At 49.2% G+C, this 286,023-nt stretch overlaps 3 protein-coding genes and 2 long non-coding RNA genes across 24 annotated transcripts in view; 1 reads left to right on the top strand and 4 right to left on the bottom strand.

Annotated features, from left to right (window-relative positions):
* The window catches only part of PHACTR1 (phosphatase and actin regulator 1), a 561,384-nt gene extending 470,964 nt beyond the window's left edge, over positions 1-90,420 (top strand). For 6 of the 9 annotated variants that reach the window (XM_053904898.1, XM_053904896.1, XM_053904902.1 and 3 more), the window contains 10 exons: positions 2,961-3,128; positions 5,018-5,224; positions 21,922-22,243; positions 40,259-40,506; positions 43,628-43,784; positions 73,548-73,603; positions 78,889-78,950; positions 83,249-83,389; positions 86,175-86,251; positions 87,084-90,420. In XM_053904898.1, the coding sequence (XP_053760873.1) occupies positions 2,961-3,128; positions 5,018-5,224; positions 21,922-22,243; positions 40,259-40,506; positions 43,628-43,784; positions 73,548-73,603; positions 78,889-78,950; positions 83,249-83,389; positions 86,175-86,251; positions 87,084-87,099 (1,454 nt within the window). In that variant the 3' untranslated portion in view covers positions 87,100-90,420. The remainder of the gene's footprint in view (positions 1-2,960; positions 3,129-5,017; positions 5,225-21,921; positions 22,244-40,258; positions 40,507-43,627; positions 43,785-73,547; positions 73,604-78,888; positions 78,951-83,248; positions 83,390-86,174; positions 86,252-87,083) is intronic. The other 3 variants (XM_053904899.1, XM_053904903.1, XM_053904900.1) reach the window with 3 other exon arrangements.
* LOC128777715 (uncharacterized) lies at positions 67,972-76,149 on the bottom strand. The gene is made up of 2 exons (XR_008423044.1): positions 75,709-76,149; positions 67,972-68,317 (listed from the first exon to the last, which is right to left on the bottom strand). It is a non-coding gene; the product is annotated as an uncharacterized LOC128777715 (long non-coding RNA).
* Positions 90,421-106,368: 15,948 nt separating the features above from the next.
* Positions 106,369-134,588, bottom strand: TBC1D7 (TBC1 domain family member 7). Of its 5 annotated transcripts, none has more exons than XR_008423041.1 (11): positions 134,365-134,586; positions 132,391-132,510; positions 131,070-131,150; positions 127,475-127,662; positions 121,263-121,400; positions 112,883-113,028; positions 111,416-111,545; positions 110,099-110,370; positions 108,921-109,479; positions 108,033-108,168; positions 106,369-107,141 (listed from the first exon to the last, which is right to left on the bottom strand). XR_008423041.1 is itself a non-coding variant. In XM_019420102.2 (8 exons), the coding sequence occupies exons 2-8, from the start codon at positions 132,500-132,502 to the stop codon at positions 110,284-110,286; spliced, it is 882 nt and encodes a 293-aa protein (XP_019275647.1). In that variant the 5' UTR covers positions 132,503-132,510; positions 134,365-134,586; the 3' UTR covers positions 109,892-110,283. The 5 variants fall into 5 exon arrangements, 2 of the variants coding, with proteins under 2 accessions (XP_019275647.1, XP_019275649.1); XR_008423042.1 differs by having other exon boundaries at positions 108,921-109,040; XR_008423043.1 differs by lacking the exons at positions 108,033-108,168; positions 108,921-109,479.
* Positions 134,589-159,036: 24,448 nt separating this feature from the next.
* On the bottom strand, positions 159,037-163,735 carry LOC128777714 (uncharacterized). The gene is made up of 2 exons (XR_008423040.1): positions 163,011-163,735; positions 159,037-162,764 (listed from the first exon to the last, which is right to left on the bottom strand). It is a non-coding gene; the product is annotated as an uncharacterized LOC128777714 (long non-coding RNA).
* A 332-nt stretch (positions 163,736-164,067) lies between these two features.
* On the bottom strand, positions 164,068-277,917 carry GFOD1 (glucose-fructose oxidoreductase domain containing 1). 8 transcript variants are annotated; one of them, XM_019420095.2, is made up of 3 exons: positions 276,822-277,917; positions 207,694-207,843; positions 164,068-166,621 (listed from the first exon to the last, which is right to left on the bottom strand). In XM_019420095.2, the coding sequence occupies exons 1-3, from the start codon at positions 277,072-277,074 to the stop codon at positions 165,702-165,704; spliced, it is 1,323 nt and encodes a 440-aa protein (XP_019275640.2). In that variant the 5' UTR covers positions 277,075-277,917; the 3' UTR covers positions 164,068-165,701. The 8 variants fall into 8 exon arrangements, with proteins under 8 accessions (XP_019275640.2, XP_053760870.1, XP_019275642.2 ...); XM_053904895.1 differs by lacking the exon at positions 276,822-277,917 and adding an exon at positions 216,233-216,389; XM_019420097.2 differs by lacking the exon at positions 276,822-277,917 and adding an exon at positions 214,898-215,806.
* Between the last annotated feature and the right edge of the window lie 8,106 nt (positions 277,918-286,023).

The following is a 286,023-nucleotide window of genomic DNA, read 5'->3' as shown; positions in this document are numbered from 1 at the left end:
CCTTGGTGGCTCAGTTGGTTGGGTGTCCAGCTTTAGCTCAGGTCATGATCTCATGGTTTGTGAGTTCGAGCCCCGCATCAGGCTCTGTGCTGACACTTCGGAGCCTAGAGCCTGCTTCAGATTCTGTGTCTGCCTCTCTCTGCCCCAACCTCCCCCACCCTCAAAAAAAAAAATGCATATAAGAGGGAAAAAAAAAAAGCCTGGGGATTCATCTCTTACATATGACACCCAGTGCTCAGAAACTTCCTACTAGTCATGGCTCCGGAGGCAAAGGAAACAAAAGCAAAAGTGAACTCTTGGGAACTCATCAAGACAAAAAGCTTCTGCACAGCGAAGGAAACAATATTTTTCCTTTTTTTTTTTTTTTAAGTAGGCTCCACACCTAGCATGGAGCCCAACATGGGGCTTGAACTCATGACCCTGAGATCAACACCTGAGCTGAGATCAAAAGTCAGAGACATTCAACTGACTGAGCCACACAAGCGCCCCTACAAGTGGAGAATTCTAATGACAGAAAAGACTTTATGCAGGGAGGTTTCTTCTTATCATAAAACACTAGAAATCCCTTTATGACCAGCCATAGGGAGATTGCTAAATAAATGCCAGTTTATTCATCCAATATAATCAGCAAGATGATAATTATGCAAATTAGAATGCTTATAATAGTAAAAAAAAAAAGGACAAAATCTGATGCATGGTAAGATTACAACTATGAAAAATATGTACAGAAGAATAAACTGTATCTGTTAGGGTGGTGATATGATCAATGTCTTATTTCTATTTTCTCTATTTTTAATTTTTTTAGTGGAAATGCATATTTGGAAATTATGACAGTTGGAAGTCCCAAGATCGTTCCCTCTCCAAAGTGGTTTGGGCCTTTGTGACTTAGCAAAGTTACCTTTAATCTATGGGGACCTAAAGTTTTGGCGAGTTGCTGTGTCCCAAGGAGTGCTTCTCCGTTAACCAGCCACGCCTCCAGCACTAAGCCACCTGCCTTGATGAAACTGAGATTCAGAGAGTCTAAGGAATCCAGTTATGTTGTGTCTTTTCCCCACTTCTGTTTCTATGGTTCTTTTTATCTGCTACAAAGGAACAGCAGTCATTTGATTCCACTGTTGTCCCAAAGAAGCAGAACTTGGCAATAGCACTGAAACCCCTCCTCCTCCGGTTGTCATACCCAGGACTTTCATTACACTGGGAGCATCAGAAGTCCAAGTGGTTTCCTAGAGATGCGTTCAACCGAACGGCAGCCGCGTCACTCATTATTCCACCACCTGGGAACCCAAAGTAGTCCTATTTCCCACGGCATTGGTGTGAACATGCTACATTAAAGCATGTTAAGGGGACTGGGGACCATCCCCTATGGGACGGCAATGCGTTAACTCACCCTGCAGCCCTTCCCTCCTGAAGACTCTCAGTTCAGCTGTGTACTTCCCATGGCCTTGGCCCTACCGTCTGCACTGCTCTTCTCTCATTAATGAGGAGTAGCCATCATTTGTTAATTACAATGATACTAACTACTCTACCACTCAGGGCATACAGAACGGCCAAATGAAAAAGAAAGGCGGAGGGGGGAGCCCCACAATCTTAAAGCATGTCGGTGCAATCATCTGCTTTGGGTGATTTTTTGGTATCCTGTGTTTTTCTACATTTATCCAAGATTCAGGTCAAATACCCTATGTCCTTGAACCGTATGCTGCTGAAACCTTTCTGTCTGTAGATTACATTGTTGAATGTACATTTCATCAGGCCAATTCTAACCCGGGGGGAAGGGGGCAGGCAAGACTCCTTCACCACCGCATATTGTTGCGTATAAAAATCAAGCCTTGGGAGGAGCATGGCCAAAGAAAAGGATTTATTGATACAAGATTAACCTTGGAGTCACTTCGCTGTTTCATTTCTACAAGTAAATCATCTTTTTTGCAGTTGTAAGGCAGGTCATTGCTTCGCGGGTTTCTGTGTTTCTGACTAAGCATAACTTAACAGCCTTTCATCTGGATGTTTATTCATCTTACTGGAACAGCTTTCAGTCCTTTTTAAAAATTAATTTGACTTTAATGCCTAGTTATTTAGGACTCCCCTGGGCCAGGATGAAATCACGCTGGGGGAATTTTGATTTGACAAATGGCCATTGTGCGGGAGCCTTTGATCCTCAACCATGTGTTAACTGGCTGCCTGCCCCTTGCTTTGAGGGAGCTTAAAGCAAGATCAAAATCTGCTCACCCCCAAGGTGTGATCACTGGTGGACGCTGGGAGAACTGGGGCCCTTCCCAGCATCCTTAGGTCACTGCCGCCTTGTAGTTTGGTCTGAAGCCCTCTGAGTGGTCACCACTCTATCCCTTGTAAGGTTAGAAGAAGGTGGGACCCTCCCACCAGCCAGTGAGGATTGGTCTCTATTGTCAGGAGGCGAGCCTGGGGGGGGGGGAGCTTTGAGCCCTTCTAAACATTTATCTACCTGGAGAAATGGGGTGTCAGCAGGAGGAAAGAGAAAAAAAAAGGATGAATTTTGCTTAGAGCCTTAGAGAACCCATTCTTCTGGTATTGAGCGGTATAGAAAGCCCTTTGTTCCCTAAAGTAGGAATTCTTATTCCTGGTTTTCCAGTCTCTGAGGCCTGCTCAGTTTTTCCAGGCTTTCCAAAATTATGAAGAAAAGTATATTTTAATTCACTTGCATTAAAAAAAAAAAAACATACTAAGTATGGTGATTATGGTTAGAAAGATGGAGAAGCACGCAGGCAATTTGCTAGAGGTCACCGGAAATTGCTGCCCTCGTGGTCAGATGCCGGAGGTCTAAAATTAAAATGAGGGTCTGCAAAGCAAAAGAACAAGTGTAGATTTGCATCCTGCCCTTGGTAAAGATTGTTCAGAAACGTTTAGACTCAACTAGCAGATTCTAAATGTCGCCCTTCCCCGGGAGGCAGGCACTGTCTCACTGCGCAATCTCCTTCTCGCACTTGCAGACGGGGAGCTCTCCATATCCAATGAAGAGGATTCCCTGGAAAACGGACAGTCCCTGAGCTCCAGCCAGCTGTCTCTGCCTGCCCTGTCCGAAATGGAGCCGGTCCCGATGCCCAGGGATCCCTGCTCATACGAGGTGCTCCAACCTTCAGACATCATGGATGGGACAGGTAAGGCCCTTGGTAGAGTTGCAGAACAGGTCCCCAGCATGTGGCGTTAGGGGCCTGTAGCCTGGCCGGACTTGGGGTTCTTTTTGAGCCACCTTGAGCATAAGAATCTCCTGGAGATGAGGACAAAACGGCCCCATCAGGACCTATGTACACTTACTGTCCGTCCTATGGTTTTTCAAAACCTTTTTTGTAATCTTAATCCCTCCCCAAAAGACATCCCCTTTGTGATACGGAGGATTTAAAACGTCAGTGGTTTGTTTCTAACACTCGTTTCCGTTAAGCTCAGCGAAGGAATCCTATACTTGGGCACGGTTCCTACCTAGGGCACGTTTGTAAAGCCCTAGCACGACCTTTAATCCCAGGCTCAGTATACAGCCCAGCTACTGACTCTATTACCATACACAGTCAATGTGTTAATTGGCTATTCGATTGTATGCAATTGACTGGTTAACTCGCATGCTGCTGACAGATGATGTTTGGTACCATTGACTGTCACTCGTTCTGTGGTCCAAAGCCCTCTGAGTGGTCAGTACCTCCTCCCTGAGAAGGTTTGCAGAAGGTGAGACCCTCCCGGCAGCCAGTGAGGACTGTTCTCAGGAGGCGAGCCTGGCGGAGGGACCTCTTGGAATCTCCGGAGTGTGGGTAGGAAGGCCATATCCTTTTTCCACAGCACAGGCGAAGTCTGCCATCAGCACAGCTCCGATGGGAGCAAGAGAGAGCTGGTGTCCCAGAGTCCACGCCAGGCTTCACCTTGGGACCTGCTGAGTCATGGCTCCATCGGTGTGTCCGATGCTGACAATAATGGCGTCCCTTGCGAGAGGGGGACAACCGGGGGCTTGTGAGGGTCACTTGCAGGGCTTTGATGCGGCAGGGGACACTGAGTCACATTCCCCCCAGGCTGAGGAGAGCTTTCCAACTGTAGCAGTGATTGTGTCTCTGATCCAGCCTTCCTGGTGACATGGGAATCACACAGAGTTGACTGTTACAGGGCAATCTGTCATCTCACTGAAATCAGAGTTTTGGTCTCACTGGCCAGGCTGCCATCACGGGATGAAGGCCCCGTGCTAACCCCCCGGGACAGCTCTTAACTGGAGCCAGTCGGGGTCTCCCGTGGCGGAAAGGAAGAGTGACGCCCGATGCGGAGCAAAGAGAAAGAGGGAAAACCAAGTAAGAAGGCCACAGTTCTGGCAAGTGAGAGGAGAGAGGAAGCGGGGAGACAGAAAGGCGTTCCCTTGGTGCAGTCTCTGCCTCATCGAGGTTCAGGGGAGCCCCTAAAACTGCAAGGTGCCTACAAGGCTCCGGAGTCAGGGGGAACAGTCACCCCAGGCCTGTGGGGACGCCTGGCCTGGCGTCAGCCTCTAGGCTGTCTTCGTTCCTTGGCGTCCCACACGCCGGGAGACCCAGTGGGCAAAAACCAGACCCCAGCATCGACTCTCTCTCTTCCTCCCAGCAGAGGGCAAACAGGCCCAAAGGAAGATGCCAGCCTTGGTTTGGTTCATTCAGATGGGGCTCTTTGTCCCTGGTCCGCTGCACCTGCCATCTGTTGATTGTGGCTGTGGCCCCATGAGTCACACTTCAGAGCACTCACAGAATTTGTGGCATAAACGCCCAGATGGAAGCGGTGAAGCTTAGGATAGTTCTGAGAAAATGTCCTCTGGCTTCCCCTCCCGCCCTCCTGCCTCTGCCTTTCTGCCTTTGCCTCACCGATGTGTCCCTCCACCCACCCCACCCCCTCGCTTTACCCTTCAACTCTCCGCCCGTACGTGACAACGTGGAACGGGTGCTCTGCTGTGTTGGTCACCCACGTCCCTGTCCTGTGTGCCCCCGCCGGCCCCACCTGCGCTGCGTTTGTGTAATGTCACCTGTGTGTCATGTGGTTGTCCCCTCAGTGTCTGAAGAGAGTCCCTCTGCCAGTGAGTCTGGAGCCCTCCTGTCCCAAGATCCTTCAGCCAAACCAGTGCTGCTACTGCCCCCCAAAAAACCTGCTGCTTTCTCTGGAGACCATGAGGAGACCCCAGTGAAGCAGCTGTCCCTTCTCAAGCAGCCCCCCGCCCTGCCTCCCAAACCCAGTGCCAGGATTGCCAACCACATAACAGGTGAGTCAAGATGTCTTCTGGAAGCGTCCAGCCCTGCCTTCCCTTCATGGGATGATCTCTCGCGCTCTCTCTCTTCTTATCTGAGGCCCGTTGCGCCTCTTCGGTGAGGTTGCTCTGTGGGGCGTTTGGGTGTTTCCACGTCCATGCGGTCATGACCTGGGTTTGTGTGTTTCCGTCAAGAAGCATTCGACGTGCACCCTGCCGGCCATATGCCAAGAGCCTTCGTCATGTGTACCTGTGAATATGTGCGTTGGTATTTGTGTGACTGATTCACGATTATGTGCCCGTCGAGGTGAATTAGCCTCAATGTCAAAATCTTGGCAAAGACGAAGCGCAGTACCTCGTTCCCTTCATAATGAGTTTGCCAAAGCTTTCAATTTTTTTTGTCTCTAAATTATTGATCTGAAGCCCAGCCTATTTCCTTTATTAAAATTCATGTCTGTATTGTTTGTTCTGTTAAACAAAAACAAAAAAAGGCAATCTACAAAGTATGGTGGGAAGTACTCTTCCAAGAAGAATGCATTCGGGAACGTTGTCCTAAGATGCTTTTTATATATTCATGTTTAAAGTGTTGGTGAATGTCCCCCCAGTTACTAAATTGGGCATCACAGGATGTGCTAGTGATTGGGCATCTAGTAAGGACTGCATTGCACATGAACGTGAATGGGATGCTGCTTTCTGATTTAAAGTTGCGGCTTTTAAATTAAAGAGTAAAGATTTCAGGGGGTTGTTCCTCCAGCCTGGACAGTAATGCCAACCTGATCGGCTGCCTTTTTGCGATGAGTCTGGTGTTTTTCGAAATAGTTTCTGATTGATCTCTGTACATTTTTGTGAGATGTGATGGGGATGGAGGTAGGGAAGAATAGTCACCTGGTTTACACTAGAAAAGCTGATTGTTTAAGAAAAATCGGTGCCGTTAAGAAAAATCTTGCCGTTGCAGGAATTCTGCAAGAGAAGTATGCCTAGACCCCGTGCTTCCTAACTCCTAGTCCAGGAAATGAAGGCTATTTCTGTGATAGAAAGGTGTCGAGTCCCAATTAAACACAGGGTTGAGTCAGACTACTCTATCAACGTACTAAGTCAGATGTTTGTGGTTTCAAAGAGCAGATTTCCATTTAAAGGAACCATTCCATTCAATACCTCAGTAACACCTTAGCCCAGTGTCCCAAAAGGTAAATGCATAGAAACCCACAAAGGAGAAGGTACCCTCATAAGCTCCCCCCCGAGAGAGAACCACTGTCCATTCATCTGTCTGTCTAATAAAAACCAAATGCCTGCTCTACATCATCTCTTATCATCAGCTTTTTACACATGGCATGATCTCTTGTGAACTGGTTGTCCTGTTCGTAAATACTCCACAATATGGTGTCGTTAGCTGCTCGGCGTGCAGTGGGATTTGCTTGTCCGGCCCTCATGGGCTCTCCCATCATCTGTTGTAAAAATCACAGCAGTGAACATCCTCAGCAGCATACATAGCTTTATAAGCACCCGAATTTCTCCTGATTTATTTCTAGAATTAGAATTACTGATTCTAAATCTAGAAGTCAATGGTGTGGCTCTTAAGAGCTAGCAGCTTTTGAAGGTTTTGATGCCAAATTTCCCTGAAGATTAAATATGGCAAAATAAACTCCTGCCTATAGTTCCTATTTATTCACCACACTTCTAGGTGGAACATTGTGCTAGGTATCAAAGCAGATGCAAGTGAATGAAAGTTTAGTGGATCTGTATGTACACACGTGTATGTGTGTGTATGGACACACACACACACACACAATAGGGTGCTGAAGTAACTACTGTCAGGAGTATCCTTTGGAGTTCAGTGTGATCTGAGAAAAGGGCATAGAAAGGCTGAAGCTTGAGCTGACCCTTCAAGCATGAAGGGCATTTATAGAGAATGAGGCGAGAACATTCCAGAGAAAAAAGGCCCTGGTCAGAGACCCAGAGATGGCAAGTGCTTCGGGTCTGTGATGAGGTGGCCAAGCTGGGGCAGAGGGTCCTTCTCAGGACGTATTGAGAAAGGGCTCCCTAGGTAAGGCATATGAGCATTTAGATTTTGTTCCCCCTGGCAGTGGAAAGCCTTTGGAGGTTTTTGAGCAGGGGAGAGATGTGACAGTGATTCGCCTTTAGAAAGCCTTCCTGGGTCACCGTGTAGAATGAACAGGAGAAAGTTGAAAGCCTAAAAAGGCCAGCCCTGTGCCTCGTTCTCCGGCATCACTAGTTGAATTCGACTGAGTAATTTGAACCAGCGAGACTATGGAAAAAGCTGTTCTTGTTTCTGAAATTGAGCTCACAAGCACTTGGCCGATCACAGCAGGAGGAGAGAGAACAGTGGGTAAGACATTTTAAAAGAAGAATTGACAGCTTCTTAACCAGCAACAGCCTCTAATTTATTTAGTTATCTGATTAATGAAGGCACCCTTCATTCATTCACAGCTTCAGCCATGAGCGGTGAACTTGGGTGGCTTGATATCCGCAGGACTCTTGATCTATGAGCCACTGAAGATATCTGAAATTAGCCCAATCTCTCTGGCTTCCCGCATCCCTTCCCAAGGAGAGAGGACTCATCTACTCTCTATAAACCTCCCCTCCGCATAGCTAGGATCAAATGGATAAAAATACTTAAGGGCTAATAATCCTTACCGCGTTGTATCTGGTAGCTTCTTAAATATGAGGCAGACAAGACAGGTGGAGATGCTTGTGGGCTGGAAGCCTGGTGCTGGCCTTTTGGGCTTAAACTCAAGCAGACATGCTTAATTTTTGTAAGTGAACAATCAGTCATAATGAATCTGCATCACCATGAGGCAGCTACATTAACCCTGTTCTGTTACTAATTACTCTAGAGACATCTGGGCTATATCAGAAGGAATTAATAAACCAGGAATGATAGAACTCTAAACTGAGACTTAGAAGTGGTAGCATGTTCTTACTGTCTGTTGCTCTGTTGACATTCTTGAAAGGCAACGCAGGACAGCTTGAAAGACACCAAGCATGATTAATAGAGAGCGACAGTGGCTAATGGCCCGGTAGGATACTAGAGGAGGAAGCATGAGCCTGACCTGGAGCTGCTTCCAAGTATACGATCAGACAAAGACGAGCAGAAACATCTCTCCTTTGTCATTTGCTTGCTTCGACTTCATCTGGAAAACCATTATAAACTTGGAGACTTTCTCATGAGTTTTCTCAGTTCTCCAGCAAGTAGAGAGAGCCTTTTTGCTCTCCCAGACTGTCTTCTTCCATCATCATCTTCTTCCTTCTTATCTTCTTCAACAGCAGCGTGCACAGTGGCTTGTAAGACAGGGGCACCAGATTCCTTTCCATTCTGGAAGCACAGTGCGTAGCAGAGCTGGTTGCATAAGGCATATGATCTGAAATGAGTGAGCCTCAAATGCATCCTTCTTGGAATGATGGCAAGCCCCAGAGGAAAAGGGTCGATTGAGGCAAAAACAAACAACAACAACAACAACAACAAAACCCACTGCTGTCTCCTATGTTTCTAAGTCTTCATCAATCATCTCTCTAACCATCCTGGCTCCAGGAGTCAGATATGAAACACTGCATGAATAATTCATGACTCTGCATAAGGTACCTGTGATTAGGTACCCCCGTAGGTGCCATTTGTGTGAAGCATAATCAACTAATGTAAGAGCTGGACTTCACAGTCAGGCATTCACACTTGGGTGATAAAAATGGCAGCTGCCATTTTTTGAGAACTTGATGACATACCATTTAGTGCTGTGGAGTCGATACTGTGATCATTATTCTCTCTTTTTCCTGGGGGAGGAAAATGAAATTCGATTAAGTTGAAGGACTCAGTCATGGTTACATAGGTACTAAGTGCCAGAGATGGACTCAACCCACTTTGTTTTACTCTGGAGTTCTTACTTCCAACCACGAGTTTCTACCGCACTAAGCTACCTATTCTTAAAATGCAAAATAAGAGAATCATGAGCTTCCTTTGCACGTTTTTGCCTTGTGCGTTTCCGCCTGTTTAAGAAAATTGGCTTCTTTATTTGCATAACTCAAAGACAAAAATGTATCCAGTCTTTCAAACGTAAGTCATACTCTCAAGGCACTGGATTATAAAGCGGAGGACCCGAATGCATGCAGTTGGGTTGGGTTTAGAAGAACGTGCTAGAAGCAGACAGTCCATAAGAATCAAGAACGGTGCAAATGGCACGGGAGCATTTGGCCACAATTGGAGACTGGCAATTTGGCAAAGAAAGGGAGGCATTGCTGATCCTTAAAAAGAAGTCCTTCTGCTAACGTGAACCTGCCCAGGCTTCTTTGCATTGTCTTTAGACCCTGAAATACAAGGAAACTTCTGGTGGTTGATGGCCAGTTTCAACATTCTGAAGGTTTTGCAACTGCAGATGTACCTGGCAGGTGACCTCCGTGCCTTGTGGTATTCCTCAGCTTTATACTCGTCTAATGAGAATCTTCTATCCAGAGCTTGTCACCCCAAAACCAACATTCCTGTCTTAGCTGTCTCTCTAGTTTTGTGGACACTGCCCATGGCGGACTCTTCTGCAATCACATCCTCATGGTGATTTTGTTGTTCCTCCCTAGCTGTCTCATCCTCTGTCCCCATTTCTCTCCAGCACCCCACCCCACCCCACCCTACCCCACCCTACCTCCTACTCTCCAGCCCTACAAAATCATATACTTTTGCTTCTATCCTTGCCTCCCCTCCCTGCCTTCTACTCTGAAGGCACAAGAAGAGTTGTGAATGGATCCCTGTGACCTTGAACCTCATCTCTGCCTTAAATGGAAAATATCAACTGTAACCCAGAAGCCTCAGAAAGAGGTTTAAGGTTCATTCTCTTGATAGCTGATACCGTGAGGCATGGGAAATACACCCAATATACTCTTGGTTTCCCTTTCTTAAAATGTAGAAATTCCTTCCTGGTGCCTGTGAGGACTTCCTATTAATAAAAACATGTTTTAAAGGGTGCTTTCTGCTCTGACCTCTGTGATCAGCATGAAGATTACAGCGAAACACTTTTCTTTTTTATGTAGCACCGTTAGGTTAGAGATTTAATTCACTTGGCACTTTTTTTCTTTTTGAAGTGAAAACATAATGTAAAATTTACCTTCTTGGGGCACCCGGGTGGCTCAGTCAGTTAAGCGTCCAACTCTTGATTTCGGCTCAGGTCACGATCTCACGGTTTGTGAGTTCGAGCCCCGCTTTGGACTCTGTACTGACAGCTCAGAGCCTGCTTGGGATGTTCTCCCTCTCCCTCTCTCTCTCTCTGTTGCCCCCTCCTCCCCCCACCTTGCGCTCTCTCCCTCTCTCTCAAAATAAACAAATAAACTTAAAAAATTGTACCTTCTTAACAGTTTGTAGGTATGCAACTCCGTAATGTTAACTGTATTCACAGTGTTGGGCGGCAGATTTCCCGAACTTCTTCATCTTGTGAAATTCAAACTCTGTACCTGTGAAACAACTCCCCTTTTTCTCTCCTCCCCGCTTAGCCCCTGATGACTGCCATTTTACTTCTTGTTTCTCTGAGTCGGAGCTACCTTCTAAAAGTGGAATCAGACGGTGCTTGTCTTTTTGTTAGAGGCTAATTTCACTTTGCATAATGTCCTCAAGGTTCATCCGTGCAGCGGCACGTGATCAGATGTCCTTCCTTCGTAAGGCTGAATGCCACGTGCGTTTTGAGCGCCCACCATGTGCCTGGTGTTCTTCCAGCCTTAATTTAATTTATGAGCAGTGTTCCCTCATCAGCTGTCGGGGTCGTAGGCAGTTAGAAGCTACAGAAGGTGTTTAGTACGAAGACGTGATGGCATGGTACTAAAGAAATTCAAACAGCAAGAGACCGACACCTTTGGAAAGACTCAGAAAAAGCAGGATAGCATCATCAGGGAGGGGGTATTTAAAACAGGCCTTAAAGATGAGTACAGTTTTGCCGGGTAGGGATAGGAAAGGAGGTCTTGGTAAATGAAGTAACGTACACAGAGGCACCTACGTCTGAGGCATAATATGTTCGAGAAATAGGGCGCCTGGGTGGCTCAGTCGGTTGAGCGTCTGACTCTTGGTTTCGGCTCAGGTCACGATCTCCCTGTTCGCGGGATGGCGCCCTGTGTCCAGCTCTGTGCTGACGGTGCACAGCCCGCTTGGGATTCCCTCTCTCCCTCTCTCTGTCCCTCCCCTGCTTATGCTCTCAAAATAAATTTAAAAAAAAAAAAAGGCAAATAGCCCAGCGTGGCAAGAGTGCAGGCTTCTTGTAGTGAAGCCAAGATCAGGCCAGAAGTGGGTCGAAGGGAAGCTGTGGAAAGCCTCGAATGCCATGATGAAGGATTTAACTTTGGAGGGCAAAGTGGGGCACGTTTTGTGGGCATTTAGCGGCGATTGCTTGATTTCAACCAAACCTGCCTCTTCGATGTTCTCCTGGATTCGATGGACGATAATGCTGCGGGATGGATTCACAGCTGGATGCACACATGAAGGCGGGAGATGGCCATCGTCAACCTGAAATTGCGAAAGGCCCCCAGCGGCTGCCCCTGCTGGTTCTTCCTCTTGAACACTGGTTCAGGGTCCAGGGGGCAGTCTGAGAGTGGGGTTGTAGTCGGGCTCGTTCCCCGCCGCGTCCTCGGCTAGCACCAAGCATCCCCAGGACAGGAGGGCTTGTGAGGGAGAGAGCCGCCTGTAGCTGAGGCCTTGAAGGAGAAGCTGGATGACCATTTGCCCACAAGTTCATAGCAGGGTACTTGTTCTCGGGCTCTGGGTGGTGCCGTAAACCAAATCTGGTATTCGTGCTTCGATAGTGCCTGAAGGAACCGTGATACCTACATGGACAAGTGAAAGAACATGACAGCCATCCATCAGTCAAACTTGGGGTCCAGACCTGGGTGCCATAGAGCACGCTGGGAGTTTCAAGGGAAAATGGGGAGGCCCTGGTAGACCACCGACTGCGGGTGGGTAGACCAGCCACCCCCATCACTGTAAATGCAAGAAATCAGAGTGTGACCCCCCCCCCCCAAAATGAATCCATATCATGCCTCAGGTAGATGCAGGGCTGGGGAGGAAGTGCAGCCATCCGTAGGTTGCCTTTATAATACCTAGGGATCTAGCTTGAACATATTTTGTACCTTCTCCGTGAATGTTCTGCCCCTTCCTAGCTCCCTAGGGTCTATGCAGTATTTCATTTTATGCGAGCTCAGTGAACGACTTCGAAACATCATAGATCTTCCCCTTGGTTCCAGGGTTCTGAGATCAGATGAGCATATTTGTGCTTGCTTTCATGACTTTGTGACTTTGAGACTTTGGTCGGACCCTCCCAGCTTTTGCCGGGATGGTCACAAATAGCAGTCTTCCCGGGAGGGACTGTCAGACCCATCTCTGGAACCTTCTCATTTCCCTTTGTGCCTGTCTTGCAGAAGGCTTAGGTTCCACAGCTCAGTTATCAGTTGAATGGTGCTCTCCTCCCCCGGTCTCCCTAGGGGCAACAGGGCTCACCTGCATTGCTGCAAAAACAAACAGGATAATGTGCTTTTGTACAGATGATTTATAATTTCCCCCAAACCGCTGATCTCGTCAACAGGTGTTTGTTGTCGTGATTTATGGGACACCTACAATTCTAACTCCTTAAGAGCAGTTTGCTGGCAATGAATCGTGTAATTTCACTTTGAAAAAAATTGAATTTAATTTTTTTAATGTTTATTTACCTTTGAGAGAGAGAGAGAGAGAGAGAGAGAGAGAGAGCGGGAGGGAAGGGGCAGAGAGAGAGAGGGGAGACACAGAATCGGAAGCGGGCTCCAGGCTCCGAGCTGTCGGCACAGAGCCCGATGCGGGGCTCGAACGCACGAACTACGAGATCATGACCTGAGCTGAAGTCAGACACTTAACTGACTGAGCCGCCCAGGCGCCCCTAAAAAAATCTAATTTAATTGCATGCCCTACAAAGGTGGCCGGTGACCCAGCTGTGACCCCCACCCACTGCCCAGCATCTCCATCTCAGTGATGCATGTCCCTCCCTCCTTGTTGTCATCTGCCGTCCGGATGGTCTTTGGAAGGGGACAAATTTTAAAACAAAATGCTTTGTTGTAGAAAGCGACTCAGAAACAGAGTCAGGTGCTGGTGATGTGTATGCTATAATGGCCCTCAGTGTTAGGATTCTGGAAGGTCTCAGGACATCTTTGGCACGAGCATCAGGTGTTTATGGTCGTGTCTGTGTGCTGGCCGGCTTGGGGGAGAGCAAGCCAGGCTTAGGGCATTTAACACAAGTCACTTCTCTGTTACCCGCTTCCCGTCACACCATCCCTCTTACCACAAGGAGTCGGGAGACCCGTTTTGCCTTTCCAGGCATCTGAGCAACGAAAAAGGCCTGGCAGCCTAAGAATCCCTAGGATGGTCTGAAGGAATTGACGGAACTCATCTGAGCACCTTTGTCTCAGCGTTGGAGCCAGAGGGAGTCTGATTCTGGGCTCTGTGATTCTGGATTCTCATTTAAATTCTAAGTACTCTCTCTAGAGGCTCTTTATGTTCTTGGGTGGAGTGTCTGTGTCTATAAAAGGAGATCAAAGACTCTGACCCGCTGAAACCAGGTGGCAAATGACCGAGCAACCGTTACCCCACCTCTGTCCACGCAGACGCTAAGAGCTACTCTCACGGACAAGCGCTCTAACGCGTCCTCGGTTATAAATGGGCTTCTCCAGCAGGTGTTAATAAAAAAGTGAGGAGAGAGGCTCGGGCTGTGTTCCTTTAGCCCAGACTGGTTCTGTTAGACACTCCAGTCCTGTGGCGTAAGAATGGACTGCAGAAGTCACCTGGGGTTTTCATTTCCTTGTCTGAAGTCATAAGCCAGGGCGGTGTCGTGTTTGGAAATACAGCCTTCTTTTATGGCTCCGTGACACCCACAGTTGGAGTTTATTTTCCTTGCTCTCTGGAACTGGTTGATTTTGCTTTTTGCACTCCATCAGCATAGACAGGTTTATGAATATACTGCATCTCCATCAGTCGGGCTGCAGAGGACTCATCCATTTTGAAGGCAGCAAGCAGAGAGCTCCGTGCGTGCCCCAGCATCACCAGTCACAATCATCATTATAAATGCAGGAGCTAGAGTGGGTCCTCTGGCAACCCATAAACACCATGCATCCCATGGATGCAAAGTATTTTATTCAGCAAGGTGCTATCGAGGTAAAGGAGACCTTCTTGATCCCTGGATTTTTGGAGGTCAAGAGTCTGAATTCCACCCCCACCCCCATACACACACACACAAGGATTTGCTATCCTTCCCAGCTGCTGAACCACAGAGAGTCTGGATTCTGTCATTCCAGGTTCTGGGTTCTTTCCTGCCAGCCCTCAATGCCGATGCAGGGCAGCGCGTCTCAGGACAGCACCCTGAACCCCGATGGCTGTGCCTTTTTTTTCTTCCCGCACCGCTTTGCCACAAGCCCGGAAGGTTGCCGGGACGGTCCTTCCGAAGCTCTCGTTCCCGTTATTTGGTTCACTTGCAGCTGGGTTTTCGCCTACTGACTTAGAACCACCACACGTCAAGCCACCACACTCCCCGTTGCTGTCTTGGCTTCTCGCTTCCCACACCAGCCGGGCAGCATCAGGCCGAGGGGGACTCTCTCCCAGGGTTCAGCAAGTGCCCTGCAAACAATGGGACAGAGGTATACGGCGGTCCGCAGATCACAGAGTGTGTCCGCCTCGTCCGACCCTCGCGGCAACCTGTGGGGAGAGGCAGAGAATGTATTGCTTTTTCAGAACCAACGAAGCCTGTATTTGGTGAACTCCTTTTACAGATCAAGGACTCAGCTGCACAGATTTCACACTCAGGCCGTCCGCTCACTGTTCAGGGACTTTGTAAAGTTATAGAAAGCTATTTTTAAACGTTGTAAAAAATTATAAAAAGGTGCCCTTTGGAAGAATGAATTCACAGAAGGCGGCCCCTTCCTCTGGGGGTGACTGCCCTTCCCAGGACAGGCCTCAGGCTGGATTTCAGCCCGCTGGTCCCCGTGAAGAAGATGGGTAGACATTAAGGCGGGTTATGCTCCCTTTGTATAGATGAGCAAACTGAGGCTCAGAAAGGCTAACGTCTCAGGCAAAGTGACAGAGCTTCTTGGTCTTGGACCTGGGATTAAACTTCAGCTCTGCTGAGACCTGGGTGATTTCGCAGCCCTGCAAGAGAAGCCTCCCACCACCCCTGCTCAGCGCTCCGAGAGCAGGTGCAGGAGCAAAATGGCCCCCAGGGGGCCCTGCGCGGGTCCCATTTTGCACGAGGGAGCAGCCTCTTCGCAAAATGGTAGCTCTTAGAAGATAGCCTATCGGAGTTGTCGTGTGCAGAGTCCCCCGGGGACTTTGTCAAGACGCAGATTCTATTCAGAAGGCCTGGGCTGAGCCTGGGAATCTGCGTGTCCGACTCGCTCCCAAGAGTCACTGCCTCTGCCAGTCCACGGACTGCCCCCCCTTTGATTAGCAGAGCCTTTGCATAGGAGACCCTGTTAAGTTCTACCTTTTCCCGCTGCTCCGAAGACGTGACGAGAAGGAAAACCAACAGATGTTTATGGAGCACCTGCTATGCCCTGGGCCCAGTTCCTGTCCCTGGCCAGGTGAGGAAACAGCCGCACCGAGCAGGATACAAGCAATGCGTCACTTGTCATATCTCCTGCAAGTAAAAATCGGCAACAAGTCAAGAAAAATGCAATGGACTGAACTGACTCTGTAGGAGAGGCCGTGACAAAGGGAAATACAGGACCCATGAGAGCCTAGTGATGGCACCTTAACCAACCTTGGGGGGAATAGATGAGCCCCTGAGGAAGCAGTTCTATAATGAAGACAATGATAGCGACCAGATTCATAGCTACTATTCATTACCGAGTACCAGGCACCGTGCTGCCCCGGGTACAAACTGATATTATGTAATTGGCTCAAGAAGCCTATGACCTACTAATTCCTCCCCATTTCACAGATTGGAAAACTGAAACAGAGCTGGATGAGTGTTTGATTTGACAGTTTATCTTCTGTGTTTAGCATGACGAATGCTGGAAGTGATTTAATGCCTCTGGGGGCTCTTTCTCAGGGTGGTCTCGACCGAGGTCACCGTGATCTGGGAGCTTCTCTGCAAAGCAGACTCCTGGACCCCACTGTAAACGTGCTGAATCTGAATCTGCAAGGGGGGCCCAGGAACCTGCATCTCCCATACCTGCCTAGTGAAGTGGGTGACATCACTGCCTTGAGAAATTGGCCTCTTGGGAAGAAACCATGAAGTCATGCAGGACGTCCCCAATCCATTCATCTCCGTCTGTCATCCTTGTCACAAAAATGCCAGTGGCTCATTAAACAGAAATGAGTACTGGGTATACGGCTCTTCATTTGTTTAATAACTGCACACAGAAACACACAGAGGGCGTATCAAAATCAGCAAGAAGGAGGCAAGAGGGATCTCATGCACTGAATCAACTCGGTAGGAAAAGCGAGACATCTGATTAAGTATTTATTGCTTGAGACAAAATTTTGAAGATAGGCTCTTTAGGCAAACTTGTCTGAAATGTCCTTAAAGCATTCTAAAGCAAATAAAAGAGAAAAATTCACCCAGAAGGATATAGGAAATCTTTTCATCCCCGAGTTGCTCAATGATAAGTGATTTTTATAAAGAGACAATTAAATGGGAAGTGCCATTAGACAAATCCGTTTAAAGACAAGTCCCTTAATTGCAGACGTTAGATTTAGGCACAGCTACTGGTGAGGTGAGTGGATCTCCGATAGTTTAGCTTTCAGTACTTTGGTCTCCTGCAGATTGGTCTTTTACTCTTTGTATGTTGGGGGCATAGAAATAGAACCTGGAGACCATGCCGCGGACCGGCCCAGGGGCCGGATGGACCCGATGCATCATATCCCTGCCTCGGGCAGCACTGTGCTTCAAGCGGTTCGGCACCCTCAAATCAGTGGTTCTCCCCGATTCTTTCCTCTCACTCCCTGACTGGGGAGCACCTGGGAAGCAGCTAAACTCCAAACCCCTGGCTCAGAGATTCTCATTCAGCAGGTCAGAGGTGAAGCTTAGGGACCGCTTCGGTGGTGGGACCGCTGCAGGTGGTCCAAGAACTCTGCTTAAGAATGAGCGCCCTTTTGTGTTTCGTTTTCAGAGAACAGGGCAGGAGTAAGAAGTTGAGGGGTTTTCAAACATGGCTTGTAAAAAGTACGCAGCGGGGCGCCCCGCACCCCGATAGAATCCCTGAGAAGGGCAGGCGGGTCGGCATCGGTATGAGGGTGACGTGCCCCTGGGGTTGAGGACCATGAGGCTGCAGGAGCCTGGGCTTCCCCACGCTCCGCTCTGGGCATCCCGTGGGGACAGCAGTAGCACATGTGGGAAGAGCCATCCAAATGCAGCTGGCCTTGACCAGTACAGAATCGGGCGGAATTAAATGGGGGGTGCTGGCCATCAGGGCCGTGGGAGTTCGGGGCAGGAGAGGCTGCAACGGGGGACGTTGGGTCTTCAGTTGTGCTTTGAAGGGTGAATGCAATTTTGATCATCCCGCAGGAGCTGGGATGGTGTTTTCGGGGGGCAGGTGTGACAAAAGCCCTGACTGAGGGTGAGCATGGTTCCTGAGAAACTCAGTGTGGAAACTTGGCCTGGCCAGGGAGCTGTAGGGCAGGAGGCACCGGCTGGGCTGGGCTGGGCTGGATGACCCGTAGCACTGACTGGGGCAGGGAGTCCTCATGGGACCTCCGGCATGACACGTGCTGTAGGGAGATGCCCCTATGGGGTGCAGGTGGGTTACTGCTATCCACCCAGTAAGAGGAGTTGAGGCCCCAGACTGGTGCAGTGGCCAAGGGGGCAGAGAACACAGAAGTTTGCAGGGGACAGAAAGATAAAGCCATCAGACACTCAGAATGTCAGACGACGTGCAGCTGGCTCCAGATCTGTTATGAGCAATGACGTGGTATTAAGATGTCGTAAAGATAGACAAACAGGCACTGAAACTTACTGAAGATCCAGGCTGCCTAGGCCCTCCTCACTTGTCTACCATGTTGGAGAAAGATGGGAATGGCAGAGCGAATTCACTGAAAGCTGATCATTCCAGCTGGTTTTACCCTTTTTCCCAATCTCCTCTCTTTATACCATGTCTACGGAGCTAAAAATTATCTTAAATAATTCATTTTCATTTGCCACACCTATTTAATTTATGACCGTGTAGAGTAAAACAACCGGAAAGGAGATGCAGGAAAAGAGAAGGGGTCCCCTGGGACCCCAGCATCTCCTTTCTTGAGCAATGAAAGTAACCATGTTCGCTAGTTCGGTCATTACTTCCTTACCCGTTCTGACAGAATTCCTGGTGTTCCCTTGGCCATTTTCCTAGTGAAGAAACCAATGAAGTTTTGCTGGAGTCGTGGTGACGGGAAGTCGTGTGGTAGAGTGTGTGCAGGACATTATAGGTTACAGAGATGGGTAGAACTCAAGGTAATCACTGTTCCTTCCCAGGTAGACCATTCCATGCTGCCTTCCTGGCTCTGCTTCCTCCTGCCCAAGCGAGTGAGCACCTAGCTACTGCCTTAGATCTGCAAAGGAAGGAAGGACAGGCTAAGAGTTCTTGGGTAGAAACCCTTAACACTTCCGTACACGTTGCATTTGCTAGGTTTGTGTGAAGGCTTCCAAGAGTCAAGGGAGTGGACCCTTCGGTAGCAGGAACTGGACAGAGGGGGGTGAGTTTCTACATCTCAGCCACTTTGCGGTGAGCACCATTGGTCATGCTCCTGAACGTGGTTACCTTGTGTCCTGTGCTTGGGGGCTGGTGGCAAACAGGGTGAGCCTTTGTGGAGGAGCACGAGGGAACCATGGTCATGATTGGCTGCCATTTTGGCATTGGGGAGCAATCTTTTCTCAGGCCTCCTGGAATTGCTAGGTTTCCTCGTATCTCAGCTCTAGGATCCACGGTTTAGCGTCCATACAGCTGCGTGATCCTGAAATTTTTATCTACCTTACGCTCCCATTTTTCCCATCCCGAGAGTATCTATTTCTGGGGAAGGTGAGAACTCATCCCACAGCAGAGCCTCGTAGCATCAGCCCGTTCTAGAAACATGTTGTGAGCCACTCGCTCTGTGAGCTGGGCACCGTGCAAGATGCTAAGCATAGAAGGACAAGTTATCCGAGGTCCTTGTTCTCCAGGAGAGGAGACAGCTATCTAAGCAGGAAGTGCTGTTGGGTATCTTCAGACTCCGGTGCCGTCGTCTGTAAAAGTGAGATGCTGTGTGTCTATGCCAGAGGCTCCTTGTGAGGACTGAAATGAAAAGCACTTAGAACAGTATCTGGCACATGGTAAGCATGGGGTAAGGGGCGGCTAGAGTTATTTCTGTCATCATGATGCCACTGTTGCCGTTAGCACTGACCTACTTCGTGCCCAAGGTAGGTCTGCCGGGTGCAGAATGGAAGGAGGGAGGTAAGGACCCAGGAAGGTTCTTCAGGGCAGGTCATTTTTGAGCTGGATCTTGAGAGAGGAGGAATTGACCAAGAAGACAGAACAGAGAGGAATGTTCCAAAACTGAGAGAAAGTGGAGAAGGCCCAGGGGTGTGCAGACATCAGCTAGTTTGGGGAACGCAGTGGTTCTGGAGGGCAGGGGAGGCCTTGCATGCACACCTTGGGTTTCTCTGTGACGTAGGAGTAGCATCGTGCTGAGCGACGGGAGCCTTGAGGAGACCAGGGAAGATCGTGACAGCCCCATGTGGAGGATGTGAGGGACAAAGGCCACCCTGTGGGATTTAGGGGAGGGTGGACACTGAATTTGGGGGCCAGCAAATAGGTAAAATCCACAGGAGAGAAACAGTAGGAGATTCTGATCTACAGTCTTTCAGATATGGTAGGAGAGGCGGGGTTTTTTTTAATGTTTATTTATTTTTGAGAGAGACAGAGCATGAGCAGGGGAGGGGCAGAGAGAAAGGGAGACACAGAATCCAAATCCAAAGCAGGCTCCAGGCCCTGAGCTGTCAGCACAGAGCCCGACGCGGGGCTCAAACTCACAAACTGTGAGATCATGCCCTGAACGGAAGTCGGACGCTTAACCAACTGAGCCACCCGGGCGCCCCGGAGAGGCTGTGTTTAACAGGAGAACCAGAGTAGGCTTCAGGAGGGAAAGTGTGAGCATAGAGAGATGACTTAAACATCTAAACACAGACCATGGGAGCCATGGATGATGTGCCAGGAAGGTGGGCTCTATTTCTATCTCTGGGGTTTAAACAAAGGAGTGACATCAGGTTGGTGCCCTCAGGATGTCACTTTGGCAGAACTGTGGGGGTTAAACTATGGAAGGCCACATGGGAAGCAGACAGATACTTGGAGAAAAATCTAAGTCCCCAGAACCCTGCAGTGCCCCCTGATGTGGATTCCAGCTGTCAAGTTCAGAGAGCTCTGTCTGCATCACACACATGCCGTACGGCCTTCCCCCTCCCCACCATCTTGCTCTTATTGGCTAGGCTTCTCCCAGGCCCACCCACAGCCCACAAGACCCAACCATGCCCCCCACCGGTGCTAGATCATGTCCCGGAATTTGCAAGGTCATCCCAAAGATGCCCCAAGGGCTGGTCTGTCCCGAAGCTCCCCTAAGTTTAGAGCATCTCTGGGAAGCTTCAGAGACATTGTCGTGGAACCAAGGGGTGTTGGGTGTGTGCACCTTCCACCGGGGCCCAGGAATGGGTAGTGGAGCCTCTCTACAGTTTGAACAGCCCAACTGTGGATGCCACATGAGTGGGCCAACGAGCCCAGCCACCATGCTCAGACTTCATGGAGGTCAAGTGTGGAGGTGAAGAGATGAGCTAAATAGCCCACAGACCGTGGAAGCCTTGCCTCCCCGTGGGGGCACCTGAGCCCTAGGACCACGAATCCTCCTAAAGCATCATCCCCAGGTTCCAGATGAGGGAATTAAGGCTAGCAGTACTGATGCCGCTTGTGGAGGGACATGCCATTAATGGACTTGAACCTAGGGCTGGCTTCTAGTCCCATGCCTGTTAGAAAGTGAATTTGCAACTACGTGGATGGAACTAGAGGATAGTATGCTAAGCGAAATTGGTCAGAGAAAGACAAATACCCTATGACTTCACTCCTAGGAGGACTTGAAGAGATAAAACAGATGAACATAAGGGAAGGGAAGCAAAACTAATATCAAAACAGGGAGGGGGACAAAACACAGGAGACCCTTAAATACAGAGAACAAACAGAGGGTTGCGGGAGGGGTGGTGGGAGGGGGGATGGGCTAAATGGGCAAGGGGCACTAAGGAATCTCCTCCTGAAATCATTACTTCACACTATGCTAATCAACTTGGATGTAAGGTGTAAATTGAAGAAGAAGAAGAAGAAGAAGAATTAAAAAGAAAGTGCCGGCTGAAAAGGATTATGTTCACGTGACAGTGGTAAAATTGTAGACACCACGGCATTTCCTAGAGCAGGTCTGGTTAAAGTTCCAGGGGTTTCTGTGATCACATAGAGCGCATTCACTTCCCCTTCCTGCTGCTGGTGAGCCTAATACTTAGCCTGATGGCCGTGTGACCCACACGGCTAATCCCTGGGTCCCTGAGCTCCCTCGAGGCGGGAAACCAGAGCGGGTGGGTGCGTGGTGGGGGCACCAACCCTGCTGGTGTCTTCAGTGGGGGCCCGCGTCCGTGCCCACAGTCCCAAGGTGGGTACGAGTGGTGTTCTAGGTCTCTTCCGCCCCCCCCCCCCCCCAGAACTCACGTGTGCCTCTCGCCCTCCTTGTGCTGCAGATCCTGGCGCCCCTGTGAAATTGCCTTGTCTGCCAGTGAAACTGTCCCCTCCGCTACCTCCAAAGAAAGTCATGATCTGTATGCCTGTAGGGGGGCCAGACCTCTCCCTGGCGTCCTACGCGGCCCAGAAGAGCGGCCAGCAGAGCGGGGCCCAGCACCACCACACGGTCCTGCCGTCCCAGATCCAGCACCAGCTGCAGTACGGCAGCCTCGGGCCGCACCTGCCCTCCACCACCGGCTCCCTCCCCATGCACCCCTCCGGCTGCAGGATGATAGAGGAGCTGAACAAAACGCTGGCCATGACCATGCAGAGGCTGGAAAGGTAACTGGCGGGGGACGGGAGGGGGGGCGGGGGCGGTGGGCGTGGCCGGGTAAGGTGGTCGGGGATCTGACCATGACTGAGGAACATCAAGACCAGGGTAAGGGCTCATTCTCACTTGGGGTGGGGGGCGGGGGGGCGGGGGGGAGTTTGAAAGTAAAACCAGACCAAAAACCGAATGTCAAGGGAAGTATGGAAGAAAAAAAAAAATGTCGCCTGTTGCCAAACTATAGAACAGTCACATTTATCGGAAAGGAGAAGTGGGACATCTGGATGGCTCAGTCGGTTGAGCATCTGACTCTTGATTTCGGCTCGGGTCATGATCCCAGGGTTGTAAGATCGAGCCCCACGTTGGACTCTGTGCTGACAGTGTGCAGCCTGCTTGGGATTCTCATTCTCTCTCTCTCTCTCTCTCTGTCTCTCTCTCTCTCTGTCTCTCTCTCTCTCTCTCTCTCTCTCTCTCTCTCTCACCCCCCCCCCCGCCCCTCTCCCCGCTCTCTCTGAAAAAAAAAAAAAAGAAAAAGTAACAGATGTATCCATATATGTACTGTGTAAGTAGCATATGTGTAAATATATAAATACGTAGATATATAATACATATTAAACATTTATGTTTGTAATAAATTATATATTATATAAAATATATATTTAATGTAAGTTTTAAATATAAATATATTGATATATGTATTTATATGTGAGTATATGTAAGTACATAAATATATATAAAGAGTAACATATATGTTTTATATATAACACATATGCTTCTATAACAACATTTCTTGAAAACATATACATACAGTTATTAATAGTGGAGGGCACCTGGGTGGCTCAGTCGGTTAAGCGCCCGACTTCTGCTCAGGTCATGATCTCAAGGTTCGTGAGTTCAAGCACCACGTGAGGCTCTGTGCTGACAGCTTAGAGCCTGGAGCCTGTTTCGGATTCTGTGCCTCCCTCTCTGTCTCTGTCCCTCCCCCAGTCGTGCTCGCTCTCTCTCTCTCTCTCTCAAAAATAAATAAACATTAGGGGCGCCTGGGTGGCTCAGTCGGTTGGGCGTCCGACTTCAGCTCAGGTCACGATCTCACGTTCCGTGAGTTCGAGCCCCGCGTCGGGCTCTGGGCTGATGGCTCAGAGCCTGGAGCCTGCTTCCGATTCTGTGTCTCCCTCTCTCTCTGCCCCTCCCCCGTTCATGCTCTGTCTCTCTCTGTCTCAAAAATAAATAAACGTTAAAAAAAAATTAAAAAAAAATAAACATTAAAGAAATTAAAAAAAAATAGTGGCTATCCCTCAGATGGGGAGAAGGAGAGAAATTCTTTTATTTTTCTATTTCATATATTTCTGTACTGCTAATTTTTTATCTTGTGTATATTATTTTTGTGATGGAGAAAGATGATCTGAATATAAAATAAGAAAGGATGAGAGCCGGCAGGACAGCAGCGGAGAAGTAGGGGGCGAGGAGAGGTAGAAAGGCACGCCCTTGTTTTTGCTGATGAAGGAAGCGGGGTGCTGTAGTCTGATTACTGAGCCGTTAATGTTTAGCCACACCTGATGCAGCCCCCTCCTTCTCCAGAATCCTCCTCTAGTTACCTTGCTGGGAGATCTGCGAAGAGAATCTGAAGGACTCGTTCTGAATTGTGTGTGTGTGTGTGTGTGTGTGTGTGTGTGTGTGTGTGTGTGTGAAAGAGAGAGAGAGAGAGAGAGAAAGAGAGTGTGTGTGTGTCTGTGTGTGTGTTCAAATACCACCCCACTTCTGCCAGATTTCCCAGTGTGATTCCAAGGCGTGTTGCTTGACCTAATTCCCTAGCATCACAGGAAGAAAGTGTTGCACTCCGCTGTGCAGAAGGTGTCTGAGTTCAGGACCGTCTGTATCTGTCCCAGAGCAGTGACAGCTGTTAGCTGGGTCCTACAGATGGGAGAATTGTAGTCTGGAGGGCCCGCTGGCCACCAGAGGGCCAGAGGCAAGATGAACCTGGTCAGGAGCTTTCTGATCTAGTGTCCAGACTCTCAGCCATGTATTCTGGGTTTGGGTCCTAATTGATTCCAGAGGAAGTAGCCGTTGCTGGGAATTCTGACTTGATGGTATATCAATATCCACCCTCACTGAAAAAAGATTGCTTTGGCCCCTTACCATCCTTTCCAACTACTGTTATCGTTAATAAGGAAGGGAGTCATTTCAAATTTGGATGGCACTTTTTCACCTTTGATAGACTATTATCTTAATCCTCACATCAGCTAGGGAGGCTGGGTTAGTAGAGAAACTAAGGCAGGCTAAGTGAGCTCCCCAATGCCAGCTTCTCGGAAGAGTGGTCCACAGATTGCTTGTTGGCCATCTGCAACCCTATAGGTACAGAAACTGAGAGCAAGCTTTTAGACACTTTCCTAGTGATTGGACAATGATTTTATGTCTGTTGAGTATGATAATAGGAAAGGGTTTCATTTTTTATGTATTTTCTATTATGTTTTACAAAAGCATCATTTTGTGATAGATTGAAAATAGAAATATCCCAACCAACCGGCCAACAGAACTGGTCCTTCCTCACAGATGTTTTGAAAAGCACCATCCCAGGTAGTGAATCGAGGGGACACGTCCCCCAGCCTGGCTCTTCCTAATGCAAATCCAGACCTCTTTCCGCAATAGGACAGCTGTTTTCCTGGAGACGGCTAATACTCAACATAATTCCCGATCCCCACGCCGACTGTATATCCAGTAAGTCTTTGTATCTCGTAGGAACTTGAATCAATTGAAAGAGATTCTCGCAGGAACTCAGGACAGCATGTTAGTTGCTCAATACGTCTCTACTCAAAGGATGCCATTTTAAGAGTTTCCATGGAAAGTACTAACCAAGTGACACGCTGTTCTTCAGTCATTTCTGCGCATGTTTGCAGAACATTTCAGTTGAGTGTAGACCAATGGACAGGTCTTTTGGACCCAAACCAGGTCAGGTTCTTTACTGAAATGAATCAAAGAAAACAGATTTGTTCTGTTCCATAATATCACAATATAATATGGACACGGGTAGGAAAGGGAACAGCACGACCAAGGCAGCCCCCTGTGCTCCGTGCTACCCTCAGACTCTTATTACTTCCTGTCTCACTCCCTTCCTGTCTTCGGTCAAGACACAGGGTTGTTCTGATAGACCAGCCAGGACATAGGGAATTCATGTATATATCACTCTAACAAGATCACCCTCCAGAGAAAGAGAAGCCTACCACCGAAACAAATAAAGGTGGAGAGATTTTGGAGGCACCTGGGTGGCTCGGTTGGTTGAGCATCCGACTCTTGATTTTGGCTCAGGTCACGATCTCACAGTTCGTGGGTTTGAGCCCCTCAGTGGGCTCTGTGCTAATCAGTGCGGAGCCTGCTTGGGATTCTCTTTCTCTCCCTCTCTCTCTGTTCCTCCCCAACTTGCGCTCTCTGTCTCTCAAAATAAATAAATAAATGTAATAAATTTTTTTTAAAAGATGGAGGGATTTTTCTGAGCATCCAGGAGTCCTGGAAGGATCTGAAGCATTGAAGTCACAGGCCACCTTTTAGTTTAGTGCGGGATCCGCCGTTCTCTCTGGTGATGTTGCCCTTCTTTTTTACTGCCTAAAACTTCTCCCGGTTGCCTGTCAACATGATTTCATTCTTGTTCTGACCAAATTTAACACAGAAAGGAAGAGTTATTTTGCCCTTCTCTTGCTAATTTCCAGTGATCCCAAAAAACACTGAAAGAAGGAAGACACATTACTGAGCACTTATGCAAAGTGCGTGCCACCTGCAAAGACCCCGGGGTCTCATGGGATGTCACGTGTACGGCATTGGTGCAGACCTGTGGCCCGATCCTGACGGAACACTATAAGTAATGCGAAAATCGAATGAAGAATTAAGCAGCATTCGTGCCAGACTTTGGGCCATAAATCTGAATAAATTGTCATGTTATCATTGAAAAGGACCATAAAAAGCATCCAGGCAGCCAGCCCACTGGCTACTGCAGTGTTCCTGACCACCTGTCCTCTACTCCCCGTGAGAACAGGAACCTCCCTGGGTCCCAAGATAGCCCACCCCGTTGTCAAGAAGGTGCGATTATTACAAAGTTATTTCTTACATTAGGTCAAAAGCTTTACTTCTCATAACTTATACCCCCTCAGTTTTCTTTCCCTGCCTGTGAAAAGCTTCCCAAGCTTTGAAGGTGGCTACCACTGACTTTATTAAGGGCTTCTCTCCTCCGCACGAATAATCCCTAACTCATTATAATAATCATTTATTGAGATGGCTTCTAGACCCTTTATCGTCTTGTTCGTGGTCTCCCAAGAATATTCTCAATCCGTTCCAAATCTGTTCTTACTCGTTACTCTAACCTGAACTTGCTCAATGACACAAAAATGTGGCACGGGGTTGGTTGCTCACAGCATTGGCTCACCCGTTCTGGGGGGGGGAGGGGTACAGGAGGAGGGAAGGAACTAGAGACTAAGTTGAAGCAAACTTGAAGAGGGCCGTGTTTATCCGAGGTCACGGGGCTGCCCTCGCCTGCGTGGCCAAGCTGGAGGCCGCCCCTGCATCACGGTAAGCATCTAGGATCCAAAATCGTAAACTGCTGGGATTTCAACCTGACACCTTTTCTTTTTGCCTTGGATTCCTCATCCGTAAACCAGGGAAAATAACACCACCAGCAACCTCGTTATTTATGGAGAACGAGGGGCTTAGTCCATCCAATCAGTTGTCTTGCTGCATGGCACGCCCTGAAAGTGTCCAAGAGGCAGTAGTGAATGTTACACCAGATTCCATGGAAAGTCACCCTTCAGTGGCCCCTAAAAGGCACATTGCAAATCGGTTTGATCCAGTCTTGTTGGAGATTTTGTTTTTCTTGGTTTCCTGAAATCACGTGGTCTTCGTTTCCTTTCCTGATGATTCATATCTTTTTTGAAAGTGATGTTTTATCATTCCAGGTATCATGTGGTTTTTAATATCTGCAGTACGCTCCGTGATCTAGTTGACATAAATCCTGGAATTCAGACCTAAAATCGTAATCAGCCACTAATTTTCTCATCTTAATTCAGTTCATCGGTTCCTTGTCCTCTGGCTTCCCTATTAGTAAAATGACAATGGGAGGGGCGCCTGGGTGGCTTAGTTGGTTAGGTGGCCAACTCTTGATTTCAGCTCAGGTCATGACCTCACAGTTCGGGAGTTCGAGTCCCACATCAGGCTCCACACTGATGGTGCAGAGCCTGTTTAGGATTCTCTGTCTCTCCCCCTCCCCCTCCCCCTCCCCCTCCCCCTCCCCCTCCCTCTCCCTCTCCCTCCTTCCATCCCTCCCTCTCTTCTACCCTTCCCATGCAGTCTCTCTCTCAAAATAAGTAAACTTTAAAAAAATTTTTGTAATGTTTATTTTTGAGAGAGAGGGACACAGAGCACAAGCAGGGGAAGGGCAGAGAGAGGGGGAGACACAGAATCCGAAGCAGGCTCCAGGCTCCAGGCTCCGAGCTGTCAGCACAGAGCCCGACGTGGGGCTCGAACCCACGAACCGAGAGATCATGACTTGAGCTGAAGTCAGACGCTTAACCGACTGAGCCACCCAGGCACCCCTTAAGGGAATACACTTTAAAGGATTCCTGCTTAATTAAGGAAAAGGAAAATTCATACTTCCAATTGCTCAGGCCAGAAATCTGAACATCACCCTTAACGCCCTTCTTTATCTTATATTTCATGTCTGATGGGTCTGCAAATCCTATCAGGTCTATACTGAGAGCCACTTTGTACCTGCTCCTGCTACCCAGTGGCCTAACCTCCACTGTCCCTCCCTCCTGGTCTCCTGTTTCCATTCCTTCCCCTTCAGTCAGACAGACAATGTGCAACAAAAATCAGATCATGACATGGGGCGGCCTGGGTGGCCCAGTCGGTTAAGTGTCCGACTTCGGCTCAGGTCACAATCTCACAGTTCGTGGGTTCGAGCTCCACATCAGGCTGTGTGCTGACAGCTCGGAGCCTGGAGCCCTGCTTGGGATTCTGTGTCTCCCTCTCTCTCCGCCCACCCCCCGCTCGCACTCTGTCTCTCTCTCTCTCTCTCTCAAAAATAAACATTAAAAATTTTTTTTTTCAAAAATCAGATCATGACTGAATTCGTTTTCGAGGACGGCCATCACAAGGGACCGCAGACTAGGGCACTTAAACAACAGGAGTTTCTGTGCTCGCAGCTCTGGAGGCTGGAAGTCCAAGATCAAAGTGTCACAGGGCTGGTTTCTCCTGAGTCCTCTGTCTCCTTGGTTTGTAGATGGTCATCTTCTCTCCTGATCTCTGCTCAGGACCTGTCCCACTCCATAACCTCATGTTAGATAGATTGAAGTAGGTTGTTAGCTCTAATGTGAATGTTTCTGGGAATATGGCTGTATGAGCAAGTCCAGACCAGTGATGGTCAACCAGATGCCGAAAGGCTTCCAGAACCATGTTGAACTCTCAGCAATGCTTCTTGAGTACCACATGCCAAGCATTGTGGTAATCACACAATAACATCTGTGGCCTTTCCTTTAAAATAATAATATTGAGGGGCGCCTGGGTGGCGCAGTCGGTTAAGCGTCCGACTTCAGCCAGGTCACGATCTCGCGGTCCGTGAGTTCGAGCCCCGCGTCAGGCTCTGGGCTGATGGCTCGGAGCCTGGAGCCTGTTTCCGATTCTGTGTCTCCCTCTCTCTCTGACCCTCCCCCGTTCATGCTCTGTCTCTCTCTGTCCCAAAAATAAATAAAAAACGTTGAAAAAAAATTTTTTTAAATAATAATATTGATAAGTGTAGGAATATGACTAGTTTAGTGTGCTTGCTTGTAATGTCCCCATTTTTATATTTATATATTAGCTGGGGATTAAGTTACTACCTGTCAAGAATATTAAAAAAAAAAAGAAATAACTTCAACTTTGGACAGAAGCAAATGAAATCAGTAGCCCCCGCCCCCAAGATTCCTTCGATCTTTCGAATCCCATTATTCCAGAATTAGAGAACTTTCAAAGGGCACAGTTGATTCATAGTCCTAGGATAAATCCATTCCATGGTGACAAGTACTTTTTTTTCATGTGACCTCCAGGGTCACAGGGAATTCTAAAGAATAATTCATGGTCCTGAACTGGATGATTTCCAAGGGGTTTTTTTTGTAGCCATAACAGTCTAATTACCGCATTGGCTTGTGTTAATAACGCTTCCGTCTACAAATCAGAGTGTTCTGTGATGGTAAGCAGATGTACATTGGTGCCCTGGCAAGGACGAAACTGAGCACCTAAATGTCATTTGCTTATAAAGTAGCACTGGTTTGAAGAAGTTCAGCGTTTTGTTCGTCACATATGAAACAACGTACGTTTTTAAAGAAATGCGTTTCCGGGAAAGGACTTTCCTCCTCGTATTGATGACCGTATTTGTCCCTGACCTCAACACCGGTATCGTCAGCCTCTTACTTTAGGTCATATCTTTGTGAAGCATACATTTATCTTCAAGTGGTGGCACGTCGGCAGCGTTTTATAATTTAACTCTCATTCTAAGGGGGGGCGTGACGTGATTTCAGTGCAAGGTGAGGTCACTGGGAGCAAGACCGATCTTGCGCTTCGAGGTGAGGAGCAGACTGCTTAAAAGGAAGGTTAATGAGACCGCGCAAACCACTGGCATCTTTTGAAGTCTTAAGAGGATAAAAAAAGGGAAGTATATTTTCAAAAGAGAATCTGCTCCTGAATTCCTACGTGTGTGTCAGCAGAAACCCTGCTCTTGCCCGATGCGTGACTGCTGATTCTTTGGTCTTCTCAGAAACCGTTGTCCGGGAAGATTTTTCAGGCAAAAAATACAAAAACGCTAAAGGAAGTGTTTTGATAAATTCATGGGCAATATCCATAATGACTGGTTGATGAAAAATGGCCAGGGTTTAAGTATAGCCCTAGTTAAAACCGCCACCCCCAGCATTGACCGATAGGAAGCTCACCACACCAGCATTATCCTCTGAGAAAGCAAACAAGTTTCTCCATTCAGCTGATGAGGAACCAAGCCTGGTGTGTGAGACCCTGGTGAGTGGCCCAGCCGGGTCTCAAGCATAGACCTGCTCACTGCACGTCCTACCCTCCCGGCATCCAGCCAAGCGTGACCCAAGACTCCTGCTGGTGTCTGCGGACAAAGTCGTGTGAGAAAGCCACCACTGTTTGGCTCTTCCATCAGGACCGGAGGATGCTGGGAAGGGTGGGCTGCGGGTCAGACTGTGTGTGCCTTAGGGTTTTCTTTTCTGACACCCAGCCCAGACAGGATTTCAGAAATGTGGGTCCCTGGTCCTCGTAAAGGGCAGAGAAAGGGTTGTGAATGAATGAAATTAAATTCATCACCACTGCTGGGGAGAAAGAGGCTCCAAACACATTCTCCACTCGGGAAGGCTCAGACCCTAGTCTATATATAGAACGGCATAGTTTCCTGCTGACTAAAGTCCCACCAAAAAAAAAAACAACCCACAAAAAACAAAGCTCTGATGTTGAGTTTCTTATCTTAGAAGGCCACGATCAAACACACAAAGCGTGCCTGCTTGCCTAAAATGAAGCCGATTAACAATTTTCTTGGATTTCAGTGGTTATTTCTGTCACTCTTCAGCCTCGGGCGCTGCAACTTGTACCCTAATTTCTCACACGTTTTTGGTCTCCAGGAAGAAAACCGTTCTCTCTCCCCTCCGAAGACTCTCTTTGTAACTCGTGGGCACCAGAACTCAAAAGCTCTTCCTCAGGAAGTCTCATTTCACTTTCAGTGTTACATTTGTAGATAATCAATTTTCTCTGTCCTTCGAGGAGATTAACTCCGTCTTAAAAACTTTAACGAAGCGTTGCGTCTGAAATCCGATGCCAGAAAGCGGTCTCTCCTTATTACACGTTTTCCTTCAGTAAGGGATGATAAAATGGTCCCCAAGTATTTTCAAGGAAGATTAGGATTTAAAATAGACGGTTTTTAATTTCAAAACCTGTCCCCATTTTCCAAAAAGAGTATCAAAGGTGTTTGATAATCCCCCGACGCATGGATGAGGCCCAGTGTCCTTCTGTGCCTCTGCCCGTTAACCACGTGATGGAGGTAAAGCGATGATTATGAAGCTTTCTTGTCAAGAGGCCAACTGTGGTCATGACCCTGAATTCTTGTAGAGGTTTTGACATGCATTTCTTTATGAATTATTAAAAAAAAAAGCTGTTTCTCCCTTACCATTAAGACAGGCTCTTAATTTTCAAAGTCCAAGGATTTCTTAGAAACATGTGACTATTTAAATGATAGGAAAATGGCGGAGGGGAGGTGGATGGAAATCTGAGGGATGCCTTTGTAATCTCAATCTGTGTGTTTCCTACTTGGCTTAATAAGAGTCGAAAGGGGGAGTCGGATTTTCCAAAGACTCGATCAGTGTTATTCTTCTTGGAGATAGGACTGAGTGAGCAAATAAAACTTTTCACTTCTGCGATGTATCGTGGGGACACGACGAAGGAGCAGAGAGTTGGAAACGCATGCTTTTTCTGATGTAGGACTGCCCTTTTGCTCTCAAGCTTTTAGAAGTTTTCTGTTTTCAGTGTGTTGAAAGCAGTAGGCATCCCGTTTGAGGTAAATTTTTCTTTATACTCTCCTGTTGGTTCATTTTTTTTTTTTCCTTGAGGGAAGATACCATTTTTGGCCAACGAAGGCAAAACAGCGTCTGCATCCTTGTGGGCTTACGTTTCAGTGGAGGAGACCGATGAAAACATAATGTGCTTAAAGCAGGGAGGGGGCACTGAAGAAAAATAAGGCAGGGAAGTGGGACGAGATGATGGTGAGGCCTTTCTACCCTCAGTGATAGAGGCATTAATGTGGCCACAAGACACCCACTGCATTCCCCCTTTCTAGTGACAGCACTCCATTATCCAAGGCTGGATTATTCAGCCTCCCAGTTATTCTCTCTCTTGCGTCCTCTTCTGCCTGAACACCTGCTCACCCTGAAACTATTATGCTGCCTGAGTCCAGAATTCAGACCTGCGTCTGTGTTCCATAATAGCCTTGGGGCTCTTCAAAGCAAAATTCCTAGCAAGAGAGTAGTTGGGTTCTGTGAGGATCTCTTACCCTTGCTTTTTGATGGGTGGAAAATTATGTTTCCCAGTGTGTTTTCTGGAATTTGGGGTGCAGACGGCATTTCACAGCACGTACGTGTACAAGAAAATCGTCGGCCTCAAGGGTTCTCTGGGACAAGACGGCATGGGTGATGCCGAGGGCACAGGCTCAGGACATAAACCCACGTTTATGTCCCTGCCGTGATCACAACCACGTGATCACTTGTTTTCTGAGAAACGTAATGCCCTCGTCCGTAAGATCATAACAGTACCCTTCCTAACTTTGCAGTGTTTTGTGCAAATTAAATGAGATGATGAACATTTGCAAAGCACTTTTCTAGGGCCCTTAAAGGACCATTTGTGTTAGCTATTGTCATTGTTTGGCAGGATGCTCCCTGCTCCTTCATCCTGAGCCGTGGAGCCCCTGCTATATTTAATGCGTAGAATGGAAATAGTCAAAATGGCACAGCTGTCCGATGTGTCGTAAATATCATTGCATGTTCATCCCGAAGACATTTGCTGAGAAAATTACAACATTTGGAGCTACGTGAAGGGGAAAGAGAATCTCTTTTTCCCCATCCCTGGAGAATAATTTAGGGCCTTTGGTGTTTATTTAAATTCATTATAGAATGTCATAGAAGAAGAAACCACCTAGATTTCGTCTAGCCCAACTACCTTACCTTACAAGACAGTCTAACTCTGGACAGTCTTAATGGAAGTGACCTGATGGGCTATGAGTATAAAATTGGAAAACGTGAGTATAAAATGGGAAATGAGCTGGGTGGCTCAGTCGGTTGAGCGTCCGACTTCAGCTCAGGTCATGATCTCGCGGTTCGTGGGTTTGAGCCCTGCTTCAGGCTCTGTGCTGACAGCACAGAGCCTAGAGCCTGCTTCGGATTCTGTGTTTCCTTCTCTCTCTGCCCCTCCCCTGCTCACACCCCGTCTCTCATTTATGATTTATAATTTATAATTAAAAAAATTTATTAGAAAACATAATGACCTTAACTCTTTCTTACACATGTTCTGTGCTCACATAGTCCCAAGGTGGAAGGCACGTGGGTACCATGACATTCTTCCTTGTCTAGATCTCTTTGCCTCGTCTCAGATTATTTTCTTAGGGAAACACTCTCTCGATCACGGTTTCCAAAACCTTAATTCTCCTTCCACAAGGATATTTTCCCTACGACGGCAAGGCTCTAAAGGTCACGGGGATCGTTATTTTATGAATTAAATCATAGATACAATGCATCCTACTGTGATTCCAGGAGACTTCAGTTCAAATATTTGCCTGACTTTTCCATCAGTTCCAAAAGCATGCACAAAAACGGGGCTGGGGGATAAAGATAATTAATAACCCGCCTCCATCAGCGATGCTCACGGTCGGTGGGGCAGGGGGTAGATGCGTAGACACGTAATCACAACGTAAGGTGACCAGTGCTCTCTCAGAGGTGGGCTCAGGGCCTGGAAGCAGGGAGAAGGGCCTGGTTTCTATTAGAAAAGTCAGAAAAGGTTGCTCAAAAGCAATGGCACATGAGCTATCCCCGAAGGGAGGGGGATGCCCCAGGCCACACTCCGAGGGGATAGTTCGGAGCCTGAGCAATGGCAGGAACAGAGAGGAGGCAGGAAGGCTCCCAGTGTGCTTGGGAAGCAGCAAGCAGCCCAGTGTGGCTGGCTCTGGGGTGAAGAATAGTAACAGAGAAAGGAAGCATAGGACCATCTCATGAGGCGTCCCCCTAGTCCAGGCCACAGGGGGTGGACTTTATCACGGTGACAGTGACACCCTTCAGAAGTCTCCAGTGGGAGAAGTACCCGATCAGACCTGTCTGGCAGCCCTAGAGATGGTGGGGAGGGGAAGGTTCTGGAAGCAGGGAAAGGTTCAAAGCCATAGCAGGACTTCCGCTTCTGCCTGGGCAGCGGTACGGTGACGTCAGTAAGGGGTAAGGTTCTGCTGTCTTACTGCCTGAGATCGGTAACGCTTGCACCACTGCAGCTGTGACCTTGGCCGTGTGCCTCACTTTTCCTCTCTAAAACGGGGGGATAACAGTAGTACCTACCCAACAGGGTTGTTGTGAGGCTTGCCTGAACCAGTATGTGGCACAGGGTGAGCTGTTAAAATGTCAACTGTTACCCTCTTTGTGTGCAGTAGTATGGTAACGGTAAAAGAAGGTTCCATTCGGGAGGCAGGGATGAGAGGCCTTATGTTTACCTGTGGTTTTAGTTCCCAGGCAGCTAACTGGGGAGAGGAACCATGAACACAAACCACAGGCAACGAGATCCGTCTGAATGCCAAGCAAACTCAGTGCTCCATCCCAAGGAGTTTTGCCGTGAATGGTCTAGAAGGATGTTATTACATGAGTCAGCTTTTTCCTCCAGGAGTTTGACCGGGTCCCCAGTTGGTCCCCAGGGACTTTTGGCAATGTCAGGTGATATTTTTGGTTGCCACACCTGGAGAAGGTGCCACTGGTATCTACTGGGTAGAGACCAGGGACGCTGCTAAGCCCCCTGCAGTGACCCTCACCACAAGGAGTTGTCTGTCTGGCCTGAATGGGAGTCGTGCCGATGCCGAGAAAATCTGGTCTAGGCCATTATTCAGCTAAAATGTGAGATATGCATTCCTGGTAGCACATCAGTTGAGTGTAGGACAACTTTTCTCTAAAAGTTTTTAACAGTCGCGTATTTAGTTTAACCTAAGTTACAAACACACATAATAATTAGCACATAAAACCCGTGGTTACAAAGCTGTTGCTTAAGATGAGGCTGAAATGGCGTTTGTGTTCTTTATTTATGTTTTAATTTGGGGGAGAGACAGAGGAGCACCTGGGTGGCTCAGTCGGATGAGCATCAGACTCTTGATTTCGGCTCAGGTCACGATCCAGGATCGTGGAATCAAACCCTGCATCGGACTCCACACTGAGCATGAAGCCTCCTTACAATTCTGCCTCTCTCTCTCTCTCTCTCTCTCTGCCCCTCTTCTGCTCACGTGCACTCTGTCTCTAAAATAAAAAAAATAAAATAGTATAAATGGACTTCAAATATGGCGGGCGCGCGCACACACACACACACACACACACACACACACACACACACACACGAAGTGAGTGTAGGTGTGATCGAGGTTAGGAAACGTTGGTTTAAGCCAGCGGTCAGAAAAGCTTGTTGTTTTTCCATTGACTGTATTCCTCATGCGGTCCTTTCATCCCTGTGACCTCTTCATTTCCATAACTGGAAGCCTGTACCTCCCACTCCCCTTCACCCATTTGCCCATCCCCCCCACCCATCTCCCCTCCGGCAGCCACCAGTGTGTCCTCTGTATTCATGGGTCTGTTTCTGCTTATTCGTTCTGGTTTTTAGATTCCACGTATAAGTGAAATCATATGGTATTTGTCTTTCCCTGACTTCTTTCACTTAGCATAATACCCTCCAGGTTTATCCATGTTGTTGCAAACAGCAAAAATCTCACTCTTTTTTATGGCGGTGCATTATTCCATTGTGGAGATACAGATATATGTCTGTCTCTCTATATAGACATATATACCACATCCTTTTTATCCATTCATCTATTGAGGGACACCTAGGTTACTTTCATGTATTGTATTTTTTGCCACACCGTTCTGACGTGTGTAAGGTGATACCTCATTGTGGTTCCGATTTACATTTCTCTGATGATAAATGATGTTGATCATCTTTTCAGGTGTCTGTTGGCCATCGGATGTCTTCTTTGGAAAACTGTTCAGACCCTTTGCCCATATTTTAATTGGTTTGTTTGTTTGATATCGAGTTGTAGAAGTTCTTTATATATTTTGGTTATTAACCCCTTGTTGGATATGTCATTTGCACATATCTTTTCCCATCCAGTAAGTCGCCTTGTTTTATTGATGGTTTCCTGTGCTGTGCAAACGCTTTTTCTTTTGGTGTATTCCCAATGGCTTAATTTGCTTTTGTTTCCTTTGCTTGAGGAGACAAATCCAGAAAGTTGTTGCTAAGGCCAAAGAGAGCCCTACCTATGCTCACTTCTAGGATTTTTATGGTTTCAGGTCTTACATTTAGGTCCTTAATCCATTTTCAGTTTATTTTTGTGTATATTGTAAGAAAGTGATTCAGTTTCATTCTTTTGCATTTGGCTCTCGAGTTTGCCCAGCAGCATTTATTGAAGAGATGGTCTTTTCTCCATTGTATAGTCTTGCCTCCTTTGTTGTAGACGAATGACCATTAAAGTGTGGGTTTATTTCTGGGTTCTCTGTTCTTTTCTGTTGACCTGCATGTCTGTTTTTGTGCCAGTACCATACAGCTTTGTAGTATATCTTGAAATCTGGGATTATGATCCCCCCACCCCCGCCCCAGCTTTGTTCTGCTTTCTCAAGATTGCTTTGGCTCTTTGGGGCCTTTTGTGGTTCCACACAAATTTCAGAAAACATTTTCTGATCGCTCAGATAGTAAATATTTGAGGCTCTGTTGCAACTACTCACCTCTGCCTTTTGGGGCAAAAGAGGCCAAGGCAGTCAGCGTGATGAGGTCCTCAGATGAGTCAACAGATGAGTCCCTTTCCCAACCTGACCCCTTACAATGCAGCGTCCAAGATGAAGCCTTTAAACTCCGTGCCCAAGGGTGGCCTGACTGTGTCAAGGTAGAACGCTACCCTGGTTAGTAAGATTGAAAATACTTCCAAAGAAGTAATGCTATCTTGTACACGTTTCCTCCACCTTGCACCTGTACAGTTAGTGGGGTTTGTCTTTAAGTTCACAGTCTTCCCAGTATCCCAATTCAGTTTTTAGGTACGGCGTACTAAAACATGATGAGTTCAAATTCCCACCCCCTTCTGTACTACCTGGGTCCTCACGGGCCTATCAATTGCCCTCCCAGAGCCTCACTTTCCTGCCAACTAAAACAAGGGTAATGACACTTCTCCTGCTGAGTTTTATAAAGATGAAATGAGATGCCAGATGTGGAAGTTTCTAGAACAGTGGACAGCCCGACCAGTAAATGTTCACTTTTTCCACTCCCTCCTTTCCTTCTCTTCCTCACTTCTTCCACATATTTGATGAGGATGCCCCCTTTTTGTCGTTAAGCCATTGATGAAAGTGCCTGCCCTTCAAGGAGACTACAGTGTGGCTGGGGAGGGGAGGCAGCAAGCAAACAGATGATCACAGTTTTCACAGTGGTGGAGTCCCTGGAGACATAGGCATCACCTCAGGCATCGCCTGACACAGATATTAAAAGCTACATAAAATTAACCCCGTGGAGGTGGGAGGGGAGCACATTCCAGGCCAAGAGCATGTAACACGTCGTTGCATGTGGCTGAGGGGTAAGTTACATGGAGACAGGGAACAGGGAACGAGGGTGGGTTTAATAATATGGGTCCAGAGGATACAGGAGTGCTGATGCATAGGGCACGTGCACCCCAATGTTTATAGCAACGCTTTCAACAGTAGCCAAACTATGGAAAGAGCCTAAACGTCCATCAACTGATGAATGGATAAAGAAGATGTGGTTTATATATACAATGGACTACTACTCGGCAATGAGAAAGAATGAAATCGTGCCATGTGCCGCAACGTGGGTGGAACTGGAGGGTGTTATGCTGAGTAAACTAAGTCAGAGAAAGACCGATATCGCATGTTTTCACTCATATGTGGAGCTTGAGAAACTTAACCGAAGACCATGGGGGAAGGGAAGGGGGAAAAAAATAGTTACAGAGAGGGAGAGAGGCAAACCATAAGAGACTCTTAAATACAGAGAACAAACTGAGGGTTGATGCAGGGGCAGTGGATGGAGGAAATTGGTGATGGGCATTGAGGAGAGCACTCGTTGGGATGAGCACTGGGTGTTGTATGTAAGTGATGAATCACGGGAATCTACCCCCAAAACCAGGAGCACGCTTTACACACTGTATGTTAGCCAACTTAACAATACATTACATTTTAAAAAATAATAATAATATGGGTCAAGTTGTGCAGGGTCCTGCACATCGTGCTGTGTTTAAACTATTGCTCCCAGGCTGATGGTTTTCACTTCCCTTTAACAGTGAGAACTTTTCCTGGGAGCAGATCTGCTAAGTGACAACTCTATTATAGAAAACCAGCCTTTACTAAGACTGATGTTCGGCTAGGTGTTCCCCTTCCTGCCCACAAACGCCAGGGGTGGAGGCCAGATGTAATCAGGTGGTCCGTTTGCGTTGATTTAGTTCTTGGCCTTGACTAGTATAGCTCATAAGGTGTTAACTGGATTTTCCCTTTGTGTCACTCTTGGAGCATTGGTTTTGTGGACGGGGCAGGTATTCAGAGTCCTAATGGGCGAAGCAAGGCGATCTGGGGTTTTGGCAAGTTGCCCTGACAGCGGTGTGAACAGTCTGAAGCTGAGAGTTACTTTGAATCCACTCGGAAGGCCATTTCTCTAAATACCAGGAGAGGGCCTCGTTTACAGGCACGTCACATGCACGAACCCTCCTCTTACGATAGGTTTACCTAATTTTGCCCAAGGAGACTGGGGCTCAGAGAGGTTAAATAATTGGCCCATTGTAAAGATTTGACAGTCAGTGGCAAAACTTGAACTCGGATGTGTATATCTTGACTCCTCAGACTGAGGTCCCATAACAAACTTCCCAGCCTCCCCTCAGCTAACTCTCCTCTCCTTTGTTTTTTCTTGCTGCCCTTTGGCTCCCCAGTGACCCGCTGTGTGGGATTATCTGGGTATTTGTCTTCTACCCAGCACCTTTCCTCACATACCACTGGCAGCCAGTGGATATTTATGAATCAGACCCTTCTGATGGATGCACCTCGCTTCCCCGGGAGGCACCTTTTTTATCCTTTGTATATCCTTGTGGTAAATTAGACATTCTATCACCTGCTAGATGCATACTTCAGCAAGATGAAGTGATTGGCCAGGCGGGGTCTTCAGAAATATCTCGAGGGCCCCCAACAGGTGCTCGCCGATCACCATGACCAGTCCCTGTTTCACGAGGTGGGTGGCCTGATGCCTCGCACCTGCCACCGTGGCCGGCGGGCCCTCCTTACGGTCCTGTCCTCCTCGAGGCCTCAGTCTCCCCTGCACCTGTTGTGAAGGAGGAGAAACCACGGCCTCTTGTTTATCACAGCCTAGCCGTGAGGCTGAATCTCTTACCCAGCTTTGCATGATCTTTCTCCTTTCTTCATCCTCTTGAGACAATTTGGAGCCTTCTGTCTTTTAAATTTTTTTTAGCATTTATTTATTTTTAAAGGACAGAGAGAGAAAGAGTGTGAGTGGGTGGAGGGGCAGAGAGAGAGAGAGACGGGGAGACACAGAATCGGAAGCAGGCTCCAGGCTCCGAGCCATCAGCACAGAGCCCGACGCGGGGCTCAAACTCACAAGCCGTGAGAGCATGACCTGAGCTGAAGTCGGAAGCTTAACTGACTGAGCTACCCAGGTGCCCCTATTTTTTTTTTTTAATTTTTGCTATGTACTTCCTAATTTGCCTACAGTGAACTTAAATGGTTTTCATAATGAAGCAAACCATTTTTAATTAAAATATATATTTTATCTGAATGGGTTCAATTTAAGAGGTAAAGCCAAGAACGTCCTCATTGTCCCCTGGACAACTGATCTACGAAATAACCAGACTGACATGACCCGTGGCTGCTGAGAGTCTGACACTGTCCTTGGGAGAGAAATCCCTCTAAGGCATCCAGGGACCTGTTGACCCTGATGGTCACACATGCATCTCCAGCCTCGTGGTCCCGCCTCTACTCTTCCTCTACGTCTCCATCCATGACATTCAAAATTATTTCAATCTCCTGGGACACCTGGGTGGCTCAGTTGGTTGAGTGTCTGACTTTAGCTCAGGTCATGATCTCATGGTTCATGGGTTTGAGCCCCGCATCGGGCTCTGTGCTGACAGCCCCTTCGTCCCTGAGGACGGGGACATCAGAGTTTTAGAAAGGTTCTGATGCATTTATGCGACATGTTCGCCAGAAGTAATGGTCTCTCTGCTTCTTGCCTTCGAACAGCTCTGAGCAGCGGGTCCCCTGTTCCACTTCTTACCACAGCTCTGCTTTGCACTCCGCTGATGGCGTCACAAAAGCAGGACCTCTGGGCCTTCCGGAAATAAGACAAGTGCCAACCGTCGTGATTGAATGTGATGACAATAAAGAAAACGTGCCTCATGAATCCGACTACGAAGACTCTTCCTGCCTCTACACAAGAGAAGAGGAAGAGGAGGAGGAGGAGGAGGAGGGTGACAGCTCTCTGTATACCAGTGGGTACCTGCCCCCCCCCAGCTCTTCCCTGGGGCGGGGAGGGGGGAGGAGGGAGGGCGGGGCTCATGGGGGGAGCTGCCCGCCGCTCCGGGTTCCAATCCGGGCGTCCACTGGCCCGGGGTCATAGGGCAGCTCAGTGAGGAAGATGAAAGGGTAAATGTCCCCCAGGGACCCTCATAGCTGCAAAACTTGCACCATCACGCTGCCCCTTTCTTATCTCCTAGGTGGCTTTTTCTTCTTCCGATTGCTTCCCTTGGGATCCGACCCCCTTTCTGGAAAAAAAAAAAAAAAAAAATGAGGGAGGGACCCTGAAACTCAGTTCCAGTCCACAAAGTACTCAGAAATACTAGCCACTGTGTATGCAACAAATTCATTTGTAAACGTACCTCAGTGTTCCAGAAGGCCTGAATTTAGATTTCTCATTTAAGGCCTTCACCTGCGCCAAGACCCAAGCGAAGCAAGGGGAAAAAAAAGCAAAGCCCCAAAGCTGTCCTTCTGGCCGTGAATAGTAAATTGTAGTTAAGTGAGTACACACTGATTATTTGGTCAGCTTTTTTTTTTTTTTTGTAAGTTTTTCATGTTTATTTTGAGACAGAAAGCAAGCAGGGGAGGGGAAGAGAGAGAGGGAGAGAGAGAGAGAATCCCGAGCAGGCTCTGTGCTGCGAGCTCAGAGCCCGATGTGGGGCTGGATCTCCCAAACCGTGAGATCATGACCTGAGCCGATATCAAGAGTCAGGTGCTTGGGGTCCCCGGGTAGCTCAGTCGGTTAAGCGTCTGACTTCAGCTCAGGTCATGATCTCATGGTCCGTGGGTTCGAGCCCCACGTCGGGCTCTTTGCTGACAGCTCGGAGCCTGGAGCCTGCTTTGGATTCTGTGTGTCCTTCTCTCTCCGCGCCTCCCCTGCTCATGCTCTGTCTCTCTCTGTCTCAAAGATAAATAAACACTAAAAAAATTTTAAAAAGAGAGAGTCAGGTGCTTAGCCAACTCAGCCACCCAGGCACCCCTATTTGGTCAACTTTTTAATGAAGTTCCATAATAGCAACCTTTTACTGAATATATACCGTGTGCCTGCCAGTATGCTAAAATCTTATTCTCTTATGTGCATCTTACAACACCTGGTGGCATAGGTACTGTTGTCCCATTTCACAGATAAGGAAGAATAAAGAGAGGAAAGGAACTGGCCCAGAGCCTCACATCTGTCTAAGAGGCAGTGCTAGGATTTGATGCCCGCTAGGTCTCATTCCCAGGCCCTTATTCTAAGTCCAGTGGGGGCTCAGTCGCTTGAGCAGTTGACTTTGGCTCAGGTCATGATCTCACTGTTTTGAGTTCAAGCCTCACCATGGGCTCCGTGCTGATCGTGCACAACCCCCTTCGGTTTCTCTGTCCTCCTCTCTCTCTGCCCCTTCCCCGCTCATGCTCTCTCTCTCAAAAATAAACAAACATAAAATAAAATAAATTAAAATAAAATAAAATAAGATAAAATAAAAAGACCAGGGCACCTAGGTGGCTCAGTTATTTGAGCATCTGACTCCGGCTCAGGTCATGATCTCGCCATTGGTGGGTTCAAGCCCCGTGTCGGGCTCGGTGCTAACAGCTCAGAGCCTGGAGCCTGTTTCAGATTCTGTGTCTCCCTCTCTCTTTCTGCCCCTCCCCTACTCATGCTTTATCTCGCTCTGTCTCTCAAAAATGAATAAATGGTAAAATTCTTTTTTTTGAATGTTTATTTTGAGGGAGAAAGAGAGACAGAGTGTGAGCAGGGGAGGGTCAGAGAGAGAGGGAGAGAGAGACAGAGAAACTGAAGCGGGCTCTGGGCTCTGAGCTGTCAGTACTGAGCCCAACGTGGGGCTCAAACTCATGAACATGAGATCATGAGCCAAAGTCAGATGCTCAACCGACTGAGCTACCCAGATGCCCCTAAAAATGAATAAATGTTAAAAAAAAAAAAAAAAAAAAAAAGACCAGTGGAGGAAGAAAGACCAGCACTATTAAATAAAATCTAAAGGAACACCCCCCCCCCCAAACATGGAACTTCCCAGCCTCTCGCTGTTGGCTTTACGCACACCAGGCTTCAGACAGCTAGCTGAACTGGAGAGCTGAGAAGAGGCCTGGTGAGCAAGCAATGAGGTGGTGGAAATAACATCGAAGAGAGAGAACCACAGACGGGCCACCAAAGTCCAGGGGACCCCTGAGTGGGAGTGGCTCCCAGCCTCTGCTCACCGTTTCCTGCCTGGAGAATTGAACGATTTATACCACGGGTTCTCAGCCTCGGCACCGCTGACATTGGACCAGATCATTCTTCACGGGGGGGGTTACCCTGTGCATCGTAGCACGTTCAGCAGCACCCCGGGCCTCTGCCCGCTAGATGCCAGGAGCACCCTCCCGCCCCCCCCCCCCACCAAGACCCCAGTTTTGACAACTGGAAAATATCTCTAGACTTTGCCAAGTCTGTCCCTGGCGGGGGTAGGGAGATGCAAAATCGCCCTTGGTTGAGAACCATAGATGCATTCCAGGCATAAGGAAGCCCCCTCCTCGGCTCAATCCCAGAATGTTCCCTGTTGGAATGATCTTGCCTCCACTCTCGCCCCAAACTCCCCCAACTTTGCCCAACTATACTTTCCTTCACACACCCCGGGGTCCCCTCCAGCTGTCTCCTGCGATTACCTGACTTCTCTGTCATCTCGGAAGCTTCCCCCCCTGCAGAGGGCCGCCAGCCACTGCTGACCCCCAGTGGCCTCTGTCCCCTCTTCTCCTCTGCTGTCAGCCCCTTCTCCTCTTCCAAGCTCCCACAGCTCCTCAGGGCCTCTGACCACTCTGTCTTGCATTCTCTTGCACTCCCCAGGCCCCGCCAGCCCTCCTTTGTGATGCTGCCTGCCCGCTGGGGGTTCCTGGGGGAGCTGGGACCCAATCACAGGCTCCCCCTGTGCTCCTCACCTGCAAGGCACCTGGAACCTGCTGCTTTCGGGAACTCTATCAATGAGCGCTTTGAATGAGGCCTTAGCCACGCCCCGGGTGTTAAACCCATTATGTCGGCCTTCCTGCCTTTAACCTTGAGGCCCAGCCTCGCAGAGGAAGACAGGCAGGTTTGCATCAGCATTAATGACTCGCTTCTCCCTCCTGCAGCCTCCCTGGCCATGAAGGTGTGCAGGAAGGACTCCTTAGCCATCAAACTCAGCAACAGGCCCTCCAAGCGGGAGCTGGAAGAGAAGAACATCCTCCCCAGGCAGACGGATGAAGAGAGACTGGAGTTGAGGCAGCAGATCGGCAGCAAGCTCACGAGGTAGGTCAGCCCGCCGGCCGTCAGCTCCGCGGCCTTGAGTAGAATCCATTTTCCATCGCCAGGTCAGGCCCGGGTGCCCCTTGAACAGCTGCCGGCCGGAAAGGTCCGCGGAAAGCTTTCCACTTTTCCAGGGTTGCTTTTATAGTCCCTTCCCCTTCAAGACTCAACCAGATCTTGGGAATTTGACTTGAATAAAGGTTCAGGGAGAAGCCGAAACGGCAGCTTTCCGGGGCGAATAACGGCCCGTGAAGAAGCACCACCATCCAATAAGACGGGACCGCCTGCATCCGTAGGGGTTGTGGCTTGGCGAGGCCCAAAGCAGTCAGATAAATACATTTTCTGCTACGCTGTGCAGCTAGAGGGGACCACAGGTTAATCGGGCCTCGTTGCTAACCTGAGCGGTGGCTCGTATTTGCAGCTATTACAGACATAGGTGTAGCAAGCATGTTACAATTGTGTGTTAAACACCCGTGCGTGTGTTTATAACCTAGGGCATGTTGATGTATCAGCTAACGCTAGCAGAGCGTGTATTATGGGCCTGGCTTTTCTCCTACACATTTTGCACGTATTGAGTCACTTAGTCCTTGAGCCTCGCTATGAAATGGGCATCTGTGTGCCCATTTTACAGAGGAGCACACCAGGGGTGGAGACCTGTAGTTACCCTGTGTGCGGTGCTGCACAGAATAGCTCCAGAGCGCCCCCTCTTGGCCACGTGCATGACACCGCCTCTCTGTTCTAGGAGCTGGCACACGGAGCCCCTTCCCTTGTAGGAGGCGCTGTGCCCAGGGTTTGGGCTGTGCTCTGCCTCTTGGCACAGTCGCCTTGAGTGAGTCACCTTTCCTCTCCGCCTGTGTTTCTGCATTGGTAAAATGGGAGTTGCAAGAATTCAGAAGCATAAGGAAAGCCTTCAGGCCCATCCCTGGCCCACAGTACACACTCAGTCATCTCGTTTTCTCCTCCCATCAAGTCCGGCAGGTAGCTTTCGTGGTCTCCTCAAATACAAGTGGGGAAAGTGGTGTATAAAGAGCTAACAGAGGCGTAGCCGTCACCCAGCGGCGTGCTGGTATTCTCCCCTCCCAGCGGATTTAGTTCTTTACTTCCGGGGCAGCTCCTGTCTCGTGGTCAACTTGGTTTCGGTCTGGAGGATGCTGTTTCACTGGTGCAGGGCTGTGTAACTCATTGGACACTGATGGACGATATGGTCTCCCTTCTGCCGCCTTTAGAGTCCTAGGATGCAAATCGGTCACCACCTGCCTCTCGCACACGCTCATCGAATGCGGTAACCCGTTCGGAGTTTAGTGATCCGCATCTCTCTGAAAACTGTGGTGACGGCTCCTTCCAGCGCCCCGGAGAGCCTGTCCCATCGTTGGCTCGTTAAACGTTGTTCCTTTCATGCAACAGACATTTCTGTCCACGCAGCTCTCACCCCTTGTCCTCATTCTCCTCCTTCAGCGACTGCTCAGAGCCTCCTCCCTATTATCGTCCCTCCTGGAGACCGCGCCACTCCCAGGATATAACCAGCTTCTCTTTCTGGGGGTGGGATGGGTGGCTATAGGTGTGGGCTGCTTCCTGAGCCAGCTTGTTCGTTTTACACCTAATACAGACAGGGCCAGCCCTTGGTGGGACTCGGGGAAGAAAGAAAGAGCCATTTCTTGAGCCCAGCCCATCTTCTCGAAGGGCAGCTCCCTCATGCCAAGGGTCAGCGCCCTTTATTGTATTTGTTCTTCTCACTTCCCACTTCCCCGGCTTTGCTGCCGAACAAGCAGAGCCCAGGCATGTGAGGGGGGAAATGAGGGAGTTCTCTGGGGGACATGATGTCAGGAAGAAGCCAGGACATCTGGCCGCCCAGGGTGGCATCTTCACTGGGGAAAGAGAGACAGGTGGGGGAGGGGGGGGGTGTGGTGTAGAAAGCAGTTGTATGGCTGGCTTCTCTGCTTACCCATTGTAGAGGTGTTCCACCTGGAGGTAAGCGACAAAGTGAAACAGGAAATTGCTGTCCCAGAACATACTCCCCAAAAGGGAGACAGCCCCCAGCTTCTCCTGCCTGAACCCAAGTTCCCATCTGGCCGCCATGACCGGCCGGCAGATGGGAAGAGACCCAGACCATGCACGTGCCGGAAAAAGTCCTCCTTGAACATCAACCCTTGAACATCAAGTTCAAGTTATCCTTGAACATCAACCCTTCCCAACCCTTCCTCTTCAAACAACACTTAGCTACTGCCTGGAATTCCTAAAATCCACTGAAGGTTACCATTCGCCAGCCTCTTTCACCCTGATGGTGGCCCGGGGGAGAAAGAGGGGGGCAGGGAGGGCAGCATTGGGCACATTTGAGGTGTTGAGCTGGCCGGCATCCTTGCTCCCAAGTTCACCCCGTCTTGGCTCCCTCTTCCAGCTAGGGAGTTGATTTCCTTGCGGTAAGACCCCGGGCATCTCCAGCCAGACTGTAGAAAGTGGATCTTAAAGAGAGAGGATTGTCAGAAGTGTTTAGCGGGCTGAGTACTACGGTCTCCAGCGGCCAGGCCAGTCTGCATCTCAAGCCCACCTTCAACATAGTGCAGCCACTGATTCACACCCAAGGAGTTTTCGAGACCATTCCCTTTAGAATGAGAACCCAGCTCTGTGCTCATAGCCACTCCTTTATCCCAGAGCCAGGGCCGAATGGAAGGGACTTTCTGAGAACCAGAAGGTGACAGTGGTGGACAGAACTAGTTGTAGGACAGGAACCTTGGGTTCTAGCTCTGGTTTCTGCAGTTTCCTGAGCAGGCACCTGCCTTCCCTGGGCCCTCACTCCCTAACCCGAGGGGATCAGATTAGGTCATCTGATCACCTTCTGCCATTTGTGAGCTTAATTATCGAAAAAGTCGCTAAAAGAATGTTAGGAATCTGCATTGAGTTTGCTGCGGGGCTGTGGCATTCTTTGGCTGCTGGAGGTGGCACAGAAGGGCTAGAAATCTTACCTGCTTTGAAAAACACGAGGCCAAGTCTGCTGTGCTCACGGAGTGACAAGCAAGATACAAAACCTAATGTTAGCCTGGCAGTGTTAATAGCATAAAACAAACAAACAAACAAACAAAGCAGCATTCCAAGAATGCTCCCAGCTTGGGGGTGGGAAGCAGAAACACCACGTAAAACGATGTCAAGCATAAGGCAGAGAATGCAAAAACATTGTCCTTTCAAAAATATGTTCTCGTGGATGCCATTGGGCACACTCTCCAGAACCCCAATCAGGGAGCCATCCGGGTGTCTTGACAGTCGGTTGCCATTTGAGAAATGTGGGCTGCCCTTGAGACATGAACATGGTCCGCTGGGTGCACATTGGCTCTGCGCCTTCTGTATACAGACTCAGGATGGGTGCAGAGAACCAAGGGGTGAGCAAGCCCATCTACTTGGGTGTCGGGGGGACACAAGTAGCAAGACTTCTATTTAAATGTATTGTGTATCATTCTTTTTAATTTGATTGCGTGTGTGTGTGTGTGTGTGTGTGTGTGTGTGTGTAGTATATGAGTGCACTTGTGTGTGGCTAAAAGAAATGGCATATATGGGGGTGCATGCCTAGATTTTATTGATGGAGGTTTTTTTTATAGTTTTTTATGTTTATTTATTTATTTTGAGAGAGATGGAAAACATGAGCAGGAAAGGGGCAGAGAGAGAGAGAGAAAGAGACAGACAGACAGAGAGGGAATCCCAAGCAGGCTCTGTGCAGAGCCAGACGTGGAGCTCGAACTCCTAAAACTGTGAGATCATGACATGAGTTGAAATCAAGAGTTAGATGCTTAACCAACTGATAGAGCCACCCACGCGCCCCTATTGATGGAGTTTTCAAAAAGCATAGAGTCCCCAGGTCAAAGGGCCCTTCTCAGGGCTACGTGAGGAAGACTTTTCATCTCCCGTGACCTCTGGTCCATGGAAACGTAGAACCTCAGGGTAGTCCCTCAGCCCACCGGAGCCCCGCCCAAATGTAAGACCGCGCTGCTCTCCATCTGGGCCTCTTCTTGGGAGCCCTCCGGGCTGGACCATAGGAGGTGCTCAGCCCAAGTGTGTGCTGTTAGCTGTCGGATCCACTCCTAGTTCTTTTCCTATACCAAGCTGGTTATTCTCCCGAGATAAATATTCAGTCCACAGGATTCCATTTTATGTGCCACCAATTTACCACCCACCCCCCCAAAATCATAGAAGAAATGAGGGAGCCATGGCTCTCAGTGTCCGTAGCTCAAGTGGCCTCCTGATCAGCCAGGGATATGACTTCTGTTCCTTCTCCGCTCTCCAGCGGGGGGTGGCGACAGAGCCAGGGAGTGAGACTCCCCTGCAGGGCACAGAGCCCCTGGGAAGGGGGCTTTCAGAGACTGCACAGAAGCCTGACGCCTAAAAACATCGTGCTGTTGTCTCTGAACTATCCTTTAGAAAGCAAATTGTTCTGTAAGTCACCAGGACTGCTTGTTTTAAAAGGAAGGAACTAAGACTCTGGAACATGGCTCGTTCATGATCACTCAGCAGCCAGTGGACTTAGACCTTCTCTCAGGGAGCTGCCAGCTCTCCAGACCTAGCCGGCTCGGTCCTCTCCCACCGAGACCCTCTCCGCCGTCCGCTCGAGTCCCCTCTGGAACGTTTAGATGAGACAGAGGGAGGAGAGAAGCCTAGGAAGAAAAATCAAACAGAAGGCGCCTGGGCAGTGGATGTAGGAGCGCATAATCTAACGCACGCTCGGGAGTAAGTGGGGATTGAGGCGGTCTGCTTCCCTCACACACTTGCCCCCCGAAAATACCTCTCCTCCCTTGAAATATCAGCCTCCCGCTCGGGTGAAGTGCCTTCACCTTTTTTGCAGCCATGGTTGACCAGAATCTCTCAGCACCGGCCTGAGTGGGTGCGCGCCCAGCCCCCACTTGTCTTTGGAAACATCTCCGTGGGGAAGCTCTTGAAAGCCACGCTTGGTTTGGGGAAGGATGTTTCTCTTCGGGATGTCCTTTTTCTGGACCAGACGTGTCCAGAGATTCAGGCCGTTCCCCTGTGATTCCACCTGAGGATCAAAGGAAGAGACTTAAGCTTCTCAAAGTATTCTTTGCTGTAGATGCATCACCCTGACTGACCTGTGTGTTTATCTCATCTCCCTGGGAGTACAGCTCTGTGTCAAAATTTCCCCTTTTTATAAGGAGACCAGTCATATTGGTTGGGGCCCAACCGTAATGGCCTTGTTTTAACTTGGTTATCCCGGTGAAGAGCCTGTCCCTAAATAAGGTCTTATTCTGCGGTACTGGGTTACAACTCCAACCTACAGATTTGGGGGAGATAGGATTCAACCCATAACATGTGGGGAGGTATAAAGTGGGTCTAGCTAGGAAAGGGGCCCCAACCACAAATGCACGTGGGGGCAGCCAGAGAGTGAACATAAGTGAAGCAGGCAGCTCTGAGATTGTTAACAGAGAGTGTTGGGCACAGAGGCACTGGCACGGGACACCTGGGTGGCTCCGTCAGTTATGCACCTGACTTCGGCTCAGGTCACGATCTCGGGGTTCGTGAGTTCAAGCCCCACGTCAGGCTCTGCGCTGACAGCTCAGAGCCTGGAACCTGCTTCGGATTCTGCGTCTCCTTCTTTCTCTGCCCCTCCCCTACTTGCTTGCGCTCGCTCACTCGCTGTCTTTCAAACATAAATAAACATTAAAAAAAATTTTTTTAATAAAGGCACTGGCACCATTCACCTTTAGCCCCTGTTTTTTTGCAGAAATGGAGGACTAGTTTGTCATATCCTCTGAAAACAAAATCCGGATTTGTTTAAATGACAGTTCCAAATTTTTAAAACTTGGCACAGAGCAAGGAGAATACATTTATGGACCAAATCCAACCCCGGGGAGCGCATCTCTGCCTGGGTCCCTGGTGTTGACCTCTGACCTGGAAGACGTACTCTTTCGTCCGTGTGACACAATCCTACCTTCTGTGGGGAAGTGCGCTACGCATTTTGCTGAGATTTTGAGATGGGAATATTCTGTGCGTCACGTGCGTAAATGTGAGAGCGTTGTATGTGTGTATCTGCAGCAATTGGGAATTAACATCTTGTAGGTATCATCCCAGATACACCTTGAATGTAGGTATTTTTGTGGATGGATCCTTAAAGCAGTCCACCACGTCCCTAGAGAGAGCTTGTGATCCAGCGTTCTCTGTCTCGGGAGTTTAGTCAGATGACTCCTGAAGAATACGTTAATTTGGATTTTTTTCCTCAATGCCCATGAGTCTGGGAATCAGAAGGATTTCAGAAGCACCTGCTGCTTGTTGATCGTGCGAACGTACCCCTAAGGTATGAAAACCAGCACTAAGCTCCAGGTCCGGATCAGAGGTAGAACCCTCCTTTGAGAAGTACGAAAATTCTCCTCTCCTCCTCGCTGGGTACGGTCCCCGTCACCTAGTGAGTCGCTGTCGTTATTCTGGCAGAGGGTGGTGAACGAGATGGGGCCGGTGGGAAAATCCCCCTGGAACTTACTATGTTCTTGCCTCGTATTTAGAATGTAATAACGTGGTAGAGAGAAAGAGTGTGCTAAATCCGTGTGTTCGGCTGCCAGGTGGCTCACAACTAGAGTCGCCACGAGCAGAACACAAAGTGACACGTGCAGAGGATTAGGTCCTGCGTTAAATCAGAGTGCAGCGTTCAAGGGAGAAAATTGAAATCCATTTCTTACGCTCGTGGCACAGGCAATAAAAGACAGTCCTTCTGACTTGTAACTGTGGCTTGCTCACCCGCCGCTTGTGGTTCGGGAAAATGCCGCCATCAGTCAGCCACACCAGACTCTCATTCTGAGGTGGCAAACAGAATTCCCCACACCCCCGAAATCTAAGGACCGATGCAAAGCGTGAGCTGGCATCTCCCCAGGCTAGGTAATTTCTTTGTTTAATTTTTTTTACTGTTTATTTTATTTTTGAGACAGAGAGAGACAGAGCATGAGCAGGGGAGGGGCAGAGAGAGAGAGAGAGAGGGAGACACAGAGTCCGAAGCAGGCTCCAGGCTCCAGGCTCCGAGCTGTCGGCACAGAGCCCGACGCGGGGCTCGAACTCACAAACCGCGAGATCGTGACCTGAGCCCAAGTCGGACGCTCAACCGACTGAGCCACCCAGGCGCCCTTCCCCAGGCTAAGGTAATTTCTGCTGCTGCATAAGCACATCCTAAAACTAGGGATAAGACTCGAAGGCTCTATGAGTTCAGTTCAACTTTGGCTGAGTGCGCCCGGACACGAATCACCGCGAGCCCCACTCCAACGAAGAAGGAGGAAAGTAGACCCGGGTGCACTTTGGGAGGGGTGCCTTGTAGACCCCGCCTTGCAGGCCAGGCGGCTCCATCATGGTCATCCCCGGCATCTTGACCGTGGCGGTGGTGGTGGTGGCCGTGGTACGGAGCCCAGCCCGGGGGGGCGGGGGGGGACCCGGGGAGGAAGGGAAAGCGGGTCATGGCATCCGCTCTGCGTCCCGTCCACAAAGCCCGGCTGGCTATGGCTCCGACCGGTGGGCTTTCTCTGCGGATTCCGAGACCACCCCCTGAACCAAAGCGCAACGAGGTCCGAGTCACCTCGCTGACGCTGCGCGAGTGCACGTGGTTCTTCGGCATCTGCGTGGCACACGCGTGGACCCGTCCAGTGGCTCCCACGCTTGATGCCTCTCCCGTCACCTGGCCGCACAAAGCAGGAAATCCTCTTTAAAAAGCCCTTCGGAAGCGCTGGCATCTCGTGAAAGGCGCTGAGCTGAGATCTGCATGAGGCACCTTGGGAGGAGGTGGAAGAAAACTTGCAGAGCACAGGTGTGGAGGCTGTGGCCTTGAGGCATGAGCCACGCCCATCACGGGACCCACGGCCCGTCTCATTTTGTTTTCTGCTTCATAGCTTTTCTGAACAGCTGATTCTTCATGCCAGCAGCATGTCAAATCTGGGGCGCTGCGTCGGGGAGGGTGCAACTCTGTGTCGCGCTACAGACGAAGCAGAGAATGGGGGAATCTTCCAGGCTGCCGTATGGCCACATTTTAAGTTGTTAACGGCCCTTTTAGTTCTCCGGTGATTTGTGTCCGGGTCGTTACTGGGGTACTCTGCAATGATCATGCTTGTTTGTCGTTAATTTAGCGGACGGCAGAAAGGCCCTCTCTGTCTCTTGGAATATTTGGCTGGGTAAGAGAGGAATCAGCCTGTCTGCGTTCAGAGGCGACCACTCAGGGTGATGGCCCCTGACATAACATTACATAAGACTCCAGAGGCCTCTCTGTTGATAACAAGCTTTCCCACTGGCATTTGAGCTGATAATTTTCATCTCAACCCTGCAAGATGGCCGTTGTTGGGATCGCTTCGTGTAGGTGAGGAAACCGAGCTGAGGATTGTAGAGGTGATAAGCGGCAGAGAGGAAGACATCTTTCAAACCCCAAGACTTTCCTATTTGAGGCAGACATGCTAAGAAAAATGTTTAGTCTGGTTTAGTTTTTGTGTTGGACGGAATTTCCATCCCAGGTCCCCGGGGTTGGGCGGGAGTTGTGTGGGATGGTGGTGGAATTCTGGAACAGGGGCTCCGTCTTATGTGTGCAGATGTCCTCAAGGGAGAGAGAAGCTATGGAAGGAGGAAGGGATAGGAGATTTCCTTCCATCTTGGACTCCACTGGGCTTTTTATTGCATTTCAGGAACACTGCCCACAGGGGGTAGGAAGAGCTGAGGTTTGAGTCTAGAGACACTCCTGCCTGATAGAATGTGGGGAGCGAGGGGGTCCACGCGCTGGTTCCCACAGTGTGGTCAGTGGCATTAGCGTATCCTGAGAACTTGCTGAAATGCGTACTTTCAGGCCCCACCCAGACTCTGAATCAGAAATTCTGAGGATGGGACCTAGACATCTGCATCGTAACAAGCATGATTCTGACACACACTGATGTTTGGGAAGCAGTGGTCTGAGGAGAAAGAACAATCCAGGCCTATGAAGCTAGACCTTAGATTGAAAGTGCCATCGTCCGTTTACTGACTGGGTTCCCGTCCAGCCTCAGTGTCTACCTCTATAAAATGGACCTTCCACCCTAGGTCATCAAGAGCTCTAAATGAGTAATTCTTTCAATTGTCCCCGATAACGAACACTGGTTCCTTCCCTCTGTCTGTGAATTTGAGTGTTAATATTATGCCGGCCTCTCCCTACTCAGAATAAGTCATGCTATTTGCCCTAACAGGCAAATCCTAAATCCCAGTGGCCTAAGGCAGTAAAGGTTTGCTTTTCACTGGAGTAAAGCCTTATGTGGATCAGATGGCCTCTCCATCCTATAGCCATCACAGGCTTCTAGAACACATGACTCCAGCATCTCCATAGCCAGGGAAGAGGGAGTAGAGGAGATAATCCACGTCGCTTCTGCTTAAAACCCACCAATGAGAACGAGGCTTATGACTCCAACCCAACTGCAGGGGAGGCTGGAGAAGGTGAAGGAGCATTTGTAGTATTTGATGAGCACAAAGTACCTTAACTACAACGCTAGCCAGCCAGCGTTTGTCATAGTCCTTCTTTCCTTAAGGGTTCCGGCCATGGTGCCAGTCATATAAAAGGGGCCATCGTATCTAAAACAGACTCGATTAAAAGACTTTTCAGAAACTGGGGTGTGTACACACAGTGGGAATATTACATGGTCTTTAAAACAAGAAGGAAATTCTGCCATTTGCAACAGCACGGACGAACCCAGAAGACGTTATGTTAAGTGAAATAAGCCAGACATGGAAAGACAAATACTGCACAAACTCACTTGTATGGAGAGTCTTAAAAACCCAAAAAGATCAAACACAGACTTGACAGAGAGTAGAATGGTAATTACCAGAGGCTGGGGAGTTGGGGGTGGGGGGGGCGTGCAAAGGCAAGTCTGTGCTCAGGCGGCACAGACTTTCAGTTCTAAGATGAATAAGTTCTGGAACAGGTAATGAACAGCATGGCAATGAGAGCTGATAGTAACACATTGTGGGGGCGCCTGGGTGGCTCGGTCAGTTGAGCCTCCAACTCTTGATTTGGGCTCAGGTCATGTTCTCACGGTTTGTGGGATCGAGCCCCACATTCAGCTACATGCTGACATCGCGGAGCCTGCTTGGGATTCTCTCTACCTCTCTCTGCACCACCCCCCTCGCTCATGTGTGGGTGCACGCGTGCTCTCTCTCAAACAAACATTTAAAACAAATGGCAGGTAACACATCGTATGCTGTAATTTCCCAAGAGAGTAGATCTGATGTGTCCTCACCACACATCAAAAAAAGAAAAAAAAAGGTACCTTATGACACGAGGTGATGGATGTGTTAATTTGAGAAAAGCATTTCACATTTTAAGTATACCCAGTTTCCATCTGTCCCAAATGAAACATAAATAAAGGCCTTTCCACTGTTGGCCGAAGTATAGAAGGCAGCCAGTTGGCGGTTAGAAGGCAGAGAGCACAGTTTTCCGAGGGGAGCAGACCACGAGAAGAGTCTTAGAGAGTGTGTGTTGGGGCCAGTGTCTCTGCGTGCTGGCGAACGGCGTCAGTGGATGAATTGCTCCTGAGGTCCAGTTGAGTAAAGCAACTCATAGCATTGAAAATCATCTCACTTAGAGAAAAAAGAGACCCCCCCCCCAAATAAACACTGCCTGCATCTAAAGAAGAAAAACAAAGCAAAAACTAGCTTAAGTACAAATGGATGGGTGTAAGGTGAACTTTCCAGGGCCACAAGTTCCTAAGGGAGACCACGGACCCTCGGCTTCAACAAATTAATTCTATAGTAAACTATTAGTTAAGCACCCACTGTGTGCACAACACTGGGCTGAGCGTCATTAAAAAACGTAGCTGGATAACCGTCCCTCTCAAAGGATTAAGACGAGCTAGTCAAGGCATACTCGTTTTCGGGTTTACTCTGGGAAAAGATCAAAGGGGCAAGTTCTGCGTGGCTTCTTCTGGAGCGCGTGGTTTTATTGGCATGAATCTCTTAGACTATTTATCTTCCCATGTTTTTCCTTTATTCCCAAACAAATGGCGGGGGTCGGCGGGGGGGGGGGGGATCATTTAAATATTGAATAATCCAAACCTTTGATTCAGAGTCATTTTCTCTGAAACCAGCACATTAATGGGAACATCTTCAACTCGAGTTGTCATAGCACTTTTCCTGCGATACAGTCTTTTTCTCGCCGCAATCTTTCGGTCCCCTTATAAACTAAAACAGATAAGGACATGTCATTTCTATCACACTGTGATCCAGGAAAGGACTCTCGGAGCCATTTGTGAACTTGCCAGGAGGCAATAAATACCCTGAGTTCAGTTATCTTGAGAAGCATTCAAAGTATCTTTCGATCTTTGGTTGAAAGATAATTTTGTTGCTTGGAATTCTACCTCAAAATGTGGTCTGGTGCTTTCAGAATGGCTTATTCAGATTTTCTTTTTTTTTTTCTTCCGCGATGGGCTTTGTGCCTGTATCTCGAGAAGAATTAATATACCTGAAATTACTATCACACTGTGTGTTAACTTTGTAAATGAAAACTTACAAAATTGGGGCACCTGGGTGGCTCAGTCGGTTAAGCGTCCGACTTCGGCTCAGGTCATGATCTCGCGGTCCGTGGGTTCGAGCCCCACGTTGGGCTCTGTGCTGACAGCTCGGAGCCTGGAGCCTGCTTCAGATTCTGTGTCTCCCTCTCTCTCTACCCCTCCCCTGCTCACACTCTGTCTCTCTTTCTTTTTCTCTCTCTCAAAAATAAATAAACATTTCAAAAAAATTTTTTTTAACCTAGAAAATTAATATCCCTCAAAAAAGGGAGAAATATATTCACATCTCTCCGGAAGAAACAGGCCAGTTATTTGATTAAGAGCTTCACAAGTCATATTCTTAAGTTATTTTTCTCAATTCACGTCTGAAAGAAAAACAGATTACTTAAAACAGAGCTTTTGAATTAAATCTTTGAGGAGATTTTCAGTCATCAAAAGGCCCGTGAAGAAAGGGATTCTTGAATTCTCACAGAGGTGGGTTCTTCCATGGGCACCGTGCCCCCCTGGATCATGCTTATTAGCTCATAGAACATTTCAGCCAAAGGCCCAAGCAAGAGATGATTCCCCATCTTAGCAGATGGGGATTCAACGATAAAGTTGAATCATAGCTCGGAAAGTCTCAATAATTTTGAAGACTGAGTAGGTACTTTGGAGGATCCTTTACCCGGTGCCTTAGTTTGGAGTTTGCCTACTCTCGCTGTCATTCGGATGAATGAAGCTCTAATCGTGTATTCTGACGATTTCTTTGTTCCTTGTTTTGATGGTGAAGTTGGCATTTCTGGTCTCCGGGATAATTTCCAGGGTACATAAGGTGCCTTCTGCCTCGCCCGCCAAAATCGGCTTCGGGTTGCATTACAGGTGATTTTTCTGCAGCTCCCGTGTAGAGCTTGCACACGGTCCTGAATACTTAAATTGCAGAGTTGGATTACACTTGAGAAATGTGCAGTACAGTTCTTTTTCACGTCTGCCCGCACACCTTTGCTTAGTGGCGAAATACCGCGGATCGCGTGCAAAATGCTAATGAGAGTAATTCATTTTATTTTCATTACATTCATTTGACTCTTGGTTACAACGCAAAGATTTTTGTAATAGCCTCGAAATCTGCATAGATGCTCTCACTAAATAGAATAGAAACGGGAAAAATCATCCAAAGATACAAACCCTGGAGAATCGCTTTTCCCTCTGATTCTGAAGGCAATTCCTTTGAAATATAAGTGAATGCGCTTCTATTTTAGGAAGTGTGATCATGAAAATTTTATGTTCTTTGCCCGTTGAATCGTGAAAACAATAGTTCTTCAAAACGGGAAGCCTTGTTAGTTCCTTTGGAAAAAAAGTAGGCAGGCAGATGAATAGTGCACGCTCACAGGTAATCCGTCTGTTGAAAAGAGTTTTCGCTACCTTAAATCCAGCCCTCCTTTTGGCTTCTAAGATTTTCCTTGTGTTGTTCATCTTTATACTGTAACTTACCAAGCTCTTCTTTTTTTTTTTTTTAATACTTTTTAAAGTTTATTTATTTTTAAGAGACAGAGAGCACAAGCAGGGGAGGGGCAGAGAGAGAGAGACACAGAATGTGAAGCAGGCTCTGAGCCGTCAGCGCGGAGCCCAACGTGGGGCTCAAACCCACGAACTGCGAGATCATGACCTGAGCCGAAGTCGTACACTCAACTAACTGAGTCACCCAGGCGCCCGCGCCAAGCTCTTCTTAAAAGACGCTAAGGTAGGAGCGCCTGGGTGGCTCAGTCGGTTGAGCGTCCAACTCTCGGTCTCCGCTGGGGTCGTCACCTCACGGTTCATGAGGTCGAGCTCCACGTCGGGCTCTGCGCGGACAACACGGAGCCTGCTTGGGATTCTCTTTCCCTCCTCCTCTCTCTGCCCCTGCCCCCCTCGTGCTTGCTCACTCCGTCTCTCTCTCAAAATAAATAAATAAAATATTAAAAAATGAAACGATGCTGAGGGTAGTTGGTTGCGTCTCCCCGTGAGTTACTGATGACCCTGTACCAGGGCTGCCCTCCTGAATCTGACCGAACCAGGCCATCTGCCATCTGTATGTCCATCCCAAGAAGCCCGGCCCATGTCCCATGCAGGGACACCCTCCTTGTGTGACCTGGCACCCCCTTTGTACTCGTGGGAGCTAAGTGGACGGCTTCTGCCTGGAGCCTGCCATGTGGGTCCAGCACATCCCTGGAGCCCCTCCCCTCCCCACCCCGGGCCCCCCCCCCCCCACCCGTGTCTCAGTTCTCTGTCATGGTGCCCTCTTTTCTCACCGTCCTTGACGAGCAGAGTCCTTTGGGATTTCACAGCCCGTGAGATCTGATTCTCACCCCACTGTCAACGAGCAGGGCAACAAGGACATGCGCAGGCGTTTTCCGTGAAGGAACCGTAACTCCACGTGGCTTCGTCCAGACACAAAGGAAATAAGCCCGTTGTTTTTCTTTTCTTTTTGAAAGCCTATGTGCAGTCTCCAGTTCAGGCTCCTTGAGAAATTAGCAGCAAAAAAAAAAAAACAGTCACAAGTTTGCACCGTGTGTCACCTGGTCTCTGGTTCATGATTTATTCGTAATAGAATGCTGAGGTATGTATAAAACTGTGTCGGTCATTTTCTTAAACATTCATCGCTCCCATAAAAGATTCCAAACAGCCCGTTTGGTCTGGCAATGGGCTGGATCCAAGAGGACATTCTGATCTCCCTTATGTACATCACAGTTGTCCTCCCGTTGAGTTGATAACAGAGCCCTAAGGTCAGGGACCCCGTGAGAAGGAAGAAATCATCCTCATAAGGCCAAGGAAGGTGGGGCAAAAACTCTTATTGAGGGAAGGGTGCCGTAAGTGGGGGAGCTCACAGCTCAGCCGCACGGCCACCGCTCTCCTCCAACTGTGGAGCCATCGAGACTGAACCCCCAGATGGGCCAACGCATGAGAAAGGGACAGGAGCCCGGAAGCCCCGAGGGAGGAGGATAAGAGCATAGCATGGGGACAGTTGGCATAAAAAAAAAAACACTGCAGGGGAGGTGATGCCTGGGAGACAGGACGTCTGCCAGATATTTGATCTGTGATGGCCGTGACGAGGAGGAGAGCATTGTTGTGTTCAGGTTCGCGGTCTCGTGTGTCGGGGACCCGGCATATTGCCTCTTTTTACGGGAGTAAGAACCACACAGCACGTGACTAGAGAAGAACCCTTCCATTTTGCATTGAGGAACCAAAACCATTCGTGTTGTGTGTGCTGTGACACGTCTTGGGGTTCCACTGCGCTGGGCACGGTTTTCAGGAGCGGGTGACACCCTGTGGCAGGGGCCGCGAGCTAGAGCGTGAGGGCCACATCCGGCCTGTTGGGACATCCCACTTGGATGGAACTCAATGGCTTTTCCCTGGTATAGTGACAGAGTAGAGTGGTAGTGACAGAGATCACATGGCCCACCAACCTTGAAGTATTTACTGCCTGGCCCTCCGAAGAAGAAAGAAATGACTCATTAAAGGATCTAGACAGAGGACGTTTGGAGAAGGTGGCCTTGCCTCCTGCAGATTGACATTTACGAAGCGCATCAGCTTAAAATCTCCCCGTTACGGGGAGAAACTTTATCTTCACGCAGAGAGGGTTCTGTTCCCTGTACTAGTTTCTATAATCAGAATGGTTCCATTTGCTTTTGCTTACTTAGCCCAAATCTGAAGCCCCGTATTGCTTCACAGATTATACCAGGGATGTAGTGCACTGTTTTTAAATTCGCTTTATTACCTGAGCGACTAGAAAAGCTGCTTCCAGGGCAACCGGGTGCCATCAGAAGCGGCACGGCCAAGCCCTTGGCCAGCAGAGGAGGGGTGGGCTGTACAGACAGATGAGAGAGGGAATCGGTGTAGCAGAAGATGTGTGTTGTCCTCAAGAAAGGAGGGGCCACACGCCATGCCCAGCAGGCCCAGCTGGGAAGGGAGTTTCAGCAGGAGTGATAGGAGGGTCGTCTTGTTTTTGCTGCGGGAGCTGGATTCCGGCCCCAGGAAGAGGTACGAATGTGCCAGGAGGAGGGACACAAGGAGGAGACATCCAGTACTGGCACCTGGTTCCTTGAGCGCCAACCTCGGGACGGGAGATCCAGGGGACACCTAGACCCAGCCTCGCACAGACGGGAAGACAGGTTGCGACGGAGGTTCCAGGTTCCTCCTGGAAGGTTCCAGCAAGCCTCGGAACCACAGACACGCGGGATGTGTGTAAAACTGAGGTGACCGGGGGCGCCTGGGTGGCTCGGCTGGTTAAGCATCCGACTCTCGGTTTCGGCTCAAGTCGTGATCTCACGGTTGGTGAGTTCAAGCCCTGCGTCAGGCTCTGTGCTGAGCCTGCTTGGGATTCTCTCCCTCCCTCTCTCTCCCTCCGCCCCTCCCCCACTGGCCCGTGGGCGCGCTTTCTCTCGCTCTCAAATAAACTTTCGAAGAATTTAAAAAATAAGATTGAGGTGACCAGAGCCCGACAGAACCTCTGTAGGACACTTACTGTGTGATGAAAACATGTACTTAACACACGCACCCCCCCCCCCCGCCACGTGTGCCCATGTCGGGAGAGCCCGTGTTCTGACTGGGGACGTGGGGTGCTGAGAAGGACCCAGTGCTCTGCTGTGGTTGATGGTCCCCCATCCCTCCCCCCACCACCCGTGAAGGCCCAGAAGGAGGCCTTCCGGGGCTCTGAGAGGCCGAGCGTCCCCCCGTGGGTGGGATCCTGCTTTCAGGCAAGGCTCAGCCTCACGGTGTTCCCCGGTGAGAGACGTGTTGGTCGGGGTGCTCTCCCGGAGGAGGAGACCGCTCCTGACCGAGGGAATGTTCCACAGTGAGCCATTTCCTTCAGGACGGAGGGGGCCCTCTGACACCTCGGGAGCTGGTTTTGCTGGTGGTCCTGGGAAGGACGTGACCGTCACGGCCCAGGGCCGCTCATGGAATCTGCCCAGTTTTCTCTGGGCTCATACTGGGCCTTGCAGCCCTGAGACGCTGCCTGCCTGTGCCCGGGGGGCCACTGTCGAAGTGCACACGTGGGAGAGTAAGGGGCTGTGTGGGCCGTGTACCTCATGCGACCAGAACGTGAGGACGTCAAGCAGAAAACCAGAGGGAGGGACAAGAACGTGGGCTCTCATTCACCACGCTGGGAACTAAGAGTCCTTTGGTAGCTACGTGCTCTAAGTTCCCGGTCGCCTTTTGGGGAATACATTTAAGGAGAGACAGCCTCTTCTCACAAGGGTCTCCCAGAGCATTGGGTGGATAAGGCCAAAAGAAAGTAGGGAGAAATCATTTCTGTTTCCTGTATAATCAAGGTAAAATGTATTCGAAGTGTCCCTATCAGTCCGTTTTCCCCGTTCCCATTAAATAGATCCTTTCCCGGACAGGTCAACCCTTCCCATTCATCTTTCGTGATCCTTTTAGAATTAACAAAAAGGTTGCCAAAGAATGCAAAAATGCAAGTCCAGATTGTTTAGACATTCCTAAAATCCATGCTGCCAGAAAGAAAAAGGGTGGGGGGTGGGGGTGGGGATTGAGGAGGAAGGGATCTGGTCTGTTACATCACATATACAGAAAGATACGTTTTATGAAAGATGATCATGCCACAGGAAAGCACTTACAGTTTCATGAGAATAACTACATTTGAGAGGCACCTGGATGGCTCAGTCAGTTAAGCGTCTGACTCCGGCTCAGGTCACGATCTCATGGTTCATGGGTTCGAGCCCCACGTTGGGCTCTGTACTGACAGCTCAGAGCCTGGAGCCTGCTTCGGATTCTGTCTCCCTCTCTCTCTCTCTGCCCCTCCCCTGCTCACGCTGTTTCTCAAAAAAAAAACAAAAAACAAAAAACATACATTTGATGAAGCTTTACATTTGGGGCACCTGGGTGGTTCAGTCGGTTGACTGTCCCAACTCTTGATTTCGGATCAGGTCATGATCTCATGGTTGGTGAGCTCTAGCCCCATGTTGGGCTCTGTGTTGACAGCACGGAGCCTGCTTGGGATTCTCTCTCTCCCTCTTTCTCTGCCCCTCCCCCAAGTTAGCTCACTCTCTCTCCAAATAAACATTGAAAAAAGCCAGTTTTACATTTAAAATTAAGGAGTGAAAGGGGCACCTGGGTGGCTCAGCAGGTTGAGCTTCCAACTTTAGCTCCGGTCATCATCTGGTGGTCTGCGGGTTTGAGCCCCGCATCAGGCCCTCTGCTGTCAGCACAGAGCCCAGTTCACATCCTCTGTCCCCCTCTCACCAAAACCCCCTCCACCCGGCATCTGAGACTCTTTGGGGTTTTTGTGTCCTCATCTCTGGGTTTCTAAACAGCCTGGGATCTCAGCTGAGCCTGAGTTGTTATTTTCTCTAGAAATAAAAGCTTGTGGGAGGCTGTGGGAAGAAACTGGCCTCCAGCCACGCTGGGCAAAGAGAGTTAGTCTCCAAAGGAGGCCGGGGCCTCACGTCCCCTCGGACCTCTCCTTGTTGAGCACTAATGGCCCTGAGAGATTGGCCCGTTGGGGGTGAATGTGAAAAAGTCAGGAGCTGTACATAGTCTGCAGCTCCTAGAAGGAGTCCAGATGGGAAGAGACCGTGCAGGGCCTACGTCCAACTTTTCATCCCTTGCCTTCCTTCGGAAAGTAAATCAGGGATCCCGCCTGCTGTTTATTGAGACCCAGCAAAGCAGAGGCATTGGGGAAATTTGGGACCATAACATTTTTTGAATGAATGGATGAATGAGTAGGTGAATAAATTAGATGTATACTTTTAGGCCATTCTCCTATGGTCTGGGCTGTGTACGTCACCCTATCCATGATACCGTCCGTGACTGTCATTCAACAGTGACACCCAGAGCTTCCTCTTTTCATTGGAACCACCCGTCGTCCTTGCCCCAGAGTTCTGTGTCCATCAAAAGCAATATTCTTTAAAGGATTAAGAACAGTAAGTCTAGAGATGCCTGGGGAAGGCTCAAGTTCAGAAAAGACTCTGTAGACGCCCATGTATACTTGAAGTTCCTGCTTGAGCCTAAATCAGGTCTTTGCGGAGACTCGGACGGTTGTGGACAAGTTTGGTGGACGTGTCCTGAGTCCACCAGAGGTCAGCTTTCTTGCATGAGATCAGCTCCATTGGCATGAACATCCGTGCCCGCACGCTGGGGAGGCAGCCACTGGCGGTAAAGTGACCAGGTATTGCCAGGTGGCTTTTCCAGCAGTGAAGGCAAAAGCCATCGGTGAAGGGGTTAAGGCGTGAAAGTGGCCGATGCTATCTGATAATGGCAGGACATGTTAAAAACTAAGCGCGGGGGTGGTACCTGGGTGGCTGAGTCGGTTAAGCGTCTGACTCTTGGTTTCGGCTCAGGTCATGATCTTGTAGTTTGTGAGTTGGAGCCCCACATTGGGCTCTGTGCAGGCAGTGTGGAGCCTGCTTGGGATTCTCTGTCTCTCTCTCACTCTGCTCCTCCCCTGCTTGCATACTTTCTCTCTCTCTCTCTCTCTCTCTCTCTCTCGCAAAATAAACTTTAAAAAAAATTTTTTTAAAGAAACCAGAAACCTGGATTAATAATAAAAAAACAAAAACAGGGTTCACCTGGGTGGCACAGTTGTTTAAACATCCAACTTCGGCTCAGGTCATGATCTCATGGTTCCTGAGCTCGAGCCCTGCATCGGGATTTGTGCTGACAGCTCAGAGCCTAGAGCCTGCTTCAGATTCTGTGTCTCCCTCTCTCTCTGCCCCTTCCTGGCTCATGCTCTGTCTCTCTCTCTCAAAACTAAACCTTAAAAAAAAAAAAAAAAACTAAGTGGGGACTCCCAGAAACCGTTGGGATAATTTGTAAAGATGGGAGATTATATGTTTGTATGACATGGGACTATTGTATGTATGTCATCTGATTGTTTTTCTTGGCTTATTCCTCTTGGTTGGAGCACCGTACCCATGTTGAGCCTCTACCTTTAAAGAGAAATGGCACGATGATTATCTAATAAAGGTACTATTATCTCACATTCTCTTGATCCACCAGAGTGGATATGTGTGACAAAGCAGGTGTCTCCTTCTCCACTGGTTTTCCTCAGTGTCTCAAACAGGAAGCTCTCCATCCATCTTTCCACCAGGAAACGTATGGTTCACGAATTACGATAACCTGGGGAAGATTTATATACAGCAGGACTAATAATGAAGATGCGGGCAGGCATCAGAATCCTCAACACAGAGCTGCTGGCCATTTCTGTCAAACAACCAGCGGTGACTAATGAGATGAGCCTGGTTTTTGGTGTAGTTCACGTAGATTACTGCTGCACCTTCCATAAAGACCAAGAAAGCGGTAGACTGCTTCTCAGGCTAGCTAATGGAAGGCCTAGACCAATGTCTGGTACGTAACGGATGGACAGTCAGATCGACTCACTGATGCATGACAGATGGATGGATAGATGATGGACAGATAAGATGAAGCTAAAGGTGACCGGATCGCCTTAGTCACTTCAACGTGGTGGAATCGTGGACTTGTTTTCATTTCCACATTCCTTATCTTTTGATATCATATTGTCTCAGGATTTGTTTTGATTGACTCTTCCCGTAGAGAAGGCCATGTTGAAATGAGCATAGTCTCTGGTTGACTCCATTAACGGTCTTAATTTCTCTTGTAAACAACTCAGACACCCTTTCAAAAGTGAAATCTTCCTGATTGCTAACATTGGGTTTATGCCTGAACATGCCAATAATACCGAAAGCATTCGCTGTGGAGGCTCTTGGGTCTTTGTTTGTTTTTGAAGATGTTTATTTTTTTCAGTAACCTCTGCACCCACCATGGGGCTCAAACTCACAACCCCGAGATCAAGAGTCTCATGCTCTACTGACTGAGCCAGCTAGGCGTCCCTAGGCCGTCAGTTTTTGTAACTCTTTCTTATCAAACGGGTTTGATGTGTAGCAAAAGCCCTTGTCTTTTCCAACCTGAATTCAACTCCACACAATCAGTTCTCTGGTTTGCAACTCACAATACCTGAGCTTAGCCGTGGGGCCTCACACTGGGGCCACAGCCTCCAGGGGGGTAAAGCCAAAAACATTTTTTCTTTCTTTTTTTTCTTTTTTTCTGAGAGTTTATTTAGAGAGAGAGAGAGAGAGAGAAACTGAGCAGCAGGGGAGTGGAGGGCTGAGAGGGGGGCAGTAGAATTCCAAGCAGTTTCCACACCGTCAGCACAGAGCCCGGTGCGGGACTCAGACTCACAAACCGTGAGATCATGACCTGAGTCGAAATCAAGAGTTGGACGCTGAACCGACTGAGCTACCCAGGTGCCCGCCCGTCTTTCTTGAGAGAGACCTGTGTATCTGCTTGAGGTCAGAGACGTTTCTCAAGTTACCAAAAACAAAATGTTATGGTTTATAGTTACTTTTAAAAGGGACGTTTGCCTCCCATTCTCACCCGGGCCTCTCGGCCCCCCTGGGTGGCCAGCAGGCTGGCTTGTGGTTATGGCCACTTGTCAGACAGCGAAACTCGGCGCAGAGGTACTGCGACACGACGTGCCCTTCTGGTTAACGTTGGAGGCAGGCCAGGAGGCAGGCTCTGGACCCCAGTCCATTTTCTCCTCTCTGGGCTCTTTCCCGTGCTGTAGGCAGGCTACCTGTGAGTAGCTTGAGGGGAGTGAGGAAGAAGAAGAAAATTGAAAATCATTGACTGAAATTCCTGGAAGGAGTTGGGTGCATAGAGCAGTGATCGACAGAAGGGGTAGCAGGGCGTAGTTCTAAGGCATAAAAGCGGAATTGCTGTTCACTTTGCCCAGAGGAACCTCTTCAGTGGTAGGGGCACCTCAACGTACGACGCACAACTCCCGGGACGGATTATTATTCATTAATTGAATCACCCAAGATCTGTGGAGCCCCTCCCGTGTGCCAGGAGCTGCACTAAGTCTAGAAACACAGAGATAAATAAGACATCATTTGTGCCCGCGAAGGATTCCCCGTGTACTTGAAAAGGTGGTCGCGTCAGTGGGTGGATAGGGGTGAGGCCAGGATCCGGACGGGGGGAGCCCAGCAGGGGGAGCCGTTAGATCTGCTGGGAGGCTCCGAGGAGGCCACGCAGGCACGAAAGGCTGAGGCGTGGAGAGAAGTCCGGCTCCTCCGAGGTCCCCCCGCCTGTTAGGTGACAGACCCACGCTCGTCACTGGCACACATGGTGGTGTTTCTGAAGCCACCCCCAGGAGAGGCCACTTCTGGGGCTCTCCCCAGAAACCTGCTGAGGCGCAGGAGCTAGGGGTGTGGACAGAGAAGTGAGAGCCCTCGAAAACCCAGCAGAGAAAGAGCTTCGAGAAGTAGCCATTCACTAGAGGTGCCGTGTGGTAGAGAAAGGTCCGGTCAAATGAGGGCTCCGTAAAGGCCACTGGATCTGGGAGATCCATCCTCAGGGACCTGGACAAGAGCTCTTTCCTGATTCGGGAGACCAGGGTTTCTGAACCTCGTCGCCGTCGTCGCTCGGCCCCGGCTGGTTTTGCGTTGTGAGGGGTAGGCGTGTGCACGGTAGGACCCCGAGCTAGATGCCAACATGGGCCTCCCAGGTCGTGACAACCCGAGTGCCCGCAGATGTGGCCGGAAGTACCCCGGAGGCAAAACCGTCCGGGTGGAGAACCAGGGCGATAGAATGGTGTGGACTGATGGTGATGACTTAGTGTCCCCTCACGCTTGGACCACTCTTTGGAAAGGTCTGGAAGCCCAGAGCGGGCTGGAGATGGAGACTCCCTGGGGGAGGAGCAGGGTGCCAGGAGGGGAATCTGTGTTGTTTCTAATGGAAAACACACGTGCTGGGCCTCGGGAAAGAACTAGAAGAGAGGGAAAGGCTACAGACAAGAGACAGTCATGGGGCAGCGTTCACTTACTGATTTCCCAAGTGTAGAGTATATCCAGTCACCAGACTCAGTGTCGGCATTGTGCATGCCATGGTGAGCCAAGGAAGGGCTCCTCATTCAAAAATTACTGAAAATGTCAGGGGCGCCTGGGTGGCTCAGTCGGTTACACGTCCGACTCTTGATTTCGGCTCAGGTCATGATCTCATGGTTTATGGGATCGAGCCCGGCGTCGGGATCTGAGCTGACAGTGCAGAGCCTGCTTGGAATTCTTTCTCTCCCTCTCTCTCTGCCCCTCCCCTGCTCACACTGTCTCTCAAAATAAGTATTTTTTTTTTAATTGCTGAAAATTTCAAAATGGCAGAAGGGCATTAGAGCCCAAGTGTGGGGCCCTATGCAGCGGCCCCGGGTGGTGAGGGTGCAGGGCGGCCCAGCCTCGCGGAGCTCAAGCCCTGGGGCCAAGCACCAGCACGAGGGAGATCCAGGACTGTTGTCACACCCTGTCGAGGCGCCTTCACCGAAAGGTTAGTAGTGACCAGAGTAAGTGAAGTGTAAGATTGAAGCTGTGATCTTGGGGATTAGCATCAGTTAGCCAAAGAGAAATGCTTAGCTGTAAGGAAGGGCATGCATATCGAGAGGAAACCAGGAAAACACAGTTCTGTCCGAAGGATGGGGTGGCGGGGTTCTTGGCAAGTGGCCAGATCAGGAAGACTCTCATAGGACCTGGTGTTTTGACTCCCCACTGCAGGCACTGGGCGGGCATGTGTAGTTCTCAAGTAGGGAGTGGGGTGACCGTGTTTCCCCGGGGAAAGAGGACCCGAGTTGGACGGGCCATAGCAACCAGGAGAGGTGCTGGTGGCCTACTTCCTTGAGGTGGCTGTGGTGGGCTGGGACGGGGGACCATTTGGACCTGGTGGTGGACTGGCTGTTGAGGGTGAAGCCAAGCGAAGACAATTCCTAGTTTCCTGGCCGGGGCACTTCACCAGGATGGGGTGTGGGGGAGGGGACGCAAAACCATGAGGACAGAAGGGAAAGATGGATTAATTCGTTTTGGACCTCGTGAGTTTGACCACCTATAGGAGTATGAATTAGAAAGGCCATCTGGAACTCAAAACTACTACTGGAGGTATAGACGGCAGAGTCATCAGCATGTAGATGCCAAGTGAAGTCTTGAGTGTTGATGGGATCATCCTATGAGCATGTGCGGCTAAGTAAGTACTAAATGAGCACCTATTATGTTGGCCGTGGTCTCCTAAGAACTGGGGGTGTAGCAGTGACCAAGGCCAGACAGACGCCCAGCCCACAGGGAACGGACGTGTTCTCTGGAAAGATTCCAAAGGAGGGGCCATACTTCAGTGCTTCTCCCCCTTCCCTGGCCCCATCATGCCTGTCTGTCTCCACTCGCTCCATTTCCCATCCGGGGCACCAGTTGGGAAACCCAAGTCCTTCCCGATCATTTTCTCTTCCCCTCTGTTCGGAAGGGCAGTTCCCTCCCCCTGGGCCTGAGATGCCAAAGACCAAAGTTTCTGCTTTTCTTTTTCCCCCCCGAAATGCAGATAGAGCATCAGAGATGCCAACTTTAAAAAAACAAGGCCCTCGGGGCACCTGGGTGGCTCGGTCAGATCAACTTCAGCTCAGGTCACCAGGTCACGATCTCGCAGTCTGTGAGTTCAAGCCCTGCATTGGGCTCTGTGCTGATGGCTCAGAGCTTGGAGCCTGCTTCGGATTTTGTCTCTCTCTCTCTCTCTCTCTCTCTCTCACTCTCTCACTCTCTCACTCTCTCACTCTCTCACTCTCTCACTCTCTCACTCTCACTCTCACTCCCTCTCCCTCCCTCTCCCTCTCCCTCTCCCTCTCCCTCTCCCCCTCCCCCTCCCCCTCTGTGTCAAAAATAAACATTAAAAATTTAAAAAAAAATCAGAGCCATCCAAACAATAAGCAGTTGCACATGGTAATGAGAGCCTTGACCTTGCCGTTCTGATGCCAGCAGCTGGCTCACTAGCTCCATGCGGCAGAACAAATCCCTGTCCCCATCGAGAGCCAGAGCAGCCCAACCTACCGGGGTTTCGTCACTTCTCTGGGGAGACAGCCTCCCCTGCTCTGCATACATTTAAAGCGTCTGGACACTTCATTCTCTAGCGTCCCCTTATTCCGAGGCAAATCCCACGTTGCCATGAGCTTCGGGCTTGTTTGTTTTTCACAGTCTTTTCACGCAGAAAGAAGAGCCTTCGTTCATTTGGTTGTTTCTTGTGGTCACCAGCATAGAGTCTCTCGCACTGATAATACACAAAATCCATTCTTAAATAGAAGGCTTAGATAGGGGGCTGGCATGTGGCCATTGATGGCGTGTGGCATTTAAACAGGAACTCCGTGACTTTTCGGTTTGCGGCCAATGCAGATCGTTTCGCTGTGGACCGTGGTAAAGAAGAAATCATCTGAGGAGTGCAGACAATTTTGCAGGTCAGAGCTGTCTTGTAAACCAGGGCCACACATGTAACAGCAAAGCGATTTAAACAGGTCACTTGCGCACACATTTTAAACTTCTACTTTTGGATAGTTCACTTTATATAAAAGTTTAACTCCCAAGAATGTTTCTCTTACCGTCTAGCATATAAATGGCCGTGTCTGAATACCTAGTCAGGAACGACTTTTTAAAGTTAATGTGTTTATTTTTTTTTTAATATGACATTTATTGTCAAATTGGTTTCCATACAGCACCCCGTGCTCATCCCAAGTGTTAATGGGAGTTTAAATCAAATATAATTAAATTGTACCATCGAATCAGGGGTAAGATACAGCGCATTCAGAAAGCACCTCGGTCGTCTTCTTTCTTTGTTTTGAGAGACAGCAAATGTGTGAGTGGAGGAGGGACACAGAGAGAGAGAGAGAGGGAGAAAGAGAGAATCCCAAGCAGCCTCTGCGTTGGATGGAGCCTGACGCGGGGCTCGATCTCACGAACTGTGAGCTGAAACCAAGAGTCGGAGGCTTAACTGACTGAGCCACTCAGGCGCCCCACACCTCTGTCCTTATTCTGGAGTCGTCAGCAGCTTGGGATCACTCATAAAACTGACCGCTTCATTCATACAGTAATTGTGCTCTGCCGTCCGGCTTTCTAGTAACCACTCTTTCTGCACAAGGTAGATCTCGAAAGGAGCCAAGCAGGTGGCTGCCTTACATGGACCATGCCGGACTGCCCTGGGTCCTTCCCTAAGATGCTGGTCGCGAGAATTCTGAAGCTGGAGCTTTATCGTCCCTTTGGTTTATGAACTTGGCTCTGTGCAAAGACAGATCTGTCAAGGATAGAGAATAGTTTATGCTGATCAACGTACTTGTGTTGCACAGTACGTGAGAGCCATCCGTTGGGAACTTCCTGAATTCTGATACCAAACTCACCCTCCTACGTACAGCACACCCCGTCCTGCTCTGTCACGGTAAAGAGCCATCCCTCCTGCATGTGAGAAGTAAGGCCTTCCTTCTCTGTCCCCGGACCCCAACCCCTCCTGCCTCCTCGGGGCTCTGACACTACCAGCTGAACCCTCTCCCTCCCTCCATAGGCAGCTTCTCACCAGCACCACCTCATCTGGAGTCTTTCCAGGAAATGGTGTGAGCCTCACTGGCGCCCCCTGCACCTGTACCCTCTCTTGTCCAGCCAGGCTTGGGGAAGAGTCGCCCATACTCCTCCGTTTTCTCACCCCCTGTTCTCAACCCGCTGCAGCCTGGCCTCCGTCCCCTGCGCTCCCTAAAAGAGCGCCAGGCGAGCTTGCTAACGGCCTGCACCCTGTGCTTTTCTAGCCTCACCAGCCTTTCCAGCCTCACCTCCCTCTGTTGGCCGGGCGCGTCATCCCCCCCTCGCTCCCGGGATGGGACATCCTCCGTCTTCTCCCGCCCTCACGCACTGCCCTTCTCTGACCCCTGGCGGGTTCATCTGGCTCGGTCTGCACCGTAAATGGTGGGATTCTGTGAGGTTCCGGCCCACGGCCTCTCGCCTTCTCAGGCCATGCCCCGTCATGCTCCTGGCTTCGAATATTCTCCGTAGTGCAGACCAGCCACGGGTCTCTGTCGGTGGCCCAGACCTCTCCTCCCCACTGAGCTCAGTGCACACCGCCGCCTACTTGACCTTGCCACTTGGGTGGTACAGAAGCATTCTGACTCAGCAGATCCAAACTCAAACTCGTGGCTGCCTTCCACCCTTCCTGTCCTCCTCCACAAAGCCCCGCCTCCCTTCCAGTGTTCCCATCTCAGCAAACGGCATTACCGTCCACCCAGTTGTGTTACGTCACGAAACCTAAGATAGATGGACAGACGGATCTCCCCCCCACACACCTGCTTCTCCCCACCCTGTCCATCTAGGCTCCGTCTCCGTGGATTGTCAACTTGGCTTCCTAAGCGCGAGCGCCTCAGCCGCCACAGCCCAGCCTGGGTGACCGTCCTCCCCCAGCAGGTGGCCACTAGCCTCCCAGGGCCTCTTTCCCAACTGCCTTTTGCCCCCCCCCCCCGCCCCACCCCCAGCCCCTTCTCCATAGGACAGCCAAGGAGATGTGTTGTAAAGCTGAAATGTGACCCACTTTATCTAAAACGTAAACCCTTCGCGGCTTCCTGTTGGCCCCTTGAGAAAAGATCAGAACCCTGAACATAGCTTCCCTGGGCCACACGGCCTCTCCCGCCTTCCTTCTTCCCCTTGCTCTCTACTCCGGCAAACTGGCTTCCTCTGTTCTTCAGATTAGGGCACGATGTCACTTCCCCCCCGGGACCCCTCTCCCGACCCAATCGGGTCAGATGCCAGAGGCCCTGCCCCGGTGCCTCCTGTCGGAAGCTCTCACCACAGTCACATTCCATACTTACTCCCGTGACTATTTGATTAATGACTGTTTCCCCCAGAGGCAAGGCCTTGATCTGTCTTTACTCATCCAGTGCCTAACACAGAACCTAGCACAGAACTGGCCCTCAATAAATAATGAATAAATGAATTTACATTTGGATGGGGCTGAGAATATGGCAGCTGCTTCTAAGAACCATTCCTGCACATAATAGGCATTAAATCAGCCTTAGCCTCTTAAATTGCTATTTACTCTTTGCAGGGAAAAGAATGGAGTGGAGTCCAATACCTTGTCCACAGCAAGTCGGTTCAGAGCCGAGCCACGGCTAGAACCCAGATCCTCGACCTCCTGAGCTGTTCTGTGCCTTATCCTCACAAAGCCACAGGATCATTTTCCTCCCCAATCTCATTTTTTTTTATAGCTTATTTATTTTTGAGAGAGTGAGAGCGTGTGCAGGGGAGGGGCCGAGAGCGAGGGGAAGAGAATCCCGAGCAGGCTGTGCTCAGTGTCAGCCTGGAACCCATTGTGGGGCGGCTCGATCCCATGAACCGTGAGATCACGACCTGAGCCACAGTCAAGAGTCGGACGCTCAACGGACTGAGCCACGCAGGCCTCCACCCCCGCCCCCCAGTCTCATTTTCAAAGCCAAGATAGCTAATTATATAGCACATGTCCTTCGGGAGGGCTTAGCTGCATTTTATGGCTAGGATTAGCCTCGATGTTCTCAGACCCTTTCAAGGAAATGAAACATATATACAGGGCCTCATTCGAGAGCATGTATCTTTGACTAAAGGCTGCCTCGTTAACAGAATTTGCTCTGGTTGCAGTTCACTCATTGTTTTGTCCCCTCCAAATGTGACCCATAGGAAACACAAGAATGAAAAAGCCAGCACAGAACCAGGCGACGGGTCTGGCAACAGAAATCGATGGGCTTCTCAGCATAAGCCAATGGCGGAACTTTCTGCAGGCGCTTCTGGGCATGAGCTTCTAAAACGTTGGCCTGACTCCTGGGATGCAACCTCCACCTTGAATCTGGGGCTTGTTCGAAACATACTGACCCCAAAGCCCTAGCTTCATTCAGAGCCTGGGTTCTAGCAAGTGGTCCCATAAAGGTGGCTGCACACCCCTTACCGATGAGCCAAGGATTCTGGGGGAGGAGAAAGGGAAAGGTAAGGCAGGGCTTCGAAGAAGCTCATGCCGAGTGGGGTCTGCATTCCAGACCGATGACATAGTTTCCTCCGGAGGTCTGAGAATGCTATTTTAGGAAAGGCTTCGAGACTACGGAGTCCAAATTTAGAGCCTCCGATATTGCAGATTTCCATATATACAGCTGGTCCTTATCAGTGGGAATAAATAGCGCCTTAATGGGGCATTTCGAAAAGAAAATGACTAATGAACGGGAAGACGTTCTTATAAACTTAAAAATGCTTTGGAATACAATTTCCAGCAGTTTCCAGGGTGCTGTAGATTTTACAGACAGCTGACCAGAAATCCTTTCTCTGGTATCAAAGCCCATTCCCTACCTGTAGCATATACGGTGATGACATTGGGGCTTCACAGGATCCATTGCTTGGCCCAGGGCAATGAGGAGAATTACAGGTGACCTCAAGCATTGCATTTGAGATATTTGCGCTCGCTAACTCCACGGACTTTATATTTTCACGCTGGGTGTCTCTGGAGATCCCGTGGTTGTAAACACCTTGCCAACTAGAGACACTTGGTCGCCGATATTTGGAGAAGCAGCAGGAGAGCGCCCCTTTCCACCCCTTAGGTCACAGTGCAGGGCTCCGAGGAGCCTCGGACTCCTTCTACAGTTTTCTCATCTCACACACACCTCATCCCATGGGTGAAGCAGGAGGCTGAACTTTGCCGGGTGGTTGGTTAACCAACTTCCAAAAGCTTCAAAACAAAAACGCACAAACATCTCTGTGGATGGTGAGGCCCGCTGTTTGTGTGACTCATTCCTGGAATCTTTTACGCCCGTGCCAGCTTGTAGTTCTCCCGTGTGGCACCCTTCCCACTTTCTGGCGCCTTCTGTCACCTCGTGGGGCCACCATGGTCTGTCCCTGCCCTCCATTGCCGCATCGTGGCAGAGTTCATGCCCTTGCTGTGATGGTTCCCTTGTTATGGCTCAGTTCCGTGCCGGCGACAGGAGAGTCGTTTCTGTTCCTGCTCGCTCGTCATTCCACGTCTAAGGCGGCCCTGGTGGTGACGGGTGGGGACAAGAAGACCGTCTATTGTTCTTTGCAGACAAGACATGCTCTCTTGCATCACCCCGGGGCCATGACCCTCTTTATGGTCTAACTGGATCTGCACAAACATGGCAAGAAGCAAGCTCTAGCCTGGGGGGTTGGGGAAGAAAGGCAGAGGCCACAGGAGAGAAAGGGACCTCTGTGAAGAGAAGAGTCCACTTGCCTAGAGGCCCCAGAGGAGCAGGGCGGGGCAGGGGCCGATGACGGGAGGAAGGAGGAGGGTCAGCCTGGCATGACGTGACGCACGGTGCCTTTCCTGGGGTTGAAATTGAGGAACTGAGGATGAGGTAGTAGTAAGAGCCGGTCTTTCAGAGCACAGGATGGAACGGGACCTCCGGCCTTTCACTCTGTCTCATGCATCTACGAGGGCTGAAGAGATTAATGACCCAAGGAGGATATGATATGGTCCAAAAACTTTTCCTGGATTTTTTCCGTAGGCGGCTGAGCCAGAGGCCGACCGCGGAGGAATTGGAGCAGAGGAACATTCTAAAACGTAAGTGACTGAGCCCGTGGCGGTCGCTGATGTCTTGCGGTGGCTTCGGTTATTCGTTCATCCGTGGGCCGCCAGCTTTGTCCCTCGTGCCCGCGTGGGAATGACTGCGAACCGCTCTGCCGGTTGATGCTTGACCCTCCTCGCGTGTTACAACACCCAAGGCAGCGTCCCCACAGAGAAGGCAGATTCGGGTTCACTAGGCCCACCCAAAGCTCACGGGCTGCAAGGGCCACCTTCCCTTTCGTGGGCTGTAAAGTCAGAGAAGCTGCGAGATGAGGGCAAGCAAAGCCACTCAATGATTCCGAGCAGGGTTAGGGTCACCTTCCAACCCAAATGGGCTGAGAACCCACACATTTCTATACTGATGGCTAAAAGGAGGCAGACAGCCGCTGGAAGGCGGGGGCTCGAAACCATGACCTTCCGTTGCAGCTGGCTCCCCCCCCCCCCGCCCCCGCCCCGCTTTGAACATGAAATGCAAAGTCTAGGCAGGCATTTCTCAGGGAGAAGGCTTCCTGTCCCCTCTCGGGATTTCTACAGCTGGCCCACGGCCTGCCTGCCGAATGCTCTCACCCAAGAGAAACTCGCCCGTCACCCTGGCTGTGGCCAGAGACCATGAACGAGCCCCTTGTTCGGTTCAGGACACAGGGATTCTTGAGTAGAGCGAGGGAATCCACTTGGCGTCCCACCAGCGTAAAACGAAAACACACAAACATCTCAGGGACTGCATTTGGCGGGAGATCTTAAACAATTAAAAAACAAACCCCCTCTGCCCACATCTGCCCCATCTTTATTACTGCTGCCACCAGCACCTGTCTAAGATAGGCAACAAATACTGTTTTTAGTTTCACTCATGACCCTTTCTCCCCACGCACACATCCGCTTCTACTTTCTAGAAAGGAGAAATAACGTGCTATTGCACAGTTTCCTGGGAATGTCATGGCATGTGCACGCGCGTGTATGCATGCACGTGCACGCACACACACACACACACACACACACACACACACACACACACACGCCAGCCACGTGAAGCCTGTTTGAGCAGCTGGATATTTCCACTTAGACCAAACTCAAATGTGCTTGATCTTTTCTACCCACCACCCCCCCCACCCCCCACCCCCACCCCCACCCCCCCCCCGTGGCCTTGAGACTCGCTGGGTTTTGAAGGGTTTGCTGCCGGGAGCTGTTGAGTTGCTGTGGGGGCAGGCGTGTGGCCCGCAGCCCCTGCAGAGGACCTGTCCCTGCCATATCTGCCTCTGTGGACATCCTGCCCGCCCTGCTCCCGGCCTTGCTGCCTCCCCAGCTCTCAGCAGGTGTTCTTTTCAAGGTTGGCATTCCTCATTGCTGCCCGCACCTCACATACCCACTAGGTCTCTAGGAATTCGTGTATATGTAGTTTTCTAACCAAGAATGCCCTTCACGGTTTTGAAGCTAAATATGCCATAAAATGAAAGAGAACTTTTTCAGATGATTTCCAGGGTTGGGGGGGGGGGCGTTTGGCCTGTGTGCTGTCTCTCCCTTTCTGTCCCAATCGGACACCTGATCCATTGTAACCTTTCCGTTGTTGGAGACAAAGAAAAGCAGGTGTCCATTTATTCCTAAAGTGGGAAGGCAGGTAAGGGTGTGTCCTTCCCCCTCTGTTGCTTCACCCACACACATACACACACATAACACGGATCTGTGTTTTCTGGAGGAACCAATCTCAGTGCCATTTACTTGCTGTTCAGTGGCCTCCAACCTGCCCCCAAACAAAGAAGCTACCGCTTGGGGCGTCTGAGTGGCTCAGTCGGTTAAGCATCCGACTTCGGCTCAGGTCATGATCTCCCAGTTTGTGAGTTCGAGCCCCGCGTTGGGCTCTGTGCTGACCGCTTGGAGCCTGGAGCCTGCTTCAGATTCTGTGTCTCCCTCTCTTTCTGTCCCTCCCCTGCTCATGCTCTGTCTCTCTCTGTCTCAAAAATAAATAAAACATTAAAATTTTTTTTTAAATAAAAAATTTAAAAAAAAAGCTACCACCACTCTCTGGGGGATTGTTCAGGTCTCAGAAAATAATTCTCTCAGCAAGGGCAGGGGGTTTAGAAAGAGGAGGTCTAAAATTCCCAGCTCACCTCTGGCTTCCAGAAGGCACCAGCTCCTACTTGCTTGCCCAGATCCCTGGGAGACTGCGGGCAGGTCCTCACATTGGCTTTTTGTTGCCATCTAGAAAGACCTTCAGATCTTAGAGACCGTTACTTTTGTCTGGTAAGCCTGAGAGGCTTAGATCCAGGGACCAGAGCAGAAAACATTGTTCGCATGCTCCCCTTTGGTTCTAGCCGCCCCTCTCCTCCTCATCCTGTTCAAACAGCCAAATGAAAGAACTGCCTGACCGCATTCAAACAGGTTGATCATTTCAGTTTTCAAAACTTCTCAGAAATGAACTTCTCCTTCGTGTGAACTTTTATTTTTTTCCTCTGTATTCTGGAACTTGGTTTTCCTAAACGTGTTTTTTTCTTTCTTTCTTTCTTTCTTTCTTTCTTTCTTTCTTTCTTTCTTTCTTTCTTTCTTTCTTTCTTTCTAAGTTTGTTCTGATGGTTACTCAAGAGATGTTTTCGTGGTGTAAGAAAACACCCTCAAACAAATTCTTCTAAACCTTGCTTTCTGGGTTCTGAGTCATTTGAGGAACCCGATCTCTGAGGGTGCTGTGGAGACACAGGTCGCGGATCTGCGGTAGAGCTCGGAGGGCCCGCAGCTACCTTCCAGCCCCACCCTGCCCGCCCCCTGGAGGCAGCACCTGCTTTGTCCCGCAGCCAATGAGACACTGTGCACATTTGAGCACATAATGAGCGCACTCTGATGGTGGCAGCAGGTGATGACATCACGGGCCTTTCTTAGCCTCTCTGTCCAGTGGCCTAATGGGGTTGTCTTGGTACCCTCAGCCTGAGAATTCACGGCCCTCGGTTTGTAAATGGCTTTGAACTAGAGGTATAGATTCCATAGGTGGTGGCTCGTGGCCCTGCCCCTCAGGGGGACCTAAGAAACACACACAGGAGAGGAAGGCTCCCTGCTCTGTCGCAGAACGCCGCCCTCTGTGGCCCGTAGGGGGCTTGTAGGATGAGGAGAGGGTCCGGATTGGAGTTTGAGGCCAGTAACCAGTAATGAGGAGGAGGGGCTGGCCCCAAGCAAAGCATGACGGGGAAGAGGCTGCTTATTCTAGTGAGAAAAAAAAAAAAAAGAGCTGGACTGTTTGTCTAACTAGCTGCATGGCGTGGGAGTAGCCACTTAACTCCCCTGGGCTTTCGCATCCTTATTTCCAGAATAGGAGTGTTAGACTTGGTGGTCTCTTGGGCCCCTCGTGGCCATACTTTCCTGTGAGCCTGTACATTTTAACCAAGTTCCCTTGAGCTGCCTCCTGGGTACTCACTCTCCAGACCAGACCTCCCCTTCTGTACTCCAGCCACCTGCAAATGCAGCTTGCCAGGGGTCTCCCTTCTTCTTGCTTTCTGCCTTCCCGTTTCTCTCTGATAGATGAGTTCGTACTAAGATGTTGATGGCTGACTGGTTTCATGGGTTTTTATCCAAGAGAAATTTGCCTATTAAAAAAAATTTTTTTAATGTTTATTTTTGAGAGAGAGAGACAGAGTGCGAGCAGGGGAGGGGCGGAGAGAGAGAGAGGGAGACACAGAATCCGAGGCAGGCTCCAGACTCTGAGCGGTCAGCACAGAGCCTGATGCGGGGCTCGAACCCATAAACCGCGAGATCATGACCTGAGCTGAAGTCAGACACTTAACTGACTGAGCCACCCAGGTGCCTCTCGAAACTTGCATTTTTAAAGGAGTTCTGGGAGGGAGATGGGATATCTTTAAATCCAAAGGAAAGGGCTCTCATGTGGGGGGCCAGGGCCCTGTGGGGCAAGCTTCCGTGGAGACCGATGGTGGCCTTTGCCCACCGCAGGATGTGAGCATTTCTGTGCCCCCATACAAGATCCTCAGACGCACCCCACCCCCCCAGGCAGCCACAGCAGGCAAGCTGTGCCCCTGGGGGTGTCGCTCAAGGGCCTGAGCTCTGCTCTGAACTGCCATTGTCCCTTCCAGCCGGAAGTGTGAGTTGCCTCTGATTGTGGTGGCCGCTGTCAGGACCCGCAAGGAGGAACGGTGGGACCCCGCTTCCGTGCACAGGGGCTTCCCTCTTTTACCGACCTGGCCGGTCGTGAGCCAACTGAATGGCAAGTGTGCCCTGAGTTCAGTTACTGAAACATAATTTAGCAGCAGTGATTTGATGCGAAGACCAAGCTGAAGGAGATTGCCTTCACGGATGCCGTTCTAAATTCAGTGGGTGAGAATCAGAGACCTTCTTTGGACACGGTTTGATTTCTGTGACCTTCAAGCTAGACGATATTGGGCTTAGACCCTCGCCTCCATTCCAAGGCCCGGAAGGAAAGTGCCGTACCCAAGGTCACTCGCTTTGCTTAAAATAAGCCCGCATTCTCTGCCCTCCACACCTCTGCTCCCTTCCCCAGACCCTCTAACCTATGGCTCTTTAAACATCTGGTGAGTAAGTCACCCCGCATATCAAGCCAAGAACGTTTAGACTCCGAAGTCTGCTCTCCTAAGACACTCCTTAAAAGTCTAAATGCAGGCAATTGTGTCCCACACTCTGGCCTCACACCTGCTCTGTGGACTTCTTGGAAGATTCAAAGAATTAATGGAATCAGGGCTTGCGAAAGGTGAGCGTTTTGAAATCCCTCTCCGCGTGCCCAGTGCTGCGTTCGGCCTCAGCCGTGCCTGGTTTCATTTCTGCAGCAAGTGGCAGGCACCCCCACAGGCTGGTCTTCTGCTCTGTCCCCACGGAGCACCAGACATGAGGCCACATCACAATGAGCCCCCGTCAGTCACTGTGAGGCCCAAGGCAGAGTTGAGCCGGCCTGAGTCTTGTCCAAAGAAGGGAGCCTCGCCTCCCTCCAGAGGCCCATGTCCCTGCTAACAGCACCCTCATCCTGTTAGGACCTATCTCCCTGCCTTAGAGCCATACTTCTCAGCCCGGCATTTCTGCCTGGAGACTTGAAAACCCGTGACACACACGGAAAACACAGTAAGGTCAGCCAGCTCACCGTCAATTTGAAACAAGGCAGGCAGTTTACAAAGCGTCCCATAGGCAGGAGGGTGGCCGCGGTGGGGTGGGGGGGGACAGGAGCTCGGTCTCCCCTTGTTCAAGTCGTGAGGGGCTTGGCCTGGAGCCTGCAGAGGTTCAGAGGGTACACCTGCGTGTGACACTGTTTCCCAAAACCAAAGCATGGTCAATGTTTCTTGCAGCTCGGAATGAACAGGAGGAACAAGAGGAGAAAAGAGAAATCAAGAGGAGGTTAACTCGAAAGGTGAGCGGGTTCTCCAGGCGGGAGCTGGGACAGGACAGCGCGGGCCGCCCTTGGCTCCCGTGCCGCCTGCGGGCCCCGGTGGCCTTGCAGCTGCCTGGCCGGGAGGAAGTTCTGTCAGTGGCCCCGCGCCTTGGCTGTGAGAGCGAGCGGCTCTCTAGATTCTCCGGGACTCCCCCCGGGGACGGTGGTCAGCTCAGTTTCATGGCCTTCAGTGCTTTGGGCTGGTGACATTCCACTGCTTGATTCTGTGACACCCATGCCTCCCTCCCCCCAGGCAGCTTGATGTCAGGTGCATTATGTTTTCAGTTACCGCGAACATTTTGTTGTTGAGAAATTCACCGTAATGCCACCAAGCATGGGAACGTCATGATCAAAATCGGTAGTTCAAATGTAACGCAGTTATTTGCTGTGACCCTGGGAGAGTAAGTTTTCCTTGCCTCCCCTGATACTGTTCCTTACCTACGAACTGAGAACTACTTGGTTTGATTATGCCAGATCCAGCTTGAATTACTGAATTTAGGAAAATGCCCAAAGTGCTGATAAATTTACTGCAGGTGTTTGAAAAGCACTTAAAGTCACAAAGCTGGAATTCTTATGTATTTAAACCCCCAGAATAGGTGATGCGGCAGCGTGACACAGACCCGAGCGGATCTAATTCCATATGAGTGGCCTCTCTAGTAACAGACTCTTAGTTGAGGCTATTCCTGGATGGTGTTGACAAGTTTAATTAATTGATAACACACAGGAAACGGAACTATGTTCTGTTTTTAATCAGCCTCCTGCAGTGACCTTCTTGAGAGAAAGATACTCAAATCTTAGAGACAGTTAAGAGACCCATTAAAATTAATTTTCAAAGGTTTATGAATGGACTTTTCTCCCTAGAAATATTATGTAAAGGAAGAAATGCAGAGATCCTAAAACATCATGCCAATTATTAAGGTGATGATTTGTGCGTCTCTGACCTTGTCTCCCTTGGAGCATCCCAAATACCCAGTGACAAGCCAAATGCTATCCCAATTATAAGGAAAATAAACAAGAGCCTGAAAGGCCAGATGACAGGCTGGCGTCCCCCTGGTTGGGAACTCGAACAAGAGCTAAGTGACCTCACTTTGTCCAGGTGCCCTCACCCAAGTCAAGGTCTGATTCTTCAAATCCCTAAGACCACCCCATCTTTGGAGGCAGGGCATCCTTTCTCCCGAGCCTGAGTAGTGAGGAGGACAGGGGATGATACGCCACCTTGTTTTAAGTGTGTCCTTGAAATGACTTAGACTATCCAGAGGAGGCTGGTGATAACCCCTCCTTTCTGATACAGAAAGGTCTAGACATTTCAGGGGAAAAAAAATCACATTTTTATAAAATTCATTGGGGTTGATTGCTGCGCCCAAGTCTCCTAAACTTGAGGGTTTCTTGCTAAAAGCTAGAAATAGGAAAATACTTAAGCCTATATTTAGTTTGTGTCTTTTTAAAAAGAGCATACAAAAAGTCAGCTAATTGCATAATTTGGCAAGGGAGGAGGGTTCCCTCCCCTGCCATCTCCCGAAGGATGGGTACCACTAGGGACAGGTGCCCCCAAATAGCCCCTCATTTTTGCAGGTCTCCAAGGCAAGAGAACTTCCTTCTCTTCCTCCCGGTCCCCTCTCCTTCCTTCTCCCAGGAAAGCTGCCTTATAATTTCAGCATTTGCCCTTCCCTGGGACTGGCTTGGGGAATGAAAAATGCCTTTAAGGGAAGGGAGAACCGCTTTGAAGGGGAAGACCGGAAGGCACTTTCACCTCTGTTTTTGACGACAGAGATGTGAGCCTGCCAGCAGGTAGGGAATTCTGTAGTGCCTCCTGGCCCTGGGCAGATCTTTCTCCTCTGGGGCCTTGAGCACAGCAAGACCAGATGCCAGTGACGATGGCTGTCGTTCGGTTACCCGCAGCCCTAAGGTTTCCTCAATTCAGTTCTATTTCGTTCTAACGCAGTAGGGAGAAAAATGAGAGCCAGGAGCTGATACAGGACACTGATAGCAACAGACCAGTCGTTTTCTTCAGCCAAATTGAGACTAACCTAAAAATTATGTGCCCTGTCTTTTAATAAATGCCAACCTCCCCCTTTGGAAAAAAAAAAAAAAACATGCTGGCTAGCTAAATGGATAGATGGATGGGAAGAAGAAAGGAAGGGAGGGAGGGGAGGGGCACTTGGGTCAAGTTGTATTAGTGGTGGATCTGGGGCCTCAAGTAATTTACTTTTCAGTATCTGGTTGCAAGTGATATTTCTGCCATAGATTGAAACATAATGCTTCCGACCTCTGCCCCCCCCCCCCCCCCGCCCCTTCTTCTAGCCCGCCATCCCCAGAAAACGGACTTCGGCCACAAAGATCATTTCCTCGCCATCTGAGGAGGGACCCTAGGTTCATGTACCCCAAAGGCAAGCCAAAGGCACATCTGAGCACTAAGTAGCCAGGGGCACGAGCCCATGCTCGCAGGGGAGAGTCCCAGGGGGCATTGGTTAGGTGGCCGACACACCACCCGAGACCCCCCCCCCCCCCGGGGAAGAAACCGGTCCCCTCCTCATTCCCTCCCTCCTAGCACTTGGGAGCAGCGCCTTATCGATTTGGAGAGATCGTGTCTAAAGTCTCCGATGGGACTCAGGCATGAAAAATAGCCCCTGACCTTTGGATCTAACATTTAGTTTTCTGTTCGCTCCAGACTGCCACCAAGTCTGTTGGTAAAGTACCCAGAGCATGATTTCTGGAAATATAAACTAAAACTTCCGTGCTTAATCTTCCTCTTGTCACAGTACACTTAGAAATTGGCACCATCTGCCCAGCATTTCGCGGTAAATCTTGCTAGTCCTAAGAGGCACAAGAGATGTTGAGCAGAGTCCTTGTGTAGCTGGGGAAACAGGAAATGTTTGCATGTATTTTAACGAGTGTGCAAAAGCTGCCTGAACTCACATTGCAGAGGGCACGTGTCCGGATGGACTGTTCACAGTACCCCACGAAGCCTGGGACAGCTGTGGGTTTCCTGCGACAGGCCAGCACTGACACCAGAAGGTCCTGTCCCAGGAACGCCAGGGCTGCCTCAGCACAGATCTGAACCACTCTGACAGGAGCCGGCTAGGCCTCTGATCCCCCACATCCCCCCTCCCACCATTGGCCAAGAGGGAGCCTCAGGCTGCTTTGGTCCCGCCTGCAGCCTGGCCGTACCCGGCTCCATTCTGTTTGATCCCAGCCGGGCAATCATCTAACTCCTTTTCCGCGTGCTCTTCCACGGTCCACCAGCTGGCAGCGGGCTGGAGCACGCTGGCACCACCAACGGTGTGTGGCAGCCGCGGGAAATCGAGTCAGGACAGCCAGGGTGGTTGGGATTCACTTGTGCGTCTGTGCGTGTTGTATAGGCCTTTGCGGTGGGGTTGTATCTGACTGCACTTTCTGTTGGTAGAAGTGAATACAGCGTAGGGCTTGGAGGAAAAAGTGCTTTAAAATAACGTCGGTTAAACGTGCGTTCACAGCATCCTGAAGACACGGCGACGGTGTTGCTCCAGGAGAAATAAACCCAGTGACGGGAAGCGATGATAGAAACGTCAGCCTTGTGCCGCCCAAGTACAAAGGGACGGTGCTCGTGACTGGGACCGCGAGGCGGCTAAATAAATACACGTTCTCGTCCTAGTTGTTGCGCCCCTCGCCGCAGACCCGTCCTGAAGGCCTGTCCCATGCCTTCCTGGCCTAAACCCAGCCTCGCCCTGCATTTGCGGACGGACTGTGAAGAGCAGGGTCCCCTCTGGCCTCATACATCATGGCCGCGGACCCCTGAATTTGCATATTGTTTGCACATCCGCCCTTTGGGGGGTCTAAAACACACGCATTTAAAACGATTTCCAGCCCCATCCTGCAGAGCACACTCAATCTGACACACGGGCGTGGGCTTACAAATCCAAAATGAGACCGAAGCCTGGTGTGAGGTTCCCGTCCCCGAGTGGGAGGCTCGGCACGGGTGTGGGAAAATCCACAGCGGACGCCCGCACCCACGCAGGCAGACAGGCCGCTTACAAGGAGATGCTGCAGTGTTATTAAGACTCAGCCTACCTGTCTATCCGGAAAAGCCTGAAGGTAGCTCAGGGGATAATAAAGCTCTCTCTCTTTGAGTTCTGGAAAAGTCCCAGGTCCGGGAGTCAGAAGCCCTAGGTCCCCACCCCGGGCCCTGCCCCTCACTTGCTGAGGGACGTGTTGGTTGCCTCTCAGGACCTCGTTTTCCCACCGACCCAGCAGTCTACACTCCTCTGGCTGACCGGGTCCGTCTCTCTCCCTCCCTGCAGCTCAGCCAAAGACCCACAGTGGAAGAACTTCGAGAAAGAAAGATCCTCATCCGTTTCAGTGACTACGTGGAGGTGGCTGACGCTCAGGACTATGACCGCAGGGCCGACAAACCGTGGACCCGCCTCACCGCTGCCGACAAAGTAAGCCGAGGGGCGAGGAGTGGGGTAGGGGGTCCCCGTGCCTCGGTCTTCCCCCGCGTTGGCGTTCCCGCTTGCTGCCGGGACCCCGGGCTGAGACCAGCAGCGAGGCTGTGGTTGCAGTGGCCGTCATGGGGTGCCAAGCGCCCCCTGGGCCTGCTTAGGGTGCTGCTTCTCCCAGGGCTCCAGATAACCTGCGGGGAGGTCACCAAATTGATTCTCCACTGCCGGAGAGAAGGCATGCGACAGTCACATAATGTCATGCTGAGTGACAGCAGGAGGAGAGGCTGCGTGGGCGGCTGTGCCCACAGAAACAGAACATCTGTATGGGCACAGAACAGTTCACGAGTGCGAGGCTCCAGGCTTCTCGCAGCCCTTCGTGGAGAGGACGCTGTCCTTGGCACCCAGTAGGATTCGCAAAACTAAAGAGAGACCGGCTCACTGTGTCTGTGGTTATTATACCCTAACGGTAGAAACGGGCCACAAATCACAGAGATGGCAAAACGTGCCTTGCTACGCTAAACCGTCATCCGTTTGGAAAACAAGAAGAATCTGAGGCTGAGTTTTGTAAGAAATGCAGTGAAGCAAAAGGGAATTCTCACCTGTCCCCTGGACCATAAATCGAAATGAACCTCTGCTGCATAATCCTTTGGGACCCTAGTCCAGTCACCGTTAGGAACTGGAGAGCTAAGGCCTTTTAAAACAAAATCTAAAATAATGACCACGTCTGGTGTGCAGGTGACATTGGGGAGACTCTGGCACACACCGGGGGCCTTCTCTTGAGTCCTGCCTTTGCCCCACAAATTTATGTGGGCTGTAGGGTGAGGCCGTCTACAGCGCAGACTCTGGCCTGATCCAACGCAGGGAGTTTGAACACAGGGAAGCCGAGGCACGCTGGTGGGAACATTGGGGCCAGAAGCAGGCTTTCCAGAAATGCCTCCCACACGGTGGGTCCACCCACAGGTCCCGATGAGTGGAAGCCTCTGCCCTCCTCTTAAACGTAACACTCATTGCTTCCCCGGACAGGCATCTGTGGTAGTGACCCCAGGAACCGGCACCACCATCCACCAGACCCAGAGGCCCAGCCCCCAGGCTGTTGTGTCATGTAAACGGGAACAGAGGAAGGAGCCCTGGCGCCTTCTGCCTTTTGTTCACAGCCTGACTGCAGCGCCCTTGCTGACCGAGGATGAGGGAGGGTATCAGAAAAGCGGGGGGAAAGTACAGCGCGTCTCCCCATGCACGTGCTGAAGTTGTGCGTCGCATTCAGGGAACCCAGTTCCTCAAGAGCTGCGGCCCAAGAACAGGAAGTGGCGCCCACAGAGGGGGGGTGTGCCTGCCTTCTCTGGGGGGAGCCACTCTGATCCTGCCTGCGGGCCTTTCCGGCCTGACTCTCAGTGCCTTGACAGTCCCATCGAAGGAAATACAGCAAAACCTCGGATTGTGAGGAAGACAAGCACACGTTTCTAATAAATGTTAACTTGATAAATGAGCGACATCTTGGAATGTGAGTAGAGCGTGACGCCGAACGTCACATGATCACAGCTGAGCCAGCGGTTCTTGAAATTCGCTTTGCTACACAAGTGCTTTGGATTGCAGGCATGTTTCCGGAGTGAACTATTCTCACAAACCAAGGTTTTGCTGCACTCCCATTAGAAGGAGCTCTGGGAGGGAGCGCCTGGGTGGCTCAGTCGGTTGGGCGTCCGACTTCAGCTCAGGTCATGATCCCACGGTTTGTAGTTCGAGCCCCGCGTCGGCCTCTGTGCTGACTGCTCAGAGCCTGGAGCCTGCTTCGGATTCTGGGTCTCCCTCTCTTTCTCTCTGCCCCTCCCCCCCCCCTCAAAAATAAATGAACATTAGAAGTAGCTCTGGAAAAGAGCGCATGTTTAGAATTTCAGTGCCTGGGGAGGAAGTGAGGTTTTCTGCAGTGTCAGAACCTTCTGTTCCACCTCCTCGTCTGTCCTTGCATCCTGCCTGCCTGCCCTCCCTCAGCCGCAGCACGTCTACGGGTGCTGCTGGAAGGGGGCAGCTACTCAAACGAGGCCATACCCTTGATAATGGCATAGACCACCTCCGAATCAACAGAGCTGTGAAAGAGCTAGGTCTTTGTAAATCAAACGGAAAGGAGGCAGCTGGCAATCACCCATTCCCTTAATTTGACTGAGGAATTTGACCCACCCCTTCTAGAAGGACCCATCCTGCGGCAGCACAGTGCTTGTGCTGAGCTTAGATTGTTTGCCTACGGAAGATGGGGGGTTGACGTTTAAATGTGCACTCGGGGCACCAGGTGGCTCGGTCGGTTGAGCGTCTTTGTCTCAGGTCCTGGTCTGACGGTTCGCGGGTTGGAGCCCCGCATCAGACTTGATGCTATCGCTGCAGAGCCAGCTTCGGATCCTCTGTCCCCCTCTCTCTGTTCCCCTCCCCTGCTCGCACTGTCTCAAAAAATAAAACATTGAAAAAACACCACAACTTTAAAAGTGCACTCAGGACCCCAGGAGTGTGGGGCAGATCTGCATGGCCTCTTGCTGCCCCGGAGGCGCTCCTCGGAGAGCGGAAGAAAAAGACACTTTGGGCAGTAGGCCAGATATCATGTGCGATTTACATTTAGGGGGCGGGGGGATTCTCTGTCGGTTCCAGGTGATTTTCTTTCCCCTCCCAGTGAAGGAATTCATTTTCCGTACTTACACTGGGTCGTTCGGCTTTGTCGAACAAAACAGGTAATAAGCGAACTCCCTTCTGCATCTGTCTCTTCTGTCTCTTCTGCATATTCACGGAGCTCTCTTCTTTCCAGGCTGCCATTCGAAAGGAGCTCAATGAATTTAAAAGCACTGAAATGGAAGTTCATGAATTGAGTAGACATTTAACAAGGTTAGTAAATTGAGGGGTTCTTTTCCCTTTTTTTTTCCTTCAAATGGTCATGCCTGCTTCCCGACTAACTGCCATCTGCTGCCGGATTACAGGTGGGTGTGGTGGGGAGGGGTGGGGGATAAGAGAAGGTCCGCTGTGGTTTCCGAATCGAGGGGAAGGAGCACCGCGACCTTCCGAAGGCCTAGTTTTTCACTTAAAGATCTGTTAAGTGCCAGACCGCCCATAACCCCAGAGTGGGTTTTTATGGAAACCTAAGCTGAGAAGAAAAGCCCGTTGACATTTATATCCAGTCAGCCCGAGCCAAGCCTGGGCAAAATACCAAATCCACATGGGACTTCCAGAGTGGGTTTGCTCCTGTGATTCCGTGTGCCCATATCCTCCTTTGGGGAAACTTAGGCACAGAGAGATTTAAGGGGCTGATATAAGGTCACATGGCTAGCTAGTGGCAGAGCCATTGACTTAATTCTTAGGACTCCTGTGGCGGACACTTAGAGAAACAGGACGTGCCGACTGGTGCCTGGGCTCAGAGACGCAAGTTGGGTGCTCCACCTTGCTGCTGAGTCCAGGCTGAGCGCGTGGGCCGAGGGCCACCGGGGCCGTCCGGTTTGGGCCCCCAGGAGCTCCAGATGAAACTACTCCCAAACATAAGGTGAATTCCGTGGGGGCTCGAGTACTTGAGGAGTTGTGTCAGGGATGTGCCTTTGGCCGGAGGTTTAACCAGATTTAACCTGCCACTCGTCAGCCACGGGGAGTCTGAGGATGGGAAGCTCGGGCTGTGGCATCCGGCACCTCTAGCAGCCCCTTGGTCTTGACTCAATTATTTGTTTTCTAGGTTTCACCGACCTTAACAAATTCTTCCTGAGTGCTATGCTGTCTTCGAAACATAAATTTATAAGAACCATAAGTGCTGGTATTTATTCACTTCCCCATTATGATGTAAATCTTCTGAACTGCCTTTTTTTAAAAAGAAGAAGAAGAAAAAGGAAACCCGATCAGGATTCTCTTTGCGAAAGCCCAGTGGTCACCACTCCGCGGTCAGAGCTGCTGGTACCGCCGCAGACTCCGAGGGCACCGGCAGGCCAGAGTGGAGACTTCCCGGCGCTCGGAGCGGTCCTGGTCCTCTCCCTCCAGGCCTGGCAGGTGCCGTGTTCATTGAGGCTCCAGCGAACCTCTTCCCCTCAAGTGTCTGTCACCTGGGTCCAAAGAAAGCTGAGGCGGTGGGTTCGGCCTGGAATGGACTGTGCACATGGTCTGGTTGGCTTTCTAGACTTGGCCAAACACACTGGCTCCGGGTGTGGCGTCCGACCTGGGGGCCTCTTAGGAGGAGGAGGCTGAGAGGGAGCACTGTTCTCAGTCACCCCTGTCCTTTCTCTCCCCTCAGCCGTCATCCATACCGTGAACAAAAGGGAAGATGCTTTTCTGGGGGAGTCTGTGGTCGACTGTCTGTCTCGAGAGTGTGTGGGCTGCAGGTATGGAAGGCCGGCACTGAGCACCTATCCTGTCCCCTCAGACTGAGCGGAGCTGCCTCCCAGGAAGCTCTGGCGTGCACAGGGGAAGTTGTCATCTGCTCAGTTCGAATTAATTGACCCATCTGTGTTAAAAAAGCCAAATGTCACGGGTGGTCTTGTGCACCCGGCCACTGCTGTGGGACGCCCGTGGCATTGGTGCATCTGAGTGTAAGCCTGGTGAGGACGGAGAGGCTGGGGAGAGAAACTGCTTGGCTGACGTTCGTTTTCTCCACGCACCCCAGGGCCAGTGACTGTATGGGTTGGAAGGTAACAGCTTCTGAGTGTAGGACCAATGCATGCAAGCCAGAAACCATTCCTGAAAGGCCGGCTCGCCGGTCTCTGACGGACTGGGACTCCAGAACCACCCGATGGCCTTCTAGTCTCCTTTCTTTGCACTGAAGAGTTTCTGTGGAGGGCCTTCAGGGTTCGGCATATGCCGGAATGGCGCAAACACCAGCCACACCTGCCCGTGCTGTACCTTCCTGCTCCTACCCATCTGGAGAGCATCCTTCCTCTCCCTCGTGGTGCCGGTAAAGCTGATGGGAGGTGTATCTCTAGCTGTCCTATTCGCTTGGGACCACAGGAAGGCAGTGCCCTCCTGACGGGGACACCCCGGGTAAGATGTGCAGTGAGTGGAAGGACAGCCCCCAAACCCTAACCACTCTCTTCACGGGGCCCGTCGCGGCTGCTTCTGTTTTCCTGCCTGACAGACCCTGTAGGGCCCTCTGTCACCAAGCCCTGCCTGGACCTCCGTCGTGGTCTCACAGTTACCGTGATTTTTCTCGGTAATGGCTTGCTCTCCTCCACACATGCCCGAGATTTAGAAAGATCCCAGACTGGCCTTCACAGAAAGGAGTTGACCAGTTCCCACCCCAAAACGTGTGGGAAGCAAGTCACTCTTGGGATGCACACCCATCGGCGAGGCCGTTGAATTTTCGGCAGGCATTAACAGCCCCCGTGGCTGCCGTTAACCCAGGAGCTGTGCAGAGTCCGGGGGGAACTCAGGGCAGTTCTTCAGGCAGTGCCCAGTAGCCGTCGCGAAGTTGTCCCTGTACCACCGGGAGTGAGCACGCCACTGCCTGGCCCAAGGAGGGGCCGTCACTAGATCCTTTTCTCTTTGAATGTGGAATCGGATAGTTCAGGGAAAACGTGGTCGGGATTTTAGCGTGGCTGTAAACACAGTCTTCCCGAAAGGCTTACTGACGTTTGAATGTGCAAATGGTGTGACGAAAGATGTAGGGCTCTTTCGTTTAACTTCTCTACAGCGGGCACGTGTTCCAGGCGGAGGTGCCTGCCTTGCCCGGGTTGGAGTCTGAGCTTCCTGTAACTCACAGCTGTCTTCATGCGGCTCACAGGGCTCTGACATGATGGCCAGGCCTTCCGCGGGCCCAGGAGCGAGTCCTACGGAAACTCATTCCATCGCCTGGACTCCTCCCTCGAAGGCCAATGGCTTCTTTGCTGGCTTTGGTTTTTGGGCCTCTGATGCCCTGGGAACGTGACGCCCAAGTCCGTTTCCTGCAGCCAGCCAGCAGCCCAGGTTTCCTGCCCAAAGTGCCCTGTTCTTGCAGTCCGCTTGGAGCTGGGGAGAAATTGAACACAGTTTCAGCCTCCATCCCCAAAGAGCACCCTTTGGGAGAAGTCAGTCGCAGGAATTAGGGGTGCACCTGCTGTGCTACAGAAATCCCACCTGCCATCAAGGTGGGCGATTATTTCAAGTCCAGCTCAGGGGGCTCTGCCACCTCCGTGGACCACAGGTTGGCCCTCTGCCGCCGCCTCCCTTTCATGAAATCCTGAGGTCTTTCTAGAAATCTATCCCAATTTCTTTTTTTTTGCCATATCGTTAGGACAACTGGAAGAGGTGTTACTTTCTAAGATGGCAAATTGACAATTACAAAAAAAAAAAAAAAGAGAGAGGGGGGCTAGATGGTTTAAAATGCATGCCCTTTTCTGAAAAAGCTGCGATTCTCAAAGGTCTTGTGCGTGTCAGTTCCCAGTTGAGCCTTCTGTCCTCTGGGTCAGTGTGAGGAAGAATGTGAAGTTTCTCAAGAGGTTTCCCTCTTGAAAGCAGACATTGCCCCATGCTCCGCACCACCTCCTGTGGCAGAAGGGACTCCTGTTGGCCTCCTTGCTGTGTTTCAAAATTGCTGATCGATTCCTCTCCAAAGGCCCTCAAAGCCCTGTAAAACTTTTAAAACGTTAGCCTTTATGTCCAATTAGAGAAACCAAACAACGTGATGGTAGGTGTGATAAAAAAAAAAAACAAAAAAACAAAAAAAAACAAAAAAAAAAAAACCTCTGGGTTTATTTTTCTCCCGCTATGGACGTGTATTTATATTTGCCGAATGACTATTGTGGTGTGTGCTTCGATGAATGGGATTTCAGACTCTCCCCATGCACAGCCAGTGGGTGGAGGTCACCTCCGATGACTTTTTCTTCCCATCTGTCTGTCAGTCCCCAAACCAGTTGCTTTTTCCAGTGGCTTCCCGGGTGTCTGTACATAGTTTGTCTTCGTATAGGAGCGCTCTCCTGTGTTCTAATTTAACAGATGATGGCTGTGTGAGGAAGACGATGTAAATACAATACAAATTAAACTGGATCTCTATGGCCTAGGTTTTGTACATACAGAAACTGCATGGTATTTAAATTATTGTTTGTCTCTGATGATGTATGCAGTTTCTTTAAAAACAAACCAAAAAAAAAAGTCTAAAAAAAAAAAAATCCTTTCCTTGGCTCCCGTGTGTCTTGTCAACCACCGAAAAGAGTTGGGCTGCGGCTGGGATGAAGGGCAGGTCAGCTCAGCAGCAAAGCGTCAGAGTTATGGAGGCAGACAACCTCCTCGTGTATCAGGTGTTACTGGGTGCGGGGAGGATGGCTGCACGTAAATTAGCTTTCTAGGACTTTCTAAGACATACTGCCCAGCTGCCCTTTAATAAACTGCAGTCCCTCAGAGTCCTCCCCATAAGAGCAGCTATGAGACAGCTTTGGGTACCAGCAGTGCCATGGGGTGTCACTGCCCCAAAGCAAAAGCCACCAACTACTTGGCTTTAGAGTACTTTCTCGGTCTCTGGGCGAAGTCTGAGTATTTGTCCTGTAAAGCTAAGAGCTTTATCGCCTAACTTTCTGGTCCTGACTTGTCTTTTTGAAGTGCTGGGGGGAAGGCAAGACAAGCTTCGGTGCTTGCTGGCTGCATTTTTCTAGGTGGGTGAAGTGACCGGACAACCGATGTTTGGCCCGGCCCTGGAAGAAGGTGACCCTGGGGACAGGGAGCTTACCCTAGCGCGGCTCCCCTGTGCCGCTCCTGGGAGTCCTGGTGAAGGTCTTACCACGCAGGTGCCAACTCAGGAAGTCTGGGTGGGCCTGAGAGTCTGCATTTCTAGCTAGCTCCCAGGACATGCTAATGCTGCTGGTCCAGAAATCATGCTTCTGAGTAGCAAGGGCTTGGACGACAGGAGCCACTTTTGCTTCACCTGGGAATCTCCAGCTCCGAAGACCAGAGTGCGCACACACACCGCTTACTTCTTTGCTGAGCAGCGACCACAAAGCCCGCGCTGGCCCTCAGCACTCTGCAGCATTGCCTCAGAGGGCACACAGGCTCTCACCTGTGCAGGCGGAGGGACTCTTGGAGCAGGAGTGGCTATGGCAGAGGGGGCGAGGGGTTACAGAAAGGTTTTCACGTTTCGTGCCGAGAGCTTCGGCCCCATTCTGCCCCTGCGCACCCGCAGAGCTCTCTGACTCGTAATAAATCTAACCGCAGGACAGAACTGCAGGTACCGAAAGGCGTGGAAGACCTATAAAGAGAAGCTTTGGTGGCGCCCCCAATAGGCTTCGCCCTGCAAGACGGAAGGAAATGGGCCATCATCCTGAGGGAGCCCTTTCTGAAGTGAACAGAGGCTATGGCTCTACATCCCCAATAGGTAGAGGCGGCCGGGCGTGTCCCATCCTGAGATGTTTAGTCATCCTAGGACAGAATAGTGGTGGCTATGCCACAACACCCAACCAAGCAGTTTGAGTCATTTTATTTCTCTGGGCCTCAATTTTCTCACCTGGAAAATGGGGACACAATCAGATGTCCTATGATGTCCTTTAGGACATCAGCTTTCTATGACTTGGGTTCGTCTGAATTTTAAAACACTACGTCCCAAAGAAAGAGTAAGCTTTAGGTAAGTCCTGGCAGGGCAGTCTCTTAGAGAACAATCTGGATTCCTCTCCTTCAGACCATCTGCAAGGCTGACGTGCATGCCTGCCACCCCTCCTTGCCTTAGGTTGGCCTCCTGGAGGGCTCGTTGCTGGTGGGACCTCCCTGCCTTCGTGGGAGCTCATCCTGAAGCTGCTATCGACCAGACTACCTTCTGCTGTCCTGCCTTCCCCTTCCTCTGGGCAAAAAAAAAAAAAGCATCCTGGAGGGGCTTGTGGGCCCTGAGCAGTGATGCTTAAGACCCAGTCTGTTATCTTCTACACACCCCAACTTTGGGATGCATCAGTGATATGCTTGCCTACACCTGATTATTAACAGAAAGGACAAGTTGGACACCAGAAACACTCCCTAGCTGGCTCTCCACAGGTGCTAAGCACTCGCCTGGCCTCAGATGAACCACAGATCTACAGATACAGCTCAAATCTACCCTGAGCTCCTGGCCTGGGTTTCTGGATGTCACAAAGCAGCCGTGGAGCATATGTGTTAGGAGCATGCAGTGCTGCTACCCTGGGACCACCTGGCTTGCCAGGTCACACCCTGTGTGGAGCCCTCCAGGCCCCCAGGCTGCACCTGCCTTGGCTAGGGTACTCCCCATGCAAAGCAGCCTGGGACCGTTCAGCCAGCACCCCGCTTCAGCTTCAGCTGCTCCGCCAGGGCACCCTCTACATGGGGTGGCCCAGTACCCCCAGCCTGCACCTGCCTCGGCTCCAGAGGCTCCATCAGGGTGCCCTCTGCATAGAACACCATGGGACACCCCAGCTCATGCCCATTTCAGCTCAGGCCATTCCACCAGGGCAGCCCCAAGCACAGCCTGTCCTGGGACCCCCCGCCCATGCGAACTACAGCTCCAGCCGGTCAAAGTCACCAGGCGCACACAGTCTATACAGGGCATAACCATACACAAGACCATTCTTTCAAATTAGGGGAAGTAGGTGCTCCCCCACCCCCGCCCCGCCATTCATATAAACACAAAATTGAGCAAAATGAGACAGAGGAATATGTTCCAAACAAAAGAACAAGACAAAACCTCAGAAAAAGAAAAGGAAATGAAGATAACCAACGTACCTGATAAAGAGTTCAAAGTAATGGTCCTTAAGACGTTCACAGGACTGGAAAGAAAAGTGGATGAATTTAGTGAGAATTGCACCAAGGAGAAAGAAAACTTTATGAAAAAGAACCAGATCTGAAGAGCACAATAATTGAAATAATCAACAGTATATTCGAGGATGCAGAACAGATCTGGGAGATAGGATAATGGATGTATACAAGCTGAACAGCAAAAATAAAAAAGAATTTAAAAGATGAAGATAGGTTAAAGGATCTCCTGGACAACAGGTCCAGCAAACAAACATTGGCATTACAGGGGTCCCAGGAGGAGGCGAGAAGAGAATGGGGCAAAAGGCTTGTTTGAAGGAATAATAGCTGAAAACCCCTAAACTGGGGAAGGAAACAGACCTTCAGATTCAGGAAGCACAGAGAGTTCCAAACAAAAGGAACACAAGCAGGTCCACACCACACCACAATACATAATAATTAAAATGCCAAAGATTAAAGAGAAATTTAAAAGCAAGAGAAAAGCAAAAAGTTACTTACAAAGGAAACCCTGTAAGATGATACAGTTTTCCAGACCAAAAAAAAAAAACAAAAACAAAAACAAAAACCATCATCACTAGACCAGCCTTACAAGATATGTTAAAGGAATCTCTTTAAGTGGAAAAGAAAAGGCCATAATTAGAAGAAAATTACGAAAAGAAAAAAATTTCATGAGTAAAAGCAAACATACAGTAAAGGTAGTAGGGCAGTCATTTATAAAGCTAGTATGAAGCTTCAAAGACAAAAGTGATAAAATCAATTATACCTAAAAAATTAAGGGTAACCACAAAATTGAGAAATGTAAGTGTACACACAAAATGTGGAAGGAGGAGTAAAAAGACAATTCTTTTAGAATGTGTTCCAACTTAGGTCACCATCAACTTAGTATAGATTGCCATATATTTAGAATGTTATATATGAACCTCTTGGTAACCACACACCAAAAACCTGTAATAATAGGTACAAAAAAAATAAAGCCAAAGAAAGCCAAGCATAACAATGTCATCAAACACAAGAAAGCAAGTGATGCAGAGAAGAACTATAAAACAGTCAGAAAACAACAAAATGATAATAAATACATACCTACCAATAATTGCTTTAAATGTAAGTGGCCTAAATGCTCCAATCAAAAGACATAAAATGGTGGAATGGATGAAAAAACAAGACCCACCTATATGCTGCCCACAAGAGACATCAGATCCAAAGATGCACACAGACTGAAAGTGAAGGGATGGAAAAAGACATTCCACACAAATGGAGGCTGAAAAAAGCCAGGTATCAACACTTATATAGGACAAAACAGACTTTTCTTTTTTTTTAAGTGGACTTCACACCCAGCATGGAGCCCAATGTGGGGCTTAAACTTACAACTGTAATATCAACACCTGAGCTGAGATCAAGAGTTGGACACTTAACCAACTTAGCCACCCAGGTGCCCTGGACAAAAGAGACTTTTAAAAAAAGACTGTAACAAGAAGGGCAATATATAATGATAAAGGGATCACTTCAAAAAGAGGATATATAACAATTGTAAACATCTATGCACCCAACATTGAAGCACCTAAATACGTAAAGCAAATATTAACAAACATAAATGAAGAAACTGACAGTAATGTGATAACAATAGAGGGTTTTAACACTTCACATCAATGGGTAGGTCATCCAGGTAGAAAACATGGGAACAGTGTCTTTGAACAACCCATGAGACTAGATGGACTTAACATATATACAGAACATTCCATCCAAAAACAACAGAATACAATTTTTTTCAACTGCACATGTAACATTCTCCAGGACCTATCACATATTAGGCCACAAACAAGTCCCAATAAATTTAAGATGACTGAAATCATATCATGCATCTTTTCTGACCACAACAGTATGAAACTAGAAAAAAAATTACAAGAAAAAAATGACAATAAAAACAACACAATGGAGGCTAAACAACATGCTACTAAACAACCAATGGGTCAGTGAAGGAATGAAAGAGGAAATAAAATACATGGAGACAAATGAAAATGAAAACAACAGTCCAAAATCTTTAGGAAGCAGTGAAAGCAAATCTAAGAGGGAAATTTATAGTAATACAGGCCTACCTCAAGAAACCAGAAAAATCCCAATCTAACCTTATACCTAAAGGAACTAGAAAAAGAACAAATAAAACTCAAAGTTAGTAGAAGGAAATAATAAAGATCAGAACAGAAATAAATGAAATAAAGACTTAAAAAATAGAAAAGATTAATGAAATCAAGAGCTGGTTCTTTGAAAAGATAGACAAAATTGATAAACCTTTAGCCAGACTCAAGAAAAAGAGAGAAAGGACCAAATATATCAAACCAGAAATGAAAAGAGGAGAACAACCAACACTACAGAAATACAAAGGATTGTAAAAGACTACTACGAAAAATGATATGTCAACAAATTGGACAACCTAGAAGAAATGGATACATTCCTGGAAATATATAATCTTCCAAAACCAAATTAGGAAGAAATAGAAAATCTTAATAGACCAATTACTAGTAACAAAATTAAACCGGTAATAAAAAAAACTCAACCAAAAGTCCAAATGGGTTCACAAGTGAATTCTACAAAATATTTAAAGAATTAACACCTAATTCTCTACTCCAAAAAACAGAAGAGGAAGGAAAGCTTCCAAATACTTCCTGCAAGGCCAACATTACCCTAATACCAAACACACTGTTTAAAAAACAAAACTACAGGCCAATATCCCTGATGACCATAGATGCAAAAATCCTCAACAAAATACTAGCAGACCACATTCAACAATACATTAAAAAATCATTCACCATGATCAAGCAGGATTTATTCCAGGATACAAGCATGGTTCAATATTTGCAACTCAATCAACATGACACGCCACATTAACAAAATAAAGGATAAGAATCACAAGATCATCTCAATAGATGCAGGAAAATCATTTACAAAATTCAACATCCATTCATGATAAAAGCTCTCAACACAGTGGGTTTAGAGAGAAATACTTCAATATAATAAAGACCATGTATAACAAACCTACAGCTAACATCACACTGAGCAGTGCAAAAGAGCTTTTCCTCTAAGATCAGGAACAAGACAAGGATACCCACTCTCACTGAGCACTTTTATTCAACACGGTACCGGAAGTCCTAGCCACGGCAATCAGACAAGAAATAAAAGGCATCCAAAATATAGGTTTAGGTTTTTTTAGGCATCCAAGTTAGTAAGGAAGAACTAAAACTGTCACTATTTGCAGATGACATACTATACACAGAAAACCCTAAAGACTCTACCAAAAACGATTAGAAATTGTAAGTTAACTCAGTAAAATTCCAGGCTATACAATTAACATACAGAAATTTGTTGCCTTTCTACATACACTAATAATAAAGGAGCAGAAATGTAAACAGCAAACCATTTACAATTTCACCCAAAAGAACAAAGTGGCTAGGAGTAAAGTTAACCAAAGAGGTGAAAGACCTGTACTCTGAAAACTATAAAACATTGATGAAAAAAACCTAAAGATGACACAAATAAATGGAAAGACATACCATGCTCATGGATTGGAAGAATATTGTTAAAATGTCCATACTAACCAAAGCAATATATAGATTAAATGCAATCCCTATCAAAATGCCAATAATATATCTCCTAGAACTAGAAAAGATACTAAAATTTTTATAGAACAAAAGACCCCAAATAGCCAAAGCAATCTAGAGGAAGAAAAAAAAAAAAAAAAGGAAGTATCACAATCCCAGATTTCAAGGTATACTACAAAGCTCTAATATTCAAAACAGTATGGTACCGGGACAGAAGGAGACATTTAGATCAATGGAACAGAATAGACAACCAAGAATTAAACCCATGCTTATATGGTCAATTAATCTATAACACAAGAACACACAATGGAGAAAAGACAGTCTCTTCAATTAATGGTGCTGGGACAAGTTAACAGCTACATGCAAAAGAATGAAACTGGACCACTTTCTCATACACCATACACAAAAATAAAGTCAAAATGGATTAAAGATGTAAATGTAAAACCTAAAATCATAAAACTCCTAGAAGAAAACACAGGCAGTAATCTCTGACATAAGCCTAGCAACATTTTCATAGATAAGTCTCCCCGGGGAAGGGAAACAAAAATAAACTCTTGGGACTACACCAAAATATAAAGAAACGTCAACAGAAGATACGCAACCTCCTGAATGGGAGAAGATAGGAGCAAATGATAAATCCAATAAGGGGTTAATATCCAAAATACGTAAAGAACTTACATAACATCAAAAAATAATCTTATTAAAAAATAAGGAGAGGATCTGAAAAGACACTTTTTCCAAAGAAGGCAGATGGCCAACCAGACAAATGAGAAAATGCTCAACATCATTAATCATGAGGAAATGCAAGTGAAAAACCACGATGAGCTATCACTTCATACTTGTCAGAATGGCAAGCATCAAAAACGCAAGAAACAGGTGTTGGTGAAGATGTGGAGAAAAGGGAACCCTGTGCCCTGTTGGTGGGAATGTAAATTGGTGCAGCCACTGTGGAAAACAGCATGGAGGTGCCTCAAAAAAAAATTAAAAACAGAACTACCATAAGATCCAATAATTCCACTACTGAGTATTTACATGAAAAAAAAAATGAAAACATGCACCCCTGTTTATTGCAGCGTTTACGACAGCCAAGGTATGGATGCAACCCAAGTGTCCACTGATAGCTGAATAAGGAAAACGTGAGAGCGAGAGAGAGAGAGAGAGAGAGAGAGAGAGAGGGAACCATTTGCAACAACACAGATGGCCCTAGAGAGTATTCTACGAAGTAAAATAAGTCCAGTGGAGGAAGACAAATACCATGTGATTTCGCTTACATGTGGAGTCTGAAAAACAAAACAAATGGGGGTGCTTGGGTGGCTCAGTCAGTTAAGCGTCCGACCTCAGCTCAGGTCATGATCTTCGCAGTTCATGGGTTCGAGCCCCACATCGGGCTCTATACTGACAGCTCAGAGCCTGGAGCCTGCTTCGGATTCTGTGCCCCCCTCTCTCTTTGCCCCTCCGCTGCTCACACTATCTCTCTCTCAAAGATAACATTAAATTGAAAAAAATTCTTAAAAAACAAGCAAAAATAATGGACAAAAGCAGACCCATAAATATAGAGAACTGCTGGTTGCCAGAGGACAAGTGGAAGTGGACAATTGGTGAAGACAGAGATATAGGCTTCCAGTTCTGGAATGCATAAGGCACAGGAATAAAAGGCACAGCATAGGGAAGATGTCAATGGCACTGTCGTGGTGCTGTAGGTGACAGGTGGGTAGCTACACTTGTGAGCACAGCAAAACACACGCACTTATCCAGTCACTAGGTTGTACACCTGAAACGGGTGCAACATTGTGTGTTGACTCTACTTCAATAAAGAAAGAGAAAAAGAAGAAGAAACAACATATGGCACTGAGCCCAGAAGCTCTGGGGTCAAATTCTGGCTCTACCCGTTACCAGCTATGTCGGGCAGGTCAATTTCCGCTGTGCGGGGCATGTTACACTGTGCCTCAGCTTTCTCATCTGTAAAATGGGAGTAAAGGCACCTATTTTATGGGGCTCTGATGAGGGTTAAATGAAATATACATAAGGTGCTTAGAACAGTGTCTGACGCATTGTGAGCTCTTACCGACTGTTAGCTGTCACGCGCGACACACATCTCCCAAGCACCAGACTCAGTTGTGTCTCACACTTCTGTTTCCACGTGTTCAAACCCTGCCCTTCAGCCCCAATCCTCTTCCTCCTCTTCCTTCCTTTTCCGGTGAACGTCATCACCTAGAAGTCACCTTCTCTCTTCCACTTCCAGCTGCTGATGAACACCTGCCAACTGGCAGGAGACAGCTGGCCGAACGTCTCCGGCCTGAATGATCACAGTCACAGCCTCCTCGCCTGTGCCTCTACCAGTCCACAGGTGCCCCTGTGGTGACCACCTCCGGGACAACAGAGGGGCTTCAGGGACTGAGCACCTAGGCCTCCTTGGAGTCCGTGAGGGGGCTCGCTTAGGTGACCCTGGACTCTAACAAGGAGCCAGAGTACTCGTGAGTGCAAAACCCAAACAGCTGATACGAACAAAGTGTTCCCTATGGTCCCTGGCGTGTGGCCAACATCTAACGTAGGCTGTGTGGGCACCACACACAGCTCCCAAATATTAAAACGCTCATTACATACCCAGACTGCGCTACGCCATTTTCATGCATGATTTTATTTAATCCTTACAACACCTGGTGGCTTCCAAACCGGGTCTAACTCTGAAGCATCGCTCTTAACTGCCCTCCTAGGCCAATGGCTTTCCTGAGCTCTCTTTCTCAGCCTGCACCCAGTTATCCCACCTGCTTAAGTAGTAATGTCATCATCTGACATCGATCAGGAAACACACCCAGCTCTCTCCAAGCCTCCAGGTAGAGACAAGCTGTTTCCCTAACAGCTCCACCCTCTCCCCTCCGTGCACAGCCTGTGACTCCCACCGGTGCGGACCTCACACAGTCATGAGCCAGTGGGCCAATATTTATGACTTCCTGCAAGGGAAATAATGTTGAGCCAGGCACCGGCCTGGCATGGGTCCCACCTGGGGCTGTGGCAAAGGCAGGAAGAGAACAGCATGCTGTCCAAAGCCAGATAGGACGAACATATCCGACATTTAATCAGTCGTGGACACGCAACCAGTCCCTTTCCCAAATACTGTTTTTGGTAAAGGGGGTTCTGCTCTTTAGGTGCCATTAATTAAAAAAAAAAAATTCCACATTTCACAGTAAGAGGCCATGATCATACTTCCATGGGGCAACACCCCAAATTAAGGCAAAGGGCCATTTTAAATGAAGCAGTGAATTTGTTCGCAGAAGAGACAGGAAGAATAAACCACAGAAGCAGAATTGAACGGATTCCTCTAAGTTGACAAACCCGTTAAGACGCATGCCGTGCTGAGCTGCAATTCTGCACACTCGTCTCCCTTCTCCCCTGCAACAGATCAAGCCTCAATCTCGTGTTCTCCCGTGTGGAGATACCCTTGCCGCCGTTGTTCCTTTAGGAAAAGACAGAGGACGGTATGGAAGGGAGGAAGATTCCATCCGTTCCTTAACCACCACCCTGGAGTGGGAGTGAGACGGTTGTCACTGACACCTTGTTCAATGGGGGTTTCAGGGGTCCGTGGGAGGCCTGTGATTTCACAGCCCCCCTCCCAGAGGAGGGCAAGCGAGTTTTCTTCAGCTAAGCAGGTAAAAATACTTCACACCCTGGTGAGGCCCATTAGCTCAGAAAGTCCCTCCCGTGAACAGAATCAGGGTCAAAGGCACTTATCCCAGCATCCTGGGGGCGGGGCGGTGCATGTACAGGAGCTGGGGCTTTTCTGCCTTAGCCCCTGGGCCTCCACAGAAGGAAAGCCCCAGCCGGGGTGCCAGCTCTACAGGGCCCTGTGGCTAAAATAGCAAAAATATCACCAGGCAGGAGGCTGGCCTTACTCACTTTACGTGCTGCCTTGTTGGGGGGGGGGGGGGGGGGGCGCCACCTTTCCAAGCCACCATATAAAATGCTTATGGTCCTCCCCGCTGGCCCCCAGGCTCACCCCACCTTGGGACACCCAGCCACCCACAGCACAAAAGCCCTCCGGCTGCAGGTGAACTCTCTTGGGTTTTCCTCAATTCTCTCACTGACTTGGTTATGACAGCCCCCAAAGCAGGCAGGACACGCTGTCCTTTCTTCCTAGATAAGCACATGCAACCCCATGCTTGTGTTTAGGCGGACAGGCGGCTTCTGAGGAAGGGAACCTGGGGCTGTCACTGTTCACTGCATGCCCTCTCGCCCTGGCTGCCTTCTATCCCCACACGCACACATCCCTCTTCCACTAAAAAAAAACTTAGTTACAATTACTTAAAAAAAAAAAAAGAAAAAAAAAAAAAGGAAGAAGAAGAAGAATTTAAAAGCATGTATAGTACTGATTACCTTTAGTCGTGCCTGAGCGAGGAACATACCTATGTGTAACGTTGTTTACTTGGACAAACCTTATTTTAAGCATATCAAAATTTAAAATCTGGGAACAGACCACAATAAGGAAATGGAGGCATTTTTCAGACCATCTGGCAGCTGGTCAGGCACATGCAGCCTCCTGGGGCCCAGCAGTGAGGTTCCTCGTTCAGGTCTCCGCCCGTCACCTCCTCCCCCTGCCAGGCTGGGAGATCAGGCCGCCTCTGCCTCTCGGTGGTTTCAGTTTCTTATAAAGACATAGTTTTGCCCCCCAGGAACCAGCCAGCTCTGCGAGAGTGGAAACAGTGCAGGTGCAGAGCATGATTCCCTGGAGCTGGAAAGAGGACGGCTTTGGGTTTGGACGGTGGGGGAGAGAAATTTGAAGCAAAAATAAATAAATGAATAAATAAATACATAAATAAATAGTCCCTGATTTGGACGGAAAAGGTGCAGCCCGTTCTGCCGTGGCTGGAAACACTCCTCTGTGGGCCCCGGTCAACAGGAGAGGGAGCAGACACGGGCCCATTCCAAGGGCTCGGAGCAAGCGGCTGCTGTCAAGCGATTGGCGTTTCGGCAGCAAAGCGACGAGGGGAGGGGAGAGGTGGGCTGAGCGGCCTCCAGGGCCTCAGCTCGCAGCTCGCGAGCTGGCAGAGGGAAGAGGCGAAGGCACGTTTCTCGAGGCCCCCCCGAAAGCTGTTTGTGCTCTACCGCGTCCCCTCAACCAAATCACACGGACAGAACGTTAATGCTCACAGGGGCACGTCGTCCAGCCCCCCTGCTTGCGGCAGAGGCAGCAGCGTTCGCTGGCCCTGGCACACCGAGGTGCCCGCCTTGATGGAAGCACTGGGTGGTGGGTCCCTGCCTCCACCCCAGCCGCACCCCTGCCTCCCTTCAGGTCAGCACCGGCCGCTGCTGCCGGGTTGACCGTTGTGCCCTCACACCGTCATCCTGAGACCACCCCAACCCCACCGACATTAGCTCTGCACCCAGCACCGTGCTGGACACTTTCATCTCTCCTCCCCGTTTGACAGGCAAGGAGACTGAGGCTTAAAAGAACGGGACCACGCAGCCAGGGAACGGCAGAGCTAAGAACCCCAGGCCTCTGACTCTCAATCCGGACCCCTTGCCCCTACATGACTAGGGAAGCCCACAAAGGGTGCTCAGAAGGGGGTCAGATGAAGACGCCGATTTAAACCCGCGTCTACCCTGCTGAACCGCATCTGCTCTGGCAGTGTCAGCAACGGGCTCAGCAGCCTTCAGAGAACAGGAAACCCAAACTGTGGCCCAAACAACTGTACTTATTTGTTTGTGCAAATGAAGTCCGGAGCTAAGCAAGGAAAAGCTCGTGACGTCATCAGTGAGCCGCAACTCCATTTTTTTGCCCCATCATCCTTATGTGGTTTCCATCCTTGTGGTTGCCTCATGTTCCAAAGTGGCTGCTGGAGTTCCAGACCTCATGTACGTGTTCTAGGCAGGAAGTAAGATGCCGATTACCTGCCGACTGAGTAAATTCTCTTCAAATAAAGACCTTTTCTAGAAGGTCTTACCTAATGACTTTGCCTTCCATCTTATTATCTGTCCCTCTTTGCACAAGAGGCTGGTAAATAAAGTTTTTGTAACATACTCCTACCTCAAATAACCTGAGGTCTGGTAAGGAAGGAAGAAAGGATGGATATGCCTGGTCAGCTATCCTTGTGTGGACAGCCACACAGCTGTCCTTGGTAATGAGCTGACTTGTGATAGGTTATATTGAAGGCACTTCCCGTGCCCCAGGGGAGAGAGAACAATTCATAAAGAACATCCACATCTCAGTACTGAGATTAAATTCAGGCTTTGATGAAGTGCTTTATAAACTTCTGGTCATATCCCTACCATCACCTAGAAATGAAGTCAGACGAATCATTTAAAAATGAGAAAACTGGGGCACCTGAGTGGTTCACTCCATTAAGGATCCAATGCTTGATTTCGGCTCAGGTCATGATCTCACGGCTCCTGGGATTGAGCCCTGCGGTCAGGCTCCTGCTTGGGATTCTCTCTCCCTTCTCTCTCTGCCCATCCCCCACATGCGCTCTCTCTTTCAAAATAAAGAAACTTAAAAAATAAAAATAAAAAAGAGAAAACGGTACGGGAAGGTGGCATTGTCTTACTTTGTGTATTTCTTTCTTTGTCAGTCAGAGTTAAACACTGTACTAGGCAAAACCTACTTTCCCTAAATCCTTGTATTCAAACTGTGGTCCCACGTCCAGAAGCATCGGCATCACCAGAGAGCATATCAGAAATTCAGAACCTCAGCCCCCCACCCCCAGAACTAAACCAGAATCTGCATTTTAACAAGGGCCCTAGGGGATTCCTCTGCACATTAAAGTTGAAGAAGCCCCATTCAAAATGTATGATTTAAAGAACCTGTAACAGGTTCGTAGTCTCCTAAAAGCCTCATCTCAGGAAGCAGACTCGTCTAAGACATTTCGTCTTTAGTGAGACGGAAAATTACAATGCCTCCTCTATGAGAAGAACAGACACGTGAATCGTTATCACCGGTGAGGCAGTCGCACCTAATGTTTTTTTTTGTTGTTGTTGTTGTTTTTTAAATTTTTTTTTCAACGTTTTTTTCTTTATTTTTGGGACAGAGAGAGAGCATGAACGGGGGAGGGGCAGAGAGAGAGGGAGACACAGAATCGGAAACAGGCTCCAGGCTCCGAGCCATCAGCCCAGAGCCTGACGCGGGGCTCGAACTCACGGACCGCGAGATCGTGACCTGGGTGAAGTCGGACGCTTAACCGACTGCGCCACCCAGGCGCCCCAGTCGCACCTAACGTTTATTGAGAGCTTATTCTGTGCCAGGCACTGATCGGAGGACAGTGTGCATCCTTCTGCACTTTTCCCTAACAACTCTGTCAGGTGGCTACTGTTACCATCATCCCCCCCTATTAACGGATGAAGACGACGGCCACATCACCCAGCCAGCAAGCGCCAGCTGGGGGACACCCGGACAACGTTTTATCCCGATGAAGGGACCCTGAGGATCAGAGAAGAGACTGGGGCATTGCTTCAGGGTGAGGGAGCAGCTCGGTGAATCGAAGTACACCCCAGCCAGGAAGCAGGATGCCTGGGCTCTAGAAGCTGCTTGGCTATCTGTGGTGACCTTGAATAGCCCCCTTTACCACCGGAACCTCACTTCTCCTATCTGCACCCTGGGGAGGGGAGTGTGGAAGCAGACGACTTTCAGGCTTTCGTCCAGCTCCGACACGCCTCAGGTCTAGGTGTGCCTCCCCTGTGATCTTGAAATCAGCCGGCCATAGCGGCTGCAAACCCTAACTGACCTGACGCAGGTTCACCCAACTGCCACCAGGTCTGGCCGCCGCCCGACTCCGTTCTGAGACCCAGACGTTGGCCACCCCGGGGAGGAACATACACCCTCCCAAGCAATCAGAGGCAAATAAACACAACTGCTCCACTCGTCACCAAGCCCTCCCACTTGACTCAGGTTGGGGGAAGGAGCTGGGTGAAGCCAACTTTCTGTAGAGTTCCAGAATGAAGTTAGACTTGATACAAAATGTCCACAAACGCCTAGCCCTAGGAGACAGTTTGCTGAAGTTCCTAGTGGGGCATTCCCACTCTTCCTACCCCATCTGAAAGAGCTGGCTGGGCCACCCTCCGACCGGTTGTCAGAAACCAGAAATGAGTGGTGACCAGAAACGTCACTCAGACTCGGTTCAAGGCAGAGGCGCCTGGTACCCTTCCTGGCACCTTTGCAGGGTACGTATCCAGTTAACAGATTTGCTAAATGGAGAGGAAAGCTTTTCAGAGTGTCTTAGTTCAGAGTGGACCCCGTAACAATGTCCCTCCCTCACCATCCCTACACTGCCATGGACACAAGGGAGGCTCCCGGTAGCCACGTGTGTGCTGAATGACCCCCTCCATTCCCACGGCTAGAGATGACCGGTCTGTGGGTAGCACCAGACCCAAGCTGGACCACAGACTCTTTCCCACAGTCTGACGAACTGGAACCGAGAGCCTCTGTCTCCAAAGACTGGACCTATGGCAAACCAGCTTAGGATCTTAGGATAAGGCATCTTCTACCAGAGCGGTCCGGACAGCAAGGAGGGGGAACACAGCAGACACACAGAGCAGGTCAAAGAGAAGAAAGTCCAAGAGCACAGACTCTCTTTACCCCAGATCTAGCCCTAAGCCCTCTGGGTCCTGACCCTCACCCTGTGCCCTAAAATACAAATGTCCTGTAAGCCAGCTAGCCCCAGAACAACCCCACTGTGTGTCACCACAGCAGTCCGCATCAACACTGAGCCGGGCATGTACTCAAACTCCTATCCATGGCGAGCCCAGGCTGGCTGAGATGTGCTTGGCCCTGAGGGAAAGGAAAAGGGAAAGAAACACGATCTCTACCCTTGAGGAGCTCACAGGCTAGTGTGGGACCTCAGCCAGTGTATTAAAGGACACAGAGTGCCAGGAAGGAAACAAGCCTGGGGCAAAAGGAAAAGGGCAGGGAGCCAGGAGAGCTTTTTGAGGAGGGGCTCCTCGAGCTGAACCTCAGAGATGGGAGCCCGGCTTTAGGGAGTGGACGTCCCTGGCAAAGGTGACCACACACCCAGGGAAGGGCGGGCCAGCATGGTTTGGGGGAGAAAACATGCATGAAAAGCTGGACTAGGTAAGGTGGGGATTGGGGAAAGGGAATAAGACACTGGCCTCAAGAGGCTTGCAGTTTAGAGGAAAACCGCATGGAAAACTTAGTAAAAGTCCAAGACTAGCAAACAAGACACTTCCAAACAATTACTACAAAATAAGTGGTGCCTGAAACAGTATAGAAGCTGAGGGGAAGGACAATGCCCTTCCAGCTTAGAAGTTTACAGAGACTTTCAGAACAGGCAGAGCGGAGTTAGGCCTTGAAGCACTGTGTGGAGTCAGAGGCAGCACCTCGCCACATTCTTGCACAACGTGCTGTTAAAAATATTCAGTATTCTACAGAGCTCCAGATTTCTTAAACTGCTTTCACATCAAACTCATTCGATGCTCATGGGCACACAGAGGAGAGAGGTCACGAGTGTAACAGAACTGCCGTCTGGTCATAGGGAAGCAAATACACACCGAGTGAGCCCCTCAGGTCACAGAATTAGCGAGGGGCACAAAAGCTCAGGCCTTTCCCCCACACCCTGGCCCGGGCCCCCGATTAAAAAGGGACAAGGGACGGGGACAAAGAACCACACACGTCAGAGTAATCCTGACCCTGGTCCGGAATTTCTGGGCTAACCCACGTTACCTTCTCCCCTACGGGGCACAGAGAGGATTGAAGAGTCCCTCTTAAAGACCAAGAGAACACAATGCGTTGGGCTTGTTTAATTTCGTATCTGTCTTCCCCGCGTGATTAAAATCTCCAAGAGGTCAGACACCCCGTGACTCGTGACTCGCTCAGCAGTTCGGCTCAGTTCCCGGCCCATAATTAGGAGTGTGTTCATACCGATTTCAATGACTGAATGAGAACTACTAGCAAAGTAAACGAACCAAACAGAAGGGAAGGGGGAGAAGGGGAGGAAGGGGAGGTGGGGACGGACGTTCATCATGGCGTTGAGGGCAGCCTTCTGACATCTGGAAGTGAACTGTCCAAAGCTCTCCTCCTCCTCGCCGCCTCCCTCACAAACCTTCACGGCATTAAGTCCCGAGTGCAGGCAGAGGTGGGAAAAGAGAGACACCAAAGCTACAAATGCCAGGTTGCTACTTGCTAACCCTCCGGGAGAAGGAGGGTGGCGGGAGGGACCGAACAGGGGGGTCAGAGGTGAGAGGCGAGCGTGTGCGCCTGCGGTCCCTGGCATGTGCGCGCACAAGTTCCTGGTAAACGACACGTTCGTACCTCCATTTCAGGTGGGATCTGAGGTCTGAACACTAAGCACCCACTGTGACACTCTATTTGGAGTTCTGCCCGTTCAGGACAAGTTGCTTGCTTGAAGGATTTTTCCCATGTTCCTCTCGGATCACATTCTCCAGCTTCCTCCTGTGGTTACCCTACAGTAAGACCGGCTCCCAGGAGCAAGGTGGGGAATCCTCACCTCACCGGGCAACTAAATGTCCACTTACTTTTTAACCTCCAGAAGGCAAGGCTGAAAGAAACCAAAACGGAGAGGGAGGAGCTGATCAGGAAAGCAGGAAAAAGGAAGGCATCCCCACCCCACCCTGTGGTCCTCCAAGAAACTTCCCAGCTCCCTCCATTCTGACCCCCCTCCCCCTTCCCACAGCCCTCCCTCCCACTCAACCTGGCGCCGACTGTGGGGAAGCCAACAGCGGACCTAGGGAGGTGAGGCTGCTGCCAAGAGCCACAAGCAGTTTCATTTGGCACGGCGTCTAAAGGAGAAACAGCTTTGTTTCATCAACCGGGGGGAACGCCACCGACTCCTGCTGCAAAAATTCCCACACTCCCCTCTCTGGCGAGGCAAAGGACAGTGTCCTCTGGCCCTTCCAAACCCAGACCATCCAGCTGAAGACAAAAGCGGCTTATCCGGTGTGACCACCGGCAGATGCAAAACGCAGAGCCAGAGGACCCCACCGGCTGCCCACACCCCCAGCCTCCCAGAGGCCGCCTCTGGCTGCCGAAGTCTGGGCTCGCCTCCCGCTTGAAATCTCACGGCACCGGCAGAGGCTGTCACTTAGAGCGAGAGGCCAGGCCAGGGCATATATGCTCTGTTTTTGCCCTCCTCATCCTCATGGACTTCCCTCCAGATCCTTCATTTTTAGGGAGAAAACAAATCAACCCCTCACAGCGGGGACGTGATGACCACGTGACGGGGGACAAGTCAGAACCAAGGATGGACTCCTACGTAAGTCAAGGCATGGCGGCAGGCATGTAACAGGATGGGGGCCTTCAGGGCTCTTCCTACACATCCTATAACTTGAGGGTCCCCCCATGACTTTCAGGCAAACTTTCCATTAACAACAAAAGCACTTCACTCTAATGAACCCAGACCCCATTTACTGAGGTAAAGTCAGACACACACCCACAAGCCCGTGGACAATGTGTTGATTCCATCTGTTATTAGGCAGAAGCCACACACCCCCCCGACCGTCCAATGGCCCTCAGTATCTCCTAGCAGAGCAGCGTTAAGAGCTTTTTCATCAGTGTTTATGAAGACACTGTAAAAAATAAATGAATGTGTGTGTGTGTGTGTGTGTGTGTGTGTGTGTGTGTGTGTGTGTGTTAAGACACTGTGGAAGGGAAGGACTAAGCCTAAACAATGTTAAATTAATTTTCCAAGGGACAGGGAGGGAGAGCCCCCACGTATTAGCTGAAACAGTTTTGGTTACAACAAGAACCCTGGGCTGTAACAGAGGGGAAATTCTGCAGTCTCCTGGCAGAAAGTTTTGAATAATGGGAATATGGGTGGATTTTCATCAGGAGCTGTCCTTCTCACCAAAGGCAGTGGGCAGAAACATTTTCAAAATACTTAGGCTCTCTGCAAGATAAAATTCTGATAGCAAAATGAAATTGGACCCTCACCTATTCTATCACTGGGGGCCTTAAAAAACCCTGCTGCTGAGATGAGCCATTTGGCTTTCTAAGAAAACTGGTGATGGTATCAGATTGACTCACTTTAAAAGAAAATCTCCCAGGCCACAGCCCATAGCCAGAAAGGTTTGTCCAACCTGCTATGACAGAAGATACTTGCAGAATACTTCTGTTTTGATCCCTTCGTAGGACAGTAAGAGTCTTCCCTTCAGTGTATCTAGACCCTCCCCTAAGTTGTAAAGAGGAATACCCCTGCCCCCTGAGCTTCTTCCCTCCCAAGAATCCCAGGAGCCCCCTGTGCCCCTCTCCCCCCCACCGACACCCACTCTAGGGCATGCTAGTCTTCCCCCAGAATCCGGGATGAAGCAAGAGCACATACCTTGAAACTATCCTCTTGTTGAGAGGTTGCTAATTCTTTGTTTCCTCTTTTTCTGAAGTTGAAATTTACTATCACTTTATAATCTGTATTTCACTAAAAAGTTGTACTAATGTTATGTGGCTATAAATTAAATAGAAATAAAATTATTTTTGTTATAGGACTTGTCTGTGAATTTCACGTATCCCCCAAAATCACCAAATAGTAGACAAGTGGAGCAGGAATCCCTTCTTACATGTTTTCTCTCAGATCTCCAACTGGCTGGAAAGTTCTTTGGGGGCAGAACCAGTCACTGAATGAATGCAAAGCATCAACTGTAGGCAGCATTTTGCTTTAAGAAGTTTTCTTCTGGGTATATTTTTTTGTTTTAAACATGAAACATTCTTGGATACGTTACTATACAGAAGTACCAGCTGGTTTCAATGACTCGACTCCGTTCTGAGTTTTTTCCCAACAGTTATTTTACACATCAGGGAAGGAATGAATTGTCCGAATTATAGCTCCGTAATTTCATGGTCTCCCTCCTCTTCTGGGTACAGGGTCCAAATCACCCCTCGGGCTCCTGCAGGTCTGGCAGCTCAATCAGGGCCTCGTCTCACTCACCACTCTCAATGCCCGCTCAATGAACAGTCACCATCGTGTGGCACAATATGGCCCAGGCCTGTCAGCTGTTAACCTTACTTAACCCGCCACTTCTCCTATTCCAATTCTAGGTGGCAGAGTGCTCCCTAAAGCCCACCCGACATTGAATGACCCATCAGGAAGAAGCAGGAGTCCAGCAGGACATCAGCAAGCACTCTCCCTCCTAGTAGGTAAATTTAGACATGTTTTGTTCAGTAACTGTTTCATTCCAACCAAAACTGAGAAAAAAAAAAAAAAAGTAAGGCTTTTATTTAAACCGATTTGGCAAGACAAAGCCTCAGAAAGCAGCCGGCTTAGATTTCAACAAGTACTGCATGAACGAAAGCCGAATCTGAGCTGTCAACAAAAGGAAGTTGTTCTTTATTCCAGAAATAGACCTTAGAAAGTAACAAGCGTGGTGCTAAGGAGACAGAAGCAGGGCGGGCTTGCTTATACACTGCCTACCGTGGCACCCGCTCACCCTGACTGAACTGCTTTGCAAACAGAGAGGCATTTTCGAATAACCCTTTTAAAATGGTATTCAGAGTTGAACTTTGTACCTCTGTGCACCCAAAAGAGGCTGCTCCACAACACAACGTCACCAGGTGTCGTAAATCATTTTACTGGAAAAAATGATGCTTTGAGTGCCAAAGCAGAACCCTATTTTCAATGAGTTTAGTAGACCGTGTCCTGAGAGCACTCTGCTCAGGGGGGACCTGGCAGGCCGTGCACGTGTCGGGAGTGGTCAGGCAGAGTGCACCGGGGTCCCACAGTGCTTGTGCCATAAGTCGATGGCCTTGCTCACGATTGCGTCCGAGCTGTCCTGGGGAATCTGTGGACAAGCAAACCAGTCTCTGTGAAATTTCAGGGTTTATAACTTCATCATGTCCCTTATTCACTATGGCACAGCACTTAATTCCCACCGGAGTCTCCACTACTTGCCAGAGAGTATCGTATAAAAGGCTGCTGCCAGGATCTTTGTTTCACGGGCCACCTGAGGACACACTAAGGAGCTCTTGACAGACCGCCTGGGTTTAAAACCTGCCTTGCCCACCGTGTGCCCCTGGGCAGGTTACCGAAGCTGCCCGAGTTCACATCCCATCTCCACAATGGGGCAAATGACAGCCTCACTTCCTAGGGCTGTTTAGGATTACATGGGAGAATCCATGAGAAATACTTAGTATGGGCCCTGGCACTGTTAGCCACCAATACAATGCTGATGATTCATTTACTCATCACACGTTCACTTAGTACTTACTATTTACTAAGCCACTATTCAAATGTCAATAGTGACCAATTTAAAAAAAAAAGAATAGACCTGGGGTCCAGTGAAATTCATCCAGATTCATTCATCCATGAATCTCTTCTACCTCTCGCCTGGTTAAGTTTATTTATTCTAAGATACACAGAGATTCATTTAGACCTTTTCCAACATGCACTAAGTATATACTTAAGCACATTAACAAACCCAACTGGGATTCAACCAGAGACAGTAACAGTAATGAAAAGGCTTACAAGCCCCCCTCCCCCCCCAAAAACCATCAAGCTTCCTTTCCACTAAAAAGGATTATTCAGCCTCACATGACAGACCTCACCTCTTCCTCTTCTCAACAAGCCTTCTGAGAGTCACATCAGGGGAGGAGACTCTAGTCTTCAGTGCACATGACAACGGTCTCACTGCTCAGACCATCATCCCCCAAAGAGAGAATGCAAACTGTAATCCACAGACCAACTTTAAGCTAAACTTTTCCAAGGGGAAAAAGTATTTCTTATAATGTAAAAATATCAGAGAAAGAATGTGACGCAATAAAAAAATCTGGCTTCCCAAACGACTTCCTTTCTAGATTCAAAATCAAATTGGAAAAAAGCATACTTACATTTTCCAGAAACTTTGTTATCTTCTCTGCACTGTTCAGAGCCATTACTTTTATTTTAAAGGTTAATAAAATTTCCACAGCTACAAAAACTAAGATCTTACAGGATCCACTTACAACTTTATCCCAAACCCTATAAAAACAAAAAGATACAATAAAATCATTTGAGTGTGAAATTTATGTTTAGCTAAACATCTCAAATTAAAATATTAAACCAAATTACTTCTTTTAAGTATAAACTTCAGAGAAAAGCTATAATGAAATAATCATCAAAAAGACAACAAAATAAATCAGCCATTTGAAACTTATTTCAGACACAATTAGCACTGGAAGGGAAGAAGGAATAATCACTAAAAGGTACTTGCTCTGCAAGGGATCTATGAAACACCCATTCCCTAATGTTTTAAAACTGACATTTTAGGAAAAGGAAGTCGGCTTTTTTTTTAATGTTTATTATTTAATTTTTTGAGAGAGAGACAGAGACAGAGTGCGAGCAGGGGTGGGGCAGAGAGAGGAGGAGACAGAATCCAGAGCAGGCTCCAGGCTCTGAGCTGTCAGCACAGAGCCCGACATGGGACTCAAACTCATAAACCGTGAGATCATGACCTGAGCCGAAGTTGGACACTTAACCGACTGAACCGCCCGGGTGCCCCTAGGGAAGGAAAGTCTTAAACCAAAGTTTGGATTTCACTAATATTGTGTAATGCTAATATAATCATTAAATACTAAGGAAAACAAAAGCATCATTTGAAATGCGATTGGTGCAATGGTTCCAGTGGTTCAAATTCCTAAAACTTCTCTAAGAGCTTAAGGAGCTAGTTATTCATCTCAACCACTCTAAACACAATTATTCTGGTAATTCTTCAAGCTGGTGTTACACTCTGTGTGCTTAGTCACGTACTGTCTTGTGATGTCCTCTGTATGTCACCTCCCCTCCCAACCACCTCACACGGTCTTTGAGCGGGAAGGCCCAGGGCTCTGAACTACTGGCAGCACGTATCTGAGCTGAATGAGAACGGAGTTTGAGTCTTAGCTCTCCGCCTGCCTTCACCTACTTTAAAGATGCCATGATGGAACTAAGAAACAGGAAGGTTTGCTTGGGATTAGGATCCCCCACATTTCTGGCAAAGGAAAGCCTATATCCATATAAACTCCTAGAGACGGTTTCAGATGTGAATAACCTACAGCATCTAGCATATTGAGGGCCTTCAAGTTTTCTAATGTTACATTCTAATATTTCCAGCATTAACATCAATTTGTATTCATATTAGATTAATATTACTAACGTTCTAGTATCTCTAACTGTATACATAATAAGTAGAATCAAGTGTTGCTCTGTGGTCTGCCAGAGAAGTTCGCTTCAAACTGTGGTATTGTTCTAAAGCAAATTCATACTTTGAAGGCTGATCGTGTGAAAAACCAGGACGCTTCTCTGACTCCAAGCCTTCAGAACATCCATGAAATACTTGCCTCTGTAAACTGGATTCGGGCAAGCACCCTGCGAAGCACCTCTTGAACCAGAGATCATAAGGAAGTTTGGACAGCGCAGAACACGTCTTCAGATGACTCAGCAGTCGGCTATCTTCCAGATTCAAGTATTGTTCAAAAGCCTTTGGCTAGTGATTAAAGAGGAAGAGAGATTACTCGTTTCCTGTGACATAACATTACCCAATCTTACAGCCTGTGGTGAATAAAATGTACCTGCTGACTGCAAGTAAGTGCTAGAAAACAAAATTTCAGACTCATCCAAGTCATTAGTGACGCAGGTTTCCCAGGTCAGCACCATCAGAGCAATCAACAATCTGGGGCTCAGGGGTTTTCCGGGTTGTTACCCTAATGCTAACGGCACTAATAAGGTTCAACTGAAGGTCAAAGTCCAAAGCAAAATTCAATTGTTCTGGGGAACTAAGAGCGGCCCATGACACTCCTGGCTGCTCTAGAGTAGATGATATACTCAGGAAAAAGGGGGAAGGGGAAAGGGTAAGACCAGAGAAACAGAGTGGGACCAAAGCGGGGAGACGGGGTTTGGAAAAATTAGACCAAAAGAGCTGGACGTGAAACGGGCCCACCCGTCCCTGGCCACACCGATGCCGACCATGCTGAGCACTGCTGTGCACCATGCCAAAGACACTCCTAAAAGAGACGTCCACAGGAGGAACTCTGTACCCCACGTGCAGGAGAACTCTCAGGAGGCAGAGAAATAACGGGAAGGGGATGAAGAGCCTAGATTCTATCTGGTAGCCTCTCCCACAGAAGGTTAAGCAGCAGCCAATTCTAGGAGCTGGGAGAGCTAACAAAGCTGGCTCCCAGACCAGCCAAATCCACCTTGCACGAGCCGCGGCATTTAGAGTCCACTGGCCAAGAATGGAGCCTGGGGGTCAAACTCTGCCAACTCTGAAGTCTGTAATCCCTAGCCAAAAAAAACCCAAAAAAAACCAACCACATCCCATATCACCTGAGCAAATATAAATGTTTATTTTCCTAAATATCTGCATCTCAGCCAAAGAAGTAATTCATATCCCTTACCATGTTCACTACAGCAAACACTACGCTACATACAGGGAACAGAGTAAAAGAAAACATGAAGCCCCTGCCTCCAAGGAGCTTGCAGTCTGCTTGAGACAAACATGTAATAAAGCTATCATGGGGTAAGCACAGGATGCTGGACACGTCGAGGTGGGAATCCTAACCCAGCTTTTAGAAGCCATCAACAGTCTCCCAGAAAGGGGACATGTGAGTTGGCTTATAAAGAATGACAGGAGCTAACCAGGCAAAGAGAGGCCCACATATTAATATGGGGCCCAATTTTCTCCTCTCTCAGGGGATCTCGAATTTTTTCTGTTTAACCAACTTTCCTACACGACCTAATAATTCCTGGAGCTTCTCAAGAACACTACACACAACTCCCCCAAAGCCAGAAGCTTTTCTCCAAAGTACAAGTCAAAGGACTCTTGTCCTCACCTTTCACCTCTAAAATCCTATTCTAGAATTTTCATTGGTTCTGCCAATGGAATGTTTTTTCACAAACATGGATGAAAACACATATATCACGCACTTATATGTTACGTCCCATAGCAAAGAAACTCTCATCTAAAAGTCAGTACAAATAATAGGGAGGAGTGAAAATTTTAAACCATTACCTTTTTCCCTCACCACAGTGGAAGCTCACTAAGGGCAGAGACTGTGTATCTATTTTGTTCACTGCTAGTTCTCTGGTACCTAGACCATTACTCAGCATTGTAAGCACTCAACATAGAATTGTAAATGAGTATCATGAATTAAATGAAATGCTGAAATACATTAATCAACATCTTTTTTTGAGAGAGAGAGAATACGAATGAATGAATGGGGAGGGGCAGAGAGAGAGGGAGACACAGAATCCAAAGCAGATTCCAGGCTCTGAGCTGTCAGCACAGAGCCCGATGCGGGGCTCAAACCCATGAACCACAAGATCATGATGTGAGCCAAAGCCGGACACTTAACCCACTGAGCCACCCAGACGTCCCTGTCAACATGTTGATAATCACTCAATGTACATCTTTTTGCCAGTCTTCTAAACATTTTTTCTTGATTTATAATATGTTCATTATAAGAAATCTCGAAAATACGGTAAAGAATAACGAAGAATATAAAGATCACTTATACTCGCTACTGATAATGTACAGATCGTACAGCATCCAACCGTTTTCCTGTCCCTCCCAGCTTGTGCGCACATGCACCTGCACACTCTCTGGCTTAAAAAGCACAGCAATGGCAATGAAAGGAAACCCACTTACTTTAATGACTACACACAATTAAGTCTGAGATGGCTTACAGACAGTCTGCTCTGAAAAGAGATTAACGAGGGAGGCCATCCACATCACAGGATGGTTTCTCTTCTCCCTGCTGGAGAGACCCTGTCAAAGAGCAGAAATTCCTAAAGCTTGTAGAGAGAGGAGTGGCTGTGATGTAAGCCTATGAATCAGAATACTGCAACATAATCAATGTGTCATCACCAGATAGAGTCTTGTCTTCTGATGCCAAAAACCCATCACTGCCCATTGCATATGCATTTCGCTAGAATTACAAACCAAGCTGTGCTTTGTGATAACCACTTTAGTTGGTAACAAAAACCTGATGATGATAGGAAAGATTATAAAAATTCTCCTTTAACAAAATCCAGGAAGAAGAGGTCGACTAACCATAGTAATGCAAATTTTAAGGTAGACCAAACAGTTTAAATAAAGAGAAAAGTTCAAGTGAATGAGTAAATCAAACAGCAACGCAAAGGAAATTTAACTTTTCTTACACATTCTGAAGAACTTAAAAAAAAAAGCTTCATAACAATTTAAAACGATGTGCTGGGTACTATAAACATACATATTAAAATAAACCTCTCTTTTGAAAATGAAGAAATCAACTTAGGAGGCATTAAGTATCTTGCTGATTTAAAATTCATTTCTAAAAAGCAAAAAGAGTTCAAGCATAGCCAGAGCACTTTTGAAACAGAACAACAATATGAGGGAGTTTACCCTACCAGGTACCAAAACATACTAGGAAGCTATATTAAATGACTCATATGATGTGGGCCCAGGAATAGACATATAGCTTGAGGGGGGAAAAAAAAAGTCTAGAAAGAGATATAAGTATATATGAAAATCCAGTATATAATAAAGGTGGCATTTCAGATCTGTGAAAAATAAGAATGAACCGACACTGTAAATGGTAGGCAGTTCTGTTTCCTAATTGTTTAACTTTGGGCAAGGTACTTAACTGCTCTGTGCTTCAGTTTCCTCACCCATAAAAACAAAGATGTGCGTTAAAATTAAGTTTTCATTAATAAAGCAAACTTCCTGGCATGAAGCACAGTCTTAATAACTGTCAAACAGAAAGAGGAAGTGGAAAAAGGTTTACTGCAGTTAACAACCAATAAACAAAGTCAAATCTGAGTCTGATGTCAAGCACAAAGATAAATCCCTTCACAAATTAAAGGACTAAATTTTAAAAGGTTTAACAGACACATAGACCAAAGGAGTAGAATAGAGAACCCAGAACTGGGCCCACAAATGTATGGCCAACTATTCTTTGACAAAGCAGGAAAGAGTATCCAATGGAAAAAAAGACAGTCTCTTTAGCAAATGGTATGCTGAGGGAACTGGATACCAACATGCAGAAGAATGAAACTGAACCACTTTCTTACACGATACACAAAAATAAACTCAAAATGGATTAAAGACCTGAATGTGAGACAGGAAACCATCAAAACCCTAGAGAAGAAAACAGGCAACAACCTCTTTGACCTCGGCCACAGCAATTTCTTACTTGACACATCTCCAAAGACAAGGGAATTAAAAGCAAAAATGAACTATTGGGACCTTATCAAGATAAAAAGCTTCTGCACAGCAAAGGAAACAACAAAACTAAAAGGCAACTGACAGAATGGGAGAAGATATTTGCAAATGACATATGGGATAAAGGGTTAGTATCCAAAATCTATACGGAACTTATCAAACTCCACACCCAAAAAACAAATAATCCAGTGAAGAAATGGGCAGAAGACATGAACAGACACTTCTCCAAAGAAGACATCCAGATGCCCAACAGACGCATGAAAAGGTGCTCATCACTCATCATCAGGGAAATACAAATCAAAACCACAATGAGATACCACCTCATACCAGTCAGAATGGCTAACATTAACAACTCAGGCAACAGTGTGGCGAGGATGTGAAGAAAGAGGAACCCTTTTGCACTGCTGGTGGGAATGCAAACTGGTGCAGTCACTCTGGAAAACAGTGTGGAAGTTCCTCAAAAAATTAAAAATAGATCTGCCCCTATGACCCAGTAATATCACTACTAGGAATTTACCCAAAGGATACAGGAATGCTGATGCATAAGGGCATTTGTACCCCAATGTTTATAGCAACACTTTCAACAATAGCCAAACTATGGAAAGAGCCTAAATGACCATCAACTGATGAATGGATAAAGAACATGTGGTTTATATACACAATGGAATACTACTTGGCAATGAGAAAGAATGAAATCCTGCCATTTGCAACAAGGTGGATGGAACTGGAGGGTATTATGCTGAGTGAAATAAGTCAGGCAGAGAAGGACAGATACGGTATGTTTTCACTCATATGTGGTCCTGAGAAACAGAAGACCATGGGGGAAGGGGTAAAAAAAAAAACAGTTACAAACAGAGAGGGAGGGAGAGAAACCATAAGAGACTCTTAAATACAGAGAAAAAACTGAGGATGGGGTGGGGGAGAGGGAAAAATGGGTGATGGGCACTGAGGAGGGCACTTGTTGGAATCAGCACTGGGTGTTGTATGTAAGCGATTAACCATGGGAATCTATCCCCAATACCAAGAGCACACTGTATACACTGTATGTTAGCCAACGTGACAATAAACTATATTTAAAAAATAAAATAAAATAAAATAAAATATAAATTAAATATAAATTAAATAAATAAATAAATAAATATTTTTAGGGGTGTCTGGGTGGCTCGGTCGGTTAAGCATCTGGTTAAGCATCTGATTCTTGATTTCGGCTCAGGTGATCTCCTGATTCATGGGATCGAGCCCCGCATCCAGCTCGGTGCTAACAGTGGGGAGCTTGCTTGGGATTCTCTCTCCCTCTCTCTCTGCCCCTCCCCTGCTCATGCTCTCTCTCAAAATAAATAAATAAATTTAAATAAATAAATATTTTTAAAAGTTAGAGCAAAGTTTTTTAAAAATCTGTTTTTCAGGAGTGCCTGGGTGGCATCCGACTCCTGATTTCCCAGGGTCGTGGGATCGAGCCCTGCATCAGGCTTCATGCTGGGCATGGAATCCCCTTCAGATCCTCTCTCTCCCTCTGCCCCTCACTCCCACTGGCACATACCCTCTCTCTCTCTCTCTAAACAAAGCATGCTTTCTCCCTCTCTCTCTCTCTAAAAAAATAAACAAAAATTTCAAAATAAAACCTGTGTTTTAATCTTGGAATTAGAAAGGGCTTCCTAAATAAGAAAAAGCAAAAGAAAAATATCGACAGATCCAATTGTATCAACACTGAAAAATCTCTGTATGACAGGGAGAAAATATTGTCAACATATGTAACAAGGGATAAATATGCAGAGCATATCAATAACTCTTACAAATTAAAAAGAAAGATGCAAACAAAATAGAAAGGTGGACAAATACAAGTGGCCAATAAGCATATGCAAAGCTGCCCAGCCTCACTAGAAAATGAGGATATGTAAATTAAAATGGGAGACCATGTTCACTATCAGATTAACAAAAATTTAAGAAACTGATACCATCAAGTATTGGCAATGGAGTGGAAAACAGAAAATCTTCTAATCTGTTGTGGGAAGCAAAATTGATATGCCTTCTGGGTGAGCAACCTGGCAATTAAAAAATTTAAATACATCTTTCAACCGAGCAATCCCTTTATAGGTGCCTGACCTACAAAAACATATATGTTTAAAGGATCATATACAAGGGCATGCTGACTGTCAACACAGATCTGTTATATTAAAATATGGCAAATTCTTAACAGGCAATAATATCACATTTTTAAGAGGAAAAAAAAAAAGGTGGCTCTGGATGAGTGGCTCTCAACCCTAGCCATACTCGAGAATCACCTGCTGCTTTTTAAAACATAGAATTCTGAGCCCCACCCACCCCCAGAGATTCGGACTTAATTGGTTTGGGTGGAGGAAAGGCACTGGTAAGTTTTTAAAAGCCCCCAGGTGGCGCTAATAGGAAGTCAAGGCTGAACACTACCGATCTGCCCTGAAGTGGAAAAGTATTCCAAGACATTAAGTCAAAAAAAAAAAAAAATTGTTGCACCATATGAACAATGTTATAATATTTATGTATTTTTTAAAGTTATACATGTAATAAATACATGAATCATTCCATGGACATATGTGTATATATTTGTGTACATATGTGTGTGCATGGATGCATTCCATCCATCCTAATGTACATAAGATAGTATAGAATATATACACTGAGCTAATGACAATATTTACTTCTTAGAAAGTAGGGGATAAGGAGGTGTCGGTACAGATCTTTGGGAACACTGGATTTATCCAGATTGTTTAATACTTCAAGAATGTACTTATTACTTGTGTTATCAAAAATAAAGAATTCTGGGGGGCGCCTGGGTGGCTCAGTCAGTTAAGCATTCGACTTTGGGTCAGGTCATGATCTCATGGCTCGTGAGTTCAAGCCTCGCGTCCGGCTCTCTGCTGACATCTTGGAGCCTGGAGCCTGCTTCAGATTCTGTCTCCCTCTCTCTCTATCCCTCCCCCACTTGCACGCGCACTCTCTCTCTCTAAAATAAGTACACGTTAAAAAAAAATAAAGAATTTTTTAAACATAAACTAGCAAAATGCTACTGAATTTGCTCCAATACGAAATAAGAAAAGCTAATGAAATCATGGTAGAATCTGGATCTCTTGATTTAATTAGGCAGCCAACATTATGCTTCCCTCACCGTGTTTGAATTATTTTTATTGAAATCATACTAAGTCAATTAAATTTTAAAATTCTGAAAATCAAATTTTACTTAACCGAAATCTAGAAAATACTCTTGTAACAGTGCTCTACAAAGCTGAAGGGTCTTGCCAACTGCCCCGGTAACTGTTGTAGTTAGCTCAGTTATCCTCGGGGCTCAGTCAGCCTCCATCAGCGCCCCCTCATCGGGCCCTGCAGCCACTATCACGGTCACTGATTTCAAAAGAATTTTCTAATGGAACAAGTCACTGATTTAAGAAAAAGACATTCGTGCAACACCCAGTGCTCATCCCAACAAGTGCCCTCTTCAACAGCCATCACCCACTTTCCCCTCCCCCACTCGCCATCAACCCTCAGTTTGTTCTCAGTATGGAAACCAATTTGACAATAAATTATATATATAAAAAAAAAAGAAAGAAAGACACTCATTTTTATAAATGAGAGAAATAAAGGAAAAAACTAGAAAAAGAGCATGGCAAAGAGCCACTGGCTTATGCTGACAGAGCAAGTGGCCGTAGTTCTCCGGACTTGCGGGTCAGAGCACAGCCGCCAGCAGGCCGCCTCTGTCACATCCAGTCACCTTTCCTTCTTCAGTAACAGGATCCTGTTTCCACAGGAGATCGCAATGTGATCCCAGCCTCTGCTGCAGACAGAGGTGGCCGGGTGCCGTGGTCCTGCCACTAACAGAGGTGCAGAAGCAAAGTCTGTCCAAGGAAGACAGACGAGACTGGCTGTCCCTTCCACTCCTTCCCTTTGGTCTTTGCCCTTCCCTTTCTACCATCTTAGGTCATAGATGTCATGGCTGTCACTCTAGCATCCATCTGTGAACAGAGGAGGAAGAAGGGTCACACCTAAGAATGCCAGACCAAAAGGACAGGAGCCTGGGTCCCCGCAGACATCATGGTACTATGGCACCCGCTCTGGACTGCCTTCCCTCTAGACTTCTGGTTACAGCAGAGAAAAAGATAAAGCTTCTGTTATTTAGGCTATCCGTTATATGCAGCCAAACGTAAACCTTAAGTAACAGAGAGGCAATCCTAGATAAATCCAGTATATTCTAGCCCAGGATAAGAAATACAAAAGAGCAGAGGTTGCAAACTATGGCCTGCAGCAGGCCAGATGCACCGCGACCATTCTTTCATGCACTGTCAATGGCTGCTTCTGTGCAACAACACCAGAGCTGAGTGTTTGCAACAGAGAGAGACACAGAGACCATCTGGAAATAGTTACTGTTGACCTTTTACAGAAAACAGTTTGTAGGGAGCCCGCTCATAATTGCAGCAGCACCAGGAAGTAAGGCTATGTCCCTAGTACCACTGTCCACCGCTACCCTCAAGAGAAAGAAAAGCATCCCTCACCAGCTGGGGTAAAGACTCCCGGTACTTGTTATTTAATTGGTTCACAAAGCATCGGATGATCCAGTAACAGTCGACGCTGTCCTCCACCATCTCTTCCACGGCTTTGGCAATGGCAAGGAATACTTCATCTTCTGGCTCCTGAAAGATTAGTAATAAATCTCTGGTTAAAGGGCGGAAGCCAGCAGAAGAGAGGAATACATATTTCTTTGATGAAAATGAAACCTTACCCCCTAACTTTTGAAGAGGCGGCATTAATAAATCAAAGTGGAACTGAAAAGCACATGGTCCATGACTAAACAGAAGACTAAGGCGGAGATAAGGTTGGGTAACCAGAGAAATTTATTTGGATCAGTGGTGCTCATGACTGCCCAAGTTTCAGATTAAGCACTCAGAGATCTTCTACTTTCTAACGTTTAAGGTCATCAAAGAAAACATAAATCATAAGCAAAGTGCTGGCTCTCTCCACCCAAAAATATTCTCAGGGCTAGAAAAGAATTTCTTCCAAAAGGATGTGATAAATATCATAAACAGTAACCGGATACATCTGTTAATACAGTAATTTGCAAAAATCAGATGACTCCAAAAAGACTAATAAAGCATTTTCTTTATTGGAAAGCATTCATACATACCTTTAGAATTTTGTTCTGTCTTTAAGCAGCTAATAAGTTAAAATGTCCCTAGAATCAGAATTTTAGGAATGAGAAAAATGGCATTTCTCAAACATTGTGTCAATACTCAAAATATGAACATAAACCTTCAAGTAAATTTAAACAAGGTAATCTTATAAAAACTAGAATCTACTAAAACCTATTTTGTTTTCAAACACCATATCGTACACAAAATTATGTTTTCATCTAGGATTTAACAGCCAAGGATTTTAGTGTTAAAAACAAACTAAAAAGCATCTTTCTATTCCTCTTAAAAGCTCCAAGTTAAATCAAAATTCCCATTTTGTTTTTTTTATGAACTAAGCTCTATGCTTTATTTGGATTTTATTAGTCCCCCCCCCCCCCACCACCAATATCCTTTTTTCCATTCCAGGATTTTTTTTTATTTGCATCCAAATTAGCATCTAGTGCAACAATGATCTCAGGAGTAGATTCCTTAATGCCCCTTACCCATTTAGCCCATCCCCCCTCCCACAACCCCTCCAGCAACCCTCTGTTTGTTCTCCACATTTACGAGTTTTGTCCCCCTCCCTGTTTTTATATTATTTTTGCTTCCCTTCCCTTGTGTTCATCTGTTCTGTGTCTTAAAGTCCTCACATGAGTGAAGTCATATATTTGTCTTTCTCTAATTTCGCTTAGCATAATACCCTCCAGTTCCATCCATGTAGTTGCAAAAGGCAAGATTTCATTATTTTTGCTCTCCAAGTAATACTCCATCGTGTATGTATGCCACATCTTCTTTATCCATTCATCCATCGATGGACATTTGGGCTCTTTCCATACTTTGGCTATTGTCGATAGTGCTGCTATAAACATGGGGGTGCATGTGCCCCTTCGAAACAGCACACCTGTATCCCTTGGATAAATGCCTAGTAGTGCAATGGCTGGGTCGTAGGGTAGTTCTATTTTTAGTTTTTTGAGGAACCTCCATACTGTTTTCCAGAGTGGCTGCACCAGCTTGCATTGCCACCAACAATGCAAAAGAGATCCTCTTTCTCCGCACCCTCACCAACATCTGTTGTTGCTTGAGTTGTTCATGTTAGCCATTCTGACAGGTGTAAGGTGGTATCTCATTGTGGTTTTGATTTGTATTTCCCCGATGATGAGTGATGTGGAACATTTTTTCATGTGTCAATTGGCCATCTGGATGCCTTCTTTGGAGAAGTGTCTATTCATGTCTTCTGCTCATTTCTTCACTGGATTATGTGTTTTTTTGGGTGTTGAGTTTCATAAGTTCTGTATAGATTTTGGATACTAACCCTTTATCTGATATGTTGTTTGCAAATATCTTCTCCCATTCTGTCAGTTGCCTTTTAGTTTTGCTAATTGTTTCCTTTACAGTGCAGAAGCTTTTTATTTGATGAGGTCCCAGTAGTTCATTTCTGCTTTTGTTTCCCTTGCCTCCAGAGACGTGTTAAGAAGTTGCTGTGGCCAAGATCAAAGAGGTTTTTGCCTGTTTTCGCCTCGAGGATTTTGATGGCTTCCTGTCTTATGTTGAGTGAGGTCTTTCACCCATTTTGAGTTTATTTTTGTGTATGATGTAAGAAAGTGGTCCAGGTTCATTCTTCTGCATGTCTCTGTCCAGTTTTCCCAGCACCACTTGCTGAAGTGGAATATCTTTATTCCATCAGATATTCTTTCCTGCTTTGTCAAAGATTACTTGGCCATACGTTTGTGGGCCCATTTCTGTGTTCTCTATTCTGTTCCCTTGATCTGAGTGTCTGTTCTTGTGCCAGTACCATACTGTCTTGATGATTACAGCTTTGTACTATAGCTTGAAGTCTGGGATTGTGATGCCTCCTGCTTTGGTTTTCTTCTTCAAGATTGCTTTGGCTATTCGTGGTCAAAATTCCTATTTTAATAAAAGCATTTCATTTTAGGTCTCCTTTCAACTCCTTAATATTCTAGAAAATGTCAAGAGTAAGAGAATCACACGGGGCGCCTGGGTGGCTCAGTCGGTTGAGCAGCCGACTTCGGCTCAGGTCATGATCTCACGGTCTGTGAGTTTGAGCCCCGCGTCGGGCTCTGTGCTGACAGCTCAGAGCCTGGAGCCCGTTCCGGATTCTGTGTCTCCCTCTCTCTCTGCCCCTCCCCTGCTCATGCTCTGTCTCTCTCTGTCTCAAAAATAAATAAACGTTAAAAAAAAAAAAAAATTAAAATAAAAAAAAGCATGGTCTTCCTATTTAAAAAAAAAAAAAAAAAAAGAAGAGTAAGAGAATCACAGAAAATAACATTTTCTTAACATTTAATTAATGTCAGAGGAAGAGAAAGAAGAAGGGAGACTCCCTTCCCAGACTCCCACCCAATACTGGAACTCTGCCGGGGGCTCCCGAATGTGGCAGCTCACTGGCTCCAGGATGGTCTGAGAGGCCAGGGAGGAGGACCAATGTCCTCGACCGTGTTCCCAGGCCTGTGTCGAGCACTGTCACGCACTCTGCTATACAGGAATACTAAACAGGCTGCGTGGGGCTCAATGACTGGGGAGATGTGGGGGCAGAGCCAACGCCAACACTTTGAGGTCACACTTGCCACAGGCCGCAGTAGAGGTGTCGGCTTGGAGCACGGACCAGCTGAGTAGGGATGAGACGCATCACTTAGGTTTCTTGAACTAATAGATAGTCTAACCTCATTTAATATATAATTTAAGAACTTGCAGAGAACTATCCACTTCGCTTTGTCAGAGGTAAGCAAAGTTTAAAGACGTTTGTTAAGAGTTCCAATTATTTTCAGTTCTCTCTTGATAAACTTAACAAAAGTGGACAACAACCTAAGCTCTATCCGTGGGAACCACATCATTAACTTCAAAAAGAATGAATAAGTCAAAACTCTCAAAGTGCTATACTGACTGGTAGGCTGTAAACTGCAATGAAAAAAATAAGCTTGTTGGGGGGGGGCCCTGGGTGGCTTAGTCAGTTGAGTGTCTGACTTCGGCTCAGGTCATGATCTCGCAGTCCGTGAGTTCGAGCCCCGTGTCAGGCTCTGGGCTGACAGCTCAGAGCCTGGAGCCTGCTTCAGATTCTGTGTCTCCCTCTCTCTGCTCCTCCTGTGCTCGTGCGCTCTCTCTCTCTCCCTCCATCCCTCCCTCTCCCTCTCTCTCTCAAGAATAAACATTAAAAAAAATAATTAAAAAAAATAATAAGCTTTGGGGCACCTGGGTGGCTTAAGTCGGTTGAGCATCTGACTCTGGATTTTGGCTCTGGTCATGATCTCATGGTTCATGAGTTCAAGCCCCTCATCGGGCTTGCACTGATGGTGTGAGCCTGCTCGGGAGTCTCTCTCTCTGTGCCTCCCCTACGTGTGCACACGCGTAGGCATGCACCCTTTCCTCTCAAAAATAAATAAACTTAAAAAAATGTTTTATTGAAGAGCACAGCTTGCAGGCAAATCCCGATTGTGAGCAGTGTTTTAGCCACATACAGACACAAAAAGTTAAAACGCCGAAAATGAATTTCGAACTGCATTAAAATAGCCAAAGCCCAAGAGTTATCATCATTCCTTTGCCTGAACTTCTCCTCTTGACGAACAGCAAGCAGTCCAAGTAACTGGAGTAAAGGTTTGTCGAAGATGGAAGTTTAAAAAGCAGGTTGGGGCCTCCAGGTGAGGGCCAAGAGGTAGCTGGCAGTGCTGGTTCCGAGACGAACAAGCAGATCAGTAAGTGTACCAAAGAGGACCGGAGCCTTTCATATTCGCAACTGTCAGACAAGGAACTCGCACACACAGGAGGGTGAAGGCTAGAGGCACTCGTGGTACTGGACTGGAACCAGAGGGATCAGTGTGAACGGGGGGCATCCAACACCCAGAGCCAGACACACAAACACACCTGGGTGTGTGTGAATGGGTGTGGAGGATTCTATATATTTAGAGAAGGTGCACATGTGTCCCAGCTCTGTCTACGGACAGGACCTAGAAGCCACCACACACCAGCAACAACACGAGAACATCCGCTGCCCTGTAAAACCACACTTGATTCAACACGGAAACAGCTGATTTGGGGCTTGGGTAGAGAAAATACAAGATGGGTTGGGAATATTTTTTGTGTCGGAAAGTACAGAAATGCTCAAAACGATGGGAACTTATCATAAAGAGAGAGGAGTTGATCTGAAGGGGCTCCCACTGGCCTAATCTGAGACAAGCTGAACATCAAGTAAATAATAGGAGTAATGGATTACAGGCCATTGAATAAAAGAGGAAACCATAAATTCATTCTGGCATAAATAAATAAATGAGGGAGAAGGGAAAACCCTTCCTTATAAAAGAATGCCAATTAATAAACGCAGAAGAAAAAAGCAGTTAGAAAATCACCATCTGGCAACCAGCACAGTAAAAGTTACCTCAGGCAGGAATCATTAGTGCATGGACATTGACTTGGTCTCAAAGCATCTCCTCACAAATGACTTCTTAGTTACAAAAGGAAAAATAATAATCTTACTTTGAAGAAAAAGGGCCGACACCACTTTAACCAACTGGTCAAAGTTAGCGGCAACAGTAATTAAGTATCATTCTTCTGCAGTATTCCTGCCAAAAATTCATAATCGAATTTTAATCATGAGGAAACAACAAATGAACCCAAACTAAGACACGCTCTACTGCCCAGTACTCTTCAAATGTGTCAAGGTCATCACAGACAGACCAAGGAACTTTTTCCAGATGAAAGGAGACGAAGATGTGGCAATAGATGCCACCTGTGAGCCCACACTGGATTCTAGACCCAGAAAAGGAAAGCAGCAGGACATTCAGTAAGGTTTACAGATTCGTGGTATTTTATCAACGATAATTTTATGGGTTTGATAATTATATAAGATGAAACATCTGGTGACACTAGGTAAAAGTACATGGGAACACTATACTATTTTTGCCAGTTTTTCTATTTCTAAAATGGTTTTTAAATGAAGAGTTAAAACACTTAAAATATTTTTTAAATCATCGACAAAGGTTAAAACTAGTGGGTGAAAGTTTGGTAAGAAAGTCTGATAAGTTCTGAACAAAACTTTTTGTTGGTTGGTGATACAGGGCATTATTGGGACAACTAGTCAAATGTGAATGGAGTCTGAAGATCAGATCTTAATACTGTATCAATGTAAACTTCGTTTTCAATGATTATACTATGGTTATCCTATACTGTGGTGACCTAGGGGAATGTTATTTTCTTTAGGAAGTATATACTGAAGGAATTTCAAGTAATGGAATATCATGTCTGCATCTTATTTTCATATGGTTTAGAAGAAAATATGTATACGTAACACAGGGAAAACAACAAAGCAAACATGGTAAGATATTAATGATGGAGAAACTTGGGTAAGGAGTATATAGGAATTCTTAGTATTCTTGCAAGTTTGCAATTATTTCAAAATAAAATGTATTTTAAAAAATTAGATTGAGTAGGAATGTGCAGGGCCACGAACGCCAGGGAAAGATGTATTGCTTTTATTTCCCAGAGAGAGGAGAGCCACTGAGAGTTTCTAAGGTAAAATATGATGTAGTCAAATGCTAGCAGGATGGGACAGTCTAGACTTGAACTAAGTGTTAAACAAAAGTACCACTAACCAGTGGAAAGGAAGGACTTCGAGGCAACTTTCCAGACTCCAGCTGGTACATGCGGAGATAGACTTCAACCTGAGGCGTGGCCTCAGTGACACAGCGAACGACTTTCAGGGCGTGAAGGACGTCACAGTACTGCTCCTTGCGGTACAACATCACCTGGGCATGGGACTCATGGTGTGGAGGCAGGATCCCTATATGGAGACGGAGGGGGGGAAAGAAAGTGCAAAAACACTGAGATGCAAATCCAAATCCCCCCTTTATTGGAGAGAATCAAGTGAGAAGCTGCCCATTACAATCAGACTAGAATCACACAGATATTTAGTTACCATACAGATTCTGTTTTAGAAATTCTCTCTATAAAGCAATCTTAAATTTTAAGTACTATCATTATTTCAATGGTACCTGCATCATTGATATTTAAGAGAAATGCAATGGCATCATAAAGCCCTTGAATAAGTGTGCCACTTAAACTCACGATAACCACATCGTGATCAATTAATTACATCAAGATGATGTAATTAAATGTATGGTTGTCAGCCCGGGGCCACCCTCGGCTCCTACGGACTGGTCTCCAGTTGTTGCATGTTGCTCCTGCTATGCACTGAACTGCTTCCCCCAAAATGCAGATGTTAAAGCTCCGACCCCAGTGTGGCTAAATGTGGAGACAGCGCCTAGAAGCAGATTAAGGTTAAATGAGGCTGTAAGGGTGGACTGCAATCCAACAGAGCTCGGGCCCTTACAAGAGAAGGAAGCGACACCATTTGCTGTCTCTCTCTCTGCCATGTGGGGACAGATCGGGATGGTGGCCATCTACAAGCCAAGTGAGGCCTCACCAAGAACCAAACCAGCCAGCACCTTGATCTTGGATTTCTCAGTCTCCAGAACTGAGAGAACATAAACTGTTGTTTAAGCAGCCCGGTCTGTGGTATTTAGTTACGGCTGCCCTAGCCAACCATACAGGCCCCTCATCTCAGGACCAGCACCAACTTATCAAATCCTTCTCTTCCCCGATGATCAAAACTTGCTCACAAAGTAGCCTAGCTTGGGGACCACAGAAATCTCTGATTCTCACTGATGAGACCACCTTACATCATATTCTGATGCCATTTTATGCTCACTGGCTCATTTAAACATGCCTACCTATGAGGTTTGGGGGCAAAAACCATCTTTTTTACAAACAAATGGCATGGAAAGAGCAGAGTGGGAGGAGCACCGGACAGGCTTTCAGCAAAAACATAGTTTCTAGTCCCACGTGTGAGAACAGCAGGACTCTCAAAATGTCTCTCTGCGAACTTGTTTCCTCAGCTGTCAGAGGTGGGAAATGGGACGGGTAAGCATCTCACCGAGCGTCCTCTGCACAACACGAGCCCTAAAAGCTCGCATGGAAAGAAGGATGCCAGGGTCAAACAGGTTTGTAAAACGCTGACAATGAATTTTCAAGGCTCTAAATTCTGCTATAAAAAAAAAAACGTATTTATTCCGGCCTCATTAAATGTAACAAGACTGTACAGGAACATGGACTCTGGAGTCCAAGTTCCTGGGTTTGAACTCTAGCTCTACAATTAAGTGGCTGGACGGCTGTCGGCCACTTACTCAATCTCCCCTTAGAGAAGGCTGAGCTTCTCCATCTGAAAAATGAGACTAATAATATGTGTCATACAGTTGCTGTAATGGATAAAAAATTATATAAAGTGCTTCGAAAGTACACAACACATACTAAGCCAGCGTTAAGTGTTAGCGTACATCTGATAAGGATCACTCTTTTAGTAGAAAACACCACAGATACAGTATGCTAAAGAACAGTCTGGAAAACAAAAGGTGGGTGAGCGCAAGAGACTTTAGCTAACATGACGCAATGTTAACATCTAACTTGCTTCAATGTTCTTTGTCCTGACAGAAAGCTTTACCTACCTTAGCTTTGGAGTTCCGTACCAGGCTTCCGCAAAAGCCAAGGGAATACACTAACATGTCTGACTCCCAATGTCCTAACTAACTCCTCCATGTCCCCCAAATCTGGGCTCATAAAGATTAAACAGCTGTAATTACACCCTCCTCATACTACTTGAGGCAGCACAGTGCCTCCCATGTTCAACCTCAAAGAGCTAGTTCTAAAGTTCTGACAGTTCCCTGAAATGGTATCAGCAGGCCTGACAAGGTCCCTGAGTAATCAACCCCTGTTCTAGGAAGAGTCAGCCTGTCTCCTTACACGGCATGGCGGCTGCAAATCTCCAGTGTCTTTACCACAAAAATAACAACACAGACTTACCTGGTAAAGACAAGTGGGGAAAACAGGGGTGACGAACAAGCCTGGACACTCTCGACGTGTCACAAAGCGCAACTGTACGTCTGCCACCCAATCCACTGGTGTTAGTAACTGATAAGACACATAGTATTTCCCAGCAGAAAGTGTGTCAGCATCCCTGGAAGGCATTTATTTTGATGGCCACTGGAAACACCAAGATTTAAGAACAAAGGCTCAAGATGTAAGAAACACTAAAATAGTTGATACCTGCTCTCTGGGCAGTAACCGCACTGTCACCCACCAGACATACGAGAGCTCAAAGACTGTCGGGACGCACGACAAAGCAAGGCATTCCACTTTCTAGAATGGACTGTGCTTGCTCGCTGCCTCCACATTACATAATCAGACTTAGGACAGCAGATGTCTCAAGTCCTGCAAATACAGTACATTTTGGAAAGAGAACGGGGCCGACAGTCTATCTTACCTTCAAACGGGCTCCACCAACCTAAGTTCGAATCCTAGCTCTGCCACGTACAGACTAGAAGGCCCCAGGCAAGGGATTTAGCCTCGCAGTCTTTTTTCCCCATCTGCAAAACTGGGATATTAATACCTACCTCACAGGAGAATTTGGCGAGTACTCGAATTGTTTGTTTGTTTAAGGAAGAAAGAAAAGGAGGATGGCAACGGACAGGTATTATAAGCATCAGCAGGCCCAGCAGAAATCGAGGAAAAAACACTTGGCTCAAAAGGCCAGTCACCTGTGGCCCCTAATACACTTTTTCTCCCACGGAAACTGAGCAGGCGCATTTCTCCTTCTCCTTCAGCCACTCGTCACTGGAATGTATCCATTTATGCTTCTAGGAAGTAAAAACGCCTCCATTTCTTTCTGACTCTGCTAGCACTCATCAGGAAGTTAGACCCCCTAGAGCTGGGAACCACAGAAATAACCAATTGAGAGCCACAACCTAGGAGTTAATTTAATTTAGCTCAGTAACCTCATTTTACAGGTGCGAGAGCTGAGGCCTAGCCGGGGTCTTCCTCAGGTTCACCCAGTTGACAGTGAAGCCCAGGCCAGCTCTTGCTCCAGTCCAATGCTCTCCCCGCACCTTGTTTCAGGAACACACCTTCCTTCCTCTTCTATTATTACTGACGCCGGAGAGTAATATTTAACGTACCGCTACTGAAATCACCTTCTTAAAGGCTTTCACAGTGAGCAATAATTCAGTCTCCTGACAGTAGGCCCAATATGCAGCAAAGGGCCTAGAAGAATCCTCTCTTTCCTGACTGATAAGAATGACAAACATCCCATCACTCAACATTTTTGAAGATAAATCTTCCAACTCTTGAGTCTCATACCTAGAAGCACCTTCCATACCAACGCACGGTACATGGACGGGAGAGGGAATCTCTGACTAAAAGTACAAAGTTTCTCGATATCTAGAGGAAGAAACAAAGAACAATTGGTTAGAAACTTTTTATGCTGACGACACGAAAGTGCATTTTGGTTTTTTGTTTGTTTAATTCAAGTACAGTAAGACACTTCTCCAGAGGATGTCTAGTAAGTCAGTAAATCTAGAAAAGGCAACACTGGTCTGATTTCTAGCCCGGGTGTTTCACCAACTGGCTACTTGAAAACAATCAGTGCTTCACAGCCTAGGAGATGCATGTTGCATACATTACTACGTTCCCTGTGTCACATTAGCAGTAGTCACTATTTACAGAATTTCATTTAATCCACACTGCAAGCTTGTTGGGTAGTTATTGTTTTAAAGCTGCAGAAACTGAAGCCCCAAGCAGTTAAGTGACTTTAGTTAGCAGAGCTAGTGAATGGCATGGTCAGCCCTTAGATCCCCACATTCTCCAACAAACCACACTCAACTGTCCTGAACCTCAATTCTCTGTGCTCGTCAAATTCCAGCCATGCTTGGGGTGCCTGGGTGGCTCAGTCGGTTAAGCGTCCGCCGTCGGCCCAGGTCGTGATCTCGTGGTCCATGAGTTTGAGCCCCGCGTTGGGCTCTGTGCTGACAGCTCAGAACCTGGAGCCTGCTTCTGATTCTGTGTCTCCTTCTCTCTCTGACCCTCCCCCCATTCATGCTCTGTCTCTCTCTGTCTCAAAAATAAACATTAAAAAAAAAAAAGCTTTGTCTTTTAAAAAAAAAAAAAAATTCCAGCCATGCTTAAACACAAAGATCAGGAGGGAAATGGTTTTGAAATTTTAGAAGCATTCTATGCATATAAAGTACTATTTTTACCTATGGTTCAGTTTATTTTACTTTAGTCAGCAGAACAGACCTTATTATTACTACAAAGCAACTAAGATGTCAACACATAATGTAGTCTCACAGTATTTGCATCGGAGAAAAATCGTCTGGAGAGTTATGAATTTACCCAGAAGCTATGATAACAGCTCTGAAAACAGAGGAAATATATGGGTCTAATATGAGAAAAAATACCACAGCCTTCTTAACAGTCCTCTCAAAGACATCCGACTCAGCCTCAGCAAATAGAAGCTTGAAAAATCCATAACCTCTCCCAAAATACACATTTACCTGTCATCCTATCACTAAAAGATACAGCAGGTAACAAATACTTCTGAATGTCTTTTAAGATACCACTTCTTTCAGGACAGCTGGGACGACTAAAACCCAATAACCTCAATCTAACTTGTAAAACTCACCGAGCCGGTCATCTTTTAGGAGAATCTCCAATGATTTCTTTTCTTCAACTCCACGAAACCCCACTTTCTCATAATACACTGAACGGAAGTTTCTCTGAGAGTCCTCAGTCATGTTTCATTCTTGGAGAGAGAAAGAGTAGGGAGAGGGAAAGAGTGAGCTTACAAACAAGAGACTGGACAATTTGGGAACTTTTCCAATGATTTTCTCAAACTTCCCCCACGAATTCAATATACTAAAATAAACTGGCTGCCTTTGCATAGGACTGAACATTATCTATTTTTTTAATGTTTATTCATTTATTTTGAGAGAGAGAGAAACGGAGGGGCAGAGAGAGACAGAGACAGACAGACAGACAGAGAGAGAATCCCAAGCAGGCTCCACGCTGTCAGCACAGAGATGAACAGGGCTGGACCTCACAAACCATGAGATCATGACCTGATCTGAAATCAAGAGTCACTTAAATACTGAGCCACCCAGGCGCCCCTAAATGTCTCATTTTAAACAACTAACACCACCTCACCTATGTTCCTTGGCCAAAAACCAGGACATAAAACTAAAGTCCTCTGAGCTGCTAAAATAGATTTCACAAGGTGCATGCACTAAGGCTCCTACTTTACTTATGGGAGTTCCTGGCCATTATACACGTTCAAAGAAAAGAGGGAAAAAAAACCAAAACAAAACACTAGTGAAATACGAGGACAAGATGTCATACAAAAGGGGTTACCAAACAGTCTCCACTAGGAATTGTTTTTGTTTTTACAAATATTATGCATTAAAAAAATGAAACTATATTCTAAAATGCAGGCAATGTGTCTTTAGGTAGGATTCTGGGTGATTTCCTTTCTTTTGCTTTGCCATATTTTCAAATGGGCATTCTGTGAAATGAAAAACTAAACTATAAAAAAAGTAAAAACAACAACAACAAAACAAGCTTCTCACTTAGTTTTCCTTTAAACACAATCCTATCAAATGCAGTTATCGAAATCAGAGCCCACAAGAGACGAACAGCACTGAATTGTAAACCAGAAGGGGGGCAGGAGTGAAGCCTATTAATAAACGATGCCACAGAACTGAAGACAGAATAACGACTTAAAATCTGGCATTGGGACTCAAAAAGTTCAGCGGTGTCAGGTTCTTTCACAATAACGTTCATAGGACTGACTGCAAGACATCGGGGGGGAAAGGTGAGATTAGGTTGGCATTTTAAGAATAAAATGGATGTAAGGCATTTTTCAGAAAGTATTGCACTGCCTGAAATCAAATACTTAAAATGTCAGTGCAAAAAGGAGTCTAATCCTCAGGTTTTAGAAATCCTGACAAGTCCCCAGCGAGGAAGGGAGGGTTGAGTTCCAGACAAGCCAAGGTCTTCCTTATCGAAAACTCTGCACCCCTTCGGTCTCAGGAAAGGTAAAGATTCGTTAAAAAGGAGAAATTCTAAAGGGTTCTGAGCTTTGGGGACCACACGTTTTAAACAAAAACAAAAACGAAAAAAAAAACAAAAATTCCAGGGTGGCTCAGTGGGTAAGCATCAGACTTTGGCTCAGGTCGTGATCTCGCGGTTTGTGAGTTCGAGCCCCTCGTTGGGCTCTGTGCTGACAGCTCTGAGCCTGAAGCCTGCTTCTGATTCTGTGCCTTCCTATCTCTCTGCTCCTCCCGTGTTCATGCTCGCTCTCTCTCTCTCTCTCTCTCTCTCTCTCAAAAATAAATAAGCATTAAAAAAAATTAAAAAAAAAATTCCAAAGCACTAAAACGCCAAATGAGTTCGGGGATTTCTTTAAAAGCAGCAAACAGCTGCAGGGCGGTGCGGTGCCCGTTACCTACACACACGATTCTCAGATTGCACTACGATGGCTACAGGTCCTCCCGGAGGAAAATCCTGTAATTTACACGCCGGCCCCTCAGCGTCCACCTGAGGAAAAGTCAACACACCCTGCTCCACGACCCCAGGTCCCACTCTCCCTGTTATGCTTCACCTCTAGCAGTGGAAACCACACCCGGGTTGAGACTAAGTGGTCCGGGGGGAGGCGGCGGAAACCAGGCCCAGCGCGCTGACCGGCCGGCGGGCAGGGGAGGCGACGTGAAGGCCGCCGAGGGGACGGGCGCGCCCGAGGGCGGACCCCGGGGCGGAGGGAGGCTACGGGCCACCTGCGCCCGGTTAGCCAGCGCCCCGTCGCCCCCGCCGTCGCCGGACGTGACGTCAGCACCCGTCGGAGGGGCGGTGCCGAGAGTGCGCGTGCGTGTGGAGCATGCGCAGAAGTTCCACTCGCGCCCTGAGACCCGGACGCTTTAGAGAACAGAAAGCGTCTGGCGTCGTTGCTTAGACTCTCTCCGCGGCGCCTGCCAGTGGTAGCGGTCCTCTAATTCTCCACTCCTGGTCCGAAGAGTCTGGCAACCACCTTATTCCTTCCGTCCTGGCTAGTGTTTGGGATGCTCTCTCCTCTCCGGTCCTTAAGGTCCCCGCCTGCATGGGAGGGCGGGGAAAGCTCCTCGGAGCCTGGGAAGATGCTCCTCCGCCCCGTCTGCGGTGGAAGACTCCTGCTTTCTTTATTTCCTTTTTCTCCGTCCACTATGTGAAGACAAGTAAAGACCAACCACACGAGAAATGCAAAGGCAATTTATTCAGAGCTTGCTATGCAAGAGAGCCACCATCACTTGAGTTTTGGCAGAAAATCAAAGGCAGGCAGAGGAGTGGGAACGGTTGGTGGAGGAAAAAAGGGAATGAATGCGTCAGGCGTGCCCTCGTTGGAGGCTGCAGGGGAAGCGGTAGGGAGACTAGTTAGAAGTGGGACGTGCTGTGTGATCCCTGGCCATCGCCAGTTAGCCATGTATGGCTTTCGTTGGACCCAGGTCGGGAGAAAAATTAGGGAAGCTGTGAGTTGTTAATCACGCCCTGGCCATTTGGGGGCAATTGTTACAGTCTTTATTGTTTACTTTCCTGGGTGGTTATTGAAGCCAGCAGCCCGGCTTCCTGCAAGTCTGACTTCTAGCAGGCAGGCTTCCTAGGCAGATGACTACAGATAAGGGGTTGGTTTTCTAGCTAGGCTGCTGCAAGTTGTGGGTCAGAGTCCTATTTTTAGATGTGTCTATTCAGGCTCTCACGTTAAACACTAGAAAATGAAGTTCTATGGAAAGTGAAGTTTAAAACCAAGGTATACTAAATACAAGCCCCAATTTATTAGATTCAGCAGACATAAAACTACTCTGTAAGATGGCTCCTGAAGTTCATAAACATTTTCAGTTTCCCTCCTTACCTTGTCACACACCGGCACTGGTCCTGGGGACTTCCCTCTGAGCACACTGCCTGGGTGGGTTTTTAAATCACCACAGCTTGAGAGGTACCCCTTAGAGAAAAGTCCGTTTTAAGGGGGGTGCTGCCCCCTTAAAAGCCCAAATCTGTACAGAACAAACCCCACGGAGGCCAAGCTCTACAGGGAAACTTCGGAATCAGTGGTCTGGAAGTCAGTCCAGTTACGGTGTCCGTAAGTTTGTGGTGTAACGGCTAAATAGAACTTTTAAAAGAGGCATGTGGTGGTGGAACTAAGCCCTTATGGTCCTCCCAACCCCCCTACCATCACCGTCTTTGGTTCCTGAGTATTGGGGTACTAAGCCTTGCTTAGGCAGTGTTTCTTCAAATTGGGAGGAATTCTTTAAGTTACAGCTTTCAAGAATCCCGCTTGCTTTATTTACTTCATCTGAAACTTGGACCAGTCACTAATTTTGCAATTTCCTTTTTTTATTTTAATTTTTTAAATTTTATTTTATTTATTTATTTATTTATTTATATTTGAGAGAGAGAGAGAGTGACAGGGTGCGAGCAGGGAAGGGCAGAGAGAGCGAGGGAGACACACAGAATCCGAAGCAGGCTCCAGGCTCTGAGCTGTCAGCAGAGAGCCGGACGCGGGGCTCGAACTCACGAACCGCAAGACCATGCATGACCTGAGCCGAAGTCAGACGCTTGACCGACTGAGCCACTCAGGCGACCCCCACTTTTTAAAAAAAATTTTAAAATAGAGCTAATCATGGTGACAATATCATAGAGGTATTGGAAGGATTAAATGAGAAAGCGCTTGGCTCAGTGCCTGGCACTTGGCACAGTGAGGGTATAGGCACATCAGCTGCCAATAGCTAAAGGGTGACAATATGGTTGTCTTTAACTGCCATTCACTGTGCTTTTTGATGAGCTGATAAACAGAATGTTTGGAAGCTTCTATAGGAAATAAGTCTCTTAGAGACTTATTAACTTTGCAGCCAGAGTGACCTTTTTTCTTTTTCTTTTTTTATTTTGGAGAAAGCATGAGCAGGGGAGAGGAGCAAAGGGAGAGCGAGCGAGAGAGAGAGAATCTTAAACAGGCTCCACACTCAGCATGGAGCCCAACATGTGGGCTTGATCCCACAACCCTGGGATCATGACCGGAGCCAAAATCCAGAGTCAGATGCTCAGCTGAGCCACCCAGGTGCCCCAGAGTGACCCGTTCAAAATGTCCTTTCTCAGGGCACCTGGGTGGCTCAGTCGGTTAAGCGTCCAACTCTTGATTTGTATTCAAGTCATGATCTTGTGGTTCGTGGGTTCCAGCTCTGAGTCTGCTTGGGATCCTCTCTCGCCCTCTCTCCCCTTTCCCTGTCGGCACATGAGCTCCTCTCCCCCCACCCTCTCTCAAAATAAATAAATAAACATTTTTTTTAAATGGCCTTTCTCTGCTTAAAATCCTCTGTGCCTCTTTACCTCAACCTCATCTACTATCCGGGTCCCTCCTGCCTTAGGACTTTCTCACGTTTGTTCTCCCTTCCTGAAATGCTCTTTTCCCAGACAGCCACATAGCCTGTTCCCTGACCTCAATTTTGGTCAAATGCTTCCTCCGAAAGGCCTGTTATAACCACCCTACCTAAAATGGCAAACTCATTGCCCAAATCCCAGTTTCCTCCTACACTCTACTTTTCCTTTCTTCCGCATCACTTACCACCTCACACACAACGTAATCCGCATACTCATTTTAGTTGTTATTGAGTCTCTCACCAGAATGCCAGTTTCACAAGGTGAGGAACCTTTGCTTTGTTAACTGATGCATTCCCAGTTTGTGGGACGGGGCTTGGCACATAGTAAGGGCTCAACTGGGACTCCAATGAAAAGAGATCCCACACTGTGAGTGGGCAGCCATTCTGTCCTTCTTTAATGTTGTACGCTCAGAGCTCCTAAAACCCTTGGAATGTCCTAAGTGTAGAAAGTGATAGACGCCTTGCGTCATGTTAATGAGGTGACTTGGGAACTACACCTGAGGATGGGGGCTGGTTGCCTGGAAAACCAACCAGGTGATTAAAGGGTCAGGACTTTCAGTCCTGCCCCCGTGACCTCCAGGAAGGGGAGAGAGGCTGGAGGCTGACTCAGTCCTCAATGGCCAATGATTTAATCACCCATGCCTGTATAATGAAGCCTCCATCAAATCCCCCAAGAGGAGGGGCTTTGGAGAGCTTCCCGGTTGGTGAATACTTGCAGATTTGGGGATAGTGGTGCACGCGGGGAGCGCATGGAAGCCCGTGCCCCTTCCCCCACACCTTGCCCTAAGCAGGTCTTCCATCGGGCTCTTCTTGAGTTCTATCCTTTTAGAATAAACTAGCAATCTAGTAAGTGAAGTGTTTCTCTTAGTTCCGTGAGCCACTCTAGCAGATTAATCAAACCCAAGGAGGAGGTGGTGGGAACTTCCAGTCTACAGCTTGTCAGAAGCCCAGGAGACAGCCTGGATTTTCAACTGGAATCTGAAGCAAGGGTGGCGGGACACCCATTTGTAGGACGGAGCCCTTAATCTGTGGAGTCTGATGCTATCTCTGGGTAGATAGTGTCAGAATTGAGTCAAAATATAGAATACCCAATTAGTGTCCCAGAGTTGCGTGGTGGTGTGGAGAAACCATCCCCTCCGCACACTCGCACACACACACACACACCAGAATTGGATGACACAATCTTAGCGGGCAATGCAATTTTCACGAAATTTAATTGAAATGTGAATTTTTCAAAGTCACAGGTGCGCTTCATTTTGACCGTATACCTTGCTGCCCGGTGGTGGCGTCACTTCTCACTGCCTTGTAACCTGACTGCCCCCTGGTGGTTAACTGTCCTCACTAAATCCCGGGAATAATTGTATCGCTAGTCAGTCCATCAAATCTGGTTGGAAGCGATTCAGAGTCAGCCAGTCCCATTAAATGTGCAGAGACCTAGACTTCAGGCTATGAAAACAGAATATGTTTAGGAATGGCATCATAGCTTTCCGATTTTGATTTCACTTTCAGCAGGCTAGTATTTACCAAATATCATCTACCTCAACCCCTGATGTTTTTTTCAAGTGATGAAATGGAGACCCAGTGAGGTTATAGCTCTAAGGCAACTGTCTTCATTTTGAGTAGCAATTAAAATTGATCTAATGACAATCCATTACATCATGACTGGTGGATATATAAATTCAGGTACTTGATGTATTAAATCGCATCTCCAAAACATCGGAAGAAAGACAAATCTCGGATGTTCGTGGAGGCTCATTTTCCTGGTCATTTGACCAAGAAGTGGCTCAGCGGGTCTGAGTTGGCTCAATCAAATAGGCAGATAGCAGCTGTGGGACTCTGGATGTTCCCCTATTCTGACCGGTCATAGAAGTTCTCTACCCACTCTGATCCACCACTGTAATGCATATGTAAAAAATTAAGGGCAGAGGCGCCCCTCTTGATTGGAATGTTGGACCCTCTATGACTGGCCTAAGCTCTGGGATAATTAGATTTGAGGGATTGCATGCAGTTGACTACTTTCTACGAGAAGGTTTTTCTCTAATAAACCTGCATAGGTTTATTGATTTATGAAACAAACCTATTTTATACCTGCAACATTTGACCCTACAGGTGCTTCCATGACCCTTTTCCATGATGCATGGCAACACACAGGAGTGTCCTGTGTAGGAGGAGACTTCCGCTGACCTGTGAAAAGTGCTGCCATGTGTATCATGTAGATATGATTACAGACTTCAGTACTGTCCCTATGGTTAGTCCCATAGGCTACCTAGCGCTTAAGGAGTGATTTAACAAATAATGAATCCATTAACCACTAAAAATTATTTGGCCTTGGCCCTGTCTGATATTTTGCATAAATCTTTGGCCCTTTTAGTGTCAAGATGGCATGTAAAGTCAGCAAAGTAAAAAGGAAAACTCCATTTTCAGTGAAACTAGAAAAAAATATATAAAATAAGTGAAGAAACTTCCAAAAGCAGTGGAGAATAAGCAGGGCTCAAGCAGGAGAGAGAATCTGTGAGTTCGGAGTCCGTTTCAGTTGCTTGATTTTTCTTCCCATTATGAGTGATATTTTCTTCTCTCTTTTCATGCCTGGTAACTTTTTATTGGATGCCAGACTTTCACCTTTTTGGGTGCTGAATATAATTGTGTCCCTGTAAATATTCTTGAGCTTTGTTCTAGCGTGCAATTCAGTTACTTGGAAACAGTTTGTTGCTTTTGGGTCTCGCTTTTAGGATTTGCTAGGTGGACCCAGAGACCCGTTTATCCCAGGGCTAATTATTTCCCACTTCTGAGTCCTCTACCTGATGCTCCATGAATTATGTGGCTTCCCAGTCTGGATGGTGGGAAAGGCACTAATTCTCCCCAATCCAGTGGATACAGTTCTCTCTAATCCTTTTGGATGATTCTTCCTCCGAAGGTTGTCCCTTTTCACATATGCAACGATCAGCACACTACCGGGAGCTTGAAGGGGACCCTCTGTAGATCTCTGGAGTTTGCTGTCTGTGGTACCTTCCTCTCCAATACTCCGTCCTGTGAACTCTAGTCACTTTGCTTTCCCTGGTCTCTTAGCTCTGAATCCTGAAACCAAGGAGTCCACCAGGCCCTGAATGGTCTCCCCGACTGCACCATGGATTAGAAACTCTCTCAAGGCAGGAAGCTGGGGTTAATATCATGGGTCATACTTCATTTGTTGCCTGATAGCCAAGGTCTTGAAAACAACTGTTTTGTTTATTTTATCCAGGTTTTTTTGGGTGGTTGATTCAGGTGAGAGACACATCTGTCCTTGTTAGGCTACATCTTGGTTAGAAGCAGAGGACCAATAATTATTTTTAATTTTTATCCTTTTCTTTATTAGTTCCAAACATGTCAACAAAACATTTGGTCAGGGGAGAAAAATGTTAAGAAGAAATTTACCCAAGTAACAACACATTTGATACTGGAAACCTGAGTAGTACGTAAGAAATGCCATAGAGGGGTGCCTGGGTGGCTCTGTGGGTTCAGCATCCAGCTCTTGACTTCATCTCAGGTCATGATCTCACGGTTTGTGGGTTCGAGTCCTGCATTGGGCTCTGCATTGGCAGCACGGAGCCTGCTTGAGATTCTCTCTCTCCCCACCCTAGTTCTCTCCCCCACTCCCTCTGTCCCTCTCTCTCCTCCCCCCCCCCGCCCCTCCTCCATTCACACAGTCTCTGTCTCAAAATAAATAAATAAACTTTAAAAAAAAAAGAAAGGCACAGAAGTTTAAGCCGTGTTTCCAAGAATGGGAAGAGAAGGCGCTGTGGAGGGAGCAGCATTTGTAGAAAAGGGGATGTTTTTATCTACTCCTGAAATCATTGTGACACTATATGCTAACTTACTTGGGTGTAAATTTTAAAATAAATTAAAAAATTATTAAAAACAAAAAAATTAATAAAAAGAAAAGGGGTATTTTTGGCAAGAGATATGGCACCCACCGAACCACAAAGGTTGACGATGTGTATTTGGAGAATGGAGTCAGCCTGTGGAGGCTGTGTGGGTGTCATGACAGATAAAGCTTGAGAGAAGGAAGGTCGGACATAGAAGGCCAAAGGAACTTGGACCAGGAACGGTCAGGGGAAGAGGTGACTCAGATCCGAGGGAAACCTTAGAACAGATCTCAAAGACCTATACAGGGGAGAGACCTGGAGGGAAGAGGGCCTTGCTGGAGGTGCTAAAAACCATTGCAGAGGGAGGGCAGGATGGGCTCCAACAGCTGAGAGAATATGAGAGGTCGCAGCCAACCGGGGACTCAAATCTGGGACATCTGGGAGACAGTGGCACAAAAAAGCCAACATGAGGAAGTCAGCAAGGAGCAGGTTTGAGAACTGGCCAGGTTCAATCCCAAACTAGCTAAGCCTGAGATGTGACAAAGGTCAGCATTGGATGACAATGTCCAGATGCAGCCGTAGATGGTACACCCATGGGGGAGAAAAAACCCGCAAAGCTAGGATGTTACATGCATTTTAAAATGAATTCTTGGGCATTCAATCAAATCCTGAACCAAGTGCCTGTCGAGAATCCCCTCCACGTGGGGTTAGATTTTCCCCGGTTTCCAGCAGTAGAAACTGCTTGGTACAATTCTCAACAGCAGCAGCAGAGGGTAGCAACGGCAGGTGGTTGGGATATTCCTCCTGAGGCACCCGAGGGACTTGGAGTTCTGCCTCCAGGTATTTCCAGATGCTGGGGAAGAGAAGGCTGGCCCGGGCTTGCCAGGAAAACCACACATCCATCTTGCGGAGGGAAACGCTGAGCAAGACAATAGGGACCTCTTTATTCCCTCAAGGAAAAAGAGTAATAGCTAAATTTCTTGAGTGCCTACTATTTCAAGAGCTATGTCTCTGTTAAGCCACTTAATTATCTTCACAACCTGAAGAAGTTGCTATTATTGTTACCATCCACATTTTGTAGGAAATGAGTTCAAGTGGACACAACTTGTAAATAAATGGTTGATATTCTGCTTCCAGAGTCCACATACTTCAACATTACATTGTATTCCGTCTCCAGGAAGTGGTATTGTTATTGGAGTGTGTGTGTGTGTGTGTGTGTGTGTGTGTGTGTGTGTGTGTGTGTTTGCATTTTGGTGCCCAGAGAGTTTTTGTTAGTTTGTTTACATTTCGGGTAAGATGAATAACTTGTAGATATTTTTATCTTTTCTTTTAAACTAAGACACCGTAAGAAACAAGTTACCCTGGTTTGCGAGAGCAGAGCCACTCAAAGCGTGTTCTCGTGACTAGTGCTGGTCCCTGAACTATCATGGGTCTGCAACAAGGAAGTACAGAAATTCAGAGCAAGCATTTAGGCCCTCTTGTAGCAATTCGACAGCAATTTTAGGCCTGTTGGATCTAATGATGAAAATTGAGGGCTTGTATTTTGTATCTTTATTTTATTCCCCTAGTAGTGTATACTTATTATATTTGAGAAAAGTGAAATCCACAACAGATTGGACTTTTTTATTTTTAAAAAGCTGATTTCTTCGCCGCAAGATTGCTTGAAATCACAGCAGTAGAGTTCATAACACAGACATAACAGTCTGTAGGGTTTGGGACAGGTTCCTTTTACAGCGGAAATGAGCAGCTAACACGGTTATTACAACACGGAGGGGCTACAAAATTATGATAAAACAGATGGAGTATGGAATAACTTTTTAAAACCCTGTTCTCAGGTATTGCTGAAGTGCAGACATTTGATACAGCAAAGGATTCTGAGGTCCATGTAATAAAAGAGGCTTTCGTCTTGATCTGTTCCTAGTCACTTACCTTAGAAAATACCTGATTTTCAGTTGAAAGGTGAGCCCTTGGTCTCCTCCATCCAGCTTTGGCATCAAAAAGTTACTCTTTAGGAAAGTAGGGAGAAAAATTTTCTGGCATTTCTCAGGGAACAACAAAAATCAAACAAAAAACAACTTGTCAAGGCATAAGTAAAATTTTAAAATGGGGGCAGTGGGGCGCCTGGGTGGCTCGGTCGGTTAAGTGCTGGCCTTCAGCTCAGGTCATGATCTCGAGGTTCACGAGTTCGAGCCCCACATCAGGCTCTCTGCTGTCAGCACCCAGCCCGCTTCAGATCCTCTGTCTCCCTCTCTCTCTGCCCCTCCCCATTCACTCTCTCTCAAAAGTAAATAAACATTAAAAAAAAAAAAATTAAAATGGGGGTGGAGTTTGTTAGGGTAAAGGAGAAAAAAAGTGAACCGTTCGTGGCTCACTGGCAAGTGTTTTCCTCCTCTGAGGAAATAAAGGGGAAAATGCTTAGTTGTCTTGATTCAGGAGAACCCGCTTCAGAGTGCACCAACACGGAGTAGATATCCATCCATGTAATATGATTTGCCAGGATGTGTTTCCCAATTCCCGCCCCCCCCCCCAGCATGCCTCCCCTGCTCCTGCTCTGCATTTAAATGCCCTTCTTTGGGGGTGCCTGGGTGGCTCAGTCAGAGGAGCGGGTCCAGCTTCAGCTCAGGCCATGATCTCACGGTTCATGAGTTCGAGCCCCACATGGGGCTCTGTGCTGACAGCTCAGAGCCTGGAGCCTGCTTCCTATTCTGTGTCTCCCTCTCCCTCTGCCCCTCTCCCCCTCACGCTCTGTCTCTTTCTCTCAAAAATAAATAAACGTTAAGAAAAAATTATAAATGCCCTTCTTTGACTTACGATTCTGCCCACTATCAGAAAGCAAGGAGCCCTGGAAGGACCAGTACATGCAACCAAACTGATCACTTGTATCCTGGTGTGGACGAGTTTATCAGACCGACTCAGAGAGTGGGGTGGGAAAGAAGGGCTCGAGGGGCCTGGCAGTGCTTCAGGTGTTCATTCCTATTGAGCAAACACTCTGAGTCACCGCTGTGTGCCAAGCACCGGGATCGCACGTCCCCGCCCCCAAGGAGTTGACCGTCTACTGAAGGAGATACAAATGAATCCAGAAAAAATCACGCAGATATTGGATGCTTTCACGCATGTACAAGGTGGTACAGAGGGGTCAGAGGAGAATGCATGCAGCCTGGGGCAGAGGGCGGGGCTGTGCCAGCCGTAGCCAGAAAGGTTAATGGGGAGGTGGTTGGAGCCTAGTGGTGACTGTGAGACCTTGGGCCTTTTCTCTGAGTGAAGAGGGGAGCCTTCTGCAGAGGGGTGACATGATCGGACTCATACTTTATTAAAAAAGAAAACAGAACAACAACAACAACCCAGGGGCGCCTGGGTAGCTCAGTCGGTTGAGCATCCAACTCTTGATTTTGGCTCGAATCGTGATCTCAGGGTCATGGGATCAAGCCCCACTTGGGGCTCCATGCTGAACATGGAGCCTACTTAGCTGAAGTCGGGTCTTTGAGGAGTGACCTAAATCAAAAGTCAAGTCACGTGTGGCCACTGCTGAGAATTTGGAAGCTAGCTCTTGGTGGGTCAGAGTGGGGGAACTTCCTGTCGGGATGCCACAGGGCCATCAGAAACAAGACCGAATTTCTCAGCCTTGCAGGCAGGTGTGGCCATGAGACTTAAGTCCCGGACCAAAGGATGTGACGGGGGCGGTATGTGTAAAATTTGGGGTCATACCCTCAAAGAGAAGGGACCCGTTCTCCCATTTACTTTTTCCTGCTGCCTGGAATGCAAAGACAGGGGTGAGCCATCTAGAACCATCCAGACAAAGTCAACTTCCTAGGAAAGACAGAGCAACCGGACCAAGAAGCCAGGTGCATGACACCTTAGCCGAGAACACCCACGACTCCTGCGTTAGCTGTTACGAGAGAGAAAAATATCCTCATCTTGCTTAAGCCTCTGCTGTTTTAGACTCTGTTTTATGCAGCCAAACTTATATTCCAATGAACACAGACTTCCAGAAAAATATCCCCCCAAGACCACTGCTTTGAAGGCCATAAAACCAATTTGAACAGACATGTGAACACAAAGGTGCCAACTTTACATCTGGAAGAAGGTCAGCGACAGAGAGGAGATCAGAGAGCTCTTTGTGGGCTAAGAAGAAGTCTCAGCAAGATCCACTCCCACCCCCGGTTCTGAGCGCTTTTAGCCTTGGAGTGCTGTTAAGTTATTCTGAATCTAGTCCTCTTTCCATCTCTGTGAAGCCTTTACTCTCTTCATTCTCCACCCTTATCCAAGTCATTTTGCCATCGCTCCTCCTCCAAGATGCCTGAAACGAAATCTAATCTCTCAGTCTTACGCTTGACCCGATTATCCTAAATTTCAGACCAGAGGCGACTCCATTGCAGTCTCCCAAAGGACTCTCTCAGCACTCCTCCCCTATGTTCTCACACTTCCTCAGGTTGGATTCTCCTGATGTGTGGTTCCCAAGAGGACCCTAAAACCATTTCCTGAGCCCAGAGGTGGCTTACCCAATGTAAGTTCCCCCTTTCTCCCTCTTCCCACAAACGTGTGTTAAGCCCTTATTCTTTGCCAGGGATCATACTGGGCACCAGCCCGGACCACTGGCACCGGGCAACACACGTGCAAAGTCCAGGCATCATGTGACACAGGTGTTCGGTGACTCACTTCCGTCGGTAGGATTTAAGGCCGTATGTATGAGTGATGCAGGTACGGGGAAGGGAGTATGTGAGAACTTTTCTGCATGGGGTCAGAGCAGAATTTCAACACAATGTAAAGAATGAAAGTCTAATTTTAAAATTAAAAAAAAAAAATGTTTAGGGGCACCTGGGTGGCGCAGTCGGTTAAGCGTCCGACTTCGGCCGGGTCACGATCTCGCGGTCTGTGAGTTCGAGCCCCGCGTCAGGCTCTGGGCTGATGGCTTGGAGCCTGGAGCCTGTTTCCGATTCTGTGTCTCCATCTCTCTCTGCCCCTCCCCTGTTCATGCTCTGTCTCTCTCTGTCCCAAAAATAAATAAAAAACGTTGAAAAAAAAAATTTAAAAAAAAATGTTTAAATGTTTATTTATTTTTGAGACACAGAGAGACAGAGTGCGAGCGGGGGAGGGGCAGAGAGAGGGGGAGACACAGAATCCGAAGCAGGCTCCAGGCTCCGAGCCATCAGCACAGAGCCCGATGCGGGGCTCAAACTCATGAACTGTGAGATCATGACCTGAGCTGAAGTCAGATGCTTAACCGACTGAGCCACCTAGGCACCCCTTTAAATTTTTTTAATGTTTATTTATTTTTGAGAGAGAGAGAGAGAGAGAGAGAGAGGCAGAGTGCAAGCGGGGGAGGGGCAGAGAGAGAAGGAGACAGAGAATCCGAAGCAGGCTCCGGGCTCTGAGCTGTCAGCACAGGGCCCAATGTGGGGCTCAAACTCACCAACCATGGATCATGACCTGAGCGGAAGTTGGACGCTTAACCAACTGAGCAACCCAGGTGCCCCTAACAGTCTAACTTTAAATAGGTGGGTGATAGGTAGTCCTAAAGGAAAGCCAACTTAGAATTTTAGGACATTTCCAGAAATCAACATGCTAGTACACCTTAACATTAATTTATTTTATAAAATAAATTGCACTGCAGACCTCAGCTCAAATTAATATTCTATTGGGGGGCGCCCGGGGGGCTCAGTCGGTTGAGTGTCTGCCTTCGGCTCAGGTCATGATCTCCCTGTTCTTGAGTTCAAGCCCTGCATCGGGCTCCGTGCTAACGGCACAGAGCCTGCTTGGGATCCTCTCTCTGCCCCTCCCTCCTTCTCTCTCTCTCTCTCTCAAAATAACTTAAAATTTTTTGAATAAAAAAAAATGAGTGTCCTCCTGGTTTATCAAGCAAGTCCAATGGGAAGTCAAAGGGGTCTGAATATTTCTATCAACACAGAGCTGCAGTTTGCAAACTGTGGATTGTAAAGAGTCCTCTTTGCTTTGGATCACCAGGAACACTTTCTCCTTGGAAGTGGTCTCTCAAATGCCGCCTGGAGCTCTTGGCCTGGCCCTTCTCCTTAGCACCTGATCAGTGGGAGATTGTTAGCACTATCCGAGGAGGGAAGCGCTAGGGTAAAGGTAGCAGTGGTCAGACATCGCTGGCCTTTCCCAATGTAATCTGCCCTCCGTACAGATATTGGTTAGGCTATGACATCTATCATTTGGTATCTGTGTTACCCGTGGCAAGTTGCTCAGCCTGTCTGAGCTCTGGATGTGGAAGAGGGTAACCCACAGTGAGGGTGGTTGTAGGATTAAAGGAAGGCACCGTCACACTTGGCACACTTCTGTGGCTGAATAGGGTTCCAGCTCCTGCCAACTCTCCATTGACGAAGTTCTTGCCCTCCTACCTCCGCTCCCTTGTATATTCGTCTTTTCTAGCGAATCACTATAGAGTTACCGGCCCCGCCTATGCACAGCCGGAGCCACACCCCCTCTCTGCACCACCGGCAGAGAGTGGGATGGAACCCACTTCTCTATAAAGTCCTGCTCCCCCTGAGCAGTCCTGAGTGCCACACCACCCACTCACTCTTACTTTGGCCCCTGTCTTGGGGTCCCTCATCCACCAATCAGCAGACGCCAAGGCCCACCAGCCCTTATCTGTGCAGATTGTCTGTCTTCCATCAACCCCACGTAGGCCAATCAGGGCAAGGTAGGCGCCCCGAGAACCTTGTGAAAAAGGTGGGGGAGACAGAGAGACTTGGCCCACCTCTCTGCCTTCCCCAAACCTGCTCCTTTTCAAATGGGTGCCATACTGAAAAACGATCTGATCGCTCAAGTATCTTTCAGGCAAAATCAACAAGCAGCTTTCATCGGGACTATTTGTACTTTAGTATGGGTAAACCTCTAGCCAGTAGGACGAAGTTTCAGCTATAAACAATAGGACGGGAAGAGAGAATTCCGGGAGTCCAGTCGTTCCAGACCCTCAAATCGGACTCGCTGGGCCAGTTTATTTCACCGCAAGGCGGGTTCTACTCATCGGAGGATTGTACAAGGAGCTTCTTGCCTAGGTGGCCTTGAAAAGATGTCTTAGGATGCACGTATTATAAAACCAAAAGGTTGGAAAAGTTGTCTTAGAGGCCACTCTGTCTAATCAGGATTTAACAATAGAAGTTATAACTGGGGCACCTGGGTGGCTCAATCCGTTAAGCATCCCAATCTTGATCTCAGTTCAGGCCTTGATCTCAGCATGGGGAGTTCAAGCCCCATGTTAAGCTCTCCGCTGAGTGTGATGCCTACTTTAAAAAAAAAAAAAAGAAGAACCAAAATCTGTAACAAACTTATCAAACTCCACACCTGAAAAACGAATAATCCAGTGAAGAAACGGGCAGAAGACATGAATAGACACTTCTCCAAAGAAGACATCCAGATGGCCAACAGGCACATGAAAAGATGCTCGTCACTCCTCGTCAGAAATACAAATCAAAACCACACTGAGATACCACCTCATGCCAGTCAGAGTGGCTAAAGTGAACAAATCAGGAGGCTATAGGTGCTGGCGAGGATGCAGAGAAACGGGAACCCTCTTGCACTGCTGGTGGGAATGCAAACTGGTGCGGCCGCTCTGGAAAACAGTGTGGAGGCTCCTCAAAAAATTACAAATAGATCTACCCTATGACCCAGCAATAGCACTGCTAGGAATTTACCCAAGGGATACAGGAGTGCTGATGCACTGGGGCACTTGTACCCCAATGTTTATAGCAGCGCTTTCAACCATAGCCACATTGTGGAAAGAGCCTAAATGTCCATCGAGGGATGAATGGATAAAGAAGATGTGGCTTGGGGCACTTGGCTGACTCAGTTGGGCGTCCAATTTCAGCTCAGGTCATGATCTCACAGTCCGTGAGTTTGAGCCCCGCATCGGGGCTGCTGACAGCTCAGAGCCCGGAGCCTGTTTCAGATTCTGTGTCTCCCTCTCTCTCTCTTCCCTTCCCCCACTCATGCTCTGTCTCTGTGTCTCTCAAAAATAAATAAACATAGGGGCGCCTGGGTGGCGCAGTCGGTTAAGCGTCCGACTTCAGCCAGGTCACGATCTCGAGGTCTGTGAGTTCGAGCCCCGCGTCAGGCTCTGGGCTGATGGCTCGGAGCCTGGAGCCTGTTTCCGATTCTGTGTCTCCCTCTCTCTCTGCCCCTCCCCCGTTCATGCTCTGTCTCTCTCTGTCCCAAAAATAAATAAAAAACGTTGAAAAAAAAAATTAAAAATAAATAAACATAAAAATTTTTTTTAAAAAAATAAAAAAGAAGATGTGGTTTATATACACAATGGGATACTACTTGGCAATGAGAAAGGATGAAATCCTGCCATTTGCAGCAACGCGGATGGAACTGGAAGGTACCATGTTGAGTGAAACAAGTTAGAGAAAGATGGATATCACGTGTTTTCACTCATATGCGGATCCCGAGAAACTTGACAGAAGGCCATGGGGGAAGGGAAGGGGAAAAAGTAGCTATAAACAGAGAGGGAGGGAGGCAAACCATAAGAGACCCTTAAATACAACAAACTGAGGGTTGATGGGGGAAAGTGGGCGATGGGCAGGGAGGAGGGCACTTGTTGGGATGAGCACTGGGTGTTGTATGTAAGCCAATTTGACAATAAATTATATTTAAAAAAAAAAAGAAGTTAAAACGTCCCCACAAGTACAAAAAAAATGAATCACAGACCCAAGCAAAAAACTGAACGGCCCACAAAAACCCCATTAGTCATAAAGGCAGGGGGGAGAGCAAGAATGTGTGGAATCTGCACATCTTGAACGCTTACCTGTGTCCCTGAGAATTTCTAGGCGCCATGATGAAACTGACGACCTGACGCCCAGAATACTAACCTCAGCCAACAGCAAGGGGAGAATGCGGGAAAGAGAACTGAAGGCACCTGTCCAGATCAGAACACCAATCGAAAAGCATGGCCCTCATTTGTAGCCAGCTGCACTTGAGTCTCCCGAATTCAAGCTGAGAAAGGAAGGCCTGTGGGGTAGCTCACTGGCTGTGGAAGGCCTTTTGCCTCTACCTCTCCTCTGGGAAAGGCACGTTCTCTACGACAGAAATGGGGTGGGCAGGGGGCATCTGCGTTGAAGGTGGGACACCGGCGCGTGCGACATGACATCCAGATCTCTGCTGTCCCCATGGTGACCGGGGCCACAGCTGGGAAGTTCCTAGGGTCCTTCCATTTTTAGTTTTTTTTCCTTCTAAAAAGATTTTTTTAATGTTTTTATTTATCTTTGAGACAGAGCATGAGCAGGGGAAGGGCAGAGAGAGAGGGAGACCCAAAATCAGAAGCAGGCTCCAGGCTCCGAGCTGTCAGCACAGAGCCCGACGCGGGGCTTGAACTCACGGACTGTGAGATCATGACCTGAGCTGAAGTCGGATGCTTAACCGACTGAGCCACCCAGGCACCCCTCTTTTTCTTCCTGAAGGAATTCCTAGACATTACGGGTTGGCTTGACTATTGACATAGTATGGTTGATACACTATCACCTTGAAATAATTTACCATCTTCCCCCTGCCTTCTAAGCTTATGACTTAAGTGTTAGGAGGCAGAGTATGGGGAAGGTGGAATATCAAGCCATTTGGTTTTCTGGGAAGACCAACGTGACCATCCCCCACAATATATAAGTGTGTATATATTAGGCACCTGGCTAAGGAAACACCTGACCAACATGTTCCCTTTCTCCATCCTGACCCATTCTACTTGTTTTTCACGCAGACAAGCTCCATGAAGATTAATCACAGCTGATGAGTATACTTTTTGCAGAGCCAGAAAAAAAAAAGAAAGAAGAGTAAAAAGGAGGAGTTAGGAAGAAAGGCAGGTAGCTGGTAGCTGGCTAGAAGCAAAAGGACTCAGATGCCCGTGAATGTGGGGGAAGCTGGTTGAACGTGAAAGCCGTCTGCTCTCCAGATAGACTGCTGAATACCCAGTGGAACCTCTTAGGGCACAGTAAGAATACAAACCACTCTAGCAGCTTCCTTTTTTGGCATCTGTTCGCCTGAGCATCCACTTCTTTTAGGCTCGACCCATATTTGTCCATACTGGAAAAACACAAGGTTGACGGGCTCACAATATTCTTGCCCACCCTAGAGAGAGTTAATATTAGCAATTCTAAGCCGAAGACCAGTTCTGACCTGTTGAAAGCTCTTAGAATCTGAAATTTATTTTTCTGCTAGAAAATGCTTTAGGAGACTATCAGCTGGCTCTGTGACTTGAAGAAAGGAAAGAATTATTTTTTTAAAAAAATTTTTTTTACATTTATTTTTGAGAGACAGAGAACAGTGAGGGAGGGGCAGAGAGAGAGGGAGACCCAGAATCCAAAGCAGGCTCCAGGCTCCGAGCTGTCAGCACAGACCCCAAGGCAGGGCTTGAACTCACAAACTGTGAGATCATGACCTGAGCCGAAGTTGGATGCTTAACCAACTGAGCCACCCAGGCGCCCCAAGGAAGGAATTATTAATGCAATTTCTGTTTTGGAGTAAGGCAGCTGAACCGTAGAAGAGAGGAATTAATTTTCCCAAAGTCCTGCAGCCAGTAAGGGGTGGGGAGTGAGAATCGAAACCACCCCCTTTGGCAAAGTCCTGTCTTACATCCTGTTGTCTCTCTGGCTGATGAGTGAAATCACGATGCGTTTCAAGGAATCAATCCCTTCCATGCTGGGAAGAGGCAGTGGGGAGCCAACAGGTGGTTACTCACAAGGCTGCTGAAATCTGCAAAGGGAGTAACAGGAGTGTTTCTGGAACCCTGGCTGTCCATTAGAACCATCAGAAGAGCTGTGATTGAGCCCCCCCCCCTTTTGTGATTTCTGATTTGGCAGGTCTGGGGTGGGACTGGCCATTTGTATGTCTAACAAGTTCCCCCGCTGAGGCTGATGCCATGAACTCAGGACACCGTTTGGACAAACTCTGACCCAGAGGCAACTCTTCAAACTACGATTGCTCGTCCTGAGCCTAAGAGTCTGTTGTGCCCCCTTAGAGAGGACTTGGGGTGCACAGTTGGGCAAGAGGGTAGTTCTGATTAGGAATCCCAGTAAAAAATGATCACAGAGCACGTAACTCCCATTATCCTATTTACTATTTCTCAGGTGTCCTGGAGCACGAAAAAGTTGCCAACTAGCAATCCAGAATATAAAGGTCAGAATTGAAAGGTTGATCTTATTTCTTTTATGTTTCTTTATTTATTTTGAGAGAGAGAGAGAGAGAGAATCCAAGGAGGCTCCGTACTGCCAGCACAGAGCTCATTGCGGGGCGCGAACTCACGAACCGTGAGACTGACCTGAGCCAAAACCAAGGGTCAGACGCTTAACCTCCTGAGACACCCAGGCGCCCCGATCATATTGCTTTTCTTAGCTTCAAGTAAAGTCTCTTGAAACTCATGCTAGAACTAGTTAATCCTCGCAAACAGCTCTAAAAAGGCTATAAATGGTCTATTATCAGGCGTTGTGGCAAGCCAGTAACCCAGAGCAAGAAAAGCAGGATACAGGGAGATCCGGGGCCTGTCTTTCCCCCGTGGGGCTTGTCTGGACTCCTCTACTGCACCTTATAGGGTAATTGCCAGGACTTCGGTCACAGAATGAGGTCTGAAAACAACCTGCTCTCAGAGGAAAGGCAGCAGTGAAACAAAAACACAATGGGCGCGGCAGCCTCCTGGTTCTCTGAATTTAACCAGCAGTCTCTGCTGCTCCCTGGATCCCGAGTCTCCGCGCTGAGCCATGCCTGAGCCGGGCAAGTCCACAATGGAAGGAATCGTGCGTGAGTTGGTAAAAATCCGACAGAGGGGGCAGTGGAATAGAAGTCACAGAGGCGCAGACGGTGTTGGTGACCCAGGGGGAGAGTGTTACATGATGAGCCATTCTCGAGAGGCGGCTATTAATCTCCGATGCACTTGTAAACCCAGAGCCATGCCTCACCCAACCCAAGATCCCTTCCACAAAACGCTGAGATGTTGATGTGCGCGGTGGCACAGCATAATGTAACGCTCTAGAGAGTGACGAAACACAAAGCTTGGGGGAATTCGAATCCCCAACCGAATAACCTCGCCCCCCCCCCCCCGCCCGACCCTACTGGTGGGATTGGGGCAAACCCACAGAGCCAAGCTGCTCGAATGTGGGAGGCCTTGAGACTTTGAGACTTGAGATTTTAAGTGATTCCTTAACAGGGAGAGACAAGAATTTAGGGACCCCCCGGTAACTTTGCCAGGTCACTACGGCCCCTTTGGCCAGTGTCTGAGTTGGCGCCCTACGTCAGTCTGTGGCCAAAGCCATGCTGCTCCTTGGTTTCTCTGAGTGACACAGAAGGACTGAGGCTCTGGGGGAATCTATCCGGCTGGGGTTGAAGGTTTCACGGTGCCGTACTCTGGACCCGCTTTTGTTCCCTAAAATCTGAACTGCCCCAGGGTATGGATCGATGGAAGTAGTTTCAACCCTACAGATACACCACATGGTGTTGACTTTCAGGGGATTTAACTTTTCTGAACATATCACTTGTGAAAAGACTCTTTCTAATACCTTTAGCCGGGGTCAAGGACACCAAAAGGCCGGTTACAGAAAGTACAAGGAGGCTTTAGCACAAACTTTGGGGGTTGTTTGTGACCGGGGCTTGAATTGTTTCACAAGCCCTGGCCTAATTTCCGCAAAGCTTTCAACGCTGAGGATGAAAGGCATTCCAGAGCTGAAAAGGATTCTATCCTCAGAAGTGCTGGGCCTACCAGCTCTCTGCTGACTTCCGACAGGCTTCGGAGAGAACCCTTTCATACTGGCTACCACTCATGGTAACAGCCGCGCCCTAGAAACGAGATCATCTTTTTCCATAAAGAAATACACATCGTCCTTTGGCTTGCAGGTTCTCCAGCGCGACAGGGCTCTGGGTGGCGGCAAAGAGGCTTAGGAGAGGAGGCGTCCCCTGACCTGATCAGGGGAAGAGATATAGAGGAGGAGGCTCCGTCACCTGGAAAGCTTAAAAAAAAAAATTTTGTTTTAAGTTTTGGTAAAATACGCAAAACATAAAATTGACCAACGTAACCATCTTTAAGCATAGCGGTCAGTGGCCCTTGGTACGTTCACGTGATGGTACAACCATCAGCACCCTCTCTCTCCAGTTTTACAATGTTTTAATGAGAATTTTAATGTAGATTTCTTTTTAGAAAGCCATTAAAAAGAGTGAGGTCGGGGTGTCCGGGTGGCTCAGTCGGTTAAGCGTCTGACTTGGTCTCAGGTCATGATCTCGCGGTCTGTGAGTTCGAGCCCCACGTCGGGCTCTGTGCTGACGGCTCAGAGCCTGGAGCCTGCTTCCAATTCTGTGTCTCCCTCTCTCTCTGCCCTTCCCCTGCTCATACTCTGCCTCTCTCTGTCTCTCAAGAGTAAATAAAAATATAAAAAAAATTTTTTTAACAATAAAAAAAATAAAAAGGAGGAGGTCGATCTTATATGCTGATGCGGAAGGATGTTAAAAATACATTATTAAGAGAAAGAGCCAGACACAGAGCAGTGTGCACAGCATAGATAACATTTGTGTGAGTGCTCAGATAACTTCAGGGAGAGGGTACCGATTGTTGGTGGGGGTTACCTCTAGAAAGTGGAAATGTGGGTCTGGGATGGAAGGGACTTTAACTTTCATTGTATACCTCTTTCACAGGGTAGGCTTTAAAAAAGTGTCTTTTTAAAAAAATGTTTATCTTTTGAGAGAGAGAGAGAGAGAGAGAGAGAGCAAGCTGGAGAGGGGCAGAGAGAGAGGGAGACACAGAATCTGAAGCAGGCTCCAGGCTCCGAGCTGTCAGCACAGAGACCGACGCGGGGCTTGAACCCACGAACTGCGAGATCATGACTTGAGCTGAAGTCAGACGCTGAACCGACTGAGCCACCCAGGCGCCCCAAGAAACAATATATACTAAGTCACCAGGAAAACAGGTAGGTAGATTCTCATCACGCAGCCTCGGTTTGGATGAATGAAAGCAACTTGTGATTATAAACAGGGAAGGGAGAAACCTGGATGTCACAGGCAACCTGATGAGAGAGAGGAGCCAGGTCAGAGCTGAGGACCGAGCCAAGGGTCCAAGACCGCAGAGGCCAGGACTAGATGTAGCCGATGAACAGCCATGCCTGCTGGGCTGGGTCCACTCCATCCGGGGACTTCCTTCAAAAACGCTCTGGTACGAGAGGCGGAGGCGGATGGGAGTGGCGTCCTGGTGGCCAAGGTCTTTGGAAGCTGAGGAGGGGCGAAAGACCCTGTGTGTGCACAAAAAAGGGGGGGGATGCTGAATAACAGATTCTTCAGTAGAGGGTGTGTCCCCGGGGCCCAGGAGGGAGACAGCAGGGGGAGACGGCAGATGATGAATCCTTGAAGACTTCAGGTTTGGGAGAGTGGCAAACGGGAAAAGCACCAAGAAAGGAGGGTGGCATCCAAGATACACTTGGCTTCTGGTGCCCATTTAACACAGAGGCTGGCCCTGGAAATTGTCCAGCGAATGCCAACAGCTTGCTCTGAGCCGCTCTAGAGGCGAATCAGCCAGCCTTTTTTTTTTTTTTTTTCTTAAATTTTTTTTTCAACGTTTTTTATTTATTTTTGGGACAGAGAGAGACAGAGCATGAACGGGGGAGGGGCAGAGAGAGAGGGAGACACAGAATCGGAAACAGGCTCCGAGCCATCAGCCCAGAGCCCGACTCGGGGCTCGAACTCACAGACCGCGAGATCGTGACCTGGCTGAAGTCGGACGCTTAACGGACTGCGCCACCCAGGCGCCCCTCAGCCAGCCTTTTTAAGGTTCCCGTAAGACTTCCTCCTTCATTCCTTTTTGTCTGCTCTCCTCGTCCTCACCCAAGCTGTTCTCAGAGCACAGATGAGGCCTGCCAGTCACAGAGGAACCATATTTCAGATACCTCATGTAACAGTTACTTACCTCTAGAACCTTCCCTATCTTACGTGCATAACTCTGGCCTTTCATCTATTTTCCCCATCATCTGCTTTTACCCTGGGCACGAACTCCCACTCCCTTCCCCCCCCCCACCGCCCTCCCTTCCCCTCACTGCCCCCCATGACTGCCAGCTCCCCCTTCTCTTTCCTCTCCCCATCCCTTGCCTCCCACGCGCTTCATCAGTGATCGGTAGAGTGTTAGTCCGTCACAGCCAGATTGATACACGGCTGTTCTTTCCAGGCCAGCTCTTCTCCACCGTTTCATGGCAGGAACCTGAATGTCAAGTCCAGACTCAGCCTGGCATATTGAGGAGTGACGGACTGACTTCTCCGGGCTCCCCTGTTAGCTCCCACATCCCGGACAAGCAGCCTCCGAAGGCTTAGAGGGACAGTGGGGGCTCTGGTCTTGCTCCCCACCCCACTCCTGACCCTTGTTATCTCACTGGCTGTCATGGCTTCCTGGGCCTGGATTTTGAGTAGTCTGGAGTGATTCCTCCTTCCAAAGGCAGCCTCAAACAGCCCTTGTCTGACTTCTGACTTCTGATTTAGACCCCTTGGTGCTCTCTAAAAAGGGTGTTAGTGCCTTGGGGGAGTTCCAGACTGAGGAATGCTTAGAGCCTTGGGGGCTGTGGACATGCTGTCCATATCTGCAGCCACACAAGACGCTCTTAGGGGTCCCCTCCTTCCTGATGGCCAATGATGAATGAGTCAGAGACAATGGGATGCACATACGTATATGATCCAGACTGCGATTCTGGGATTGAGACCCATCAGTGTACCAATCATTGACCAAGAAATGAATTAATCTAGAACTGCCCAAGAAGGGGTCCTAAAAAATTATTTAGTCCTTCATTTTCACGCATTCCTAAAGCGAGAGGTTTCCAAATGATACAAGGCGACCAGAACCTGCGTAAAAGTAGGAGAGCAAGGTGTTACCAGGATTAGGATGACGCTTTAGAGGAAATCCAACAACCGGTTTAGATGTGGGGAGCACATCTTGTAGAGCCGTGGTTGGCCCCCAGCTATGCTATCAGGCTGTTATAGTTCAAGTCTTGGGAATTTAGCCGGCAGATGTAGGTGCAGAAGAAGTCTGAACTTGAATGAACAAGGCAAAGGATTTTAAATATTTTGTACCAGCTTTTTTGCAGAGGTTTTGGCTTAAGTAGGCTGTAAAACCGTCCATCTGGTTGTGAATTGGCCCAAACTCTCTGCAGGGGCGTCTTTTTCGTCCTTGTCTCGGACAGCCTTCCAGCAGGGGGCACTGTGACTGCAGAGTGTACCTGCCCAGGGATATCTAGGCGGAGGGATCTTTTCTGCTTAGGCAAGAGTGAGGTGGGCGTGGGTTAGTAAAATGGAAGCCTACTCTCTAGACCGAGGTGAAATTATCTTTCTCATTTCTGTACAGAATCCTGCATTCTTTGTATAGGTGTGATTCTCGTAACAATTGTTGCAGTGATTTTGACGTTCAGACTGAACCAGCCAGACTTGTCCCAACAGGTGCTAAAAATGCACGAGATAAAAAAGCAGGTGAGAAGAGAAATGGGAAAATGGTTCTGTGTGTGCGTGTGCAGCAGCGGGCGGAGGGCAGCGGTGAGAGGTAGGTGGGCAAAGGTGGACACGCAGGTTTCTCTTCCTTTGACCTTGTCAACGATTCGAATGCCTTGCAACACAATTGCATCCGTTCTTTTTAAGCAACAACCGAAGGACTGTGAAAGCAACGCTGGTCAGGTCCTGTGATTTCATACGAGGCGGTAGAATCCCTGGTTTACAAAACAGGAAACGGGCTTGAATGGAAAGAAACCAACATCACTAGGAGATTCCAAATGTGTAGAGGCACAAATGGCTCCTGGATTGCAAAGGTACATAAATGCTCAGGTGAGTGCAGTCTCCCATCAGGGCCGGGTGTCAGGCCACTCTGGTGCCCGGACGACTAGACCCCATCACCACCATCCCTTATACTCGGGCAGATGGCACCTTTAGCTTTGGCAAAGACTCATCCTTACTGCCTTCTTCAGAACCTTCAGAACAGGTCCTCGATTTACCGCAGTGCCGTAAGATGTGCGTGTTACATGTGCACTGTAATAATCCATGGAGATGTAGGCTGTCCTACTGTCTTAATGGACGGACTGCAATCTGAATTCATTAACATCAGGACCTCCTTGTGAAGGAGTGAATAACGGATTGCGGCTTTGTGAAATTATGTCTAATTCCTATTTTTTTTTACATTTATTTATTTCTAGAGAGAGAATGAGTGGGGAAGGGGCAGTGAGAGAGGCAGAGAATCCCAAGCAGGCTCTGCGCTTATCAGTGCAGACTCCGACGCGGGGCTCGATCCCACAAACTGTGAGATCATGGCTGGGCCGAAATTGAGAGCTGGCACTTAACCGACTGAGCCGCCCAGGCGCCCCTCCTAACTGTTCTTAAGTGATGGGAAAGCATGGACCGTAAGATCTATCTATGTGCAGAGAAGTGGAAAGACAGCAGGAGGGGGAAAGGAAAAGCCAGCCCATCCATGGGGAATCTCATTAGGCTCAGCTCCATCCAAGATGGTTGCTCTGACATGCTGCTGACAACGAATTAAGCAAAGATGCTCTTGTAAGGATGCTCTTGTTGGGCCCATTAGAGTATCTTTCCGAGCTTGGTGTGAGATATTAGGTTAAGGTATTAAAATAATAGAATTCTAAAACCTGCTCCCCCATTGTAAAGTCTACATTGTCATCTTGTTGTCTGGACTAAGCTTTCACACACACACACACACACACACACACACACACACAGCCCTCCAGGCACCCTCAGCCCCCCGCCCCCTTCCCCCAGCCAGGTGGCCTCAGGTAGATTATCTCCCCTCCACCTCCACATTTCCAAAATGATGTTTTGTACCAGACTGCTCTAAAGCGCCTCCAGTTCTAACGTTCAGTGAATCTTTAGGACAGTTGATTTCCACAGTCAGTTTCATGGATGCTGACACATGGACAGCATCCCTCACACCACACACACACACACACACACACACTCACTAGAGGTACCACCATCATTCCTTCCCACCCACGTTCTTGCCTCAGAGCCCACAGACTGGCCAGGTACCTAAGTCATGAGCCAGAGCACCCGGGTCTAAGAACAGGAAAACAGAAGGAATTGTAGCTTCTCTTCAATCTTTATTGGCTACTTTCATTTCCTTATCCCACCAATGCAGGTCGGGGAGGGCAGCAAAAGGTCATGTGTAAGGTGGCACATGCCAGCTGGCTGAGCGATGCTAACCACGGTCCCCTGAGTCTTGCAGCAGCAACAGTGGGCATCTATCAGCTCCTGGGTCTGGAGCTCAGACTGCATGGCCCAAGGACCGCCCCGCCCCCCCTCATCCCCCCCCACCGCAGGGACCGTCTCCTCCCACAGTAAGTTTGGCCTTAAAAACACTACAAACAGTTGCATTCATTGTCCTTTTTTTTTTCCTTTTTTTTTTTGCCTTTAATAATAATAAAAAAAGAAAACCAAAACCTTCTATAATTTATAAGCTATTTTTTGCTATCTACATTATATATAAAATATAGACTCTGTTTACTGTATAACACACATCTTTTCCCCTTGATAAATAACTCTTTAAAATATCTAGTATACATGCCTTGACTTTTTATATAGAAGTTTGGTTTTATACATATACATACATATATATATACTCATGTTTGTAAAACGCAATAAATACATACTTGACAATATCCACCAAACAAATGTAATTTGGGTTAAAAAAAAAAAAAAGAAGAAGAAATGGTAGTAAAAGCACCAGGCAGCAAACAGAAAGCCATAATTGCCAGAAACTTCTCCCTCCCCTGGGCAAGGCACAGGGCAGAATACTAAATATATTTAAATATGTTTGGATGCCTGAAGGAGAAGGAGGGGCGCAAAGTAGCTGCTGGGGTCACTTGCTTTTGTTTTGTTTCTCAACCTGGGGTTAGACCAGAGTCACAGGTAGGTCATTGCGTTTATGAGGAGAAACCACGGGGGCTCATCCAAAGGCTTAGCCCTTGTGACGGCTGCAGAGGACAGCAGAGATCAGGACGAGGAGTGACAGAAACAGCATGACCCTATGGCTATGCTGTAGGCCCCGGCCACACTGGCCCAGGCCAGCTTTTGACGCTTCACTAAGCGGAGAGCTGTTGCATGCGACGCGTCTTAGGATTACTCGCTGCTGGTTTCAACAAAAAGAGGGCACAGCAGATTCAAGAGCATTCAGCAGTGCAACACTTTAGTAGCCTGGCCAAGAGCCAGGGGCTTCGGGGGCCCTCACAAGGGCTCCAGGAAATAGGGACTGACCCGGGGAAGAGAAGGCTCAGGAGGCCACCGCCTTCCGCTGCTAACGGCTGTGGTCGCTTGGCTACGGTGCTGGCCTCACCTCCAGGCTCAGACCACCGAGCTCATCACCCCTGACGGCAGCGCGGGAGGACTTCGCTCCTCTTGCGGGAAGTCCTGGGAGCCCGACTCAGTCAGGGTCGTCCCTGGAGACTCAGCACTGCCATTGGCCGGCTTCCCTGCCTGGTGGGGGGGCAGCGGCGGGGGTGGGGGCGGAGGTGGGGGGTGCGGACAGGCCAGGTAGAACATGCCAGCTGCCGCTTAAGACTGAAGCCGCACTGCAGACGCACACGGCTTTCCTTTCATGGCCCTCCTCCCCTCCTCCCTGTCCCGAAAAGGACTGGAGCGCAGGGGCTCTGAGAGTTTGTTTTCGACGAGCTCTCCAAGGTCATGGCCTCCGCCCTGTAAACCTTCAGGGCTCTGATGGCCAACAAATAGGAGGCAACAGGTGAAGCAGGAGGCCTGACTCTGCACCTAGGAGGGGAGCGGAGGGCCACCGAAGCAGAGCGGGCCCCGGGAAACCCCAAAGGTGGTGTTGTGTCCCCCATCCTTGCCACGTAGAACACCGACTACGGATAACTGTTCGCACCACGATCACGATGGAAACGCAGAGCAGCTAGTTTCTGAGGACATCCAAGACCTAATGGCGTTGCTAAGAAATGGATGCGACCGCAGCAGCTGGGGGAATACGGTCGTCACAGGTCTGAATTGTAATTGTCGCTCCTTCACCCACTAGCCGGGGGACCTCAGAGGAGTCGTTTCACCTCTCTGCCTCCCTGTCCCCATCTGAGAGCCCTGACGGTGCTACGTGCAGCCGCAAGGGGCTTAGAATGCAGCTCCGAAGAAGCGGGGGTGACCTCTGCTGTCACCGAAAGTCTCGGGGCTGTGACAACAGAATGTGAGTACCCGGGGCTCTGACATCCCTTCAGAGACAAACAGAGCTCCTTCCTCCCCGGGATGTCTCCCCAGCGTGCTGCCATCCCCCCACCACAATAAAAGGCGATCCTCCCGGAGACCTAATTTCCGACCCAGGTCAAATTCAACAGCTGCGACTCTGAGCCAAGATGAAGAGAGTTGACAGAGTGTGCAGGTATGAAGGCAAAACGCACAGGTAAAACCGGAGTCACAAGCAAATGAACTGGAAAAGCCCCGCCCCCTGAGAAGAACACGTGCCGCTGTTAGACCACCAAGGGCAAGATCCAAGGCCACCTGTGACGGTCGGCCAATGACGTCTTGAAAATCCCCAGCTCCTCGGTTTGCTGCATCACCGACGATCGAAATCGACTCAGCAAGTCGATTTTCAAGGAAGGAAGCTGAGTGCTATTTCCATTCTGGAAGGGGCAGAAACACCGACTACTTCTATTCGCGGCCCTGTCAGGAACCTTCTGGCAGAACATCAAATGTGGCATTCTGCTCAGCGGGAGGGTACGGACTGCAGTGGCGTAGAGCCCCACACGAGTCACACTCGGCATGAGTCCCGGATGCGCCACAGGGCGTGAGGACAGCCCCCTCAGTGTTCAGCGAGGAGTGCTTTCCTGCCTGGCGACAACTTCCAGGGGTACGCACCTCTCTTCGTGGGAGGCAGCGCGGTTTGGAGAAGACAAGCTTTGGACCCAGGTGACTCAGCTTCTGCTTTAATCGCCGTGTGACTGTGCGCAAGTCACTCTTCCTTTCCGAGCCTCGATTTTCTCACGTGTGTAATGGGAAGAACGAGAGCCAATGCCTCGGGGTTGCTGAGGGCATTAAGCGAGATCATTCACCTAAAATACCCTGTGCACGGTGGATGATCAAGAAATGTTGGTGCACAGAGGATGCTTGGATGGCTCTCTGCAGATGGGAGAAGGGGGCCGGGAGAAGCTCAGCTTAAAGTGGAGTCAGCCACGGCTGCCACCGCAGGGTCCGCGTACATGTGACACACAGCTATTTCCTGCCCAGTAGATCAGGAGTGTGTGTGGCACCCTGCAACGTCTCTCCCCACCGAGGGGGGACGTCAGAGAAAAGCTGACGGTGGTCATGGACTTGCTCTCCAGAAGAGCACTCAAGAGAATCCAAACTTTTCAAATAAGCCCAGAGCGTCCCCAGCCCTTGTGAATGCCAGGTGAGAACCCGTGATGCCCCGTCCTCTCTCAATCAGTAGCACGAGCCAACGTTTCCAGGACCGGAGGCGTGCGTCCCCAGAAAAACGGGAACAAATCAAGCCACAGGGACTAAATGTGAGACCCTAAGGCGGTGCCTCCGGGACACCAGATCTTTGAAACACAGTAACCTAAGCAGACAAGGGCCGGATCGCTGCTCGGGGCTTCATCCTGGGTCAGAGTGGTGCTGACGGGACCCAGACCCCAGAGCGCACGAGTCGGCGTTGGGTCTTGGCCCCAGCGAGCCCTGTGGGGAGCTTGAGATCTCAGCTGCCCGCTGCGGCTCCCAATCGAGGTTTGCCAAGTGGTAGTTCGGGGGTAAAAGGAGCACGAAAGAAAGATCTTAAACTCATCTCCGGGAATTTTTGTATTTAAAAAAATGAACTACCAGGGCGCCTGGGTGGCTCAGTCGGTTAGGCATCCGACTTCGGCTCAGGTCATGATCTCACAGTCTGTGGGTTCGAGCCCCGCCTCGGGCTCTGTGCTGACAGCTCAGAGCCTGGAGCCTGCTTCCAATTCTGTGTCTCCCTCTCTCTCTGCCCCTCCCCTGCTCATGCTGTCTCTCTCTGTCGCAAAAATAAATAAAAACATTAAAAAAAAAGTTTTTTAAAAATAAAAAAAAAAATGAACTACCTAGGTCTTTTCTTCCTCTCGTTCCTGTATCTACCTACTACATGCATTTCAGTAGGTAGGATTTGAGAACACTCACTAAAATATTTTTCATGCTTCTGTTAAAGAATATATATTCTTTCTATATCCCCTAGCCTCAAACGAGAATCTGTGTTTTAGACACTATTTATCACAGGACTCAGAGGCCTTTGGAAGAAAATAAAAAAAAACTTCCCAAGTCTTTGGGTTAAGTACAGAAACATAAAATTAAAACCCCTGGAATATCCCTACTTAGATTATATAAACGACTTAGAAAAATGAGACCCATAGAGTTTAATCTAAGTTTTCTTTCCCTTCATCTTTAATCACAGCCTTTCAGGCTAGACAGAAAAAAAAAAAAAAAATTCTTTCCACTCAGTTCCTACAAAAGTTATTTCTCCAGAAGGCAATTTAGGAGAACCTGAACCGACAGAGTCCACGGCACGGCTGTCTGCTCCCACTATTACTGGGGCACATCCATGCTACCAAATCTCTGGTTTTGAGTTGGTAGCTACGAAAGCCAGCATGCTCACCACGAAGTAATGATGTCAGGGACCATAACATACCCTGGAGAGTTCCAGCTGACTCACCTAGCCGTGTTGCAGCAGCGGGGTGACTCTTCTGGGGAAGGCAATCCTTCCTCACTGTGCTGGAAAATGACCCAACATTCTAGCGGTGTTTGGACATGCCCACCAAGCACCCTCCCCCCCCCCCCCCCCCCCGGGGCAGCCCGGGCATCACAGTGTATTGACCCTGGGAGGAGAATGGAGAATACAATGGACTATATATACTGTTCATTTCCAGATTCTGCCTCCTCAGAGCCTGGGGCGGGGGTAGGGGGCGGGGGGGTGGGGTGGGGAGGGGCTCTCGGCCCCTTAAATTCCCTTCTACCCCTACTGCCAGTCATCTGAAAAGGCGTCTAAACCTCAGATGTGTGCCAAAGACAACCGTTGGGTTTCCGTGACCTGTGAACAAAAGCTATGGAGATTCAGAAGTTCTCGTCTTCCCCAGTCAACCCTGACAAGTGTCTAATGGGGGGGGGGGGGTGTGTGTGAAGGATTAAGGATAATTTCCCAGTTTCAAAATGTTTGACTTGCTGTTTCTTTCAAGAGAGAGGTCTGAATTTTTAAGAGCTATTTCAGCGACATTTGGTGGTGGTGAGGACTGACAAACCCTTGTGTGTGTGTGTGTGTGTGTGTGTGTGTGTGTGTGTGTGTGTGTGCATCTCTAACAGTTCCCCTTTGCAACCACCCCACTCCAAGCCTGCAGCCGTCTGCCATTTCCAGTAATACCTCTCTGTAATCAGGGCGTGACAAGGGAGACAAGAGACCAAGGAGGGGAAAAATACGTTTTTCCCCCCAACGTGACCCTTCTCAACCCTACATGAAGATACCCCTCCGTGGCTCTAACACCCCATATTAGAAACACTGAAAGTAATGTTCCTTAATTGTCCTTCTGTTTTAATACCCATTCAAAAACTTGCAGGTGTCAGAATCCTGAAAGCAAAGGTCAAAGCTAAGGAAAACACCCTTGACATTTTCTTTTTTCTTTAAGGGAAGACGATTATATCTGCGTGGAACCGAAGGCTTCCCTTTTAAATTCACAAAGCCGGGTGAATCTCCTAAAAGTCCTTTACCGGCTTGGTTGGAGACACGGGTGTTGGAGACCAAAGCCCGCCAAGGGCTGGCTCCCTTTCCCATCTGCTGGGACATCCGCACTGCAACAAGTGGGGCCCGCAGCATGCGAGGGCGGCTCGGGAGCTTGTAGTCTGACCCATTCAGGCTGTGCCCTTGACTGGAGAGCCACCGGAGAGGACACTTGAGCGCCACATCCCTTTACACTTAGTTCTACCCCACCGGAAACAGGATTAAAGGCAGCTCCCCGCCGCTTTGTAATTGATGCCAAACCCAAAGGGCTATTGTTTATTCTCTGCCTACTCTGCTTCCACGCAGCCTGCGTTCTGGTGCTCTCCTCTGGGTTTACTTGCTATTCCCGGCTCTCCCTTATCCCATCTGGGGGCCGGGCGCAGGGCAAGGTACCAATTAGGAAGACACACCCTCCCGCTTCCTATGAGGACGACCAATCAATCAAGCACACTGTTCATTCTGCTACCAAGTAGCCTTTCCTCCAGATATTTTAAGTGGCCTTCCGGAATTTGAGCTTTCTCATTAGCCCACTGCACCCCCGCCTCCCCCCAGACTAACAGGCTTCTGCGGACGGGTGAGGATTTGCCTTCTCCCGCCAGAGGCAGGTGGCCGGGAAGCCGGCACCCACCGAGCTGGCCACTGGGTCGCGGGAGCATTTGGCTTGCGAAGGAGGCCGATGGGTAGGGGAGGGCTGAGGGAGGAGGAAAGCACCCCCTCTTTGCTTCTCATGGTAAGGGGGCCACAGAGGCTAAGCCGCCTCCTCCTCATGCAAACGCCCCGCAGGGGTGATCTCGGGAAGAACAGGCCCCCTGAACACTCCCGGGCTGTTGGCTCGGCCAGCCGACAGTCTTATTAGGTGCCCCTCACCCAGGCTGGGGGGTTCACCTTCCCAGGCGCTGCTTAACTCACCCTGCCCCTCCACCTTCCCGCCCCCGCACTCCTCGCGGCCACCTCTGCCCCAGCACGCCTTCCCCCTCTCCGGGCTCCACGCTGAAGACCTGAGTCCCCCTGGGTCCCCCCGTCCGTGCTAACAGTACAGGGACATCCTGCTCCGGCGCATGGCCTCGCTGATCAGGTAGGCGGGGCTCAGCTCGGGCTCCTCCGTCATGATGGCAATGTTCTGCCACTCGCCCGTCTGGCTGGACCTCTTGATGGTGTCCACCACGCACAGGGCGTACAGGCAGTCGTCGAAGGTGGCGGCCATGGTGAGCGGCCGCCCGTCCCACGTGCGCCGGTCGTCCTGGTCCTGGAAGGCCTGGCGCACGGCCTGCATCATCTTGATGGTGCCGCGCAGGTAGGGCGCGGGGATGTCGCTGAAGGCCTTCTCGGGCAGCAGGGAGTTGCTGACGGGCGTGGCGTCCTGTAGCAGCAGCTCCTGCTCGGGGGCGCTGTTGCGCTGCCCGTACAGGTCCGTGCCCACCGCCAGGAGGCGCCCGGCCGAGCCCACCACGGTCACGTCCTGCTTGAACTCGCCCGGCACGTTGAAGTTGAGGGTGACGGTGCAGCACACGCCGCCCTCCAGCACCATCTGGAAGGTGCAGAAGTCGTCGCTGGTGATCTGGCGGATGCCCTTGATGTGGTCCGTCTGCTTGACGAAGGTCTTGAGCAGCCCGTGGACCTTGACGGCCTTCTGGCCGGTCAGGAAGGTGAGCAGGTCGATGATGTAGGTGCCCACCGAGTGCAGGCCGCCGCCGCCCATCAGGTCGTCGCAGCTCCAGTTGTACTTCTTGCCCAGCAGGCTGCCGCCGTGCACCTGCACCTCGCACACCAGCAGCTCGCCCACGTAGCCCTCCTCGATGAGCTGCTTCATGCGCACGAAGGCCGGCAGGAAGCGCAGCACGTTGCCCATGATGCTCATGAGCTTGGGGTAGTAGTGGGCGGCCGACATCATGCGGAAGGCGTCGAGCGGCGTGGCCGTGCGGTCGCAGATGACGTTCTTGCCGATGCCTGCGGGGCGGGAGCAAAAACAGCCGTGAGGGCGCGGGCGTGCGCGGCGGTAGGGGGCGCTGTGGCCCCCGGACGCTAACCTTGCAGCGAGCGCGCCAGACCTGACCTGATCCCCGCTTTCCAGTCTGAAAAGAGCCCGTAGCGCCAGTTATTTAGGCAAAAGTAATAGAACCTAAGGTATGTTTAAGATCTACTCATGGGGCGCCTGGGTGGCTCAGTCGGTTGAGCGGCCGACTTCGGCTCAGGTCATGATCTCGCGGTCCGTGAGCTCGAGCCCCGCGTCGGGCTCTGTGTTGACCGCTCGGAGCCTGGAGCCTATTTCGGGTTCTGTGTCTCCCTCTCTCTCTGATCCTCCCCCGTTCATGCTCTGTCTCAAAAATAAATAAACGTTAAAAAATTTTTTAAAAAAATCTACTCTACAGTATAATTAAATATTTGAGTCGAATTCCTTTAGTATGAAGCCAAATTAAATCAACTAAATATTAGCTTATTTTAATATATTTAAATAGGCTCTATTTTGGAGATTTTTTTTTAATGTTTATTTTGGGAGAGAGAGACAGAGTGTGAGTCAGGGAGGGGCAGAGAGAGAGAGAGAGGGAGGGAGACACACAATGGGGAACAGGCTCCAGGCTCTGAGCTGTCAGCACAGAGCCCGACATAGGGCTTGGGCCCCCAAACCGGGCGATCGTGATCTGAGCAGAGGTTGGAGGCTTAACCCCCTGAGCCACCCAGGCGCCCCGGAGAGATTTTTCGATATACGTCAATATAGAATATAAAACACCTCATTTCATGCTTTGTGTCTAGAAGTCTAGGACATTTTATATACAAACATATGTTCCTTGTGAAATATTGATAAATCTAAACTATTTAAATAGGGGCACCTGGGTGGCTCAGTGGGTTAAGTGTCTGACTTCAGCCCAGGTCATGATCTCACAGTTTGTGGGGCTCTGTGCTGACAGCTCCGAGTCTGGAGTCTGCTTAAGATTCTGTGTCGCCCTCTCCCTCTTCCCCCACCCCATTCACACCCTGTCTCTTTCTCTCTCTCTCAAAAATAAATACACATTAAAATTTTTTTAAATAAAATATTTAAACATAAAATATAAGTCCTATTGAAGTATACAAGATCATCTTCTTACATGTTTTATTAAAATTATCTTACATATGAACTGTTTTATAGCTTTAGTTTGTAAAATATAATTTATTAAAAATGTATCACTAGAGAGGCACCTAGGAGGCTTAGTCGCATAAGTGTCCAACTTCAGCTCAGGTCATGATCTCATGGTTTGTGGGTTTGAGCCCCGCATTAGTCTCTGTGCTGACAGTGTGGAGCCTGCTTGGGATTCTCTCTTTCTCCCTCTCTCTCTGTCCCTCTCCCATTCATGCTTTCTCTTTCAAAAATAAATAAATAAAAACTTTAAAAAATGTATTATTAGAAATATCATACGTAAGGAAGAGAAGAGTGTCTCTGTCTGGACAGAACCGGAATATGTAAGCTTAAGTCATAGCCAAGGCAAGTCTGATTAAATATGAGGAAGAATTTCTTAACGATATCCTCTGAAGGTCTAAACATTTAGCTCTCTCTCCTACAACCACCAACAAAGGATTACATTTTGAAAGTTACCTGCTTGTTTCTTTTGCATTATGGATTAGGGCTGGCAGTGGTCAGACATACATTTGTTGAGGTTTTTCTGCTCTTTACCCGGGGGGGGGGGGGGGGAGTGGGTAGTCCCTGGATCTGAGGGGTGTGCAGTGGCCGGTTCCTGTCATCTGTCTCATGGTGGGGTTCCATGCTTTTGGCCAATGCACCTGGGGCCAAATAACAATGAGGCTTGATATGATGACTGTAATGGGTGTGTAAATTACAGGTAGGTTCAGGCCCTTTGGGAGACTAAGTGATTCTGGGTCTGGAGAAAACAAAAGATCAAAGGAAAGGAGAGTGACAATCAGTGGGAAAGGGATTTATTCAATAGAAGCCAAGAGTCAAGGGAAGAAAAATAAGTCAGCTAAACCTATAGAAGCAGTCAACTGGAACATGCTCTGCACATAGACCCTTCCAGTAGAGACCTGTACTCTCCAGACCGGGGAGATCCCACAGACAGGGGAAATCCACAAGGGAAACGGAGCAATGAGACACAGCTGTCCTGGCTGTTGGCACTCAACCCGACAGAATGCATGAACTCTAACGACAAGCTGAACTGAGACCGGGTTCTGTGGAAGTCCTGCAACTGTAGGCGTCTGTCCAGTGGAGATGTCCGGACAAGCCCGCACCCTGGAACATGGCTCTCATGGCCAAACGACACACGTGGTCAGAACAGGTTGTAGAAAATAAATATGCGTGATGGCTGTCCATTTCCACATGCACGTTTCATTCTGGCCCCGCAGGGAAAGGGCCGGAAGCCACGCAGTGACCACGTCTCCTTGACTTTTCCATGTTGGCAGAGCTGGCTGGCTCTTCGGATGACCAGGAATGACCAGTAAGAAGCTCCTTTAACTCTTAGCAACCAGTTGAGGGCTGAGGCTTTGGCACAGGGATGAGAAAACACTGGTGGGTATTACCAAAAATGCCACACGCTTACAACACATCATGTTCTGATAACACGATCCTGTAGGCAGCAGGCTCACGTAACAGTGGCTTGTGTTGGCAGGAGCAGATTTATATGCGAACGGATTGGTAGGTCGCCGCAGGGACAGGTGACTCATGCTGCCAATATCTGCCTGGCACCTGCTGGGTGTGGGCAATGGCCTCTCCTGCACCCTAACCTCAAGGTCGCCCTAGCCAGGACCCTGTCTTTTTTTTTTTTTTTTTAATACTTATTTATTTTTGAGAGAGAGAGAGAGACAGAGAGAGAGACAGAGTGCAAGTGGGGGGAAGGGCAGAGAGAGAGGGAGACACAGAACCCGAAGCTGTCAGCACAGAGCCTGATGCCGGGCTCAGACCCACAAACCGCAAGATCATGACCTGAGCCGAAAGCAAGAGTCAGACCAACCAACCAACTGAGTCACCCAGGCGCCCCCGCCCGCCCCCCCCCCCCCCCTGCCCAAGACGGTCATCTTCTCAGGATGTTCTTTCGGTCTTATCTTAATGGCACATGAGAAGTTTACCGTATTTTTTCTATTATAAAAAAACCCATAGAATGAAATAGTAAAAGAAAAAATAAATGGAGAACATTCATTTTACTTCCCATCCGCACACCCCAAACCGTCACTAAGTGGGTAAGGCTTCGCAGCTCTACAAATGGAAGATTCCGAGGTGATGAAAGCTCCTTTTCCAGAAAATGCCGGGTGAACACACACCAAAAGCCCCTATCGGGGTCTGAAACTCGTGCCTGGCTGCCCCAAGGATCTGAGACACAGGACCTCTTCCTTGAGGCTATTTCTGTGCGCTGTGAGTCCACACCACACAACCACATTCTCAGAGATAAAGACTGGTTCTGACTTCTTAAGTCTCCACTCCGCCCACGGCACCTAGAGGCGAGTCGAGCTTCGGGCAGGAACCTGGCAAACTTGCGGCCTGGCCCCGCCTCGCCGCCCCTGGTCTTCAGCAACATCCTCGCTTCGAGGGCAGGTCTCAGCAACATCTTAGCTCCTGGTATTCTCACGACGCACAAGAGACTTCTAGAAATCTATCATAGAGAATGATCTCAAACATAAGCACGGCCTCTTGCCCAAAGAGGCTTCTCACTGAATTATTTATTAGAGCAAAAAGCTAGGAACGATGCAAATGCCCAACGCGAGAAGAATGGGGGTGTTAGTTCTAGCATGGACGTACAACAGAACGTTGTTAAGCCGCTGAACGCGATGCTAATGAAGGCTTTTTAATGGCAAGCAAGAGGATTATGATGTAATGTTAAGTGAAAAGGGCTCTATTCATAGACACCCTGTGATCTCAACTCTCTCTTAAAAACTACACAAGAGGGGCGTCTGGGTGGCTCAGTGGGTTAAGGGTCCGACTTCGGCTCAGGTCACGATCTCATGGTTTGTGGGTTCGAGCCCCGTGTCGGGTCTGTGCTGACAGCACAGAGCCTGCTTGGGATTCTCTCTCTCTCTCTCTCTCTCTCTCTCTGCCCCCTCCCCACTCTCTCTCTCTCCCCAAATAAACATTAAAAAAAACGCATGAAAGGAAAGGAGAAAATCTGGAAGGGAACACCTCAAAATTCGTTAGTAGGATTATGACTGATTTTTATTTCCTTCCCTACATTTTTCTGTATTTTTCTAAGGGTCTACTTTGATGGCCAGAACAACTGTTAGCTTTTCTTTCCTAAGCCCAAAGGAGGCACGAAGCCTTTTGAAGGATGGGGCTCACATGATGGCAGAAGGGCCTTTCGAAGTCTGGGATGGGCAGCCGGGTCCTAGAGCAGGCCGGTCTGTCTCAGTGCCTGGGCCCTGGGGGTAGGGGGGCGGGGGTAAAGGCGCCACTGACCCTGAACTGTGAATGCTTCAGAGACTCAGGCCAGGTCTCCTGGCTCCGCCTCCTCAGGACTCTCTGATTCTCACGGAAGCTATGGACTCTCTCCAGAAGAGGCAGTTCAAACTGCACCCACACGGTGAGCCCGTGCACAGTCTTCTTGGGTTCCCAGAGCAGGCCTCTCCATCATAAACTGTACAATTACTTCCTATTTTTAAAGTATTTACGTATGAATAAATGTTACGTATGTCTTTAAATTTTTTTTAGTAGGCTCTACACCCAACGTGGGGATCGAATTCACAACCCCGAGATCAAGAGCCCATGTGAGCCGGGTGCCCTTGCACGATAACTTCTTGAAGGCGTTAGGACATATTGTTTACAAACAAGATAATGCTTCCAGTTTTAAAAGAAACCCAAGGGGCGCCAGGGTGGCTCAGCTGTTTGAGCAACCAAGTCTTGATTTTGGCTCAGGTCATGATCCCGGGGGTTGTGGGATGGAGCCCCGCATCGGGCTCCACACTGAGTGTGGAGCCTGCTTAGGATTCTTCCTTTCTCTCTCTCTCTCAAGAAAAAAAGAAGAAGGAGAAGGAGAAGGAGAAGAAGAAGAAGGAGAAGAAGAAAGAGAAGAAGGAGAAGAAGAAAGAGAAGAAGGAGAAGAAGAAGGAAAAGGAGAAGGAGAAGGAGAAGAAGAAGAAAGAGAAGAAGGAGAAGAAGAAGGAAAAGGCGAAGGAGAAGGAGAAGAAGAAGAAGAAAAGGAAAAGGAAAAGGAAAAGAAAAAAGAAAAGAAACCCAAAATGCAGAGCAAGCAGGCCCCTTACTGATTTGTAAAGTTTGTTTTCTCTCTGTTCTGGACACTCTTCCCTCAACTCTACCTCTTGGTGGGGCTTCTGCAAAGCACACTCTGGACCCCCCAACTCCTCCGGTTGTCTTTCCCAGAGTCTCCCCACCAAAATGCCCAGAACCTGAAGCTCCAATGTTCTTGGCAGTTTAACAAGAACAGAGGGCTTAAGCTAAAGAAATACAAGTCTATTCTTTGTTGTTTGCTTATCTGATTTTTCTAATTTTTGTTTTCTTTCAGCTTACTTGAGGTACAATTGACATAGGAAATTGTAAGATATTTAAAGGAGACATCATGGTTATTTGATGCATGTATGCATGTGAAAGTATTTCTACCATCCGTTAAATGAACCTCGTGTTTCTCTCGTGTGCGAGAGAACACGTAGGTTCTACCCTCTTGGCAAATTTCAATTATACAATACAATGCTATCAGATATAATCATGTTTACCTAAGATCCTCAGGGGTGCCTGGGTGGCTCAGTTGGTTAAGCGTTGGACTTTGGCTCAGGTCATAATCTTGAGGTTCTTGGGTCTGGGCCCCATGTCGGGCTCTGTGCTGACAGCTCAGAGCCTGGAGCCCGCTTCAGATTGTGTCTCCCTCTCTCTCTGCCCCTCCCCGTTCATGTTCTGTCTATGTCTCAAAAATGAATACAAACATGTAAAAAAAATTTTTTTTTAATAAATTAAAGGGGCGCCTGGGTGGCTCAGTCAGATAAGCGTCTGACTTCAGCTCAGGTCATGATCTCGTAGTTCTTGAGTTCGAGCCCCGCGTCGGGCTCTGTGCTTCACCTGCTTCGGATTCTGTGTCTCCCTCTCTCTGCCCCTCCCCAACTCATACTCTCTGTCTCTCTCAAAAATAAATAAACATTAGAAAGAAAAAAAAAGATCCTCAGACTTTATTCATCGTATAGCTGAAAGTTTGTACATAAAGAAATATGATTCTAACTGGAGACTTCCAGTCATCAGACAGTGTGTGTGTGTGTGTGTTTCACAGAGATTTCACAGAGGATCCCCTCACCCCCAAAATCACATGCAGCATAAAGGACACGTATACTGCCGGGGCATAGAATTAACACACCTCACAGTCCTGGCTGCATCAGATGCCACCGAATATATGCTGGGATTTCTTCCAAGGAGAGCAGATAAATGCCTACCTTCCAAGTCGCCTGTCAGCCTGGCCTTTGGTCTGGCTGTCCAGAAAATACCACAGGTCTTCAGTGTCTTTGTGATTTTCAGGTGTCTTAGCACAATGCCTTTCCTGCCACCCCCGAGAAAGTGCTAGAATAGGCTCTTTGGAGAAAAGCCCTTCTCTGTTTTGTGCTGAAAAGGAAACAATAAGGTTGGGGCCAAATCTGTATGCCTCCCTGAGCACGGGACTCTGACATTCCTTTGATATAAAGGTACATAGACAACACCAGGCCAACAGGGGTTGAGAGAGTCCGTTTCTCAAGGGAAGGAGCTCGGGGAGAGACCGGAGGCCCCTCCATATGCTGGCCCCCCCAAAGAGCCACGGCTGATTCCTAATGGGGAACCACGAGGGGAAGAATATAACCCTCATCTCTGCTTTGCAGACCCTCAGAGGATAGTGTGTGTTTTCTCACTCCTGGGAAGACAGCTCTACCTCAAGGACGGGAAGGCCATCTCTCCCACCTGAATCCACACATCCTTCCCGGAGCCATGGAAACACATTCCCTTAGGAGTTTATACTATCTTGCAGCAAGATGTGGTATCCTCCTTCCAAGGCAAAAGATCCAAAACTTGGGGACCCCAAACAATCTTTTTTTTCAATGTCTATTTTTGAGTGAGAGGGAAAGAGAGAGAGTGTGTGAGCGAGCAGGGAGGGGCAGAGAGAGAGGGAGACAAAGGATCTGAAGCAGGCTCCCTGCTGACAGCAGAGACCTCCAGGCGGGGCTCGAACTCACGAACTTCGAGATCATGACCTGAGCCAAAGTCCGACACTTAACCACCTGAGCCACCCAGGCGTCCCGGGGCCCCGAACAATCTTCAAGAAAATCGCGCCGCAGAGGATCAAGACAATCCAGGCCCCCAAACATGGATTCACTTTCACTCCAAATAAACAGGCCGTGCAACATGGAGAGCAGGAAAAAGTACTCGGTGAGAAAGAAAGAGTGCGTTGTGCTTCGCCAAGCCCCAAGCATTTCCCAAGCAGTTGGAGAGCTTCAGTTATGCCCACAGAGGAACAACAGGACCTTTCTGGGCATCTGGGGACTATGGTGGATGTGGTCACCCCGCTGCTAACTCCCCCGGGGACGTGACATGAGCCATTACACCACCGCCGCCAGCTCAGCTCTCTCCACCGAGGGATCTGCCCCTGCACCCAGAAATGGATGTCTTGGAATCTTACCACCTTTGTCAAGGCGGTGAAGTATGACTCAGGGCGGGTGGCAGACAGCACATCAGGACTGCCCTGGCATTCTGGGGAAGTCTTCATAGCCTGCCTCCACGGAGACCATTTATCCTCTCGTGTGGACACAAAGAGCCTAAGTTGGGTCTTTCGGGGATTGACGGCAGCAGAATACGTCACCCTAGAATGGGCCGCTCTGGCATGTGCATTATTTCGAGATTAAAGACAATCAGGGCTCAGCAGACTCAAGAAGAGCTTTTTACCTTCCCCTTATCTACCTGAAAGAATTTAGATGGGGGCGGCTGTACCAGGAAGAGAGCTGTTACCAAAGATAGCTTTTTATATCGGAAAGACTTATCTGCATGGCCTGGAGAATATTTACCAAGTATTTGTCCTTCTCATCTTCCTGTGAAATGTCTTCCTCCTCTCCTCCCAAGCCCCACACCTCTCCCCTCTTCTCCTTAGCTTGGTTATGATCTCTCAGCCTCGACTACCTGCCTGCCAGGGAGTCCCCTATTTTTATGGGGCTCTCATCCATAAGAAGCTTGTTTTTCTCCTCTTAATCTGTCTTATGTCAACCTAATTATTTAGCCAGCCGAAAAACTTTAGAAGTTTGGGGAAGATGGGGAATGTTGTCTGCCCCTGCAGTTGAGAGCCTTGGGGCCGGAACAAACTTCACTTTTCAAGCAACCCCTTCCCCCCACCCCACCCCACCCCCGCATCAGCAAATAAAGCGAGATCTCCCCATCCATAAAATGGTGGAACTAATACCTTCCCACCTCTGTCGCGGAGCTGAGGTAGGGGAGGAAAGGAGATCGGCGGGAGAATTCTGGAGGGTGAAGGCACAATGTGGAAGGCAGTGTGCTGGCTCTTTGTCAGAAGCTTTTAAACGAAATCATTTCAGAAGGAGCTTTACTGCCCTCCTGAGATCTCTCATGGGGAAACGGGAGATCGGCCCCCTCCCAAGCCCGCTGAGTGTGTTCTCGGTAAATGAGCCACAGCACAGTATCCCCGGCCCTCACCAAGGGTTAGTGCCGTAGAGAAGGAGTTTCCAACCAGTAGACCCCAAGGTGCCTTCCGGCAGCTGGGCCCCTGCCCTCCAAGCTCGAAGTCTCCAAGCCATATCTCTTGCCAGAGACCAGAGCTTTTGTGGGGGCTGACACTCCATCCAGATGGGCCCCAGAAAGGAGCAGGGGCAAGGGACTTCCCCCTGACACCTCTAGGGAAAAAGACAGGTGCCGTCTGCCGTCCGAAGAGCAGCTATCCTCTCCTGCCCTTGATCAGGTAGGTTATCCCTGGGTACCTGGAATATCGCTGTCACCTGGCCACCCAGGGACCAGAGCCATTCCCGAGCAGAATCACCCTGAAACTTCAAAGCATGCTTCCCTGCCAGCACCCTGCCAATTACACACTCCCTTATCTAATCGATGGGGGAAATCTACGAGGCCAAGGCGACTTTCCCACCAGATCTTCCCAATTACTCCACTCGTGTTGACAATTCCTTATCTTCTGAGAGCCAAAGTGGCTGTTGGGTCTGCAGGCTGGCGCACAGCTGTCCTGGCAGACTGGCAGAACTCCCACAAGAAATTCCACCACATACAGCTTCCCATTCTTTTCCCCATTCACAGAAGGTAGAGAAGATTTCTCTGCAATTCAAGCCGGAACTCATGATCTTCATTTGTACTCCATTCTGTCACCATTTCTGTGCTAGGCACTGGGACTGAAAAATGAGTAGGCTATGGGGCGCCTGGGCAGCTCAGTCGGTGGGGTGTCTTGGTTTCTACCAAGATCTCATGGTTCGCGAGATCGAGCCCTGCGTCGGGCTCTGTACCCGCCGTGCAGAGCCTGCTTGGGATTCTTTCTCCCTCTCTCTGCCCCTCCCCACTCGTTCTTTCTCTCCCTCTCTCTAAATAAAAATTTTAAAAAGGGATAAAAAAAAAAACCTGAGTAAGATAGCTGAATATGAGCTCCCAGTCTAGTAGAGAAGACCAACCAGAAATGAGTAATTACAGTATTTTATAGATTATGGGATCTAATATAGGGATAAACAATGAGAGTGCGAAGAAGGGCTGCCCAACTGATCTGGGCATGGTAGAAAACTCTGTTTCAGGGCGCCTGGGTGGCTCAGTCGGTTAAGCGTCCGACTTCAGCTCAGGTCACGATCTCGCGGTCCGTGAGTTCGAGCCCCGCGTCAGGCTCTGGGCTGATGGCTCAGAGCCTGGAGCCTGCTTTCCATTCTGTGTCTCCCTCTCTCTCTGCCCCTCCCCTATTCATGCTCTGTCTCTCTCTGTCCCAAAAAAAATAAATTAAAAAACGTTTAAAAAAAAAATAAAAATAAAATAAAAATAAAGGCATGCAAAAAAATTCAAATAAAAAAATAAAGACATATATATTACAAATTAAAAAAAAAATTAAAATAAATTGGGAGGACGGCCCCTTTGGAGAAATCCCTCCTCTTCAATCCCCTGAACAACGTCCCAACTCAAACCACTAATCTGACCTCTTCACAATAGTAATGACATAATTTAAAATAGTAACAACCATCTCCTAAGCACTTGTGCCAGAAGAGGCTGAGCATTTTACATACACTTGCATTTTTTATTGTACACAACTCCATGAAGCAGGTACTCAGACAGCCCCCGTCTCACACATGTGGAAACAGCCTTTGAGAGGGTAACCACTAGCCCGCCCTCCACAGTTCGGTGAGCGGTAGAGTTGGGCTCTGAGCCCAGATTGCCAGCCTTCGAGCAAACCTGGTCTTAGCTTTCTTACTCCAACTGCCTTAGCCCCGCCGGCTTACGGCTGGCTCAGTTCCTCTCATATCTAAATTGTATACGACACCCAGAGATGACATCCGCCTCCCTGATGCGTGCCTGTGCACTTGTGAGCAATGCCAGTGCTTCGGGGGGGGGGGGGGGGCAGCTCCGAGGGGGACCGCGTAACTGACCTTGGTGAGCATCAAAAACCAGGGCGCTGGGAGTGGGGGGGCCTGCTGTTCAGCTGGATGACAGCCCAAAGTCCCCAGAGCACCACGATTAATTTCAAACTTGAGATGGAAATGGGTCATGGTGACCCACATTCCGTTCCTTTTGTCAAGGCCCCTGACGCCGCCAGTGGGCTCTGAAAGGGGGGAACAGCCACGGAAAGGAAATCAGCACAGCTGATACTGATGGGACTTGATATTGAACTGAATTCAATGTTGAAGTGCTTTGTTGAATGTTTATTTTTGAAAGAGTGAGAGCGCGAGCATGCGGCACGTAAGCGGGGGAGGTGCAGAGAGAGATGGGGAGAGAGAATCCCAAGCAGGCCCCGAGCTGCCAGCAGAGAGCCTGATGCGGGGCACGAACCCACGGACCGTGAGATCACGACCTGAGCTGAAATTGTACGCTTAGCCACCCAGGCGCACCTCAAATGCTTTTTTAAAAAAGTTTTTAAAGGTTTATTCATTTTTCAGAGACAGACAGAGTGTGAGCAGGGGAGGGGCAGAGACAGAGGGAGACACAGAACTGGAAGCAGGCTGCAGGCCCTGAGCTGTCAGCACAGAGCCTGATGCAGGGCTCCAACTCACCACCGCAAGATCACAACCTGAGCCAAAAGTCGGATGCTTCACCGACTGAGCCACCCGGGCACCCCCCACCCCCCCCCGCAGCAACCAGCGCTTTGTACAGACTTCCTCCCACTACTTAGGCTTGTTGCCTGAAATTGCCTGTTGCAGAGGAACCCCTAGCAGTAGTCAGATTTTCTCAGATGGTTTCAGGGGCATTCTGTCATCTAACCACTGAGCCCATGGCAGCAGGGACAGCACTCCTGAAGCACTTTCCCCTTTCGGTTTCCTTATCTGTAAATCCCACGCACCTGCATCACTGTGGCCTACACGTGCGGAGTAGGAAGTCACTAGCCAGCCCCTTCCAGCCAGGGCATTCCCCAGGAGAGAAGAGCAAAGCTTGCCACTTCTATCCAGCCCAGGGGAGGCCCAGGGTAGAGGCTGAGACACGGCAGGTAAGGTGTGTGGGAACCAGAGACCTTCCAGGCCAGTGGCAAGCCTTCCAGAAGGTAGGTAGGCCTGCCACCTACAGGTGGCACACAGAGACCCCGGTGTGAGGGGCAGGAGGCACTGAGAGGGCCCATGGGAGAACAGAGAGGCCTGGGGTTGGATGTAGTGGCTGCAGCGGTCAGGGACTTGGGGACAGAGGAAAACGGCCAGGACTGTGGGCTCACCTGTGGAGTCCTGCTATGCTGGTCCCAAATAGCCAAATACCACCCACTGCATCTCGGTGGTCATCATTCTGCGGAGTGGCCTGGACCAGCCCCCCTCGAGCCTGCACCACTATTCCACACCCTGCCAGGCCAGAATTCAGAGGACACCACCCGTATGAAGGTGGTGCATGTAAGCCACACTTGCCCCATGGAAGCAGCCACCTTCTGCTGTGGGGGAGGGCAAAGGGCAGAATGCCGAATAACTGGGCCACCAGGGTCATCTAAAAGAGACAGCTATTCAAAATGTAAATGATCGGGTTGGGTGACTTTACTGGATTGCACCATAATTCCGTTCCCTGCCCGCCCGTCTAGCAGGATGGGGCCCTGAAATGGTATAGAAGTATGGTGTGAATTTCCATCACACATCCAAAAGGGTGGGAGCCCCACATCATCTCCCAAAGCCCCTCCGTTGTCCTCTCCAAAACCTCAGTACTGAACGGCCGGTTTCTGAGCCAAGGCTTTCCAGAGAAACACTATCCTCACTCACTGTGCACATCGTATGCAAGACAAGAGACTTCAGGCAACTCCTCAAACAAAAAGCAGGAAACTCTCCATTCAAGACAAACTCTCGAGCGAAGGAATCGCAGCCACACTTACCCAGCGATGTGTTTTATTTTTTTAAAATCAGGATACTGTATTTCATGCTGCCTAAGTTTTTGGCTGTTCTGAAACAATGGAGAGATCCAGAAACACTGGGTTTCTTCCCCACGACAACAATCAGTTGGAGTGGTACAGCGGCTTCCACAGGTGGGTCAACCACTCCCAACCCTAACCCCTAACCCCCAACCCTAACCCTAACCCATAGACCACAGCCCCCGCCTGCCCCTATTAATGGCTGTATTCGTTTTCTATTGCCACCATGAACACACACGCATAGCTTAACCCAACCCCCATTTATTATCTTTCAGAGCTCTGGATCAGAAGTCGGGCAGGCTCAGCGCGGTCTCTGCTTAGGCCTCTGGGGAAGAATGTGTTTCCAACTTCACAAGGCTGTTGGCTGAATGCGTTGCTTTGGAGCTCTGGGCCCAGCTTCTCTGCTGGTTTCCTCGCTGGCTGCCCAGCTTCTAGAGGGGCCTGCATTCTTCATGTGCTGTGCCGTACCCAGGCCCGTAATAGTTCCTCGAAGTGAGTCCTTCTCCCGCTGGAATATCTCGGACCTCCTCTTGTCTTCAAAGGGGTCCTGTTATCACATCAGGCCCACCCCGGATCATTCCCCTTTGGCCATAGAACTAATCGCAGGAGAGACACCAGGGAGCAAAGGTCATCTTAAATTCCACCAGCACCTTCCGCCAGTTTGCTGGTGAAGCTCCAGAGAAAAAGTCCTGCCAGGAGGAAGATTCTCGAGTGATTCACCTCAGACACGTGCAGACGGACACTCCTTTCAAATCATCCTTTGTTTCTGTGTTCTTTCAGTAGTTTTTACTCCATCAAAAAGAGAGCCTCCGTGAGGTACTCCAGGCTTTAAAAACCTATTATTAGTCTCCTTGTTACCACGGAGATCGTGTCCCCAATTCAGGGCTCCCTGTAGACAGCCGTAATAGGGACAGTGCTGGGCCGGGTGGCGGTCTGGGTCTCTGGGGGCCGGAATGAGCATGAGGAAGGGAACTGTCATGCAAGGATCCACTCGGCGCCCGGCTGCCCGGCGGCTCAGTTAAGCGTCACTCGGGCATCCTTATCCCCGTTCGTCCGGAATAGGTAATCGAGGCTCAGGGAGATTAGGATTGCCCGGGATCACAGCTGTGTGACAGGCCCCCACTGCCGACTCGGTTCTGTGATCCCAAAGCCCGAGGTTTTCCACTTTCCGCCTACGGAACCACTGCAAGGGGAAGGGAAGAAGCAGGATAAAATGCCCGGGCCTGGGCGCTCCCAGATGGGTTGATAAAAAAGGGCCAAACCCCACGGGTGCCCCCCCTGGACCCCAGCACTGAGACCAGAAGTGACTTGGGAAGGCAGTGGAGGTGGCGTGGGGGGCAAAACCAGTGCTCGAAGGGGGAAGAGCTGGAGAACAAGAGGGCTGGAGGCTCAAGGCAGAACAGGGGCACCTGCTGTCTCTGCAAGGCAGGTGCCCGGCCCCCACTTCTGTGGCGGTGAGCGGGCAACCGAAAGAAGCCTGTGAGGAAGGAAGGGGAGTGGCTGGGCAAACAGGTCACGGTGGACACAGGGTCCCCGCGGCCGAATCAAGGAAACTCTGCAAGAGCCACAGCCCTGTGCACGCGGGGCCCCGCCGACCCGGCCAAAGGAACCGGGAGGCAATGTGCCTGCCACACACTTCACTTCTAAGAAGCAGACGGGGCCATGTGGTCACCACCCCGTGGGGCCTGCGGGTGCAGATCCTTGCAGGGGAACAAACACCTCCGTGGGGCGCCCAGGAGAGGAAAGCAGACCAGGGCACGAGGGAACAATGGATCTCATCCCTCAGCCAGGGCGGCGGGGGGACCCACGAGCTGGGAGACGGTCTTCAGTTCTAACTCTGCGTTCCTGTCGACAGGGCTGGACAACAGCAATAAACCCAGATCAGGGGCTCCTGGATGAGAGGTCAGGATAAGCATTAACAAACCACTTCCCCCAAGCACTTTCACCTACATCATCTCTGCATGTTGGACCGAGTCTGTGACAAGGTGTAGGGGGTGTGGGAAGGCAGTGGTGGTTAGAAACCGAGAGGTAACCGGGGCGCCTGGGTGGCTCATTGGGTTAAGCGTCCGACTCCGACTCAGGTCATGATCTCACGTCTTGTGGGTTCGAGCCCCGCATTGGGCTCTGTGCTGACAGCTCAGAGCCCGGAGCCTGCTTCGGATTCTGTGTCTCCCTCTCTCCGTCCCTCCCCCCACTCACACTGTGTGTGTGTGTGTGTGTGTGTGTGTGTGTGTGTGTGTGTCTCAAAAATAAATAAATATTTAAAAAAAGAAAGAAAGAAACAGGCAACCTACGATTCGGTGAGTGTGTTTGGGGGAGGGGTGGGTAGTAGAGATTCATAGTTTTCAGGGACCGCCTAACATCTGAATCCCCCTGTTCTATCTGGGAAATTCCTCACCGTGTGAGTCTCGGTGGGAGGTAGAACTTCTCCCCACTACGGAAGCCAAGCCAGGGGCATGCTTTCCCATCAGTCTTTGTGGGAAAAGTCATGGGCACACACCTGGGTTTGGCCAACCAGGGACCCCACCTGGGTCTGGTTCAGAAAAAAGGAACAGTATGGAGAATCCGCGCTGGCAGTGGGACGTGGCAATCTCCGGTTTCCAAGGGTTGCTGTGGCAATGACTGCAGTGAGGACACCTATAATCCAGTGCCAACACCATCCAAAGCAACAGGGCCATCCACGTTGGCTGGGTCCTCTGGCGTGACTCATTCCAGCTGCCCACCCTTTCTTTGTTCCTCTTGTTTTCCAAGCCTACTCCCCCAACCTAAGTTTCTGCGATGAACTAATCTCCTTTCTAGAAATTCTCTTCCGCTAATATCAGTCAGGTAGTTTCTGATGTTGGCCGTTGAAATGCTTCTCCAGCACAACAGGTTTACAAGCTTTCTGGATCCCTTTCGGAAAAGGTCGGTTTGAGCCCAGAGGAACCACGGAGAGCCTGTTAACAAAGGAGCCTAAGATCCAGCGTGCTTTATTGGAAAGTGAAGTATAATGAGGGTCAGGTGACCTCATTAAAGTTCCAATTCCAGCATTTGGGACTGTGTGACACTGAGGGAACTCCGTTCCCTTATCTATAAAATTGGAATAACGACGCCTTCCCAGGGTTATGCCGAGGATGAAATGATGTATCGGCAACTGTCCCGACACATAAAAAGTGCTCCTGAATGTCTACTGAAGTCAACAATGGATCTAAATATACACTGCTTCTGTCAGTTCCTAGAGCTACAAGAATTCAAAATAGGGGCGCCTGGGTGGCTCAGTTGGTTAAGCATCTGACTTCAGCTCAGGTCATGAGCTCACGGTTCATGAGTTCAAGCCCCATATCGGGTGAGCTCGAGCCCCAATGGGGGGAGCATGAACTGTGCATCAGGTGGTGAACATGAGCCCCGCTTCAGGGGAACCCCACTTCTCTCCCCCTCTCTCTCTCTCTCTGCCCCTCGCTCACTTGCGCCCTCTCTCTCTCAAAAAAAAGAAAAGAAAAGAAAAAAGAAAAGAAGAGAAAAGAAGGAAAGAAAGAAAGAAAGAAAGAAAGAAAGAAAGAAAGAAAGAAAGAAAGAAATCAAAAGAAGTCGGACAGCAGGGGGGTGGGTAGGTACCAAGACTTGAAATCAAAATGGGTTCTACCTCTGGCTCTGGCACCAATTCAACGTGCAAAGACCATCTTTGAAACAGGGCTGGTATCAGGCCCTGGCAGCTTTCTTTTTAAAAAAAAAAAAAATTTTTTTATTTTGATGTTTTATTTTATTTTTGACAGAGACCGAGGGTGAGCAGGGGAGGGGCAGAGAGAGAGAGAGAGGAAGACACAGAATCGGAAGCAGGCTCCAGGCTCCGAGCTGTCAGCACAGAGCCCGACGCGGGGCTCGAACTCACAGACCGTGAGATCATAACCTGAGCCGAAGTCGGATGTTTAACCAACTGAGCCACCCAGGCGCCCCGTTGGCCCTGGCAGCTTTCTAGGACTGCTGACAGCACGAAACAAGTGGTACATAGGGCAGTCTGCCGGAAGGCACAGACTATTACACGAACAAAGTTACTGCTGAGATACGGTAGCAAACCAGAAAGCCTAAAAAACCAAGCCAACGGCAGTGCTCTCTGTCTGGAATCGCTGGGCTGGATGCTAGCTGCGGTCACGAATGACACAAAATGCAGAAGCTACAGGCACTGGCTGGGGTGCTGACTTGCTCCATAACCCCGGGCAGGGACTTCTGTCGGCCCTGGTGGCTGGGAGGCGTGGCAACAGGGCGTCAAGGCTGGGCAACTGCGAAGCGAAGGCAGCGCCCGAGACATTTAGCCGTGCACCTTATTACCGGCTCCTGGCAAATAACTAAAGCTCAGCTGGTGATGGAAGGGTAGAACCCTTTCTTCCTGAGAACCAAACCTCACCCTTGGTTGCCTCTGATATCTTGACAGGTCTGTGCTAACATCATGGCCAGGAGGAGGGTCCTGTCTACAGAGCTCAGAACCTCAGGAATGGGCAAGACTGAGGGAGGAGGCTGGGGGTGCGGCGGGGGGCAGTTTTACAAAGCACCTCGCAGAACACGGAGATCCAGGCTTCCCTGAGCAGCCCAGAAGCCAGCAACTTCTTCCCTCCCGGAGCCTGCTCTCTTAAAGGGACTGTGCTCAGTTTTTCATCCTGGAACCAGATGACAGCCCTCTGGGCATAGCTGATGACAGTTTCAGCCAGCCCCTTCCAGCCGAGGCTAAGAGCTGGAAAATTGCTCCCTGGGAGGAGCAGAGACCAGTCACATTGCCCAGTCGCATTGTCCCGTTGCATTGCCCCGTCACATTGCCCCAGGTGCTGGCTGTGGTGAGTCTTGAGATTTTTTTTTTTTTTTTTTGGCAACAATCTGCAAACAATGCAGACTCTTTTTAAAAAGAAAGAATCCTAGTTGGCAGATTCCCAGGAAACTGGGCATACCTGCGTCTGTGCTTGCCCCAGTAATGCCAGTTGAAAGCTTGGGAAACCGGAAAGCCCTTGGCTTGCTTGGTGAGGTCAGGTGGCCACCGCCCCATTTTACAGATGAGGAAATGGGCCAAGTCTTAATGCTTTCTCTTCTCCGTAATACTGTGGGGCCCTGGAGGAGGCTGGGATGCAAACATACAGATGGTAAAGGCTCTTAAGGCTCCATCTCAGGGGAAAGAGTCCCAGCAAGGCTGTAATGGCTCCAGATACATCCTGCAGAAGCTCCTGCATGAAGGACTCTCCCGGACTCCCAGGAGAGGGGTCCGCGTGGGCACAGTGCTGGCCTGGGGCTCCTGAACTCATCAGACTTGCCCAGGACTCGGGTCGAGTATGTGGGGAGATGTGCAGATGTCTTAGACACAGCGGATGCCCTAATGGCGGGCCAGAGACAGAGAACAAGGACAGAAACCACGCTTGGTGTGGGAGGGGTGTTATAGGACTGATGTCCACGCCTAGGGAGTTCTTCAACCCCTTTCGGGCCCTCTGAGGGCAGAGAGCTAGCCTCTGCCAAGGGGCCTCACGTGGCTTGTCCCCTTCCCTCTGGGAGGGGGCTGTCCTCCACCTCTGCCCTCACCCATGCTCCTAGTACTAACGTTGCATCCAGAGAAAAGCTTGTCATCATCACTCTGAAGTCTCAATGCACCCCAGTTAGAAGACGAATAGAACGAACACCGATTCACTGAAGCATTACCATGTACCAAACTCCTGGCAAAGTGCACTTATACTCCTCCCAATACTCTGGGAGGTCACTGCCCTTCCCAGGTCACAAACCACCACGAAGGGTCAATAACCCAACCAAATTCAGACGCTAGTAACAGAGCTGGGGATTCGAATCCACATATTCTGGCTCTGTGTATCTGTGTCTCACCTTGAATACTACGTTGCAATTCTAAATGCAACCTGCCAGGCACTAAAACATGACGACAAGAACCGAGGTGTAATCGTGGATTTTCCCGTAACCTTTTGTTCCGTTGCAAACCCTAATGGAAGGCCTCCCGGGGAAGAAATGGGAGAGGGTGCCCTGGCCTCTACCTGATCTAGAATCTTCCACCGCGAGTTTCTGTGCTTTACAACCATGGTTCCCAGCCTGAATGCCTTGGCACCCAAGGCGTCCCAGAGGTCCCACAGGGAAGTCACAGGGGCACTGCTGTGTATTTTCAATGTCTGAGGACCACGTAGTCCTAATAGATGCTCTATTATCTCAAGCTCAAGGAAATTATCTATCAGCTCAAGGAAATTCAGTTTTGATATTGGATCGTATGACATTCCTTTCAGTAATACCCACTCTCTGTAAAACTTGGTTTTTGGCAGTTGCTGTGATGAAAACAAAACAAACAAAAGTACCAGGCAAAAATTCAGGCAGGATAGAAAATGAGAGCGGTTGTGTTCTGATTCCAGGGTTTGAGAAGTTGCACAGTGCCCAACAGGCACACACACACCATTACAATTCATTCTGATTATTTAAGAATGAAACAATTACAGGGGTGCCTGGGTGGCTCACCGGGTTAAGTGTCCAATTTCGGCTCAGGTCACGATCTCGCGGTTCGTGAGTTTGAGCCCCGCGTCCGGCTCTGGGCTGACAGCTCGGAGCCTGGAGCCTGCTTCCAATTCTGTATCTCCCTCTCTCTGCCCCTCCCCCGCTCACACTGTCTCTCAAAAAGGAAAAAATGTTACAAAAATTTTTTTTAAAAGAATGAAATAATTATTCTTTCAATGTAGGTGTCATTTTTTCCCCCAAGTCTCCTGCATGTTAGAACACAAATACTTATTATTTTGACTTACTAAATGAAATTTCTAGGTATTTCTTTGGCCCTTAGGAGCACCATGAAAAAGTACCGAGACACTAAAAATGTTGAATGGAGAATGCTGAATGGAGAATGTTTGGGAACTTCTGTTCTAGAACATTCTGTGAACGCCCTCCTCTCACCTATAGTTATAAGTTCTTTAAAGGCAGGAACCACCTGTACTGGTCAAGACTTTGATTTCCCCTCAGCAAAGTACCTGGCTTGCTATACTTTTTTTTTTTTTTTTTTTAGCACCTGTTCATAATTGACAACAAAAGACTGAACTGAGGTATAAGAGGCCATTAATGATCCACAGATGTCCAGCCAGGTATGAGTGATTATGGGGTGATTACACTTCAGCTAACAGGTCCCACTAGCTGGGGGTCAGGGACACATAAGGCACCTGCTGGGCCCTACAGAATAAATACAATTTTCTGAGCTCTCTGATGCAAAGTAAAATAATCTAACTGCCTCTTACGGGTTTTGAATTCAAATAAAGATACAGCATTTAGGTATTAACCACATTAAACTCCTCTGAAAAGGAGACTTCTCTTGCCATAGGTTGGGATTCTGTTTTATTTAAGTGGAATCTGCCATTGTGGCATTGAGCTACATCATTCCCTCCCGTCTCAAAAGGCAGACCCACACCTCCAGGAAGAAGGGGCCCTCGGCATACAAGGGAGGCTTGGAGCTGGCAGGCAGCAGCAAAGTTCGAGTCCAGCCCCCACCTGTCTTTCATACACCCCCCCACCCCCACCCCGCTCCCAACCTGGTTTCTCATGGCTGGAACTCTCCAGAACAGGGAGTTGCTTCCCTGCTTCTCTATCTGCTGACCAGGGGATAAACTGGTTGCTTAGCAACAGCCACATCCCGCTGCCAGAGCAGAGGAGTTGGGTGTCCAGTGTGTGGCTGACATTCTAATCTCTGGCATGTGCCAGTCTTCTGCGTGGGTATCTCGAGATAGGGCAGGCGGGGGGGGGGGGGCACCCCCCCCCACACACCCCCAGGCACCTGCTCCCACAGGGCTCTGGTCCTAAAAAACAGCAGATGATATCAGCAACCTAAAAGCGCGACTGCAAACTGTGACGTTCACGGAACTGTCTTTGGCCCCGTCCCCCACCAGCCAGAGTCAGCAGAAGCGTCGTTCGCCAAGCAGAACCCGCTCTCGGCAATCCACTTGCCTGCCATGAGCTCTACTCCCCCAACACCCCTCGTTCTGCTGCTCTCCCTGGCGGGTTTCAAGAGGCAGCATTCCCCTCTACACACACCTCTGCTGTCAGTATATACGGGCATGCATTGGGTGGCAGGGGTTGAGCCTTTACGTGGACCTCTGTTCCCGTGGCCCAACTCTGCTGCCATCCATTTTCTCATCTGCAAAAGGAGGAGACTGAGCCAAAGCAGATCTCTCAAAGGGCTTCTGATTCTTTTCATGTTTATTTATTTATTTTGAGAGAGAGAGAGAGAGAGAGAGAGCATGTGTGCGTGCATGAGTGGGGGAGGGGCAGAGAGCGAAGGAGAGAGAGAATCTCAAATGGGCTCTGAATTATCATCAAGGAGCCCAACGACACGGGACTCGAACTCACGATCCACGAAATCATGACCTGCGCTGAATCCAGAGTCAGACGCTTAACTGCGCCACCCAGGCGTCCCCCAAAGTGCTTCTAAGGAACACCGGTGCTCCTGGGTGTTCGTTGCCGGGCCATACACGAGAAGAGGACTCCAAGGCCGAGAAGTTTGGGAAGTGCTTGTTAAAAATGTTAAAATGCTTCAATTCTGTGTGCCACCCTCATTCCCAGCCTCCATCCTATTCCTCACAGGGCTAGGAAACATCAGACCCACCTACTAAGGAGCCAATGACCGCTTGGCCTCATATGCTGGTGTGTGTTGGCTTCAATGTTTTTTGGGTTTTTTTTAAAGTTTATTTATTTTGGGCAGAGACGGTGTGAGTGAGGGAAGGACGGAGAGGGAGCGAGAGACAGAGAATCCCAAGCAGGCTCTGTGCTGCCAGCTGCAGTGCCCAACGTGGGGCTTGATCCCGTGAACCAAGAGTCAGATGCTCAACCGACCGAGGCACCCTGGTGCCTCTTGATGTTTTTTTTTTTTTTTAAAGCAATTTTAAGCACCCTGTCCCAAAGGCACACAATAAACTGAAGCTGCGAGCGTCCTCCCCATTAAAAAAAAAAAAAAAGCTTCTCTAATATGGCACTTTTTTTGCACTATTAACATTTACATGAATCTCCAAGGAACCAACGGTGTGGAACGACCCCCAAACTATCTGACCGTTCCCTTTTATAACAAAGCATGTTGGGGAGAAGAGGGACAGCCTGTGTTTGGACTAGACGTTCTATAGGGTCCCTCCAAGTATACTTGTCCCATGACGTATATTCTCTGTATACTGCCCTGCTCGCGAAACAGCCAATCTGTATTTATTTGGGGGTGTAGGAGCAGAGAGGAGATGACAGACTGGAGCTAAATCAGAGCTAACTATGGTCCCACCAGCTGGCCCTCCCGTAGCCTCAAGAGAGGACAGTGCCTGTAGCTGTTCTCGTGGGTACAATTCATGGAAGTGTGGGGAGGTGAGAGCATAAAAAAAACACGTTGGGAAGCAAATGCCACCCCCCCCTCTCTCGCATACACACACCTTGAGGTTGAATGAGTAGAAAAGGGGGAAGTGCATGTGTGGAAAACTGCTCAGAACAAAATCCAAGCAATTAGACATGTAAACAGCTCCCTGCAAAATTCAAGTAGAGGTGCTTTGGCCAAATGCTGATATGCAATCGACTTTCTAAAGGTCCACAATCAATGCGTGTCTTTAAAAATATCTGACACCCCTTTCCAATCCATCTGACTACTAGAATCTTTTCCAAATGTTGATACAGTGTGTGTGTGTGTGTGTGTGTGTGTGTGTGCGCACACACAGATACATACACACCTTCCCGTTTAGAAAGGTAATCTATCACTGCCCATCATATGGCATTTGAGACTTTCCCTGCCTCGGCCATGCCATGTCTCTTCAGTTTCTCAACATTCCTGCTGCTAAGTCCTCAAGTTCCAGCAGGTTCAGCCTCTCACCATGCACTTTCCTCCCTCAAACCTTTTCTCCTTCCTCTGCAACCTCTGTTCTGGCAACCCCCATCCATGCTCCACCTGAAGTCTTATTTCAATGCAGGGTTTGAACCCACAAACCATGAAATCGTGATCTGAGCCAATATTAAGAGTTGGATGTTTAATTGACTGAGTCACCCAGGCATCCCTCAAGTATTCCTTTTTAATAATGCCAAGCAATGTTTGAGTTTCAAAAAACCGGTTTTTTTTTAAGTTTATTTATTTATTTTGAGAGAAAGAGAGAGCATGAGCAGGGAGGGGAGGCAGAGAGAGAAGGAGAGAATCACAAGCAGGCTCCATGCTGTCAGCTCAGAGAGCAACACAGGGCTCGACCTCACAAACCAGGAGATCATGACCTGAGCTGAAACCAAGAGTAGGACACAACTGACTGAGCCATCCAGGCACCCCTCAAAAAATTCTTTTAGAAGTTGCTCAAAACAACTTTGTTTTTGGTGGGGGGGGGGGGGTCATTACTTACTCAATAAATTTGGTCTCTACAAACAGTACATTATTTTCTTTCCCCAATTTCTTAAAGAAATAACCTACAGGCTGCTAGCTAACTAGCTAATAAACACGTAGACTGTTTTTAGAAGATCTGTCATTCAATGTTACCTCTCTCGTGACTTTAAATTTTGTATTTCACATAGAAAATGAGAAAGATAGGGGCGCCTGGGTGGCTCAGTCGGTTAAGCATCCAACTTTGGCTCAAGTCACGATTTCACGGTTCATGAGTCCGAGCCCCGCGTTGGGCTCCATGCTGGCAACGCAGAGCCTGCTTGGGATCCTCTCTCTCTATCTCAAAATAAATAAAACTTTAAAAAACATTTTTTAAAAAACAAGAGGGGTGCCTGGGTGGCTCAGTCAGTTAAGCGTCGGACTTCAGCTCAGGTCACGATCTCATGGTCTGTGAGTTCGAGCCCCGCCTCGGGCTCTGTGCTGCCAGCTCAGAGCCTGGAGCCTGCTTCGGATTCTGGGTCTCCCTCTCTCTCTGCCCCTCCCCCACTCATGCTCTGTCTCTGTCTCTCTCAAAAATAAATAAACATTAAAAAAATTTTTTTAAATAAATAAATAAAGGAATATACTTTTGGGGGGTGCCTGAATGGCTCAGTCGGTTAAGCATCTGGCTTCAGTTCAGGTCATGATCTCGCAGTCCGTGAGTTCGAGCCCCACGTTGGGCTCTGTGCTGACAGCTCAGAGCCTGGAGCCTGCTTCGGATTCTGTGTCTCCCTCTCTCTCTGCCCCTCCCCTGTTCATGCTTGCTCACTCTCTCTCTCTCTCTCTCTCCCTCTCTCAAAAATAAACAAACATTAAACATTTTTTTAATAAAATAAAAAAACAAGAAAGCTCTGCCTACAAGATATAGAAGTTAGAAAGGAGACTATGTAGGCAGGAACCAAAGTACATTTGCTTATATTTACGTCAAGCACCTCCGCAATAAAACACTGATAACCAGTGACATTGGCTCCCCCTGCACAGGAAATGGGTGGCTGGGGACAAGGGAGGCAGGGGGGCTTTTCAGTGCATCTGCCTTTGTACTCTGAATTTTAAGCCAGATGACCACATTCCTAATCCAAAAATAAACAGACAAAATTACAATGCTTATTCAAAAAGCGAAAAATAACCCTTACGACGTCCTTCACATGGACGTGGGGGGCCTAAGTGTCAGGCGGGAGGGTCAGGACAGATGAAACAAGGCGGGGGCATCTCCTGCAGCACGACACCCCCGGCCTTTGGCACGGCATTCTGCCAAAAGGCACTGGTTACACGATAATGAGCCTATAAATCACCCGATAAAACGCCTATCAGTGGCCTTGCCTCTGATAGAGGAATCTTGTTTTTCCTTTCTTATAATACAATCCAGAAATTGCAGTGTTGCAGGCTGGCTGGCTTCAGAGCTGGACGGATGCCAGACCCATCCCTTGGTGACTGTGCAAACCCAGATAAGAGTTAACCACTCAGGGCTGGAGCTTCCTCACCAGGCAAATGTGGACAGCGATATCCCGAGGAGCAACTAAAGTTAACTTACGTAAAGTGACCAGCTGCCAGCACTCACTTACAAATGGGAGATCAGGAGCCCAGAAGCCACCACAGGGGGAGGCTTGATGAGTTCCCCGGTCTTTGCCCTTCCCCCAAAGAAACCTCCCTGGCATAAATACCGCTACCCCCAACCCCACTCGAGTCGGTTCCTGGCCAAGAACCAGGAAATCTGGGGACCTTCCCTGGGGAGGTCCCACTGAGGCTTGCGTTATCCCGGCTCCCGGGGGCCCAGGGCAATTCCAGGTCCAGCTTGGGGTTCGTTCATTCTGGGGAGACCTGATCTTGGGAGGAACATGGCAGCCACCGAGCCTGGGGTGAGTAGGGGCAGACAGAAGGGAGTGCAAGAATGTAATCCTAGTATTTCCCTACCTACTGCCTTTTCTAAACTTGCAGAAGGAGGCTCTTGAATTTGGGAGCCCGGGGAGCAGCATTTAGACGTGCAGTTAGCACTCATACACACATGGTACATACACGTATCCGGGAGGCTACACAACATGAAAACTAAGCTGAGGAACAGAGTCAGTCCCAGTTCCGTGGAGCTCACCAGAAATTCTCCAAGGGATCATAGGCACGATTCATTGAGCACCTACTGTTCGCCAGGCACGGTGCTAGACGCTTTATCTTCATTTTCCCTGCAAAGTTAGATTACTGTGTCCTTTTTACAGATGAGGAAAACAAGGCTGGTATATTCAACCTGCGAGAGGTCATAGCGCCAACCACCGGGTGAGGATTTGAACTCAGGTCTGAGCGCCCACCTGCTTTCAGAGGCACCTCTCAAAGGGAGTGCCACACTGAGGGTCTGAGAGCTGGACCAGCAGCAGTCACCCACAGGACAGGCGGCCTTTCCCAGGAGCTCGTGCCGAAGATTCCGGGTCCCCTGGTGTGGGAGGCTGAATGTCAACATCCTAATCCCCAGAATCCGTGAATGTTCCCTCATACGATGGCAAGAGGGACTTTGCAGATGTGATTGAGTTAAGGATCTTGAAATGGGGAGATTATCCTGGATTATCCAGGCCGGTCTGATGTCATCACAGGGTCCTCATAAGAAGGAGGCAGGAGATTCGAATGAGTGGGAGGGGATGCAAGAGAGGTTGGAGTGATGTGAGAAAGTAGTCACTGGGGAATACAAGCAAGGCAGCTTCTAGAAGCTGGAAACGTAAGTGGATTCTCCCCTGAAGCTTCCAGAAGGAACGCAGGCCTGTCAGCACCTTGAATTCAGACTTCTCACCTCCAGAACTGCTCAGAGAATAAGTCTGTGTTGCCTTAAGCCACCAAGTCTGTGATAATTTGTTTCAGCAGCCATAAGAAACTCACATGCCAGAAGATGCTTCCTGTCAGAGGGAGGGATACGCAGGGAGGACCTCTGCCAGGGAGATGCACAGGCTCTTGGGTGGCAGTGACCACAGTATGCAGTGACTCACAGAGGACCCACGCCTTATGAGCCACAGAGAGGCTCAGCTGGAAACAGGTGCTCATGGAAGGACCAAGGCACTCGTGATTGTCACTTCCGGAGTCCACAGCAGTGACTGGGGACCTTGGGCCCCACAGAGGCCAGACTACAAAGGGAAAGGGATGTCAGCCTTCAGGCCCCTCCCTCTCCACCTGAGGACAGCCACCTGCTGTGAGAATTTATCCGTACCTTCACTGCATAGCTTCTCACTTCTGCTGTCACTCCCAGACCCTGTATCATCTCAGGGGCAGGCGCTGACGTATCCCAAAAGGGTGGGAGCCAGCGCTATATCATGAGACCCAGAGGTGGACCACGGGGGAGACCTGGGGACCCTGTGACCAGCTGGCAGGGCAAACATTCGCCTGCAGCTACTTCCATGGTAGAAGCCAGCACAAGGGCCACCTGGGTGGCTCGGTCAGTTAAGTATCCGACTTCAGCTCAGGTCATGATCTCACGATCTCATGGTTTAGGAGTTCGAGCCCTGCATGAGTTCAAGCCCCACCTCAGGCTACCTGCCATCAGCACAGAGTCTGCTTCAGGTCAGATCCTCTGTCTCTGTCTCTATCTGCCCCTCCCCTGCTCACGCTCTCTCTCAAAAATAAATAAACAGTTAAAAAAAAAAAAAAAAGCAGCAGCCAACACAAAACAAAAGAGCTGTGGGGAACAGGGAATATACATGGCCAAATACCAACTCAGTCATACGAGTTAAGAAAAGACAGTGGTGTTGTCTCCTGGCCCGTATGGCATCTCCCTGAAGTGTCCTTTGACTTGATTGGGGGGGGGGGGGGAGACAAACATTTTCATATTAATCATATTTTACATTAAAATGAACACAGACATGGGGCACCTGGGTGGCTCAGTTGGTTAAGCGTCTGACATCGGCTCAGGTCACGATCTCACAGTTCGTGGGTTCAAGCCCCGCGTCGGGCTCTGTACTGATGGCTCAGAGCCTGAAGCCTGCTTCAGATTCTGTGTCTCCCTCTCTCTCTGCCCCTCCCCCATCCATGCTCTGTCTCTGTCTAAAAAATAAATAAACATTAAAAAAACATTTAAAAAATGAACACAGACATATCTGGAACTGAATACAAAGTCTGCATGAACTTTTAAAAGAAGAGATTTCCTACTACAGACCATGTCCCTAGATACTTCCTCTGTCTCCCAAAGTACGCATTCCCTTTTCGTTGTCCTTAACAAACGTGTCAGAAGAAAGTCCGAGAAGCCTGGTTTAGGGACAAGTGCCAAACATTGGAGCCTTCCCAGCTGTGTCTGACTCCTGGGGTGGCCAGCAGTTAGCTGTATCATGTTAGTTACGGAATATATGTTATATATTGTTAATATATATGTTCATATACAGTTACATAATATACACTATATAACATGTGTAATATATAACATATAATATGTAATACATATACTCTATGTTGTATCGTACTATGTTATATAATGTTATATAACAATACCTATACACATACATGTATTTTACACATATACATATTAGGTCAGTCATGTCTCTAGGCCTGTTTCCTCATCTGTGCAACAGAAATAAGAACTCATACCAGTTTTGACTAATGGGCTTCCCTGCGTTCAGAAAGGAAGTAATTCAGGATCCCAAAGCCTGGAGGCAGAACACGGCCCTACTGGGCAACGAACCGTCCGCTCAGGATGCCGGCTCTTCAATGGCAACTTGTCTACCCCACCAGTCAGGGCTCAGGCCAGCCGGTGGCCGTCATCAAGCACAGTGCCCCAGAACGGGAACCAGAGAGGGGCATTCTGGGGCTCAGGGTCATTTTGGGAAGCCTCTCTGTTGACGAAGATGCCACAGACACCAGTCAGCTCTGCTGGTTCTCTCCTGGTTCTCCCAGCGGAAAGCGTGAGCGACTTAACGGTAATGCTGGGCGCTCAAAACAGACAGCTGGACAAACGCTTTGGACAACGGGCGTTATTTTTAATAACGTGAAACACGTATCTACCCTAGAGCCCAGAAATTCCACTCCTAGAAACGTAACTGAAGGGAAATGAAAACCTATGTCTACACAGAAGACCTGAATGTGAATGTTCACAGCGACTTTTTTTTTTTTTTTTATATACAGTTAGCTCCAAACTGTAGACAACGCAATGTCCCTGAGCAGCTGAGTGGATAAACAAATTACGCTACACCCCCAAAATAGGCTATTCGACAATAAAAAGAAACAAACCAGTCAGACATGCAACAATACGGAGAGATCTCAAAAAATATTACCCTGAGTGAAAGAAGCCGTATGCAAAGGGGTACATCCTATGTGATTCTAGTTATAGGCAACCGTAAAACAGACGAAAGCAAGCTATCGTGACAGAAAGCACATCGGTAGGTGCCTGGGCTGGGAGGGTGGAGTAGGGACCACAAGGTCACACGGGAAACCTTTTGGAATCGTGGGAATGTTTCATATTTTCAGACTGGGGTGGTGTTAAGTGATAGATATATTTATTAAAGCTCATCCACTTATACAATGAAAATGAGTGCATTTTGTTACATGTAAATGACACCTCAATAAATAGAAACAATTGAGAGACAGAAGGGGGAGTAGGGTGGTGGAGAGAAGAGATGGAGGGAGAGAGGGAGGGGGAAAAGGGAGGGAGGGGAAAGGGAGGGGAGAGGGAGGAGGGCGGGTGGGAGGGAAACGGGGAGACGGAGAGGTGTCTGATGTCTTCGATGGCACGTTCCATTTGGGGAAGGCCAACGCATCATTTTCCCTTCTCCTAAAATGCTTCCCACAGTTGTTCCCACGCTCGCTAAGAAACAGACTTTCATCCCAAAGGAAACCGTGGCAACACTGACTTCTTTGTTTTTTAAAGGAGGGTAGAAGACCTCCAGCCTTCGGACACATTAAAGAGAGCAAAGACTTCACGGAAGGCGATGCCCCAGAGAGGACACCGTACAAACTATGACACTGAAACAGACACAATGCCTGGGTCGACATTCGACTAGCACACAACACTCACAGTGGAGGTAGGAAAAAAAAAAAAAAAATTAAACACGGATTTATCAGTCGGCAAGTAGTTGTTGGCCTGAGAGTCCCAAGTATCTCCTCATCACCCGGGACCCCTCCCCACCTCCTCATGGTCCAGCAGTTTGGTGGCTTGGCAGCTACCAGACCAAGACCCTACTCTTAGCTCCACGGTGGCTTTTGTATGGTAGGTTGGTGCCCGGCCATACTGGATGGGGAAATATTTCGAAAGCCCTCCTCCGCCTGAACAATATAAATTACGAACAATCGGCAAGCATATGGTGATCAAAAGAACATGCATTTTGTCAGAATGGAGTCGTGTCAGTGGAAAAACCCCACAGAAGTGGGATGTTTTTAGTCTTATGCCATGTAACACACTTCAGGGATTTTTCCACTTGGAAGCGCTTTGACCCGAATTGCAGACTTGTATCTTGCTTCCAGACCAACATTTTAAATGAAGGGAAGGGGAGGGATCTCGGAAGAACAGAAGGAAAACCACGTCTGGGGACTGGAGGCCAAGGAGATGTGGGAGCATGCGAGGCCCTCAGAGAGAAACAGAGCCCCCCTCTTCTGCGGGGCCAAGGGAATCCAGCTCTCCACCCTATTAAATAAAGTGAGATGAGAGAGAGCCCTGTTTGTCAGTCCTTATAACAATTAGTCATTGATGCTCAAGTATTGGGGACGCGGACAGACAACAATGGTGTTCTGTCCAATATCTTCAGCAAGGATTAATTCTCCTTAACAGGTGTCTGGAGAGCCAACCCCAGCATCGTGCACTTGTGCAGACCAGCGGTCGTGCTGCTGAAGAAAATAATTTCAGGTTTCAAATTTCTTTATGTGAAAGAGGGAACCGTTTAATGAGGATTGTCTGACTCCAGAGGTTAGCCTCGAATGAGGTTAGAGACTCACTGTGCCTTAATCATATAAATTTGAATCTTCAGGGCATAAAAAAAAAAAAAAGGGAAAAGAAGGCTGTTAGAAAGTAAAGGAGAGTTGGCCGATATGACTTCAGATACAAGGGGAAGACTTGGTTGGACCCTGATTTGAGAAAGCTAACCGTGAGATGGCATTCTACAATCAAAGAAACCTGAATGTGAACTGTGTGGTAGGTAAAAGCAGGGAATTTTGTTAATGGTTATGGGTCCCAGGGTGACTTGGTGGCTAGTTAGAAAGGCAAGAAAGAAAGCAAAGGGAGGAAGGAAGGAAAGAGAAAGGAAGAAGGAAAGGAAGAAAAAAGGAAAGAAAGAAATCAACAGATGCTACGTTAGGTATTTACAGGTGGAATGTCAGTACTCTGGATGTTCTGACACTGTTTGAAATTTCACAGAAACATTAACAATCTGAAAACGGAAGTAGGAAAACAGTTCATTTAGAACAAGGCCGAGAAGGATGAAGTGCTTTGAAATAAACTTCAGAAGTGCAAAACTTGCACTCTGAAAACTAAGCAACACTGTTGAAAGAAATTAGCAAAGATATAAGCAATGGAAGGACTTCCTGGGTCCTTGCGGCAGAAGGCTTCATATTGTTAAGATGGAACGCTGCCCAAATTGATCTACGGATTCAATATAATTTTGACCGAAATCCCAGCTACCTGTTTTGTAGAGATTGGCCAGCTGATCCTAAAATTCATATGGTAAGGCACCCAGAACAGTAAAAACAATCTTAATAATTTATTTTTTTATCTTAGAGAGAGAGAGTGTGTGTGTGTGAGCAGAGGAGGGGTAGAGGAAGACAGAGAGAGAATCTCCATGCCATGCGTGGAGGCTGACATGGGCTCTATCCCACAACCCTAGGATCATGACCTGAGCCGAAATGAAGAGTCAGACGCTCAACTGACTGAGCCACCCAGGCTCCCCGAACAGTAGAAACATTCTTCAACAAGAACAAAGCTGGAAGACTTGTAATTCACGATGTCAAACTTACTACAAGGCTATAGTAATCAAGATGCTGTGGTAATGGCATAACCATGGGCAAATCGATCAATGGCACAGAACTGGGAATTCAGAAATAAACCTGCACATGTATGGTTAATTGATTCTCAACAGGGATGCTTAAGGTCATTCAATGGGGAAAGAATCGTTTTTTCAAGTAATCCTGAGACCACCATATATCCACATGCAAAGAAGCTGGGTGTTTAGCTTATACCCTATGCACAAATTAACTCGAAATGGATCAAAGACCTAAACGTAGGAGCTAAAAATATAAAACTTTCAGAAGGAAACACAAGGATCAAACCTTGAGACCTTGCAATGGCAGATTTTGACAGTAGCATCTGAAATACGTGGGCTTGAACCTCATTTCTGCCATTTTCTTGCTGTGGCCAAGTGGGTGGCCTGATTTCCCTGAGCCTCAAAGGGAACAAAGATACGATCATCATCACGGCGCTGTTAGAAGAACTATACCAGGCACCGCTCTCCCGACAGCTCCCAGAATATGAACTCAACGCCAGCTAACTGCTGGGCACGTTCTCAGTACAAGAACATGTAAGCTACAGAGTAAAGCTATGAGTGGACTTGGGTGCCAGGGTTAAAATCATGTCATTTCAAGATTTAAAAAAAGAACTTCCAATTTACAAAGCTCGGTTTGAATTGTCTGCAAGAGGTCGTTTTCAGGAGATCTGTAGCACAGAGCAGCTTTTGAGTTTTAAAGGCCCCAAGGGACACTTGGGTGGCTCAGTCGGTTAAGCGTCTGACTTCGGCTCAGGTCCTGATCTCACGGTTTCGTGAGTTCGAGCCCCGCGTCGGGCTCTGTGCAGACAGCTCAGAGCCTGGAGCCTGCTTCGGATTCTGGGTCTCCCTCTCTCTCTCTGCTCCTGCCCCGCTCACACACTGTCTCTCTCTCTCTCAAAAATAAATTAACATTTAAGAAAAAAATTTTAAAGGTCCCAAGAGTGGCACGCAGGAATCCTCTGGGTTGAATTCCACCTGAAGACGTTGCTTGTGGAGCACCCGGTGTTTTAAAAATTTTTAAATGTAGATGCTTTTACATGGGTTACTTCACCTCAGTGAACCACACGCTCCACCATTCCCTATCATCTAACCTCGAGCCCACCCCACTTATTTGTATCATTACCTGGTTCCTGAAGGGGATTACATTTCTCAACTCTGTGTCAAACGCTAGCACATCTCTGTTCGTTAACCAACCTTCTTCCTACAAAGTGTGAAGAGCCTCTCTTCTTTTAAAAGTCTTTTTATTTTTATTTAATTTTATTTGATTTACTTATTTTTAAAGTTTTTTTTTTTATTAAAAAAATTTTTTTAAGAGAGAGAGCGCATGAGAGCGTGTGCACACAGGGGAGGGGCAGAGGGAAAGGGAGAGACAGAATATCAAGCAGGATCCACACCCAACACGGAGCCCAACGGAGGGCTTGATCCCAAGACCCTGAGATCTTGACCTGAGCCGAAATCGAGAGTCGGACGTCCAACAGACTGAGTCGCCCAGGTGCCCCTGAATATGTGTTTAGATATCTTTACTAATGTACAATATGAAGTTCTAAACTAGTTGAAAGGATAACATAGACCAGCGTTGCCCCAGTAGAAACGTAACAAGAAATGCAAGCCACATGTGTGATTTTGAAGTTTCTAGCAGCCACATGAAAAATGTAAAAAGAAACCATGGATTTTGATAACACCTTTTGTAGTCTACTGCATCCAGCATATTATCAGCATGTAATCAGTATAAAAGTTTGAGATGCTTTACCTTCTTCCCACCTACGTCTTTGAAATCTGGTGTGTGTTTTATACTTACTTACATCTCAGTTTGGAATGGCTACATTTCAAGGGCTCAATAGCTCCATGTAGCCCCTGGGCTCCCGAACTGGGCAGAGAGATACAACCAACAATAAATCATGCAGTATTAAGACCTTAAGGGGAGGAGGGTCTTCTGCAGGAAGAGAATATCTACGTTGGAAAGTACTGAAGTGGCAGATTCTGGGGCTTTGGTGGTCCTGGTGGCAGCCATGGTCACGTCGACGCTTACGACGAGCGAAACTGAGACCACGTTATTCCAGGGCAGAGGGGGAGGGGAGGACATCCAGGGCTTCTATTTCTGCTGCTGTTTCCACTTCTATCCTTTGTATGCCATGCGTGCCGGGGGTGAGGTAGGGCAGGTCGAAAAAGAAGTAAACAGAACGGAATAGAAGGTGGGGTTGACAGACCACCATCCCTAATATTTATCGCTGCCTCAAGTCCTGGCCCCAACTCATCAATGGTTCTCAAGGTCCCCAGGCCAGGGAGTTGCCGGTGCGGGGATGTTTCCTGCCCTTCCTGACTTCGCCTCTCCAGCTTCTGAGGCAGCCTTCTCGAGCTCCCAAGAACAGGCCTTCTGCTCCTGCTATTCAAGGAATATTATGTTCTCCCAACTGTGATATTTTGGGCCTTTTTGGCAGGAGGTGGGATGGGCAGGGGTGGAAAAAACTCACGAATGTTCTCTGAACAAGGAACCAGTAAAGCACAGACATCTGGCTCCAGGATTTTGCTGGCTCCAGGGATGTCACCGTAAACCCACTAACACTAATTGCTTTCACGTCTGCTCCCGTTTCTAGTGGAAATAAAATGCCTCTCTGGCTAATGGAAAATGAAACGCCCAATGGTTGTTTGTTTACCATGTTACATAACAGCTCCCTGTACCTCCAGTCCTGCCCCCAGCCCTCATCCTGAAACCCTCTGAAGGATCTCTTGTCCAAGACTATAAGGGCTCCACACATAAAGGGGAACAAGGCTCAGAAAGGATACCTGCATTCCTGCCAGGGCCATAGAACCCCTTAATCCTAGACTAAATGGATGAGAGGGGAAGGAAGAAAGAAGAGAGACAGAAAAGGGAAGGAATGCTACTTTTTTTTCCAATGCGTATTTATTTAGTTTTTATTATTGTTTTTTAATGTTTTTTTAATTTATTATTATTTTTTATGTTTTTATTTTATTTTTGAGAGAGAGAGAGAAAGAGACAGAGCATGAGTGGGGAAGGGGCAGAGAGAGAGGGAGACACAGAATCCGAAGCAGGCTCCGGGCTCTGAGCTGTCAGCACAGAGCCCGATGTGGAGCTTGAACCCACGAACCGTGGGATCATGACCTGAGCCGAAGTCAGACACTTAACCAACTGAGCCACCCGGATGCCCCAATCCTACTTGTTTTTAATTCATGCTTCCATGAATATTTTGGGTCTCCTTACTTGACCTAAATACAAAGATCTGAGCCTCAATTTCTGAATTCAGTTTGACTGCCAAAGAAAAGAAAATATAGGTTCAGTTGAAACTGGGATTTAGGGAAATGGCTCTCCACCCACTGGGTCTAATACAGCTGTCCTTTAAAATGATTTACTGTTGTAAGTCACTGGACAGCCTTCTTTGACAGTCCTGTTCCAGCTTGGTTGACTGTGTTTACCCATTAATTACATAACGTGGTAATGAGTACTTTATCTATCTCCCACTGACCACTGGCAGGACTGCATCGTAAGCATCACTTTATTTCCAGTGCCTAGTGGCAAATCATGAGTAGTGGAGACCCTGAGCTGTCCCTCCCCACCCCCAAGGATGCAGTGACAGAACCATTTGTTGTTAGCTCTGCACGTGGTGGGCAAGAATAAAACTACATTTCCCAGTATCCTTTGCTGTTAAGTATAGCCATATGACTAGGTCCCAGCCAATAGGGTATGAGTAGAAGTGTGATGTGTAGATTTCCCATGGTGCCATTCAACATTTCCCATCTTGCTGTGTGGATCCCGCGTTAGGCCACGTTGGCGAGGACAACACCCTAGGGATAGCAGAGCAACAAGACAGAGACCCCTGGATCCTAGAAAACATGGAGCTGCCAGATGGCTTTCAGAGGGGCTGTCATGTGGGGCAGAAATAATTATTTCGGATCCGGGTTACAGTAGCTGAAATTGTATGCTGAGGACTTATTTGTTGAAGAGGAGAAAGGAGAACACCCATACGAGAAATAATAATTCCACTGTGATGGTTATTTTGTAGGTCAACCTGAATGCACCACAGAGTACCCAGACATCTACTCCAACATTACTCTGGGTGGATCTGGGAGAGTGCTTCTGGATGAGATCAACATCTGAATTGGTAGACTGAGTAAAGCAGATAGTGTTCCCCGGTGAGGGTGGGCCTCATATAATCAGTTGAAGACCTGAATTAAAAACAAAAGGACTGGGGTGCCTGGGTGGCTCAGTCGGTTGAGCGGCCGACTTCAGCTCAGGTCATGATCTCGCGGTCCGTGAGTTCGAGCCCCGCATCAGGCTCTGTGCTGACAGCTCAGAGCCTGGAGCCTGTTTCAGATTCTGTGTCTCCCTCTCTCTGACGCTCCCCTGTTCATGCTCTGTCTCTCCCTGTCTCAAAAATAAATAAAAAGTTAAAAAAAATTAAAAAAAAAAATAAAAACAAAATGACTAAGTCTTTCCCTGCCTTTGGACTTGAACTGAAATATTGGCTCTTTTTCGGGTCTCAAACATGCCAGCTTTGGACTAGAACTCACACCACTGGCTCTCCTGGTCCCCAGGCTTTCCCACTTGGACTGGAACTGTGCCATTCGCTCTACTGGGCTTCCACCCTGCTGACTGCAGATCTTGGGACTTCTGAGCCTCCCTAACCATGTGACCCAATTCTTTTCTTCCCGGCAACCATGGGTCCGGCTAAAAGCTAACGGTTCCGCTCCTAGAGAGGGAGACAAGAACTGATTAGGGGGAGGGGAGGGGTAGCCAGGGGTCTGTGCTATCCCTGTAATTCACCAGGACCCGTGCTAGAGGTGGTGATGTGTAAGAAGACGCAGGCTTGCCCATGGTCAGTGGGAGAGAGACAAGGGATTGTGTAATTACAGCATCTGTGACACCTCCCACTCTTTCTCTCTCTCTTTTTCTCTGCCCCCTCTCTATCTCTATCTCTCCTATTGGCTCTGGCTCTGCTTCTCTGGAGAACCTTGACTAATACACCTACGATGTGGCTTTCATTGTGGAGAGCCAGCCTCCGGCTGATGAACAACCTCACATCCCCAACTGCTCTATGTGCTCCCGGGCTGCAGAGTGCCGTCTTCCTCACCGCCTCCTTTTGCTATATGATGTCTCCTCCTCCATGGCTGGATACAGAGCAGGACCTCTTGACCAGATCAACTTAGACACTTGGGATAAAGATCACATGAAAAACAAAGCCCTCTGTCATGTCCCTTGGGAATGCCTTTGAACCGTTCGGTTACGACGGCTGAAAAAATGGTCCAAGACGGCCAAGTCCAAAGGGCTTATCTTGGAATCAAAACCTTCTTGGACGCAGAGACCAGGTTTTGTATAAACACCGTCTGCGAAGCTATGAAGTTCTATGTAGCAAACTTTAGGGGAAATTAAGATGAGATGGGGCTCGGGGGAGCAGCTATTACAACAGGGTTTATTTAGTCAAATGGTTTTTCCTGAGTCACTCCATTTCATCAGGAGAGGAGTGCAAACACAAACCCTCTGTCTAACGTCGACAGTGAGGAAATAAATAGGGCGACTCCAGCCCCAACTGCCTCCCTCGTCACATGCGCCCAACGGACTCGCCAAGATTGCCCAACCAAAGAGCGACAGTTGGACAGTTTGCAGAGTATCTCTTCCTGGGTCACCTCCCAAAGGATGGGAATGCTTGGCTTTGCTCCCAGGAAAACCGCCATCTGGCAAAGGTATGTGAGAAATGCGCCCTTCCCTACCGACCACTGCAGAAGAGAGTGGCCAAGAGCCCTTCAAAGTGGCGTTTGTCCCCCATGTGGAGAGTGTTTATGAACCGACACATTCTCTCTCTAGCTCCGGAAATAGCCGCCTGATCAGAACACAATTGAACGCGACCTTGGGCCCAGCTGTGGTAGGCAGAGGTTAATTTCCTTTCCCGCTCAGGGCAGGACCCAGTTCCAATTGTGTCGCTTTGCCTAATTAAATTTTCTGCACAATGTAGCAAGTACCTTATCTTGGACAGTGAGGCAAAAGCTCCCCCTTGTTCCTCCCTGCGGTTTAAAGTGGAAGTTTGATAAAGGGCACATTTTGCCTTAAAAAAACAAACACAAAGCAGCATTAATGGTGAGGAGAAAGTGCTTTTTCTACTGGTGGCTGTTATTCTGGTAAAAATTTATACTCGCCTATGAAGACCTCCCCACCTGCCCCCCCCCCCCCCACCACATGACCTGACAGGGAGGAAAGATAAAGCAGCCGTGTAAGGGAGCTCAGGTGAACGACTTAGGACCCGAAAGAAAGTAGGCCAGTGGGTTGAAATAAAATCCAGCCACGAGCAAACAAGAGGTTTAATAAACAGGAGACAATCTGCTGTCAGCACAGTCCCCGGGCCCTCTGCCCCTCAACGCTTTCCTGGCCAGCGGTACCCCACACTCACCTGGCTAAGACAGCTCTGGAAAGGGAACAGAGGGGCTGATACATTTGCTCCCTTACATATTCATTTATTTTGGAATGACTTTATGGTTCTTGGAAGAAAAGGATCCATGTTCCTTTCTTTTCTTTTCTTTTTTTTTTTTTAATTAAGAAATGCAGAAAAATCTGAAAAGGGAAATGAAACTTGAAATCCCACCACCTGTCAAGAATCGATCAGGAAGTTAGGTGACTGTAACCCAGTTATCTCTTGACACACACACACGGGGAGGAAGACGGGAGCACACCCCGCACTATCTTTAATAAAGAGGATTTCATCATTTAAGTCAACAGACAGAAAAGAAGCAGAATGAAGCAGCATCTGCTGACTTTCCAAGATAATACAGATTTCCAGCCTGGCAAGATTCTGAAGGCGGGGCGAACGTCCAAGGCCAACTGAGGTAAGGGATATCAGAAAGGCAGATAACACAGGGATATAAAGCCCCAAACCCTAAGTGATTTGATGGTGTTTTCCTTGGCACTCTGGAGAGGTGCCTTCAGCTGAGATAAGAGAACTCTGTCCTGGGAGCCCAGGGCCCGGGCTGTCACAGTGCGGCTGGCTCACCCCGTGTCCGGACAGATTTTCTGACCTCTGAAGAAGGGAACATCGGGGCACCTGAGTGGCTCAGTCGGTTGAGCCTCCGACTTTGCCTCAGGTCATGATCTCACAGCTTGTGAGTTCGAGCCCCCCGTCAGGCTCTGTGCTGACAGCTCGGAGCCTGGAGCCTGCTTCTGCTTCTGTGTCTCCCTCTCTCTCTGCCCCTAACCCACTCACATTCTGTCTCTGTCTCTCTCAAAAATAAATAAACATTAAAAAAAGTTTAAAAAAAGAAAAAAGAAGGGAACGTCTACCTAGCACCCGGTGAATCCAGAAGGCAACAATGAAGTGTGGGAAGAAGGATGGGAGTCACCTAACATGCTGGCAGGAGAAAAGTGGGAACCAATTGGGAAGCTCAGAATTAGTGTCAGGGGACTCCCTGGACAGGCCAGTGGAGGTCTGGGCACTTGGGATCAAAGAAGAGAAAGAAGGAAGAAGGAGAGCATAGGAGAAAGAACCAAAGCCTTGCCTACCCCAAACGCCACTCCCACCCTCTGCCTCAGGGAACTAAGGCCAAGTAATTATTCACACAGCAGAGCAGTTTAAGTGCCAGGAGACAGTGGGCAACGCTTTCAAAGTGACCGGGACCTCCTACATCACCGCCTGGGGAAGCCTTGAGCTCTCCCACAGGAAGAGCCCAGGGCCCTACAAATAGCTGAGTGTGTCTGCAGTCCTGTAAGCTTGCTGTCACTGTCTCACAGCACTGGCAGAAGGAAAGAGGGAAAGAAGGAAGGAAGGAAGGAAGGAAGGAAGGAAGGAAGGAAGGAAGGAAGGAAGGAAGGGGAAGGAAGGGAAGGAAGGGAGGAGAGGAGGGAGGGAGGGAGGGAGGAAAGAGGGATGGAAGGAAGGAAGGAAGGAAGGAAGAAGGGAGGGAGGAAGGGAGAGAAGGAAGGAAGGGAGGGAGGGAGGGAGGGAGGAAGGAAGGGGAGGGGAGGGGAGGGGAGGGGAGGGAAGGAAGGAAGGAAGGAAGGAAGGAAGGAAGGAAGGAAGGAAGGGAAGGAGGGAAGGAAGGGAAGGAAGGAAGGAAGGGAAGGAGGGAAGGAAGGAAGGAAGGAAGGAAGGGAAGGAGGGAAGGAGGGAGGGAGGGAGGGAAGGAAGGGAGGAGAGGAGGGACGGAGGGAAGGAAGAAGGGAGGGAGGAAGAGAGGGAGGGAGGGAAGGAAGGAAGAAGGGAGGGAGGGAGGAAGGAAGGAAGGAAAGGGGAGGGGAGGGGAGGAGAGGGGAGGGAGGGAGGGAGGGAGGGAGGAAGGAAGGAAGGAAGGAGGGAAGGAAGGAAGGGAGGAAGGGGAGGAAGGGAAGGAGGGAAAGAAGGAAGGAAGGAAGGGAGGAAGGGGAGGAAGGGAAGGAGGGAAAGAAGGAAGGAAGGAAGGGAAGAAGGGAGGGAAGGAGGGAGGGAGGGAGGGAGGGAGGGAGGGAAGGAGGGAGGGAGGGAGGGAAGGAGGGAAGGGAAGAAGGGGCCAGCAGAAGGAAGGCTCCAGGCAAAGTAAGACCTTGGATCAGAGAAAACAGCTGTGAAAACAGCAGGCTCCAGCCCTGACCGGATCAAACCCAGGGCTGTAGGGCCTGCCTCCTCTATTACCCAGAGAGGACCCACACAGACATCAGCTGGCCGTCCGCATGCGGTCATGACTCGCGGCCTGCTCACACGCAATGATACAGTATCGCCTGGACGATCTCCTTCCCACAGGGGAAGGCCTGTTGTCGCAGACTGTGAGGGGCACTAGGCATGAGCATAAAAGAGTACCCCAGTATCTCCTTCTCTTTGATGAGCTGGGACTAGGCCTTTCCCCAACCTATCCAGTGACGTCACCTCCAGTGAGAAAAGTGGGGGAGGCCTTTGCCTCTGCGTGGACCCTGAACACGGCTTCGGAGTCAGGCTGACCAGTCTCAGTGTTCTAGCTGTTGGAGTCAAAGACCTTCCGTTCCCTGTGCCTCCATTTCCTTGTCCGTGAGATGAGGGAAATACCAATCGCCACTTTAGAGCTGCTGCAGAGGACATGGTGCTCACAAAGTGTCAAAAGCCATTCCAATAGAGAGTAAGGCCACCCTGACCATTACCATCAGTGCCCAAGTGTTATGGGCTAGATCGTATCCCCCAAAATTCATGTTTTGTGTTGCTAAGCCCAGGACCTCAGAATGTGATCATATTTGGAGATAAGGTCTTTATATATATATCGTTTTATGTTTATTATTTTTGAGAGAGCATGAGCGGGGGAGGGGGCAGAGAGAGATAGGGAGACAGAGAAGCCAAAGCGGGCTCTGAGCTGTCAGCACAGAGCCCGATGTGGGGCTCGAACTCATGAACCGCGAGATCATGACCTGAGCCGAAGTCAGACGCTCAACCGACTGAGCCACCCAGGCGCCCCTGGAGAGAAGGTTCTTTTAAAAAAATTTTTTTTAACGTTTTATTTGAGACAGAGAGAGACAGAGCATGAACGGGGGAGGGGCAGAGAGAGAGGGAGACACAGAATCTGAAACAGGCTCCAGGCTCCGAGCCATCAGCCCAGAGCCCGACGTGGGGCTTGAACCCACGGACCGCGAGATCGTGACCCGAGCTGAAGTCGGACGCTTAACCGACTGAGCCACCCAGGCGCCCTGAGAAGGTTCTTTTAAAGAGGTAATTAAGGTAAAGGAAGTCACTGGGGCCCTAACCCACTATGACTGGTGTCCTTGTAAGAGAAAGAGATTAGGACACAGACACACACGGAGGGAAGACCCCGGGAGGGCACAGGGAGAACCTGGCCGTTTACAAGCCAAGAAGGGAGAAGCCTCAGGAGAAACCAGCCCTGCCGACACCTTGACCTTGGACTTCCAGCCTCCAGAGCCGTGAGCGCACAAACTCTGCCGTTTAAGCACCACCCCCAGTCTGCGGTCTCTCGGGAGGGCCGCCCACACAGACTGATAGACGCCAAGGTTGTCCGTTATTCTCAGCAGAGCTGATGCCCACCCAGCATGCACCAGTGTCGAAGCGGGGCCAGCGTCACATCCGGGTGGGGATATCGGCCCTAAAATATTTCAAGTGCTTTCAGCATCCGCCCCTCCACACACTCGTTGGTCTCGGATGGTGAGGGAATCAGCCTGGGCTGCAGAAATCAGCAAGAACATGTCTGCTTCCTGCCCGCCTCCCCCCGCCCCCCCCCCTTTCCTCTTGCCTTCCCTCCTGGGCTCGCACAGCTCGGTGCCACCAGCCCCCTCCTTCCTCTGAGGCATGTGCCTGGTGACAACGTGCTCTTCTGCAGGGGGGCTCCTCTGAGCAGAGCCAGTTGCTAGGCCCTCACCTGAGAAGCCCCACGGGGACGCTGTCTGAGGACTAGGCCAGGGTTGCCACGACAACAAGCACGCTCGCTCTTTGCTGGGCCCCCCGTTCGGTCTTTCCAGCGGTGGCAGCGGCATCCAGTGTGCACACAAGAAGCCCAGAGAGATGTCATCTGTGAAAGAAGTTGTGTCAGAGCACCAGGTGGGCCTACCCCCTTGGCTCTGTCATGGAGGTAGCCTTTCCCGACATGTTCCCTTGGAATGTCTGCACCCAACATTAAGTGCCACTTTGATGTGACATTCTCTTTTTTTTTTTATTTAGAATTTTTTTTAACGTTTATTTATTTTTGAGAGAGAGAGAGGAGAGAGAAAGAAAGAGAGAGAGAGGGCGGGGGGAGGGGCAGAGAGCGAGGGCGACCCAGAATCCGAAGCGGGCTCCAGGCTCCGAGCTGTCAGCACAGAGCCCGATGCAGGGCTTGAACCCACGGACCGCGAGATCGTGACCTGAGCCGAAGTCGGACGCTTACCCGACTGAGCCACCCAGGCGCCCCGTGACGTTCTCTTTTTTGTAAGGTTGCTGGCTGCACATCTCGGTGGAATATATTTGCCCATGGTGCCCTGGCCCCCTTCATGCCCTCTTGGGTAGCAGGAGGAAGGAATGCAAGGGACCTACGAGTCTTAAAAATGTGCCCGGGGACAGCCGCCAGAGGGTTAGGTCACCCACTCACCACGGGCTGTGCAGCCTGGCACTGGCCTCCATTTTTGCCCCTGCCACCGAGGTATACGTGACAGGCAGTAAGTATGCATTCCTCATCCAAAGACAATCCACAACAGAGGTCGGATCCAAGAATAACCAATAAAACCCTTTCTAATGGAAGGTAACCGCTGTGGCATCCGTCCGGAAGGGCAGGGGTACCCCCAGATGGCTATAATTTAGCTCCTTTCCTCTCCTCATCTAAGGTGAGCCAAGGGTGAGGCAAGCTGAAAAGAATGCCTGAGCATTCTTTGACCAAAATAGGAGGGGGAAGAAAAAAAAACCAAAACAAACTGAAGCACGTACTGTCCCTTCCCTCCACGGCCGCACCAGCTACCTCTCCCCGGCTCGTCGGGCAGCCCTCGCTCCTTCTCAAACAAGCATGTGGGCTAATCGACCAACAGCAGCAAAGCAGAAACAACCGGGCAGATCAGACCCCACAGCCCTGCCAAGCAAACCAGGTCCAATGTCAGAGCTCATTTGGTTCTGTCTTTTGAACAGATTCCTGAGAACAGCAGTCATCTCAGGAATTACACAGCACAAAACACCCAATATAGGGGTGCCTGGGGGGCTCAGTCGGTTAAGCGTCCGACTTCGGCCCAGGTCACGATCTCAACGTCTGTGAGTTTGGGCCCCACATCAGGCTCTCTGCTCTCAGCACAGAGCCTGCTTTGGATCTTCTGTCCCCGTATCTCTGTGCCCCTCCCCACTCATGTTCTCTCTCTCTCTCTCAAAAAATAAATAAACATTAAAAAAAATAACAAAATAAACCACTCAATATAAAGAGGCCAATATAAAATGCATAAGAACGCCATGTCCCTGACAACTCTCCCAAAAGTCTGGTTCTAAGAGTCTACAGATGATGTTCTCCTCTCCTTTACAGATAAGGGCTTTAATAACAGCCCAGTGCAAGCTTCCTCCATTTCCAGAAGTCTGCTACTTACCAGGCAGGCTACTCTGTCCCCTAGTCAGGCTAAAGGGCATTAAACCACTTCCAAGGTCCCAGTAATATGCCAAGTGCTGTGGGGAAACTGGAGAAAAATCAACCATGGGCCCTTTTCCTTAGCATCTTGCAATCTGGAGGGAAGAAAAGATGTGCATATTTGGAAATGACTCGAGATGGCAGTACGGTCCCGCTGCATGGAGTGCCAGATTGTGTGACGCAGATCTGTGAGTGCTAGAAGAATCCGGAGAGGCCCAGAGTCAGCCAGCCCCACTGCAGACCCAATCGACTGAACAAGACTGACTCAAGAGGCCAAGAGCTGAGCTGTTTGCCTTAAATAGAAAGCTCACGGTGATCACGGCTCACTCGGGCGGGGCACGCTGCCTAGCTTGGGGCTGAAGCAGGCAGGTCTGAGAGTCGCTCTATGTGGGTTCAGTTCCTGGCCCCCCGCGCCCCACTCGCTGGATGTGTAGCCCTGGGTCCCTCACATGACCTCTGGGTGCCTCCACAGCTCCATCTGTAAAATGGAGGCCAACAAAGAGTGCTGACATCATTGGGCTGCCATAGAAACGTTTCAGCACAGTGCGTAGTAATATGCTTCATAAATGTTAGCTGTTATTATCATGGGCCTGAACGTCTAAAGGGGTTAACAGCAGGCATCAGGATAGTCAGTCGAAGTCAAAAGACACATCATGTAAGTAGAACATAATTTTAAACAAGATTTTCTTGGGTGGGGGTCGGGGAGGCCCTAGATTCCCAGGAATATGGCGTCAGTCAAATATGGCGTCAGTCAGAAGAGGCTGGTACTCAAAGTAAAGGCTGTCGTAACCCCAGCTGATGCAGCGGCCAGAAACAGAACTGGCCTGCTTTTCCTGCTGCTGGTGATCAGCGGCCACAGCGCCCAAGCAGGGAGGAGAGGTCTGCGCTGAAGAGAAAGCGTGTCAGGGATGATGTCCCACAACACCCAGCGGCAGGGAAGGAGCAGGCTCTCTGCTGGAAGGACTCCCTCTTCCCCCTGCACTGCCTACCTTCAGATCCCTCCCCAGCACTGTTGGCCTCTTTGGTGAGCACGCTTAAAACATGCGTCAGCAGCTAGACCCGAACGACCAGCTCTTCTCAGGTCCTGGTTAAAGTTGGTCCCCTCCCCTCTTGAACAGACGGGTCTCCTCATGGGACAGTTCTAGAACACGCTGGACTACGAAACACACGGCCAGCCAGTTTGCCCTGCCCTTCCAACCCATCGAGCCCCTTCAACACTGACATTCCCTCCGAGAGGGGGGAGTCGTCCTTACGGAAACAGAAGCGGAATCTCTGAGTCACCCCACCTCTTCCACCCACCTAGCCTTGGCCACTCAAGCTCCGAGCACAAAACCTAGTTCTCAGGAGGTGGATGCCACTGGGCAGGCAGCTGCCAACCTCGATGCCTTCCCACCCCTCATTCTTTCCTTAGGGCGAGGCACCTGTCCGTGTCCTGGATCTGATGGGGGCTTGGCCTAACCTCCACACAGCATCAAGTAACAGCCCAGAGCCTGTGTGGTTCTGGATTCAATAGCCAGACAAGCTGACCCACTGGATGACTCACTTTCTCATCACAAGCATATCTGCTCCGAGCTGTGGAAGTGGCCACTTGACACGAAGAACACAAAGCACGCACTTGAGGGCTCGGCACATGCTGGCCATTCGCCTACCTGATCGTTAGCATCATTATCTGTGTGGTTATCATGACCAGCATCCAGCTCTCTATCCATTCATTCAACAGACACAGACCGTGTTTTTCTAGCACCAACCACGCGCCAGGCACTCGTAAAAGACAGACGGGGTCCTCAGCCCTCATGGAATTTAGGGTCTACAGGCAGGGGCTGGGGCTGTTGGCCCTGGTAGGCCCTTGATTTTTATCCGAAGGGGAGTCTCAGAACAGTTTTAATCAGGAAACGGAAGTTCATATAGATGCATCACGCTTCTCGGATTATCCACAGTCAACATTTTATATCTATCCTCTATTGAGCACTCACCATATGGCAGACTCTGCACTAAGAATTTTACCTGCGTTATCCAGCCATGGCTACCCGCAATGGGAGCTGGGGTGACGGCGGTGGGGACAAAGACAAGTGGTCAGATTCAAGAAGGACATGCTCGTAGAATGAAGGGGGCCCAGGGAAGAAACCAGCACAGACCCTGCCCCTGGCTTCTCAAACCTCCCCATTACCCTTGTCATCATCCCAGGTCACGATTGTCATCCACGCCAGGAACCAGATTAAATCAACTTGTCAACATCCTTATAAAGCACCTACCATACACACTGCGCTTTGAAAGACAACGAGTTCCCTAACAAGCCCGTGCTAGGTTTCTCCGTGCCCTAGAGTATTCCAGTAATCCATGCTTGGCAAAGTACTCCACCTTTACCTCCTTTCAAAAGCTGAGTTAGAAATAGGTTCCAAAAGAACCCGACAACTGCCGAACGGTCCCACTGATTTAAGTCAGCTCCAAGAGCAAAAGCGGAGAATTAGACCACAGACCACTAAGTACCAGTACTGTTTACTGACCCAGCAGTGCTGCTACGAGAGACGGGCATCACCTAGCACGGAGCGCTTTTTATTGGATCATGCAGCCTGTCACGCACAAAGACCCACAACAATGTCAGGCTCAAAGCAGCAACCAAGCCCTGAGCCCGGGGACAGCGTCTCGTAAACACGGCAGGGAAAGCGTTGCTACAATATGGGTTCTTTCAGCCACAGCATGAGTGACGCCATCACTTGCCACATCATCACTGAAACAATAACGCAGGCCTGCACTGGGACCTGCTGGGAAACCAGTAAGTCGAAAGAGCTGAATCCACCCCTCCGTGTAGAGCACACACTCGTGTAAGAACATTCCAGAAACATGTCAGTACATTCCAGAACATGTCAGTACATTCCAGAACATGTCAGTAAGAACATTCCAGAAAACATGGGCCGCTTTCATCAATGTAAGGATGAATTAACTGCACAGCAGTTGTCAGGCACATTGAGAAGATGGAAACAAGGTAAGAGGGAAAAGGGGCTTTCTAAAGATGAAGGCCTTGGGGCTCCCATCCTCTTCTGCCTGGAAGAACCTGGGTAGCTCGTAGGCAAGAAGAAAGGTATTCAGCCCCAGACCTGGCTGAGGCCTGTCGTTTTTGGAAGCCAGCCACGCAAAAATCCAAGCAAGACACACAGCCTGGGTGACGCGTGGCTGATGAGACAAGGTCCTTTTGCTACATATGAAGCTGTTGGGGACGATTCTCCCGGCAGGGAAGAAGTTTTATTTTCTTATCCCACCCTTCAAGCCATGAAGCTTCTGATATCTTGAAAATAATGAATATGGATGTCCTAAAGGGGGGCACAGAGAAGCCTGCCCTGAATTCAGACCTGGGCCACCACTTGTAGGAATCTCTCTCCTGGAAGCCCAGAAGAGTGGCTTGATCGGTCACCTCTGCTGTATTTCTTCTTATATTCTTACTTAGAGGTGTAAGATGTTAAAGCAGAAAGGCATCTTGGAAGTCAAGCTCAGACTCCAGTTAAAGCTTAAGAAGTAGTCCCACCATCTGACACGGGCTGAATGAAAACCAAGTTCTTCTGAGCACTGGTCAAGCAAGGGCCTTCCTGTTATCCTGGGAAATGTTTCTCAGTCCCTTTTGCTGATATCATCGATAATACAAAGCCCCAGAAGGAAGTCAAACAGGCAGAGAAGCCAACAGACGTTTAAAATGCATCCTTAGCAACAGCAGTCAAATTATGGGAAAAGCCCAAACGTCCATCGACTGACGAATGGACAAAGAAGATGTGGAATATTACTCGGCGATGAAAAAGAACGAAATCTTGCCATTTGCAGCAACGTGGATGGAACTAGAGGGTATTATGCTAAGCCAAAGAAGGCAGTCAGAGAAAGACAAATACCGTATGATTTCACTCATATGTGGAATTCAAGAAACACAACAGAGGAACATCGGGGAAGGGGAGCAAAAATAAGATAAAAACAGAGGGAGTCAAACCCTAAGAGACTGTTAAAAACAGAACAAACTGAGGGCTGCTGGCGGGGTGTTGGTGGGGGGATGGGCTGAATGGGTGATGGGCACTAAGGAGGGCACTTGTTGGGATGAGCACCGGGTATCATACAGAAGTGATGAATCACTGAGCTCTACTCCTGAAATCATCACACTGTATGTTAACTAACTTGGATCTACATTGTCAAGAGTCGAAACAAAACAAAAAACAAAACAAAAACAAAATGCCTCCTAACGAAGTGTCTGTTCCGTGTTTCCTGGTCAGCCCGTGTCGTTGGGGAGCTGCAGCAGGTGGTTCCTGATTTTGTTTTTTTTCCCCTTAATTTCCCATCCAGCAGAAAAGGCTTGGCATGGGGGGAAAGGGAGCAGATGGCTTTTGCTCGAGGCCAGGCTGCCATGTTGGACCTCTCCTGCACTTCCTGTTGAAGAAAGAACGCAGAGAGAAAGACTCGTGCCAGTTGAAGGGGTGAGTGTCTTTCCAAAGGAGATGGCTGTGATTGGCACCTGGAGATCAAGATTCCAAAAAAGGAAACAGGCTATTTTAAAAGCTCTTACTTTGCCCTGTGGGAGGGAAGGATGCCAGAGAGCTGCCCGGGACTCTACTGGCCAGAGCTCTACTCCCAAGGGACAGAGTGATGGCAAACGACACCTGGCCTCCCTACAGCGTAGGATACCAAATGGGCCACTCCTGGATCTCCACGTTTTAAAACGGGACCTCGGGGGCGCCTGGGTGGCTCAGTCGGTTGAGCGTCTGACCGTTGATTTTGGTTTGGGTCATGCTCTCACGGTTCATGAGATTGAACCGTTTGGGGCTCCGCGTTGTCAGTGCAGAGCCTGCTTGGGATTCTCCCTCTCCCTCTCTCTCTGTCCCTCCCCCAGTTCTCTCTCTCTCTCTCTCTCAAAATTGATAAACAAACATAAAAGGAAAAACAAAAGTGAGACATCAGATCACACTGCCTCCTGCCAGCCACCCTCCGATGGCTTGGTGGCACCCTGAACAGAGAAGCCCCGAATCCTTACCATGGCTTACTGAGCAGTCCTTGATCTGCCCCTCCTCCCACACAACCCCACACCACGGCCCCTCGGCCCCTCGGCGCCTCGGCCCTCTCCCCGTCACTCGTTCCCTCCCAGCCCACCGGCCTCCTCTTTGTCGGGAACACGCCAACACATTCCCGTTTTGTGCTTGCTGTGGTTTCCACCTCCAACATGCACCCTGGGAATGTCCCCAGACATTCACACATCTCGCTCCCTCGCTTCCTTCCATTCTCTGCTCAGCTGGCACATCTTCAGAGAGCCCTTCTCTCGTGACCCCAGGAGGCCAGCATCCCCCCCGCCCCCATCACTCTTGGTCCTCCCCCTGGTCTGCTTTCTGCAGGGCCATCATCATCCCCTTAGGGGACACCATCCCCCACGGGAAGATGTGTAACCTCCGTGCGGCCAGCGCTTGGTCTGTTTGCTACCCTGTCCCCAGTGACAACGGCTGGGACACAGAAGGCATCCAAAACATACCTGCTGGCTTGTGCGGAACTGAGCCCATGCCCTTCAACCTGGTCTGGAGGAAGAAAACTTGATTTTCACGGGAAAACCCAAGGCCGGCGGGGCCCCCCTGACTTCTCTGTATACACAGGCTTGTTTCCAAATATAGATTCTCCCGTTTGTCCGCCGTTTTTAAAAGGCGACACCCCACCCAAGCCTTCGGACATGCCACACGGAGCCAGGCAGAGAGAGCCGGTGGGGAGGGCTCAGCAGTGGAATCCCCAGGGAGCGGCTCTCCTCCCGCTCAGAGCCCACGCGTGGCCCTGACCCTCAGGAGAAGACCCCCTCCCATCTCCTTCCGAGAGACAGCTAAACTCGAGAGTGCAATGCTAAGGAGGTTAACAGTGGAAGAGAAGCAGGAGCAAAGATAAAAGCTGTCATACACCAGGATGGCCTCCAGAACCCTCCTGAAAACGTCCCGACTCCGTGGGAATGAAGGCAGAGTTTTTCCTTTCCAACTTCGCATCGGATGGACACCCAGGAGAAGACCCGACGTCCTTTCTTCTAAGTCTCTAGAATAAACTAGGTAGTCCTTTTAGCTCTCTGCACTTCTGGTTAGGCAGCTGGCTGATGCCTCTACTCTGACAAAGGACTGATTTTTCAGAGTCTTTAGGAAGAAGTAGGCACAGGCACGTTCCTCCTTTGTGTGGGAGTAGAACCTGGCTCTAAAGCAAACCTGCACGAAGCATGTTCCAAGCGTGTTTTTTTAAAATTCCATGCCCAGTAACTGTGCACTGAGAAGTCCACTCCACAAGGGATATCATAAATCAGGCAAAAAGTTATATGCTAAGATAGTCATCTAAGCACATTTATACTAGAAAAAAGAGCTGGCAACAACCTAAACATCTGAACATAAGAATTATTTTGTGTGTAAAATTCTTTAAAAAAAAATTTTTTTTTGAACATTTATTTATTTTGGGGAGACAGAGACAGAGGACGTGTGTGGGGGGAGGGGCCGAGAGAGGGAGACACAGAATCCGAAGCAGGCTCCAGGCTCTGAGCTGTCAGCACAGAGCCCCACGCAGGGCTCGAACTCACAAACCGTGACATCGTGACCTGAGCCGAAGTTGGCTCAGATGCTCAACCGACTGAGCCACCCGGGCGCCCCTTGCGTGTAAAATTCTTAGCCCAGTGCCTGGGACACAGTGAGTATTCAATAAGGGGTAGATATTAAATCTGTGTTGTGAATAATTACAGAAAATGTGGTATACGAGATGATGAATAATTTCTTAAGCTTCCCCTCCCCCCTCCATTGGTGTGGCCACATGCATATCAAAATCTGAGCGAAAGAAATACTTGAAGAATTACCTTGCAGTGGGAGACTGGATATCTGCCGGTATTGTCAGAAAAAGCCCCATCAAATCTTTTTCCACCAGCCCGAGCCCCCTGCATTTGACCAGTGCACAAGAGGCACATGCCACCCCCGACACCTGTTTTCTCTCCCCTGACTGCGGCTTTATTCATCTTTACTGAGGCGGCGGAGAAAAACCTCATTCTGTAATCCAGTCAGCATCACTTAGCGTCTCTCACTTTTTGGGACTTGGCTAGGATGAACGTCACGGGGGCTGGACGCCCCTCCTGTCTAAGGCGGGTCCCTGGAAGAGTGCAGAAGGGTTTGCTGGGCAAGCCGAGCCTCCCTCTAGGGCTGTCAATCAAACAGACCCAGCAACTGGGAAGCAGCCAGGGGCGAAATCCGAACTTCCTAGCTGCAGCTCTTTTGAGGAGAAATGCATCCAAGGGATCGCAGGGAACGGTTGGGGCCCCTCCCCTTTTTCACTTCTGTACGTACATCCAGGTGCAAACACATTTGCACACGCAGACTTACTCACACAGACACACACGTGAAGACACGACGCACAAATAACGCATGCACACGCAAATGCACAATACACGGGATCGCCCTCCCTTTTCCGCTAATGATGCCCTTCTCCCTGCAATCCAACCCTTGCGTTCTAGTGACAACAAAAAGAGCCAGAAGATTCAGGGTGTGTGACGCCATGAAAACCCCAAGTGCTACCGTAGCTGTGGTATTCCGGTACGGCCGGAAGGGACCGGAGAGACAGGCCACCCTGCAGAGAAGGGCACTGGGGTTCCTCAAGGGATGCTGGGTGTCCCCAAGATGCTACAGCACAGACTCTCTATTCCTTCCCCAGTAAATCCCTCCCTCCACCCCCCCCCCCCCGCCACTAACCACGAGTTAGTCTCACTAACACCTCCCCAGGACAGGTGCAGACGCTCCCAAAGAGCAGAGCGGAGATGCTTAGCACATGTCCACACTTGGACCCTTGGCACGTGAGTCACTGTTTCAGGCAGGTGAAAAGAGAGAAAGAAAAAGGAAACCCACGTTCCTTTCGATTGAGATAATTTCTATTTTAGAGCGCCAGCCAGCAGAGTAGACTGTGAATACGAATGGCTAGCGATTTCACCCCAGGAAGTATTTTCAATCCACCTTGCTTTTCTTTTCTTTACTTTTCTTTTCTTTTCTAAGTTGTATTTATTTAAGTAATCTCTGCACCCCACATGGGGCTTGAACGCACAACCCTGAGATCAAGCATCGCGTGCCCTGACTGAGCCGGCCAGGCGCACCCCTACCCCCCACCACCTTGCCTTAATTGGTGGTTTCTTCAACATCCGATGCTGCTTGAAATGCGGATTCTTCCAGGAGGGAAAGCACGTGTGGGAATGAACGTGGCACCCACAAAATGCTGTACCCCTTACAGCTGGTTCACTCAAAACTTTCTTGCCACCCAAGTAGGTGACAGTCTGCTTCACTTCCAAAAGCAAACGGGCAGAAACCCCAGACAGCATTACGTTTGAGGACACATCCAAAGTGCCCAGCGAAATGCCTGGCAGGCAAAAAGCAACATAAGCACCAGAACCCCTCGCTCCAGCATTCGAGTGAGACAGACTCCTAATGACAGCTGAAATTCATACGCAGTGATGCTGACAAGGACACTCCTGAGAAAACAGGACCGGTCCACTTACTGAGCACCTGCTGTGTGCAAAGCACTGGGCTAGCTGCCCTCCAGAAGGGTCACGTGTCGCCCTGAGAGTACAGCTAAGCCCACTCTCCCATACAGGGGAGGATGCTGAGGGCGCTCAGGCTGCGAGGCCAAGGTCATTCCGTGAGTAGCTCAGTACACGACACCCTACCTCCCTAGCTCAGCTTCTTTACGTGCAAAGAAAACTCCTGACCTGCAGATGTGATACTTCTGCTCCCTGGGATGCCGACTGAATACGCTGCTCTCATTTTGCAGGCACCAGGGAGCGGGCAGCCGCAAGGGCCTGGGGGCAAGCAGAGGGAACGACACCCCTGGGGACCGAGAAGCACAGGTCAGGGTGGATGGGTGAGGCAGGGACTCCCTCCAGCAAGGGACGACCCGGTACCCTGCAAGCAGGATGGGACTGGGAGCCAAGCAGCAGAGGACAGAGAGCCCGTTGCCAAATGACACAGGCTCTTTGCAGGGCTCTCCTGCTTTGGGAATGAATGGCTGGGAGAGTCCACTGGGGAGAGAACACAGCCCTGGTGCCAGAAGCTTGGGGTTCGAGTCTTGGCTCCTCTCATTTCCTGTGTCTTGGGGCAGGTCATTTAATGTCTCTGGGCCTCAGTTTTCTCCTCCAGGAAGCAGGAATAGGACGGCATTTCTTCTGTGGTTGTTGTGATGAGCAAGACTACGGAAAAGCATTTTCAGAAAACACAGGAAGCTGGAAACGGCCCCGGTGTGGTTCTGTGGGAACCCGCAGAATGAACCAGAGGTAGCAGAGGCCCCCAGCATGCTGAGTTTTTCCAGTCTGACTCAGTCGTCTGAAAATTACATTCTCAAGGTCATGCAGAGTCTGCCCAGAACCCAGGACCACGTGTCTTCGCACACAAATCAAGCCCCTGCAAGCGAGAATGTGTGTGCAGGACGGCTGGCCTTTCGGAAAAATCCAGAAACTGTGCAAGAATCCAAATAGACAAAAGGAGAGACTCGAGGGAGGTAGCAGAGGCGAGCAAACTGTAAAGAGTTCAAAACATGATTTTTTTTTTGCAAGGACCGCTTACAGAAAACTTCCCTGATGCTTTTGGGACACTCGGTTCACTGAAGTCTGACGCACCCACGTTTCACAAATGCCCGACTACAGTTGGTAAGGAAGGAAAGTCTGTGCCAGCATCTGCTATGCCGGGAGCTCCCTTGGTCTGTGCACATCTGAGAGGCCTGGGGGCGGGGGGTGGGCCTGCTGGGCACCTCTCCATCGTTAGTGTGCCCCAGGACACCAGACTGAGCCTCCTGACCCTGAGGCCACCAAGCACGGGATGGGACTACCAAATTTTGAGGCCAATCTTGCCAAGAGAGAAAACTGACCAGTCCCTGATGGCAGGCTGCTGACTGCTCCCTCTTCAAGCAGCTCGGAGCTGGGCAGAGCACAGAGTCCCGACGGCACCCCCAGCGACAGCAACACAGTCAACATTCAAAGACACGCAGGCCTGGGATGTCCGAGCATCTCGGGGCTGGGAAAGTCCAGGTGGGAACCAGTGACTTTTGCCTCCCAAACACCTCTGAATTCCACATTCCCTTTCCTTTGTGGCGTTAGAAAATAAAAGGGGGGTGGGGAGGACGCCGGGGAGGCTCAGTCAGTTGAGCCTGCGACTCTTGGTTTAGGCTCAGGCCATGATCTCACGGTTCGTGAGTTCGAGCTCCGTGTGGGGCTCTGAGCTGATGTGTGGAGCCTGCCTGGGACTCTCTCTCTCTCTCTCTCTCTCTCTCTCTCTCTCTCTCTCTCTGCCCCTCCCCTGCTCGCATGGGTGCTCTCTCTCTCTCAAAATAAATAAACTTAAAATGAAGAAAACAAAAGGAAAACCAGCCCACGTGCAGTGTGTGGAGAAGGCTGGGTCCCAACCACATGAACTTCCCTTGCACTGGTCCCAGTGCCTCTTCTGCTTAAACTTGAGCCTGGCTGGGTCCAGGGTGCCATCAGTCACTGAGCCCCATGAAAACGGGGCGCTGGAGAGGAAGTGAGGAGGGCGTGCACGTGGAGGCTGGGGGAAGTGCCACCCAAAGCCCCGCGGCAGCCTGTGAGGACACACACTTGACGTTTCCATTTTCCGGTCCCCTTCTCAGCTCGGGCACCCAGGGTGACTGCGTCGGCTGCTCATTTCCACAGCCTTATGCACCCAGCACGTGAAAGACGGCCTCAAGTTTAAGGAAAAAAAAGGTTCAAGGGTTCACATGGTGAGGCTGAGGTGTCTCAGCAACGTCTCCAACAGAAGCACAGGGAACTTTCCCCGAGGGAGTCCGCCAGCCCGTGCCCCACTGGGGCAGGGGGAGGGATCACCTACGCCCCCGCACCGCCCTTCCATGCTTCCGGCCTGTGACCTTCCGTCAGGGGCAGAGAACTTTCTGATCATTCAGCCACTCTGATCAACTTCCTGCCTTGCCTTCTGGTCTGCTTAAAAAGTACCGTGTTGGGGCACCTGCGTGGCTCAGTGAGTCTGACTTTGGCTCAGGTCATGATCACATGGTTTGTGAGTTCGAGCCCCGCGTCGGGTTCTGTGCTGACAGCTCAGAGCCTGGAGCCTGCTTCGGATTCTGTGTCTCCCCCTCTCTCTGTTCCTCCCCTGCTCCTGCTCTGTCTCTCTCTCCTTCAAAAATAAATAAATGTTAAAAAAAAAAAAAAAAAAGAACAGAACAGAAAATAGAGTGTAATGCATGGAATAAAGGAAGTATTACCCTGCAAAACTTGTTTTATATGTTCGTATATTTATATATTTTATAACATATGTAATATGAATATCGTATATATTATGTGTTATTTATACGTATGTAACATATGTTATTGCACAAATATGCTGGTATGGAAATATTGGTTTGGCAAACTGGATTTTTCGAATGTGATCACGTTACTTCTGGTCTCACATATTCTAGAACCTTGCCACTTCCGGATGAAGAATTAGAATCTATGGCTCTCCTCTTGAATTTCGGTGGGTCTTTGTAACTGGCACAATGGGAAGAAAGAAAAAAACAAAAAGCAGAAGTGACACAATGTGACTTTGAAGGGTCAGTAATAATAAAAGGTGATGCAGCTTCCAGAAGACTCCCGCTTTCTCTCAGGATGCTCTCTTACAGAATCCAGCCATCATGCTACGAGGAAGGCCAAGCCCCGTGCACGTAGCTTCTGCCAACCGTCCAGGCTGAGGTCCCAGAGAAGAGCCAGTGTCAACAACCAGACAAACGAGTGAGTGAGCCTTCGAGTGATTCTAGCCTCTTGCCCTCTTTAGAGCTACCCAGATGATGGAGTGTGGAGCAGAGAGGAGCTGTCCCTACTAACCCTGCCCAAATTACAGACCTAAGACCTAAATATATGGCTGGTATTGTTCCAAGCCACTAAGATTTGGGATAGCTCATTACGCAGCAACAGAGAAGCAGAATCAGTCAGTGGGTTGCAATATAAAACGTACGTTATCTCTCACTATGGATCATGTTAAAAAAAGTTTGGGAAACATTAGGGGCGCCTGGGTGGCTCAGTCAGTTAAGTGTCCGACTTCAGCTCAGGTCATGATCTTGCGGTTCATGAGTTCGAGCCCCACATCGGGCTCTGTACTGACAGCTCAGAGCCTGGAGCTTGCTTCAGATTCTGTGTCTCCCTCTCTCTCTGCTCTCTCTCTCAAAAATAAATAAACATTAAAAAATTAGGAGGGGGAAGTGGGGGATGGGCATTGAGGAGGGCACCTGTTGGGATGAGCACTGGGTGTTGTATGGAAACCAATTTGACAATAAATTTCATATTAAAAAATAATTTAAAAAAATTAAAATGCGGGGCGCCTGGGTGGCTCAGTCACCTGGGGCGACTTCGGCTCAGGTCATGATCTCACGGTCTGTGAGTTCAAGCCCCGCGTCGGGCTCTGTGCTGACAGCTCGGAGCCTGGAGCCTGTTTCGGATTCTGTGTCTCCCTCTCTCTGACCCTCCCCCGTTCATGCTCTGTCTCTCTCTGTCTCAAAAACAAATAAACGAACGTTAAAAAAAAAAAATTAAAAAAAAATAATAATTAAAAAAAATAAAAACGGGAAAAAATTTTTAAAAAAAGTTTGGGAAACATTGAACTAGACCATCGGTACGAGGGAAACTTACATGTACTCACACAGTTTTCTAGTCATTTATTCACTTATTTACTCTATAAATGTTTACTGCGCCTAGTATTATGCTGGGCATATTAATATACTATTTGTCCCATTTTCCCAGCATCCCTGAAGGAGCCGACCTCAAAACCCAAAGCTTGGCAGAAACCATTGATGTTTGCAGCCTGTGCTCCCAATGGCACATTTCACAGAAAAAGCCACTGTCTCCACTCTCGACATTCACAAACATCGATACGAAGGTCATGTCTCCGCGCTGACATCCTCGCTCTCCTCTGTTGGGGGCCTTCTCCCTCATCACTGACTCAGTCCCAGCCTGTCCCTCTGCACACCAGGTAGCTTCAGAACCCACCCTGAGCAGCCCGATGTCAACACAAGAAGCTACAGGTGCAAAGGTACAGATCAGTCAAGGAACAAAAGACAGCCACGGCCCCAACCGGCGACCAGATTTCGTCTTGGCCAGATGACTTTCCAGAGCGATAAGACTCTTAGGAAGCCAAGAGAAGGGGGAGCTCCTATTTCTAGGTCTACTCGGATACTTCTCTCAAAGTGAAACTTGAGGGAAGTTTCCCCATCTGGTCCCTTCACCTCTGTCTCGGCCCGCTCAGGCTGCCGTAGGGCTTCAGGCTGTGGGGCTTCAACAGCAGACATTTCTGCTCACAGTTCCGGAGGCTGGGAGTCTGAGATCAGCATGATCGGTTCCCGGCGGGAGCCTCTTCCTGGTGTGGAGACGGCCACCTTCTCCTATACCCTCAAATGGGGGAGAGAGATCATCCCTCTGGTGACTCTTCTTAGAAGGGCACTAATCCCATCATGGCGGCCCCACCATCCTCATGACCTCATCGAAACCTACTTATTTCCCCGAGGCCCCGCCTCCAAAGACCATCACAATGGGGGTTAGGGCTTCCAGGGAAGAATCTGGGAGTGGGGGGGATACAACACTCAGTCCACGGCACCTTCCTCTCCTCGGGACACATGGTTCCTCTTGCAGCTCCACACCTGCCAACGGCCTGTGCACGATCACAGCAGCCGCTGGGGCTGTTCTGGGAGCGGGCAGCACAGAGGACTGTGCAGCCTCTATCTCCTGCCTATCTTCCCGTCTCAAGCCCTGACAAGGGGACCGCTGAAGCTGGGTCCTGAGAGAAGACAGAAGACATCAATGAACAAAGCAGCAGAGGGCCCCCGACCCACTTCCTCTGAGGATCCCTGGTCATAAAACACTTCCTGTCAACGGTCACCGGTCATGTGTGCAAGTTAATTAGAAATATGACCATTTACTCACCTAGCCCTGGTCTGTTCATCAGCATGTGACTAGGCCACGGTCTGCTTACAACAGGGTTTCTCAACAGCTGCACGAGGGACATTTTGCACGGGCTCATTCTTTGTTGGTTGGGGGGGGGGGGTGACCGTCCTGCCCTGTGGGATATTCACAGCGGCATCCCTGGTTTCTACTCGCTAGATGCTGATAGAACCTCCTTAGCTGGGACAACCAAATTTACCTGCAGACATGGCCAGATGTTCCCTGGGGGGCAAAGTCTCCCCCCCTGGGAACCGGGTTGACCTGCAGGAGGGAGTCCAGTGGTGGGGAGAAGGCCACGGGGGTCCTCCAGATGGTGTCCACTCTTTCTCTCCCCCTCCACCCACCTCGCCTCACATTCTATCTCCTCGGTGAGTTTCCCCTGCCTTCACCCAGCTGCCTGTGGCTTCCTCCCTCTCTGCCACGAGGATCAGCAGAGAACAGATCCCTCCTATCAAGGCTTGATGGGAGGCTCAGTCCATACAGCATCACCCTGATCCAGTTCCTAAAGGTGTTGTCTGCAGACCATGTGTTCAAAAAACATTTTCAGCGGGGCGCCCGGGTGGCTTGGCCGGTTAGGCGGCCGCCTTCGGCTCAGGTCATGATCTCATGGTTCGCGAGTTCGAGCCCCATGTCAGGCTCCGCACTGACAGCTCAGAGCCTGGAGCCTGCTTCAGATTCTGTGTTTCCATCTCTCTCTGCCCCTCCCCTGCTCACACTCTCTCTCTTTCTCAAAAATAAAAATAATAATAATAAAAAATATTGAAAAAAAAGAAAAAAAGAAAAGAAACATTTGCGGAGCCTCCTTGAACGGCCTCGCCAAGTTCTTAAATACCAAGAGAAAGTAAGCAGAGACCTGCGAAGCACCATGTCCTGGGAGAGCCTCAAAGTCACAGACAGACGGCTTCACAGCATGGCAAACCCAGGAGTCCAGCGCCCGACTAGGGGCTCAGGCTTGAAGGACACGAGGAAGGAGTCGACGTCCCCCAGAGAAGCCATGTCAGGGCCACAGCTCCAAAGTCCAGTAAGAAGCAGCCAAGCAGGTGGAGCAGGGAAGGCCTTCCTTGAACAGGGGGTCAGAGGAGGCACAGTGGGTTCTTGGGAGAACGGGATGGGGGTCAATGTGCTGCAGAAACACCAGGGGGAAAAAAAAAAAACCAAACAGCAAGACAAAATGTGGCTGGAAAGCCAGAGACCTAGAGAATTTGCCACACGCTCAGCCAATGTCTGATGCACTTCAACTGACAGGCTACCTGTGGCAGCAAAGGTCACTCCGCAAACTCACACAGTCCTGAGAGGCATGGGTTCCCCAACCCAACACCGCCAGGGCAACCTCAGAGCTGCTCCTTTCTAGAATTTTCTCTCGTGGGTATCTTCGGGCACAGGCTGTATGCTGTACTTGTTACCCTCTCTTACCAGACCCTTCTTGTAAGAAGCTGGGAGTCTGTCAACCTCTAGCTACTTACCTGGGAAGGGGGTGCCAATAAAAAAAAAAAATCAAGCAACTAAACTCAAGCACAGAGGAACAGAGAACTCTAGAGGAAAGTATCTTTGATTTGTAAGAAATGATGGTTGTCGGGGCACCTGGGCAGCTCAGTTGGTTGAGTATCCGACTCTTGATTTCAGCTCAGGCCATGATCTCACGGTTCATGAGTTCGAGCCCCGCGTTGGGCTCTGTGCTGGCAGCACAGAGCCTGCTTGGGATGTTCTTTCTCTCTCTCTGCCCCTCCCCTGGCCACACACTCTCTCTCAAAAAGGAAGAAACATTAAAAAAAAAAATGATGGCTGTGGATTTCCTACATCCTTTGCTTGCATATCGTGAGAAAGTTATCGCGTGAAGCCTTGGCACATGCTGTTCCCTCCACCTGGAATGCTGCTTGCTCCCCATTCTCCACCTTCCTCCCCATCCTCTCCTTGCCAACAAGACTTGCTTTGCTAATGGCCTTCCCCAGACCCCTAGTGTATGCTCTTGTTTCTTGTCATGTCTCATACTATAACTGTAATTAAATAACCGACTGTGTGCTGTCCTCCACTAGACCAATAATCTCCAAGAGAGCAAAGCCTGCGACTGTCTTGGGTACCACATCTCCGGATGGGTCTGCCCAGGTGCCTCCAACACACCAAGCAGTTGTGAGACTGCTGAGCTATCTCTGTACTGGCTGGTACCCGCCACAGGCCTTGCCTAGGACTCAGACTCGGTCCAAACTCAACAACGGGTGTTCACAACAGGGGTTCATTGTCCTTCCTGTGGACAAAGGGCAGGCCCTCAGAAATGGGCTAGCCTGGGATTCTCAACTCTTGCCTTTTATCCATGGCTAACAGGCTGAGAAAAATTTAGTGTCTTCCCCGACTAGTTTTCTTCTAAAAACCCAGTATTATAAATATAGTAGTTGGGCAGTGGAGACTATGACAGAGAGGATGTCAGCTTGTGTTCATGTTTCCCTGTGTGATTAGAATGCTAATATCAGGGGCGCCTGGGTGGCTCGGTCGGTTAAGTGTCCAACTCTTGATTTCGGCTCAGGCCATGATCTCACGGTTCGTGAGATCGAGCCCCACTTCGGGCTCCAGGCTGAACATGGAGTCTGCTTGTGATTTTCTCCCCCTCTCTCTGCCCCTCCCTTGCCTGATCATGCAAGCCTCTCCATGGGGTGGAGAGAGAGGGAGATTAACAGTTCGTGGTTTATTCTTTGGAACGTTTGAAATTTGAATCACACGCATGTATTTCCTGTACAAAAAAAAAAAAAAATACACACACACACACACAAATGAAACAAGTGTTGAAAAATTAAATTTTGGAAGTAAACAAAAATTATTTTTAATGTTTATTTATTTTTGAGAGAGAGAGAGACAGACAGACAGAGACAGAGACAGAGTATGAGTGGGGAAGGGGCAGAGAGAGAAGGAGACAGAATCCGAAGGAGGCTCCAGGCTCTGAGCTGTCAGCACAGAGCCCGACGCGGGGCTCGAACTCACGGAACGTGAGATCGTGACCTGAGCCGAAGTGGGACGCTTAACCGACTGAGCCACCCAGGCGCCCCAAACAAAATTTAATTTTAAAATGAAAACAAAATAGGGACGTTAAAAAAAAAAAAACAAAACAAATCTGACACTACAGGATATAAAATGAAAATAAGTTTTCCCTCACCGATCCCTGTCTCTTCCCCAAACGATTATGAACAGTTGCTTGTATAGCCTCCTAGAATATTTATCTTTTTAAAATAATTAACCTAAATGGGAGCATGCTATACATGCTATTTCACACCTTCACTTTTCACCTAAAATCTCGGAGATCTTTCCATATCCGTGGATATGTACCTGAATTCTGTATATTATACTTGCTGTATATTACTACTTGCTGTATATTATATGGTATTAATATAGCACAATTCACACAACCCATTCCCCTACACATATACACTTAGGATGTTTCCAGTTATTCAACATTATAACTCAGGCTGTAATAAACAGTTGTGCCAAAATAGGTAAACGAATCCCCAGACGTGAAGGGAATTGCAGGGGTGAAGGGTAGGTGTGATTTGAACGTTGCTATTGCTGCATTGTTGGGCATGTACTCACTCACTGCACGGCTTTATTTTCTCCATCTATAAATCAGGAAAATATTGACGGGCTATCAGGTTTCTCCCATAAAAGGCTTGGCTAGCCTGAGAAATACAAAGCAGGGTCATTTAAGGTGACATTCACTCAAAGGCACTGTGTTCATGCAAAAGCTCAACACAGAACTGTGTCTGGGGCCAGACGCTGGGCTTGGCTGGAGGTCCAACAGCATGAGCCTCAGTGGCCCTGGATGTCTTGTGGCCAAGTAACAGGTCTGCCTTGCCAGGAGGGCTTTTTGCTTTCCTCCTAAAATCACGTTCAAAGCCAAAAAGGTGCTCTCATGAGTAAGGTATGAGAGAAAGGGGGAGCCCGACCCAAAGGCAATGGGTCTCAGTGAAGGCAGCGTTAAAGAGTTCCAGCTTCAGAGCCAGGGGTTTAGGAAAAAAAAAAAACCCAAGAAAATGCAAGAAAGTTGGATTTCTGCTACTTCTCCCTTGACCTTAACCCACTTTTGAGTTCCCACAATGAGACACCAAGCCCCACTGAAGGTTTAGCTTTGAAAACGTCCTTCCTAGGGGTGCCTGGGTGGCTCGGTTAAACGTCCGACTTCGGCTCAGGTCACGATCTCGCAGTTCAAGAATTCGAGCCCCGCGTCGGGCTCTGTGCTGACAGCTCGGAGCCTGGAGCCTGCTTCGGATTCTGCGTGTCCCTTTCTCTCTCTCTCTGCCCCTCCTCGGTTCACACTCTGTCTCTCTCTCTCGAAAACAAATAAACGTTAAAAGTAAGATGCCCTTTTAGTCCTGATCTCTCTCAGTCGGCTCGCTGAACACAACAGACTCCCCAGCTATCACATAACAGGTGGATGTACGGCGGGGAATACCCCACAGGCTAAAATACTGATCACGACCTTTGGCAGTCCCTGCTTGCGTCTGGTGACAAGCCGCTGCACCCTGGACAGGATCAATTGCTGGTGCACTTGAATCTGGGGAAGAAAAGACACTCCCCCTCCCCTTCATTCAACAAAAATCCATTACGTCTGTGCTGGGCTGGGCTCCAGGGTTATTTATCGATGTTTAAGATGCATGAGAGGAAGAGGAGGAAGAAAACATATACATGTGGAGACAGAGAGACCCCCAAGCCACGCAAACCACGTGCTGAGCCTTCTGTGGATGCTGTTCCCTGCAGCATCTCATCTGTTTAGCTTAATAGCGAAGATCCTTAAATGCCGAGTGACAACGTGACGTGATCGAAGGGGTGAGTCATCCTACGTACAGAGAACTCTGAAAGCCTCAAAGGGCATGTGGTGAGTTAATAAGGCTTCACCTCTACTCCAACGCGTGATTCCGTAGATCTAGTCTGGATGCCCCCCTCACCCCTACCTGGATGCCCCCCTCACCCCCACCTCCATCCACCGTCGCACCCATCCTAGTGAAACCTAGAATAAAGAAGCCGGGCACGGCGCGCTTATGTAAGAAGGAGCAGAAGAGACAGTTATTTCGACGGGGAAGGCAAGAGCAATGAAAACGTTGAGGAACCGAGGATGCAAATTATCTTCTTTACAAAGAGAATCACTTATAATCATACAGACTCTTAACAGATCTTGTAGGCCATGACCGGTTCCCAAGCCTGAGAAAATACGGTGCCGTCTATGAACATAAAATTTTGCCTTCCCAAACATGAACAGAGAAAAGTTTTAATTTTAAGACACGATGACCCGTCCCTCCCCGGAAAAGACATTAATATTAATTATATAACATTATGCATGACATATGTTGCACATATTACATATAACATTCATATATTAATCTATGTTGCTGAGCATTTATGGACTTGACATTCGTATGATTTGTATTATTTCTAATCTTTACCACCGACCACCCTGCAACATAGGCACCGTTGTCCCCATTTTACAAATGAAGAAAAACTGAGGTTCAGTGGCCAAGTCCTGACCTAGGATCCTAACCCAGACCTCCTGAGGTCAGGACTTCATGCACGCCGCATGTTCTCATGACCTCAGTGCAGTGCTATCAACTCTCTATTTCCCTCCAGAAGCGAGCCCTCGGTATTGCACTGTCCCAAACACGGCACAGGGGTGAACATCTGGCCCCGAGCAGGTGTCAGTAAAACCCCCCGAACCAGTGAATCTGTGTCACAGCCGGTACTCTGGTGAGAGTACTAGCTGATAATGTTCCAAGAGAATTGTTAACCCAGACACAATGTGTGAATTTTTTCTAATTGATATTTAAGAGGGCGATACAGACACTTACTAATATTCCAGAGGTGGACATGATTTTATATCAGGGAGTGAGAGTAAAATCACAGAAACAGGGGCCCATTTGCATTCTTGACTTCTGGAGACATCCTCCCTGCAGTCACAGCCCTCGGGACTTAACTGTTCCAGATGTGCTGGGTAGGAGGGTAGAGACATACTATTCAACCTTCACTCACATTTGATTCTCTGGAGACTGCCCCCTTGTCAAACACTGCAACAGGCTCGAGTTTTAAGCAGCTATTGTAATGCCGAGGCAAATGAGAGGGAGGGTCAAAAAATAAACAATTGAAAATTTAAAAAATGGTGATGACGAATTCCTGAGATTTCAAATGGATTTGGGCGTGCCGACAAGTCTGAGAAAGTCAGACAACGTCAGCACCACTGCCCCGTGCGGGCCCGACCCAGAAGGAGCTCTGATGCCCAGCTCTCCTCTACAGCACAGCTGCAGGCTCGGAGGCTGTCAGTCTGTCTGTCTCCAATGCACCAACTATTATCCAGAGCCTTGGACCAGAGAAATAACACCAGTTCTGCATTTCAGGAGGGTTTTGTTAGTTTGCTTTTTGCACGTAAAGAAGCTGAGCTTGTAAAGTTGGGTGTTGTTTATTGAGCACTTACTATGTGCTGGGCCCTGCACTAAGCACCTGGCACGTATTACCTCCTTCTACCTTCACAGGGACCATCTATGTTAGAAAATATTATCCCCATTTGGCAGATGAGGGAACACAGCTACCGAACTCCTAAACTCCACGGTCTTCCATCAACAGTCGTTGTCAGCCTGGTTATCCACTGTGAAGGGAGAAGACAAATTCTTTAAAGAAATACCCGTGCCTGTGTTCCACCCCCAGAGATTCTTATAGGCTTGCTCTAGGGTGTAGCCTGGGCACCCAGAGTTTTAAAATCAACCTGGGTGACTCTAGTGTGCAGTCAAGATCGAAAAGCCCTGAGCTAAGGCAAGTACATGGAGGAGGGAGGATCTGGACCCAGGTCTCTCTAATTCCAGAGCCTGGGATGGCAACTGCTGATCTCTGCAGCCCTCCCTGCTGAAATTAACATTAGGCCCCGCCAGTCGATAATAATTGTTACAGGAACGCCAAGCGAGACTAGTTCTGCCATCTCAGGCTGCCCGGGTCTCCCTGCAGCCAACTTAAGGGTTAATGTGAGCTCTTTGTGAACCGTGCCCACCTGGACTGTAATCCATCAATCTGCAGACGACCGGGCTCAGAGCCCTGCCCCTGGACAGCACCTCTCCCTTCTAGAAAAGCAAGAGCTCAGACGCTCTCCCCTTCCAGGGCTGGCTGGGTCTCCTGGCAGCAATTTTGCTAACAAATGTTTGCAGAAATCAAAACCAGATATGTTTCCTATTAAATCAGAGAACAGCTTTCAATGTAAACAGTACTCGGGTTATGATCCAAACATCCGTAGCCCATTTTGAGAAACGCAGAGCCCTTTAATACTTTAAGAGAAGTGCTTATGTTGTTATCTTTCAGTGCTTCAGCTTTGCCTGGGGTGTGTCCGCCCCGTGTGTGTCTGTCCCGCCCTCCGTACATCCTCCACTCACTTCTCTTCCCTAGTGTTCCTCCCCACTGGATAGGCAGGAACCACTGCAACTACCTGGGTATCCAGACACACTGATTATCTCATCTGCTAATCTACAAGTAATCAGACCGCGGCAGAGAACTCATTCCACGATTCACATCTGCCCAGGCTGATATGATTTCACGATATCCTGAGCATTTAACATTAAGTTCGCCTCCCCCAGCCCTCCCTACTAGCTAGGGGTAGGTAGTGCTGTGCCCAGATGCGTGTCATGATCTTGCGGTATTATGAGTTCCAGCCCCTGGACTGAGTCTGACTTCGGCTCAGGTCATGATCTCGCGGTCCGTGAGTTCGAGCCCCGCGTCGGGCTCTGTGCTGACAGCTCAGAGCCTGGAGCTCGTTTCAGATTCTGTGTCTCCCTCTCTCTCTGCCCCTCCCCCGTTCATGCTCTGTCTCTCTCTGTCTCAAAAATAAACGTTAAAAAAAATTTTTTTTTTAATTTTTTTTAAATAATGAGGAGCAAAATGGGGTACAAACATGTTTGATATGAGCTCATCGGGCAGGGAGGTGAAAGGGTCAGAATCTGCATGCACCCCAGTGGCCGCACTGTCCATCCCTGGGTTCAAATGGTTTGCTCTTGTTCATGGAAAAGTGACTAAGGCCATGGTGTCATGGAAATGACCAGACTTATCTCACTGACCATTTCTGTTCCAAACTAGCTGTGACCTCAGGCAAGCACCCTAAAACCACTCGGGGCCCAAGTTTCTTTCTGTATTCTGAGGCAGTCTCCGGCCCCGCAGGTCCGTGAGCACCAACACAGAAATTTGCTCTCCCTGTGTCCCCACACACTCCTGTTGCCACAGCACACATGGGGGCTTTGCCCCGATTTCTGAGCTGGTGAGGGTTTGGGTGAAAAGCTGTGGGGTAAACAGCAAATCTGAGATCACTGCAAATGACACGATCTCTTCAAAATGAAATGCGGCAGGGGTGCCTGGGTGGCTCCGTCGGTTAAGCATCAGACTTCGGCTCAGGTCATGATCTCACAGTTTGTGAGTTTGAGCCCTGTGTGGGGCTCTGTGCTGACAGCTCAGAGCCTGGAGCCTGTTTCAGATTCTGTGTCTCCCTCTTTCTCTGCCCCTCCCCTGCTCACGCTCTGTCTCTCTCTGCCACTCAATAATAAATAAACGTTAAAAAACATTTTTTTTAATGAAACGCGGCGCACGGAACTGACAGGTCCCACAGAGAGAGACACCTGCCAAGAGGAAAGGAGAAGATATTTGAATTTAGACTTGTCTTCAGTTTCATACTTCGTGCAAAAGAATTGCATCGTCTCAGCTCCACTAGAAAAATCAACCTCCTCTAATTATCAAGCGAATCCCCTAAACCTAACTTGATAAATAATACAAATACCAGCCTTCCTACAACAGCACATTTATTGTCAGTAATGCAGTAACAGACCAGCTTACGTGCACGGTAGAGGGGATTAAACACGGGCAAAGAAACAGAGCTCAGCCTCTGGCAAAAGGCAAAGTGGAGGAAGAGGGAGGAGGGAGGTCGTTAGCATTCTGGTAAAGGAGAAGTCTGGCAGCATTCCAAGCCCGCACTCCTGTCTCCATAAAGGACCAGATTTCCTGATGTTCCATGAGTACCACTTCTCACTTATGCTAATATGCGAATATTCAGGAACTAATATGCATATCAACAAGATCTAGACACTGCCATGGCCACAATCTATTTGATGACTGTAATAATGTTTGCACTTGTACTGAGCCCTTAATCTTTTTTTTTTTAAGTCTATTACTTATTTTGAGAGAGAGAGAGAGAGCGCACACACGCAAGTTGGGGAGGGGCAGAGAGAAGGAGAGACAGAATCCCAAGCAGGCTCTGCGCCATCAGCTCAGAGCCGGCTGTGGGGCTTGAACTCAGGAACTGTGAGATGGTGACCTGAGCCGAGATCAAGAGTCAGATGCCTTGGGAGGGGGGATGGGCTAAACGGGTAAGGGGCATTAAGGAATGTACTCCTGAAATCATTGTTGCGCTACATGCTAACTAACTGGGATGTAAATTAAAAAATAAATTAATGAATCTGAAAAAAAAAAAAGAAAAAGAGTCAATGCCTAACCACTGAGCCCCCCAGGCGCCCCTACTGAGCCCTTACTCAAAGGAGACCAAGATCCAACCCTACCTTTCCCCTAGCAGCCTAGCCATAGTATTCAAACAATTCAGGAGAATAAGCTCTTGTCTAACATTCTCCAGGGCCAAAGGCAAACAGATTTTTGTCCTTTGGCAATGCCTGTCTTCTTCCCTCGCAAAGCCACCGTTCTGACGTGGAGAGAAGATGCCTGCCACCAGCCAGAGGGAGGGACAGCTGGGTCTGACCTCACCGTTGTTGCTAACAAGCTCGCTTCCCTTTCCAAAGAACCAAGAAACGTGCTCTGTAAGAAGACATCTTACTACTGCAGCTTAGAGCAGGCACACACATAAGAAAACACAGGTCTGATCTTTAAGAAGCCAGGAGCTTGTCCCGCTGGGTCGCACAGTCCATACATCCCACCCTTCGCCGTCCTAAGCCTCTGGGGCTCGACACCGCTGTGCGGTGTCTGATCTCTTCATAGGGCATCACGTCAAGGAAGCAGCCAGGTGCGGAAGGCTTGATTAGAAGAGACGTACACACGGTAGCAGAGGGAAGGTGCGAGAGCTTCTGCCTGCTCCACCGCAAAAGGAGGAAAGCAGTGCTGGCAGGGACTGACCAGGACTCGCAGGGCGAGAGGCGAGCACAGAGCCACGGGCTGGGGTCTGGACCAGCCACCTTGTCCACGTGCCTAACACACACAGCCCCACTGCCGGCATCCAAACTGAGGCCAGAAACTGAAGTTCAACAAAGCCGCAGCTCTGGGGTCTATGAAACGCAACAGGGCGTGGGTTTTCAAACAGCCACCCGGGTCAGTGGCATTTATTTCAAATCACTTTTCTTTGTTTTTATTTTTAAATGGAAGGGCTTAAGTTTATTTGTTTATTTTGAGAGCGAGACAGCACGAGAGGGGGAGGGGCAGAGAGAGAGGGAGAGAGAGAATCCCCAGCAGGCTCTGCACTGTGAGCACAGAGCCAGATGCGGGGCTCGAACTCACAAAACCGTGAGATCACGACTTGAGCCGAAAGCAAGAGTCGGACGCTTAACCGACTGAGCCACCCAGGTGCCCCTGAAATCACTTTTTAAAAAAAATTTTTAACCTTTATTCATTTTTGAGAGATGGTGGGGTGGGGCAGCTGAAGAGAGAGAGAAAGAGAGAACATGAGCAGGGGGAGGGGCAGTCTAGAGAGAGGGAGACCCAGAATCTGAAGCAGGCTCCAGGCTCTGAGCTGTCAGCACAGAGCCTGACACAGGGCTCAAACCCATGAACTGCAAGATCATGACCTGAGCTGAAGTCAGACGCTTAACCGACTGAGCCACCCAGGCGCCCTCAAATCACTTTTAAACCCCCATGGACCTCTTCACCTGACACTTCAAAATCAAACCCTAGGAACCAGCACTCCTGTGCTGCCCTAAGAGAATAAGGGCAAAGCTTGGAAACAGAGATCTGTATTTGTTAGCACGGTAGGGGCCACCAGTGGGGTGATCAGTTATAACAACGCATGGCCCCGATCTCTAAACCTGAGGCTACCGTCAAAAGGGAGGACCATCCTTCTGGAAGACAGTCAGCCCAGGAGAAGCCTGGGCGTGCAGCCCCAGGAGAGGAAGGCTAAGCCGGGAGGAGCTGGATATCTGCCAGGTCCAAACAGGCCTGCTGCAGCCACCTGCTAATCCCAGAGTGACATTCTCAAGCAGTGTCAGCAGACACGCCCCCAAGATTGGTGGTGAATCCCATGTGCAGGCTGCGTCTACTCCCTCAGACACATCTATGCAGGTGGCAGCCAGTTACAGCAAGGGAGGGCTTGCAAGGACGTGGGTATCCTGAGAGAGAACGTGCAGGCCGCCATGATCCCACCAATCTGTCCTGCTGACAGCAAAGAGAGCTTTTAGATGCTGGAAGCATGTATTTGAGTCTCCCCTCCTTCTACCAGCCTGTAGTAATGTGTCCCTTACCCCCACCAGACCCTTCCTACCCACCTCGTAGGGCCTACAGCTGAAGTGGCTTCCTGAATTCTAGGCCCGTCCGCTCTAGGTGTCAACGTTTTTTGGCAAAAATTTCCCAATCTAGAAGGGAATGTTTAAGAACCCTTTTTGGAACCTGTATGCCCTCCTAGATGTTAAGCAGATCCCTATGTTACCATCATTATCGAAGAGCAAAGATTTCAGTTGGAAGGTGTATCAGTCTGCTAGGGCTGCATAACAAAGTACCCCAGATGAGGTGACTCAAGCAGCAGAAATGTGTGGTCTCACAGTGCTGGGAGCTGAAGATCAAGGTATCAACAGGGTTGGTTCCCTCTGAGGGCGTGAGGGACAACCCATTCCACACCCCTCTCCTGCTTCTGGCCATTTACAGGCAACCCTTGGCTGGTTCCGGATCGCTCCAGTCTCTGCCTTTGTCTTCACATGGAGCTCTCCTTGGGCAAGTGTCTGTCTCCAAATTTTTCCTTTTTATTTTATTTTTTAAAGTGTATTTATTTTGAGAGAGAGAGACAGAGAGAGAGAGAGAGAACAAGTAGGGGAGCAGCAGAGAGAGAAGGAGAGAGAGAGCCCCAAGCAGACTCGGATGCTTAAACCGACTGAGCCACTCAGGTGGCCCTGAGTTTTCCCTTTTCATAAGGACACCAGTCATACTGGATTAAGGCACACCCAACGACCACATTTTAAGCTGAAGGCCCTATTTCCAAATAAGGTCACGTTCTGAGGTATTCAGGGTTAGGACTCCAACATAAATTTTTTGGGGGGCGGGGGTGGGTGGGGAAGGGGCACAATTCAACCCATAATGGGAAGGAATCTTAAAGATCCAGGGATTTTCAAGCTATATTTTATGAAACACCAGCTTTTAAAAATGCTCCGTAAAAAGAATCTCTCCACGGGTGTATACGTACCCCCAAATTCACTGAGTTGCCTACATTAAATATGTATAGCTTTTTATGTGTCAATCATACATCAACAGAGTGTTTTTAAAAAATAAATTAAGGCCTTTTTAAAATTAATAAATTAGAAAAAGAGAGACACAGACAGAATCCTCTGGTCCGCTATGTTTGAGAATTGCCACGACCATGTCCTAGAAATTCATTATTATGACACAAACTTATGAAACACCACTCCTCCACGTCAGGCACTGAGCTTGCTGAAACTCCAGAATTCAGTAAGACCTGGTTGCCTCCAAGGAACTAGGGGTTTTTTGAGGGGGATGACGGTGGGGGTGTACAGAGAGGTAAATGTCACTGTACTGTGGTAAGTGCTATGACAGAGGCAGGTGCAAGTCACTTGGGAGCCCAGAGGAGAGAAACTTACCTTAGCCTAAGGCATAAGAGAAGGCTTCCTCTGAGGGATTTGGGGGAACCTACCTGGGTTTTTTAAAATGCCAAGGTGGGGCACGTGGGTGGCTCAGTCCATTAAGCATCCCGCTTTGGTCCAGGTCATGATTTCATAGACCGTGAGTTTGAACCCTGCATCGGGCTCTCTGCTGTCAGCACGGAACCCGCTTCAGACCCTCTATCCCCCTCTCTCTCTGCCCCTTCCCCACTCATATGCTTTCCATCTCTCTCAAAACTAATAAATAAAAAAAAAATTTAATGCAAAGGAGTTTGCCAGGCAAAGTCATCAGGAAGGAGGGATTCCGGTCAGGAAAGTAAAGGGAACTGAGGTATACTGCAGTGTGTATTTGAGGTGCTCCTAGAGAAGAGAGGACAAGGGCAAATGACGGGGGGGGGGGGGGGGGGGGGTGGAGGTAAAAGATGAGGACGTACAGAGCCAATGAGGGCTTGAAGTTTATCCCAAGAGTGAGAAGAGCCAGGGGAAGCCCTGATGCGTGGGGGATGACAGAACGAGAACCAGTTCTGAATAGACGCGGGGTAGATAAGAAAGACTAGAGGCGGGGAGGCCCGCGGGGAGGCCTGCGGGGAGGCCCACGGGGAGGCTGGTGTTGGCAAAGCATCATTTCGCAGCCATCCTAACAGAGACCGGCTGAGGTACAACGCCACCGATGGATGTTAAACCCAGGGAGCAGTTGTGAAGGTGAGCCAGAAGTCGTCTCAAAGAGTCTCCCCACAGACTGCTTGTTAATTGCAACCGAACAGATAGTAACAGACACAGGAGCAACCAGGTATGCCTTGAACTGGGTGATCAAGATTACCACCACCAATGCCGGGCAGAGACATTGTGCATCTCCACACGGGATCCTGAGAACAGGAGAACCTGAATTTGACCATGAAGAAACTCAGACGAACCCAAACTGAGGGACATACTATTAAAAAAAAAAAAAAAAAGGAACTGTATTCTTTCAAAATGTGAATGTCATAAGAGAGAGAGAAAAACTTGAAAATGCTAATGAGACATAACAGGTAAACACAATGTCTGACCCGCATGGTGCCTGTGGCAAGGATAAAGGGCTACCGAAGACACTATTGGGTCAAGTGGCAAAGCTGGGCTATGGAAGGGAGATGGGAGGGAGACAGCGTGTGGATGGTTAATTCACGGAAGTTGAGATAACTGCATCGTGGTCTTGTAACAGAACGTCCCGTTCTTAGGAAATACACACGGAAGTATATAGGCGTTAGAGGCCATGATGTATGCATATCACCCTCTAACGGTTAGGAAAAGATTAGACAAGTGTGTGTGTGCATGTGTGTGCATACATGTGCATGTGGGAGAGAGAAAATAAGAGTGCATATACAACAGAGATGAGATGTTAGCAGCAGGGGGACCTGGATAAATGGCAGATGCGTGTTCTTTTATTCTAGAAATTATTTCCTCAGAGATAATGCTGAGGGCCTGAACTGGGGAGGCGTTGGCAGCAGTGAGGAAGGGAGGAGGTCAAATCTGCAGTGGTTGGTAGGATTCGGGGGGACGAGGGAGGGGGACGCACAGAATGGTTCCAAGTCTCTGGTGTGTGCGCCCTGAACACAGGCAGGGAAGAAAGAAGGGGAGCCGATCTGGCAGGAAAAGGAGAGGATTCTGGATTAAGTGTCAGCTTGCATGGCTCCTTCAAAAACCTCTTCCTTAATAATGTCGGTGTAGTTAGCCACATCTGACTCTGGCTACGATCCATCCTAAACGTAGACAGGGGAATGCTCACCTCAGGCAGCTATTTTCCGTTAACTTCCCTTTCTGCTTTGCAAGCACCCATCTGCCATTTTTTCCCAGGTGATGGTGGCACTGTGGCGTTGCCACCTTGTCCTGTCCAAAGGAAAGTTCCAGAAGGGAGAGGAGAAGCCTCTTCTCCCAAGTGTCTCCTCCACCCCCATAAGGCACTTCGCACACCGAGTAATCTGCACCAAGGACGCGCTCTGCAATAGGGGCTGGCCCACAGTTCCCTTTTGTGTCATGTCGTCATTTTAGCTGTCCCCCAAAAAGGGTATTCTTAAATTTTTTAACATTTATTTACTTTTGAGAGACAGAGACAGTGTGAGCAAGGGAGGGGCAGAGAAAGAGGGAGACACAGAGTCTGAAGCAGGTTCCAGGCTCTGGGTTGTCAGCACAGAGCCCGACGTGGGGCTTGAACTCACGAACCGTGAGATCGTGACCCGAGCCAAAGCCGGACGCTTAACCAACTAGCCACCCAGGGGCCCCCAGAAAGGGTCATCGCCCACCAAACGTGGATCTCTGAACAACTTGGAAAAGAAAGTGAAAGCTTCCAAATGCCATAGCAACACTCAGACTTCCTCCCACATGCCAAGAAGGGCAGAATATCTACATCATCTGAAGCGGCTCCGTGTGCGACTCGATGGCTTGCCTCCACTCTCCCCGGGATGAAGAAAAACGCCCTTAAGCCGCATCCAGGTAAGGTCAGCGTCTCATGCCACTAAACTGCCACAAAATCTACAGACTCTCAGAACGGGCCTCTGGGGGTCATGCTTCTAGCACCCCGGTGGGTGGGGTCCTGGCACCACCTCCTGAAGATGTTCTGGAGCTGCCGACCTCCAGCTCTGGCTCCAGAGAGAGAGCCAAAGCCATTAGCAGGGGCTAATTTTAAATGCTGGAGTAGGAGCAGTGACCTTCTGCCCTTGGAGAGCAAGTACTCAACCACCCAGGCAACCCAGCCCAACTGCCAGCAGAGAAGACAGCTTCGTAGAGACTCAAATACTGGGATTAGAGCCCTCATGGGCCATAAAAGATCTGACGGCCAGACACACAGGTCGTGTTCTCCACGACTTACTTATAGACTCCCAGGTCTTGCCACTAAGGGGGCAAGACCATACCTCCCCAGGGCAGGACTTTTTTCGGAACAGAACGCTTCCCCAAAGCATTCTTGCTATGTTTCTTCCCTTGCTTGCATTTCTTCCCAAATGATCTTCCTCCGTCAGTCATTTTTTTTTTTTTTTTTTCCTCCAACTTACACAAGACCCATTGGCTTCGCTACTTGGCTCTGGAGAATGCGTAGCCTCATTTGATCAAGAATCCTGAAGCATGCCGCCAGAGTTGCCCTGATGAGAAGGAATGCCAGCCAAACTGTTTCAGAAAATTCACGCCATATTATGGAATGTCAAGCCGAACCGAGAAGAGTTCCTTGCTGAGTTTTTACACGGGGACTACGAATGCTCTGGCCTCTCACTGGATTCTATGTGGGGCTAGTGGGGACGTTAGGACTCAGGACACAATTTTAACTAAACTGCCACTCCTCTTGGAACAGGCAAAAACAAAACAAAACAAAACCCTAAGTAAACTCTGTGCCATGAATTAGCACTGGGGAACGGCACAGGGGTGTGGGGTTGATCTTTACTTATGGGACACTCCAAAGTCCGTGAGTATCCAGAGTCCCCAACACCCGCCCAGGTTTGGGAGGAGGATTAACAGGACTCGGCATATAGTTATACCCAAGGCTATGACTGCTCACAGTGAAAGAACAGGAAGCGAGAACAGCAAAGGGAAAAGGCTCACAGGGCAAAGTCTGGGGGAACCGGGCACAAGTCACCAAGACTACCTTCCCGGGTGGGAGTAACGCAGGACATGCTTAATCCCTCCAGCGGCTGCCAGTGACCATAGGCGTGAACTGCTGTCTGTCAGGGAAGCCCATTGGAGACCCCGTGTCCGGGGTCTTTACTGGAGGCTGGTCACGTCGGCACTTCCTGCCTGGAACGCACCAAAATTCCGGACTTCCAGGAGGAAAGTGTTTGGTATAAATCATACACGTTTTGCGCAAACAGTTTAGGCACAGTGACCCATGCTTATCGCTTAGGGAAAGTTTTATATCCGTGTAGGGAACTATTTACAGCCAAGCTCCCAGATGCCTCAGCCAAAGGTCAGCCTTGCAAGCAGGCCTTTCTCAGGCGGACAGTCTCGGGCCTGTGTCACAAGTAAACCGAGACTCGGGCCGAGGTATGTGAATCCCAGACCACAGCTGCCCTGGGAGGGTGCTCGGTAAGGTTACCTACCCTGATGTTAGAGAGGCTCTCACTTACGGACCGCCCGGTTTGACACGTATGACATCCTTTTTATCAGCTGTGATGCTCACTCTTTGTGCGTGCTCAGCAACTCCCGCCAGAGTCCCTCACGGACATCACAGAATTTCTCAGAACCAACAGACCCCTGAAAGAACATCTGGTACATTCCCTTCAGGATACGGGATGAGGAAAGAGACCCATAGGGAGGTTCAGTGATTGCCCCAGAATAAATCTGGATTTGAAGGCCCCTTTTCCTCTTCCAGACTCTCCTGGCCCCTGACGCTGACCTGGCCCTGGTCCATGGCCCTCAGCCATGACCTCCAGACCTGAGAGAACGGAACAGACCAGCAACGTGGAGGCCTGAGCCTAGGGAGCAGCCTGGCCCTGTGACTGGACCTGGGGAGATCAGGGAGGAATGACCAGTAGCTGAGTCATGAAGAGGTCGTGGAGTATGCAGGGTCAAGTCTAGTGCATCTTGATAAACACTGGGTCACTCTGTAGGCGTCTTGAGACGTCATCAGTAAAGCCCTCCAAGTAGTGTGTTAAGCGGGTCCCGGTATCGTGGCTCCAATATGAAGACAGTAGCTTGGGGGCAGGGGCAGCCAAAGGCCAAACAGCTTGCTAAGGTCAAGGGAATGTTTACTCCAAAGACATAGCGAATGCTAGGTTGAGGTCAGAAAGACTAGTGATCTTGATCAAATCCACCACGGGAGGGAGGGCCCCTGCATGCTGTGTTTTCTTTAACCAGACCCCCATTCCCGCCCCCACTCTCTGTTCTCACATGCAGAAAGGTAACAGGATTCGTCTCTGAGGAGTTAGAGGGCTGCATTTTGGTGGTAGTAGCTGTTTTCTAAGTGTGGACTAGGAAAGAGAAAGTCAGTGGCCACACAGGGAAACCCAGGTAGAAGACAAAGAGAGAAGTCGCTCAGGATCCCTGTACCCCTCCTCCTAATCCCTCCTGAGGCCGAGGCATGGACCTGTACCCTAATCATACCTCACCCACCCACCCCCCGACCCCTTTCTGTCTACTCCTGGGGCTGGTTTCTGTGACCTACAAGCAAAACAGACTTAATAAATACCAGTAGGACTGGCTGGCCCAAGCTTGTAGAGTTAGCCTCTTCGTTCTTATGACAAAGAAAGCCTGTGGAAATGTTCCAGATTAAAGGAGTTTAAAGAAATGAAGGCTGGGGATGCCAGAGGCCAACAGGTAAGATGACAGGTAAGAAGTCTGCCCCCCAGCCTTCCCCAGCTGGGGAATCACACAGTGACCAAGCTTGGAGCCCTGGACAGAGAGGGCTGGCTCCGAAAGCCAGTTTCCTCCCTTCGAAGCTTCGAGATCTGAGCAGACAGCTTAACTCCTCTGAACCTCGGTATTTCTTGTCTGTAAAATATTTTATTATACAGGCTCACCGTCCTTTTTCCAAACTCTCTGGAGCCAGATACAATTTAGGTCTCCCAAATCTTAGAAAAATACGGTGCATTTACTAGATGTTACGTATCACCCCCAGCATTTTTCTACAGAGAGATGTGTGGGATGAACACTCACGTGCTGCGGGCCAGAGAAATCAAACCATAAATTGTCTCGCATCAGTTCAGCTTCGGCTCTGTGATCAAATGAGTTTGCAGAAAACCAAAGAAAAAATTCAGTTTTCAGACTTTGGAGTGTTTGTTTGCTTTGGTTTTAGATTTTTGTTGTTGTTGTTGCTGTTGTTGTTGTTATTTGTGGATTCAGCATTGAGGCTTGGGGGCCGTGGCCCTGTTATCTATCTTGCCGGATTATTGTGTGAATACACAGGTTAATCCAGGGACAGCACTTTGCACAAGGTCTGTTACCGCCTACGATCACATCAGCGTATGCCTGTGTCTCTCACTAGGCTGCGAGCTCCTTAAAACCCAGAGATATTGGGGCGCCTGGGTGGCTCGGTCGGTTAAGCGGCCGACTTCGGCTCAGGTCACGATCTCGCGGTCCGTGAGTTCGAGCCCCGCGTCGGGCTCTGTGCTGACAGCTCGGAGCCTGGAGCCTGTTTCAGATTCTGTGTCTCCCTCTCTCTGACCCTCCCCCATTCGTGCTCTGTCTCTCTCTGTCTCAAAAATAAATAAACGTTAAAAAAAAAAAAAAACTATTTAAAAAATAAAATAAAATAAAAAAATAAAAAATAAATATAACCCAGAGATATTATCTTAGTCATTTCTAAATTCACCTGAACACCCCAATGAAGTGTTTTGCGCACTGCAAGGTTTGAATAAATGTTTCTTAAACGGATAAATCCAGTTTCAAAGGTAAATTGTTTTCTGCATTCAAAACACCATGGATCCTTGCAGATTCCCTGCAGGGGACAACTATTTGATCATTTGAAGATGTACACATGTAGGAATCCAGGTGGTAACGTCCTTATTCCTTTCAATGCATCTTTTTTTTTTTTTTTTAATGTTTATTTTTGAGAGAGAAAGAGTACAAGCGGCAGGGGCTGGAGGCGCGTGGGTTGCAGAGAGAGGGGGAGACACAAAACCCAAAGCAGGCTCCAGGCTCTGAGCTGCCAGCACAGAGCCCAAAGTGGGGCTCGAACCCACGACCCACATGATCCTGACCTGAGCCGAAGTCAGATGCTCAAGCGACTGAGCCATCCAGGCGCCCCTCAGTTCATCTTTTTAAAGCATCCTTTATGATATGATGTCCTCAGAACTTTAAAAAACAAGTCAAACGATAGCGATAACAGTATAGCAGCTTACATTTAGTGAGGGAACGGTAACATGCCAACTGCTTTCTAAAGAACTTTATACGTATTAACTTATTTGCCTCCGTCAACCTTTTTATTCATTTATGTTTTGTTTTGTTTTTTTTAATTTGCCCATTTTACTGATACGGGAGCAAGGCAGGCACCTTGCCTACAGATACACAGACAGTAAGTGACAGCTTTCGACCAGGCCATCGGACCCCACAACCTGTGCTCCCAAGGCCTCCCACGGAAGGTGAGCACAGAAACCCTTTTAGCCAAATCTTATGGGTTGAGTTGTGTCTCCCCTCCGTGGCCAACTCTCCATGAGAGATAAAGTCCTGACCCCCAGCATCTGTGAATGTGGCTTTATTTGGCAATGAGATCTTTGCAGATGAGCAAGTTAAAACGAGGGAGTGGTTGGGCCCTTGCCCAGTATGACTGACTGGTGTCCTTATAGAAAGGGGACATTCAGACATACGGACACACACACACAGGGAGGCCACCACTGAACATGAAATTGGAGACAGGGAGGCACGTACAAGCCAAGGAATGGCAAAGATGGCCAGTGAACCCCCGGCAGCTCGGGGAGAGTCCTGGAACCGATTGTCCCAACACCTGGGTTTCAGCCTTCTGGGCTTTAGAACTGTGAGACATTTCCGTTTCTTAAGCCACACAGTTGGAGGTACTTTGTTAGCATCTAGGCCCAGGAAACCAATACGAGTGCATTAAGCCGATAAATCTGCTGGAACCAGCAAAGCCAACCTGTCCTGAAAGTCCTGCAAATGAGCACACGTAACATGGTGACACATTCTAGCTGGAACGACAGCAAGAGACCCAGGACACCAAGAGGCTTCTCACTCACTGGCGTATCGCCAAATCCTCCTTTCTGGCCTTTGAGGGACTACTTTTTCCAAGCCAACCAAAAAAAGAAATGAAGAGAAGGCACATTTCCATGATTCGGAGATGAGAGCTGACAGCCAAGGACCACGGCCAGCGCCTCCTCGCCCTTCTGTGACTGCCAGCGGGAGACAGAAGTGGCCCCATGTGGGACAGCAGAGCAGGAGTCAGGGATTGGGGGAGGGGAGGGGGGGGTGCGGCGGAGAAACAGGTCTTTCAGACCCCAGGGCCTTGGCTTCACCCTTCAGCTGTCACTCACGGCAAACCTGTGCCTACCCCAATATGAAAAACCTCAAAGAGACTATACATGCATTGGGATGAGACTGTATACCATCTGATTCTGTGGTTCCCGCTAGAGTTTAGGGTTTAGTCATCTGAGGCCTTCTGATCTAAATCTCTCTGCTCATGTGCCTGTCACACTGGGGCTCTGGGCATACTCTCCTCCCCCACCCCCAGGCTCCCGTCCCTGCGAGCACCTAAACGGAAAACCCGTGCCTCCTGACGGATTCTGAAAGCTTGGCAGCAGGTGATTACGCCTTGAGGGGTGCATGGTGGATCCCGTTACTGACCCGATCTGGGCTGAGTTTTACACTCAGGGTTACTTCTTTCAGAAGTCCCTATCACTCGATCACCTTGGTAATTCCAGACGCCCATCAGGGGTTTTGTTTCCGGAGAGGAAAGCCAACCCCGGGGCTCACAGAAGTCCTGGAGAAGGCTTCTGGGCAGGGAGCCTACCATGAGTGGGAAAGCCCCCTGGTCTCTGGCCTGAATCTGGTTGTAGAAACGCCCAAGAGGTGGACAGGTGTTAACTCTCAAGAGGAGATCCTGTGTCTCCCCAAAGGCTGACACACTGAGAAAGAAATGGAATCGTTAGGCCCAAAGGGGTAGCAAGCCCCCTGTCATCAGCGCCCCACACGGGCCACCTGACATTCTGTCAGAACAGAGGAAGCCCAGGCAGAAGGGGAAAAAGTGTGTCTGCTGAATTCGGGACAGTCACCTACACGAACAGCAGGGTTCCATCAGGAAGAGCACAGAGGGTCCAGCTGTCCCGATCCTGCCTGCCCTGCTGTGTTCATACACCTACCCTCGGGAATCTGCTGAAAGGGAGGAAAACGAATAGCTGAAGATCTCACCCGACCGGCCAGGTGGTCGTGGTTGAACACCTGCCTGGTCAGCACTCTGTGGACAGCATTTTCAAACAGTATGAGAGTTCAGGGACCCATTCCTCCAGCTTGATTGCTGCTTACTCTTAACCTATTGCTGGCCGTGACTTTGGCACAGCAGGCCTGACAGGCCGGGGCTTTCCCGGTTCAGCCCAGCTCGGTCCCGGGAAGCCCTCATCCCGAGAAGGTGACTCTCAAAGGTGGCCCATAGCATGGCCGCCCTATCTCGCAGGAAGCTCCAGAGGGTTGAGAGGAATGTTCTTCTTATAGATTGGTTTCGTTTTTTAAAAATATGAATGAATGCTGTCGTGACAGATCAGGTTTATTCCACTTTCTTTGAGCCATTGAATACAGGCTAATGTTTAAGCTACCCGTAGCGGCCACCTCTAATCCTTTCTAGAAAAAAAGCATGAATCTAAATAATATACAGGCAGATCTCAATGGCTCTCTTACTGCAGATGATCGATGCTGAACAGAGTGTTAGGCTAACAGAGTGTTAACCTCGAGCTTCACAGACCAGGGCACCTGTACCCCCTGCCCAGACAAACACACCAGGCATATGATAGCCTCCTGGGAATAAAAGTTGATCTAATCATACAGTCACAGGAACGTGGGCATGCAGAATGAAGAGCTCACGTGAATTTTTGAACTAAGAACAAGAGACCTCGTCATCCCTGCTGGGCATGCTGAGCTGTGCCCCTCCCCCGCTCCGGGGGACCTGGGCAGAGGAATGTGGGGAGCACCACGCAGGGACACGTTCCCGCTCCTCTCTGCTCTCATGACTAGTAGGTGTCTTAGGGGCCAGCCCACATGGGAAAATCAAAGACGGGGCTTTCTATCGTAAATTTGAGCCAAAAGGGCAACGCTGCCTACGGCACGAGGCTGTGCAGACCAGAGACACACGTGCCCGGCGAGGAAAGCGGGAAAGACTGCACGGGGAGCTCAACCTGCCCAGACACGCTCCCGCCTGTGGATCCTGGCGCAGACTTGCCAGAAGCAAATGGGCACCTGCCAGGGACTTCAGAAGTGACCCGGATTTGCTGTGATTTTCCAGAGCCTAAAATGGAGGCATGGTCTCTAGAAAGTTCTACGGCCTGTAAAACCACACCCTACAGATAGCAGGTGCTCAGGAAATGTGTGGGGGTGATGATTAATAGGCCTGCCACCAGCAGAGAGTCAAACAGGGCATGTGGCTCCCCCGGCCACCGGTGGTACCTGATATGACACGGTAGGGCCCAAGAGTCTCCGTTTGTAACCAGTTTCTTGTCCCTCCCAATTCAGGGTCCTCAGAAACACTGGGAAACTGGTGCAGAGAACAAGACATATGCGCAGGGAATGATGGAACTGGGGCTCTGGGTCTGGATGACACCTCACTTGCTACTTCTATGCCAGGCTCTTGATTATTGATTATTGATGGAGAGTACAGATTTCCCGCTAAGTGTTAGCATCCATCTGTAACACATTCCTGCAGCTGGATGGGATTGAGAGTAAGCAAGTCATCCTTGGTATATAGAGTTTTTTTTTTTTAATTGATTTATTTATTTTGAGAGAGAGAGAGAGAGAGAGACACACACACACACACGCGCGGGGCTTGAATTCACAAACTATGAGATCACGACCTGAGCCAAAATCAAGAGTCGGACGCTCAACCAACTGAGCCACACAAGCACCACCTCCTTAGTATAGTTTTAAACTGGACTTTATAACTTAAATTCTTTGGAAGTAGCTGCCAGCCTAATCTCGCAGGAAAAATAAACACGGAGCTTTCACTGGCTCTCAGCATCCTTAAATCACTAGCTTGGGCTACCTCAGAGACAGCCTTCCGATGAAACCAAAACGTGTTTTCTATCCAGGCAACAGCAGAGGTTCCAGATGTAATTCCTGGAATTCAGACTGGGATCAGTGCTTCGAAAGGATGATTTCACTCGTATCCCGTCCCACAAGCCTAGAGGCCTTGGCTCACCCAAAGGGAACTAAGGACAATTAAAATACAAGTCTAATTGATTGCTTCCCAGTCCCTTGGCCCCGTTTTCCTCCTGCATATTTTTTAAACCTCCTCTGTATTATTTATCATCTAATAAACCATTTCCAAACTCCTTTGAAATAGAGATGTAATCAATAATGCTCTCCCCCACTGAACTCATCAGGCGATGTGGTGTGGTGGAGAGGTCAGGCTGATCTTGACTACAGTCCCAGCCCCTCCTATGAGCTGTGACCTCAGCAAGTGACCTAAACTCTCTGGGCCCAACCTTCCTCCTTTATAAAATGGGGCCAATGTCTGCATTATAGGGTCACTGCAATGATAAAAACGAGGTGAACCTGTTTTGTGGGGGTGGTATGGTCCTGATTATCATCACCAAGGGCAGCCAGAAAAAGATTCCATCACTCCTCAGGCAAGAGAAGGGAATCTAGAGGAAGATGAGGGGGAGCATTTGTGATGGGATTTCTTCCAAGAAGCTACGTGGGATGGTGAGAAGAAAAGCCCAAAGGACCGCCATGGTGGTAACCAACAGATCAGACCAGCGTCTCCTCAAAAGCAAGATGGGCAAATGAAGAAAGGGGCAGGCGGGAAGGATCCAGAGATTCTGTCCCGTCTTTACCAACTGTTAGGAGTTGAATTATGAGTCTTCAAAGACGTTGAATCCTATCCCCCAGTACTTCAGAGTTAGCCTGAAAATAGGGTCTTTGCAGATGATCAAGGTACGATGAGGTCATCCGGGTGGGCCCCAGTCCAATGTGACTGGTGTCCTTCTAAAATGGGGACAGTTGGACACAGGCACACGTACAGGGAGAAGGTCGCGGGGAAAGGAAGACAGAGGTGGGGATGATGGCATCCGTGAGCCAAAGAAGACCAGAGAGTCAGCGAACTACCAGAAGCAGGTCAGAGGCATGGACTAAAGTCTCCCTCACAGTGCTGGGAAGGAAGCAACCCAGCTCACGCCTTGCCCTGGGATTTGCAGCCTCCAGGACCGAGAGACAATAAACTTCTGTCATTGAAGCCTCCCGTTTTGTGACAGCAGCTCCAAGAAACTAATACGCCAATCAGCCGCAGGATGCTCTTATAACTGTCACGATTAACTATCGTACTTCCACACTGCTGGGCACAAGACCGATGCTGAGGAACGATGTCTGCGGCTCACGCCTTCAGGGTGTCGTCCGATTACGGTCTAGACTTCTACAGCTCTCTTCTATACCTCGGGGCCCTTCCCCCGGCACTGAGGCTCACGCTTGGTACCAGATTAACAGGCCTGAACACATCCTCCCCACTCACAGAATCCGTTCTGGAACGCTCCTCCACTCCAGCCTGTGCCGACTCTGAAGCACTGACTGGTCTATTTGTTCCCACTTCCCTCCTCCAGGGCCCCAGGACAAGCCCACCCTGGTGCCAGCTTTGTCAGTAACGGTCCCACCAAATTCCGTTCCCTCTGAACTCAGACGTGGAATCCAAGCAACTTGCTCCCTAAAGGGGGGGAATCAAGTTAGGACAATAGCTGAGTCTGGCAGAGAGCCTCATATCTCTAAAGAATATGCCTACCTCTCTCTCGCACTCTCTCTTTTAAAATACTTATCTTTGAGAGAGAGAGAGCGTGCGCGTGAGCAGGGGACGGGCAGAGAGAGAGGGGCACAGAGGATCCAAAGAGGGCTCCACGCTGACAGCAGTGAGCCCCACGCAGGGCTCGAACCCACGAACCCTGAGGTCATGACCTGAGCCAAAGTTGGAGGCTCACCGAACTGAGCCACCCGAGCGTCCCCTACGTCCCCAATGCACAGGTCCCCTCTCCACTTTCTTCTGTGATAGATGCTCCCAACAGGGTTCTAACACTACTTTATCCCCTCTAAAAACCACAGTGGTTAAATTTAATCATAGACTCGTGGAGGATGGTTGGAAACACCTCCACAAATTCCTTTAATGTCCCTCCCGTCAAGAGGGGTGATCTATAACCCCTCACCTTGAGCCCAGGGCCTTTGTAACAGCCGCAGTGAATAGAATGAGGCAGGGTGACGACGGCATGACTTCTAAGCCTGGGTTTGAAAAGCCACACAGTAGCATCTGCTGGGTTCTGGGACGCTCACTCTGGGAACGTCCAGCTACTCTGTAAAAAGTCCCGCTACCCCCCAACATCTGGTGGGGAGAGATGCGAGGGAAGGTGGTGGGGAGCTGAGGAGCCCCACCCGTTCCAGCCCCCCCTGTTGATCTCCTCTTCCCTGCCCAGGTGTGGGCAGGAATCTTCCAGAAGATCCCAGGCCCGTCCGCTATCAGACTGCAGCACCAGGAAGAGAGACCCTGAGTGAGAACAATCCAGCTGAGCCCAGTCACCTCTAAGTTGGTGAGCAAAAGAAATGATTATCAGGGCGCCTGGGTGGCTCCGTCGGTTGAGCATCCGACTTCGGCTCAGGTCATGATCTCGCGGTCCGTGAGTTCCAGCCCCGTGTGGGGATCTGTGCTGACAGCCCGGAGCCGGCTTCCGAGTCTGTGTCTCCCTCTCTCCCTGCCCCTCCCCCGCTCGTGCTCTTTCTCTTTCTCAAAAATAAACATTAAAAAAAATTTAAAAGAAAAAAAGAAATGATTATCACCGGTTTTTTGCCGCTAATGGACTCAGCCACTGTTTTGGAGAGATACGTCAGCAGCTCTCACTTATCATCACGACTCTGCGTTGAGTGTTCGTCCATCAGGGACACACACGGCAGTCCCACGCCCCCCGGAAGGAAGCTCATCCCTCCGGAAGCCTCTCCTCTCCCCTCCCCTTCCACCTCCCACTTCTGCCATCTGTGGGTCCACTTGTCCACGGCCTGTGTTTATTACAGTGACGTCCTGCCCACCAGCCACAGCGGGTCCTACCACCTCAGCTGGCCTCCCTGCCTCTGGTCGCCCGCCACCTCCAGGCTCTCCCGCGCTGCCGCTGAGGGACCGGTCTTCCCAGCACGGAGCTGGTGGTGACCCTCCCCACCGCCTGGACGGCACTCTGCTCCTTGGGCTGCTGGCTTTGACAACAGTCAGTGCTGTTCGGTGCCTCCAGCTCCACTGCCTGGCCGTCACCCCACACTCCAGCCGAACTCACGTCCTCCCCAGGCCCCTTCCCTGAACACGCCAAGCCCATCACCTCCCGCTACTCCCTTGCCGGCAAAGCTGTCCTGGCTCAGCCTCCATTCAAATGTCACTTCTGTGGACAGTTTCATGGAACTTCTATAAAGATCCCCTCTGGGCCCCGACACCCTGGCCCCCTCCTTTCCCAGGCTCACAACAGCCTGTCGCTCTGTACCACAGCGTGTCCCCCAGGGGACTAGGAGCTCTTCGAGGGCAGGACCCCAACTCGTTCCGCCTCTAACAGACTCGAAGTAAGCGTCTGCCACATCGTTGCTGAAGCCAACTTTAGTAAGTCCCGCGGGCTGCCTCCCCAGAGGCCACAGGCTCCTGGCGCTGGATGGAGAGGTTTCCAAGGAGAGATGAAGGCAATCGGATCACCCCCCTGGCCAGCCCCGGAATCTGCCTTGGGTTTCGTTTCTCACCTCTCAGAGTAATGGGTACCAAGGATGCCCGTGTGTGTGTGTGGGTGACAAGGACGTCAGTGGCACACAGTGAGTCACAAGTACCCCGGGGCACCTTGAGCTCGTCATCCTTGAAGTGGAGAGGCAGCTTGCGTAGGTTTAAATGTTGACTCTGACAGTTTTTGTTTTGTTTTGTTTTTTCTTTTTTAAGGTTTTATTTTTAAGTAATCTCTACACCCTACGTGGGGCTCAAACTCCCAACCCCGAGCTCAAGAGTCCCACTGACTGAGCCAGCCAGGTGCCCCCGCTTTGTTCTGTTTTTGTGTAATGTCTATCTTTGATTTCCCAACGTCAAAATGGTGCAGTGGTAGCATGGGAGATGGGCTTTGTCAGATCCCCCCCACATAAATGCAACCCGTTTTGCCACAAGAACAAATTTCTGCCACGTGCGGGCATCTCGCTTAATTCTCACCACCACACTCTGAGGGAGTGAATTATCTTCATTCACGGCTAGAAAAACAGAGAGGTTAAGTAACCTGCCCAACGTTACACAGCTGGGAACCGGCCAGAGGCAGAACCCGAACCGGCCGTCTGGGCTATTAAATTGCTGCGCTGCCTCTCGGGAACGCCTGGGTGGCTCCGTCGGTGAAGCATCCGACTTCGGCTCAGGTCATGACCTCTCGGTTGGTGAGTTCAAGCCCTGCGTGCGGGTCTGTGCTGAGAGCTCGGAGCCTGGAACCTGCTTTGGATTCTGTGTCTCCCTCCCTCTCTCTCTCTCTCTCAAAAATAAATACAGATTCAAAAAAAAATTGTTTTAATTGCTGCACAGGCAACTTCAGGCCTGACAAGCTGAGTGCGGCCTGCTGTGTCCCGGGGTCCTCGTGACTCGCTACACCCTCCTTGGTACACGCAGACGGTACATGGGGCACACGCTGGCATCCTTCCGAGAGGTGGGCAGGCCGGTCCTCCCCTTGCCTGCTTTCTCGGTGGCGGCTGAGCCTGGCTTCTGTGCTTTCTGGGGGAGATGGAGGGGGGGGGGGCTGTGGGGTGAGATGGACCGATGGAGAAGGAGGCTTCTTGCTCTCTGGACTCAGGGGGAGGGAATCCTCGGTGGGGGGGAGGGTGTACCCCGTGAGAACCAGATGAAGGAGGAAGACAGCAGCACACTGCTCACAGATTCAGCCAACAGGAAACAGTTGCTGGAGGAGAACCGGGCGGGCGTGCGGGCGTGTGGGGGCAGAGTGGTGCCGCCCTGCTCTGGAGGGTGGAAGGTGTGAGCTGACAGTGGATGGAAAAACAAGGCGGGGGGGTGGGGGGGGGGTGGGGAAGGCTGCTTTGGCTCATTAGTCAACGGAGTCACAGCTGTGAGGGCTGACACAGGACACCCAGGGCACTTCGGATGGCACTGTGGCAAGGTCTGCACACGGCCGGACCTGGTGGGGGGGGGGGGGGGAGCAGACACAGCCCATCCCTCTTACGTAGGGGGAGGGGGGCGCCCTCCCTCCTTCCCCAGCGGCTCTGGCTCAGTGCTGTGACAGGAGCAAGCCTGGTGGGCTTATGCACACACAGAGAAAGCAAGGAAGAAACCAGATAAATGCTCCCAGCAGCCTGGGGCCATTTAATTCCAACCAGGGGCTGGTTATTTCAGGCCTTTCCTAGAATTTCGGCCTCTCTTTCAACCCCTCCCATCAGAGCCAAAATCTACTGGCAGAACCTCTCCGATCGCCGCCGGGCTCAGCAGAAATCACCGGGCTGTGAGCTTCTCACCGAGCTCACCTCCAGTCCGGTCAACAGCAAGGGCCTGGGAGAAGAAATCACTTTCCGAAAAGTAAAATGAGCTCTTACCTGCCCCAAACCCATCGTGAGTCAAGGTTGATTATTACCGGAGCTTTTCTTTTTTTTTGGGGGGGGGGGGGGGGTGGGGGAGAGAAAGAGAGAGGAAGAAATCACCTCTTCTTCAGTCCTTTCCTGGGTCCCCTAATTTTCCCAGCCAGGCCTTGAGGTCAGCGAAATAATGGGCCTTTTGAAATTCCAACTGCTAGAATTTAAACAAATTCTGTCCTCCTCGAACATAATCACCAGCTGTGTAAACCACATGCCCCAAAAATAACGCGCACCCACCCTGACGGTTAACCGATGCACCCACATTCCCACTGCCGTGTTCCTCTGGGCCCAGACACCTGGTCTGGAGAGAGGCGAGAGCGGACCACCTCGTGTTCGGGTTACAGATGCCACCCGCGGAGCTCAGCCAGTCCGTGAGGATGAGCTGCTAAGATTTCATTAAGCAGAAAGCATCTCTCTTTTCAGACTGTCAAGTCACACGGGTGAGCGGTTAAGCAACTGTAAGGGAAGAAGGGAAAGGTTTCTTAAGGAGCATTTAAAAATGCAGAGCACGTTACCTGTAACACCGCCCAGGGCGCTCAATTAACTTGTACGCCCCACGTCAGCATCCAGGCTAGCTTTCCTGACCACCAGAATCCAAAAAGCTGGAGCTAGCAGGCACGGTGGCCATCACAGAGTCCAGCATCCCAGTTTATAGATGCGGCACCCAAGGCCTGGGGGTGTGGGACAAGGGCGTACGGCGAGGGAGGGGGCTCACTGCCCTACAGCTGGTTAGAGGCAGAAGCAGGGCGGTATCCCAGGTGTGCGCTGTCCAGCACGGGAGCCACTAGCCAGATGCAGCTACTCACATTTAAATCAATTAAAATGGAATAAAATAGGGGTGCCTGGGTGGCTCAGTCGGTTAAGCGTCCGACTTCGGCTCAGGTCACGATCTCGCGGTCCGTGAGTTCGAGCCCCGCGTCGGGCTCCGTGCTGACAGCTCAGAGCCCAGAGCCTGCTTAGGATTCTGTGTCTCCCCCTCTCTCTGCCCCTCCCCCTCTTGCTCGGTCGCTCTCATTCTCTCTCAAAAATAAATGAACATTAAAAACAAAAATAAAATGGAATAAAAGATAAAATTCACGTCCTCATTTGCCTGCCCATGGCTCATGTGCTCAACAGACACATGGGGCCTGTGTTGGACAGGGCAGAACAGAACATTTCCATCATCACAGAAAGTTCTAGTGGACAGAGCCACTTAGAATCACAAGACTCTCTAAGTTCTTTCACTCCTCCAGGGTCTGGGTCTCATTTTTACTGCAGGTTTCCACCCACGAAGCATCATGAAATCGGTTCAGTGGGACAGAGTCAGCTTTCCTTATCCATAATGAAATAGAAGAGAATAGAAAATATCATAGTGCATCATTTGCCAATGAAATACGGGTAATGCCAGGTAATTATTCAGTTGTATGCAATTTTATTGATACACATACACACATTATCTATATCTATGTATTCATAGTTGTATATCCACTAGGCCACAGTGTAAATGTATTCCTTCCTGCGGGTCAAAGTCAGAGAACGTCGGGCCCTCTCATTATAGTGGGATCCTTGTCTCTAGATATTTAAGTATTTTTGCTCCCATTCCTCTTCCCCTTTTCCAGATGATTCAAATCACAAGACAGTGAGACGGAATGCTTGCTCCATAGCACCACACACGGGTTTTTCTCCAGACCTGACTTTCCTTGTGTGTTCTTCCCTATTTGTCTGTTTCCCAGCCAGGCAACTGGAAGGCTCAGACACTTGTCTAGGCTCCAGTGCCCGCACACATGAGCAGCAGCAGAGGGGAGGGCGGGCAGACAGACCCACTGAGCAAACACAGATTCTGTGGCTTATGAAGTCTGGCTCTTCTACATGTATAGCAGAACCAAAACTTGTCAGAACATCAACAGCAAAGATTAAGAAACGCCCAGACGCCTGGGTGGCTCAGTCGGTTGAGCGTCCGACTTTAGCTCAGGTCATGATCTCCCAGTCCGTGAGTTTGAGCCCCGCATCGGGCTCTGTGCTGACAGCTCAGGATTCTGGGTTCTGGGTCCCCCTCTGTTTATGCCCCTCCCCTGCTCGTGTTCTCTCTCTCTCTCCCTCAAAAATAAATAAAAATTAAAGAAAAAAATTAAGAAGTGCCCAGAAATCATTCTTATTCTCCTGGACCACAACCTCCTCTATTTCCAGCTATAGTCCTATAATTCACAGAGATCAAAAAAACTGAAATACCCCCTCCCTGTGATGGTTAATTTTATGTGTTAATTTGGCTAGGCCATGGTACCCAGATATTTGGTCAAACATTATTCTAGATGTTTCTGTGAAAGTATTTGTTAGGTGGGACTAACCTTGAAATCAGCAGACTCTAAGCAAAACAGATTATTCTCCATAATGTGGCTGAGCCTCATCTAGTCAGTTAAAGGTCTTAACAGACAAAGACTGGTCTGCTCTAAAGAAGAGGGAATTCGGCCAGCAGACTGGTCTTTGAACTTGAACTACAACACTGACTCTTCCAGGGTCTGCAGCCTGCTGTCTGGCCCTGCAGATTTCAGATTTGCCAGCATCCAGCATCAACCACGGCACAAAACAATCTCTTAAAATAAATCTCTCTCTTTATACACGCACATCCCTCATTGGTTCCGTTTCTCTGGGAAAACAGACATTTCCCTGACTAACACACACTCATATTCTGTCCAAAAAAAGCCTCCTCATTGTTCAAGGCTCTCTCAAATACCACCTCGTCTATAAAACACCCCCTGATTTCCTCTGTTAGAATAATTTCCTCTGTTCTAATAAAGTTTGAGAATCACTGTGTTAAACAAAGCTCCTTAACTGTGAGGACCACTAAAATATACCAAAGCCCAGTGACCACCCTCAGAGACTGATGTCATTGGTCCGGGGTACAGCCTGGGCATCAGAATGTTCAAAACCTTCCCAGGGGTTCCTGATGGGCAGCCACATTGGAGAACCCCCATAAATGAACCCCTCATTGTTATAAGAGGAATCGAGAGAGCAAAGTCAAGGGACTGTGTCGGGCACAGAGCGAGTTAATATCAGGAACAGGACCCTACCAAGGTTTCCTGTGTCCCTGAACATGTTAATGAAAGAGAAAAAAGATCTATATGCATGATCAGCAAATTTAAAACGAAACCTGGGTCATCCAACACCCAGCTGACAAAGGACATTGTCACACCAACTGTCTCCTTTGTAAAGAAGAACTGACAAGATTCTCTATGGATTGAAAGAGCCACTCAGTTTAGGCTGGATCTCAGGAACCCTTCCCATTTATAATGACCGTCAAGCACTGAAGCCCAATGTAAAATCAGTGCTGGGAAAGACAGGAGCCATCCCCACTGCCCGGTCTAGGGTGACCCAAAAACGTCCCATGCCAACAGAGACAACACCCCCACTGGCTTCTTCCTTTTGTACTGGTCCCCGATCTCTGCTTACATAACTTCTGTGAAAGGTACAAGATGCTCTATTACCACGCCTTCTTAGTGTCTTTGCCATATGGCATGGCTTCCCTAATCTGAGTTAGGAAGCAAATAGCTATTACCCTTCAAGACTCTGCCTGAGTGTTATCTTGATGCTGACCTGGTGAGGTCCACTCATCCTGCCGCCAGGGGTCACAAACAGTAACAGCAGGCTTCCCTCCACTGCTCAGCCACATCATGTGCTCTTTTAGCAAGGGTGATGACGTGTAGAGGGGCCCATCTTGGTACCAGCATGGACGTCAGTTACTCAAGGATGACAAAGTGACATTCTCTCTTGTCCCCCTCCCTCTGGCCTCCTGTAAACTGTCCCCAGTACAATTTCAGGCGCGGAGTTGGTTGGGATGAACATCCCTTTGACACTGACATGAACATTCCTCTGACATGAATATCTCTACTGTTGCTGACAGTGCAAGAGTTCTTTTTGGGCAAAACTACATCTTTCCTTATTGCAACAGAGCACAATCTGCCTAATGAGGCATGGCAGAAAAAGCTAACCCCCAACACACACTGTGCCGATAAATTTGTGCCCAGAAATTATACTGAACTCCACAGAATTACCAGCTTGACAGCTGGTAGCAGCAACTACACATACAGATGTGTTCTCAGCAGTGACATTAACAGAAGAAAAAAAAAAAACCATACCATCAAGGGCGCAATGCACATCAGCAGGCACACACACACACACACACACACACACACACACAGCTGGCAAAAAGCCTTCCCTTAAGCCACACCAATCATGCCACTTTGCCCCCAAGATAGGGTAAAACTGCTTCCTGGTATAAAGGAGAGCTATGTGTGTTTGTGAAATAGATTAAAAAAAAAAAAAGTCAAACTAAACAACAATCTGGCAACAACAGTAATAACACGGTGCTTAAAAACATTTACCAAACCAAATAATTCTGGCCAGTAAGTGCCAAGTTTTTAAGTAAGTTTTACTGGAGTAGACAGACAAGGTGGGAACGGGCAGGGACTCGTAAGTCGACTGTGACACCTGCATTTTACAGTTAAGGAAACGAAGATCTAACAGGTGAGGTCACTTGCCCAAGGTCACACAGCTAATTCGCTGTGGTATCGGGACAAGAACCACCTGTCCGGGATCCCAGGCCAAGACACCACCATCCCCATGGCCCAGAGGGTAGCTCCAGCAGACTGTAACGAATTTTCTGAAGCTGCTTCCCATGTATACCAGTGCAGGTCTGGCTAAGTAGAAAACTTCCCCCAAAGAAATGGGGAAATGTAAACGCAGCAAATACATCACTCCTATATTCCTTTGGAAGGCTGAAGCCGACAAAAGCATCACTCTCCACTCTGGGCCAAATTCAGAAGCCAGTGAGAAACGATGCTACCACACAGCCCTCTTCAGGGTTGTGTTTGGGTTTTGGCTGTACACGGCTAGAATTACAAATAAATTACCCTACAACCAAGAGAGGCTACGGCTCTCCCCAGGTTCAGAGTCACATCCAATTATCCCCCTGAAAACCAGCAGAGCTCCTTGACCTTTATGTATCCACTTCCTACAAGATTGCTAATTTTCCCTTCGGCCAATGCTGGACAAAGTTTTGCTTCACCACAAATGTCTGCATGTGCCTGGGGAGAGCCGTCCCAGATCAAAAAAAAAAAAAAAAAAAAAAAAAATCACAGAAGGTAAGAATCAGTCACCCCCAACCAAACAATTTTCCCCCATGCTATTGTCTCTCTCTCTTTTTTTTTTTTTTTTGGAAAAATAAATTTATTTTTTCCATTAAAATCAAATTTGTTAAATTGACAATTTGGAGAGGAAAAACCACCCATAATCCCACAACCCCATAATAACCATCATTAGGATTTTGGCTTATTATCTGCCAGGCTTTTAATTTTCTGGGTGTGTATGTGCATGTGTGTGCTTCCAAAAAGCCAGCATCAGGATATGGAAACATTTCTGTTTCTTTTTGTCTTTACGCACAATTATATCATAAAAACTCCCCATAAGGCTGCAGTCTTCCCACACCTAATTTCAATGTCTATTAAGTATTTAACCAGCTGTATTTGCCATCTTTACATAACTGTTCCCCCGCTGTGGAACGTCTGTGTTGGTTTCCAGTGTTTCAATAACATAAATCAGGCTTCGCTAAACATTACTGTGTATGCAGGTCTCTTCATAGTTATTATTTGAGGTTCCTTCCTTAGGACGGCTTCCCAGAAGTCAACCTTCCCCATTTGACTCCTTCTTGGAGAAACTCAGCGCCCCCAGTGAGTAAATATCTGATAAGCTGAAAGGAACATTCTCTGGAGACCTAGGTTGGATTAGCAGTGTGAACACTGACAAGCCACTCCACCACTCTGAGGCTCGGTTTCCCTGGGGCATCGGGAGATAGGTCCCAGCAAGGCCTGTCACGGCGCTCTGCCCGCCAGAAGTGCCCCCCCGTTCTGCTACTCCACACAGCCTACCAAGGACACAAATCACCCAGCCAGTCTCCCTCCTGCTTCTCTGCTTTTCACATCAGCTGCTCTGGAAAATGACTTACTGAAAGCCCGCCACGGGACCTGATTTATTTCAGCACGTGGGGGCTGTGCAGATCAAGTCCAAGGTGTGCAAAGCGAGCAGCGAAATCGGCTGTTCCTCCCCCTGTCGTCCTTGGCCCTGCTCTCTCAATTCAGGTCAGCCATGGAATAGTCCAGACCTCGCTGCATACCTGGGGGTGGTGACCATAAGGTACTGCGACAATAATAAACACACACAGGCCGGGACTTGGGGACTTCCCAGAAGCCAGGATATGGGGGAGGGTGTCGGTTTGTGTCTCCTGTCTTCCAGGACGGTAAGGAGGCTACTGTGCCCACGACTATGGGTCACATCCCTAGGGGACGTCTGCAGGTAAAAACACTGCCCTCGGCCCAGAGCAACCAGGATTTTACTCGCTACCAAGAAAGAAAGACTCTGCCAGTTCAGCTAGGACGTGCCATCGACTGGAAGACAGATCTGTATTGTAGATGCGGAAGTGTGAAAACATGTGCCTTAGAATCAATGATACGTGACGTTTAACCCCTCTACACTTACGCTTCTCACTTCTAAGCTGGAGATGCTAACTGTCCACCTGGAAGGCTGGCTGTGGGGTGGGAATGAGAGGGCACTGAACTGCGCCTGACTCGGGTACGCAGTGAGGCTCGATAAAACGTCAGTTCCTCTGCTCATTTCGAAGTGATGGGAACCGATCCTGGAATTAAAAGGAAGGAAGGAAGGAAGGAAGGAAGGAAGGAAGGAAGGAAGGGAGGGAGGGAGGGAGGGAGGGAGGGAGGAAGGAAGGAAGGAAGGAAGGAAGGAAGGAAGGAAGGAAGGAAGGAAGGAAGAAAAAGGTACACCAGGTGGCTCAGTCGGTTAAGCGTCCGACTTTCGGCTCAGGTCATGATCTGAGGGTTGTGGGTTCATGTCCCGAGGCTGGCTGTGCACTAACACCGTGGAGCCTGCTTGGGATTCTCTCCCTCCCTCTCTCTCTGCCCCTTCCCCGCTCACACAAGCACTCTCTCCCTCTCTCAAGATACATAAATTTTTAAAAACAAACAAAAAGAAAAATAAATTAGAAAAAGAAAAAAAGGGTGAGGAGTAGTTTCTGGATAGAATATAAGCTCTTTCAGGGGAGCCTGGGTGGCTCAGTTAAGCATCCGACTTCGGCTCAGGTCATGATCTCACAGTCCGTGAGTTCGAGCCCCACGTCGGGCTCTGGGCTGACGGCTCGGAGCCCGGAGCCTGCTTCGGATTCCGTGTCTCCCTCTCTCTCTGACCCTCCCCCACGTGCAGTCTGTCTGTCTGTCTGTCTCTCTCTCAAAAATAAATAAAACATTAAAAAATTTAAAGAAAAAAGAATATAAGCTCTTTCACAGTGGACACCGTGTCTTGTACATGTCTGACCTCTCCTCACCCCCTCATGGTCCAGAATACTGCCGTACCCTTTGTAGGCACCCAACAAATGGGTGGTGGATACAAATGCTGAACTGGTTTGAAAACTGATACCCAAGCAGGGAACTGTCGGCAGAGGATGGGACCGGAGCAATCCCCCTGGCTTCCCCAGCACCTGGAAGTGACAGGCACGGCTGCCAGTATGGTCTTCGCCATGGGGGTGCTGTGGGGGGCTGGAAAGGAGAAGAGCGAGTGTCAGCCGCTCGGTGCACATCCCCCACCCCACCCCCGCCGGAATCACCCCTGCAGGCAGCCTGTGGGTGGCGCCCAGTGGGTCGGATCCGCACCCACACGCAGCTGGGTCTCAGTTCCACAGACAAAACAGCACAGAGGTACCCCTGGGCCTCCCCCCTACAGGCAGCCTGTGGGTGGCGCCCAGTGGGTCAGATCCGCACACACACGCAGCCGGGTCTCAGTTCCACAGACAAAACAGCACAGAGGTACCCCTGGGCCTCCCGGGGAGAGCCAGCCTGCCTGTGTGTCCTAGATGTGAACGGCTGTGCACATGAAGTCAGACAGGCTGCGTCCCCAGGGGCTCTAAACCTGTCCCCCAGGACGCTCTGAGAACAGTGCCATTCGGTGTAAACAAATGTCCCACGTGGGCGGTGCTAGGAGGAGCAGAAGTGTAGACAAACAGAACCATGCGGCACTCTTTTTTTTCCCCTCCGTGTGTTTGCCTGCTGCTTTTTCCTCTCCTCGGGGGCCCCAGCACTACTGGAAAAGGAGAAGCGACAGGGTGGGAGAAAAAAAATCGCACTTTCCACCGCCCACTTTGGATTATTCACATTCAGGCAGGTGAGGAGAGGGGCCGCGAACGGCACATTTCGGTAACAAGTCACCTCAAGTCCCCGCTTTGCCCTTGACCTCAGGCAAGCGACATTCTGTGGGGGGCACGGGGCACGCGTGTGCTCACGCCCCCTGCCAAGGCACACTCACCTCGCCCTCCACGCTCCAAATAGCTGGAATTTCGAGTCCCGGTGCCCCAAAGCAACGCTCAGGCAAACGGGTATTGCTTTGGGGGCGCCTGAGTGGCTCAGTCAGTTAAGAGTCCGGCTCTCAGTTTGGGCTCAGCTCATGATTTCACAGTGTGAAATTCGAGCCCTGCATCGGGCTCTGTGCTGACAGTGCAGAGCCTGCTTGGGATTCTCTCTCTCTCTCTCTCTCTCTCTCTCTCTCTCTCTCTCTCTCTCCCCCCCCCCTCTGTCTGCCCCTCCCCTGCTCACTCTCTCTGTCTCTCTCTCAAAAATCAATAAATAAAACTTTTTTAAAAATTATTTTTAAATAATGGGTATTGCTTTCCCCCAGAGGGAGGGGGAGAAAATCACAATTATAATTAGAAAAAAGGAATTACCTATTCGATGAGGCTTTGCGCGTTAGCACTTCTTCAGCCTCTCCCCTCGGCTTCAGGGACAGAGAGAGGAGGCACGCGGGCAGAACCCCCATCTCCCCTGGTGTGTTGGTGGGAGAAGAGGAAGCAACCTTCCCGTGAAGTCGGGGTTCTCCCCCAAAGCACACCCTCAGGAACTGGCTGCAAGTGTTCTCGGTTCTTGTGGGATCAAGGCACCTGTGACAAGTCCCTGCCCGCTGTGCTTCTCTCCTATGGGCTCCAGATTGGCTGAAAGGAGGAGGACCTCGAGTACCTGTGACGACCCCACGGTGAGGAGGGGTGTCATCCACCTGCTTACCCACTCCCAACATCTAATGGGGATTTTAGGAAACTTTCCACAGCCGGCACATCTCCATCTTGTTAATCATAGAGTCCTTACTGGGGCGCCTGGGAGGCTCAGTTGGTTAAGCGTTCGACTTCAGCTCAGGTCATGATCCCGCGGTTTAAGTTCGAGCCCTAGGCCAGGCTCTGTGCTGACAGCTCAGAGCCTGGAGCCTGCTTCGGATTCTGTGTCTCCCTCTCTCTTCTCTGCCCCTCCCCAACTCGTGCTGTGTCTTTCTTAAAAATAGACATTAAAAAAATTAAAAAAAAAATAATAATAGAGTCCTTACTAATAAATAGAGGAGGTCATGCCCACACCTCAAAGTTCTACGAATTACTCATGAGACCAAATGCACTGTGTAGACTATCGTCCTATTCCTGGGAGAAAAGGAAACACACCCAAAAGTTTGGATTTCTCAAGAATCCGCATCTAGATGAAGCATAAATGAGTGCTACGTTCGCCCCTGATTCCCCAGCCTCGATTCGCGCCATCCGACAGAACGTTTTCTACAATGATAGAAATGTTCTATGCTGCACTGCCCAACATGGAAGCCATCAGCCAGCCACGTGGGACCTTCAAGGACTTGAAATGTGGCTAAGGCAACCGAGGAACCGAGCTGCCTATTTGATTTAGTTTCAATTTATGTACATGTAAAGAGCCACTTAAAAAAAACAGAGAGCTACATACAAGGGTACAGCGAATGGCTAGTACATTTCAAAGCACGGATCTAGACAGTGCCTGGTATATAGCTGGTGCTCAATAAATACCTGCTCAAGGGAAGAGTGAATAGATAGTAAGTAGCTCACTGTAGTAAGTCCTGATAAAGCAGGATTCTCATGTTTATTGAGTATTCACTTTAAACAAATCCCTGATTAGAAATGGGAACACTCTTGCACTGTTGGTGGGAATGCAAACTGGTGCAGCTGCTCTGGAAAACAGTGTGGAAGTTCCTCAAAAAAATTAAAAATAGAACTACCCTATGACCCAGCAATTACACTGCTAGGAATTTACCCAGGGGATACGGGAGTGCTAATGCAGAGGGGCACATGTACCCCAATGTTTACAGCAGCGTGTTCAACAATAGCCAAGTTATGGAAAGAGCCCAAATGACCACCGACTGATGAATAAAGAAGATGTGGTTTATATACACAATGGAATACTACTTGGCAATGAGAAAGAATGAAATGTTGTTATTTGCAGCAATGTGGATGGAACTGGAAGGTATTATACTGAGTGAAATAAGTCAGTCAGAGAAGGACAGATATCATATGTTTTCACTCATCTGTGGATCTTGAGAAACTTAACAGAAGACCATGGGGGAGGGGAAGGAAAAAAAAAGAGAGAGAGGGAGCCAAACCATAAGAGACTCCTAAAAACTGAGAATAAACTGAGGGTAGATGGGAGGTGGGAGGGAGGGGAGGGTGGGGGATGGGCATGGAGGAGGGCACCTGCTGGGATGAGCACTGGGTGTTGTAGGTAAGCCAATGTGACAATAAATTATGTTTAAAAACCAACCAACAAACAAATCCCTGATTAAGTCAGCAACCTTCAGAGTTAGGTACTTTGATTAACTCTGTTTTACAGATGAAGAACCAGAGGCTCAGAAGAGTTAAGTAGAGGGTCCGCGGCCACTCAGAGGGTGGCAAAACCAGGACTCAAGCCCAAGCAGAGTGACGGGCAGCCTCTTCAAACTGGTCAACTTCGCTCATGATAGAACAAGCATTCGGTGCCTCACTTTACTTTCTACAGGTTAACAGAAGATTCAACAGGCAACTCCTCCTTTTGAAATAAAGCAACAGAGATACAATGTGTCATACAGAGGGGGGTGGGGGGTTTAAAAGCCCAGCCAGTGCACTCAGCTAGCAAGGCTCGGTTGACTGACTACCGGACCCCGGGGCAAGAACTAACTACCGATCCCCCCCACTGTGGCCTTTCCCTAAAACCATCTCCCCCAACAGGGGCGCCTGGGTGGCTCAGTCAGTTAAGCATCCAACTCCGGCTCAGGTCACGATGTCGCGGTTCGTGAGTTCGAGCCCTGCGTCGGGCTCTGTGCTGACAGCTCGGAGCCTGGAGCCCGCTTCGGATTCTGTGTCTCCCTCCCTTTCTAACCCTCCCCTGCTCACACTCTGCTCTCAAAAGCTGAATAACGTTAGAAAAACATTATTTTCCTGAGGTTGACATGTGCGTCCACATATCATGCACGGAGTGTTCTTCTCCAAGGAGATTCCTTCATCCTTTCTCTTGTGGTGCATCACAGCCCCACCCCTGCATCACAGCCCCACCCCAGCACTGACCCCTGTACCAAAAGGGGTTCCCCTGTATCACACAGGGACACGCACAGACCCAGAAACTGAGCAGGCTCCCCCTGTCCTCACCGGACCCCACTCTCCACCAGAGCATGGCCCCCAACCCCATCACACAGCCAGCTTCTGTCTTTACAAGGTCTCTTGCTGAGGGGCGCCTGGGTGGCTCAGTCAGTTAAGCATCCAACTTCGGCTCAGGTCATGATCTCACGGTTCGTGGGTTCGAGCCCCGCATCGGGCTCTGTACTGACAGCTCAGAGCCCGGAGCCTGCTTCGGATTCTGTGTCTCCCTCTCTCTCTGCCCCTCCCCCACTCGCGCACTGTCTCCCGGTCTCAAAAATAAATAAACATTAAAAAAAAAATTTTTAACAAGGTCTCTCGCTGAATGGATTTTTACAGCTCTTTTCACACCCCATGAGGCCGCCATTGTGTTCCTCTCGAGGGGGTTCTTTCCAATGATCCTGCAAGCTGTTCCCTTTGCCTACCCCAGAGCCATGTCATCTGTGACTGTCACCGTTTGGAATTCAGGGGAGAGAAAGATATAAGTGGAACTTCCTGCTGATGTGGCGGGGGGGGGGGGGGGGGGCAGTCAATTTGCCGGCAAAGAAGAATTTTTTTAATTCTAGACGAGAACAATTTTTTTTTTTTTGGACCTTTTTTTAAATTTAATTTTTTTAATGTTTATTTATCTTTGAGAGAGAGCACAAGGGGGAGAGGGGCAGAGAGAGAGGAAGACACAGAATCCAAAGCAGGCTCCAGGCTCCGAGCTGTCAGCACAGAGCCCAACACCGGGCTCGAACCCAAGAACCATGAGATCATGACCTGAGCCAAAGTTGGATGCTTAACGGACTGAGCCACCCAAGAGCCAGTGGGTAGCCACCCAGGAGCCAGTAAATTTTGGACATACTTAAACTACTCTTTGTCCTAAGTGGTCAGTCATACGAAACACAATTTTCCTCAGAGTGTTGTCCCAGAACCAGATGGTTCCTTGAAAAGGATTTTACTTCATAAAACCTTCCATATCTTCCTTTTCAATTATTTAAATCCTACCCTCTCTTCTGGGTCCATAGAAGCCCCACCTCCTCCAGAAGGTCTTCCTGGACCCTCTCAGCTCTCAGAATTCCTCTTTCCTCAGCTTTCAGGCAGCATCCATTATCGGCAGGGCCACCTCCCTTGGGACCCAGGCTGCCTGAGGAGAAGGGCCCTGGGGACCAGCGTGGCCTGTCGTCACAGGCCCTGTTCATTTCCCTCTCTAACCTCAAACCCGAGTTCCCCGCTCAGCAAAACCAAAGCTCGGCAGTGAACATCATCCAGCCTCTAGATCCAGCCCTTCTAGAAGAGAGCACAGCAGTAATTCAGCAGCTGTTAGAGGACGCGCCTTCCAGTCTCTCTCTGCTCTAAGTCTTTTATTCACACACATAGCACCTTTTGTGGGGGGAATTCTCTGGGTTTTTTCTCTGCTTTTTCTCCTTCGCGTTAGTACCCTTTGCGGATTGGCACTGGGGAGCTTCCCAGGTGGCTGACCCTTAACCCAACACTGACATCTGGGGGGTTATTCAGTTGCCTCCAGCAAACACTTCCCGGCCTCACAGTCTCACAATTCACTCTACTTCATGATACGTGTTATTGCATTGTTACGTGTTTGCGTATGCTTCTCTTCGGTCAAGAGCAAAGACTGTATCTTACCATCTGAGGCACGGCTGGTGGGCTGGTGACAGCTAACAGAGTGCTATAGGCATCCAAAGACATTTATTAAAGAGAAGTGAATGAAGAAGAGAAACATTCTGCAGACAGTGGGCAGAATAGGCGACTGAAGGGTCCTGGGCCCCCTCAGATCACCTTCAAATTGGAAATCTGAACGTTCAGCGCAGGCGAGCCTGGGCGGTTCAGTAGGTTAAGCGTCCGACTCTTGATTTCGAGTCAGGTCATGATCTCATGGTTCGTGGGGTCCAGCCCCGTGTTGGGCTCTGTGCTGACAGCGTGGAGCCTGCTTGGGATTCTCTCTCTGCTCCTCCCCCATTCATGTGTGCATGAGTGCACGCTCTCTCTTGCTCTCTCTCTCTCAAAATAAACATTTAAAAAAATTTTTTTAATGTTTTTTTTTTTTTTTTAATTTATTTTTGAAGGAGAGAGACAGAGCACGAGCGGGGGAGGAGCAGAGAGAGAGTGAGACACAGAATCCGAAGCAGGCTCCAGGCTCCGAGCCGTCAGCACAGAGCCCGACGCGGGGCTCGAACCCATGAACTGTGAGATCATGACCCGAGCCCAAGTCGGACGCTTAACTGACGGAGCCACCCGGGTGCCCCTCAAAATAAACACTTAAAAAAAAAAGGATTTTCAGCACATTATCAGGGCCTGGGGCAATGCTGGTGCCCCAGACATCAGCATCCGCTCACATGGCTGTCTTGCTTTTCTAAATAATGAACCATTTCCATGAATATCTGGCAAAGCTCATCTTAATTAGGTTGGAGAATTAGTTCAGCTGCATCTAGTTCCAAAATCAAGAAGAAAGGAAAGTATTCAAAAACCAAAAAATCTACCCCTAACTGAACAACACAGCAAGATCCCAAAACCAATGCTTACAACTCAACAGTAAGAAGAAAATTCAATGTAAAACTGCTCAAGAGGGGCGCCTGGGTGGCGCAGTCGGTTAAGCGTCCGACTTCAGCCAGGTCACGATCTCGCGGTCCGTGAGTTCGAGCCCCGCGTCAGGCTCTGGGCTGATGGCTCGGAGCCTGGAGCCTGTTTCCGATTCTGTGTCTCCCTCTCTCTCTGCCCCTCCCCCGTTCATGCTCTGTCTCTCTCTGTCCCCCAAAAAAATAAATAAAAAACGTTGAAAAAAAAAAATTAAAAAAAAAAAACTGCTCAAGAAATCTGAAGATACATGAGTGGCTAGTAAGCACACAAGAAGTTGCTCAACATCAATACTCACTAGGGAAATGCGAATCAAAGTCATAATGCAATAGCTCTATGCACTATCATGGTTGTCCTCAAAAAGGCTGACAATACCAAGTGTTGGTGCTGGTGTAGAGGAATTAGAATATCCCTACATAGCTGGTGGGAATACAGAATAGTACATACGAGGCAAATATATACATAGCATACAACCCAGCAATTTCGCTCTTAGATATGTATCCAAGAGAAGTGAAAAAAGCCTGGGTCTACAAAAGACTTGCATGCAAATGTTCAAAGCAGCATTATTGATAATCGCTAAAAACTGGGGGCGCCTGGGTGGCTCAGGCAGTTAAGCGTCTGACTCTTCTTTTCAGATCAGGTCACGATCACGAGGTTGGTGAGTTCAAACCCCGCATCGCATCGGGCTCTGCACTGACCGTGCGGAACCTGCTTGGGACTCTCTCCCTCTCCCCTCTCTCTCCCCCTCCCCAGCTCTTGCTCTCCCTCACAATAAATAAACTTAAAAAAAAAAAAATAGCTAAAAACTGGAAGCAGTACAAACATCCATCAGAGGGTGAATGGATGAACAAAATGTGGTATTTTACTCGAAGGTTACTAGGCAATAAGAAAAAGGAATGAATGTCTGATAGACGCAACGATGCAGATGAACATCAAAAAACATGCTGGGGAAATAAGTCAGACACCAAAGACTACATACTACAGGACTTCATTTATGTGAAATTTCTAGAAGAAGCCAAATGACAGAGACAAAGCGTATCCTGGATTGCCAGGGGGTTGGGGTGGGAATGGGGGCCAGCTGCAAACAGGCAGGAGGAAACGTGTGGGGATGTTGGAAGCGTTCTAAAATTTTTTGCACAATGGTATACGCTTACTAGAAATCATTGGCTCTCGATGGGTAACTCTTGTGATACATAAAGCTTATCTCAATAAAGCTATTTAAAAAAAGCAATGCGAAAGCTACATACCCATTTCACTGGGGCTTCAACACTCTACAGTTTCAGTTTATGGGCATCATGCTAATTGAAAGAGCCTCTCGGTACCATGAAAGCCGTTGCAGTTGGAAATCAGAAATTTTAAAAACAATTCCTATCATTGTAAAGTTTTTTTTTTTCCTGCACTTTTTAATGCTCACGGGGCATTAACAATTCTCAAGGAAAGTTTAAACTCCAGGGCGTCCTAAGCTTGCTTAAACCTGAGAAGCCAGCTTCCCCAAAGCCTGGATGACAGAGGTAGAACTGGTCAGGGTCCCTGCGGCTCTCAGCAGCGAGGGTTCTAAAGCCTTCCCGCCCCTCCTTGTTGGAGTCTAAACCAAAAAGATCTTTTGCCTTCAAAGTCTTCCCGTTCTAGAGGACAAAGCTCAGACAGTGCTCTCCTCGGGGCCCACACTCACCGGCTGAACTCAATGGAACAGCTTCAGCACCAAGGAGTCTTGCCAGATCCACACTTGGGTGACATCGCCCAGCTCACCTGGCCAGGTGGACTGGATCCAGGCAAAATGTGTGTTCATCAGAGGGCTCCAGAGAAATAGAACCAATATGGGGTGGGCGGGTAGATGGGGGGGGGGGAGGAGAAAGGGAGAAGGGAAGGGGGGAAGGATGTGGGGAAAGTGAGAGGGAAGAGTGGGCGAGAAGGGAGGGAATGGAAGAGGAGGGAGGGACTACGGGTCGGGGAGTGAGGGCAAGGCAGGTTTATTTTTAAGGAACTGGTTCATGCAATTATGGGGACCGGCAGGTCCCCAATTTGCAGGGCAGACTAGCAGGCTGGAGGCCTAGGGAAGAGTTTTGCAGCGTGAAGGCAGTCTGAAGGTAGAAATTCCTCTTCCCCAGGAAGCTCTAACCTTTTCCTGACTCCTTGGAGGCCCTACGCTCACCACAGTCCGCCTCTGGCACGTGCCAAGCAGAAGGTGCTCGGCCATCAAACCCCATGGAGCCGGTCAAGTTTATCCATTCTCCCATCACATATTTTACAAACACACACTCCCTGAACTTAATACTAATGACAAGGTTGGCATTGGGTCGTCACACACGTGTTTCTTCTGTCCGCTGTTTTACTGCGGTTATTATAAAAGCGGCAAGTGCTGAGCGTGTGTTTCAGCAACGTGGCTAAAGAACCCACGGTATCCAGAAACGTCTACGTTTGTAAAACCTTCACCCAAGTGTGTGTTCTTAGAATTAGCACCTTGAGGGAGTGGGGCCCAGCTTGGGACGCCCGCTTGTCGTCCCTCCACCCCCCCACTTCCCTGCAGTAGAGGGTCCCCCACGGCATTTCGTGATGGGTCCCCCATGTTACAAGATAACCTCCAAAAAGACCGGGCCAGGGGAAAGCATTAGACACAAGAGGGGACAAGGGGAAGTGGGGACCGGTGATAACTGCATTTGGGAGTCCTGGACACCATATTTGGTATTCTGTCCACCACATGGATGCAGGAAGGCAGAGAAAGGTGGTTTAAAGCAGGACAGGCGATGAGGCCAACACGTGGAGAGAAGCAGAGCACAAAAACGATAAAATTCCAGGAGTTCATAGTTGCCAGGCGCCTCCTGAGACCTGAGCTATGCCCCTGCCCCTGAGTTCCGTGGAGGACCCGGCATCCTTCTCGCAGGGGATGATGAATCTCCACAGGTGTGGTGAGTTCCTGGGAACACCATCAGCACCTTCTAGATCATGCATCTGTGAAGCAAGTACTGTATTCTCAGCAAATCCCACATGTGAAGCGTGGCTTATGCACGTTTCCTCTAAAAGAGGACAATAATAACTTTCAACTGTATTTTCCGAATCTAGCAGGAGGGAATCACCTCTTTGAAAAATATGATAAACAAATCTTCAAAAGTACCACTGGTCGGGGGCGCCTGGGTGGCTCAGTTGAGCGTCCGACTCCTGATTTCAGCTCAGGTCGTGATCCCAGGGTCGTGGGCTCAAGCTCCGCGTCGGGCTCTGTACTGAGCGTGGAGCCTGCCTGGGATTCTCTCTCGCTTTCCCTCTTCCCCCCTCCCCTGTTTGTGCTCCTGCTCTCTCATATTAAAAACAAACAAACAAAAAAATTAAGTACCATTTGGAATAGGTTGAAGAATTGATCACATCAAGAAGAAATAGAATAACATTTATTGAGTTTAGGCAGATAGCGGGTGGGGGGGCGTGGGCTCTTTACACACCCCCTCTCATTTTGTCACACCAACCTTGTATGATTTTTTTTTTAATTTATTTGAGAGAGAGAGAGAGAGAGAGAGAGAGAGAGAGAGAGAGTCAGTCGGGGAGGGGCAGAGAGAGAGGGAGACACAGAATCTGAAGCAGGCTCCACACCCGACATGGGGCTCAATCTCATGACCATGAGATCATGACCTGAGCTGAAATCAAGGGTTGGACGCTTATCCCACGGAGCCACTCAGGCGCCCCCAAGATAATATCTTTAAATCCATCTTGTTGGCCAGAAACCTGAGGCTCGACAAGGATGGTTACACACTTGTGACCTGCCAACCTACCCTATCACCAGTTCTGCGAATCACAATGTTGTCTACAATGACAGGCCACGACGGCCCTCAATCAAAATATGTAACTAATTGCCTGTGTATTTCCTTCTTGGTGAAACCTTTAAAACAAGCTATTTACTTCCACCATTTTTTTTTTTTTATTCCTCCCTAGTTTCAGCATCAAAATGTCCAGTTTCTTCCTTTGGCTTTTTCTCATTTCCGTTTAATCTTCTGCAGAATCGTACATTTTCAAAGCCAGATATCATCAGCAAAATAATCACTCAACTGCACCTAATTTCAGTTAGATGGATTGGGATTGGTGAACCTTGACTTTTCCTAACAGTACAGAGTCATTCCTGCCATGGTTAGACATAACGCCCCAGGGCGTCCTCGACCCTACAACAAACCCATAAACCCAAACCACGGCACTCAGTGCTGAGTGGGCAGAAACTCAAGAGAGAAGAGCACATTGCCTTTTCCACCCTGTGTTCAGAGAGGAAAACATCCCGAAGTGACTTCGAGGGGGGAGCTGGAAATGCGGGGTTTGCTGGGATTTCAGAATGATGACCTCCAAGTGCAAAAATGATGTCTGATTATCTACAGCCGTAGCTCCGCGCGTGTGGCCATGACGACCATCCCCGTTTTCTGTCCCGGCAGCCCTTGTCCGCCTTGAGCAATTGCAGACACTATGACGCAGGGGTGGCAAAGGGCATGGAGCTGAGGACGCCAAACAAGTCCGGGCAAGATCCACGTGCAGCACCATCAAAGCTCAGAGAAACTCCACAGCCTTCGTCACCATCCCAAAGGAGCCTCCCATCCCGCGGAGAGGCTTCCCCCAGCTCCAGAAACTGGGGCAGGGACCAGGAAAACAGAGGTCGTCGTGTTACACACAAAGGCACCAGATACTTTAACACCGTTCCCCCCCCCCCCAACCCGCTCGCCAGTTTAATTATTCACGGCCAGGTTGGTCTTGTTTTCCCAGAGGCACAGAGCCATCACATCTCTGTGTCCGGCTGTCCCAGCATCCACACCACCCGGCGGAGGGAGGCGGGGCTGGATAGAAACTCTGAATCTTGGGTCCCACCCTGGAATCTGCCTTTTGACAAGGGCTCCAGGCGGTGAGACCGCGTGTGAGTGTCTGGGAGACAGAAACTGGGCTACTGCGTGCAGGGCAAAGCGTGGTTTACTGATGGACCCATCCTCTTTGTAACCTTTTGCCTTCCCCAAGCATCCATTCATTCATTAAAAAGGCATTCATTTGTCATTTAGCAAATATTTACAGGGTGCCTAGTAGGTGACTCAGCGCCTGGCACTGTCTAGGGGAGATAAGGCCACCCCGGAGAGCAAAGCAGTCGCAGGCTCTACCTCAAAGAACTTTCTTTCCACATGGGGAGATAAATACCAAATAAGAGAACTAGCAAGGGAAAGAGGTCATACGAACAGCAACAGCGCTACAAAGAACATAAAGAGGGTGCAGAGGGAGAACTGAGAAGTGGGGGAAAGAACTTTTTGTTGGAAGAGGAGGATCAGAAAGGCCTCTCTCTTGACATAACATCGGAGCTGAAACGTGAAGTCAGAACGAGCTAGCCATTCAGAGGAGTGAGGGAGAACCTTCCAGGCAGAGGGAAAAGCCAGTTTGCAAAGGCCCAGAGTCAGGAAAGAGGCTGGTGTGTTTGAGCAAAACGGCCCAAGGTGCTGGAGGGTAGTGAGCCGGGGAGAGTGGACAGTCACCAAGGAGGTGACAGGGATTACTAGGCAGGGCCACTCAGGCCAAGAAAGCTGAATGATACCCCAAGTGCCATAGGAGATAGCACTGAGAGATTCCGAGCAGGGAATGACACAGTGCCATCTATATATATAGACAGATAGACGGCACTCGCCTATCGTATAGAGACTAGACTGGATAAGGAACAAGAGTGGACCTAGGGAGCCAGCGTGTGGCTCATTGCATACTCCAGGTGCAGCAGGGCAAGTTGGAGACAGGTTTTGACTGACCCCAAAGGCTGGCTGGGAGCTTGTGCTGATCTGGACACAAAAGGTGAGTGAGACCATCCCGGCGAGGAGGGGCAGGCTGGAACCTAGTTCAGAAGCCTTCAGGCACCTGGCAGGCAAGGAGCTTGCAGAGAGAGAGGCACACGAGGAAATGGACAAACAGCAGTGTCATTTTGGGCGCCGGTTAATTTGGCAACATCTTTGTTAAAGGAAATGAGCACATACTTTTTGACCAGCCGCTGGCATATTTGTCCTACAAGCACGTTCGTGGATGTGCAAAATGACACAGGTTCTAGGTTGTTCACTATGTGTTTGTATAAGCAAAAGATTGGGAATAACCCGAATGCTCAGTAATAGGGAACTGGTTAAATAAATGTTGATTTATCCATATGATGAAATACTATGCAGCCAAAAATAGGAAAAAGGATACTTTCAGATGGTTTTTATATACATATATATGAATATGTACGTGTGTGTGTGTGTGTCTTTTCAAGATTAACATTGTTGCATGACAAAAGTATATTAACAGTACGTATGGTATGGAATGTTACCAGCTACGTAAAAAAGGTTTTAGAATTTTTCACCCACATGTTTGCCAATACATACCCAGCCAGATCTTCAAAACTGGTAAGAGTGATTGCCTCCAGTTTGCTGCGATGCACTACGATCAGTTTGGGGAAAGATGGGGGGCATGTGGTGCTGAGACCACCGCAGGGTACATGAGGGGTGAGAGGGAGAAAGGGGGAGGCTTCCGGGAGGAGGTAACCCAAGGGCAGACTCTTCCAGGATGAACAGGCAACCCTCACAAGGCAGGTGTTCCAGACAGAGGCATGGACATATAATCAAACAGGGGTCCATTCAAGGGCACACTAGTAGTTTGGGGTTTAGCTAAAGCTCATGGGGTTCCAGAATAGCCAGCAGGATATGAGCCCGGGCAGGCTCACCCGAGGCCAGCTCTTGCCCGACATGCCAAGCACTTGGGACTCTTCCTAGAAGTGACGCAAGGGGGGCACAGTGACATGACCGAGTGTAAAGTTCTTCAAGGAAATTCTGGCAGCAGCGTGGACAATGGAGGCAGTGGCGAGGAGGGGCAGGCTGGAACCTAGTTCAGAAGCCCAGGTACGGAGCCAGTTCCTTCTCTGGAGGAAGCAATGATAGCGAAAAAGGAACAGATATAAGAGGGAACTAATTCCATGGGTGGGAGAAACAGGAATAAAGGATAATTCTACAGTCTCACCCGAGCTACCACGATCTGAGAAAAGGAACTGAGGCAAAGAAGCAAGGTTAGGGGATGGAAGGGGGAAGAAAGGACTCCAGGGAGGCAGAATGGTGGTGTTCAAATCCCCAGCAGTATTCCCTTGAGCAATTCCACTCGGGTCTCTGGATTTTAGTTGCCTCACTTGTACAATGGGCACCACATCTATCTCAGAGGACCATTCTCATCATGAAATGAAACGTTTTCCATACTGCACCTACCATATTGCCCGGCACAGGGTAGGTATTTAATAAGGGGCAGCCCTGGGCACTGGAGAAACTGTACAAAAGAATGGCAGGAAAGTCTCTACAACAGAGAAATGCCTAGTTCACCAAAGCAGGGATTTCAAGGGAATTTTTAGAAATTAAAGGAGGATGTATGTGATTCTATTTTTTTAAGGTTATTTATTTTGAGAGGGAGAGAGGGAGAGGGAGAGAGGGAGAGAGAGAGAGGGAGAGAGAGAGAGAGAGAGAGGGAGAGACAGAGAGAATCCCAAGCAGGCTCACACTGTCAATGCAGAGCCCGATGCAGAACTCGAACTCACAAACCCTGAGATCACGACCTGAGCCAAAACCAAGAGTCAGACACTTAACCGACTGAGCCACCCAAGTGCCCCTGTGATTCTACTGATTCCAAGTGTCATTCCTCGATGGTCCCCAGACCAAACCCTTACCTTGACAGGCCTGAGACCAGTTATGAGTATGGATAGACGGCCACAGACCACTGGCCACTGCTGGGCCAGCAACTCAAAGCCCTAGCCTTTGCCAAAAGAAGGCCAATTCACTAGGACCCGTCAAAACCGGCTTCTTTTTTTTTAACGTTTTTTTGTTTTTGGTTTTTGGTTTTTATTTTTGAGACAGGGAGAGACAGAGCATGAACAGGAGAGGGTCAGAGAGAGGGAGACACAGAATCTGAAACAGGCTCCAGGCTCTGTGCTGTCAGCACAGAGCCCGACGTGGGGCTCGAACCCACGGACCGCGAGATCATGACCTGAGCCGAAGGCGGCCGCTCAACCGACTGAGCCACCCAGGCGCCCCAAAACCGGCTTGTTTCAATTCCGGGCAAACTCTAGCATCTATAAACCCCAACGGCCAAACCAGGCCTCTAACTGTCTGGGGTGTTTCACTTCCTGTGTTGTATGTGCTGAACCTCTAACCATGACAGCAAAGCATACCAAGATGACCACCAGGCTGCATATTTGCAGGTCCATCGTCCACGGGAGTGGCCTGGGGATTTTCCAGGAGAGACGATGTGGGGCATGAGACCAACATTCGGCCACATCTAAAGTCGATGCCCCCCTTCATTTTCGATAATCACAACCTATCTCAAGTTACCTGCAAAATCAGGAGTTAAAAAAAGAAAAAAAGCTCAAAACTTCCTACAAAACATATACACAAAACCCTATTCCTTAGTCATGCTTATTAAACTAAGTCTGTTTCTGAAGCCTCTTTGCTTGGCTTTGAAGAGGTAACTCATGTTAGTCTTGTCAAGGGAAAAAAAGAAGTCACGGGGATTATTGCAAATAAGAACAGAAGTATCCAGAAATGTATAAGGTGCACCCCTCCTCTCCGACCAAATGCTCTTTGGGCTGAAGTACAAGAGTTGGTCAGGAAACAGGGACATCCTTGTCCCCCAAATTGCCACTCTCCTGGTGATACGCCTTAGGGGTGCTGACCGACAGGGCTGCGTTGCCATAGTGGGGAGAAGCGATGTTACAAGGTCTGTCTGATATGACCAGGCATAAGCTCTTCAGTAGAAACCTGGTGGATACCAACTGTCCTAATAGGTTCAGGCCACAGGAGGGTTATGACCTATTTGATAGCGCACAGACCCACTGTAAGCACAGAGGTCAGCTATCCCACATATATGACACCAGACAGAAAAGAGAGCCCAGAACCCAAGGACATTCAATTCAAGGCCAAAGAAAAATAAACAAAGGTCAGAAACCTAATCAAATTGACATGAAAACGGACAGGCTTGGGCAGCCTCCTCAGGAATTCGATCAGATGTCCCGTCTGAGTCCAGAGCAGAATGGCCTAATTTTTTTTTAAACAAATGGTTTTCTAGGAAGAAAGAGTTCTACCTTCCGGTCATAGGTCTCTGCAGTTAATTAAAATATACATACATTTCATCTACCCTTAATCCGCGCCCATTAAAACGTAAAAATAAAACACGCCTTCCCAGATTACATAAATTACCATGGACTTCTGGGTACTGTCCCTGCCCTTCCCTTGAAACACTTCTTTAATGTCGCGTCCTGGGCCATAAGCTTGGTCTCTTTCCTCATCGATAAAAATTCCAACTTTCAAGGGCCGGCGGTACACTTTCTGGGCGGGTTCCAGAGGCAGGGACACTGCTGGGATCGTCTTAGGTACGTGTGAGGACTGCCAGTGGACAAAATTACGCTTCTTTTTCCCCTGGGCACGGCAAAGCTGCGGCTGCTCTGTGCTCGGAGATTGTTCAGACTGCCTGGGTTATACAGGTGGGGGGACCGGATGGCCAGGGGCGGTGAGCCCGTTCCCAGCCTCCCTGCCCACGTCAGACCTGGGAACTTTCCCCACGGTTATTAAGGAGGGACTAGTACATGCTCCCACGTGAAAGGGGCTGCGCGGGGCCTTTTCCCACACAAAGCACCCATGCCTCTGGAACGGCTGCGTTCGTCCCCTAAAAATTCAAGACCTATCATTCCAAACCCACGCAGAAGGCAGCTCCTGAGCTGCCACGCTCGACACTTAAATCCCCCTGGTTTTATCAAACCGGTCGTCACTAACCCACGACCTCCTGGAAGACGTCCCCATAAATCCCTCTCCCCCCGCCCCATCTAACCACTCCCGCCGTCCTCGCTTACAGCCAAGACTTAGTAATTCCAGCTGATCGTCAAATTCTAACCTCACACCAAACTAACAGCAGAAAGAAGCAAGCTGGCCGGGCAGGACGTCACAGCTGCTCCGGATCAGGCAGTCTCCCGCCCTCAGGAAAACCAGACACACGTGTGGGGCCCTTGTTTCGGGTGTTCCCGGGCGCGCACTCGCCTCTCCCAGGCGCGCACCCACGCACACACTCGGGGCACTACAGACACAGCTGGGGACTGAGTTTCCTCTCCCTCCGAGCAGCCCATGCCCAGTCCTCGGCATCCGATCCGCCTGGTCGACATCCCGGGAACACACGCCTCCTCCAGCCTCCGCGCCACACACGTGGGAAGGCGCGTCCAGGTGGTGCCAGAAGGGAGGAGAGAAGCGCAGAGGCTGGGAAGGCCGGGGATGAGGAAGGAGGGAGCTCCGAGTGGCCTGTGGCATCTCAGGTCCCCGGGCCGGCGTAGATGCCTCGTAAGCCTCGGGGATGAAGAGGGGGCGAGAGCAGAAGAGCAGCAGGGAAGGAAGGAAGGCTGCAGGGGAGGGGGGAGGGGGTCGCTCACCCAGGGTTTTGACAGCGATCTGCCTGGTGAGGGGCGGCGGCAGGTTGATGCACACCAAGTCCACGTCCTGATGCAGCAGCACCTCGTCAATGCGGCTGGTGTAGAAGGGGACGCTCATCTCCTTGGCCAGCTCCTCCGCTTCCTCCTGCGTGCGGCCCCACAGCGCCTTCACCGCGAAGCCCTCGTCTTTCAGCAGCGGGATGATGACACGGGCCGTGAGGCTGGTGCCGAACACGCCCACCCCGGGAAGCATGGCTGCTCCGGTCCGCCGGGTTCTGCTTCAGCTCAGATCTCCAGTCCCACAGGCTCACACACCCCCGTGTAGCCAGTCCTGCGCCCGGCTCGCCGCGGTGCGCCAGCAGCCCGTGCACCGGGCAAGGCGCCCGGGTGCCGAGAGCGCACCGAGCTGCAGGCAGAGCAGGCTCGGGGCGCCTCAGTGCGGCGTCTGCTGCAGTGTCCGCCACGCGGGGCTCCCGTCCCTCCCGGGGGCGGCGGCAGGGACCCCCCCGGGGCGCCCGAGGCCCCGAAGCCCCGCGGAGCCCCGGCTCAGGCAGCGCCCCCGCCGCAGCGCCGGCCGGCTCCGCGAGCCCCGCCGAGGCCGCCCCATGGCCGGCTCATCCCCGCGCCCGCGCCGCCGCAGCCCGGGACCCGCTCTCTCCCGCGTGCTTTCCGCAGCCGGCGAGTCGCACACCCTGCCCGAGCACGGACCGGCGCGGCTGCGGGGTCCCCCTCTCTCCCCCGCCCTCGGCTCCGAATGAAATAATCCAGCGGCCACCAGGAGGCCGGCTAAGCGCGCGGCTCGCAGGGCGCCGGACGCGGATCTCGAGCTGCAGCGCGGCGCCGACGGCCACGACCCGGCGCCAGCCTTCTCATTCTGCTGCCATGTTCGCTCGCAGCGCGGCTCGGGCGGCCTCGGCCCCAGGCCGGCTCGGGCTCCGGGATCCCGCGGGGACGAGGGCGGAGTTGGGGAGTTTGGCTGTCAGCAGCCGGGTGTCGCCGCGCCGCCCCCGCCGCAGCGCCGCGCGCCATTGGCCGCCGCGCGCCGCCCCCGCCCCCGCCGCCCCGGGCTCCCGGAGCGCGCCGCGCGGGGCCCAGGAACCCAGCCCGGCTCCTCCCCCGCCCCGCCCCGCCCCGCCCCGCCCCGCCCCGCCCCGCCCCGCCCCGCCCCGCGCGCCTCGGGCCCCTTCGCCGCTTCCCTTTCTTCGCCCTCACCTCCTCCCTCCCTCCTCGCCTCTTCCAAACCCCGCCCCAAGCGGGCCAATAAATCCACCGGCGCGGGCGCGCCCTGATGGGCTAGGCGTGCGTCCCTGGGAGGAGGAGCGCGGGGGACCCAGCGAGGTGTGAGCGACGGAGCGGGAGCGAAGCCTATATGCCCAGAACACACTAGGGAAGCTTTCCAGGCATTCTCTCTGAATCCTCGCGCTAACCTTAAGGTTATTGGAAACCCACTTAACTGGTGATGTAATTGAGTCCTGGGAAGGGTAAGTGACTCGCGCAAGGTCACACAATAGGTGAGCAGCGGGCCTGCCATTGGAATCCAGGCTAGGCTCCAGAGTTTGGGCTGCGGGCTGGAGAGTTCTCTCTCCTTCTAAGAGGTCTCGCTCCAGTCGCGCGCCACCCCTGCCGCCGCGCGCGCAAGGTCCTGTAGCCTTCCTCCTCCCAGTCGTCTTAACAAAAGCTCTGCTTTCCCCCGCGAGGCCAGCCCCTGCTATGTGAGGGGTCCCCGGAGTGGCTGCTGCACGTGTGTCCACGTCTGGGTTCCGAGAAGAAGAGGACGCCCTGGCCAGAAGCTAGGCCAGTTGCTTGGCTTCGAGCTTTGGCTTCTTTGGCAGCTTCCCGTGGCCTCTACTCGCTGGTCTCTCCCCCACCCTCACCCTCTGCTCCTTTGGAGGAAGGGGGGCCGACTAAAGTTGGCTCTGCGTCCCTGGAGCCCAGGGAATCCTGCGCCTGTCTGGTTTCCCATATCCTCCACACGGATCACACTGGCCTGTGTGTAGTAAGCACTCAATAAACATTTGCTAAACAAATGAATGAATATTCACCGAATGTCCGCTACGTGTCCACTTGGTGCTGGGATGCGTGACCCAAAGCTGAAAGGGACCTGGCTTCTAGCTCCAAGTCTCTTGAGAGGTCAGGGGTCCTGTTCCTCTCTTGTCTTCAGCACTCAGCTCAATGTGGCACACGGTCTGCTTCAACGCAGGAGCGGAAAACGTGATACTTGCAAGCGTTTGAAGCAACTTGTAACAATCAGGCGGGCAACTTGTGGCAATCCCGCAGGCGCGTGGAGAGAGCAGGATACCAGAAAAGCTCGTGTGTTGCAATGAGGGGGGAGGTGGCTGACCTCAGAGCGTTAGAAGAAAGGCACAGAGGACACTGAGTGCTCTGAGTGGCTGCCAACGGCCTGGGAAGGTCTGAGACAAAAGGAGTATTGCCATCAGTACTGACAGGCTGCTTTTGAGCAGAGGTTTTGTAAGAACCAAGGCAGGAACGCCTACCAGAGTAAGGGGTGCAGGCAATGGGGTCAGACACGAGGCACCATCTCGGCACACAACAGGCCAGGTCATAGGTCAGGGATGGCAACGGCTCATCCAGAGCAGGGGTGTGTGGAGCTTGGCATGGGGGTTGGAAGCAGAGACAGAGCACCTGGGGTTGACTCTTGGTTCTGCCATTTACCAGCCATGGGGCCTTAAGCGGATTACTCTATCTTTTGGTGCCACGGTTACGTTCCGTGTGTTAAATCGGGGTAACAATGGCATATACAAAGAGTTTTGGAGGATTATCAAATCCTTAGACTAGTGCCTGGCACATAGTAAGCTCTAGATAAACGTTAAATACATATGGTAAATAAACATGGAGAGGGGTCTGTTACCAAAGTCATGCTTGATACGAGAGACAGCTGTCCAAGGGCAGCAGTATCTAGCCAGTAAGAGAGAATTTTGTTTGTGTTCTTTTCTTTATTTTTTTAATGTTTTATTTGTTTTTGAGAGACAGAGTGCGAGCCGGGGAGGGGCAGAGAGAGAGAGGGAGACACAGAATCCGAAGCAGGCTCCAGGCTCCGAGCTGTGGGCACAGAGCCCGCTGGGGGGAGGGGATCCCACGAATCGCGAGATCATGACCTGAGCCGAAATCGAGAGTTGGATGCTTAATCAAATGAGACACCCGGTGCCCCTGCTTGTGTTCTTTTAAAGGGGACTGTACCCATAGCTGCAGTGTGAATAAAAATAAACCTTACTTCTGTGTAATATCAACAGAAATTGACCACAAGTGTATAAAACAGACATCATCCCCATTTCGTAGAAGACAAAACAGAATCCTGGCAGCATCTCAGACTGAGGGATCTAAAACAGAAGGCTTCACTTCCAACCTCCCCCCCCCACCCCTCCCCCCATCACCCCCATCTTAACAAGTGGCACCACCAGCCCACAGCTGGCCAAAATCCTTGGAGGCGGCCAGGGCTCCTTTCTCGTACACTCTACAGTTGAGCATCACCAGGTCCTCAGCTTTCAAAATGCATCCAGAGTCTGACAGCTTCTCCGCCGGGTGGGGACCTGGGGTCCCCGTCATCACTGCCCGGACCAGAACATTCACCTCCCCGCTGGTCTACCTCCTGGCTCCTTTTGTACTTCCCCAGTCTGTATTCTCCACTCAGCAGCCAGAGTGAATCTTTAAAAGGTAAGTCCAGTCACGTCCCATCAGACTTGACGCCTAGCAGTGAATAAACCCCAAATTCCCCAGGATGTCCTGAAAAGCTCCTCCTGAGCCAACCCTCTGCCTCGCACATCTCTCCGCCTCCAGCCCTCCACCCCACCGCCTGTACTCCAGCACACTGGCCTCCTCGCTGTGCACTCTACCCACAGAGCCCCTTCTTGACTCAGGGCCCTTGCACTTGCTGTTTCCTCCACACGCCCCCTTACACACACACACACACACACACACACACACACACACACACACACCCCCCTTCCACCCCCATGTATCCACCTGGCTCATTCTCCTCACTCTACTCCGGTCTCTGCTCAGATATCACTTCCTTACACGGCTTTGCCCAACCATCCTGGCTAAAATGACATTTTGTCACATTTCCTCCCTGTGTCTGGCTTTGTTTTTCTTCATAGCTCCTCTCACCGCCTTGCAACATGTAATATACCTGTTTATCTGTTTATCATCCTTTTGCCTCCACAGATTAGAAACTCATGGAGGTCAGAAGTTTGTGTGAATGCCCAGCGCCCAAAATTGTATCTGGCGCCTGTTAGACACTCAATATGCATTTGTTGAACAAATCCTTAGATGTCCTTCTACCCACCGTGTTTTATTACGAAGTTCTGCACGAGTTAATGTTTATAAACTCCTTAGAACTATGCCAAGTGCCGTGTGCAAGAACGATTTAGGCCCCGGAGGACCAAGGCTGAGTATGGCAGGGCCCCCGCCTTCAGGTTACTCATGCCTGGTGGCCTGTTGATACGAACTGACAATGGCAATGTAGCGTGACTCACACCATGGTAGGAACCTGCGGGGGGTGATCTGGGAGTGGAGGAAGCCTTCCAAGACTTGTAGCCAGAGGACACATCTAGACTCAGGTTTTGAAGGACTTGCTGGAGTTAGCTGGAATAAAGGGGAGAATATTCTAGACTGGGGGAGGCTAAAAATAGGCTAACTCAAGGGGTGCCTGGGTGGCTCAGTTGGTTAAGTGTCCAACTCCTTATCTCATGGTTCATGAGTTCGAGCCTCACATCGGGCTCTGCAATGACAGCACAAAGCCTGCTTGGGATTCTCTCTCTTTCCCCCTTCCCAACTCTCATGTGTTCGTTCTCTCTCTCTCTCTCTCTCTCTCTCTCTCTCCCTCTCAAAAATAAAATAAACAGGGGCGCCTGGGTGGCTCAGTCGGTTAAGTGTCCGACTTCAGCTCAGGTCACGATCTCGCGGTCCGTGAGTTCGAGCCCCACGTCAGGCTCTGGGCTGACAGCTCAGAGCCTGGAGCCTGCTTCAGATTCTGTGTCTCCTTCTATCTCTGCCCCTCTCCTGCTCATACTCTGTCTCTCTCTGTCTCAAAAATAAAAATAAATAAAAACATTTAAAAAATAAAATAAAATAAATAAACTTTAAAAATAGGCTAACTCAAGTTGGAAGCGTTTGCGTGGAAGAGGCTAGGACATGAGGGACGGTGGCCCAAAGACTTAAAGCAGACAGTGAACAATCAGATTGGAATTTTAAAGATTAAAAAAAAAAATTTTTTTAATGTAATGTCCCAAGGTGGGACTCGAACTCATAACCCTGAGATCAAGAGTCACATGCTCTACCAACCGAGCCAGCCAGGTGCCCCACATTGGCCTTTTACAACCATTACTCAGGCTCCGTTATGGAGGCAAATTGCAAGAGGGCATACCACACACAGCCCCACAAGGAGCCCACCGCAATACCCCGAGTGTGAAGGGAAACTCAGGCATGGGAATGAAAATGCAGGCACAGGTACATGATAAAGCAGGGCACTCTGCTATGACAAGATGGAGTCTCCCAGGCCTTGCAACTAATTGGACGTGCAAGGGGGGTGAGGAGGAGTTGGGGTGACTTCCCAGGTTGGAGTAGGTGGAGAAGCCGAGTGTCCATTTGTGTCTCACCCGGTTCACGGTACCGGGCAGGGGAGGATTGCTCTTAGCACACATCGATCCCGAGCTTCTGATAACATGGACCTTTGCACCCCAGTGCTTTTGCACATGATACCCTCACAAACATCTGGTGTTTATTCTTCATGTTCTTTGTGCGAGACCCTCTTAAACCTGGATCCTGAATCCCAACACAAGCCGACGTTCTGACCTTTTAAACAGTTCTGAAAATAAGCCTAAAATTTTCTCTCCCCTCATTCCACGATTTATCTGCCAATCTCTACTGTTTGCATTTGGGTAAAGAGTTTAGGCCCATTTTCATGTCATTTAAGATGAGTGTCATGTGACTCCAAAAAGAACATTCTAAACCTTTCTTTAGAAATAAAAATAGTGTGGGGGCACCTGGGGGACTCAGTCAGTTACATGTCCAACTTCGGTTCAGGTCATGATCCCACGGTTAGTGAGTTCGAGCCCCACATCAGGCTCTGTGCTGACAGCTCAGAGCCTGGAGCCTGCTTCAGATTCTGTGTCTCCCTCTCTCTGTGTGTCCCTTCCCCGCCTGTGCTCTCTCTCTCTATCAAAAGTAAGTAAACATTTAAAATGTTTTTTAAAAAAAGAAATAAAAAATAAAAATAGTGTGTGGGGCACCTGGGTGGCTCAGTGGGTCAAGCATCTGACTCTTGATTTTGGCCCCGGTCATGATCCCAGGATCATGGGATTGAGCCCTGCATCAGGTTCCATGCTGATCATGGAACCTATTTAAATAATCTCTCTCTTTCCCTCTGCCCCCTCTACCCTGCTCTCTCTCTCTCTCTCTCTCTCTCTCTCTCTCAAAATAAGAAGAAAAAAATAAAAATAGTGGGGATTCATTTTTCTATTCATAGCCCTAGGATGATGATAAAATGGAATTTCTTCTCATATTAATTTAGTCTAATGACAATTTTAAATATTTTCATTGTACAAGTCACTGACACAGATTACAGAAATTTCAGAAATAAAAGGAATTCTACCTTAATCTCTCCAGCTTTACACAGCCACTGTAAATAATTTGGTTTATTCGCTTCCGCAATTTTAGAAATATTTTATTGTTTTAATGAAAAATAAAAGAGAAAGTCTTGCTATCTAGCTAGATTTGTTTATTGTTCTTTTTGATACAGAGTAGAAATAAGTTTTGATCGTTTTTAGCTAATATTTGTAGAACAAAATACTTTTGCTCTTGGTAGAAACCTAGCTTTGCCAAATGCCTTGCTGGAGATCCTGGGATTCTACTAAACATTTCTAATATGGAAAGTGCTGAAATTTATTCCTGGACTTGTCATTAGTAGAGTTTTAAAAGTACCCATTCAACATTGGGTACAAAAGGCTGGGTGGCTCAGTCTTTTGAGTGAGTGACTCTTGATCTGGGCTCAGGTCACGATCTCAGGGTTGCTGGGGTGGAGCCCCATGTCCGGCTCTGCATTGACAGCAGGGAGCCTGCTTGGGATTCCCCCTCTCCCTCTCTTTGCCCCTCCCCTGCACGCGCTCTCTCTCAAAATAAATGAACTTAAAAAAATAACTACCGTTTATTGAGTGCTTGCCATATATGAGCCACTAGGCTAAGCCCTTGGCATGTATTTACTCCTTGCAGCTCTTGCTGGTAAGTACCATTATCCCCACTATACAAATAAAGAAACCGCTACCTAAAAAAAGTTAACTTGCCTAAGGTAGGTCATGAAGGCATGCGTTTGACTGAAATCACCAGACTCCAAATTCACAGGGTATTACCACTGAGCCCTTGAACTTATGTTAGATACCACAGCCTCTGTTTCCCCCCTGACAACAGGGCACCGGGCCCTCTAAAGAGAAACACACTTACATTTCTCCCCTATGTCTTTCTCTCCTTCCCCTAGCAAAGGCCAACAGGCTCCCTGAGGAGGGGTTCCCTACAGCTGTGTCCAGGACAGAAAAATCAGTGTGGTACCTGTGCTGTTGCTCCTGGGGACAGGGACATGGGACAGGATTGCCCACCAGCATCTCTCCCCTGGACTCCTAACAGGCCCGACCCTCACGCTGTCGCTGCCTCCCACCTGTAAGTAATCAGAGCTTTGAAAAGCATTAGCCATTAAACTTCAATAATTAAAACATTTTTTAAACGTAAAAATTGTCAAATATACCTCAATATTAAAAAAAAATTAAAATACATATCAAGACAAAAATAAATAGAAATAAGACCACTGGCCATCTGGATTAAAACCCTCTGCTGCTTTCCTCCGGCACCTGCAATACTAGCCTAAGGCCCTCGCTATGGCCTCGAAGGCGCTCGGCTCAGTCCCTCTGTCCCAGGAATCGGATTCTTGGGCCCGGCAGGGATAGAAACGAGGCCAGACCTAAAAATCAAAGACACAGGGAAGGCTTTATTGGGGTCACAGATGGAAATAAAGGAAGACAGGGCAGCAACAGAGAGGAAGTCCTGCTTCCATACAGACAGTTCTTGTCCAGGGTCCCTCTCTGGTGCAATAGGCTAACGAGGGGGGGAGGGGGGGAGATACCTCATTCTGATTGGCTAGAAGGACCTCGTCCTGATTGGTCGATATTGGCAGGCAACTCAGGCAGCTCATTGGTGTTTTTCCCAGCCTGAGTCTTCTGGGGTTTTGTTTTTTGTTTTTTTTTTGTTTTGTTTTGTTTTTTTTAATGTTTTTATTTATTTTTGAGACACAGAGAGACAGAGCATGAGCAGGGGAGGGGCAGAGAGAGAGGGAGGCACAGAATCCGAAGCAGGCTCCAGGCTCCAAGCTTTTCAGCACCGAGCCCCATGCGGGGCTTGAACCCACCAACCGTGAGATCATGACTTGAGCTGAAGCCGGAGGCTTAACAGCCTAAGCCACCCAGGCGCCCCCAAAGAGTCTTCTGTTTTAAGTCTGGCTTGTCTGTGGGGCCGCATCCTGGTCACATCCTGCTTCTGTTCTGTAAGAGAAGACGTTGAAACAATAGCCGCTCGCAAAAAGTGCCCCGGGTGCATAATATTTTTTTAAATGTTTATTTACTTTTGAGAGAGAGAGATAGAGGTGTGAGCGGGAGAAGAGCAGAGAGAGAGAGAGAAAGAGAGGGAGACATAGAATGTGAAGCAGCCTCCAGGCCCCACGTGGGGCCTGAACTCAGGGACTTCGAGATCACGACCTGAGCTGAAGTCAGACGCTTAACCTCCTGAGCCACCCAGGCACCCCAAGGTGCATAATCTTTTTAACCTGGGGCCTGTTTCTATGGTCCCTAACTGTTTCCCCTTCACCTCCTTTGTCATCCTTGAGCTGTCAGTTCTGTGTCAGTGACACTGATGCCTTCTCCTGATTCCTCCTCAGTCGCGCCTGGTTCTCTCCTGCCTCCAGACGTCTGCACTTTCTGTTCCCTCTGCGAGCAATGTTGTTCTTCAGCCCTTCATTCACCTGTTGGCTTGTTCACAGCCTCTGGGGCTCAACTGGCAAATCGCATCTCCCCCACCATATCCCGGTAGCTATTCTCTCCAACCCCCCCCCCCCCCCCCCCCCCCCCCCCCGGCTACTCTCCAACACACCCCTGTTAATTCCACCCTCAGCACTTAACTCGCTTTCTTGACCATTGCCTGCCTC

Source organism: Panthera pardus, unplaced genomic scaffold, assembly GCF_024362965.1.
Source record: "Panthera pardus isolate Hobbes unplaced genomic scaffold, ASM2436296v1 HiC_scaffold_17, whole genome shotgun sequence".
NCBI classification, from domain to species: Eukaryota; Metazoa; Chordata; class Mammalia; order Carnivora; family Felidae; genus Panthera; species Panthera pardus.
This window is presented reverse-complemented; position numbering and strand designations above follow the sequence as displayed.

What these genes read in the sequence shown, in the direction of transcription:
- TBC1D7 (XM_019420102.2), bottom strand. Translation starts at nt 132,502, where the DNA reads ATGACTGAGGACTCTCAGAGAAACTTCCGTTCAGTGTATTATGAGAAA. An exon ending in CCTAAAAGATGACCGGCTCG is followed by an intron (nt 131,151 to 132,390) that starts GTGAGTTTTACA and finishes TTCTTCCTCTAG; the next exon opens with ATATCGAGAAACTTTGTACT. An exon ending in TAACAAAGTTTCTGGAAAAT is followed by an intron (nt 110,371 to 111,415) that starts GTAAGTATGCTT and finishes GCTTGTCCACAG; the next exon opens with ATTCCCCAGGACAGCTCGGA.
- GFOD1 (XM_019420095.2), bottom strand. Translation starts at nt 277,074, where the DNA reads ATGCTTCCCGGGGTGGGCGTGTTCGGCACCAGCCTCACGGCCCGTGTC. An exon ending in GATCGCTGTCAAAACCCTGG is followed by an intron (nt 207,844 to 276,821) that starts GTGAGCGACCCC and finishes CTTCTTTCACAG; the next exon opens with ATGACATCTCTCTGGGCTTC. An exon ending in GTCCCCGTGGGGCTTCTCAG is followed by an intron (nt 166,622 to 207,693) that starts GTGAGGGCCTAG and finishes CCCGCCCCGCAG; the next exon opens with GCATCGGCAAGAACGTCATC.